Genomic DNA, 288,180 nt, shown 5'->3' with positions numbered 1-288,180 from the left:
AAATAGTTTGTGCAAATTCATGGAAGAGCACTGTGTATGAAGTAAGGCAAACGAGCCAGTTGGTAGTTTATAATTTCACTCACAGTACAGTGAGTAAAAAGAAATGATATGTAAATGAGGCTGGAAAGGTAGACTGGAGCCAGTTTGTAAAAGGCTTTAAACATCAAATTGAGGAGTTTGTAATTGATCCTAGAGGTAAATATATAGCTACTGAAACTTTTCCAGCGGAGAAATGAAAACCTTGCTCAGACAGAAAAATTGTTAATGTAACAACAGAAAATTGTTAATACCAAATGTAATATTACCTGTCACTCCATTAAATGATCCTAGTAAGATTAGAATTTCAGTCGTGTCCTTGCATTCATATTCTTAAGACACTCTTGATTAGGTTGAACTGAACCACACCCTAAGTCCCTACCCTGGGATTTTACCTTATAGAGGAACCTAACTTGAGCTGGATCTCAGCCCGTTAATGTCTTTGTCCATCCTGTTCATTGAGATTTATGGCAAATTAGATCATAAAGGGTAAATTATCTAGAATGAGTGGGTATTCTTGCCCAGATCTCCAAGGGCAAATGGGATCTCATGACCAGGCTTTGCCACCTAATGTGACCCCCGCCTCCTCCCCATTTTCTCCTAAAAATATAAGAACCTTTTAGAGTGAGTCTGTTGCAGGGACACCCCACAAGGTGGCAGGTTTGCTACCCTGTTATCTAGATTAAGGATGATTTATTCCTCTACTCATGAGTTTTATTTATTTCAGGATTCAGCATTAAATGGTGACGGCATTCATGGGATTCATTGAAGACTACATCTTCCAGGGTCTCAGAAGTGAACTTCTAGAATCCTGTTATCAGCCCTATATTTGTTGATGTGTGCTTTCTCAAATACCTGGTTCAGCAGACAGCCTAGCAGGATGAGGGTTTCAATTCAAGTAACTCTGTGTTCTTTTTGTCATACCTATGTTTAAAATCAAATTAGTCTTTTCCTGAAGTCACTACCGCACATCTTTGAATGTTTTCTGTTTGTTTGTCTATTAACCTGCTGATCTGTTTGTGTTTCCCTGTGCCTGTGTGGCTCTCAGAGCTTGTATGAATGTAATTTGGGCACCCTTGTTAACCACTCTGAGAAGTTCTGAGCTTTCAAAAATATCTTTCCTTTCCCTTTATTTCCCTAAATTAGCAATCAAATTTGCAAAGTTTAACAATAGTGTGTGCTAAAGTCACGAAGGAAATATTCAATAGAATGAATAAAATCTGGGATATGGTTGAAATGTAAAGGAAAGTTGGGTAAACTGAGTAATGGGTTTGGAAGACTTGTAAAGAAAAATAATAAAGGCTTGAGGGAAAATATGGAAAAGATATAAAAAGGTTTGGGTTTTCAAGCCCGAGCCCAAAAGAAAGTTGTATAAAAAAATTGAATAGAAATTTTTAAGTATGTTGAGAGGATTTGAGGAAGTTTGATGTTAAGGAGAAAGATTGAAAGATATAGTAGTAATGTAAAATTTGCAGCTTGATTTAAAAGCCAATAGAGAAAGTTATAGAGGGTAAGGAGAATTTGATAAGCAATGTGTTCCTAAATATGATAATTGGGGTAGAGTACTGTCACCTTTAAAATCTTTAGCAGCAGATTAGTTGGAATAAACAGCCTTTGTATAAAATATAATACAAAATAATTGAAATTATTAATTGTGTGTGATATCATTTGGAAAATAGATCCAGGTGAAATTGAATTTATTCTGGTCTCATTTTAAGTGAAATGTGGTCTCCTAGAATTTATTATACTATATGGATCAGGAAACTTGTTAGCTGTATGGTTTTGAGAGAAGTATTATTTTTTAAATTTTTTATTCACTTTAAACTTAAATACAAAAAAAGAACATTTCCATATACACAGAAGAACATAAGAGAGGATGCAATATAAAACAATAAATTTCCATCTCATGAAAACCTATGTAATAAATCCTACACTTTGTTTTCAAAGCAACCCAGTTTTTCTGTGCTTCCTTCTAGATTTTCTTTTGTTCTCTACTGTGTACTTTTTATTTTTTTCTCCTCCCCCCCCCACTCCTCTCTCCCAGCCCTAGAGAAGGCTACAGTTAAATGTGAATATATATATATACATATATGTATATCTATGAACATATACACCCATATATATACATGTATACATATATGTAAGACCCTACTATGTTTATTCTATTTGTCAGTTCTTTCTCTGGAGTTGGATAGCACCTTCTTTCATAGTTCTAAGTCTTTCCATGTTTTTCTAAATCAACCAGCTCATCATACCTTATATCACAGCAGTATTCCATCACGATCATATCCTCCCTAAGAGATTGTCTATGAAAGCTTTTCCCCCAATTTTCTGCTTCCCTTCTAATCTTGGCTACGTTGGTTTTATTTATACAAGAAATTTTTAATAAGGTATAGAAGACTGGAACTATGAAAGGAAAATCTTTAAATGCCTAACGGAGGATTTTATATTTGCCCTTAGAGGTGATAGGGAACCATTGGAGTTTCTGGAGCTGGGGGGTGGAGAGAGGTATGTGTGATATGGTCACACTTGTACTTTAGGAAGATTCCTTTGATAACCAGGGGAAGGATAGACTGGAGTGAGAAAAGACTTGTGGCAGGCAGACCAGCCAGCAAACTGTTGCAATAGTCTAGGAATGAGGTAAGGTGTGAAGATCTGAATTGATTTGTTGGGTGTAAAATTAGGCATCTTTTCTGCATGTGTACATTTGATCAGCTCTGAATGTGATTTCTAGTCCAAAACAAAAATCTGTGGAAGACTAGAATTGTCATCATTTTGTTTTCTTTTGTTTTTAACCAGACCTGTAATTTCAGTGGTATAGAGAACTTACAGTAAGGAAATTCCCTCTATTAATACAGACACCTGCTCTGGTACTATACATGGTCTCAGAAAATTTCCTGAGCATTAAGTTATTTGCTCCACACAACCAGCATGTCAGAGGCAGAAATCAAACCTAGGTCTGCCTAGGTCTGAGGCCAGATCTTAACCCACTATATCACTCTGCCTCAAAATTTGTCCTTTTAATGTATATATGTTTATGAATGTATGTGTGTATATTATTTATATATATATACACATAAAAATACACACACACATGCACACACATGCACACATATACATATGTGTATATACATATACATATACATGCTAGTAAAGTACTGTAACTCTAGATTAAGTATTTTAAGGGTGGAGGTTCATGGTTCCCTTATGAAATAGGGATGAGGTTAGAGTATAGCTAATGTCAGGCAGGACTGGATGCCAGCAATAGTGTTAAAAGATGTACTCAGTTACAGCCACACCACACACTACCTTCCCCTCTACCCTTACAGGTTTGTTTCTTAGTGTAACGGAGGTCTGGAACTTGCATAGAGCCCATCAGCTTACTCAGCTGATGCAATTCCTTCACATGGAGAATACTTCTGGAAGAGTTCTGATGATGTATAAAGAAAGGACCTTGGATAGACTATGGAGCGTGCATAGACATTCCATAAATGGTTCTGGTTTTCTCTCTCTCTTTCTCTCTCTCTCTCTTTTTAGATTTTTGGAGGCAATAACGGTTAAGTGACTTGCCCAGGGTCACACAGCTAATAAGTGTCTGAGGCCAGATTTGAATTCAGGTCTTCCTGACTCCAGGGCCAGCACTCTACCCAGTGTGCCACCTAACTGCTCCTGCTCACAACTATAAGCATCTCTCCCATTCTTTACTCCTCCATTACAACATTATATATCAATTAACTAAAGCTTATTATGACAGTTTTAAAGCATCTCCCCACAAATAATTCCTATTTTAAAATACCCAACAAAACTATAGTTCATCAGTAGTCCTCAGTTGTGTTGAGCTTCACTTTGCATGACTTCTAGCAACATAGCCATTTATTTAGAAAATATAGCCTGCCAGAGTCAGTTCAGGTTTTTACCTTATTCCCAGTATCCATCAGAAAACACAAATCTGCACCTCTACAGAGAGTTGCTCCTGGTGTGGCCCAGCCTAGCAGTTAAACCCATCTATTCATATTCAAAAGACAAACTATTTGGGGAGAACAAAGACAGTATTAAAAATATAGGAATTGACTTAAAGCAGTGACTGTGATAGGAAAGTTTGGCACCATGGGTTTAAATACTTAAGTATTCCATGTTGTTTTTCAATCTTTTTTTTTAGTTGTGTTTGACTTTTCATGACCCCATTTAGGGTTTTCTGTAGAGCTAGCACTCTATCCACTGTGCCACCTAGCTGCCCAGCTATTCTATAGGCAGCTAGAATCATGCTTTATAACATAATAGAATTAGAAGGGATCTCTTGAAAATATAACTGGCATTTATATTATTACATTTATACCATGTTTGAAAAGAACTTTATGTCAATTATCTCATTTGAACCTCAAAGCAGCCCCGCAAATAGGTACCCCATTTTATAGATGGCTCAGAAAGATTAAATGTTTTTCTTTTTTCTTTTAAATTTAATATTTTATTTTTCCCCAATTACATATAAAAACAATTTAAATTTTTTTAAAAAAAAATTCTTGAATTCCCAATTCTCTCCCTTCTTCCCTTCCCACTCATCATGGAGAAGGCAAGCCATTTGATATAGGATAACCTATATCATATATGTGCAGTAGTGCAAAACATTTCAATGTTATTCATGTTGTGAAAGAAAACAGGAAAAAAAAAACAAGAAAAATAGAGAAAGTGAAGAAAAAGTATGCTTTGTTATTCATTGAAACTTCATCAGTTCTTTCTCTCAAGATGGATAGTATTTTTCATCATAAGTCCTTCAGAATCGTCTTGAATCATTGTATTGCTGAGAATGGCTAAGTCATTCACAGTTGATCATCATACACTATTGTTGTTACTGTATACGATGTTCACCTGGTTTTGCTTATTTCACTTTGCATCAATTCATATAAATCTTTCCAGGTTTTTCTGAAAGCATTCTGCTTATCATTTTTTATGGCACAGTAGTATCCCATCACAATCATATACAACAACTTTTTCAGCCATTCACCAGTTGATGGATATCCCCTCGGTTTCCAATTCTTTGCCACCACTAAAAGACCTATAAATATTTTTATACATATAGATTCTTTTCCTTTTTCTTTAAAATCTTCAGGATACAGACCGAATAGTGATATTGCTTGGTCAAAGGGTATGTGCATGGTTTTATAGTCCTTCGGGCATAGTTCCTAATTGCTCTACAGAATGATTGAATCAGTATATCACTTCACCACCTCCCCTCCATCATTTGTCATTTTCCCCTATCATTTTAGTAAATTTCATAGGTATAAGGGGTAGCTCAGAGTTGTTTAATATGCATTTCTCTAATCAATAGTTATTTAGATCATTTTTAATGTTTTAATTATTTCATCTGAAAACTGCCTGTTCATCCTTTGACCATTTATCAACTGAAGAATGGCACTTATTTCTATAAATTTGACCCAATTCTCTATGTATTTGAGAAGTAAAGTCTTCATCAGAGAGACTTGCTGTAAAAAAATTTTCACAGTTATGATTACTATGTATTTTCCTCCATTCCATTTTTTCCCTTTTTATCCTTTTCTCTCTCTCCTTTCACCCTGTCCATTCTCAAAAGTGTTTTGCTTCTGACTTTTACCTCCTCCAATTTGCCCTCCCTTCTATCAGCCCCACTCCTTCTTTTATCCCCTTTCCCTCCTACTATCCTGTATGGTAAGATAGATTTCTATATTCAACTGAATGTGTATGCTGTTTCCTCTTTGAGCCAATTCTGATGAGATCAAGGTTCAGTGCTTCTGCCCCTTCCCCCCACAGTCCCTATCTTCCCCTCCACTCTTTTGTACCTATAATTTATCCAATTCTATTTTTCCCTTTTCTCTCAGTGCATTTCTCTTTCTCAACCCTTAATTTTATTTTTTTAGATAATTATCCCGTCATATTCAAGTCACATTCGTACCCTCTATGTGTAGTCCTTCTGATTGCCCTAATAATAAGAAAGTTTTTAGGAGTTACAAGTATCCTTTTCCTATGTAGGAATATAAACAGTTTAACCTTATTGAATCCTTTATGATTTCTCTTTCCTGTTTACCTTTTATGCTTCTCTTGAGTCTTGTATTTGAAAGTCAGATTTCCTATTTAGCTCTGGTCTTTTCATCAGGAATGCTTAAAAGTCCTCTATTTCATTGAATATCCATTTTTTCCCCTGAAGGACTATACTCAGTTTTGCTGGATAGGTGATTATTGGTTATAATCCTGTCTCTTTTGCCTTCTGGAATATCATAGTCCAAGCCCTCCAAACCTTTAATGTAGAAACTGCTAAATCTTGTGTTATCCTAACTGTTTTTCATAATATTTGAATTGTTTATTTTGGCTGCTTGCAATATTTTCTACTTGACTTTGGGAGTTCTGGAGTTTGGCTATAATATACCTGGGAGTTTTCATTTTGGGATCTTTTTCAGGAGGTGATTGGTAGGTTCTTTTCATTTCTATTTCATCTTCTGGTTCTGGAATATCAGCTCAGCTTTCCTTGATAATTTCTTGAAAGGTGATGTCCAGGCTTTTTTTTTTTTAATTGTGGATTTCAGGTAGCCTAATAATCCTTAAATTATCTCTGCTGGATCTATTTTCTAGGTCAGTTGTTTTTCTACTGTAATATTTTACATTTTCTTCTATTTTTTCATTCTTTTGGTTTTGTTTTATTATTTCTTGATTATTTCCAACTTATTTCTTGACTTTTAGCTCCATGCTAAAGTGAGGCTCTGCTTCACAAGTGCTTCAGGGTTTTTGTGCAGCTGTTTTCAGAGATAATTCTGGGGACTGTAAGTTTTTGGTTCTTCCAAAGTGGTATGATCTAGGGAGAGGTATGTTTACCATTCTCCTGGCCTGTGAGTGACCACAACCACTGTTTTCCACCCTGGAACTGTGACAACGGTCTCAGCTCCCTATGGCTACAAGCTCTGCGATGGAGACCTAGGACTATGACCCAGATTCAACTATGGGCAATGCAGTAGTGTCCGGCCTCTGATACCAAAAGGGATCCCTACAAGCTCCTTCTGACCAGTTATCTGACCCCCTCACTATCTGTGGGCTGAGAGGTCCAGAAACTGCCACTGCTGCCACTGATTAAGTCATTCCCAAAGCCTACTGCTGGTGGGCTGGGGCCTTGCTGCTCTAGACTGCCCTCCACTCTTACCTCAATGCAACAGACCTTTCCTAAATGTGCTGACCTTCTAAGTTGTCATGGGTTAGAAAATTATTTCACCCCATCCTTTTGTAGGTTTTGCTGCTCCAGAATTTGTTTTGAGGCTTTATTTAAAGTTTTTCAGAGAGGTTTGGGGGAAAGCTCAGGTGAGTCTCTGCCTTTTCTCTGCCATCTTGGCTCTACCTCCTCCCTCCTGTTTAAAAATTTTTCACATAATTAAAGTAAGTGTTGGAAGCAGGATCTGAATACAGGTCTTCCTAATTTGTGGTATAATGGAAACAATGCTGACTATGGAGTCATAGATTCAGGTTCGAATACTAGTTTTGCTACTCCCTACCTATGTAAACTTGGGCAAGTTATTTAATCTCTCTGGACCTCAACTGTATAATGACACAGGTGCGACTAGATAACATTTAAGGTTCCTTCCAGATCAAATCTATTGCCCTATGACTTTAAATCCACCACTCTATCCAATATATTATGCTGCTCTCCTGTAGTCCATTCACAAAGAACAAATGAATGTCTAAACCTAAAATTTCTAAACCAGATTTTGATTCGTTTTTAGAAGAGCTCCAGGAATGGAAACTCTGTATCTTCTACTGGTAGTCCATTACCTGATAATCAATCCAATTAATCCTTAATTACTAAAACCTTAGAACTTATTACCAAAACATACTTAAAGCCTGAATTTCCATAATGGTCTTTGAAGAAAATTATATTATTACTACTTTGATTCTTAAAGTTACCTGTCTATGTCCTTGAGTTGAGTTCAGGAATTTAGCTTTTCCCTGAGTTAGTTAAAAGTTGTAAAAAAAGTGTTATCTCTCATGCGGGCAGCCCTTGGGATACTTATAGAATGTCTGTTTGTTAGCTTTAAGCCTTACAAGTCAACTTGGTACTATTTCCAAAAAATATATTGTCTGCCTTTACCTGTTCTTGTATAATTATGGGATTTTCTATCTCTTCTAAAGAAACAGCAAATCTGGTAGTTTTGATCCCTAGCAAAGATTATAGGATGTAGACAAGTCCCATAAAGCAATTTACATTCTTTAATTGATAGAGAGGTGCAGTGGTTAGTCTCATGTGAATGCCAGCCCATGTTTCATAGTATAACCAATTATAATAATCCTGCCCCAATCCTACAACCTATCACTTTTTTTCCAAGCTCATCCAGACCCCTACTTTGCTGTGTGTCAATAAAGAAGGTCCCCTCCTTCTCATTGGGATCACTGGTTTTACTGAGGTTGCCAGTCTGACCTACTTGGTTAAGTTATACATGGTCTTGTTAATAAATTGATTTTGCTCAGAGCTCTATACCTCATTTTACTTTATTAATTTTATTTGCCACAATTTGGGGGGTTTGTCCAGGATTGGGGGAGAGAAGCTAGTCCCCAAAACCCTCTTGGGGACCCCCCCTCATTTCTGTGTGTTCCCCAGGGAGACTTTTTCACCTGGAAGGGGTGGGGAACTTCTCCTGGAGAATTGTAAATGGAGATCTGGCTCCCCTCTCAACCTCAAATTCTACAATTTTGACTCCAAGCTAGAATGTAGCCAGCCACTCCATTGCGGGAAAGTTACAACTTTTGTCTGCGTATGTCTGTCTTGGGATGCTGTCTGTGTTTGGTTTGATAATTTTAACAATAATTGGCAATATAAAGCCTGGGAAAATCCTCAAGGGACAAGCCCTTGAAGATATTTTTTTTTCTCAAGAAGTCCCTAGACTGAGGTTGGGGGAGGGGAGGGGATCATAGAGTGTGCACCAGTTAATGCTCTTCAGAGCCTATCAAAAGTTGGGGAAGCCTTGTCTTCCTAGTTGAATAGGGGGATAACTAAAACTTAGAGTAAATTAGCTTAAATCCCAATAGTCTGGTCTCTGGCAACATCTTGTGTCCAAACTGGGAGTAGCACCATGCCTGTCTTTTCTTAGTGTTTATATGTAAGTTTCATCATTGGTATTTAGTATTTGTCTTATGACAACATCCCTTTAATTCAGGCCTGCACAACATATAGCTCACAGGCCACTTGGGACCCGCCAAAGGATTTCCAGCAGCCTGCAAAAAACGTAGGGTTGCCATTGCACACTCTTGTTTTGTCACATGACCCATGGCAACCAATCACTGTCAGTCTGTCTCCAGTCTAACCTATCTGTGGCCAGAACCTACTGCCAAGTTGTTCAGGTCTGTTTTAATTCATTTATGAAGACAAATGGTCTCTAGGTTTTGCTCTAATACTATCCTCTGTTACTCTTAAACTGGGACCCCAGACAGAAGGACTGACCCTATTGACAGCTGTACCTATGCTGAGGGAGTATGGCTCTGTGAACCCAGATGTAGAAAGCAAGGTCAATAGGAGAAACTTGAGTCCCAGGAAGAATACACATATGACAAGAAGCATCGAGTCTTTTCTTTAGATGTTATCTGACTACCTGTTCTGGCACTAAAACTGGTTACCAGTTTGAATGCCATGAACTGTCAGGGGACTTCTGTTAGGGATTCCTTAACCCTTATTGAAGGTAAACTGAGGGCCAACCCTGTGACTGGACTGCTCAGTTGAACCACATGGCCCCTTGAGGAAGGGTTCCCAAAACTATTAAAACCTCAGAAGGGCACTCTCAGAGACCATATCTCTGTTAACCACCCAAATCTCTTAATTGGAAATTAGACCAGTAAAAGATCTTTTTAACTTCTCCAGACTGAAAAGATACCTGACAAGAAGGGGTAAAATTCGGCCCATAAAGGAGAAGCAGAGATTTCTACTTTAGTAGAACTAAAACAAACTCAAACTAATAATGAATATATTTACTGTCCTGGTTGGGACTCAAGAAGGACACTCCACAAAAAGTCATTCACTCCTGTCTGTTTATCTCTATTTCTGTGTGTGTAGTGTCTGAAATTTTTCTTTAACCAAGATCTAAGCTGAGGATTTTTTTTTCTAAGTCTCAAAAATGATAGTTTCTCTTTGCCTCCTGACTCTGGCCAAGTTAGAAAGCAGACAAGAGACATAGATAAGAAGGAGTCTGCAGGGAATTTATGGCATTATAAACTATTTAGAGACTAATCAGAGACTAAAATGTAATTTGTCTACTGAGAATTTCCAAATTATATTTTGAATGCTTTTAAAAATGCTAAAATATCTAAGTGAATGTTGGGGAAACATTCTGTAGAAATTTGTTTTGAGGAAAAATTAAAAAAGGAGGAGATAAACAGATTTGAAATAAACACTGAATTTCTCTAGGTGCTTCCCTTCCCACTGCCCACCCCCTAAAAAAATAAAAAGATGTGGAAGTACTAGGCAGGATTTAGGGTTAGATGCACTGAAACCATATGATACAGAAATTATCAGACTTGCTTTTGTTAATCAATCCCTGCCAGAGATCAAATGGTGGTGTATGTTTTCTGCACTAATCGGCACAAGAAGGGCATAGGGGACACAAGACCACCCAGAAAGACAATGAGTCTTCTAATTTATTTCATGTTAGACTTTACAAGAGTGCTAAAAAGTATTTTTACAAGCACACTCAAGGTGGCATGAGAAATGCTTTTCCCAGGATGGCATGAGAAACATTTTTTATGTTGTCACTCAATATTTGACATCAGGACAGTATATTTAAAGATCGTATCATTGGACTTATGTGTAAAATGTATTTGAATCAAGAATGTTCTATATTGGTCTTGTATGTGATCACTGTAGAGTGTCAAAAACTAATGGGTGAAATCACTTAACTCTCATTCAGTTGGATATCTGACTGGTAGTATTATGTTTTTAGATTTTCTTACATTAAGAGGATATTGTATCAGGTATACTATTAGATTATGAACTGAGGAGTTAAAGAAAGATTGTGATCAAATTGTTCAAATCCTGTTGACAATTTAATAGGTATAAGAGGGTGATGCCATTATATTACTGTAAATTCTTAATCAAATATAAAATTATAATTTGTCATCCAGAATACTGTAAGCCTACCAGATATTCAATTGGATGCATTTTAAAACAGATAATTGCTTTCTTTAGTATAGTAGGTAAAATCTCATTGTTTGTTAACTTAGCAAGTTCTGTGACTCACTTGGCTATACAGTGGGGTGACTGTGCAGAAAAGTTTGTTTGTTGAAGATTTAATTGTTATCAAGCATTATTTGATCAAGGTGCAGCCAGGTGGCCCAGTGGATAGAATGCTGGGCCTGGGAAAACTGAGATTCAAGCATTACCACTGGTGATTATAAATTGGTATTTGATTTAGTCAAAATCTGTCCTAAGAACTAGATTGTAATATAGTCTCATATTAGCTCATTTACTTGAATGATTTTCTTGAAGAGGTATTCAACTAAATTGATGTCATCTGACAATAAATTTGTCCATGTTTTAAGTGCATGTTTATGTTGTGAAACTTGATGACATTAACACTTAGAAAAATAATTTCTCTTGTAATTAAGATATTGTAATTAAGATTGGGTTATAAATTTAGTTAACCTTTGAAAGCTGTTAAAAATTTCATTGGGATTATAATAATAGTTTCACTCTTGAGGGCTAGAGGATGAAGGATGGAATTATGGGAAGGTACCTTGCTTTCTAACGACATGGAAGAGGTAAAACTATGTCTGGATAATTACCCAACCCCCTCAGAAGGAGAAAGTCTCTCAGCTGAGGCCTCTAACGGGGCACAGTTTAGTATCTTACTTCCCCTAATGGGACTTCCAAAGAGGGGGATGTATTTCCTGACAGGACAAATTTTGGCACAAACTCAAGCACTAGTCCAGGCTGTATGCAAAAGAGTAATGGCCCTTATTTTAAATGCCCATAACCTCTGACGAGGATCAGTGACCATGCTGGAAGCATCATCTTAGCCTTTTTGTTTTTCCTGTAAGCCCCTTTGGCAGTCTGGTGAAGGCTTCCCAGAAAAATGCATTTAAATGCATAAAGTAAAATACATAAGATTTCAAAGGAAATCAATTGTATTGAAATAGTTATTAAAATATTCTTTAAAAGTTCACAGACCCCAGGTTAAGAGATGCTGATTTCTACCATGGTTGTGATGTTCCTATTGATCCTGTTCACTGTCACAACTTTATATTGGGAGACCAACTGAGAACTGGAAGGATTTGGCATCACCCACCAAATGGGCCAAATCCTTAAGATCTTGGGTGCAATCCTTACGAAGGGAGGAGGCAAAGATATCTAGTTGTTCTCTTTCATTTTTGGTAACACTTTCTTGAGGCTATCACATTGCTTGTTGTCATTTTTGCTTGTCTTTGTTTCTCTTTCTCTTTGTTTTTCTTTTATCTGTTTTATGCTCCTCCTCCAATGCTACCTGTGCCAAACTTCTTACATTTCCAAAATCAGAGATGTCTTTAAAGGCCATTTAAGCAGTGTAGGTACTCTAGAAAAGCAGTTCATCCCCAATGAAGAGAAAATTAAAGCAATTATTAGGAGGTTTTTTTTGCTCAGTCATTTGCCAGTAAATCTGACAATCTAAGTAAAATGGATGAATTAGAAAAAAACATAAATTGCCCAGATTAAGAGGAGAGAAAATAGAATATTTAAATAACCCTATCTTAGAAAAAGAAACCAAGCAAGCCATCAATGAGATCCCTAAGAAAAAATCCCCAGGACCAATGGATTCATAAGTGAATTCTACCAAAAATTTGTTGTTGTTGTGGAGTTGTTTCAGTCATATCTGACTCTCCATGAGTCCATTTGGGCTTTTCTTGGCAGAGACACTGGAATGGTTTGCTATTTCCTACTCCAGTCTTTTTATGGATGAGGAAACTGAGGCAAACAGGAGTCACTTGTCCAGGGTCATAGAGCTAGATAGTGTCTGGATCCAGATTTTAACTCAGGTCCTCCTAACTCCAGTCCCAGCACTCTATCCACTGCACCACCTACCTGCCCCAAGCATTTCAAGTAATTCCAACACTATATAAACTATTTTGAAAAACAGGCAAAGAAGGAGTCCTACCAAATTCCTTTTACAACACAAGTATGCTGTGATACCTAAACTGAGAAGAGTGAAAACAGAAAAAGAAAACTACAGAGTAATTTTCCTAATGAATATTGATGCAAACATTTAAAATAAAATACTAAGAAAGAGATTACATCATTGTATCACAAAGATCATACAGTATGGCCAGCTAGGATTTTTACCAGGAATGTAGGGCTGGTTCAACATTAGGAAAACTACCAACATAATTTTCCATATCAATAACAAAACCAACAGAAATCATCTGATTACCTCAATAGATTCACAAAAAAAAACTTTTGACAAAATGCAACTTTCATTCCTATTAAAAACACTTGAGAGCATAGGTATAAATGGAATTTTCCTTAAAATGATAAGAGGTATCTACCTAAACCCAACCTTAAGGAAAATTATTCCAAAGTACTAGAATGAGAGAGTAAAATTAAAAAAGAAAAAAATCCATTGATCACCACCTGAAAGAGATCCCAAGATGAAAACTTGTGGGAATATTATAGCCAAGTTTTGAAGCTCCCAGGTTAAGGAGAAAATATAAAGAACAAGAAAAAAAATTTAAATACTGCAGAGCAACAATCAGCATAAACACCAGACCTAACAGCTTCTAGATTAAAAGACCACAGGGCTTGGAACATTATATTTCAAAGAGCAAAAAAGCTGGGGTTGCAACCATTACCAAGCAAAGTTGAATATAATCCTGAATGGAAAAAAATGGACATTTAAGGAACTGAAAGACTTTCAGATATTTATGACAAAAAGACCAGAACTCAATAGAAAATTTAACATAAGATCAAGGAGAAACACAAGGTAAATATTAAAGACCAATTGTAAGGGACTCAATAGGATTGTTTACTTCTTACATGGGAAAATGTCTGTACTCTTAAAATTGTTATCATTACTTGGGTAGTTTGAAAGATGAAAGAGACAATAAGGGAGGGACTTTTAGAGGAGTGGGTAGATTAAGGAATAGAAGGGCAAGGTAGTGGATAGAAGTAAATTAGATGCAAGAGGTAGGCTAGGATAAATAGGGCAAGAAGGATAAATAGGGCAAGAAGGATAAATAGTGAGGAAAAATAGGATGAAGGAAAATATACTATTAATAATTATAGCTTTGAATGTGAATGGGATGAACTCACCCATAAAACAGAAATAGTAGAATGGATTAAAAATGAGAATCTAACAACATGTTGTTTATAAGATACAATTAAAAACAAGAGATACACAGAGAGTTAAAATAAAGGGGATGTAGTAGAATTTATTATGCTTCAACAGATGTAAAAAAGCAGGGGTAGTAATCATGATCTCAGACAAAATTAAAGCTAAAATAGATTTAAGTAAAAGATGATAAACAGGGAAACTACACTGTATCATCAATATTGTTCAACATTGTTTTAGAAATGGTAGTAGTAGCAATAAGAGAAGAAAAAGAAATTGAAGGAATCAGAATGGGAAATGGGGTAATAAACTATCTCTTTTTGCAGATGATATGAGGACATATTTGGAAAATCCTAAAAATTCAACAAAAAAGTTAATTGAAACAATAATTTTACAAAGTAGTAGAATATAAAATAACCCCATATAAATCATCAGCATTTTTATATATCACCAACAAAACACTGCAATAAGAGACATTAAGAGATACCTCATTCAAAATAAATGTAGCCAGCGTAAAACACCTGTGATTATACCTGCTAAAATAGACCCAGGAGCTACATGAATTCTATATATGAATAAAGTCAGATTTAAACAATTGGAGAAATACTAATTGTTCATGGATAGGCAAAGCCAATATAATAAAAATGACAATTTCATCTAACTAATCTATTTATTCAATGGCATCTCAATTAAATTATCAAAAAATTATTTTACTGAGTTAGAAAAAATAATAAAATTTATTTGGAAGAACAAGAGGTCAGGAATTTCAAAGAAACTAATGAAAAAAAGGTGAAGGAAAGAAGTTTAGCAGTACCAGATCTTCAACTATATTGTACTGCAGTAATTATCAAAACTATCTGGTACTGGCTAAGAAATGTGTAGATCAGTGAAACAGTAGACATAGAATACACAGTAGTACATTATTATAGTAACCTTGTGTTTGACAAATGTAAAGATTTAAGTTTTGGAGATAACAATTCATTATTTGTTTAAAAAATTGTTGGGAAAACAGTGTGGCAGAAATTAGGCATAGACCAATTATCTTAAATCACTTACTAAGACAAGGCCAAAATGGATATGTGACGTAGATATAAAAGGAAATATCACAAGAAAATTAGAAGAACATGAAACATATTACCTATCAGACTTATGGGTAGGAGAACAATTTACTAATAAATGAGATAAAGAGCATTGTAAGAGGTAAAACGGATAATTTCAATTACATAAAACTTAAAAAGTTTTTGTACAAAAATCCAATGTAGCTAAGATTGGAAGGAAAGCAGAAAATTGGAAAAAAGAATTCTTATAGATAGTCTCTCAGATCAAGGTTTCATTTCTCAAATATATAAAGAACTTGGTCAAATTTATAAGAATGCTAGTCATTCTTCAATCGATAAATGGTCAAAGGATATGAACAGGCAGTTTTTCAAGGAAATGCAAATTAAAACAACTTTGAGATATCATCTTGTACTATCAGAATGTCTAAAATGATAAATGCCCTTTAACTGGGGGAATGGCTAATCCAGTTGTGGTATATGATTGCGATGGAATACTACTGTGTTATAAGAAATGATGAGCTGGTTGATTTTAGAAAAACACGGAAAGACTTGCGTGAAGTAATGAGAAGTGAAACAAGCAGTACCAAGAGAAGGCTGTACAGAAATTTTATCCTAAAAACAACTTTGAATGACTAATTCACCTTCAGTATCATAAATACTCAAAGCAACTACAAAGGACATATCCATCTCCAAAGAAAGAAGTGATAAATAGAAGCATATATAGTATGGTGTTTTATATATTTATACACAAAGTTCTAAGGATCTTCTAACAGCGTTTCTTAAACTGTGGGTCACATGAGGTTGAATAACTGAATGTAGGGGTCATGAAAAATTTGCAATAGTAAAAATAGGAAAAAATAGTAGAAAAGTAGTAGAGTAGTAAATAGAGAAGAAGATAATAGAGTAGTAAAAAAAAAACATGTAATGAATCCAAGGTGTTTCTGGCAGTGCTTGCCCATGTTTCATTGTGTGACCTCACTGCACGCTTGGTTCTGAACACATAACATGCACTGCTCATGCCACCATATCATACATCACCAACAAACCCTGCCAGAAACACCTTGGCTCAGATTTGAGACTATTGTATGTTATGAATTGCAGTGATTTTGCTGTGCATACGAAGTTTTCTGCTCTTACAGAAACATGATAATTTAATTATGGAAAATAAAGACTTTTAATATTTTTCTACCATCATTACTCAGCATATAAGTATCAAATCAGAATATCTTTGGATTGTATTGTGTTAGAATGTTTGATTTTTAAAATTGTTGTTATCTCCTTCTTTTACAGAAACATAAGTGTTTAATTGCAGCAAGTAAAGATAAAAGCCCTTTAATAATATTTCTCCACCATCACCACAGTGTGAGTATCAATTTTTGAATAAAGCACAAACAAATGTAATTTCATACACTAAAGCTAGTATTTATTTGGGAAATTATTAGCAATATTTATTTATATTTTAGGACAAAAATATTTTTGGTTATAGATAAGTGGCTAAATTTAAGACAGAAGAGGCAAAAATACTGATGGCAATGTAGCAGAGCCTTTGCTACCAGATTGTAGTATACCTAAACAGATAAGAAAAAGAAAATATGTTGAATCATTTTTGCAATGTGGATTTATTTCTAATAATGATGATGGTATGGAAAAACCTCTTTGCTTAATTTGTAATGAAGATTTGTCAGCAGAGAGCATGAAACCAGCCAAACTAAAATGACATCTTAATACCAAGTATGCAGTGTACTACAATAAACCAAAGGAATATTTTGAGTGACTTTTAAAATTTTCAAATAAAGAAAAACAGTATTTTGAGAAATTTGTTATTGTCAATGAAAAGTATTTACTTGCATCTTATGAAACTTCTTATTTAATTGCAAAAACTAAAAAGCTTTATGCAATAGGAGAAAATCTCATGTTACCTGCTGCTATTAAAATGTCAGAAATAGTTCATAAGAAAAAGTATGGGGATGAAATTCATAAAATTCCCTTATCAAATGATTCTGTTTCCAAAAGAATTATTGCCAGGCTTAAGGGCAGCTAAAAGTTTGCAAATTCATTTAGAGGAAACAACTGATATTTCTAACATGGCAAAATTGTTACTTTATGTAAGATATATTTATGAAGGAAGCATACATGAGGGATCATTGTTTTGTCTCCCTTTGGAAGGGCACACAAGAGGGGAAGATAATCTATCTATCTATATATATATATATACATATCTTAAAGTCAATGAATTTTTCACAAATGAAGGTTTATAGTCAAAAAATGCATTGGAGCTTGCACAGATGGTGCTGGAGAATGTTGGCTTTGTAGCAAAAGTTAAAGCTAGTGGCAATGAACATTTTGCTTTTACTCACTGCATGATCTGTCTGGAGGCACTCATAGCCAAATAACCGTGCCCTTAACAGTCATTCATTTTCAAACCTTTGGAAAAACATAGACTCCAATTACAAAAGCTTATTACTATAGGCAGAGGTAAGGTGGCTCTCAAGAGTGTGAAGTTTAAACAGATTATTTAAATTGAAAGATGAAGTTATATTTTTGAATTAACAAAAATCCAATTTTGTTAATTTTTTTCATAATGATTTATGTCTTTCAAAACTGTTATTTGTTGGATATTTTTGAAAAACTCAATGATTTAAACATGTCACTTCAAGGAAAAAATTGTAACATATGTGTTAAAAGATAAAATTGAAAGTTTCACTAAAAAGTTAAAATATGGAAGAATATGGTGGGAAAAAGTGGTTCTTTAGAAATATTTACAGCTACAGATGATTTTATAATTGAAAATAACCTTCCCAAAGATTTAATTGTAAGAGTTGTAACTGATCATCTGAAGTGACTGGAGACACAGTTTCAGAAATACTTCCCTTCAAATTTTGATTTTAAAAAATTAGATTAGGTTCATAAGCCACAAAAAAAACATCAGTTATCTGCCATTAAAAGTTCAAGAAGAATTTGCTGAGTTGTCAAGTGACACAGGTTTGAAACTTGAGTTTCCTAAAAAGTCATTAAATGGGTATTGGCTTGGGATTAGGACAGAATTTCCAACAATTTTATGAAATGGCCTGAAACATACTTCTGCCATTTTATGCTACATTTTTATATGAAGCAGCTTTCTCAGCGTTGACAACTATAAATCAAAATATTGATCAACTCTGAAAAATGTTGAAGATGCTCTACATCCTGCTGTATCAAATATGCCACCAAGATTTAATTCTTTATGTAAAAATAAACAAGCATATCAGTCTCATTAGTATGCAAATTTGCTTTCATATTTAATAAATGGTAAAATTATAAGCATATCAAAGAATTGTTTTAAAATAAATTTCTTTATGATTTATTATCAGTAAATGTTTGATTTGTATACCTGTTTTATATACCTAAATACCCAGGGTCACATAAAATTTCTCGGGTAAAAAAGGGTCGTGAGTGGAAAAAGTTTAAGAAGCTCTGTTCTAGAGGACCTTCCTTATAAATGTCTCATACATATGTTTCACTTGATAATCCTAATCTTGCAAATGCAAAAATCTAGCAGAGGAAGTACTAGGCTTAGCGGGGAAGAGGATAAAAAACAATGCTAAAAAGATAGCAAAAATAAAACTGAAATACAAAAAAAAATAATGACTCTCAAAGAATTGGCCAAGAAATATGAAAAACCTTGTGAGGTCATCATCATCTCTGTTTTATGGAGAAAGAAACTGAAACAGACAAAGGTTAAATGACTTTTCCCAGGGTCACACAGCTGGTAAGTTATCTGAGGCAGGATTTGAACTTGGGTCTTCCTGACTTGAAGTCCAGAGTTCTATTCACCTTGCCACCTGGTTGCCTCATATCTATGAGCAAAAAAACCAACCTGGTTATCATATTTCAAGAAATCACTAAATAAAATCACCAAGACATATTAGAAAAGGGGGGGGTAATATGAACATAGAAAGAATCCACTAATCACTTCCTAAAAGAAGCCCCCCCAAATTCCAAGGAATGTCATTACCATAATCCAGAACCAAGCAAAAGGAAAAAATACTGCAAGGAGCCAGAAAGAAAGAATTTAAATATCAAGGAATCATAAAGAGTATTGCACAAGATTTGGCAGCTCTTACCAGGAAGAAGCAGAGAACATGGAATAAAATTCTAAAAGGTAAAAAAAACAGAAGTCTAAAATCAAGAATAACTTACTCAACAAAACTAAATATAATTCTAAAAGGGGAGAAAATGAATCTTCAAAAATAAAGGATTTTCAAACATTCCTGATGAAAACACCAGAGCTAAAAAGGAACTTTGTAACACAAAAATGAGAGTCAAGATAAAAACCAAAAGGTAAATACAAGTGAACAATCAAAAGGAAATTTATAAGGATGAGCAGATTACTTTCTAATGGAAGGTGAACTGATAAAAGATTTATTTCAAAATTCTAATGTCATAAGGATCCATGGAGGTCATTGAAACAGAAAACCTATAAATAGTTTTGTTATGTTTGAAGATATCATAAGAAAAAGAAGAAGGGGATTATTTCATTATGGGAAAATGGGGAAAAATGAGGGACCTCATCACACATAATTGGGGTGCACAAACAGAAATTTATACAAACATGGAAGGATTGGGAGGAATGGGAGTCACTTGAACTTCACTTTCATCTAAACTGGATAAAAGAGGGCAGAACACACACACACACACACACACACACACACACAAACATACACACACACACAGAGTTTAGTATAAAAAATACATTTAACTCCAAGGATATGGATAAGAATAGGAAAAGGGTAAAGAGAAATATAAGAGGAAGAGTGGGTTCAGAGGGGGATTAGTAATAAGGAAAATAAGCCCAAAGCTTGGGCAGAGGATAATGAAAGGAGATGAGAGGCAGGAAGGAAGAAATGGAGGGAGACAGGGAAGGAAGAAGGGAGGAAGGAAAAAAGGAAGGAGAAAAGAAGGAAGGAAAGGAAAGAAAGGAAAAGGGAGGAGGGAAGGAAGGAGAAAAAGAAGGAAGAAATTGTGGAATATGTATAAGGTATTGACCTAAGCCTAATTTCTCCCAGACTGATTTCCATATTCCCCAGAAGTTTTATCGAAGTTTTTTTCATAAGGGATTTATGTTTTCCGGTTTATCAAACACTAGGTTGTTCAGTTCCATTGTTTCTGATTCTCCTTTCTCTAATCTGTTCCTCTTTGTTTTTAAACCAATATGACATGGTTTTGATGACTGCTGCTTTATAAGATAGTTTGTGGTCTAGAAGTGCTATTCCCTTTTTATCTCTACTTCTTTTTTAAAATTTATCTTAGTTTTCAACATTCATTTCCACAAGATTTTGAATTACAAATATTCTCCCCATCTCTATCATCCACTCTACCCCAAGATGGCATGTATTCTGACTACCCCTTTCCCCAGTCTGCCCTCCCTTCTTTCACCCCACTCCCCCCAGCCCCCACTTATCCCCTTCCCCTTTACTTTCTTGTAGGGCTAGATAGATTTCTATACTCCATTGTTTGTGTATCTTATTTCCCAGTTGCATGCAAAAACATTTTTTAAACATTTGTTTTTAGAACTTTGAGTTCCAAATTCTCTCCTTTCTTCCCTCCTCACACACCCTCCTTGAGAAGGCAAGCAATTCAATATAGGTTATACATGTATCGTTATGCAAAACACTTACATAATAGTCATATTGTGAAAGACTAACTATATTTCCCTCCATCCTATCCTGTCCCCCTTTATTCAGTTTTCTCCTTTGATCCTGTCACTTTTCAAAAGGGTTTGCTTTTGACCACCTCCTCTCCCAATCTGTTCTCCCTTCTGTCTTCCTCCCCTCTTATCCCTTTCCCCCTACTTTTCTGTAGGGTAAGATACCCAATTGAGTGTGTATGTTATTCCCTCCTTAAGCCAAATCTCATGAGAGTAAGATTCACTCATCCCCTTTCACCTACCCCCTCTTCCTTTCCATTATAAAACAGCTTTTTCTTGCCACTTTTATGTGAGATAATTTATCCCATTCTATCTCTCCCTTTCTCCTAATATATTCTTCTCTCACCCTTTAATTTTATTTTTTTAGATATCATCCATATATATATGAATATTCCCCTCGAATACACTAACTAATACTGAGAAAGGTCTCATGAGTTACAAATATCATCTTTCCATGTATGAATGTAAACAGTTCAATTTTAGTAAGTCTCTTATGATTTCTTTTTCCTGTTTACCTTCTCATGTTTCTCTTGATTCTTGTATTTGAAAGTCAAATTTTCATCAAGAATGTTTGAAAGTAAAAAAAAAAAGAATGTTTGAAAGTCCTCTGTTTCATTGAAAATCCATTCTTTTTGCAGGTGGGAAGGCAGAGCAATTGGGGTTAAGTGACTTGCCCAACGTCACACAGCTGGTAAGTGTGTTAAGTGTCTGAGGCCTGATTTGAACTAAGGTCCTCCTGATTCCAGGGCTGGTGCTCTACTCACTGCACCACCTAGCTGCCCCGAAAATCCATTTTTTGCCCAGAGGTATTATACTCCATTTTGCTTGGTAGGTGATTCTTGGTTTTAATCCCAGCTCCCTTGACCTGCAGAATATCATATTCCAAGCCCTTCAATCCCTTAGGATAGAAGCTGCTAGATGTTGTGTTATCTTGATTGTGTTTCCACAATACTCAAATTGTTTCTTTCTGGCTGCTTGCAATATTTTCTCCTTGACCTGGGAACTCTGGAATTTCGCCACAATATTCCTAGGAGTTTTTCTTTTGGGATCTTTTTCAAGAGGTGATTGGTGGATTCTTTCAATTTCTATTTTCCCTCCTGATTTTAGAGTATCAGGGCAGTTTTCCTTGATAATTTCTTGAAAAATGATGTCTAGGCTCTTTTTTTTTTTTTTTGATCATGGCTTTCAGATAGTCCAATAACTATTAAATTATCTCTCCTGGATCTGTTTTCTAGGTCAGTTGTTTTTCTAGTGAGATATTTCACATTGTCTTCCATTTTTTCATTCTTTTGATTCTGTTTTATAATTTCTTGATTTCTCATAAAGTCATTAGCTTCTATTTGCTCCATTCTAATTTTTAAGGGATTATTTTCCTCAGTGATCTTTTGGACCTCCTTTTCCATTTGGCTAATTCTACCTTTTAAAGCATTCTTCTCCTCAATTGGCTTTTTGGACCTCTTTTGCCATTTGGGTTAGTCTATTTTTAACATATTATTTTCTTCAGTATTTTGGGGGTGGGGGGTCTCCTTTAGCAAGTTGTTAACGTGTTTTTCATGATTTTTTTGTGTCACTCTCATTTCTCTTCCTGATTTTTCCTCTACTTCTCTTACTTGATCTTCCAAATCCTTTTTGAGCTCTTCCCTAGTCTGTGACCAACTCATATTTTTCTTAGAGGCTTTTGATGTAGGATCTTTGACTTTGTTGACTTCTTCTGGCTGTATGTTTTGATCTTCTTTCTCACCAAAGTTAGATTCTAAAGTCTGAGTCCTTTTACTCTGTCTGCTCATTTTCTCAGCCAATTACTTGACTTTTGAGCTGTTTGTCAGAGGATGACTGCTTCCAGAGTGGAGAGTACTCTGTCCCAAGCTTCAGGGGTTTTGCACTGCTGTTTTCAGAGCTATTTCTAGGCACCTGTAAATTTTCAGTTCTTTTGAGGTGGTATGATCCAATGAGAAGTGTTTTCTCCTCTCCTGGCCTGCGCTCTGGTCTGTGAGTGATCTCAAGCACTCCTTTCTGCTGTGTAACTACCAGGAGGACTCTCTCTCCAGAGCCACCACAAGCTCTGCTACACCAGCACTCCTCCTCTTCCAAAGACCACCAACCAGGACTGTGACTCAGATTCAAGCAGAGCAAAGCAAGAGAATGCTGCCTCAGTGCCAGCAAAGAGATCCCTGCACTCCTGCTGTGATCAGCTGCTTGATTTCCCCCACTGTCTGTGGGCCTGGAGCTCCAGAAGCAGCCAGTGCTGCTGCTATTGCTCCTGCCACCACCACTGCTGTTGCAGCCACCTGCACTGCCTCAGGGCTGGGGCTGGACCTCCCCTTCTCTTACCCAGGTCCAATGGTTTTCCCACTGACCTATCTTTGTTTGTGGGTTGAGAAGCCTGGTAACTACCACAGCTCAGTGATTAAGGGCCCTGAGGCCTGCTCTGCCTAGTCTACTCTAGTCTGGTCCATCCTGGCACAGCCCACACTGGGCTGCTGCTCCTCTCTCAGCACAGTGTGATAGACCCTCCTCAGTGACCATGCAGGCTGTCTTGGCCTGGAGACTTGTTTCGCTCTGTCATTTTATGGGTTCTGTAGCTCTAGAATTTGTTTAGAGTCATTTTTTACAGGTGTTTGGAGGGATTTGGGGGAGAGCCCTGTTTTCACTCTACCACCTTGGCTCTGTCCATCTCTACTTCTTTTCATCATTTCCCTTGATATTCTAGATCTTTTATTTTCAAATGAATTTTGTTATTATTTTACCAGTTTATCCATAAAAATACCCCCTTAGTTATTAAATTGGTATAGCATTAAAAGTATAAACTAACTTTTTAAATATTGTTATTTTCATTATATTGGCATTAGCACAGAATTTTCCTCAGCTATTTAAGTTTTTTATTTCTTTGAGAAGCACATTGTCATTGAATCTAGATAAGTTTTTTGTGTGCTTTGGTAGGTTGATCTCCAGATATTTTATGCATATTGTTGTTTTTTGGAATGGGGTTTTCCTTTCTATTACTGCTTTGGGGGTTTTGTTACATACAGATATGGTATTGATTTTGGGGGGTTTATTTTGTAGCCTATAACTATGCTAAAGCTATTGTCTCCTTTAGTATTTTTGATGATTCCCTAGCATTTTACAAGTATACTATCATATCATAAGCAAATAAAGATAGTTTTATTTCCTCTTTACTTACTTTATGCCTTTAATTTCTTTCTTTTGCTTTATTGCTGTTAGCATTTTCAGAACCATATTAAACAATACTGGAGAGAGTGGGTATATTTGCTTTCCTTTCATATTTATTGGAAAAGGTTCTACTGTACCCTATTGCATGTGATGCCTGCATTTGGTTTTAGATAAATGCTTTTTATGATATTAAAAAAGGCCTCTCTATATGTATACTTTGTCGTGTTTTTTTCCATAAAAAGTGTTTTGTATATTGTCAAAGGCTTTTTCTACATCTATGAGATGATCATATGGTTGAAATATTTTTGTTTTTAATGTGATTATGCTAATTATTTTCCTAATGTTGATCATCTTTGTATCCCTAGCATAAATCCCACTTGATTTCTTGGATAATGAATGATTTCTTGGATAAATGACTATAGTCTAACAGAATTCTGTTTAAAATTTTTTGAGTCAGTGTTTATTAATGATATTGGCCTATAATTCTCTTTCTGTGTTTTATCTTTCCCTGGTTTAGGCTTAAGGAGTATTTTTTTTTTCACAAAAGGATTCTAGCAGGATGCTTTCTTTCTCAATTTTTGGGAAGAATTTGTAATGTAAGAGTAATTGTTCTTTAAATATTTGGTGAGGGGCAGCTAGGTGGCGCAGTGAGTAGAGCACTAGCCCTGGAGTCAGGAGGGCCTGAGTTCAAATCTGGCCTCAGACTCTTGACACACTTACTAGCTGTGTGACCTTGGGCAAGTCACTTAATTCCAATTGCCCTGCCCTCCCTTGCCACCCCCACCCCCACCCCAAAAAAGAAAAAAAATCAAATAAAAGTTTGATAAAATTCTCTTGTGAATCTATCAGGACAAGGAGTTGTTTGTTTTTTTTCTTTAGTAATTCCTTTACAACTAGATCTATTTCCTTTTCAGAGATTGGGGCATTTAAAAATCTCTATCTGGTCTTCTGATAGTTTGGGTTTTTTATATTTTTGAAGGTATTACTGTATTTTTTGGGTGTTCTCAGTTTTGTTATCTTACAACTGTCCTTAAATATTCTATTCCTCCTGGTTTTGTTATGATTTCACTTTGATCATTTCCTATTTAATCATATAATTTTTTGCCCTCTTCTTTTTAATCAGATTAGCTGAAGATTTATCAATTTTAGTAGCCTTTTCAAAACACCAACTTTTATTTTTAGTTTTCATTTCCATATTTTTTCCAATTTATCAATTTCTCCTCTAATATTTAATATCTTCTCCTTTGAGCCCATTTTAGATTTGTTTATTTGTTGCCTTCCTATTTTTTAAAATACATATTCATTTCATTAGTCCCCTCTTTTTTCTATTTTGTTAATGTACATTTGTAGAAATATGATTTTCCCCTGAAGTCTGCTTCAGCTGCATCTAAGAAATTTTAGTATGTTGTTTCATTATTATAATTTTCTTTCACAGTAATTATTGTTTCTATGATTTGTTCTTTGACCTACTCAGTATTTTGTATTTCATTTATATGTCTCCATTTGTGTCTGTTTCTTTTGTTTGTGATCCTTGAACTGATGACTATTTTTATTATTCCATGATCTGTAAAAGATGTATTCACTATTTCTGCCTTTTTATATTTCCTTGCAATATCTCTGTGCCCTAATTCATGGTCAATTTTTGCAAAAATTCCCTGTGGTGTTGAGAAATAAACACACACATACACATTCTTTTGCAGTCCCATTTAGACAATGCCATAAGTCTTTTAATTTTAGTTTCTCCAGCAGGTTGTTCAGTTCCATATTTTCCATTTTGTTTGTTTTTCTGCTAGAGTTATTTAAAACTGAGAGAGGGATATTGAAGTTTCCTGTCACTATTTTGTTACTGTCTATATCTTCTTGTAGCTCAGATAGCTTCCTTTATGAATTTGGATGCGAAGGCATTTAGAGCATTTAATTTTATTATTGATATTGGTTTGTTGTCTATGGTTTCTTTTACTGTAAAGCAGTTTATCCCTTTAAATTTGTTTTTCTTTTTTCTTTATCAGACAGCATGATTGTAATTCCTGATTTTTTGGAATCATTTGATGCAGAGTAATTTTTTTTCCATCTCCTCAGCTTTATTTTCTGTTTGTCTTTGTTTTTTAAATATATTTCTTTTAACCAATAGATTGTAAAATTTTGTTTTCATCTGTTGTTTTTCATTTTATTAGATTAATTCAATCACATCTAAAGTTATGAGAGTTAGGTTTACATTTTCCTCCATTTGTTTCTAACATTGAGGCTTTTTCTTTTTCAAGTAATAATTTTTTTCCCCTTTCTTCTGTAAACATAGTACAATGTTCCTTTGGTTACTTTAGGTTAATCTTTTTTAAGATGACCCTATTCCCATTGCCTCTTTTTCCCTTGTCTCTGATCCTTTCCTCTTGTTTGTTACTCCTTTTTCCTTTTTATTAGTTCCTTTTAGTTCTAACTCCCTTCACCCATATTCCATTCATCAAAACAAGAACTCCTTTTCCCACTCTTTTTTGATACTTTCCCCCTCCTCACTTATTGCCCCACAGGGTCTTTTCTTTCTGAGACCACAGGAGTCACCATCCCTGCATCACTAGTCTTCAGTTTGACCCAGGCAAATCGCATACTTTCCCTTATGGTCCCCTACACCCTTTTTGAGGATCCTTCCATTTTGTAAGGTAGTCTCACAAAAAACACTGATTTACCTATGGGCAAAGTATCATCAGGTTCTGTCTAGAATGCCTCAGGCCTGACTTCACTTTTACTTCCACCTGACTTCCTCCTTTACTCTAGTCTCTTTGTGTACATTTAGAAAGAAGTCTCTTACTTGTCTCTCTGCTGCTATTGCTATCCTTGTCTGCTGTATTTATTTACCCCTCCTGTGTTTTTGTTGTCTGGGGGAATTCAAGAAGCAAACAACCTCTTCACTTCTAGTTTTCTTTGTAAGAAAAATGCCCCTTTATTAGTTAATGTCCTTTTTTTTTTCATTTATGGTTAAGCTCAGATTTGAAGGGTATATCACCCTGCATATCTATATCTATATCTCTCTATATAAATACAGGTAGATAGATAGACAGACAGATAGATAGATAGATATAGATAGATAGATAGATAGACAGACAGATAGATAGATAGATATAGATAGATAGATAGATAGATAGATAGATAGATAGATAGATAGATAGGATATACATATCCTGAGTTTTATTGCTCTTCAGGACATATTATATCATGCCCTCTTGCGTTTTCTGGTTGGTACAGAGAAGTCTCATGATTTGAATTTCCTTTTCTTTGTATTTGATAGTCTTTCTCTAGATTGCTTGCAGAACTTGTTTCTGAATTTAGTTGTTAAATTTAACCACTATGGATCTTGGAGTTTGTAGCCTTGCAGTTTTGTTTTTTTCCTGGAGATCTATGAATTCTTTCAATTGGTATTTCATTTTCTGTGTTCAAAAATTCTGAGCCATTTTCTTGTATTATTTTTTGCATTGTGATGTTTAGGTTTTTTGTTTTGTCATATTCTTCTGGGAGAGCTATGACCCTTAAGTTGTCTCAATTTTTCCTATCTTTGAGATCCATGTGTTTTGCTTGTATGGACAGCACGTTACTCTTTTCATGCTTCTTGCTTCTCTTCCTTGTGCATTCACTTCACTTCTCTATATTTCTGTTTTAAATATACTCACACTGTCTAGGAATAAACAATACTTGTTGGGAAGCCAGGAAGGTTTTCATTATAGTGTACATTTATTCTTTCTGAATAAATGGGGACATCCCTTGAACAGAGTACAAGAGAGTACAAGGACTCAGATAAACGCCAGTCCTTTTATTGACTCCCAATTTGAATCTCCTGCCTGACTCTTCATTAGTCAGATGCAACCCCCTGACTGCCTATATCATACCCTCCTCAAATGGCTCGTTAAGCATGCGTACAAGCTTCTAACCTTTCACCAGATCAGAAGCCTGGTCTCTGCTAGGTCACAACTCTGATTAGAATCAGTCACCTGACTTACAATCTGCTATCACTATCCTGTGGAAACAAAACTGTTTCCACCATTTCTCAGATTTCCATTCCCAACCTATTGTTCTCCTTTTTGTTTCTTTGTTGTGACTTGCACATTCAAGTTTTTCTCTTGTGCCCATTATTTTTGCTGTTCAGGTCATAATTTCTCCTTTTATAATTCTCATTTCTCTTTTGAACCATTCAGGAATAGCGTATTATGGTTCCACAGTCTCTCTACGTTCCATAGGGTTTTCTGTCTCATCAAGCATTGTATCATTTACTTTTTTTGGAGTATTTATTCATAGATGCCTGAACTCATTTGCTAGATCTGGACACAATATTTCTTTCTGTAAATATTTTCCCTATTGATTTATTGGCTTATGCTCAAGGTCTTTGAGTTTCCTTCTTCCTGGGATCTTTGGTAATTTCAGTCTCCCCCCTCATCCCTTGTTTTTCCCTATTATTTGTTTTCTGACTCCTTTCCCTCCTTTAGGCCTAAATCTTAAAGGTTTTCAGCCTCCTCCTATGCTAGGCAATAGTTCGATAATCTAGGTCTTTGCAGTAGGTAACTTTTGGGTTCACAGAACTAGTCCCAGCTAGGTGCTGAATTCTTTTCCTCAGGCTCAGTGGAATGAGGAACAATATCCCTTCCCTAACCTCCCCCACCCCACCTCCAACTAGTATCCTGTTTCAGTGTCCTGTCCTGCTTCTGTTCCTAAATTGTCTAGCCTAGCACCAACAGTTCAACGCGTTGCCACATTGCTGCTATGTGCTATGATTTCTATAGTTTGGGTGCCCGAGACTCTGGGAATAGATTATGTGTGTGTGTGTGTGTGTGCGCGCGTGTGTGCGGGGTGTGAATTGAGCTCTATTTCAAGCTCAGGCATGCATCATGCCCCTTTCCTCTATTCTGCTTTCCTTTGGAGAACCTTTTTTTTTTTTTTGCGGCATAGACTCTGCTGGCCTGACTGTCCCCACCCTAGCAGACTTCTGCCTCTAGAACACTGCTGCTGGGTTGTCTGTCTGTTAGAGCTGAGCAAACTTCTACAATGTACACTCAGGATCTTCATGGCATTGGAAAGAAAGGGAGGGGGACAGGGAACAGTGAGTGTAGTTGGGTTTTGCTGTAAGCACATGTATCCTCAGGTTTTATTGCAATCTCATGTGTTGGGTCCATGGCTGGTAGCATGCTAGCAGTCAGTGGGGTAGTGTGCTGAGTGAGCTGAGGGCTAACATCAGGTTATGGGTTTGTTTGGTTTTTTAACAAATCTTCTTTTGAAATTCCTGTGTCCTAGACCTAGACTATTGAGATAAATGAGGTTGCTTTGTCTATAAAATTTCCATTTTATAGAGATTTGAGAGGTCATGGGGATCAGAAAAAAAAGTCTAGTCCTCCATGTTGTTGGTCATATGAACCAGAAGTTCCTAATACAAACAAAATATTTGCAAAATAAAGTTAGTTGAAAGGCTAAAACAATATATCACAGGTTATACACGATGACCACAATGGAGGAATACCAAGAATGCAGGGTTGGTTTAGTATCAGTAAAACTATGAACTTAATTAACCATATTAATAACAAAATCAACAAAATATTATATATTTTTACTAATAGTTGCAGATAGAGCTTTTACCAAAATACAATACCCATCTCTATTGAAAACACTAGAAATATAGGAATAAATAGACTTTTCCTTCAAATGATAAATAGTTTATATCTGTGAAGACTGACCTATTTACTGGGCCCTACCTGACAGCAAGGACTACATGTCTGACCACTGATTAATCTACCTTTCTATTGGGAAGATCCTATATATTCAATAACTGGCTTGATAGCCATGTTCAGAATTAGGAATTTAATTCAGAGTTAAGGCTACGTAGCAAGGTTAGCAAATTATCAGTGTAACAATCCTTATCTAATCCACACATGCAAGGTTAGCAAGCTTTCCAAGTCATAGTGCCCTTGAGTTTGGGGGGCTGGGGGGAGGGTCATGGTCCAGACCAGGGGCTGATTGACTGACCTCCCCCGACTTAGTCACTGTGAATCTGCCCACCACCAACAATCACGTAAAAAGGCAGAGACCCAGAATGTATGGGTCCTTAATAAGGGTACTCATCCCACAGTACACTTGAGTCACCATTTCTTCATGTGCCTGTGGGACTGTAAGGTGAGGGAGCCACCTGCTTATATGCTTCTTAGTAATGACATGCCTGACTCGTGATCCTTTGAGTGCTTATTATGTTCACTGTCAGTACCATCTTATGCATGATCCTTTCACGATATATAAAACCAAAGTTGCCTTTTTATGTGACAGAGTTAAATTGTAATATTTTTCAAAAAATTAAGGGTGAAACAAGGATGTCTATTACAATCATTTCTATTTGACACAGTACTATAAGTTTTCTAAAGCAATAAAACAATGGTTGGCTGTCGTCCTTTGTTTTCAAAGAGGACCAAAATGACATCACTATGCTAGAGTCAAGTTTCAATGTGTCTGACTGGCTGATCAGACTGATATGAGCTCAGAATGCTCTATCACAGGTCGGGCACAAATAGTCCATGTCAACATTTGGGGTGGATATTCTAAGTTTGCACATCCTGCATTTCTTTTGAGCTGTCTCAATTCTGCTTTGCTCATAGAGCACAGCACCTTCTCTGATATGGCAACGCCATGTTGAATGGTCCTGTGCCAGTGTTTCCGATGTCACACAATCAATTCCAAAGTTCTTGAGAGAGAGTGTCCTTGTATCGCTTCTTCTGACCACCATATGAATGCTTGCCCTGTGTGAGTTCTCCATAAAATAGTGTTTTTGGCAAGCGGATGTTTTACATATGAACAACATGGCCAGCCCATCAGAGTTGCGCTCTCTGAAGCAGAATTTTAATGCTTGGCAGTTTAGTTAGAGTAAGAACCTCAGTGTCTGGTACCTTATCCTGCCAGGGGATGTTCAGAATCTTCCTAAGATAGTTCAAATGCAAGTGATTCAGTTTCCTGGCATGGCAATGGTAGACTGTCCGGGTTTCAGGAATACAACAATGAGGTCAGCAAAACATCTCTGTAGACTTTTAGTTTGGTGGTCATCCCCTGAACTAAGTAAATGATATATGTGTGTTTAATTAGAGTGAGATTGTTAACCTCTTAAAGTTGCTTTCCTTAGAGAAGCAGATCAAAGAACCTGTGCTAGCAGCCCTCCTGTGTGCCACAGTAGCAGCAAGTAGCATTGTTGTTACAATTCCATAACCCTCGGTGCCGTGTGAATGAGGTGACAGGACAAGCAAAAAAGAGCTTCATATACTGGAGAAGAGTCGGTGAATGAAAGCCAAGAAGATGAAAGAGCTGTCGTCAATGACAACTGTCAAGAGTGAAATTCAACAGAAGTTGATTGAGATATGTTTTCTCCAAGCGAGATAACAATTTATTAGAAGGACATGAACTTGTTAATAAAGTAGATCAAATGACTATCTCAGCTTCGTCAAAAGACCCTGAAGAGGAGGTGCATATAAGGTTTTATAAGCATAAAACAAAGAACAAAATAGAGGAGAAAATAATAAAATTGGTTATAGGGTTGGTAACATCATGGGGATGAGGACAATATGATTGGTTACATTAAGAAAAGCAGGCCAACATTCATGTGGGGCTCGCAACTCCCTTCTCTGTCTTAGAGGAACGCTGGATTGATTTATCAGATCCATCAGCATCCTGAGGCTATTGATAGTGGACCAGGGATAGCAGGTTCTTTGGCTCCTGACAGTGAGATAAGACTCCTTTTTTATTGGCAAGGATGGATAAAGGTAGCCAAAATATCATGGGAATGTACCAGGCTAGCTTGTAGGCCTTCAAAAATAGTACACAGATGTCATGTATTTTTTTCAGAGCTGAAAATATGAGGAATAACAAGTTTCCTTGGTATAAAGTGATTTGCAGGTAGTGCTTCCCTTATAATTAAAATGTTTTATGAGAGCATTGAACCTATAAACTTAGTTCGGAGTTTTTCTTTGATTAGAAGTGATCGATAAGAAAATTAAATTTTTGCATCTAACTCAAGGGAGGAATACTGAACTTTTGAACTCATGAGCTTCTTCACTCAGACAGAGAAAAGGAAAACAGAATCAACTACACAGTGGAATCACATAAAAAATGGAAAATCAATATTTGGTTTTCTCACAACTATTATGAATCTCATTTGACTGCAATAGTGTAGGTGAGAGGTAATGAGGGGTTGAACTAGAGTAATGGTAATATGAATGTAGAATGGGGGACAAATGCAAGGGGTGTTGTGAAAGTAGAATTAACAGAACTAAGTGGATACAGAGGGACAAGAGAGATAGAGGGTCAAGGATGACTTTGAGGCTGAGGATCTGGGTGACAAAGAGTTGGTGATACCTATCTCTGAAAAAGGTAACCACAGAATAGGACTAATAAGAAAGATAATCTGTTTCTCTTTGAACAAACTAAGTTTTAGATGCTGTTGAGAAATCCAGATGGAAGTACACAGTGGGAAGTTGGTAATTCTTCTGAGAGATTAAGTCTTTAAAGTAGATGTGGTGAAGATATGTAATACAAAGACAGCTTGGCTTATGTGGATAGATCTGGATCTGGCCCAAGCTTCTCCAAGAATCTCTAAGAAAGAGTATGATTTCCACCTTTGCGAAGGGCAGGAAAAGAACTATGGCTGAATGCTTGCTCCTTCCCTCCAAGAGGAATATCGGGTTAGAAATATATACAGCCCCAACCCTTTAAATAATTGTATTTTAAAGGTACAATACTTGTCAACATAGCAACTCCCCCAACCACCTTTGAAAGGACTCAGGAATTCTAACCTCTTAAACTCATAACATTGACTGGAGGTGCCACTTTTGAGATTATTTTTGGTCATCTATGCTCAGGAAAAAACCCACATACCATGGAAAAAGGCAGCTAGAGCCCTCTATCAAGCTCACAGTTGAATACCCCAGCTCTAGCTGCCATGAGGGATTGTTCATCATGTAGCTTGGGTAGGAGAAGTGCAGCTTCCCTTCATACGCACCCCTCATGGGATAGATTTGAATTGTTCTGACACCATTTGTAGCTAGGAAGAAAAGAGAAAATGAGAGTATGCTACTCAGTTGTAAAGATTCAGTCAGCCAACAGGTCTTCCTGTGGCCAATAAAGTGGCTAATAAAGGGATCATTCCATCATCTGCAAAGTACCAGAGTACTTCAGCGCTGAGTCAAACATAGCTGGTTGGAATTAGCTAGTGGCTTAATAATCCCCAAAGTGCCCAAGTATTGAGCTACCACATATGGTTGCTCAGAAGTAGGCAGGGCAGTCTTCACACATACTTTTATATTAATAATATGGGTATTGTTGAATAAAGTTATCTTGTCACTGTAAGTGACAAGTGATTTTATGTAATTTGACATAATGATGGGAAACTCCTAGTTGGAGGTGATTCTTTAAAATGATATATTGATCTACCAGATCAAAAGCTTTTATGTGAGGCAGTTAGGTGGCCCAGTGAGTAGAGCACTGGCCCTGAAGTCAGGAGGACCTGAGTTCAAATTCGGCTTCAGACACTTGACACACTTACTAGCTGTGTGACCCTGGGCAAGTCACTTAACCCCAATTGCCCTGCCTTCCTCTCTAAAAACAAAACAAAACAAAAAAACAACAAAAAAGCTTTTATGTAACCAATAAACAATAAGCACAATGGTATCATGTATTCGCAATAGCTTTAACCATGTGTCTATAAAGATATAGTTTTGCTGTAGAATATTCCTTGTAAAAGCATGCCTTTTCTAGTCTCACATTTTCATTGAAGATGCTCTAAAATGTTTGCAGATTATAATTCTCATAATTTTTAAGAGATGGAAAAGCAGACATATGGATTACTGACTACTAATATTCTCTCAGCAACCTTTCAAAAATAATAAGGTCTGTGATTTTCTTTTTGCTTTCCCCCTCTTTCAGAGCTGATATCTCAACTTGTCAAAATTATGTCACCTCCAGAATGGGCTTCCTCTGTAAACTTGATTTAGTCCAACTGTTCTTTGCATCTTTGTTTTCTTTAGCACCATTTCTACTTCCTCTACTTCTACATCAGCATCCAAATGTGAGGATTATACTGCTATTGATGGAGGGAAAAATAGTTTTTTATAAAGATTTTTACAGATTTTTTCTATTTTAATCAATTTGTTGCACTCCTTCCAATGTCATCCTTAAATACTTTAGGGATGATTTTCCTGAGCTGGGTTTCTCTTGCCAAGCTTTCCACAATACTTATTTTTCTGTCCCCTGTTGCTTGATGCCTTATTTTGCTTGCAATCTTCTGCCATTATCCTTTACACAATCTTACAAATGAGCTTCTACTTTAGACCAGTGCTATCCTTAGCTGCCTATCTCTTCACTTGAAAGAGAGGTCAAGTTTAGTGGCTAAAGACATTTTTAGATTCTTTTGATCTCCTTGTAGTAGCAATAGATTGTTGGCCTTGTCAAGGCCAACCTCTCTATAAGTGCCCTTTATCCAACTCCCTTCTATTTTCTCATATAATAATGAATAATGAAATAGTGAAATTAAAAAGGTTTTGCACAAATAAAAATAATGCAACCAAAATTTTCCCCATCTACTTGTTTCTTTCTTCCTGTCTTTGAACATGCCTAAGTTCTCCCGCCTTAAAACAAATAAACAAACCTCACTAGACTTTACCATCCCCTCAAGGTATCATCCTGTTTCTCTCATCCCTTTTTCAGCCAATCTCCTTGGAAAAAGTTGCCCACAATTGTTGTCTCCACTTCCTTTCCTCTCATTCAGCCCTCAAAACTTTGCATTTTGACTTTTGTCTTACTCATTCAACTGAAACTGCTTATTCCAAAGTTAACAATGATCTCTTAACTGGTAGATCTGATGGTCTTTTCTCAGACCTCTTCCTTCTCAACCTATCTGCTGCATTTGACACTGTTGACCGATCCTCTTCTACTGGATACTCTCTCTCTCTGGGATTCTGAGACAACTACTCTTCATATTCTCTTCTTATTTTTCTCAACACTTCTTTACAATCTTCTTTGCTAGCTCATCATCTACATAATGGGTGTTCTTTAATTCTGTCCTGGGCTTGCTTCCTTTCTCCCTCTGTACTATTTTGGTAATCTCAACAATTCTCATGGATTTAATTATCATCTCTTTAAAGATAAATTCCAGATTTATATACAAAGCCCCAGCCCCTCCCTTGATCATTAGCTGTTGGCTATTTCAAACTGGATGTACCAGAGACAGCTTCAATTCAATATGTCTAAAATTCATTATCTTTCTAAAACCTTTCCTCTTCCTAACTCCCCAATTTCTGTCAAAGGTGCCACCACCCTTCTGATGTCTCAGTTTAAAATCTCAGAATTATCCTCAACTCCTCTCTCTCTCACCCCATACGTCTAGTTTGTCACCAGATCTTAACATTTCTACCTTCCCAACATCTCACACATCTGATTCCTTCTTTCTACTCAAGTAGCCACCACCTTAGTTCAGACCCTGATCTCTCACTTAGTTTTTTGCAACAGCTTCCTAATTGGTCTCCCTGCCTTAAGTATCTCACATCTACTCACTGCTGCACAAGTAATTTTCCTTATGTATAGATCTGACCATTTGACTCTTTATCCATTCAACTACAGCAGCTTCCTATTGCTTCAAGTATAAAATATAAACTCCTCTGTTTAGCTTTTCATGCTCTACACCAGATGTGTTAATCAAGAGTGCAACCCAGAGAGAAAAGGAATCAAGATGGCAGGGAAGTACTCAGTTGAGCTCTCCCAAATTCCCCTCCAAACAACTCTAAAATAATGCCTCAAATTGAATTCTGTGGCAGCAGAACCAACAAAAGTTTGGGGAATACAATTTTCCAGCCCCCCAAAACTTAGGAGGTTGGCAGGAAAGGTCTGTCTCACCTGGGTGGTAGATAAGCCTAGAGCACAGCACAGACTACATAGCACAGGCCATGCCATAATGCCAACAGTGGGCCTTGGAGATGAATGCATTGGCAGCGGCAGCAACTTTAGGAGCTCTTATCCCACAGAAAGTAGTGGGGTGGGAGAGTCAGACAACTGGTCAGAAGGAGTTTACAGGGGACCTTTGTTGGCATTAGGATCAGTTTTGTTGCCTATACACAATCCTAGGGCCAAAAAGAGCTATAGTACTTGTGGCAGCAGGGAAGCAGGGAACCTGGTCATGGTTCCAGAGCAGAACAGAGTACTTGTGGTTGCTCATGGGGGAGTAGGGACCTTGGTCTTAATTACAAGTCAGAGGGGAGCATGAGTAATTGTGGCTGCAGGAAAGAGAATGACCTGGTAACAGTCCTGAGCAGAATAGTGCTAGCAAACAAGGGGAACAAAGTGCATGCTGGGTAAAGACCAGAGCACAGTCAGGAGAACAATGACCATATCTCTCCCTAGATCATACCATCTTGAAAGCACTAAAAACCTAAAGACACCCCCCCCCAACCCTCCGTCCCCAGCTAGCTCTGCAAACAGCAGCAAGAAAGGCCTGAAGTTTAGGCAAGTGCTCCTTCTACCCTGGGAGCAGAGCCCAACTTTAACATAAAGTTAGAAGTCAAGAAATAGGTGGGGAAAATGAGCAAACAACAAAAAAAAAGAACCTGACCATAACAAGTTATTATTATGACAGGGAAGATCAAGACACAAATCCAGAAGACAAAAACGTCAGAGCAGCTACAAGCAAAGCCTCAAAGAAAAATGTGAATTGGAAACAAGGCTAAATAGAAACTGAAAAAATCCACATCACCTCTTGAAAGAGATCCCAAAATAAAAACTCCCAGGAATTTTATAGCCAAATTCCACAGCTCACAGGTCCAGAAGAAACTATTACAAGCATCCAGAGGAAAAAAAATTCGAATATCATCAAGCCACAATTAGGATCTCACAAGATTTAGCAGTTTCTAAATTAAACAATTGGAGGCTTGGTGGCAGAGCTAAGATGGCAGAGTGAAAACAGGGACTTGCTTGAGCTCTCCCCCAAATCCCTTCAAAAACCTGTAAAAAATGACTCTAAACAAATTCTAGAGCTACAGAAGTCACTACATGACAGAGTGAAACAAGTCTCCAGCCCAAGACAGCCTGGATGGGCCCTGGGAAGGGTCTATTGCACTGTGCTGGGAACAGAGCACAGTCCAGTGTGGGCCACCCCAGGAAAGACCAGGTCAGAGCAGACCAGGCAAAGCAAGCCTCAGGGCCCTTAATCACTGAGCTGCGGCAGTTACCAGACTTCTCAACCCACAAACACCAAAGACAACTTAGCAGGTCAGGGGGAAAACTGTTGGACCTGGGTGAGAGAAGAGTGCAGTTTGGCCCCAGCCCTGGGGCATCAGAGGTGGCTGTGGTGACACCAGTGGTGGTTGCTTCCAGAGCTCCAGGCCCACAGACAGTGAAGGGAATAAAGCAGCTGATTGGAGCAGGAGTGCAGGGATCTCTTTGCTGGCACTGAGGCAGGATTCTCTTGCTTCGCCTTGCTTGGATCTGGGTTGCAGTCCTGGTTGGCAATCCTTGGGTGAGGACAAGCACTGGGGTGGCAGAGCTTGTGGTGGCTGAGGAGAGGGGGTCCTCCTGGTAGTTACATGGCAGAAAGGAGTGCTTGTACTCACAGATCAGAGCACAGGCCAGGAAAGGAGTATCATACCACCTCAGAATAGAAGTAGCTCTGAAAACAGCAGGGCAAAACCCTTGAGGCTTAGGACAGAGCACTCTCTACTCTGAAAGCAGTCATAGCCTGACAAAGAGCTCAAAAGTCAAGTAATTTTCTGGGAAAATGAGCAGGCAGCATAAAAGGCAACTATAGAATCTTTCCTTGGTGACAAAGAATATCAAAACATACAACCAGAAGAAGTCAACAAAGTCAAAGATCCTATATCAAAAGCCTCCAAGAAAAATATGAATTGCTCTCAGGCCAGCCATGGAAGAGTTCAAAAAGGATTTGGAAAATCAAGTAAGAGAAGTAGAAGAAAAATTGGAAAGAGAAATGAGAGCGATACAAGAAAATCATGAAAAATGAGTCAATAGTTTGCTAAAGGAGACCACAAAAAATACTGAAGAAAATAACACCTTAAAGAATAGACTAACAGAAATGGCAAAAGAGCTCCAAAAAGCCAATGAGGAGAAGAATGCCTTGAAAGGCAGAATTAGCCAAATGGAAAAGGAGGTCGAAAAGACCACTGAAGAAAATACCACCTTAAAAATCAGATTGGAGCAAGTGGAAGCCAGTGACTTTAGGGGAAATCATGATATTATAAAACAGAACCAAAGGAATGAAAAAATGGAAGAAAATGTGAAATATCTCATTGGAAAAACCACTGACCTGGGAAATAGATCCAGGAGAGATAATTTAAAAATTATTGAACTATCTGAAAGCCATAATCAAAAAAAGAGCTTAGACATCATCTTTCAAGAAATTATAAAGGATAACTACCCTGATATTCTAGAGCCAGAGGGTAAAATAGAAATTGAAAGAATCCATAGATCACCTCTTGAAAAAGATCCCAAAAAGAAAACTCCTAGGAATATTGTCAAATTCCAGAGTTTCCAGGTCAAGGAAAAATACTGCAAGCAGTCGGAAAGAAACAATTTGAATATTGTGGAAACACAATCAGAATAACACAAAATATAGCAGCTTCTACATTAAGGGAATGAAGGGTTTGGAATATAATATTCCAGAGGTCAAAGGAGCTAGGATTAAAACCAAGAATCACCTACCCAGAAAAAACTGAATATAATACACCAAGGCAAAAGATGGATTTTCAATAAAATAGAGGACTTTCAAGCTGTCTCAGTGAAAAGACCAGAGCTGAAGGGAAAATTTGACTTTCAAATACAAGAATCAAGAGAAGCATGAAAAGAAAGAGAATTCATAAGGGACTTACTAAAGTTGAACTGCTTTGTTTACATTCCTACATGGAAAGATGATGTGTGTAATTCATGAGACCTTTCTCAGTATTAGTGTAATTGAAGGAATACACACATATATAGACAGAGGGCAAAGGGTGAGTTAAATATGAAGGGATGATACCTAAAAAAATAAAATAAATTTAAGGGGTGAGAGAGGAATATACTGAGAGAGGGAGAAACAGAGAGATAGAATGGGGTAAATTATCTCACATAAAAGTGGCAAGAAAAAGCAGTTCTGTTGGAAGGGAAGAGGGGGCAGGTGAGGGGGAATGAGTGAATCTTGCTCTCATTGGATTCAAATTGAGGAGGGAATAACATACACACTCAATTGAGTATCTTACTCCACAGGAAAGTAAGGGGAAGGGGATAAAATGGGGGATGATAGAAGGGACGGCAGATAGGGGGAGGAGGTAATCAAAAGCAAACACTTTTGAAAAGTGTCAAGAGAGAAAATTCAATAAAGGGGGACAGGATAGGATGGAAGGAAATAATGTTAGCCTTTTACAACATGAGTATTGTGGAAGTGTTTTACATAATGATACATGTGTGACCTATATTGAATTGCTTGCCTTCCCAGGGAGGGTGGATGGGAAGGTAAAAGAGGAGAGAATTTGGAACTCAAAGTTTTGAAAGCAAATGCTCAAAAAAGAGTTGTTTTTGCATGCAGCTGGGAAACAGGATATATAGGGATTGGGGCATAGAAATCTATCCTGCCCTACAAGAAAGTAAGGGGAAAGGGGATGGGGGTGGTGGTGACAGAAGGGAGAGCTGACTGAGGAATGAGGCAATCAGAATATATGCCATTTTGGAATGGGGGGAGGGTAGAAATGAGGAGAAAATGTGTAACTCAAAATCTTTGGAAATCAATGTTGAAAACTAAAATATTAAATAAAAATGATAAAACTTAAAAATAAATAAATAAACAAACAAACAAATAAATGAATAAATAAATAAAGAGAAATTATCAAGGAAAACTGCCCTGATATTCTAGAGCCAGAGAGAAAATAGAAATGGAAAGAATCTACCAATCACCTCTTGAAAAAGATCCCATAAAGAAAACCCCTAGGAATATTGTAGCCAAATTCCAGAGTTCCCAGGTCAAGGAGACAATATTGCAAGCAGCCAGAAAGAAACAATTGGAGTACTGTGGAAACACAATCAGGATAACACAAGATCTAGCAGCTTCTACTCTAAGGGATTGAAGGGCTTAGAATATGATATTCCAGAGGTCAAAGGAGCTAGGATTAAAACCAAGAATCACCTACTCAGCAAAAAAATACTTCAGGGCAAAATATGGATTTTCAATGAAATAGAGGACTTTCAAGCTTTCTCACTGAAAAGACCAGAGCTGAAGAGAAAATTTGACTTTCAAATACAAGAATCAAGAGAAGCATGAAAAGGTAAACAGGAAAGAGAAATCATAAGGGACTTACTAAAGTTGAACTGTTCACATTCCTACATGGAAAGATGATATTTGTAACTCATGAGACCTTTCTCAGTATTAGGGCAGTTGAAGGGAATATACATACATACACACACACACACACACACACACACACACACACACACACACATAAACACATAAACACAGGGCACAGGGTGAGTCGAATATGAAGGGATGATATCTAAAAATATAAAATTAAGGGGTGAGAGAGGAAAATATTAGGAGAAGGAGAAAGGGAGAGATAGAATGGGGTAAATTATCTCACATAAAAGTGGCAAGAAAGAGCTGTTATAATGGAAGGGAAGAGGGGGTAGAAAAGGGAATGAATGAACCTTGCTCTCATCAGATTTCATTTAAGGAGGGAATAACATACACATTCAATTGGGTATCTTACCCTATGGGAAAGTAGGGGGGAGTGGGCTAAGGAGGGGATGATAGAAGGGAGGACAGATTGGAGGAGGAGGTAGTCAAAAGCAAACACTTTTGAAGAGACAGGGTCAAAGGAGAAAATTGAATAAAGGGGGACAGGATAGGATAGAGGGAAATATAGTTAGTCTTTCACAACATGACTGTTATGGAAGTGTTTTACATGATACATGTATAACCTACATCGAATTGCTTGCCTTCTCAAGGAGGGTGGGCGGGAAGGGAAGAAGGGAGAGAATTTGTAACTCAAAGTTCTAAAAACAAATGTTAAAAAAAAATGTTTTTACATGCAACTGGGAAACGATACACAGGCAATGGGGTATAGAAATCTACCTTGCCCTACAAGAAAGTAAGGGGAAAGGGGATAAAAGTGTGGGGTAGTGAGGTGATATAAAGGAGGGCAGACAGACTGGGGAAAGGGGGAATCAGAATACATGCCATCTTGGGTGGGGGGGAGGGTAGAGATGGGGAGAAAATTTGTAACTCAAAATCTTGTGGAAATGAATTTTGAAAACTAAAATAAATTCTAAAAATATAAAAAAAGAAAAAGAAAAAAGGACTGGAGGCTTGGAATATGATAGTCCAGGGGACAAAGGAGCTAGGATCACAACTGAAAATAACCTATCTATCAAAACTGAGTATAGTCCTTCAGGGGGGAAAAATGAACATTTAATGAAATAGAGGACTTTCAAGTATCCTTAATGAAAAGAGCAGAGCTGAATAGAAAATTTGACTTGCAAATATAAGACTTAAGAAAAGCATAAAAAGGCAAATAGGAAAGAGAAATCCAATGAGATTCAATAAGGTCAAATCTAAGGTTTATATTTCTACATAGGAAGATGATAATTGTAATTCCTAAGACTTTATCTTTATTAAGGCAGTAAGAAGGAGAACACATAGACAAAGGGCATGGGTATGAGTTGACTATGATGAGATGATTTTTAAAAATTAATTAATTAAGTTAAAATTAAGGGATAAGAAAGAGGAATGTACTGGGAGAATGGGAAGGGAGAGGAAAAATAGGGAAATTGTCTCAAATGAAAGAGGCTCAAAAGAAAGAGCTTTTGTGAGAGCTTTTTTTTTTCATAAAATGGAAGTAGATAGCAAAGTGGATTAAAAACAGGAGTCCAACAATATACCATTTACAAGAAACACATTTAAAACGGAAGATACACAGAGTAAAAAAAGGAGGGGCTAGAGTAGAATCTATTATGCTTCAGTTGAAGTAAAAAAAAAAGCAGGGGTAGCAATCATAATCTTGAGACAAAGCAAAAGCAAAAATAGATCTAATTAAAAGAGATAGCAGAGAGTCTACCATTTTGCTAAATGTAACCATAGATAATGAAGCAAGATTAATACTAAACATGTATGTGCCAAATGGCATAGCAATCAAATTCTTAAAGGAAAAGTTAAATGAGTTACAAAATGCGTGACTACCACTTTCCCCTCTCATAGCTAGATAAATCTAACCACCAAATAAACAAGATAGAAGTTAAAGAGACAAATAGAATTTTAGAAAAGTTAGATGTGATAGACCTCTAGGGAAAACTAAATAGAAACAAAAAGGAGTGTACCTTTTTCTCAGCTGTACATGGCATATTCAAAAAAACTGACCATAGATCAGTGCATTAAAACCTCATGACCAAACGTGGAAAAGCACAAACATTAAATACATCCTTTTCACATAATAATGCAATAAATATTACATTCAATAAAAGGCCATGGAAAAACTGATTAAAAATTAATTGGAAAATAAATGATCTGATCCAAGAGAATGAGTGGATCAAAGAACAAATCATACAAAAAATCAATAATTTCATTAAAGAGAATGATAACAATGAGACAACATGAGGCAAAATTTATGAGATTCAGCAAAAACAGTACTTAGGGAAATTTTCCTGTCTCTAAACACTTACATCAATAAAATAAAGAAAGGACAGATTAATGAATTAGGTATGCAACTGAAAAAAAAACTAGAAAAAGAACAAATTGAAAATCCCCAATTTAAAACTAAATTAGAAATCCTGAAAATCAAAGGAGAGATTAATAAGATTCAAAGTAAGAAAGCCATTGATCTAATAAATAAAATTAGGAGCTGATTTTTTGGGGGAGTAGGGGAACAATAAAATAGATAAACTATTGGTTAATTTGATTTTTAAAAAAAAGAACATCAAATCACCATTACCCAAAATGAAAAACGTTAATTCACCAGGAATGAAGAGGAAATTAAAGCAATTACTATGATGTATTTTGTCCAATTATTTGCCAATAAATCTGACAATTTCAATGAATTGGATGAATATTTACAAAAATACAAATTGCCCAGATTAACAGAAGAAGAAAAAAATACTTGAATAACCCCATCTTAGAAAAAGAAATTGAATGAGCCATCAACAAGCCCCCTAAGAAAAAATCTCCAGGACTAGACAAATTCACAAGTGAATTCTACCAAACATTTAAAGAAAAATTAATTCTAATGCTATATAAACTATTTGGAAAAATAGGCAAAGAAGGAGTCCTAACAAATTCCTTTTACCACACAAACACAGTAATGATAACTAAACTAGGAAGAGCAAAAATAGAAAAAGAAAACCATAGGCCAATTTCCCTAATGAGGCAAAATTTTGAAATAAAATACTAGCAAGGAGATTACAGCAATATCACACACTATGACCAAGTGGGATTTATATCAGGAATGCAGAGATGGTTCAATATAGGGAAAAACTATCAGTATAATTGACCATATCAATAACAAACCAACAGAAATAATATCTCAATGGAAGCAGAAAAAGCTTTTGACAAAATACAACTTTCATTCCTATTAGAAACACTAGAAAGACTAGGAATAAATAGCACTTTCCTTAAAATGATAAGTAGTATATTTCTAAAACCATAAGAATTATCTGTAATGTGGATGAGCTAGAAGTGTTTCCAATAAGATCAGGGGTAAATCGAGGATGCCCATTATCACATTATTCAATATTGTTCTGGAAATGCTAGCAATAGGAATTAGAATAGGCAATGAGAAAATGAAGCTATCACTCTTTGCAGACAATATGATAATATATTTGGAGAATCCTAGAGAATCAACTAAAAACTAGTTAAAATAACTAACAACTTCAGCAAAGTTTCAGGATATAAAATAAACCCAACATAAACCAACAGCATTTCTATATATTACCAACAAAGTCCTACAGGAAAAGATAGAAAGAGAAATTTCATTTAAAATAACTGTAGACAATATAAAATATTTGGGAGTCTACCTGCCAAATCAAACCCAAGAACTGTATGAGCACAATTACAAAACTCTTTTCACACAAGTAAAGTCAGATCAAAACAGTTGGAGAAATATTAATCAATCATAGGTATGCCAAGCTAATGTAAGAAAAATGACAATTATATCTAAATTAACTAATCCAGTGCCCATACCAATCAAATTTCCAAAAATTGTTTTATAGAGACAGAAAAAAATCACAACAAAATTCCTCTGAACAACAAAAGGTTAAGAATATCAAGGAAATCAATGGGAAAAAAATGTGAGGCAAAGAGGCCTAGCAGCACCAGGTCTGAAACTGTATTACAAAGTATTATCATCTGTTCAAAAACAAAAACAAAAAAGTTTTTGCATGCAACTAGAAAATAAGATACACAGGCAATGGGGCATAGAAATTTATCTTGCCCTACAAGAAAGGAAGGGAAAAGGGGATGGGAGGGGAGTGGGGTGACAGAAGGGAGGGCTGACTGGGGAACAGGGCAACCAGAATATATGCCATCTTGGAGTGGGGGGGAGGGTAGAAATGGGGAAGAAATTTGTAATTCAAACTCCTGTGAAAATCAATGCTGAAAACTAAATATAGTAAATTAAAAAAAAAATAAAAAACTGGAAAGCAAAAAAAAAGTATTATCATCAAAATATTTGGTACTGACTAAGAAACAAAGTGGTGGATCAGTAGAATAGATTAGGTACATAATATATAGGAAATAAATGACCATAGTAAACTAGTGTTTGACAAACCCAAAGATCCAAGAAATCACTATTTGACAAAAATTGCTGTGAAAACCTGAAAGCAGTTTGGCAGAAACTAGGTATAGACAAACATCTCAAACTGTACACTGATATAAGATCAAAATGAGTACGTTATTTAGACATGAAGGGTGCTATTATAAGCAAATTAGGGGAGCATAGAATATTTTGCCTGTCAGATTATATGTATTAGGGAAGAATTTATGACCAAACAAGAAACAGAGAGGATCATGGGTGGTAAAATGGGTAATTTTGGTTACATCAAATTAAAAAGATTTTGCACAAACAAAACCAATTCAATCAATATTAGAAGGAAAGCAGGAAACTGGGAAAACATTTTTAAAGCAAGTTTCTTTGATAAAGTCCTCAAATTTTAAATATTTAGAAACCTGTGTCAAATTTGTAAGAATATGAGCCATTCCCTAATGGATAAATGGTCAAAGGATATGAACAGGCAGCTTTCAGAGGAAAAAAATGAAAGTTATCTATAGGCATATGGAAAAAATGCTCTAAATCACTATAGATTAGAGAAATACCACCTCACATCTATCAGACTGGCTAAAATGACAGAAAAAAATGATAAATGTTGGAGAGGATATGGGAAAATTGATACACTAATGTACTGTTGGTAGAGTTGTGAACTTATCCAACCATTCTGGACAGCAATGTGGAATTATGCCCAAACGCCTATAAAACTGTACATACCCTTTGACCCAGCAATGCCACTACTATGTCTGTACCCCAAAGAGGTCAAAGAAAAAGGAACAGGAAACCTACTTGTACAAAAATATTTACAGCAGCTCTTTTGGTGGTAGGAATTGGAAATTGAGGGGTGTCCATCGTTTGAGGAATGGCTAAACAAGTTGTGGTATGTGATCATGATGGCATACCACTGTGCTATAAGAAATGATGAGCAGGATGCTTTCAGAAAAACCTGGAAAGATTTACAGAAACTGATGCAAAGTGAAGTAAGCAGAACCCAGAGAACAGGGTACACAGTAACAGCAATATTGTATGATGATCAACTGTGAGTGACTTAGCTATTCTCATCAATACAAATATCCAAGACAATTCTGAAGGACTTATGATGAAAAATACTATCCATCTCCAAAGAAAGGACTAATGGAGTCTGAATACAGATTGAAACAAAATTTTAAAAAATTTTCGTTATTAATCTTGGGTTTTTTACTCTGAGTTTTCTTTTGCAACATGGCTAATATAGAAATGTTTTGCATGACTGCACATGCATAGTTTATATCAAATTGCTTACTTCTCAAGGACAGGAGAAGGGAAGGAGGAAGAAAGGTTGGAATTCAAAATTTTAAAAAAAGAATGTTAAATATTTTTATGTACATGTAATCAAGGAAAAATAAAATTAAAATAAGAGTGAGGAAAAAGAAATATATTGGATAGAAACTTTTTTAAAAAAGAAAGAAAAAAATAAAAGGCAACTACTTTGAAACCATAAAATAAAAAAGTGTGGCCCAAACCATATTAAAATGTAATTGGGAAATGTTTAACAAAATAAATACAAATACAGCATAGAAATGTTAATTTGTGGTTTTCTAAGTCAATATGCAGCTGACAGGGATCTTTTTCAGTGTCAGCTTGACATCAAAGCCTATACAATCTGGCCCCACTGTACCTTTCCGTCCTCGCTGGGTTTTACTTACTCTTCTACAGTCTGCAATCAAGCCAAACTGACCTTTTCTCTGTTCCTCGCTGATGATACTCTATCTTCTTTTCCTGTCATTTTGCACTGGCTGCATCCCCCATGTCTGGAATGCACTCTTTACTTCCACCTCATAGATTCTCTTTCTTCCTTTAAGATGCAGCTCAGATACTATATTCTGCATGAAACCTTTCCTCATTCCCCTAATTGCTAGTGCCCTCCCTACTATCGTAACTTACACTTAACTGTCATATATATATATAGTATATATATATATATACTATATATATATGTATATATATACTGTACATGTATGTGTTTATTAAATTTGTAACATATATTTTACATATCTGCTCATTATGAGTAGAGATTGCATCATTCTTCGTACTTGTATCCCCCATACCTAACACAATGCTTGGTACATGGTAAGCTTCAAATAAATACTTGTTAATTGATTGGTTAATTGACGTCAGTTAAACTTTTTTTTGGAAATGTTAAGAAGCTGTGTCTGTGTGTCTGTTCTTTTATTTTTTTCCTAATTTGGGCATCAATAGATCTGAGGGTCTTTGCTTCCTCTTTTAACATTCATTACCATTGTGCTAGGCTTGACAAAATAGCTAGGTTTTTTGTTTTGTTTTGCTTTTTACCCACTAGGCTATCTACTTAATTACAATTTTCAGTTTTCATGCCCACCTATACAACATAGAGAGGATATAATAGATGAGTAAAAAAAAGAAAGCTAGGGCAATAATTAAGAGATTTGATTGGCAAAGAAAATTGGCAAATTTAATACAGAGAAGAAAGCTTAAGTATTTGGAAAGTAGGGCAACATGGATATCACTGTTGAGCTTTGGGTACTGTCCAACTCATAGAGTAAATCTCCCGTAGGTAGATATACCAAGTCCAAAGTACATTGTTGTCTGTATCCACTCAAACCATAGTGGTCAGGCCCCCAACCAATGTATTTATTTTTAAGAGTCAGCCAGAGTACCCAATTAGTTAAAGCAAGGTATTTAATGAAATGGCAAAATAAGCAATAGAACATTTTATCCATAAACCTGGGGCACACTCTCCCACAAATACACATACCATCTGTGGGAAAAATGGACACGTGTAGGAAACATGCTTAGAGGAGCATATATGCAAAGAACATGTGTGACCAGGACATAAATTTGGAAGGCATACACATTGGGAACACATGGCTAGGGTACATTTAGAGGGCAGTTGGCTCATGTTCTGAGGCTGCAAAGTGTTGTTGCTATCTATAACAATACTCTAACCTCCCAGTCCTCCTCATGAGCTACTCTTCCACTTTACCTCACCTCATGAACAAATATGGTCACACCTTGTACCTCACCATTACCTGCAAGTGTTCCATTTCCATAATTAAAAACTTTTGACAGCCTTTTTGACTATAACCTCCTACCATTACATTTCTCCTCATCTTGACCTCTAATTCTTCTATCCCTAAGGACTTTTTCAGTGACTTCACTTTCCTCCCTTCTCTGACTTCACTTTTCTGACTTAACTTTCCTTCCTTCCCTATATTGACCCCATACTAGGTCATCTACACCTGAATCCAGTGAGTTGTTAATGTGGCCTCCTTGACCCAAATTAGTAGAGGATTCATCCATAGTATGATAAACCATCTAGCAAGGAGCCAGCCAAGCTGAGCAAGGGAGTGCCTTATTCCAAAGTGAACTTTGTCAACTGGTGGATTGATACTGGGAAGGACACACCGAATGAGGGTTTCAAAATGGTAGTATGAGAAGCCATAACTTCTCAGGGTTACCACAAGATTCCTGAGGACAAAAATAGTCAGTCCCCTGGGGACAGAGCTTAGCATAGTGCCTAGAAGAATACAGTGAACACTTAGTGAATGCTTCTTGATTTGACTGGCTGACTGAGTATGCCAGGGGAACATTCATGTTGTCTCCCCTGATAGAATGTAAGCTTCTTGAGACCAGAGGTAGTTTCTTTTTTTCTTTTTCGGTCTTTGTATCCCTAGCTCCTAGAATACATAGTATTCAGTACAGAATACATAGTATGGAGTTCTCAATAAATGTTTGTCCGCTGACTGATTATGTTGTTCTTGCTATCCACAGGTGTCCACTATATACTTCTTCCCTGGACAGAGCTTTACTGGATGCATATTCTCTATCAGATGTAGGCTGAAGTGCAGCTGAACGCAAGGCTTCTGACACGTGCTGCCAGCAATGGCCCCAAAGGGCATGTATGTAGAGTGTCCCTCTTCTTCTATCTTTAGCTGCTATACTCTCTTAGTTCGAATCCCAAGGGTTTTTTTATGGTTACTTTTAGAAAAGCTGTTACCCTTGCCTCAGCCATAAGCTCAACAACACCCCAATGAAAAAATTGTTTCTTGGCTTTGCCCTCCCCCCTTTTATTGACTCACCTATTTATTTCCTTCTACAGATTCTCCACTAGGACATATTTAATCAGCAGTGGAGTTTCTTTGCTCCAAGCTCCAAGATAAAGAACAGGTGTTTGTCTTTTTTCCAGCTAGCTAATGCCTTCAGACATTAAATTTTTTTTTTAAACCAAAACCTCTGATCCAGGGCTTGGGTCTCTGTTAGAGACCTCATCCTAGTTTATGTGAGAGCATTTTCTAGGCCTCTTAATTTTAATCTGCAAAACCTAGGTTACCCCTGGTTATTATACATATCTAACATTAATAACTCCTTTGGAACCTAAGGGTACTCTTTATCCCTAAGAGACCCACCTCAGTTATGGACCTTTGCATGCATTGGGTTCAATCCTAAGGGGACCCTGGCCCCTAATGGAGGGGGCTCTATTTTCTCATACTTTTTGTCTCTTTGTGTATTCCCTGTCACCACAGGGAAAATGTTTAAAGCTTAGGTTTTTTCTTATGTCTCAGCTCTCCCTGAAGGGAGAAGTAGAAATGTAAAATATGAATTAAGAATGGGTCAGGTATTTAATCCCTACACAGAAAAGAACACAAAAATATTCGTGAGTATACATTGACAGCATTAAAACAGGTTTCAGTCACTTATGTTTACTGTTATGTTCTCCTATGAGGTTGGTAATCAAATCTCATAAGAACACAAAGTAACTTGTGGGACTGCTGAATAACATTGTTAAATTTCAGCTCAGCTCTTCTTTGTCTCCTCAAAATCTGTGTCTACTGATCAGAGGGGCCATGTCTTGAGCACTTTCGCTTATTAGTGGTCATCTTCTCCAATACAGAAACTTACTCTGTCCCTAATCAGCTCCACCTGATAGACCCAGCACATCTGCACCTCTCAGACTCACAAGCTGTCCTTAGAGCCTGGACACGTCTATCTCAAGAGCAATGTTCACTCACTTACTCAAGAAAGAAAGCACAAAGCTGAAAAGACAACCAGATGCCTGGATTCAAGCTTGCATAGTTGAGTCGCTCTCTTCTGGGTAACTACATGGGAGCAGTTGCCATGTAGCAGAATAGAAAAGGAAATCTACCCCTCCCTATCCCTATTCCACACTGGGAAATCTAGTTAAAAAGAACTAGGGGGTACACGGGAGCAATCTCGTGACAGCAGATTGTTAAAACTTCAGTATGACTTACTGTTTTGTTGATGGTCTAGACTTAAAAAAATGATGGAGAAAATGTTAATAATACAGATTAAACTTGAAAGTGTGTCACATGTACATTTGTTTTTCCAGGAGAGCTAGTTTTTTTTTTTTTTTTACCAGCACACCCCCAACTGCTTGCTACATGGGAGAATTGGTAGACAAGTGAGACAGAGGTGAAGGCATTCCTCTTTTAGAGGTCCACTGAATTATTAGCTGTTCCTGCTCAGTAGCCAATAAGGGGATTCTTCATCCTCACTGCATATCCAAATGCTGATTCACACTCATGGTCAGTGAGAAGAAGCCAGAGATTGTCCCCAAAACACTCAAGGACTTAACACGTTTGGCCAGAAAAATATAGGGCATCTCTATGCATTTTCTATGCAACCTCCAATTGTGCCCTCTTCCCCCCGTTAAATATTTTCTGTCTTTAGCAAATTAACCAGGATACGTTTGGCACATCTGTCTATACCCCTAATTCTGATGAAACAATGACTACTCTGGCCCCCACTGTGTAGAGGCCAGGTATGTTACATTTCATACCTCCCCCAGTCTTCTTCAATACCTTCAAAGGTTTGGTTTTTTTTGGAGCGGGGGTGAAACTAGTCTTTGTCAGTGGTTGAAGCTCCCACTGATTGTGTTTTCCATAATTTTAGGGAATCCCTAGCACCCTAGTTGCATGTAACCACATTACAGTCAGAATAACTTCTATAAAGGAATATTTATTTCAAAGGTATACCAAGAACAGACATACGTCCACCCCAATACTAAGGGCATAATCCCCCCCATTCACCATCTTGGTCTCTGGGAGTAAAGTGAGATTAGGTTCAAAGCTTACCTCAGTTCCTATGAAAGCTTACCTCAGTACCATGAAGTTCCAAGTCCAAAAACTTTCCCTGGGCTTTCTTCCTGGTACCCTGACTTTTCAAGGTTTTGGGGTTTTTTTTCTGTTAGGCTGGCAGCAGTATTGGTTACCTTGGCTTCAGCCCCTGGGCCAAGATTCCTCCACCTGGTCTTAGAACTGAAAAAGACAACAAAAACAAAACAAAATCCTAGGCCACAGGGCCTACGGGGAAATGGAAGGTGGCCCTTTCTCCTACGTAGCTTCTTCATGGATAGTACTCATGTAGTAGGTGAACAAAACCTTCCAGAGAGAAAAAGAGAGGGGCTGGGGAGAGAAAGAGTGAGAGAGACAAAGAGACAGAGAGATAAAGAAAGAGTGAGAGACAGAGACAGAGAGACTGGCCTGGCCTGGTAGTTTTAAAGACATAGCCAATGGAAACCAGCTGTCCTCACCTACATGGTAGGGAAATATAGAATGTCTTTTCCCAGAAGCAAGTCCCTGTTGTCTTTCACATGGCTGCCTCTTTAGTAATCTGGCCATGTGCCAAAACCCAGTTACACTGGATAGTTCTCTAGGATTATGGGAAGGCTGAAGCACTGTTCTTTCAAGTGCCTCTTCTTAGTGCTCTGCACTATCGATTCTCAAACAGTACATGTGGTCATGCAATGAAAAAAAGTCCCAACAGTTCATTCAGCATGTTCCTTATAAAGTCCCTATCTTAACAGTTTTTAGGAAAGGCCTGGCCTAGTGATCATAATTGCCCCCAAATATAATGTTATGTAAATTTAAAAAACAAGTGATATTTTACAGAGTTAATCAGAGATGATCACTTTTCTAGTACTTACAAGGGCCCAAGAAAATAGATAAAATGAAAAAAAGAAAAGTGAAATAAAACAAACAACTCACAAAAAAGGAAAGTAGATTTAAAAAAAAAAAGACAAGAAAAACAGAATATCCCCTCTCAGAGGGAAATTCTAGTTCTAAATGAATTCCCAGAACATGTGGGGTTCACCCCACAGAGATTAGGAATCTGGGGTTAAATTAAAATCACACCTCACCAACCTCTCCCACCCTAGGTGAGAGGCCAAAGTGTCCTGGGTACAAATTATACTTGTTTGCTTCAGCAAACAAGCCCAAGGATGCCTGTAAAACAAAGGACATAGCATTTTCTCTAGGGTTCCTTGCCAAGGTGGAGGGGACTCTTGAACTTGTTTTCTTGAGTTGCTCCATTTTCCAGATGTAAGAAATGGGAGGAGGAGTTTTGTTTCCACAGAACTAAAGGTGTGCTTACCTGCCCTCCCCCACCCCAGCTTTAGCAGAGACCAGGCCGCAAGGTCAGTCAGGTGAGAGGTCAGACGCTTGTACATACTTTTTGAGAAGGCAGTCTAGGGAATTAGAGAGGCCAAACCCACTTGAACCTGTTCAAGCTTATCTAGGGTCTGGTCTTGGTCAAGAATCCAGGCCTACTGATTTGCATAATTTGCATATGTTAAAGAGGGAAAGTAGGGGAAGTAAAAGAATATAGTTTAATCCTAAACTAAGACAAGGAAAATCTAATTAACTTCACTTTTGCTTCTGTATCCTTATTATCCTATTTATATAAACTGTATAACCTAGGAAAACTATGTAAAAAACAAAGATTGTAAACTAACCATGACGCTAGCAGGAGTGGAGGGAACAGTTACCCCTGCTCCTGTAGCTATATCAGTGTGAATGTTCCCATGAGCACTACACCTGCTCTCTTGAGGAGCGTACTAAAATGCTTTCCTCTGCTCCTTCTGGTCTTGAGTTCTTTGGGTGAGAATGGGCAAATCACATGGATTTTCCTAAGGTCAAGTGAAGGGAAGCAACAGGCAGCGCAAACTTTCTGGGCTTACTCCTGGATCTTGTCTTGGGGTGTCCTGTGATCCCCACTGTGGTGTTAAGAGGGCTACCACTCTGGATTCCCTTGGGGAACCCTGTGGTCTGCACAGCCTTCTTAAGGGGACATCACTTGGGACTTCTGGCCCTGTCTTGGCAGCCTTGTGATCTCACTGCTGTCCTAAGGGGCCATTGCTTGGGTCCTCCTTAGGGTCTGACCCCACAGATTAAGGGATGGCTACCAGTTGGTCTTCCTCTGGGAGTCCTGTGGTCTGTACAGCCTTCCCTAGGGATTATCAGGGTTCTTCCTCAGGACTTTGGCCCTGCCTAGGAAGTCCAATGATCCCCAAAGCCACATGTTCTCACAATTTGGGGAAGCTCAGTGATCCCCAAAACCACGTTTCTCACACAGAGATAAACCCCTGCCCCCAACATAATAGTGAACTCTTAGTGCCCTTGAAGCCGAGTAAGCTACAATCCTGGCTCCAACCAGCTTAATCCAGACTGGTAAACTGTTTGTGCAGCTGGGACCCTTTCAAATAAGCAGAACCTCCTCCCTCCCTGGTGCAATGTTCCTAAGCCCTCCTGCTCCTTCTTGTTCCCATGGCACTCCCATTTAGGAGGGGATTCTTCTCCACTCCTCCCATGTGACCACCTCTTTTTGTAGTATCCCATAAACACCCAAGGCATTGTCTGTGGGGAGGGCTCCTCGGTTTAAGGAATTCCCATATGCATGTGCTTTTCTCTTATAACAAATCAAGTTACTACCAACATCTTGTGAAGTAGTGATTTCTGGTTAATGCCAACATATAAGGCAATACAAATGGAGATCTTAGCATCCCTGATGACAGGAAAAGCAGGCTTACTTAAAAAAGAGAGTTAATAAAGATGTTCAATTATCACTATTATTTGATTAGATACTAGAAATGTTAGCTCTACCAATGTCAAGAAAAAGAAATTCAGGGAATAAGCATAGCAAAGAAACAAAATTACAGCTTTTTGCAGATGACACAATGCTTAGAGAATTCTAGAGATTCAACTAAAATTTAATTAAAATAATTAATAACTTAGACAAAGCAGTAGGATATAAAATAAATCCACATAAATCATCAACTTTTGTGTATTTCCAATAAAATTCAGCAGGAAGGGCTTGCTCTTACCTGGAGCGGGCACAGACCCCATCAGATTGCTTGGTAGATGCAACTCTCCATGGAGAGTCTGGGACCCTGCTTCCAGGATAGTTTTCATAATGGGAAATAGAAGAGGCTTGGAGAAAATGGAGCCAGTATAGATATTTTTTAATTGTTTCTAGTCTGCAATGCGTTGAACAGGAGGTTCTTTGATTGGCTATGGTGGTGTTCAAAAGGCCTGTTAGCTTTAGCTATACACTCTTTTGGGGATTTCAAGTAGCCTTTGAGACTGACTCAATCATGGCATCCAGTGGGAGACTATACTGTAAGGGGCTGAGGCTAAATGGCTTTGTTCTCAAAGGTCTTGGTCCTCCTCTTCTCTTGTCTTCGCTCCTCTTCTCTCCTCAAACTAGTGAGTTCAAAAGATTGCCAGGTTCCAGAGTTCCAGCATCTGGGTTCCAAAGCTAATTGATTCCCTGAAGAACAAGGAACAATCTTTGGAGGTGACTTCTGGGACCCCAGCCCAGTGGAAGAACTCATCTGGCAAACATGCTGCATATGGAAATGAACTTGCTGCTACCAATGCTAAATAAGAACTGAACTAAGTAGTAGTTTTGCACAGTTATCTTGAAATTCCATTTGAAATTTTAAATAATTAAAGAATGTATAAACTGTTTGAGAGTCCACCTACCAAGACTCCACTAGAGCTAACTGAACATAACTATAAAATGCTCTTTGCAGAAATAAAGACATACTTAAATAATTAGAAACATATTATTTGCTCATAGTTGGACTACCTCAATATAATAAAAATGACAATGCTAAATAAATTCCAAGCTATACCAGTGAAAATATGAACAGGTCACATTGTAGAGGCAGAAAAAACTATAACAAAAATTAATCTGGAGAAACAGAAAGTCAAGAATCTCAAGGGAAATAAGGGAAAAAAAAGTTGGAAGGAAGAATACTAGATCTCAAACAATATTACCAACCAGGAATCATTAAACTATTTGGTATTGGTTAAAAACCAGAAAAGTTGATCAGTGGAACAGTTTAGGTACATCATGATTATTATTTTATTTATTTATTAGATTACTATTATTTATTCTTTATTTATTATTTATTATGTTATTATCGTTTACTATAATTTAGTAACATAGTAAAAACAGTATAGTGCTCAATAAATCCAAAGGCTGTGACTACTGGATTACAGTCTTACTATCTGTCAAACCTACTGGGAAATACGGAAAGCAGTCTGGCAGAAATTATATACATAAGTAAAGCATTTATTAAACACTTACCATGTACTAGGTACTATGCCAAGCACCAGGAATACAATTACAAGCAAAAAGAAAGAGAGCCTCTTCCTTCAAGGCAGCTAGGTAGCACACTAGAGCCCTGAGCCTGGAGTCAGAAGACCTGAGTTCAAATGTGACCTCAACACTTACTAGCTACATGACAAGTTATTTAACCTTTGTTAGCCTCTATGAAGCAAGTCATTCCTCAGTTTCCTCAACTGTAAAATGGGGATAACAATAGCACCTACTTCACAGGGCTATTGTGAGGATCAAATAAAATAACATTTGCAAAGAGTTTAGCACAGTGCCTCACACACAGGCCACACAAAGCCAACACATAAAAGGGAGCTGAAAGGTAGGGGAGAGAGAGGCAAAAGGAGGGGGAAGTAGCTAGATAGGGTCAAGGTAGGAAAGTAGTACATGGAGTCATGGGCTGGTTCAGGTTTGAAGCTAGGTTTTGACTAAGGTCTTACATCATATGTGCTAAATGGATAAAGGGCTTCAACAGCAACAACAACAACAAAATTTAAACTTATATCAACGAATTAGAAGAACAAGGAAGGAGATGCCTCTTGCTTCTATGGATGGGGTAAGACTTCTTGACCATACAAATGACAGAAAGGGCCATAAGATGTAAAGAAAAGGCAATTTGATTACACAAAATTGAAAAAAAAAACTTCTTCACAAACTAAATAATGTTAAAATTGGAAGAAAATTAGTAAATTAAAGGAAAAAAATCTCTTATAATGGTGTGATACTCAAGATATATCCAAGAACATAAACCATTCCTCAGTAGTCAAACAATTGAACATGCAGTTTTTGAGGGATTAAATTCCGGCTATCAATAATCATATGAAAAAAATGCTCTAAGTAACCAAAAATAAAAGAAATGCAAATTCAAAAAACTTCGAAGTTCTACCTCACAGTCAAAAGATTGGCAAAGATAAAAAAAGTAAAAAAGGAAAGTTGTTGGAGGAGATTTGGAAGAACAGGCATACTAATGCTTTGCAATATTGATGCAGTCATTCTAGGAAACAATTTAGACCTATACTCCACAATGTCACTAAACTACAAGAATACTGTTTGACCCAGAAATACCACTACAAGTCATATATACCAAAGAGATCAAAGAAAGAGGAAAAGGACTCATGTGTACAGGCCCAATTTTCTGCAGGCAGTTAGGTACCACAGTGGTACAAGGCCTGGACTCAGGAAGATCAGGATTCAAATCCAGCTTCAGATGCTTACTGCCTCAAGTCACTTAACCCCTATTTGTCTCAGTTTCCTCAACTGTAAAATGGGAATGATAATACCACTTACTTCACAGGGTTGTTGTAAGGGTCAAATGACATAATAACTGTAAAGTGCTTAGCACAATGCCTGGCACACAGTAAGTACTACATAAATGTTAGCTATTATTACTATAATACATAAAAATATAACAGCACTTTTTCTTGTAGCAAAGAACTAGCAACTAAGGTGGTACCTATCAATTTAGGAATATTTAAACAAATTATGGTATATGTACATCATAGAATGTTTTTCTTCCATAAAAATGGAAAAGATGGATTCAGAGAAATATAGGAAAGCTCATATGAATTGAGGCAGAGGGAAGGGAGCAGAATTAGAAGAAAAATTTATACAATAATAATAGGTAAAATATATATAGCACTTTAAGGTTTGCAAAGGACTTCACAAATATTATCTCATTTGATTCTCTGGTCAAATCAAATGAGATAATGACAACCATGAGAAGTGGGGGCTATTAATACTCTCATTTTACAGATGAGAAAATTAAGATTAAGTGACTTGTCTAGGGTCATACAGCCATTATTTGTTTGAGTCTTGATTTGGATTCAGGACTTTTTGATTCCAGGTCCAACATTGGACCACAGAGTGACCACTGTGTCACCCTGCTCTCTCCAATAATAACAATACTGTGAAGACAAACAGCTTTGAAATACTGAAGAATTTTGGTCAATGTCTAATACCTCTTTGGCAAGGCTTGGGCTAGCTGCACAGATGCTGGGAATTGTATTTCTTTTTATCTTGGGAAGAGAAAACTCCTTGAGAGCAGGACCATGGAATGGGATTTTTCTTCCTACAGTGGGAGTCTTTTGAGACTCTCCAGAGGAAGAGGGGAAGGAAAAAGGGGAGGAGAAGGGGGAGGTGACAGTCTTCCCCAGACACATGGAGTGATGGCTGTTGACAGTGACATCTGTCTGAATGATCGGGATGACTCATCTAATCTTATTTTTCATAAATACCTGTGGTTGACCCTGTCCTTGTTGTCATGACATAAGGATGTGGGACGACTCTGGAAGTCACACATCAGAAAGTGAGCTTTTCCTCTTCAATCCTGGAATCTCAACTTCCCAATCAATTGTTAGAGTTTTTGCTTTCTAACTGCGACACAGTGATGAGACATTTAGATATTTCATAACTACACTTGCAGATTAATCTACACTTCAAAATTAAAGTATTGTAGACTTGGGACTTTTTCAAAGCTGCCTAATCATATGAGTTAGAAATGCAATGACTAACCATGACTCCAGAGAACTAATGATGAACTATGCTACCCACCATCTGACAAATGATGGATTCAAGATGTAGAATAAGATATACATTTCTGGACATGGAAAATGTTGGAACTTGTTTTATTTGACTATGTTAATTTGTTACAAAGAAGAGTTTTAAAAAATTGGGGGAAGGATTGGGATGAAGATTGGGGCTAGTGCAAGTAGATAGCACCAAAAAAGAAAAAAAAAAGGAGTCATTGTCCCATTTAAAAAAAATGCACAGAAGATGACAAAAGAAAGTTCAGAGGGAGCCACTAGACCAGCAGGATAGCTTTGAACTGAACATATTGAATTAATTTGTTGTTCAATCATTTTAGTCATGTCTTATTCTTTGTGGGGTTTTCTTGGCAAAGATACTTCAGTGGTTTGACATTGCCTTCTTGAATTAATTGCATACATCCAAAAAGGAAGCTCAAGGTTAAGAAAAAATGAGAAAGTTTGGTCTAAGGCTAAAGGGAGAGTTTTCTTGATACCCAGAATCCACCATTTTTTAACACTTGTGTCATCTTATTTATTTAACTTATTTGCAGAGTACATCATGTGAAATGCCAGGTTGGAGGAATCGAAAGTCAGAATTAAGGTTGCTAGGAGAAATATCAACAGTCTCAGATATGCAGATGCCACTCTGATGGCAGAAAGTGAAGAAGAATTAAGAAACCCTCTTGATGAGGGTAAAAGAGGAGAGTGTAAAAAGCTGGCTTAAAGTTTAACATCAAATATACTAAGATCTTGACAACTGGTCCCATCAATTCCTTACAAATAAAGGGAGAAGAAATGAAAGCAGTGTCAGATTTTATATTCTTGAGCTCAAAGATCACTACAGATGGTGACTGCAGCCATAAAATTAAAAGATGCTTGCTTCTTAGAAGGAAAGCTATGGCAAATCTGGACAGCATATTAAAAAGCATAGACATCACCTTGCCAACAAAAGTCCAAGTAGTCAAAGCTATGGTTTTTCCAGTAGCGATGTACGGTTACGATAGTTGGAGTAAAAGGAAAGCTGAGTGTTGTAGAATCCACACTTTAGAATTTTGGTGCCGGAGTAGACTTTTTGAGAGTTCCTTGGACAGCAAGGAGATCAAATCAGTCAATACTTAAAGAAATTAATTCGAATTATTCACTGGAAGGTCAAATACTGAAGCTAAAGCTGAAATATTTTGGTCACATCATGAGAAGATGGGACTCATTGGAAAAGACCAGGATGTTGGGAAAGATGGAAGACCAAAAAATAAGAAGCGAATGGCAGAGAATGAGATAAGTAGACAGTATCATAGAAACAATCACCATGAACTTGAATAGATATCTGGAGTTATTGGAGGATAGAAAGGTAGTCCATGGGATCCCAACTGAATGACTGAACAACAACAAACAATAACAATCATTTACGTAGGGCCGCAGCAAGATTTTTCAGCTCGTCAAAATACAGCAGATAGTTATCGACAATGGGGGCAGAAGTGGAGTGAGTAAAGAGGCTCGTCTTCTTAAGCTTACCATTTTTCTGGCTCAAGCTCTTTTGCATGCTAAATCAGATAGGTCAGAGAGTTATTAGCCAAAGGAAGGTTGACATCTCTACTTAGATTTAGGTTTCAAAAAGAGACCTGGAGCTACTCAACCTGGCTTTTGTTACCTGGTAAGCTAATTTCAGCTGAGATAGCCTGTTGGTGGCCCTGGAGAGATAAGTCAAGAGCTCACCATGAGGAGGTGAGAGTGACAAGCCCACTGACTTCATCGTCCAGATCCGATTAATCTTCCTAAAGAGGAAATTTGACCATGTCACCCCACCTCCTCCGTATTCAATCAACTCCACTGACTCCCTTTTGTCTCTAGGAACAAATTACAAAATCCTCTGGTGCTATAACCTGTTTCTTCTTACCTTTCCAGTCTTTTTACACCTTACATCCCTTCATGTATTCCGTGATACAGTGACACTGGTCCCTCTGCTGTTCCTGGAACTCCATCTCCTGAGCGGACATTTTCACTGGCTGTCCCCCATGCCTGGAACTCTTTTCCTCATTGCTGCCTAACTTTCCTGGCTTCCTTCAAGTTTCAGGCAAAATCCCATCTTCTACAAAAAGCCTTTCCAATCCCCTTTCAGGTTCATGTCTTACCTCTGTTGATCATCTGCAATTTATCTTGTATGTATCTTGTTTGTACAGTTGTTTAAACCCATGCTGTGTCCCCCTTAGACTGTAATTTCCATGAGAGCAGGGACTGTCTTTGACCTTTCTTTGTATCCCCAGCGCTTAGCACAGAGTCTGGCACATAGCAAGAACTCAATAAATGCTTGTTGAATGATGCCATCAGAAAAAATGGATGGTCCTGCAGCACGAAGGGTACCTTCTACATGCTCCCTGTATGTGTGTCCATTCTCCCCACCGATACTGTGTGTATATTTGTACCTTGAATTTACAGCTCAGCATGTTCTATTGTGACTTTTAAATGTCTTTGCTTTGAAAGAACTGTGTCCTATGGCTGACTAAAGAAAAGGCAAATGTGTCAGTGGTAGTGCCTGATTGATATTTTAACTGGAAGAAGACCCACTGAGACGGGTAAGAAGCAAGGGCATTTTCAGATTGTTTTGTTTCTAATCTTGATACGTATAAGGCAGCTGCTCCTTTAGCCCAGCTATACAATGTTGCCATAATTAGGTTGAGACTTTTATCTCTTCCTGTGTCATATCCCTTTAAAAAAAGCATATAGACAGCTTGCTTTTATGAAGCAGGGCACATGAAATATTCAGGTAATAGAAAGGTAAAAAAAAAAAAATCTAAATCCTCCCTCCCCCTTGGTGATGGGGTTTTCCTGTCTTAGATGCCGGTCATCAGTGATATGGCCGGTCAGAGATGTAGGCTGCTGGTTGGTGTGACACTTCTATTTGAAGACTGCATGCTGCTCTTTCGAAGACTGCAGAACACTTTGCTAAAATGCAGGTCTCCTAGCACTTTCCTGAGGTTAAGAAACACAGGGCCGTCCCGGTATGATTTTTAAATTTTTTTTTGAGGTTAGTGCGGAGGGGGAAAGGCGGCGGTGAGAGGACCCGAAGCGGCAGTGGAGTGGCGGGCGGGGCCGCTTGGGAGTGGCACTTGGGCACCAGGTTAAACGCTCGCTCGGAGGTCCGGAGGGTTCTGTAGTTTCTCTCGTCTCCACCCCCGCCTCCCAGTTCCTGCAGTGGGGCCCTACCCGCAGCTGCTGTGCATTATGGGGAGTACGCAAGAGTATAGTCCAGTGGGTGGCATCTCTCCAGATTTCTGGTGGCCAACCTAGTTTGGGGCGGGGTTTGGGATATGTGTTAAATGTGTGTGCGTGTGTGTGTGAGCGCGTGTGTCTGCGTGCGCGCGCGCGTGTGGGCAAAATCTCTCTCTGTCTCTCCAAATGCAGTACTTGGAAATACAAAATTTGGTCCGTTCCCTCCTCCCTTCTTTTCAGCTTTCCCCACCCCATAACACCTCTAGTCATCCTGCCCTTCTCCTTCCTTCCTTCTGCCCCCTCCCCAGAGTGAATCACGCGCCCTCCTCTGACACTTGGCAGCAAAACAGCGCCGAATTTATCCTTCACGTGACCGAAGGGGGTTGGGTAGTTGGTTGGGGGAAGGGAAGAAGCAAGGAAAAGGAGGGAACGGAATTCGCCGTTACCCCAGCGACAGGCCCCGCCCGCTGGTTTGGGGAAGTGGGGTAGGAGGAGTACGTCAGCACGTCAGCCGGGGTTTTGCTATTTGATTGACAGTTGCCATAGCGACCGGGTCGGTCAGTCGCCATTTTGTTGGTAGGGTTTTTTTTTAAACCCTTTCGCTTCCCGCCCGAATAATAATAAAAAGCTCCCTTGGAGTGAGGTGGGGGCGGTAGCGGTAACTGCGGCGGGGGAATCCGGGAGCCTGCCGTGGTTGCTGTTGTTGATCAGGCCCAGGCCGGCGCGGGGAGAGGACATCTCGAGCTGGGGGTGCGGGTGCCACGGGCGCTGCTGTTCCTGCTACTACTGTTCCTGCTGCTGCCGCTGCCGCTGCGGGCGAGACCGGTGTGTGTGTGTGTGTGTGTGGTGTGTGTGTGTGTGTGTGTGCGCGCGCGCGCGTGTGCTTGTGTGTGTCCGTGTGTGTGTGAGTGTGAGTGTGTGTGAGAGAGAAGGGGAGAGAGGAGAAATAGTGTGAATGTGAGTGTGCGCGCGCGTGTGTGTGTGCGTGTGTGTGTATGTGTGTGTGTGTGTATGTGTGTGTGTGTGTCCGTGCTAGGAGGATCTCTCGTGGGGCGGGCGGCTAGGACTTTTCTGGCGGATAAGCCGCCGCCGCCGCCGCCCCGGCCCCGGCGCTTCTCATTGCGCAGGTTTGGAGCGCGCGCCATTTTGTGAGATTTACAAAATCTTGCTCGGAAAGGAGCCGGGAGCCGCTGAGACTGAGGCGCCCCGAGCCGCGGCCGCCGGGGAGAGGCCGCCGCTACCGCCGCCCTCTCCGCCGCGCCCGGCCTCGCCCGGCCTACCTCGGCCTCGCACCGCTGCCTGAGCGATCCTCGGAGGCCGGGGACTGCGGTATTTGCCGGGGAGGGGGGTTGTCGCCTTCTTGGTCTCTGGCGCTGCTGAAATAGGGAGACCGAGACGCAGTGGCTGGTGAGTGAAGTCGGGAAGTGCCGGGGGCGGAGAGAGGCGGCCGGGGCGGTGCTGGATCCCGAGGCCCTCGGATGGGATCGTAACTGCAGGAAGCCGGGGAGCCGGAGCCGACATCAGCCGCCGTGGTCTCGGTGAGTGTCCGAAGCCTCCCTGCCCTCTCCCCCCCGGCCCCGTCAGCAGGCCTCTCCCGGGGACCGAAGCCTCATCCCCCCGCAATAGGCCGGGGTTCACAGCCTGAGCGTTAGGACCTGCAGTGACATACAGGTCAGAGAGAGAGAGAGCGAGTGTGTGGGTGTGTGTATGTGTAATTATTATCCACATACATGTTGGGGAGGAAACCTGCCATTTTAGAAAGAGGTGTCCCCGGCCCTGCTAGTGGGATCACCCCTCGTGTAGCCCGGGGAGGAGCTGCGGGGTGCAGGCCTCTGCTAAGGTGCAATCGGAAACGTCTCATTTGAGTGAAGTTGAGTGTGGGGTGAGTGTAAGTTAAGAGAACAGTAAGGGACCACTAGGACCCTCTGATGGACCCCGACTCCTGCAGATGGGGAATTGCAGGTAACAAATTGATAAACCCTTGTTTGCTACCAGTGCTCTCCTTTCGTGGCTGTACAGGGCTGAATCCTTTTTATATGTTGGGGTTTGGAGAACCTGGGTCTATGCAAGGGAAAGGAGGTGTTTTTCCTGCTCTTTGCTTCTTCATGTCTCCTTTAATTCTTCAGCTGTGGAGAGAAGTCAAGAATTATTCAGCAGTTGACCCTTTTCCTTGTTAAAATGAACCTGCAAACATGGGTAGGTAGGATGCAGTGAGATGATGAAAACAAGGAGTTGAGATGATTTTGGGAAGGTGGTTGATAAGGATATGATTTTTTAAAAATTCTTAATCTTTTAATCTGTTTGGACTTCTAAAGTCAGATAGTCTGTGATGCTCTATATTCCCTGAAGTTAAAGCAAACTTGGCCTTTTGAGGTGGCAACTTAAATACCTGTTTAGCAACTAGAGAATTTGGTGGCAGAGAACATATTTATTATAATTTACCTATAAGTTTTTCGGATGTGGCTTTTAAATTTTTAGACACAAACTCAGAGCCTTTTTGGAATTCAGCATTTTACCCCCAAATCCAGTGAATACTTTTCATATACAGAAAAAAAAAAAGGTCAGTGTCCACATTAAAATTCCCTAGTTATAAATAGCATTGTAGTAGGTGTATATCTCTTAGCCAATTTCAGGTTACACTTTATCCTTTCCTTGATCATAAGAATTCTGTAATGCCAAAGTTGCTTGATTCTTACATTACTCATCAGAAAAGGGATACCCCTTAAAAATCGACTTTACACTAACAACATTAAAGAACACTCCTAATATTGCAAAACAATTCGTGTGATACATAATCAGCTGATTAAAAGTAATAATGAATAGTGTAGCCATTTATATATTATTAAAGCTTTATAACTCTTAAGGGAAGTAGTGGTGTTAGCTTGTAATTGACTCTATCATTTGTTGAATTGGAAAGTGAAGGCTGAAATGATCTGGTGCCATTTTGTCCAAATTTGTTTCTAAAAAATATGTTAGAAGTATTTTAATATTTGCAAACTATGTACTTTATCACTGAAAACTCTTAATGAAATTTTTAGGTTTTCTCCTGGATTTGTAGTATATGAATGACACTTCAACAAGTATTCTAACTAGGTGTAGGCCTTATTTGGCTATTGATAATTATTCATATGGATCTGTGATCTCATCTTTTGGGAGTTCACTTTAGTAATGCAGATCCCCACTCATCTATTCCTGCCTATCCTGAGTATCTGTGCTTTCCCAAAAGTTGTCCCTGGGGCTCTACCTGGTATGATTGATGAATATAAAATAAATTTTGATTAATATAAGTTTGGTTTATTCCTTGCCTTTATCTGTGTACCATTTCATACTTTGCGTAATTAAAATGTGGAAGATTAAATAATATTGGCATAAGGATACTTTTTAATGTTCCTCGAAGTTTTTGCCTTTATATACGTCTACATTTGTTTTCTGTTCTTTTGTTTAACAGATGTAAAGAATATTGATTCCAGGTAGACAACGGATTTCTGTGTAGCATAAGATTCATATGATTTTTATGTGAAGTGTTTAGATAGTGTCAGATACAGTAATTATGGGAATCTCCACAGTTCTAGCTAAAGTTTTTTAATATGTAATGATTCTGAACTGTTCAAACTAACCAATTTTTAAAAAAAGATTTCTGGTGTTGGAGTACTGGCATTTTTATAACGACTGTCTAGATTTACTCAGGGCAAAAGTCATCTTGCCAGAAAGTTTTCAATGACTTGGGTCTGTATTGCATTCTACATAAATGTACATGTGAAAATAGGTTATGGCAACTTCATATGTACTTACATTGGTTTGTAAATTAACTAGAAAGATTAAAATGGAACATGTATTTGACATAGCATACATGTTACAACTTTCTACAGCTTTAAAAAACTTAATCTGTAATATACCCTTTTGCTGCTGTCATTTGTTTTACATGATTTGGGACTGATTCACAAGATTCTGACACATTCTTTAATTCACACTTAATCACATTTTATATAAAGTGTACCTTTACTGAACAGTCTGTTTTTCCAAGTCTGACCTTGACTACATCCCATAGATTTTTAATGGGGTTTAAGTCAGTCCAGTTGCCAAGCCATGACACTTGTTTATTACTTTGTTCTATTAAATAAAGTTCTTAACTTTTAGTGACCATGTAACATGGTACAAAGTTACGTTGGTAGTATTACAGCTACATTTGAGAATATTTGTAATTCCAGAACAATTCTGCTTCTTAATATATCACTATATTAGTGTTTATAATTCTTCAGTGGGGCCAAGACTTTCAGACCCACTGGAAGTTTAAAAAAAAAAATCCCCAAAATGACTTTTTGTGGGTGGATGTTTTCCCGATTGTGATCAAGTTGCCCAGATCTTACAACAGGCTCACTTGAATTTCTTCTATTGAGTTGCTTTAGATGTGAAAGAAAAAATGGGTTTCATTAGTAACAATTAGCTTTCCAGCTATTAACGAATACCCCAGTTTTTGTATTGTTTTACCTACAACAACCTTTTTTTCCCTTTAGGGTTAGTAGGGTTTTTTTTTCTTTTTAAAACTGGTCTTCTCACTGTTCTTCTAATGATAAGAAGCCTGTTTTTTACTGTAGAGGAATCAGTAACAGTCCTTTTAGCTGATGGTGTCCTCTGAAAGTCTTTGTTTTCTGAGGATTAATTAGGCTGTTTCACAGCAGTAGTTTTTCAGTTCTTGGTTCTATTTTCATTTTTGACTGCACTTTCTTTTGTGCTTCACTGCAGCTGATAGCGCTTGATTGTTAGCTAGATCGATCTTATATCACTCGTCTTTCCCACACCAACAACTGCTGAAGTACTTCTGTTATTGAAGTGTGCCCCTTTAACACCTACATCTTTTGCATGTTTTCTTGGAGTAATAATCATTCTTAAAGCCACAGATTTAAAAACACAACAAAAGACCAGTGAAGCTCGTTTAGAGTATGAAATCCAGCACTCAACTGACAGAATTAAATCTGATGGGGAAAACAGCTTAATTTATCTTGCTTCATTTGAGTAAGGTCAGACCTTTTGAGTCAGCCTTAAAATAGACATGAATGACCTTTGCTGTCCAAAAATAAAACCATATCAAAATTATTTTAAATAATTATAACAATAATTAGTGTGCAAGTAGTTTGAATGCTACTGTAGAAGTTAGCTTGCAGTGTGCAGTTAGGAAGACTGGGCCAGCGTACTGTGACTGCAAGAATAAAGGGAATTGTACTTTGTAAAGAGCAGATTCCCAAACTTAGTTGTCCCGAATGGAGCACATAACTTCTGGATGGAGCACATAACTTCTGGAAGGGCTTTCCATTTGTACGATTCTGTGGCTTGTAAAAGTTGTCTATAGAAGTTTCATAGAGTACTGACATTTTAAGGCAAGATTTTAAAAATCATCATTTACTTACTGGACACCTGCCGTGAAAAGCACTGTGGGGATGAGATATACAGATCATAATTCCTGTTCTCATGAAGTTTCCGGTCTAGTGATACAAATTTTGTTGGGGTTAGTTGATAGTTTATTGTTGGTTATAGAGACTTAACATACCATTTTGCTATTTCACCTCTTAATCTCCTCCCCTCCCCCATCCACTCTGACTTCAACTTAAAAATGGTACAAGGATAAAACTAGTGTTGGCCTTTGTTTTGTTTGGAAATTCAAATCAAATAGCAGTTTTCTGGAATGCAATTTTTGCATTCTGTCAATGTACTTTTTTGAGATAAGACTTCAAGATTCTTTGGGTAGGAATGGGGAGAGTAAGAAATACTTAATAATTTAATGGAATCTTAATGCTTTGCATATTTAGTTGAAAGCAAGCCTCATGATAATTTATTATGAACATTAATATGAAATAAAATAACCTTTATCACCTACTTGGTGCTTAAAAGAAAACTCACATTGACCTGTTTTCCTTGATTGTTCCAGATTAATTTGAATGTCATTTGAGTATTTTAGACATTTCATTGTATAGAAACTTAGCGTACTAAAACATTCTCCAAATAAAATTTTAAGGAGAGAACTTAGAAATAATTCAATGATCTACTAAAAAAATTTCTCATCAAATTATATATCCCATTCATATACTTTTCATTTCCCTGATGGAATGAAAATTTCCAATCAAAACTGATTTCTAATTGTTTCCTAAAGAAAAAAGCCCTCACCCAAATGTCTCTCTACTCCCATAATTTCCTGTCAGTGATCTCAAGCATGAACTTGGAATCCTGCTGATTAAACCCTAAGTGAGTAGGAAGGCCATTCATTTTCTTTTCACTGATTTCTATCTCCACATTAACTTAGAGCATCAATATGTACCTCTTAAACTAAGGGGTACAAGTTCATTACTTTAAACAACTGGACTGTCTCTCAGACATTGGCATTGAAAAGTGGTATATTAGCATACATTAAAATTACATATTAAATGATGTGTTGTCAGTGGATTATTTGATTTTTCTTAAAAAGTTTTAAGAATACCATCTAGTTGTGGTGGAATGGTTGAAAGATCACTAGTTTTGGATCACTTTGGGCAAGTTACAACTCTTCCTGTCCCTGAGTTTGTTATCTGTACCTGTGTTATTTCATGGCTCTTCCATTCAAAGTACTTGTATATACATTATCATATCAGATACCTATGTATTTGTCATACCTTTTAATTGCTATAGAAATTATGGTTGTTTAGAGCTAATGCTATCTCTGATAGAATTTTGGATTGAAACAAAAGTTTAAATTTTGGACACAATTTTATTCTGTAAAAATGAAATTGATTTATTGTATTCTAAAGTTTTTCCTTATTTCCTTTCAAAAAGAAGGATTTCTCACCTAATATTGCCTTGTGGCAACACTATTACAGTTGGGTGGAGGAAAGTGACAAAAATCATTTAAGTTGGGCAGTTGAAATTTCTAAGCATATTTATCAATATAGCTAATAATATACACAATCTTCATATACTTTGATTTGAAGAACTGCTTTTAAGATAAACATTTTTTTCTTACCTTTCTAACTGATTTTTGGAGTTTTCAAAGTTACTATCTGAAGTCATTCATTGAAAAATCAACCTAACAGAATATTGGAAATGACCCAGATGATCTGTTATCATCCTGCCAATTTCTGTTAACTTTAATACCGTTAAGTAAACTACAAGTGACCTATAACTCTGGTATGAGAATTAATTGCCAATGTAGAACTTCATAAGGTTTTTTTTTTTTCTATTTGTGGGTACAATAGACTGGCAGCTTTCTAAGCCTAAACTACTATTCAAATATTCATTTTAATGTGGGAAACAAAATTTTGCTGTCTAGGATAAAGCAAACTCATGCATCTAATGTGTCACCAGCTGTAGTTTTAAAACTTGCCATTTACTATTGATGGCTCCTGTTTAGTTTATCTGTCATTGTATCCCATATTTATTATTAGAATGAAAAATTCACTTCAATTCAGTAAACATTAAGAAAAAGACAGTGCTGTGCCCTCAAGGACCTTACTGTCTAACGGGGAAGACCATACACAGAAGGAAGCCAAAAAGGGGACGGGACGGGATGGGAGGTGATACTTGGCATAAAGAGGTGCTTGGCGTGAGGGTATGATGTTCTGTGAAGTCAAACCAAGCAGAGATGCTGGAGTTACTTGAGCCTTCTATAAAGGAAGGCTTCAGGAGGAGGTTATGGCTCTTTCCAGCCCTCTAATCAAAGGGGAGAAGCAACTGAGTTGAGAAGGTTGAGTATCAAAAACTGAGTCAGTCATCCTGGTGATGAGCTTGATGTTCCTTGGATTCAAAAAACTTGGTAGAGCTGCTGATGGAAAATGGAGAGTTAACCTGGAAAAGAAAAAGGAAAAAATTGTTCTTTTGGTGATAGTGAATTTGATCAAAAAGAGATGAAATCCATACGTGCTGGGAGAATTGATGAGCCAGTTTTTTTCATTCGCATGGCCCTCTGAAATTGCCAAGTAGTTAGTGAGGACAGGAGTTGCGTCTTATCAACATTTTGGCTTCTAAATTCAAGGCAAAGATGGCTGTTGGCTTATTGATATGTAACTTTTGGTTAAAAATATGACTATATTTACTGTCTTAAACTGGTCTGCTTGATGTTTGATTGTAATAGCTGAAAATGGATATTTAAGTAGGAGGCTAGCCAAACTCTAGATTTCATGATAACAGATTTAGAGCTTGAAGCTATGTAGTCCAAAAAAATCCCACCTTCTACAGGAAGCCTTTCCCAGTTCTTAATTTTAGTGCCTTCGTGCCTTCCCCCTGTTAATTTTCCTATTTATCCTTTGTATAGCTCATTTGTACATACTTGTTTGCTTGTTGTCTAGCTGGTTAAGAGTGTGAGCTCCTAGAGGGCAGGGACTGTTGTTGGCCTTTCTTTATAGCCTCAATGCTTAGCATAGTGCCTGGCACATCATAGCATAAGTACTTTATAAGTGCTTCAGTGCTACAGACTCCAGTGCTGTCTCCACTGTACCATCCTCCTTCGACTGTTGTTAAAATATATAATTATAATTACATCTTTACTTTGAATTAATGGTAAAATAAAATACTTAAACCAAGAAATTGATTTGCCTTGTCTTTAGTGATAGGCTTTGGCAAACTTTAACATGTTTTGAAAGAAAATTCTGGATATAAAATGTCTCTTTAGCATTAATTTTGCAAGTGGTTACCAAACAGTTGGGTGGTATTGAGTACCATATAACTATATAGGATTCTGGATTTGGTTAAGCTGGCAGTACCTTTGTATGTATACAGAATATTAACCAAATTTAATAGTAAGGATTAAGTTAATAGAGCAATATTAGCTGAAATGTGTTTGCATTTGAAAGGAGACATTTAATGGGTTGCCAAAGTTATTATCAGTTCTCCTTTGTGCTATGAAACACTGGGATGGCATGTCTAATTGAAATCCACAGCTAATCTCCCCAGTTCTGGGGAATTATATTCAAAACCTCTTATCAGTGTACTTGTCTTTCAGAATTGATGGATTTAAGTTTTACCTCCTTGTTCTAGGCATATATAAAAAGAAGTGAAATGGCCGCAGGAGAAAGTAGGAACAAGGTCTTGCTTGGGTAACCTGTTGCTGAACAAAATTGAGATTTGACTAGAGATTCTGTAACACTTTATAGGCAATCCAGATTCTGTCATGTTTTCTGCTAATTAACCATTTAAATAATACAGAAAAATTGGTAGTCCTTTTATTTTTATTTCTGGAAATTACATTCAAGTTTAGAACTTCCTCATGTTCTTCTGTAGGTAACCTTGGATTTTTGAAGACCATCCGTGTTGCAAACCCTGGTAAAGTCCATCCTAAGTGTGGCTATGGTGACAGACTATGTCTCTTTTTCTCAAGATCCATCTAGTTAAGTTTGTAGAAGAAGCTTTATCCCTGGATTTTATTGCCAGTATCTGGTGTCACTGTACAGAGTATGAAACAGAGTAAGCAGTAAGCAAATAGAGCAATAGAAAGTGTTGTGGTTATGAATCTTTCGATGACAGTGGCCCTGGAAGACTACACTAAGATTTAAAGAGGTTGTTATTTATGTCAACTAGAGGGGAGAGGTATACTCACAACAATAAAATTCCTTAAACTATTGAAGTACAAGATTTAATTTCTAAATTTGTTTTTTATTTTAGACTTTAGACCATTTGTTGAAAAGTTGAAAATAATGTTACCTATTCCTCAGTATTAAACTACTAATCTTAATGAAATTACAAAGTAAATCTGGTAGCTTGATGATCTCACTGACATGAGTATATTCTTCTTTTGATCATAACCTGTCATGTCTTTTCATTCTGTGCAGTTCTTGTCCATGTTGTCCCATAGATCTGTACAGTGTATCAGAGGTTTTTTAAGATCATTCTTTTTAACATTCTGTGGGGTAACACAGCAGTATTTTTCTGTCTCACTTTTGTTACATGACAAATGTACCTCCTTTTTTGATTGTATTTTTTTTCTCAATGATTATCCCATTTGCTCCTTTTATGCAAGTTGTTACAGCAAATTTTGATATGCTATAGCCTAGTTAGGGGATTGAGACTTTTTTCAGTTGTCCTTTTGGAAGCCTGTAATTTTTAAAAAATTTTCCAGGATTTAAAGTCATATAGTATATCTGGAAGAATGTTGGTCGAAAGTAGTATCTATTTTAAAAACTTTTTTTTATGTATTAAAATAAAGGGCTGTATATCAATTATTTGTGGTACTTAGAATTTCCATTTTTAGGAAATAAAATGTGGTTTTTGGCAAAGGGTAATATTTTTCATTTGACTAATCAGATTTTGATAAGTATAGATCATGGTATAGGGAAATGAGCATTAAGACTTGAAGGCAGGGGATCTGGCTATCCCCTCTATCTCTGGTACTCACTGACTAACGTTGGGCCAATTTAGTTTGTCTGAGCCTAAGTTGTATTATTTATAAAATGGAGATAGTAAATTCCTATATTAGTTGTTTCATGAGATTATTGTTAGGAAAGTGTTTTGTGAAGTGCTATTTATATGTGTTTTTAGCCATTTTTCGTTTTCACTTTTTGGGGGCAATTTTGTTTATATTCTTAGCCAGATTTTGTATGCAGAACATCTTTGGAAGGAAAATCCAGGAAAACTGATGCACTGCTCTTTAATACTGAACTCTGGAAGCTGTAAATATTAGGCTTGGATTTAGTTATTACATGTTGTAGTTGATACTTGGATACTTGTGATGATTTCATGGGTATTCATGTAATTAGATTTTGATAGGTATTGTGAACTTTGTAGGTGGGATACCTGTGAATTTCAGCTGTGCTATTTACTAGTTGGGTGTAAGCTAAATCAGAGCCTTCTTACCCATGACCTTTTACACATCTTTAAATAAAACTTTTATAGACAACCTACCAATGTGCTAGAGGACTTTCTTTAGTTCTTGAGATATTTTGTGTATACTAGCACCAGGATAGGAACCTGCCACATGTGGTTCTCCAGGTCCTCAAGTGTAGTCCTTTGACTGAATCCAAACTTCACTAGCCTCAAGGCTGCAGGTTCTCCACCCCTGTACTAGCACTATCACTTGGGCTGTTCAGCTGATGCCTCTCAATCTTAATACATTATTGGTCCTTTCCTGGGCATACATGCACTTGGTGATCTTTTGTAGTATTTGTCTATAAAGTATATTGGTAATATACTTCAGCTAAAGTTGTACATCGATGTCACATCATGACATAGCTGTTTTACTGGATTCCCAAAGTAGAGGGCAAACCCTGGAAGGTTGTACTAAGCTGAATTTTTACACGAATGGAAGGAATACCCATGTCATACTGGTACAGGTATTGTATATGTAAATTGAGGACCAGCTCAGCTCAGTATGGAGAGGATCATCATTTTATCATTGGTGGTTTTTTTTGGCCCTAGTGACTGACCACTTTGGTGGGGGGGGAATTATATTAATTTTGTGCTTTTGGACTATTAATATTTAAGTTTAATGTAAATTACTATAATTACATAATAATGTGTAAACATATCCTTAAATAGATTGAAAAGAAAATGTGGTAGCCTAAATTTTTTGAGAGGAGAGAATGTAGATTTTTTTTTTGCTCATTCAGTTTTGTGTCAAATAACTTCTGGTTGGTGTTTACCTTTCTGTTGCATACTCGCATTCTAAAGGATCTGTGATTTTACCATACAGATTATTAATCCCTCCGCATATAGAGCAGTGGTTCTCAGCAACTCATTTATCTATTCATTTTATTTGTTTATTCATTATTTACATAGCTTTGTTTATTTTTGTGTCCCTCTCAGTGTGGTGTGGGAGAACTGGGAGACTTAGGTGTTGGATTACAAGTGTAAATCTTAAACAATTTGTGTCATGCCATTGGAAAACCACTGGCTTAGTGTGCTTTCCCCCTGGAAATACAATATGGTATTTTAGGATTGGGATAGGAAGTGAATCGATTATTTAATTGGTATAGAGAATTTCTGGATGAGAAAACTCCTACTAATATGTATTGGCACTTTGGCAACTTAAGGTCTTAGAGAATTACCCAGGGTGACACAGCCATTATGTGTAAGATACAGGACCTTATGGCTCTAACTGGTTTTGAGACCATCTCTTTCTCCCCTCTACATTGTGGCTGCCTCTGTGGTACCTTGCTTTGTTTGGGAGTTAAGGGAAGAGGACTAGAAATTGATTTTCAACTTAAATTACAATTTGGACACATAGCACATTATGGTCTAAGCAGAGTTTGTCTGGATTTCTGCTGTTCTTTGAGCTGCTCAGGTTCTGGGGCTTTGGGTCTGCGTAAGGCCTAGCTAGGAAGCTGGGGACTGGTGGTTTGAGGGGCATCAGGGCCCTTTATGTTGGAAGAAATGCTTCAAGGTGGTTCCGTTAAACATGCTGTTGCTTCTTGAAGGCTGCTTTGTTGTTAGCCACGTCTTTGGTCATCTTTGTAGGTGCCAGAGTAGTTTTCTTCTCAGTTCCTTGGCTAGGCCAGTTCCTTGGCTCTTGTCCTTCCCTGAAAGGAGAGACACTTTCAGTTTTGTTAAGCCTTTGGTACATTACTTTTGAATTGAGCTAGGCCAAACTCCTAGACAGCTCTGGCGACTCCACAGAAACTAGAGGAGGGCCAGGTCTCCCAAAGGATTTCAGTCTACCTATTTTTTGCCTGGTTCACACAGTAAATACACATCAATCAACAACCATTTATTAAGTTGCCTTCTATGTGCTAGGTGCTGCTAGGTTCTAGGGATATAATTAGAAAGAAGGAAACAATCAAGGAGCTTAAATGATTAATTTGAGAGATGAGTAAATATGTAAGTATATGCAGCATGAATACAGGGTGGTTGGAGGGGGCACTGACAGGTAAAAGTGATGTGTGATCTGTTTCTTAAAGTGTGAGAGGGATGCTCTGAGGTGGAGGTGAAGGAGTAAAGGAGAATGAAGAGTTGAGGTTAACATTGAAGATATGAGTCTAGGATATTACTAGGAGAATAGTAATAATCTTGAGAGAATAACATGAAAGATTGGAAGAGGCCGTATCTCTTGAAATAGCTATCCAATAGGCAATTGATGATTGAAAGTGAGGGGAGATAGGGACTGGGGTATATAGATCTCAGAGTCATCTGCCCATGGAAGCTGATGAGGCTCCTGAGAGTATATAGAGAAAAGAGAACAGTACATAGTCTTGGGGAACATTTACTTTTGAAAGATGTCATATGTATGATATGCCACCAGAGGAAACTTGGTGTTCTTTACTTTCCTCATACTTTATCCTTGGCCATCCCATTCAGTCCTATTATTTTAGCTGCCACCTCTGAGGCAGATGATAACCAAATCTGTATTTTCAGCCCTAACCTCTCTCAGGTTTCATACCCTTATGTCTAACTACTGCTAGGATATTTCTGATTATATGCAACACTTTAAATTCAACATGCCATCTTTTTTGTTTTTTGTGTTTTTCCTTAAACTTCTTTATGACTTTGCTGTTCATGTCTTGGGGCTGATTCCAAGTCAGTCAGGAGTCACCTCCTTTCTCAGACACTTTAATGGTTGTGGAGGGCTTTAAGTACCAAATAGAGGTCTTTGTCTTTGATGCCGGATGTAAACAGGTCCGCTGAAGATTTTTGAGTAGGTTAGTGAACCCCAACCCTAATGTTGTCTGTGTTGGAATTTGAACATGGGTTTTTATGATTCTAAGTCCAGAGCTTTATCCAATGCTCCATACTGCTTTTCTGTGTTACTTTCCAGTCTTGCCTGAAGTTTAGGTCACTTTTAGCTCTGTTATATGTAATCTAGGTAGCCTGAAGAAATAACATGCATCACTATACCAGTAATAAAAATATACTTAGTTTCTAGTTTCCCCCTTGTCTCTCATTTCTCAATAGTCTGGTGCTATATGAAATAGATGAGGCAAGAGATAGGGATGTGAAAATAGGTGAGATGTTCTTAAGAAACATGAGGTCTGGGAAAAGGGATTTTTAGCTTGTTTAATAGAAAAGGAATAGGGAAAAAAGCAGGGTCTAACTTTTAAAAAGTATTTATGTTTTGTAGAATGTTGACTCTTGTAAGGTATGAATTTGGAAGTGTAAAAGTATGGTAGTATAACTAGGGTATTAGGTGCATCTTAGAAGGGAGATCCTATTAACTTAAAGCCACCTGTCAAAGTGAATAGTGCCTTCTCGCCTCTCTTTAGGTATCCCATTTTTACATTCAAGCCATTGAGTTCCTTTGCAATATGAGCAGAGTTTGTGAGAAAGATTTCAGACTCTTCTTCCTGTCTGATATTTAAGTTTCTGCTATTAGACTTAGCTAAGGTTGGCCTAGACATGGAGTAGACTCCAGTGCTAAAGGAAACACTCCCTTTGGCCAGTTCCATTCTACTTGCTACCTTTTCACATATTTGAGCTAGCCCACTATGTACAGTACCCAAGAAATTTGATATGTAAGGAAGATAAACTAAGAACTTAGACATTCCTAGGTTTTCTTAATATAATTCAGTAGTATATTAATTTCAAGCTTCGTTGGGATTTATTTAAATAATAATAAAATACATTTTCACAAGTGTTTTTTTAAAAAAGGTTTTGTATTCCATTATTTCCCTATCTGAATATTTAGCATATTTTTAATAGGTTGTGAACTCCTAGAAGGCAGAGGCATATTTTTTTTGTACTTCTCAAGGCAAAAGCCATCTTTAGATTTTTTTTATTAGAAAAAGGATAAACTAAAATATCTTATTCATATACTATCTCACTTTGATTCTCAACAGAGAAATGTTGAGAACTTTAGAATTTTATTTCTTTAAAATTTTGTTTTTATTTTTCAACTTAAATTTCTGTAAGATTTTGAGTTCTAAATTTTCTCACCCTTCACCCTCCCCAAGATGGCATGCAATCTGACATAGGCCATACATGTACAATCATATTAAACATTTCTACTTTAGTCAAGTTGTAAAGAAGAATTAGAACCAAAGGGGAAAACCACGAGAAGGAAAAATAGTATGCTTCAATCTGCATTCAGACTCCATAGTTCTTTCTCTGGACGTAGAGAGCATTTTCCATCATGAGTCTTTTGGAATTGTATTGCTGAGAAGAGCTAAGTCTATCAAAGTTGGTCATTGCACAGGGTTGCTGTTACTGTGTTACAATGTTTTCCCCAATTCTGCTCAGTTTCCTTAGCATCAGTTCATTCAAGTCTTTCCAGGTTTTTCTGAAATCAGCCTGCTCATCATTTCTTATGGAACAATAGTATTCCATTACATTCATATACTGTAGCTTGTTCAGTCATTTCCCAATTGATTGACATCCCCCTCGATTTCCAATTCTTTGCTACCACAAAAAAGGCTGCTATAATATTTTTGTATGTGTGGGTCCTTTTCCCTTTTTTATGCTCTCTTTGGGATATAGACCTAGAAGTGGTATTGCTCAATCAAAGGTATGCAGTTTCATAGCCCTTTGGGAATAATTCCAAATTGTTCTCCAGAATTGTTGGATCAATTCACAACTTCACCAGCAATGCATTAGTGTTCCAATTTTCCCACATCTTCTCCAACATTTCTCATTTTTCTGTTTTGTCATGTTAGCCAGTCTGATAGGTGTGATGTGGTGGTAGCTCAGAGTTGTTTTAATTTGCGTTTCTCTAATCAATAGTGGTTTAGAGCATTTTTTCATGTGACTATAGAGAGCTTTAATGTCTTCCTCTGAAAACTGCCTATTCATAATTCTTTGACCATTTATCAATTGGGGAATGAGTTTTATTCTTACAGATTTGATTCAGTTCTCTATATATTTTAGAAATGAGGCCTTTCTTAGAGACACTGGCTATAAAAATTGTTTCCCAGGTTTCTGCTTCCCCCCAATCTTGGTTGCATCAAAATTATCCATTTTGCATTTCATAATGTTCTCTATCTCGTTTGGTCATAAATTCTTCCATTCTCCATAGATCTGACAGAACTTTAGAATTTAAAGGCAACAAAGTCAAAAAAGTATTGTGGAACATTGATAGTGAGTGGAAGGGGAATGGTATTACAGGCATAGAGTATACTTATTAGAATTATTAGAAATAAGCCAATTTATTTGGAGAGACTAGAAGATATTGGATAAGGAGTTGGAAGAAACAGAAATAATTAATGTAGATTTGGTTTCCTTTGTCAAAGACTTCAAATTAATTTGATTTGGTGTAGTCCTTGTCTAGAATGCAGTAGGCTAGTTAAATGGAAGAGAGTGGAAGGTGAAGGGTTTGAAGGTTAAAATGACGGATGGGGTGGATGGGAAAACTAGCAGTACCCAGCTCTAAGATGATGTCTTCCATGTGGTACTAGGCCCTCGTTGTCTTGGATTCATCTTTGCGGGGGTGTATTTTCTAAGTGTTGTACAAGCTTCTAAGCCTGTGTGGATCTGGAGACCAAACCTCTACCCCTCTGAAAGAAATGCTTAGTTATTGCTGTGGTAACAGAAGCCAGTGCAAATCAATAAAACCATTTCATTGGAAGAGAAAGGCAGGGTCAGAGCCAAGATGGCAGAGTGGAAGGACGTACAGCAGTTGAACTTCCATCCGCAACTCCTCCGGATTTATAAGATACATCAGACGGAGAAATTAAAAAAAATGTTACAGTGAGTCCTTTGTCCATCCCAGGTTGGCATATGGAGACAGACCAAGAGTCTGCAGACATTGGGACGTGGTTGGGGCAGGAGTACATGGTGCATGGACTCCTCCAGAGCCCAGAGGGAGGCTGAACATCAGCACAGAAGGAGGTCCCAGGCCCATACTGGGTGCTCTAAGCCCCATACCAGGGCACTATGACAGGGACAAGTGCCAAATGACAGTTTTGTTGTCCATTACCCAGTCTCAGATCCATGGTGGAGTGATAAGGGAGGCCTTGGGTAATATACCAAGAAAGGGTAAATGCAGGAGCCAGCAGTAGCAGCAGCATTGATATGGATCACACGTTAGATACAATGCATGGTCCCATTCCCAGAATCTAGCCCAACCTATAAGGGAATAACTGAGGTAGCTAACTCAGACCAAAGAAGAGTATACAATTCTGTCACTTTGAACCAACAGAACTTGCCAGGTGGCTGATGGGCATAGAGCTTAGCAGTAGTCTACTCTTGCATAGACCAATACCCAGGTGAGGAACTTGCAGAGCTCAAAGCAGAGGGCCAGCAATCTGATGCATCAGACCCCTTTGGGAATACTGAAAGACTGTCCCTCAGATCCTGGAATGAAAACACTTAATACTCCAAGAAAGCAGCAACAGGACCAAACTAAACCTTCTCTCCTGAAGTATGGCAGAACCCAGGCTTAACATTAAATCCAAAGTTAGGAAGTTGTCTGAAAGAATGGGTAAACCATAATAAACTTTGTCAACAAGATGATGTTTCTGTTTTTTAGTATGCTGTACAGATGTGCTATGGAGCAAACATCTTTTAATTTCATGGCTGCAATCACCATCTGCAGTGATGTTTGAGCTCAAGAATATAAAATCTGACACTACTTCTCTTTCTTCTTCCTCAATTTGCCAGGTATTGATGGAACCAGTTGCCAAGATCTTAGTTTATTTGATATTAAGCTTTAAGCCACCTTTTTCACACTTTTCTTTCACCCTCATCAAAAGGCTTCTTAATTCTTCATTTTCTCCCATCAGAGTGGACTATATACTACTCCTTATCATGTGGCTCTATCCGCATCATGTGTCACATGTATGGAAAATGGATGGATAATTTTATGCGGGGTGTGTCAGTTAATATTAATAATGTTCATTAAGCAAGTGCACTTCGATTCTGGTGGCTCTTGCTTTAACTGTGCTTTTATTAACCCCTGATTCTTGAACTCCCTCCTTCAAGTTGGATTTTGTGGTTAGCAAGTGTTTAGTTCTAGCTCCCCCATTGGGTGGTTAGTCTCTAAGCAAATTATGTTCGATCAGTTCCCGGGGGGTGGGGGGGTGGGGGGTGGGGTGGGGAGGTGGAGTGGGGGAGGTGGCGGTGGCAGGTGGTATGATGTTTGGCTTTAGTCACCATTAGCTGTGGAGGCAGAACAATACACCTTTTCTCACATTCAGGTGACAAGTAAGATGATTTGGCATTTTAAGAACTTGCTATGTTTTGTTGTGGGCCACAGTGAAAGGCTTTAGTGTAGCTAATGCAGAAGTAGATGTTTTTTCCGGAATTTTCTCCATAATCCAGCAGATCTTGGCCATTTGGTCTCTAGTTCCTCTGCCTCTTCTAAAACCAACCTGTTCTTCTGGTAATTGTTGGTTCACATATTGCTGAAGCCTGGCTTGTAGAATCTTAAGCATATCTTCTTGATGTGTGAAATGAGTGCAATTGTTCAGTAATTTGAACAGCCTTTGGCATTGCTGTCCTTTAGGATTGGGACATAAATTGATCTTTTCCAATAAACTGAGATTTCCAAGTCTGCTGGCATGTTAAGTACAGCACTTTAACAGCATCATCTTTCAGATATTAATAGCTCAGCTGGAATTCTGTCACCTCCACTAGTCTTATTGTTAGCAATGCTTCCTAAGGCTCGCTTGACTTCCTTCTCTAGGATTTTTGGTTCTGGATCAGTAACCACATCATTATTGGTATTGGTGATGTTAAGATTTTTTTTGTATAATCCTTTTGTGTATTCTTGCTACCTCTTAATCTCTGCTGCTTCTTTTAAATCCCTACCATTTTTGCATGATACTTTCCCTTGATATCTCTAATTTCTTTGAGATCTCTTGTCTTTCTCATTGTGTTGTTTTCTTCTATTTCTTTGCATTGCTCAAAATCTTATCTCTCCTTACTGTGCTCTAGAATTCTGCATTCAGTTGGGTTTATCTTTCCCTTTTCTTCTTTTCCTCAGCTATTTATAAAACCTCATCAGGCAGCCATTTTGCTTTCTTTTTTGCTTTGGAATGTTTTTTGTTGCTGCCTCCTCTTCAGTGTTGTAAGCCTCTGTTATTCAGGCACTCTGTCTACTAGATCTCATTCCTTAAAGCTATTCATCTTTTACTTCATATTCATAAGGGGTGTTATTTAGATCATACCTATAAGGTCTGATGGTTTTCCCTATTTAAGTCAGAATTTTGCAATAAGAAACTCATGATTTTAACTAGGGTTCGCTTCAGGTCTTGTTTTAACTGGCTATATAGAGCTTCTCCACCTTTGGCTGCAAAGTATATAATTAGTCTGATTTCAGTATTGACCATTTAGTGATATTCATGTGTAGAGTAGCCTTTTAGATCATTGAAAAAGAGTGTTTGTTATGACCAGAGAATTATTTTGACAAGACCCTATTAGTTTCTGCCCTGCTTCATTTTGTACTCCCAGACCAAACTTGCCTGCTGTTCCAGTTATCTTCTGATTTCCTTCTTTAGCATTCTGATTCCCTATGATGAAGATGACAATCTTTTTTTAAATGTTATTTCTAGAAGAAGTTGTAGGTCTTCATGGAACTGATCAACTTTGGCCTCTATCATCAGTGGTTAGAGCATAGATTTGTATTATTGTTATGTTAAATGGTTTGCCTTGGATTTGAACAGATATCATTCTGCTGTTTTTGAGATTATGCTCCAGTACTGCGTTTCTCACCCTTTTATTGACTGTGAGGGCTACTCCCATTTCTTCTAAGGGATTCTTACCCACAGAAGTTTATATGTAGTGATCATCTTAATTAAATTCACCTATGCCCATACATTTAAGTTCACTGACATCCAAGTTATTGATGTTTAATCTTTCCATCTCCTTTTTTCCCCCATCTAAACCACATCCAACTTCCCTAGTTTCACAGATCTTACACCCCATGTTCCTGTGCAATATTAATCTTTACAGCTTGGACTTCTCTTTTGTCACCAGACACATCCACAACTGAGCTTCATTTTGGCTTTGGCTCAACCACTTCTTTATTACTGGAACTACTTGTAGTTGTCTCCTGCTCTTCCCCAGCAGCGTATTGGGCACCTTCCTACCTGAGTGGCTCATCTTCTGATGTCATATGTTTTATTATTTTACTACTATCTGTGGGGTTTTCTTGGCAATGACCTTTTGTCACAACTCTTTACTATAACCTATCTAGGGTGACTCTTCATGGCATAGCTCATAGTTTCATTGAGCTACGCAAGTCCCTCCACCACAACAAGGAAGTGATCCAGGGGTGGAGGTAAGTACATACACAAATATAAGCAACATGGATATAAAGTTAGTCAATTCAAATATATGCAAAATGATTATACAAAGTTGTTTGGAACAAAGGCATTAACAGTTGTAGAGAATTAAGGAAGGTTTTAATTGGAAAATGATGCCTGAGAGGACTCTTGGAAATTTGAGGTGTCGATAAGGAGGGAAGTGCTTTCTAGGCTTTGGTGATAGCTAGTCCTGAGGCATAGAGACTGGAAATGGAGTGTCTGTCATGTATAAGAAACAGAAGGCCAGTTTAGCTGGATTGTAGAGTGGGAAGGGGAGTAATATCCACGAGGCTGGAAAGAGACTATGGCCAGGTTGTGTAGAGCATTAAAGAGAAGAATATGTATTTTATCTATGGAAAATTGGTAGCTGCGGGAGTTCGTCAAATAAAAGAATCACATGGTCGGTTCTATGCATAAGGAAAATTACTCGGGAGAGCAGTGTGTAGAATGGACTGGAGTGGTGAGAGACTTTAGACAGAACAATTAGGAAGCTAATATTATAATGTAGGCAAGAGGTATTGAGTAATTATATAATGGTAGAAGTAATGTTATGGTAGAAGTAATGTTAGCTGTGTGAGTGATGAGAAGGTTTCAATTTGAAAGGTAAACATGAAAGATTTGGTTAGTGAGTGACCACATGGACTGAGGGAGGGTATGGAATCTAGGGTAATGTTGAAGTTATAAAACACAGGAGACTGGAAGGTTGGCAGTGCCTTGGACAGATATAGGAAAAATAAGGAGTTCAATTTTAGGTGTCTCTGACACATCTGATTTGAACTGTCTAGTAGGCAATTGATGATGGGTGACTCAAGATCAGGAGAGAGATTGGGGGGTTGATATATAAATCTCGGAGTCATTTACAAACAGATGATAGTTGTATCCACGGGAGTGAATGAGGTTATCAAGAGAGTGTGGAGGGAGAATAAGGCCCAAGATAGAACCTTGGGGAATAGCTATAGTTAGAGGGTACAATAAATATAAACCAGCAAAGAACGCTGAAAAAGAATGGTCAGACAAGTAAGAGGTGAACCAGAAAAAGTAGTGCCATGAAAACCTATAGAGGAGAGCAGGTGGTTGTAAAGTATGTTGTGAACTAAGTTGATTTGCCTTTATTTATGCTGGTTAGCACTACAGAACACTTAAAACAGACTTACTCTCATCAGTGCATGTAAATCAAACTTTTATTATGTATTCAGCAGTACAAACATCAACATCTCTAGGAATAAATCTCCAGCCTGATTCCTAAAGGTCCCTTAAGCCTGTCTCATAATTGTTCTCATGACCGAGTTCCCTCTCTGCCCAGTTGAAGGCTATATGTCTTTCTTCTGAGTTGGTGTTGTGGCAAATCTCTAAGTCAGCACTGTTCTCCAACAAACACAGCATGCTCAAGTCTTGAGTTCAGGGAATGCAGAAGTCTTGACCCTAGGAGCTGACTGGTGGTGGCTTTTGCCTGTTGGGTTTCTTAAAGTTCTGGTTAGGGGCTTTTACTGGTTAAATCCAAGTTCTGATTTGTGGTTTATTACCTAATTTGTTTAATGTGATTTTGGATTAGTAGTTCTTACTTAAGGTGTTTGTAACGATTTTTTATTATTGGTCTTTCTCATTCAGAAGTTTCATATATATATTTTATCAGTTGTTTTAGGAATATAAACATGTTTGCCAGTTGTCTAGTAGTATACATTGGTTTACCAAACTATATCACATTGGTTCTTATCTTATTGAAAAGCAGTGTATATAAAAAAAAATCTAATATAGAAAAAAATTAAATCACAGCTCAAAGACAAAATGGAGATGTAGAACAAAATGGAATTTTTATGTTAACAACTTATTCCTACTATGGTGATTAACAAGGACAAATGCAGCAAGCCCATTGAGAAAGATGAAGATGGAGAAAAGAGCATTGGATTTGGTAATTAAGAGATCACTGGTAACTTTGGAAAGATTCATATCAGTCAAGTGATGCAATTGGAAGTCAGAATGTAAAGTTATTCAGTTGGTCAGTCCATAAGCATTTATTAAACACCTGCTGTATGCCAGGCACTGAGGTAACAGGTGGTGATACAAAAGAGGTAAAAAACAATTCCTGCACTCAAGGTAGTTCACTGTCTAATGGGGGGAGGCAACAAGCAAACAAATATGTATAAACGAGCTATATTCAAGATAAATAAGAAATAATTCAGAGGCAAGGCACTGCAAAGAAGAGGAACCCCTCTGGGGTATCCTGGAAAGGGCTTCTTGTAGAAGATGGAATTTAATGAAGATTTGAAGGAACAGGAAGTGGAGATGAAGAGGGAGAGAACATTCCAGGCATGGAAGACACCCATAGCTGAGAAAAGGTGTATCTTGATTATGGAACAGCAAGGAGGTTTAGTATCAGGAGGAAGGTTTAAGAAGATGGGAAAGGTAGGGGGAGAGATTTTTTTTAGGGCTTTGAACACCAAACAGACGATTTTGTATTCTGGAGGTGATAGAGAACCACTGGAGTTTCCTGAGTAGGGAGAGTGATGTAGTCACCTCAAAGCAATGTTGGCTTTTAGGAAAGTCCCCTTGGTGACTAGAGGATGTATTGGAGTACAGAGAGATTTAAGGAAGACAGATCTACCAGCAGTTTATTGCAGGAGTCCAAACAGGAGGTGATGAAGTCTTGTACCAGGATTGTTGCAATATAAGAAGTGAGAAGGAGGTGTATTTGAGAGATGTTGCAAAATTGAAATTAACAGGTGAGGCCTTGGAGACGACATTTAGGTTGTGAGCCTGGAGGCCTGGGAGGATGGAATTTATTTCAACAGCAGTTGGGAAGTTGAGGGAGTGGGAGTAGAAAAGAGGAGAGGATTTAGGGGAAAAGGTAATAAATTCAGTTTTGGACATGTTAAGTTTAAGGTTTTTACTGGAATCCAGTTTGAGATGTCTGAAAGGCAGTTGGAGGTGGGATAAGGTCAGCAGAGGAGTCAGAACAGGATAGGTAGATTTGAGAATCATCAGTTTAAGAGATGGTAATTAAATCCATGGGAACTGATGAAATCACCTAGTGAATAGATGGAGAAGAGAAGAGGGCCCAGGACAGAGTCCTGTGGGACACCTGCATTTAGATCCTCCTATTAGATGAGGTTCCAGTAAAAGAAAATGAGATGGTGTGGTCCGATAGGAGGAAAACCAGGAGAATAGTGGTGTTCTGAAAACCTAGAGAAAGGAAAGAATCAAGGAGGAGAGTGATCAACCATTTCAGAGGCTGCAGAGAAGTCAAGGTGAATGAGGATTGAGAAAAGGCCATTGGACTTGGCAATTAAGAGATCTGGTAAGGAAGGAGAAGTGAAGGCAGTGAGTATACTCTGCTTTTTCTAGGAGTTTGTATGAGAAAAGGAAGAGAGAAGGGATGACTGAACTGGAGAAGATAAGGGTTTAGTGAGGATGTTTTAAAGATAGGAAGCCTGGCATGTTTGAAGATTGCAGAAAAGCAAATTGTTATTTGGGAGAAGTTGAATTGTTGAGAAATTTTTGATTTGAGGGAATTTTCTTCTTTGGAGAAGATGAAAGGGCATGATATTGGGGACATGCTTATATGGGTTAATTTTGACAAGGAGAAGGTTTTTTTGTCAGACTTGAGGGGAGTGGGAAATGATGTCAAGAGGTTTTGAGATTTAAGAGAATAGGAGAGGAGGGAGCTCATTTTGAATTGTTTGATTTTTAAAAATTTTTAGTAAAGAGGCAAAGTCCTCAAATGGGAGGAGGAGTTTTGGGAGGATTTAGGAGGGAAGAGAAGATTTTAAGTAGCTTCAGTGAGTGAGATAGTTACAATGGATAAAAGGCCTGCCTTGTTGTAGTGAAGGACCAGATGAAGTTTTATAACGTGAATTTGTAATGTATCCATATGTTACAGTTGTGAGACTTTTTTCAGTTGTATTAATGGTCATGAGTAGGAATACTGAAAGTGGATGATGGGACTAATTTATAAATTACTTACCGTCATCTTCTTGAACGGTGGTCACATCTTTTCCTTGATCATCTTCTTTGCCTCAATGTATCTATCCTTCAACCCTTTTTTTCTTATTACATGTTCGTACCCAGTTTTAACTTGTATTGCACTTTATTTCCCACTCTTACAATTTATCTTCTGTTCTTTGTCCTTGTTTCCTTAATTTTCTCTGTATCTTTAATGCAGATTGGTCAGTGAGTTCTTTGTATATTTATATTGGTCTCTTTATTTTATTGAAATTATCATGAGAATTTGATTCTTATAACATTATCTCTTTTTAAATTTTCATTGTGCAATTTTATGCCATAACATTTTAACAGCACTTTTTCTGATTTCTTTGAAATTTGCTCTTAGATTAGGGAGACTGCTATACCTGGCTTTTCTTTCCTTACCCATATAATAGTTATAATAATGTCAGTTAAAAAACTTACAGTTATTAAGTTCTTATTTATGTTTGGGGCTCCAGAGATATTAAGGCAAAAAATGAATTGTTGTTGTCCTCAAGGAGCTTAGTGTAAGTCAAAAAACCAAAAACTTTTACATCTTTTGTTTATCACCTTTGTTTATAAAAATTTTCCTTCTCGTTCCCTACCCGTCGAGTCATCTCTTAAAAAGAAATAGGTTAAAAAAGGCAGTTCAGCAAAACTTAACTAACATAATTGACTGAGTTAATATATGCAGTGTTCCATACCCATAAACCCACATCTGCAAAGAGGGAGGGATATTATATATATATATGTACATATATATATATATATATATACATATACACACACATACACACACACACATATATATATATATAAAATATATAATATATATAATTGCAAAGGCTTGTTTCCTTTTATTTTTTGTTTTTATGTTTTCATTTACACTGTTGTAGTCATCACTTCAGTTCGTATATCTCATTCTTTGAGTCATTAATATTCATTTCTTGCAGTTCTGCAACAAGCCCCTCTAGCTGGCTATTTTTTTGTCATCTTTGCTTATTTGCTGGGTGTAAATAACCTCAATTATTTTGATATTAGTGTGTTGGGACAGTTTTTAATATGTTTGTTAATTGATTGCACTTCTTTTGACAACAGTGTTTATACCTTGATTCACTTAACCTGTTGAAGAATGGCTTTTGTTTTTATATTTTGCATTAGTTTTCTATCTTGGATTGCATACCCTTAATTAGAAATATTTAATAGTTTTTTACCTAATGAATGGTTTTCCTTGTTTTAGTTGTGTTGATTTTGTTAGTGCAAAAGCTTATTATCAATTGGTAGTAATAAAGATTATCCATTTTATTTTTCATGCTTACCTACTTTGGTAAGAAAGAACTTAGATTGTCTAGGGGAAAACAACAAATATACACATGACTTGTTATAGAATATATACAGAGGACATAGGGTAATGTTGGGCTGGAGGTGGAAGAGCGTATTTGCAGCTGAAAGCATGAGGAATAGTCTTCAATAGAAAGACTTTTAAGTTAAAGTTTCAAGGAAGCCAGGGATTTACAGTCCAAAGGCATGGGGATGGAATATCTTGTATGAAGGAATTGTAAATGGGCCAGTTTACCCGGAAAATAAAATAAATGAAGAGGATCTTATCCTTACCTCACTGAGTTCCTCTTATTTCAACCCTACCAGTAGGATATTTATTTATTTTTTGTCAGAATCAGGTACAGAATAAAAGTTCCATTTTGAAGGAAAAATTATCTTCTTGCTTTTTAGTTTTTATTGATATATTTTATTGTGGCAGAAACATAGATTTCCCAATAAATATACAAACAAATCCCCTACAAAGGATAATGCTGAAAAATAGTTAGGAGGAAAAGGATCTATATCTACAAAGATAATAGCTTATTTCATAGTAGCTAAAAATTGGAAACTAAGGCAGGGTGCCCTCTGTCTTCTGATAGAAAAGTGATGAGCTTAAAATGCTTAAAGACATAAATATTTTGAGATGGCCAGTGTGGGAATTTGTTTTGCTACACTATACAGCTATTTATTAAGGGCTTTTTTTTTGTTTTCTTTTCTCAATAGGGTGATTAGAAGGGATCTATTAAGTAAAAAGAAAAAAGGTATTTATGTACATATACTATGTTTATTTCAATGTAGTTTGTTGCTGTGCAGCAGTATTATTCTGAATTAAACTCTGGCACTGAACCAGATTGACAAAAAGAAATAATAAAAATACACTGCATCATCTTCAAACACGTTGCCCTAATGGGGTAGGACTACTATTTATATTGTGAATAAAAGGAGAGTATTTATTGAAAAGAGTGTGTGAAGCGCATAGCATTTAAAGTGGATACCCCATTTGTATTTTTAAATCATTGTATTGCTAAGACAGTATACTGTGTAACAAAATAAAAATTAAAATAGTTAAGTAGAACTAAGCATAGTTATAATACATGCCACTGTTTTTTTTAATGCTTTTTGCATGTTAAAAGAAAAGTTCTATATATGCTTTAACTTGGATAGTATGATACCACCTTGTCTCTCTTATTTCACTTGAACTTTGTTGCTTTTTGTTGTTACCTTGTTTTTGGAGTTGTCTTTCTTAATTCTCTATCTGTCTTTCCATGTTCCTTTGAATTCTTCATATTCTTTACAGTGTATTAATATTAACATTTATATGCCACTCTTTATTAAACCATTCCTAAATCATTAGGCATATTTTTTGTTTCCACCTTTTTGTTATTACAGATTACTCTGTTTTTAATAGTTTTGAATACACTAGTGTTTTCTTGCCATCATTAATTTCCTTGGGCATTATTCCATTAGTGAAATCTCTTGGTAAAAGAGGATGAACAATGTAATTCTGTATTATTTTCCAGAATGGTTGTGGCAGTTTACTGTTACAATGTAGCATTTAGCTACAGACTCATAGAGTTACAAGAGTTTGAAAAGGGACCTGAAGCCATCTGGTCCAATACATATCTGAACAAGAATCCCCTACAACATAACTTTACAGATGGTCATCGTGCTTTTACTGTTGAATTGGGGGGAGGGTATCCCCATTATCTTCCGAGGCAGCCCATTCCACTTGTGAGTAGCTCTGTTAGAAAACTTCCCCTTCTTATATTTATATATAATATTAATATGGTGCATAATATTAATGTTGTACATAGAGGCCAATTTTCCCCATTGCCACTTTCACATGTTGTTCCTAGTTTTGTCCTAGGCCTCTGGGGATAAAATAAATTTAATCCCTCTTCTATTTGACAATTGTTTAAATTCTTGAAGACAGTCACTCCCCTTTTTGTTGTCCTTATTACCTTCAACTCCTGCCTACTTAATCGGCTGGTTGTGAGGAAAGCATTTGGAAAACCTTTAAGTGATATACACATGTGAGTTATAACTCATACAGCATAATTCCGAGCCTTTTACCAACTTGATTGCCCTTTTGCAGTTTCACTCGAGCTTATCAGCATCTTTCCTGTGATACCAGAACTAAATATTTGAAATGAGGTTTTAATTTAAGGAATATCTCCTCCCTCTTCCTAGATGTAGCCTAAGATTAAATTAGTTTTTACATTGCTAAATCACACTATTAGCTCCTAACCTTGCATACTACTAAAACCCCCAAACATGCTGCTAAAACACTCTAAGCTTTGGTTTTTATGGGAAACATTAAAAAAGAGGTTTTGTAGTACTTAAGTTGTGGACTGCAGAGATTGAATAGTTGTACATATCATATGTTAAGATCTAAAACTAGAAAATTCTCTCTTTTTTACAATAAGCACAACTTGACAAATGTGTCTATAAGAGGAGAGGATTTTGAGATGAGATCAATTTCAATTCAACAGTAATTTACGTGCCTACTGTGTGCAAGGCTTATTGTGCTTGGAGAGAGAGCCTGTAATAACAATGCTGCTTGCAGCTACTGTAGCTGTGTAAGACTGATAAGACCAAAATCAACACACAGGAGGGCTGCTGGCACAGGTTCTTTGATCTGCTTTTCTAAGGACAGCAGCTTTAAGTGGTTAACAATCTCAGCTTAATTAAACATACATGTATCATTCACTTAGTTCAGGGGAAAAAGTCAGCACCCTGAACTTCAGAGCAAATACAAACAGAAACTACAAACAGATCAACAGATGGGCTTTGTCTGATCAAGATATCACATACATAGTTACCAAAAAGAGAAGCATCAATATCTGGATTTTCAAAGTGGGGTGGGTGGGGGTTCTTAACAATCGCCACCCAGAGTCTCATCTGGTCAAATCACAGGACACTTCCAGTGAGTGAGAGCCCCAAAACAAAACACCAACCTCAGATCTTACATACCCTTCTCTGGGTCAGAAGGCATCACAACCATGAGACTCAAAACCATGTGAACTAGTTTCTTAGGCAGGTCAAAGACTCTTGATTCAATCAAAGAAACAAAAGTCAACAAAAAGTCCACTTTGCTTGCCTTTACATTTGAAAGGCAAGATTCATCAAAGGTACTTGATTACTTTAGCATTCTAAGAGAAAATAAAAAAGTCCCACCCTCATTACCATAAGAGAGGCAAAAACAAAAAATGGTCTGTCTGTTCAAGAAGTGCCTTTTGTAGACTTATTACTCTTCTTTACACTGTGTTTGCTTCACCTAAACTGATTTACTAGCTGATACCCAAACATGACTTTCCTTCTCTTATCTTGGTGCCTCTGCACAGTCTTTCATGCTTGAATAGTACTTTCACCTCAATTATGCCTTTTCAAATCAAGTCCAGTGCCATCCAGTTTTTTTTCTAAACCATTCTCAGATGAACATTGTTTGTCTTCCCATAGCTTCTCAGTCTTTAATTGTTACCATTTGTATAGCTTTTTCTATTTTGGGTATGAGGTGATAGCTCTAGGTTGTTTTAATTTGTATTGCTGTTTACTAGTGATTTTTGAACTTGTGGTTGTTATCCTTTGCTCTTGAAGAAGACCAAAATGACATCATCATATTGGGATCAAGGTACAGTGTGTTGAACTGTGGCTGATCAGACCAATACGAGCTTGGAAGGCTCAGATCAGGGACAAATAGTCCATAAGAACATTTAGAATTTTTTAAAAAAATATTATGGACATTAATTGGCATTTCTTCTTTTGATAACTGTTTTTATTATTTTGCCACTTGCCATTTGGGCAATGACTAGAAGGTGGATTTCTAGTGAAAGTGCAGATAGTAGGAAGTCTCTGATTCTTATTATATCATTGTTTTTTCTCTTTTCTAAAAAAAAGAGGTCTATTATATGTAACTCCATCTCTCTCCTTTATTTCTCTTATTAATTTTCACCCAAATGTTCTCCATGATGCTTGGCGTTAATCACGAGTATATCATTTTTTAACAAAAACTCCATATAAAGTACACACTCTAAAACAATACTTTAGTAGAAAGTAAAAGCCTATCAAGTTTCAGTGATACCTCTGAAGTTGAGTTAAGATCTCTACTTTACATAATTTATTATCCCATACTATCTACATTTTAAAATAAGTGTCTTATAATTTTTTTCAAAATAAGATTTTATTGGTATCTTGTTTCTTACATCATCAGATGATCAAAGAGGAAAAAACATCATGATAACTGATCCATACATTAAAAAATATCTTGAAAACTTGTGCAGTAACACCTGTGAACTTCTCAACTCCATGACAGTGGGTTGAGGGTATCCTCTCATCACTTCATTTTAGTCCTGCTGGATCTTTGCTGTGATATTTACTTTTGATTTTGGTGTTTGTAGTTCTTTCTGTTTACATTGTTATAGTTACTGTGTATATTGTTTTCTTGACTCTATTCACTTCGCTCTGCATCATTTCAAATACATTTTTCCATGCTTTTCCATTTTCATTACATTTCTTATAGAACAGTAATATTCTGTTATGGTGATTTACTGTGATTTGTTTAAGCCATTTCCCAGTTGAAGGACACCTACTTCGTTTCCAATTCTTAGCTATCAGAAAAAGTGCTGCTATAAATATTTTGGGGTATATGGGGACTTTTTTTTTTGTTAGCAGTGGCTTCTTTGGTGGTATAAGCCCAGGAATGGAGTCTCTGGTTCAAAAGGTATGGATATTTTAGTCACTTTATTTGCATAATTCCAAACTGCTTTAAAAATGGTTGTACCATTTCACAGCTCTCCCAAAAATGTATTAGTGTGCCTATCATTCCACAATCCCTCCAATATTGGTTATTGCCATTTTTTGTCATCTTTGACAGTTTGCAGAGTGTGAGATGAAACCTCAGAGTTGTTTTGGTTGGCACTTGTCTTATTATTAGTGATTTAGACCATTCTTCCATGTGGTTATGAATACTTTGCATTTCTTTTTGAGAACTGTTTGTTAATATCCTTTGAACTCTTTATCTATTAAGGAATGCCTATTAGACATATTTATTAATTGCTTATGTATCTTGGATAAACAAAACCTTATCAGAGAAATTTGATACAAAGATTTTTTTCCTTATTCAACCACTTCTTATTGTGCTTTAATTTGTGCAGAAGTTTTTTGGTTTAATCAAGATTATCTATTTTTTATCTTTTGCCACTATCTCTTTTTTCTTTAAGAATACATCCCTTACCCATAGCTATGAGAGGTATGTGAGCTATTCTTCTTCTAATTTTTTAGTAGTATGAACTTTAATATTAAGGCCGTGTTTCCATTTAGATTATGTAAGCCTAATTTCAGCCAGATCATTTTCCAATTTCCCAGCAGTTTTTATCAAATGAGTATTTTCCTAGGTAATTTATGTTTTCTGCTTTGTCAGACTTTTGTCAAACATGAGATTATTGATTTCTCTTGTGTCTGATTCTCTTTTGTCTACTCTGTTCCACTGATTTTTTTTAACCAGTATCAGATGGTTTTCATAACTGCTGCTTTATAATATAGTCTATGGTCTGGACCATAGACTGGAAGTGCCATTCCTTCTTCAGTCACTACTTCTTTTCATCATTTCCCTGGATAGTCTGGATCTTTTGTTTTTCCAAATGAATTTTATTTCATCAAATTCTGTAATACCTCCACGGTAATTTGGTGTGGCATTAAAAGTGTAAATTAACTTTGGTAGTATTTTCATTTTTATTGTATTGACCTAGCCATGATAAGCATGAATATTCCTCCAGCTATTTAAATTGTTTCTTTAAAAAGCACTTTATAATTGAATCTATACAAATCTTTTGTGTTCTTTGGTTGGTTGATTTCTTAGGTCCCCTATGCATGTTGTAGTTTTACTTAGATTAGGATTTCCCTTTCTATTATTGCTCTTGGGTTTTGTTAATATGTTGAAATGGCATTGATTTTTGAGGATTTGTTTTATAGCCTTTAAATTTGCTGAAGCTAATAATTGTCTTAGTTATTATCTTTGCTGATTCCTTAGGATTTTTTAAGTAAACCATCATATCAGCAAGAAGGGATAATTTTATCTCCTCTTTACTATATATCTTTATGCCTTTAATTTCTTTCCCTTGTCTTACTGCTATTGCTAGCATTTCTTAAACTGTATCAAAAAAGAGTAGGGAGAGTTGGCATCCTATCTTTACCCCTCTGTATTGAAAAAGGTTCTAGTTTATTTTCATTGCTTGTGAATGCTTGCTTTTGGATTTAGATAGATTTCTTAAAATGAATATTTTTGTGAGGTTTTTAGCATAGAAGTGTACTGTGTTTTGTCAAAGGACATTTCTGCATCTTGGTCATCTTTTTTAATTAGATAAACTAATTGTTTATCAATTTTAGTACTCTTTTCAGAGAGGCAGCTTTTAGCCCAACTTATTATTTCTGTGGGTTTTTTTTTTTTGTTTCCAACTTACCTATTTCCCCTCCAATTTTTAGTTTATTTTAGGTTTATTTGTTGGCCTTCTAATTCTTTAAAATGTATATTCGGTTCATCTTCCCTTTTTCTGTTTTGTTAATAAGTGTTTGTAAGGATATAATTTTTCCTCTTAGAATGGTTTTAGCTGTATCCCAGAAATTTTGACATGTCATCAATTTTATTTTATGTATAATTAATGATTATTAATTGTTTTAATGTTTTGTCCCTTGGCCCATTTGTTACTTAAGATTTCATTGTTAGTCTCCATTTGGGTCTCTTATTTTTTTGATTTCTGAATCTATTAATGTTTTTATTGTTTTTAGTCTATAAAGGACATATTAACTCATTCTGCCTTTTAATAATTTGTTTGCAGTATCTGTATGTTCTGGTACATGGGCAGTTTTTATACAGTTTCATGTAGTGTGGAGAAATGTGTGTGTAGGGTTTTTTTTTCCTGTTCCATTTAGAAGATGCCATACAACTATAATTTCTCCAGAAATTTGTTCAACTCCACATTATTAGGTCCTTAATAATTTTTTATTGATTGATTCATTCCTTTCAGCATAACATAATTACCTTGTTTATTCATTTATTTTATTTATGTTTGTTTTTGCTTTGTCAGATAGCATGATAACACTTGATTCTTTGGATTCGTGATGAATAGTGATTTTTTTTTTCCCCATCCTTATAGTTTTTTTTTTTTAATGTATATATATTCCCTTCGGCTACCCTGATAGTGAGGTCTCATGAATTACACACATCATCTTTCCATGTAGGAATGTAAACAAAACAGTTCAACTTTAGTAAGTCCCTTATGATTTCTCTTTCTTGTTTACCTTTTCATGCTTCTCTTGATTCTTGTGTTTGAAAGGCAGATTTTCTATTCAGCTCTGGTGTTTTCACTGAGAAAGCTTGAAAATCCTCTATTTTATTGAAAGCCCATATTTTGCCTTGGATCATGATACTCAGTTTTGCTGGGTAGGTGATTCTTGGTTTTAATCCTAGCTCCATTGACCTCTGGAATATCATATTCCAAGCCTTTCAATCTCTTTATGTAGAAGCTGCTAGATCTTGTGTTATCCTGATTGGGTTTCCACAATACTCAAATTGTTTCTTTCTGGCTGCTTGCAGTATTTTCTCCTTGATCTGGGAGCTCTGGAATTTGGCAACAGTATTCCTAGGAGTTTTCTTTTTGGGATCTTTTTCAGGAGATGGTCTGTGGATTCTTTCAATTTCTATTTTACCCTCTGGCTCCAGAATATCAGGGTAGTTCTCCTTGATAATTTCTTGAAAGATGATATATAGGCTCTTTTTTTGATCATGGCTTTCAGATAGTCCAATAATTTTTAAATTATCTCTCCTGGATCTATTTTCCAGGTCAGTGGTTTTTCCAGTGAGATATTTCACATTGTCTTGAACTTTTTCATTCCTTTGGTTCTGTTTTATAATATCTTGATTTCTCATCAAGTCACTAGCTTCCACTTGCTCCAGTCTGATTTTTAAAGTAGTATTTTCTTCAGTGGCCTTTGGGCCTCCTTTTCCATCTGGCTAATTCTGCCTTTCAAGGCATTCTTCTCCTCATTGGCTTTTTGGAGCTCTTTTGCCATTTGAGTTAGTCTATTTTTTAAGGTGTTATTTTCTTCAGTATTTTTTGGGTCTCCTTTAGTAAGTCATTGACTTGTTTTTCATGGTTTTCTCACATCCTTCTCATTTCTCTTCCCAATTTTTCCTCTACTTCTCTAACTTGCTTTTCCAAATCCTTTTTGAGCTCTTCCATGGCCTGAGACCAGTTCATGTTTTTCTTGGAGGCTTTTGATGTAGGCTCTTTGACTTTGTTGACTTCTTTTGTCTGTATGTTTTGGTCTTCTTTGTCCCCAAAGAAAGATTCCAAAGTCTGAGTCTGAATCTGAGTCCATTTTTGCTTCCTGGCCATGTTCCCAGCCAACTACTTGACCCTTGAGTTTTTCATCAGGGTGTGACTGCTTGTAGAGTATAGAGTGCTTTGTCCCAAGCTTGAGGGGCTGTGCTTGTGTTTTCAGAGCTGTTTCTACACAGCAAGCTCTGCCACGTCAGCGCTCCTCCTCCCCCAAGAATCACCAACCCAGACTGAGACTCAGATCTGAGCAGGCTCTGCACTCCTGCTCTGATCTGCCACTTAATTCCTCCCACCAGGTGAGCCTGGGGCCAAAAACAACTGCAGCTGTAGTTCTGTAGCTACACCACCTCTGCTGCCCCCAGTGTGGTGGCCAAACTGCGAACTCCTTTCACTCTGTCCCCCGCAGTTTTTTCCCACTAACCTTCTCTGTTGTCTTTGGTGTTTGTGGATTGAGAAGTCTGGTAACTGCCACAGGTCACTGATTCAGGGCTCCCGGTCTTGTTGGTCCAGGTGCAGCCCATGCTGGGCTCTGCTCTGCTCCGCTCCCAGCTCCTTGCGGTAGACCCTACCCAGTGACCATCTGGGCTGTCCTGGGCTGGAGCCCTGCTTCCCTCTGCTATTTCATGGGTTTGCAGTTCTAGAGTTTGTTCAGAGCCATTTTTTATAGGTGTTTGGAGGGACCTTGGGGAGAGCCCTAGGCAAGTCCCTCCTTTCCAGCCGCCATCTTGGCTCTGTCCCCTCCACGTTCCTTTCTATCTCCCTACTCTCCTTCCCTTTCATGTTCCCTCTCATGTTGTAATGCATCCCACAAAAAATCCATTAATTCACTTATAGGCATGGCATCACCAGGTTCTGTCCATGATGCTCCAGGTCTGTCTCTTTACTGTTACCTCTACCAAACTGCCTGCACCCCTGTCTTGGGTACATTTGGAAAGCAGTTCATTACTGGTTTCTTTAGGGTAGCGAGGTGATAGAGCACTGGACTTGGAATCAGGAAGACTTATCTTCATGAGTTCAAATCTGGCCTCAGACACTTACTAGCTTTGTGACCTTGGGCAAGTCATTTAACTCTCTTTGCCTCAGTTTCCTCATTCGTAAAGTGATCTGGAGAAGAAAATGGCAAACGACTCTAGTATCTTTGCCAAGAAATCTCCAGATGGGGTCGCAGTGAATCAGAAATAACTTAAAATGACTGAACCAAGACATTGCTCTCTTTGCTGTCACTGTGTTGTTGCTATCCTTGGCCCCTGCATTCATTCACTCCCCTGCTTGTTTTTTTGGAGTAATAAAAAGCAAATAATTGCTGCAGTCTTGGTTTTCTTTCTCATAATATTTCAATGCTTCTTTATTGAATATCCATCTTTTTTCATGTATGGTTAAGCTTGAATTTGCAGGCCACTGTAGTTGTGTCCTCAGCTCCCCTGTTCTTCTGAGGGTATTATTCCATTTCTTATGTTTTCTGTTGGGTGTAGGTAGACTTGTGTTATTCAAATTTCCTTTGTATTTGAAGTCTCTCCTGATTACTTGTAGAACTTGTTTTTGAATTGAATTTTTAATTTTACCAGTGTGTATCTTGGAGTTTGTAACAGTGATTTTTGTTTTTTCCTGAAGGCAGTCTGTTAATTATCTGAATTTTTATTTCATTTTCTTTGTTCAGAAGTTCAGGCAGTTTTCTTGTATTTCATTCGTTATGGTAAGGTTTCTTTGTCCTATCATGTTCTGGGAAACCTATAATACTTAGTGTGAGAAATGCAGTTGTGGGCATTACAGGACCTCCCTAGGCAGGGTCAGAACCCTGAGGATGAATCACATGATGGCCCCTTAGAATGGTTGTGGGAGTCACAGGACTTCCTAGGGTTGGACCCTGAGAAAGACCCCTGAGTGGGAAGGCTGTGCAGACCACAGGACTCCCTGAGGAAGACCAAGTGGTAGCCTCCCTTAATCTGTGGGGATCACAGGACTCCCTGAGGAAGACCAGGTGGTAGCCTTCCTTAGTCTGTGGGGATCACGGGAATTCTTAGGGGTTAGACCCTGAGGAAGGCCCAAGTGATGGCCCCTTAGGATGGCAGTAAGATCACAAGGCTCTCGAGACAGGGCTGGAAGACCCAAGTGATGGCCCCTTAAGAAGGCTGTGCAGACCACAGGGCTGCCTGAGGAAGATCCAAGTAGTAGCCCCCTTAACACCTCTGTGGGAATCACAGGATTCCCCAAGGCAGGGTCAGGAAATAAGCCTGAGAGTTGCTGTCCTGGTAGCGTAACTTTAGGAAGATCTGCATGATTTACCCATTCTCACCCAAAGAACTCAGGACCAGAGTGGGCAGAGGAAGGCTTTTATTACACTCTTCTTGAGAGAGCAGGTGTAGTCTTTGCTAGGAACATTCATACTGATACAGAAGCAGGATTGAGGGTAACCAATTCCTCCACCCCTGTTTGAGTTAGGGTTGGTTTACATTCCTTACTTTTTTATGTATTTTTCTTAAGTTATACAGTTTACATAGGTAGCATAGTAAGGATACAGAAGCAAAAGTGAAGTTAATTAGTTCTATCTTCCTTATCTGAGTTAGGATTGACATTCTTCCCTACCTTCTCTCTTTAACATATGCAAATTATGCAAATCAGTAGGCCTGGCCCCTTGACCAAGACTGGACCCTGGAACTGAGGTGATAACCTTGAACTGGTTCAACCAGTTTGGCCCCTCTAGCTTCCCTGAGGCCAGAATGGCCATTGTCTTGGTAAGTAAGTTTTAACTCAGCTATATGGATAGCTTCTGTGGGAGCAAAACCAGATACAATACTATCTTTTCTCACACTTAGGTTGTTTCTCTCTACTCCTTTTTTTGAGATCAGTATGTTTTGTTTGCATAGTGAGCATATTTCCTTTTAATTTTACTATTTTTTCTTCTCTTTTTAATCCGGAGCAGAGCTTCTTAAACTTTTCCCCCCACTTTTAGGCAGTTGGTATTGTGTGGCCTGAGGGCAGATGTAGTGCAAAGTGCACATGCTTTGTTTTCAGAACTAAGGCTGTAGTGAAATTGCATGGGCAAGTGCTGCCAGAAACACTTCCTATTCATTACATGTTTGATTTTTAATTAATTTTTGGTCTTTGCACATTCAGAAACCTTTTATTTGTGCCAAATTTTTTGCAACCCCATATGGAGTTTTGACCCACAGTTTAAGAAGCACTGATCTAGAGTGTATCTTTTATAGCTTTTCATTCTCAGTCTATTGTTTTCTCTTGTTTCTTGTGTGAGACTTGGCCATTGCAGATTCTCAGTTTTCTATTCTGCGCATTATTTTTCCTGTGCAGGCCATAGATTGTGCTCTCGTAATTCTTATTTTTCTTTTGAACCACTTACGAACAGCATGCTGTAGTTCCATGTTGTCTTATTCTACCAGATCCTCTGTCTCATCAAGTGCTGGACCACTTTCCTTGGTTTTGACGTATTTATTCTTAGATCTCATTTCCTTCTGTTTTTAATATTTATCTTATTTTAACTGCTTATAGTCAACATCTGTGAGTTTTCTTTTTCCTGAGATCTTCAGTAATTTAATATTTTTCCTTTATTTTTCCTTTGTTCATTTTCTGACTCTTTCCCTCTGATTGTGGTTTCCTTCGGGGCTAGATCTGAAAGGATCTCTGAGCAGTTGGATCACCAGCCTACTCTGCCCCAAATGACTTTAGAAGTAGTCCCAGCTGGATGTTCCTTTTTTCCTTCAGTTTAGTGGAGTGTTACACCGTGCACCCCCCCCCCCCCCCCCCCGGGGCCTTATGGTCCCTGGCAGACTTCTGCTCCTGAAAGGCTATGAGGTTGGCTATTTTAGCCCCAAACTTGAACAGTTTGGAGCTGAGCTCTCCATGGCTCTGGAAAGAGGGAGAGGATCTTTGTAGGGGTGGCTTTTATTGTAAGGCTTTGTTGGGCCCTTGAATCCTGTAGTGCAGCTTTGCAAATGGTGGGGGGAGGGGTTCCAAGTGAGCCTCAGGTTCATGGTGTCAATTCATGGGCTTTGTTTTCTTTTTAACCTTTTTGGTTTCTAGTCCTAGACTACTGAAATGATGAAGTTGTTTTATCTTTTAAGCTTGGTTTCTGTTTTGGAGAGGTTTGAGAGGGTGTGTGTGTGTGCGTGTGTGCGCGTGTGCGCGCGCGCGTGTTGAGTCAGAGAAAATGTCTAGTCCTTGTTGCTCAGGTGACCTGGAAGTGTTTGAACAGATATCTGGGAATTACTGGATTTTTTTGACTGATAGTCTTTCCCCAGTATTATCCCTACTAGTCTGTGACATGTAGTTTGGCAGATAAACATGGGTCATTTCAATTCAACTCCCTTGCTTTTCATTTTAGGTCTAGGTTAATCATGTTTGGAAGACTCTAGAGTATTTCATTGGATTGATATTTCTAACCACAAACACATCCTTTCTTTATCTGTGTTTCAGAAATTTAAATCCTAGTCTTGGAACCTATTCCCCTCCCCTTTCCTGCCTGTTCCACCTCCTTCCACACTGTCTCTTAGAACTAAGAATCAAGAAAGAGGACCCCTCACAACAAAACTAGCCAACATATGTCAAAAATTTGATGTTATATGTAGTATCATGCATCTGTAGTCCTCACCTCTGCAAAGAAATGAGGCAAAGTATTTTCTTATATCTCCTCTTTGGAGACATTCTTGGTCATGATAATTTTACATCATTTAGTTTTTTTAATTGGTTTGTTTCCTTTTACATTGTTGTAGTCGTATATTTACATCAGTTCATATTTGTCTTCTATTGTGCTTTTATATTGTTTATTGTACTAAATAATATCCCATTACATTCTTTAACCACAGTTTGTTGTTCACAGCTTTCCATTACCCAATGAATGGGTATCTACTTCGTTTCTGCCTCTTTACTACCACTAAAAATGCTGTTTTAAGTATTCTGATATATTGTAGGGCCTTTCTTTTTGTCATTGTTCTCCTTGAGTTGCATGTCTAGCAGTGGAATCACAGGGTAAAAAGGAATGAACATTTGAAACTTGCATACTTTCCATTTGCTTTACAGAGTGGTTGTACCAATTTAGAATTCCACCAATAATGTATTAGCGTGCCAGTCTTCCTACTATTCTTTCAACATTGGTTATTCCCATCATTAACTTCTTTGCCAGTTTGCTGGGTGGTAGATGCTCTTAAATTCTTGTCAACTAACTCTTAATTCAAGTATGTTTAACAAAATATTAGGAAAAAACTATATCAGCATTTCAAAAATGGTGTGATTTGTACTAGGAATTAAAAATTGAGTCAATATTAGTAAAACTAAACATAAACAATATTAATAACAAGCCACATGATTTTGCCAATATGCTCAAAAACTTTTGACAAAATTAAAAAAGACCATTCTATCAAAATACTAGGAAGCATAAGAATAAAAGCATGTTTCCTTAATGTGGAATATGGTAGCTATCCAAAACTAAGAGAAAAACTAGAGGTCTTTCCAATTAAAATTAAGAGTAATGCAAGTGTATCCATGATCACCACTATTTAACATTGTTCTGGAATTGTTAGAGATAGTGATAACCCAAGAAAAAGAAACAGGGAATTCAGAATGGGCAAAGAGCCAATAAAATTATTGCTTTGTGAAAGTGACATGATGGTTAGAGAACCCCTAGATGTTCGACCAAAAATGTATTAAAACAATTTAACTTCAGCAAAATGGCAGAATTTAAAATTAACCAGAGGGCAGCTGGGTGGTGCAGTGGATAGAGTAGTGGACTTGGAATTAGGAAGACTTATCTTCATGAGTTCAAAAATGGCCTCAGACACCTACTAGCTGTGTGGCCCTGGGCAAATCGCTTATCCCTCAGTTTCTCATTTGTAAAATGAGCTGGAAAAGGAAATGGCAAATAACTAGTATCTTAGTCAATAAAACCCCAAAATGGGTTTGCAGAGAGTCAGACACAACTGAACAACAAAAATGATCAGAAGTAATTTCCTACTGATCAGAGGATATAAGCACTTCTCAAAAGAGAATTGAAAATTAACAGCCATGACAATGCTCCAATCACTTATACTAATAAAAATGCAAATAACCCCAAAACAACAACTACCACAACCGCAGCAGCAGCAAAAGCAAAACCAAAACAAAACCCTAAAGCAGCCCATCCTTTCATCCTCACAGAAACATGTCTGATCACCAGTCCTGTCTAATATGATGATTCCCATTGTTGGTCTTAGGTTGAGCCTGAGAGTAGTCTACTCTTCATTTTTATTACTTCTAGAGCAGAAAGCTGCATCAGGGAAGCTGGGGAAGGGTTGTGCCATTTAAGTTGCTTGGATGGAGGAAGCTGTATCAAAGAAGCGTCCAGGGAATGGGAGCGAGGGGTGGGGTGGGCATCTGGGAGTTGAGGGGAGGGAAATGCTCGTCCTGTCATTTCTTGTCTCCCTGCAGACCAAAGCACCTTGTTCTGTCCCTTGTTTCTATTCTGAAAGGCATTGTCTGGGATTTGCTTTTAGGCTCCTATTCTTGGAATTCTTGATGGCTTATGAGTGCCTCTGCAACATTCTCATTTAGAGCTCCTGCTTTTTTCAAGTTCCTGGCTTCTGTGGAAGTGACCCCTTTCTAAGTATCCCACGGCACTTTCTGGTTTCAGGCCTAAACCATACCATAGCTTTTGTTGCCTTCCTGATGTGACTCCTGTCTCAGTCTCTGCCAGCTTCTTTTTATGAAGTTCTGGGTTGATTTGAAGAACTTACTTCTGGTACTCACTGATTTCTTTTATCATTATTTTTATATGGAAAGGTATTTCCTAGGAATATTCGTGAGAGCTACATTTTGCTACAACCTTTCCTAGTGCTGTTTTAATAGGAAGCTGAGTCATAAGCCTTTATATTTATTGAAGGCCTTTTAAAAAATATGTTCACTATCTCATTATTCTATATTTCCACAAAGTACAGAACAGTCGAAATGAAGTAAAATTGTTCAGGAAAGATTTTTTTAGGAGTTATATCTAAGGATTGAAAGCCAATATAATAGCTTTTCAGTGGAGTTTTTTTTTTTTTCATCAATCAGACTGAAATCCAGATCACCTAACTGGAAATCTCGTATTCATTCACATGGTTCTTCCTAGTTTTTCAGGTTCCTAACTTTACAGTTTTCCTTGATTTACTCTAGATACCTCATTACCACCTTTCACATCTGAACATTTGTTAGAACTTGACAGTTCTACCACTAAAGTGGCATGAGTAATATCTACCAGATTTCCTTGCCATTTAGACTAGTCTAGTTCTTTTCCTAAAAGACAAGTTTTCACTGAGATTTGATTGGTCCAGGAGGCTCAAGCCCTGTTCCTTCTTGCTTAAGGACAAGCCTAAATGAAATATTTCTTTTTATACTTGGAAGATGTCCCACAGCTCTGACCAGGCTTCTTTAATAGAGAGGAAGAGGTTTATTTCCGCTTGAGCCAAGTATGTTTGTTGAATATCGTTTCCATCCTGTAGTGAAGTAAACCTGTTTGAATCATCTGTGAGTGACTTGTTTCGTTCCAATCATGGGAGCTAAAGGTCTAGCTTGTGTCAGGCCTAGTTTATTATACAACATAACTCTCATATCTGTCCCCTTTTTCATTTATATACAGCCAGTATTCTATTTCAGGCTTTTCCCACTTCTTACTTTAAGACTATTGATATACCATCTCTTAAAATTTATGACTTTATCAGTACAACTATGTCAGTTGCTTACAACTGCAAAAGTAGTCTTACGAGATACAGTTCTGACCACATCAATGTTCTACTCAAGAATCTTCCAAGGGTTCTCTGTTTCCTTTAGGATAAACTACAGATTCCTTAGGGTGACATTCGAGACCTTCCATAATCTGATTCCAGTTTACCTCTTCAGCTTTATTTCACATTATTTTTCTTCTCACACATTCTACATTCCATCTAACTAGATTTTAGGGAATGACTAATAGTTATCCCAACAGGTCATTTGTTCAAAATATCAACCATTCCTGAAATATACTCCCTTTTCGTTTCTGGCTCTGTAAATTTTGTATTCCTTAAAGGTTCAGGTCAGGTGCTTTTTGATTCCTCTCCAGCTGTGACACTCCCCCTCCCCCATTAAATTCTCTCTCTTTTTTTAATTTCTTAAATTACCTTTGTATACTGTATCTAAGACTAAAAGTTACATATTAGTTCCTCTAGGAAGTTTCTATACTGGAACCTGGCCCAGAGTGATAATATTGCATACTACCATACAAAAAACTAAAAATTTTACTTACTGGCATAAATATTATTTATCTAGATTTGTTCCCTTGCTGTACATATGAAACTAGAACATCTTAATTTCAGATCAGTGAACATTTTTAAAAATTTTATTTAATACTTTGACAACTTTTTCAATATACTTAATTTTTTAAATAATCCTATGTATTTTAAGCATTTAAAAACATTCTAAGAGAGGGTCTATAGCTTCATCAGACTTACAAAAGGGGTCTTCGATACACAAAAAATATTAAGAACTCCTGTATTAAATTGACTCAACTAAAAAGCTACTTGAAACAATTACTAATTTTAGCAAAGTGGCAGAATATAAAATAAACCCATATAAATCATCAGCCTTTTTATATATTACCAACAAAACTCAGCAAAAAGACATAGTAAGAGGTATGCTATTTACAATAACCGTAGGCAGTATAAAATACCTGGGAGTATACCTGCTAAGACAAACCCAGGAATTGTAGAAACACTTTTTATACAAATAAAATCAGATTTAAATCATTGGAGAGATATTACTTGTTCATGACTAGGTGGAGCCAATATGATAATAAAGATGACAATTCTACCTAAATCTGCTTATTTAATGCCATCCCCATTAAATTACCAAAAAAAATATTTTATTGAGCTATAAAAAAATAACAATTCATTTGAAAGAACAGAAGGTCAAGAATATTAAATGAATTAATAAAAAATGTAAAGGAAGGAGGTTTAGCAGTATCAGATCTTAAACTATAAGGCAGTAATTATCAGAATCCTCTGATACTGGCTAAGAAATAGAAAGGTGGATTAGTGGGATTGAGTAGGCATACATTATATGATTATGATAACCTTGTTTGATAAATGTAAAGATTTGAACTTTTGGGATAAGAATTCACTATTTGGTAAAAATTATTGGGCATTCTGGCACAAATTGGCTATACATCAGTATCATATTTACCAAAATGAGGTCAAAATAGATACATATTATTCCAGCCCTTTATTTTTACTCCGTGTGTCTCATCTTTAAATATGTTTCTTTTGAACTCCTTATTGTCTGTTTCTGTTATCCATTTCCATTTTAATGGGTGAGCTAATCCCATTTACATTCAGTTATAATTACTAGCTGTATACTCCCTCCACCTTATTTTCCTCACTTTTTATTCTTCTCTCTTTACCCTCTCCATTTGCAGAAGTTTAATTTACTTCTAATCACTGCCTCCCTAATCTTCACACCCTTCTTAGGGTCCTTCCCTCCTCTCCCTTTCATTCCTATCCCTTAATCTGCATACCCTTTCAGGAGTTCCTTTTTTTTTTAAATCACATCCCTTTTCCCTCCTATTTATATTTCTCTGTAATCACTCCCTCTTTCATACAATTCCAATGAGAATAAGGTTCCCGTGAAACCCACCCTCTACCTTGTTTCCCTTCATTATAACGGTTTTTCCATTAATGCCTTTTTTGTCTGAACTGATTTGTTCCATCTTACTCTTTCTACCCAATTTTGCTTTTTAGAATCATCCTATCATAACTCAACCCCAATTCTTCTTTGTATATTCTTTCAAGATACTCTAATAATGGTAACATTTTAAAGAATTACAAATACCAGTATCCCATATAAGAATTAAAACAGTTTAATCTTACTAAATCACTTAAATTAGTCTTTCATGTTTCTCCTGATTCTTGTAAGTCAAATTTACTGTTTAGTTCTGGTCTTTTCCTCAAGAATACCTGAAAGTCTTTTAATTCATTAAATAACTATTTTTTTTTTCCTTGCAAGATTGCACTCAGCATAGCTGGTGTGTTTTTTTGGTTGCAAAATCAGTTTTTTTGCTCTTTGGAATATTATTTTTCATAACCTTTGGTCTTTAATGTAGAAGATACTCAATCTCTTGTTATCCTGACTGTAGCGCCACAATATTTTGATTGTTTTTTTTCTAGTTGCATACATGTAATATTTTCTCCTTGACCTGGGGAGCTTTGCAAGTTAGCTATAATGTTCCTATGAATTTTTGTTTTGTGATATCTTTCTGGTGGTGATTGGTGGATTTTTTTCAATGTCTATTTACCCTATAGTTCTAAAACTTCAGGGCAGTTTTCCTTAATAATTTATTGAAGTATAGTATCTAAACTATAGTCTCAGGTAATCCAACAATTTTTATATGATCTCTCCTTGATCTCTTTTCCCACTCAGTTGTTTTCCTAGTAAGATATTTCATGTTCTCTTCTATTTTCCCATTCTTTTGATTTTGTTTTATTATTTCTTGATGTCTTATGATAAGAAGTCATTAGTTTCCTCTTGCTCAGTTCTGATTTTTAAGGAGTTAATTTCTTCCATAAGTTTTTGGATCTTTTTCTGATTGATTGATTTTTTTTCATAATGTTTTTGATTTTTTTTGCATTGCTCTTATTTTTTTCAGCCAATTTTCCCTCAGCCTCTCTTATTTGATTTAAAAAATTCTTTTCAGGCTGTTACAAGAATTCTCTTTTTTGGTTTGTGACCATTTTACATTTTTCCTATGTTTTGACTTCATTGTCTTCTTAGTTTGAATTTCTCTATCACTATAGTAGTGATCTGTGGTCAGGTACTTTCTCTGTTGTTTACCCCCACCCCCTTTTAAAACAGCCTATTTCTTGATTGTTAACTTTATGTTAACTAAGGGAGCAGAGTGTGGGGGGTAATGTCTCAGGTTTCTGGCTGTTCATGCCGATTTCCCTTTTTTTTCCCCTTCTTTTCCTGAGCTCTGTCTAGGGTTCTTTGACTTCTTGGTTCTTCCAGTGGTCTGTAATCAAAGGCCAGATGTAGTCACTGCTCCTTGGTTAGGTTCACAACTTTGGTCTCTGAGTGACCTCAGGTATTCCTCTCTGTCCCTAAGCCTTGCCCAGGGCTCTTAGCACCACCATGATTTCAAATGCTCTTGCTTCCTGTGCCTTCTCTGGTGGCCCCAAGTATTGGCCCACACCTCTGCCCTGGGTTCCTGGGAGTAACTACAGAGTGTAGGACCCTGCCACTCTGCTACTACACTCACTCTTCCTACAGCTATAGCAATGTGGAGAACCGGTGCTGCCTCCAGTCAACATGCACAGTCCAGTACCAGTGGAGGAAACACCTGTCCTCCCAAATCTTCCCCTGATCAGTTGGTGGGCCCCTGTTAGTGAGGCCTGAAGCTCAGGTTTTCTCCGATACAGTGTCCCCAGGGCTTGTTTTTTGTTGACTGGGTGATATATGCTTGAAGCTTGGGCCCAGACAACCACTTTAGGAGGTCAGATTTTTCTTATCATCCTTTCAGAGTTTTCTTAGACTGGTTAACTGTTTTATCCCAACTTTTATTTAATTCTGCTGCTCTAAAATTGGCTTTGAGGCATTTAAAAATTTTCATTTGTGGAGGAATTTGGGAGAGCTAGGTGATTTCCTTCTTTTTTCTTCCATCTTCTTGTTATTCCCAGTCTAAGGTTTTGAAGTTACAGACATAGTTGATCTTTACAACAAAGAGGTTGTGTGTAGAACTTGAGTTTAAGTCCATATCAACATTATCCTGGGACCTGAAAAGCAATTAAGATTTTCTAATGAAGAGGATGCTTGGCATAGCATGCTAGACTTGGGAGTCAGAAGACTTGAGGTTAAATTTCACCTTTCACTTTTACCATCTATATTACCTTTGGGAAGTCACTAAACCTCTCAGATTAATGTTGCTCATCTACAAAATGGGGATGTTAATATTAACTCTATTACTTCACAGGGTGATGTTATGAAGCTCAACCTAGACAATGTTTGTAAAATCCTTTGCAAATCTGAAATTGCTATCCAAATATTAGCTCTCTATAGTGTTAGTAATGCAATTGGTTTTAACTTTGAGACCACAGAGTAAAATTTAGGGCTTGTTTTTGCAGACCATGTAGAAGGCATAATGTGGAGCTTTCATCTTGGAGTTAGGAAGACCTGAATTCAGTTCCTGCCTCAGATACTGTTTGCCTCAGTTGTCTCCAGCTATTAAATGAGGATAATTATAACACCTACCTCAATAAGATATTTGTAAAGTATATTTGCAGACCTTAAAAATACCACATAAATGCTCACTATCATCACCACCAGTCATCAAGTTTCTTGCAGATCAGAAAACTCAGGTGTTAGTGACTTTCCCCAAGGTGATCATGGTAGTGGTAGTAAATAGTGGATCTGGGATAGAAAAAAGTTTATCAATCAGTCATTTCAATCATTGAATGTTTATTATGTGTCTACTATGCGCTAGACACTGTGCTAAGTGCTGGGGATACGAAAAGAGACAAAAGACAGGTCTTTCCTCCAGAAGCTTTATCTAATGCTACACTTAAGAGTTATTCTTTTCATTATCTAATCTGTTATTCGGTAAAGTGATTTAAAGATACAATAGTTTGAGATGTTATTTTGCATGTTCTATGCTGTTGATCTAACACAGGCCTTCACAACATGCAGCCCGTGGGCCTCTTGCAGTGCCCCAAAGGATTTTGGGTGGCCCACGAAAAAAGTAAAGAAGATAAAAGAAAGTAAAGCTGTAACAAGTGCTTGCTTTCTACTAGTCACTATTGTGCCCATCATGTAGACTTGGTAGACATTGTATGGTGCTTGTTCAAGTCTTGGTTTGAATCAATGACATGGGCTTTAATATTGAAAATTTTCAGGATCCCATTTTGTAGTGGTGGGTATCAAGATCAATTAATCAGTAAGCATTTTTTAAACCAGGCACTATGCTAAGTATTAAGAATGCAAAAGATGGGAAAAGATGGGAAAAGATAGCCCCTGCCCTCAAAAGAATGAAACATTAATTACTGAACCCAGAAAAGCATTTATGTTCTTGCAAGATCAGGTAACCTAAGCATAGGCACATTTGTTTAAGGGAAATATTTAATTTTTATACCTTATCGCAATTTGCGTTTCCCTTCCCTTTTCCCATTGGCTGGGAATTTCAGGGTTCATAGCCTATCTGAAAATGCCTAAAACCCACCCCCACTTGGGTCTCTGCACCTGATTACGTGTCACATTTCAGGCCCCTTTCCCCCTCCCCCATTCTCATTTCCTTTATACTTTATTTAATCTAGGAATGACTAGTTATAAATACTTTTAAAGGAATTTAATCAGTTGATAAGAATTGAACCCAGGGTGTCTGAGTTTCCTTTAGCATTAACATAAGAAAAATCCCAATATTCAAGATAGTGTTGTGGAATAAAGCTCTCAGGCCTTTGGGGTTGTGAACCCTATGGGAGAGAGGATTCCTGGTTTTACAGCAGGCACCTACATCCTGCTGAGTGAAGTGTTAATCTACATCCCCATACCTTTCCCTCTACTCAATTTATTTTCCTGCATTTGGCAGGAAATAAAAGACTTCCTGGTATTACATGTATTACATGATTTCTATGGAAACAAAAGTTCAAAGTTCAGGACAAATAGGACATAATTAACAAAGGGAAGACACTAGAATTAAGAGGAGTTGGGGAAGGCCTCAGTAAGTGATAGGATTTTATTTGGAACTTAAAGGAAGCCTTGGAGGTCAACAGATGGAGTAGAGGAGGGAAAGTGTAGGAACTTTCCGGAGAAAATGCCCAGGGCTGACAGAGTGGCTTATTCTTGGAAGAGCCAGGAGGCCATTATCACTAGATTCAAGAATATATGTTGGGGAGTGAGGTATAAGAAGACTGGAAAAGTAGGAGGGGGCTAGATTATGAAGGGTTTTGAATTTCAAATAGAACACTTTGTATTTGTTCCTGGATGCATTCATTAGGAAGCCACTGGAGTTTCAGTTGAATGATGAAGTTGAAAGTCAGATTGCAGACTGTTGAGAAGAGAGTAAGGGGAGAGGAAGTGGAGACACCAAATATAGATGGTTTTCTCTAGGAGTTTGGTCATAAAAGGGAGGAAACATAGGATGGTAGTGAGAATGGTAGGATCAGACAAGGGTTGTTTTTTTTAATTTATTTTTTTATTCTGAATTTAAACTCCAAAGAAAGAAAGCAATTCTTATATACATGGAACCGTTTCAGATTGCTTGTTTAAAAAAAAAAGATATGATTTCCTACATTACTTTAAAGGTTACTCGAGTTGTCCTTCCTTCTGAACTCTCTTCTGTGCATTTTGAAAAACTGTTTCAATGGCTCACTTTTTCTCCCCTGCGTTTCTATTGCTGATCCTTGATTTGCCACTCAAATCAACCTCTCCCCCTCAATTAAAAGCGGAGAGGAAAGAAGTGTAAGAAATGGGAGGAGTTTTGTTTCCACAGAACTAAAGGTGTACTTCCCCCCCCCACCCCCCCACCCCAGCTTTAGCAGAAATCAGGCCTCAAGGTCGGTCATGTGAGAGTCAGAGGCTTGTACGCATGGGCATGTTTTTTGAGAAGGCAGTCAGGGGAATTAGAGAGGCCAAACCCCTTGAACCAGTTCAAGTTTATCTAGGGTCTGGTCTTGGTCAAGAATCCTGGCCTACTGATTTGCATAATTTACATATGTCAAAGAGGGAAAGTAGGGGAAGTAAAAGAATGTAGTTTAATCCTAAACTAAGACAAGGAAAATCTAATTAACTTCACTTTTGCTTCTATATCCTTATTATCCTACCTATACAAACTGTATAACCTAGGAAAACTATGTAAAAAATAAAGATTGTAAACTAACCGTAACTCTAGCAAGAGTGGAGAGAATGGTTACCCCTGCTGCTGCAGCTGTATCAGTGTGAGTGTTCCAGTGAGTATTACACCCGCTCTCTTGAGGAGCGTAATAAAATGCCTTTCTCTGCTCACCCTGGTCTTGAGTTCTTTGGGTGAGAATGGGCAAATCACATGGATCTTCCTAAGGTCAAGTGAAGGGAAGCAATGGGCAGCGGAAGCTCGTCCCTGGGCTTACTCCTGGATCTTGTCTTGGGGTGTCCTGTGATCCCCACTGTGGTGTTAAGAGGGCTACCACTCTGGATTCCCTTGGGGAACCCTGTGGTCTGCATAGCCTTCTTAAGGGGACATCACTTGGGACTTCTGGCTCTGTCCTGGGAGCCTTGTGATCTTACGGCTATCCCCTCTCCCCCCATAATTTTACCGTTTTTCTATTGAGCTTTCTACTTCAAATTGTTGGTTTGTTCGGCTCTTTTTTGATCTGTTTCACAATCGCTTACTCCATGTTTATATAGTCTTCTCACCCCAGTTGTGAGAGAGGAAGTTGTACTTCCTTGTCTTCCTTTCTACACTAGTGTAGTCCTTGTAACCTCTCTTTTTCTCTCCCATTGAGATGGTAAGAAATATACTTGTGTAAAATGTGAAGTTCTGCAAAACATAACTCTGTGTTAGCCGTGATCTAGGAAAAAAACCAAGAAATATAACAGGAAAAATATGTTTCAGTTTGTATTTTGAGTCCATTTGTTCTCTGTCTGGAGGTGGACAGCATTTTTCATCATAAGTCCTTTGGAATTCTGTGGGTAGTTGTATTGATCAGAGTTACCAAGTCTTTCACAGTTTATAATATTACTATTAACAGTGTACATTATTTTCTTGGTTCTTCTTACTTTGTATCAGTTCATATAAGTGTTTCCAGGTTTTTCTGGAAAAAAAAATCCCCTTCATTTCTTATAGCATGGTAGTATTCCATTAGTCATATATTGAAACTTGTTCAGACTTTTCCCAATTGATGGGGCATCTCCTCAATTTCCGATTCTTTGCCACTTCAAAAAGAGGTTTTTGTACATATGGGCCCTTTTCTTTTTCTTTGATCTCCGTAAGGCCTAGACCCAGCTATATTACTGGGTCAGAAGTATGCAACTTCATGGTCCTTTGGGTGGTCATAGCTCCATATTGTTCTTTAGAATGGTTGGACTAATTAAAAGATCCACTAGTAGTGCACTGGTGTACCTATTTTCCTACATCCCCTCCAGCATTTGTCATTTTTCTTTTCTGTCATTTCAGCCAATCTGTTGAGTGTAGAGTGGTACCTTGGAGTTGTTTTAGTTTTTGCATTTTTGTAATTATTAGCGATTCATACTATTTTTCCATATGGCTATTAATAGCTTGGATTTCTTCCTCTGAAAACTGCTTATTCATATCCTTTGGCCATTTATCAATTGGCCGTTTTTAAAATTTTTGCTCAGTTTTCTATATATTTGAGAAATGGGACCTTTATCAGAGAAATTTGATTGCATTGGTTTTGTTTTTGCAAAAGATTCTTAATTTTATGTAATCAAAATTATCCATTTTACTTTCAGTGAATCTTTCTATCTTTTGCTGATTAATGATCTCTTTCTCTTTCAATAGATCTGACAGGTATTTCTTCCATGCTCCTCTAATTTGTTTATGATATCACCCTTTATGTCTATGTTATGTACCATTTTGAGTTTATCTTGGCATATGGTATAAGATGTTGATCTATGCCTAGATTCTGCCAAACTGCTTTCCGGTTTTCCCAACAGTTTTTGTTGAATAGTGAGTCTTGCCCCAATATCTGGGATCTTTGGGTTTATCAAACACTACATTCCTGTGCTCATTTGCTTCTGTATATTATGTACCTAATCTGTTCCATTGATCACTCTTACTATCTGGTATCAGATTGTTTTGATGATTGCCATTTTATAGTATAGTTTGAGATAAGTACTACAAGGTACCATTCCTTCACATTAAAAAAATATCAATTCCCATTTGATATTCTTGACCTTTTTTTCCCTTCAAATGAATTTTGTTTTTATTCCTTCTACTTCTAGCTTTACAAAACAATTCTTTGGTAGTTTGTTTAGTATGGCGCTGAATTAAAGTTAATTTAAGTAGCATCATCATTTTCATTATGTTGTCTCAGTCTGCCCATGAGCAATTGATATTTCTCTAATTATTTAGACCTTATTTGTGTGAAGAGTGTTTTGTAATTGTTTGTTTTCATATAATTCTTGTATTTTGGCTGGTAGTACTATCTGCAGTTATTTCAGGTAAAATTTTTCTTCATGGTGGTCTTGTTGGTAATATATAGAAATATTGGTGTTTTGTGTATTTCTTTTGTACACTGTAGCTTTTTCTAAAGTTTTGTCTAGTTTTTTAGTTGATTCTGTAGAGTTCTGTAAGTAAACCATCATACTGTCTCCAAAGAGTGATAGTTTATTTTCCTCATTGCTTATTTTTGTTTCTTTAATTTTTTTTGTCTTATTGCTATATCATTTCTAGCACAATATTGACAACGATGGTGATGATAGATATCCTTGCTTTCCCCTTGATATCATTGGAAATGATTCTAATGTATCCCCATTACAGATAATGCTTGCTCTTGGTTTTAGATAGATATTATTTATCATTTTGAGAAAAACTATTTATTCCTGTGCTTTTCATTGTTTTTAATTAGAATGGGTGTTGTATTTTGTCAAAAGCTTTTTCTGCATCTATTGAGATAATCATATGGTTTCTGCTAATTTTGTTGTTGATATGATCAGTTATGCTAATAGTTTTCCTAATATTGAAACAGCCTTGTATTCCTGGAATAAATCTTACCTGGTCATAGTATATTATTCTCATGATGAGTTGCTGTAATCTTTTTGCTAATATTTTATTTAAAATGTTTGCATCTATATTCATTAGGGAAATTGGACTATGATTTTCTTTTTTTGTTTTGACTCTTCCTGGTTTAGGTATTAGTACCATATTTGTGTCATAAAAAGAATTTGGTAGGACTCCTTCACCTGTTTTCCCAAATAATTATAAAGTATTGGAATTAATCCTTCTTTAAATGTTTGATAGAATTCGCTTGTAAATGCATCTGGCCCTGGAGATTTTTTCCTAGGGAGTTCATTGATGGCTTGTTTAATTTCCTTTTCCCCTTATCTTATCCTTTTCCCTTAATACTTCTTCCCTTCTTTCCCTTTTTCTTTCCCCTCCTACTGCCTGTAGGGCAAGTTTGATTTCTATGCTTATCCCTTCTTTTCCTGGACTGTAATGTTTTTGTGCCTCTTCATGTGATGTAATTTACCCTTTTCTGCTTCCTCCTTACCTCTTCTCCCATTACAATACCTTTACATCCCTTAAGTTTTTTTATCATCGCATCAGTTAATTTATACCCACACCCTCTGTCTACATATATCCCTTTTAGCTGTCATACTAAGTATACCATTCTCAAGATTAACATATCATCCTCCCATATAGGGATGTAAACAATTTACCCTTGTTGAATAACAAGGTTTTCTTTTTCTTTTTTCTTTCCATTTTTACCTTTTTATGCCTCTCTTGGGTTTTGTATTTGAAGATCAGATTTTCCATTGAGCTTTGGCCTTTTCATCAGGAAGGTCCAGAATTCCCTTATTTCATTGAATGTCCATCTCCTGGCCTGAAAGATTGTGCTCAGTTTTGCTTGATAGTTGATCCTTGGTTGTAGTCCAAACTCCTTTGCCTTTTGGAATATCATATTCCAATCCCTCCCGTCTTATAATGTAGAAGCTGCAAGGTCCTACGTGATCTTGACTGTATTCCGCACTATTTGAATTGTTTCTTTCTGGCTACTTGCAATATTTTCTCCTTCACCTGATAATTCTGCAATTTGGCTACAATATTCCTTGGAGTTTTCAATTTGGGATGTCTTTCAAGGGGTGATCGATGGATTCTTACGATGATTAGTTTACTCTCTGATTCTAGGACCTTGGGGCAGTTTTCCTTGATGATTTCTTGGAAGGATACTGTCCAGGCTTTTTTTTTGGTTCATGGCTTTCTGGTAGACCAGTAATTCTTAGATTATCTGCCCTGGATCTATTTTCCAGGTCAGTTTTTCCAATGAGGCATTTTATATTTTCTATTTTTTAATTCGTTTAATTTTGTTTGATTCTTGATGCCTCGTAGAATCATTAGCTTCTACTTGCCAAATTCTAATTTTTAGCAAATTGTTTTCTTCAGATGGCTTCTACATCTTTCCTTCTATTTGGCCAATTTTACTTTTCAAGGAGATAATTTCTCCTGTTAGGTTCTATAAGTTTTCTTTTACCTCTCTAATTTGGCTTTTAAAACCCTCCTTGAGCTCTTCCAGGAATGCTTTTTGGGCTTGTGATCAGATCATATTCCCTTTTGAGCTTTCAGATGTGTGTATGCTGTCAATGCTGTCCTCTTCTGAATTTGTATTTTGATTTTCTCTGTCCCCATAATACGATTCAATGGTCTTTTTTATTTTTATAGTCCCCTTCTTCATGGTGGTTGCCTTTTTCCTGGCTTTTTAAGTGGATCTCTGCTTCTGGGGCCCATGGGACTCTGTCTCAAACTTCTTGTGTTGGGAGCTAGGGGCCTGGTTACTGGCTTTGTGTGCTTTGGCCTCTGGTTTTGTCATCTAGAAGCTATATACTGCTGCAGCTCACCTGGTGGGAAGCTGGAGCTGGCTGGTGTGTGCCAAGGATCAAGGCCTACTGAAGTCTTTGTTTACCTGGGGTTACGCTGAAGCTCACAGTGTGAGGTATGAGGGAGGGGTGGTCTGGCTGCTGGCAGTGTCCTCTTCCCCTAGGGCTGCGCTATATAGCACAGGTTGCCTCAGCCTTTGGTCTGCCCTGGTGTCTGCCAATTCCCCTGGCTACATAAAGGTGTGCCTGGGGTCTTGGTGTTGGCACCCACTGGCTCCAAACTCCTGGAGCTCAGGAATTCCCGCTAGTCTACTGAGGTGGGGCTTGGTGTCTTTTCCTGCCCTGATATCCTCCTGTCACCGCAATAGGGGCCCATCTCTCTGTCTTCCTGAGCTAAAAGATTGCTGAACCCCTTCTTATGGCTCTTCTCTTCCAGGGTTTTTCCTAGGGCAGTATTCTCTGGGTTATTCAAGGGAGGGATGAGAGCTCTTAAGAGTTTACTTGGTTATCATGGCTCCCGGAAGCTCAAGGTGAGTTTCAAACCTTTAGACTGTGGGCTGATAGCCCCAGGAGTAGCTGCTGCTGCTCCCGCAGGCTCTGTGCTTCTGTCTCGCCTAGCTCTGACAGACTCCCATCTTGTGCTGAGAGGCCTGGGGATCACCACTGTACCCATTGCAGTATGGTGCTCCAGTATGTTTGGGTGTAGTTGTGCACGCTCAGCACTTTCCCAGCCTGGTGGGACAGATCCCTCTCTTTGACTTTCCAAACTCTCCTGGGTTGGAAATCTGCCACACGCTGTCTCCTACTGGATTCTACCTCTCTCAAACTTGTTCAGGTTCACTTTTTAAGAGGTATCTGAAATAATTTGTGAGAGCTAGGGTATATTCCTGCTTTTCATTCTGCCATCTTGGCTCCTCCCTCCTATACCTATGTTGTCATTATCTTTAATGGAGTTTTTGTTTGTTCTTTGACCTACTCATTCCTTAGGGTTAGATTATTCATCCAATTAATTTTTAATCTGTTATGGTCTTAAAATTGTACTTTTACTGTTTGTCCTTTTTTGAATTTGTTTCTAAGGTTTTTATGGTCTAATGTGTCATCAGTTTTTGTGAAGGTGCCATATGTTTTACAGCTGGGAAAAAAAGATATATTCCTTTCTATTCCAATTTGAAATTCTGCAGGTTTCTTTGTTACCTAAGTTTTCTAAAATTCTGTTCTCCTGAATTTCTTTCTTGTTTATTTTGTAGTTAGATTTATCTAGATCTGTGAAGGGGGCAAATTGAGGTTCCCTCTTAGTATAATTTTACTGTCCCTTTTTTCTCATGTCTCATTTAACTTTTCCTTCAAGAATTTGGATTCTGTGCCATTTGGTGTATATGTTGTTGTTCAGTATCATATCAATCATGTCTGACTTTTTGTGACTCCCATTTGGGGTTTTCTTGGCAAAGGTACTGGAGTGATTTGCCATTTCCCTTTCCAACTCATTTTAAAGATGAAACTGAGACAACTGTGTTCAGTAACTTGCTCATCATCACACAGCCAAGTCTGAGGTCATATTTGAACTCAGGTCTTCCTCATTCCCAGCCCTGCACTCTATCCTGTCATGCCACTTAGCTGCCCCATTTGGTGCATATATGTTCAGAATTGATATTCATTCTATGGTACTTTCTGCAAAATGTAGCTTCCCTGATTATCTCTTTTGGATTGTTTTTGCTTTTTTTTCTTCTGAGATCGTGATTGCTACCCTCGTCCTTTTTATTTCTAGTAAAACATAAAAAATTTTTTCTAGCCTCTTATTTTTACTTTGACCGTCTTTTCAGATTGTTCTCTTGTAAACAATATATTGTTGGATTCTGGTTTCTGATTAATTTTGCTTTCCTCGTCTGTTTTATGGGTGAGTTCATCCCATTGACATTCTCTAAGTATGAATGTTACCCACGCATTTCCCTTTATCTAATTATCTTATATTTATCCTTCTGTTTTTTTTAACGTTTCTTCCAAAAGTCTGTTTTGCTTCTGATTGTTGCATGCCTTAATGTAATGTTCCTATTTTCAGTTTCCCTTCTCTTAGCCTATTCCACGTTCCTTTTCTATAATTTTAATTTTTATACCTATATGTATTTCTCTCTCTCTCTCTCTCTCATTTTCTCATTCAGATGAGAGTGAGGTTCAGGTGTTGCCTGCTCTTCTTCCATTTCCCCCTCCATTAAAAAACAAACACCAAAAAATCTCTTCCTTCCATATTTCTTTTACGTGAGACAATTTTCCTTATTCTTCTTCTACCTTCATTTCTCCCAGCATATCCCTCTTTCTCAACCTTCTATTCTTTTTAGATAGTCACAACATAATGGAGTCAAGCTCATGTCCTCTATCTCTGCAGACACTTTCTAGCTGCTTTAAATGATGATATTCTTAATGGTTATGTACGTAGGAATGTAAACAGTTTAAGTCTCTTAAATGATTTCTCACTTATGTTTACCTTTATATGCTTTTCTTGAGTCTTGTGTTCGATTGTCAGGTTTTCTATTCTGCTCTTGTCTTTTCACAAGTGGTGTTTGAAAGAAGTCTGTTTTCATTAAATGTCAATTTTCCTCCCTGTAGGTTTTGTACACTGTTTTCCTGGATAGGTTATTCTTGGATGAAATCTTTGCTCCATTGCTTTCCAGGCTACTATATTTCAATCCTCCACTCTTTAATAGTGGTAATTGCTAAATAACAATGTGATCCTGATTGTGGCTCCACAGTATTTGAATTTTTTCTTACTTGCTGTTTGTCTTTGACCTGGGATTTTGACTTTAATATTCTTAGGGTTTTTCAATTTAGGATTTCTTTCAAGAGGTGACTGGTAGATTCTTTTTTTCAGTTTGCCTTTCTAAGAGATCTGGATAATTTTATTTTATAATTTCTTGAAATTGAATATCTGTTTTTTTTATGGTGTTTAGATAGTCAAATAATTTTTAAATTATCTCTCTTTTCCAGGTTAGTTTTTATATGAAATATTTCACACAAGTTTTTTAGCCTTCTGACTTTGTTTTATTGTTTCTTCATGTATTAAGAAGTTATTAGCTTCTACTTAACTAATTCTAATTTTTAAGGATTAAAATTTTTTTTTTTTTTTTTTTTTTTTTAGTATTTTTGTTGCTTTTTCATCATTTGGCCAATTCTGATTTTTGAGGAGTTATTTTTTTGAGAATATTTTTATGACTCTCTTAACAAGTCATTTTCTTTCCATAGTTTTTTTTCATAGCTCTTATTTATTTTCCCTATTGTTCCTCTATCAATCATATCTCATTTTGAAAATCATTCTTTTGCTTTCTTAAAAAAATCTCTTTAACTTCTCTAGAAGTTCGTGTTGGGCTTGTTTCTTATCTGCATTTTCCTTTCAGGCTTTGCTAGCAGATATTTTCAAGTCATTGTCTTTGAGTTTGTACCTTGTGGTTGCCTGTTATTATACAAACTTTTTGTGGTCAGGTTCTTTTGTAGTTGTTTGCTAATTTTTCTAGTTCATTTATTGAGTTTGAATTTAATATTAAAATTGGGCTTTGTTTTCTTTGGGAGGTGGGGGAAGAGTTGGAGTTACTGGCCTAAGCTTCAGCTGTCCTGCTGCTGCTTTCATAGATATGTCTGAGGGCCTGTACATTTTTTGTGCTTCCAAAGTGGTATGATCTGGGGAGAGGTCTGGCCACTGTCCTTCTTGTCTGAGTTTTGCTTTTTATTGAGGTCTTTGCCTCCTCTTGATCCCAGCAATATTCTGGCTATCCTTGACCTGTGACCAAGAACTGTGTAATGGTTGCCAGATCTACAAAATGGCTCTTGATTCTGTGTCCCATATTAGCACAGAGATCCCTTAGAGTTTCTTTTTAATTAGGTATTCAGTCCCCTTATAGTTTGTGGGCATTGGGTACTCACAGTCCACTGTAGCTGTTGCTGCTGCTGCTGTGGCCTACAAAGCTTGTTGCCAGTGTTGCTTCTCCCTGGTTGTGCTCTTAGCAAGCCTGATATCTATAGATTTCTTTCTGTCTTCTAAGCTGTCCTAGGCTAGAAAAATGACTGACTTGTTAGCTTTTCTGCTCTGAATTCAATGAGATGCATTTTTAAAAGTTGTTACAGAGGAGCTTGTTGAGAGAGCTGCAAGAATGCTGTTCTCACTCTACCATCTTGTTTGATTTGCAAGAGGTGTGTGGGTTTTGCTTTTTCCTTTAAAAAAACTCATAGCAGAATCAGTTCATCCCCGGGTTCTTTTTCGTTTTTAATTGACAGTATGATTTTGGAGGAGTTGTAAGGGAACACTTGTTTCTTCTCAGTTACTACTATATCATTATGCTGCTCTTCCCAATTGCTTGAATAATTGACCTTTCTCATTTTCTCTTGGCCAGGGCTTCTTAAACTTTTTCTAGTCGCGACCCCTTCAGTGCTTCTTAAATTGTGGGTCACGACCCCACATAGGGTGGGGGGTCCCATTTGGAGTCACAACCCACATTTTAGAAGCACTGCTCTTGGCTACTTGTATTTATTTTTCAGAATTCTTACTCAGCTTTGCTTTTTTAACATCAGACATGCTACTCCAGTAGAGGTCCTTCCCCTCCTGCGCTCCAAATAGTATTGTCCTTGAATTTTCAGGATTAGTTTTTCTTCATTGCAAGTGTATATTTTTTGGTTTTTGGAATATCAGATCTCCTCTGGTTTTTATTAAAAGCTGCCAGGTGTTGGGTGATTATGTTGCATTTCCTTGGTACTTGAACTACTTTTCAGATGCTGGCAGCATTTTTTCTTTGATGTGGGCAAACTATGGATTTTGACTAACATTACTAGGGTTTCTTTCAGGAGGTGATAGTCTTTCTATTGAGGTATTGCTTTCTGTTTCTTATTGATCTGGGCAATTTTCATAGAATATCTTTCCCTCCTGTTTTTCAGTCTTAATTTTGTTTTAATATTTCTTCCTGTCTCATGGATTTTTGTTTGGTGTATTCTAGTTTTCATCTAGTCCCTTGGATATGATTTACTCAGTTTTAGGCTATCTTATTCTTCTTATTTTTCTAATTTTTCACTTCAGAGCTTTTATTTAAGTTTTAATCCTTGCATTTCTTATAAGTGTTCCTATAACTAATCCTGAAAGAAAATCCATTTTTTTCCCTTTCGAGTTTCTTCTTGAAGTTGCTATGGAATTAACTCTTTCCTTCTGGGTGATCCACATAATATTTTTTATACTAGTCAGTGTTGGGTTTTTTTTTTTTTTTTGGATTTATTTATGTCTCCAACTTTAGTGACCGAATTGATGGTTTTTGCCAAGGCTAGGCTTTGTGGGTTTTGGTGGGTTGGTTGAATTTATTTGCTCTCCCTTAGGTCTCCTGGGTTCCTGTGATTACCTATTGAATTTTAAGGTTAGGTCTCCCAGGATCCTAGGTTCAGAGCCCTAGATACTCACTGCCTTCTGTGTTGTTTAAGGACAGAGTGCTAGTCATCTTGGAGTTGCAATTAGGATGTCTGGTTCTAATGCTGCTGCTGCCCTGGACTGGTCAGTGGTAATTCCCTGAAACTTCCTAAGTAATTGATGTGGTATAACAGGGTTTCTGATCACGCTTGTGCTTTCTTGGGTGTTGTACTCTTTTTCTTCTGAATGCAAGAGTTTGCCAGGCTTTACATCTCTTTATTGTTTTGTTTCTCCAAGAGTCTATAGGTTCCTTTGCCAGTATTCCTCTTGTTTTTGCTTGGCAGTCAGGCTTTTAGCTGACTTTTTGTATATTTCTGGGGTTGAAAAAAAAATCACTTAAAGTAGGTTCTCACTGGATTTCTTGGTCATTATTAGGTCTCCTGTGAATTTCAAGTGTTATATACTGTAGTAAAAAGATAAGGGAATTCCATGGTCTTCTGTTCATGCAACTATCTTGGCTGAATATCTGTCAGGATTTTTTCTTTTGAAAGATGAGGAAGACATAGGCATGTTTGCAGGTATTAGGAAAGGGGCAAATAGAAAGGGAGTGAATGAAGAGGTTAGTGGGAGCAATTGGTTGAAGAAGTTGAAATTAAGAGGAATCAAAGAGCATAGTTCTGACCATTCTCCCACCTCTAATCATGGGCTCCCTTATTGACTCTAGGACCAAATAAAACTGTCATTTAAAGCTGTCACAATCTGGTAATGAGCTGTCTTTCTAGCTTTTTTAATACATTTCTCCACTTCCTGGATTCTATTGTACAACCAAATTGACTTTGGTTTTCCTTACATTAACAAAAATATAACTAAAATATCTAAATGTTACCAGAAAATTAAGGTTTGATACCAACTCTTAAGCAAAATCACATAAAAATAGAGTAATGAATGTCTATTGAAAATTTATGCTGAATTTAAATTAGATAATTCAATTAATGTTTTTATGCTGTATGTGGTAAATATTTACACAAAGATACATAATAAAGATAAATAACAAGTGTTCATGTTCTCTTATGGTTCTTATTACCTACTGGTTGATTGTTTTATTATGTGTCTTTTAATTTAAAAGGTATAAAAACAGTTCACCTACTTGACTAAGTACATTGGGCAAATAAATAACAAAAAAGATTAATAAGCAAAAGATAATGAATAACAAACAATTTTATTTACCCATCTGTCCTAGTTTCAGCAACATACAGCATTATTAAAATAAGAAGCATATTAAATCACATTGTTCTCACTAAAATATTTAAAATTATTAAAATTAAGCAATTAAAATCACTTAATATTTCATAATAAACTTCCTTTCTTGAGAGTAAAGAGTTGTACTATTAGTAAAGAAAACAGCATTTTAAATGTTGTGTTATCTTTATCTTCATTTTCTGTTTTTTGTGTGTTCTGTAGTGTATGTGATTAGTAAATGCTTTTGCTAATATTAATATAAATTAGTAATATGTTAAAAATTCATTACTGATATAAGAGTGATCATAAAAGTCTGTAGACCACAGGACTAAAACGTTGAATGGAATTGAATTACATGATACTTAAGGGGGAGATAAATGTAAAGTCTAACATTTGGGTTTAAATAGTTGACTTCATAAGTGAAAGTTGGAGGAAATGTGGTTGAATACTTGTTTGAAAGCTATGTTGGGATTTGAGTGGGTTTCAAACTTAATAATATGAGGTAAGAGTATAATATGGCAGCCAAAAAATATTAATGCAATCTTAGGCTATGTTGAAAAGAATAATATGTTATCCCATTGTTTTTTGCCTTAATCTATATCTAGAGTATTGTGTTTAATTATGGGTGCCATATTTTGAGGACATAAAAAAATTGAAGAGCATCTAGGATGGGGGGGGCGGGCTTCACTATTTCAGTATTCCATTCACGTTGTTCCTTGGAATGTATAGCATGTGCAGGATACTAAACATTGGAAAAGGTGGAAATGATCTGGGGTATGAAGAGCTATAAATGCCAAATAAGTACTTTATGTCTGATTCTGGCGGTAGTAGGGAGTCGCTGGAAATCATTGAGCCAGGGGTGTTACATACTCAGACCTACATCTCAGAAAAATTATCTTGGCAGCTGAGTGGAGAAAAGATTGGAACAGGAAGAGACTTGAGACTTAGAAAGTTATGGCAAATAGTACAGGTGATGAGGGCATGAACCAGGGTTGTGGTTGAGAAAGTGGAGAGAGACATATGTAAGAGATGTTGTGAAGGTAGAAATGATGGGCTACTGACATCTTTATAGTCCTTCTAAACTTCTAAATGCTAAATTCACTTAAAAATATGTTTCTATCTTAATTATATATTTCTATATTATATTTATATTTTTAGATTTTAATTTATTTCACTATACCATTATCCTTACCAGTGCAGAGGAATAAGACAACATTTTTTGATAGCCGTATTGTACTTGAAAAGAAAGATGGACTTTGGGAATTTAGACCTCATTTTGCTACTTACTTCCTTTCTGACCTTTGTGTATGTTGTTTAATCACACTGGGTCTTAGTTTTTCTTTTCTCTTTTTCTTTTTTGCTTTCAAATTCAACTTTATTTTCAGTTCCAAATTCTCTTCTTTCTCCTCTCCTGCCACCTACTGAGAAGGTAAGAAAAATAAAACCCATTCCAAAAATGTATAATCATGCGAAACAGAATTCTACACTACTTGTGTTCCATCCCCCCAAAAGAAAGAAATGAAGAAACTATGTTTCAATCTGTACTCTGAGTCCCTCACAGTTCTCTTTCTGGAGGTGGATAGCAGGTCTCATCATGGAATTGTGGTTGGTCATTGTGTTTGTCAGTTACTAAGTCTTTCAAAATTGATTAACTTTACAACATTGTTGTTATTGTATAATTGTTTTCTTGATTCTGTTCATTTTACTCTTCATCAGTTCATATAATAAATCTTCCCAGGTTTTTCTGAAACCATTGCCTTCATCATTTCTTGTAGCACAGTAATGGTCTACTGCATTTATATACCATAAATTCTTCAGCCATTCCCCAGTTGATGGTCAATAATATCTCAGTTTCTAATTCTTTCCCACCAGTGAAAGAGCTGTTATTTTTTGTGTATGGTCCTTTTCTTCTTTCTTTGATCTTTTTGGAGTATAGAGTCTTAAGTGAATGTTAAGAATGAGGGGTTGGATTCCATCAACTCTAAGCTTCTTGCTCACTTTAAATCCTATTATCCTGAATTATGTGTGTCTTTGAGTGACTTATTTTTGGCTGATGGTGAAAGGAGGTAGTCTATACTTATGTCTGCTATAATATTTCCTTATCTGTGTTTCTTTCTATCTTCACTTCAGCTACTTTAATCCTTTATCTTCTTATCTTTATTTCCTTTTATCTATCTCTCCAGAACTTGGGATGTGGGAGTATCACTCCTCCAATGCAGATTTATATATTATTAAATTAACTAGTTGGAGGTGAGGTAGGGCTGGGAAGGAGATGAATAATTTGACTGATCTTTTCCATTAATCAGTGAACTTGAAATTTTAAAAGGAAAGGAAATCATATAAGCATCACTTTTCATAGAATCAAAGATTGTCAGTTGGAGAGGACTGTGTATCTCCAGATAAACCTACATCTAAATAAACAATTTCCTGCTGTGTGCCAGGTACTGTGTTAGGCTCTGGCATTATGTGTATTATGAATGAATAATTCCTACTCTCAAGGAGCTCACATTCCAGTGGGAGAGGAGTTCAGCACTTTTCATTTTACAGATGAAAAACCTACAAAAACCTATAGAAATTGAGTAACTTTTCTAGTATCACAGTTAGTGGCCTTGTCTTAAGTCTATCACTCTTGAAAACTATGGTGCACTTAGAAATTGTTTGAGTATGTGAACATGTATGTGTGTGTATATTTGTGTTTTTATGTGTTTCATATAAATATAGGAAGAACTTTCTATTGCTACTTCCAGAATATCTTTGTACCACCTATTTACTCAGCAATTTCTCTGAGGTTGATGAGAGGTAAATTTATCACCCAATCCAGATACTAGTGCCCATTTATCAACTCCTTCCCTCTTTTTTCTCAATGAATGCAATGCCTCCCCAACCCCTGACTTCACATATAGGTATTTCAAAATATATATTGATATTTCTTCAGATACTAATTTCCTATTTCCTCATCTATATTGTCACCATTTGTGACCTCTAATCCCCTCCAATCTTCAGTAATTTAAGTCTAGAAATCCTGATATAGCTGCACTGGCTTGACTTCCCAATTTTGACCCCTTGGTGAACCAGTTCAAGACCACACTATGTGCTACTGTAGAATCCTTTGTTTCCTTGTCCTGTTGTGGCTTTGTCCTTGCCAAATACCTATACTTTCTTTTTTTGGTCCTATTCATGTGCTACTAGAACTCATGTGGAGAAAGTATTGGAATTATGTTTTCTGGATTTCATAACAAATTTATGCTTTCAGATTGTCAGGGGTCACTCATTTCAGCAAAGCAGTTCTTCAGTTCCTTCCTAATTGCTTTTCTGTCTTACTCATCCAGGAGCGTTCCTTTTTTTTTTTTTTTTTCTATTTTAAAAAATGTTTTTGTTTGTTAAATATTTCCCACTTACATTCATTTTTAAAAATTTTGAGTTCCAAATTCTCTTTCTCCTTTCTGTCCTTCCTCCTTTTGACAAGTAATGTGATGTTGATTATATATGTGAAGTCACATGAAACATATTTCCCTATTGACCATACTGCAAAAGAAAACACACAAAACAAGGAACATGAAAAAAGTTAAAAAGTGTGCTTCAGTCTACACTCAGTTCTCTCTCTGGAGGTGTATAATAGCATTTTTCATCATAAGACCTTCAGAATTGTCACTTGTTTTGGGAATATTTCATTAGTGCATTCTTAGCTTTCAATCATAACCTTGAATATCTCTTGTATGTCATGGTTTAGTTGTAAATTTTATTAGGGTAGGTTTTGGGGAACATCAAGTGTTATTATGTAGAGTTTCACTTAATCTCCAATTTGTCCAATTGCTTTTTCAGCATGTGAGCATGTAAATGTCTTGTTAGTACTTGATAGTCTCTTTAGCTCTGATCTTTTCATCAGGAATGCTTGAAAGTGCTCGATTTCATTATATGTCCATTTTTTTCCTTAAAGGATTATACTCAGTTTTGTTGGTTAGGTTATTCTTGGTTATAATCCTATCTGTTTTGCCTTCCATAATATCTATCATATTCTAATGGCCATCGGCAGCTAGGTCGTACAGTGGATAGTATGCCAGGCCTAGAGTCAGGCAGACTCATATTGGTGAGTTTAAGTCTGGCCTCAGGCACTAGCTTCATGACCCTAGGCAAGTGACATAACCCTATTTGCTTGTTTTCTCATCTGTAAAATGAACTGGAGAAGGAAATGGCAAGCCACTCCCAGCGTCTTTGCCATGAAAACCCCAAATGGGTTTATTAAGATTCAGACACAAATAAAATGACTTCACAACAATAACAACAAGTCTTTTGCTCCTTTAACGTTTTGCTTGCTAAATCTTGTGTGAATCCTTACTGTGGCTCCATGGTATTTGAATGGTTTCTTTATTGCGGTTTGTAGTATTTGTTCTTTGAACTCTGGAATTTGGCTGTATTACTACAAACTTTCTTTTTGGGATCTCTTTCAGTTAGTGATCATTGGATTCTTTCAGTGTCCAATTTACCCTCTGGTTCTAGAATATCAAGGCACTTTTTTCTCTATAATTTCTTGAAATATGATATCTAGGCCCTTTTCTTTGACCGTGACTTTGAATCATTCTCAAATTATCTCTCTGCTTTCTAGGTCAGTTGTTTTTCCAATGAGATATTTCACATTTTCTTCTATTTTTTTTCATTTTTAATTGTTTCTTGATGTCTCATGGAATCATTATCTTCCACTTGCCCAGTTTTCATTTTTAAGGAATTATTTATTGGGCTTTTGTACCCCTTTTACAATTTGGCCAATTCTATTTTTAATGTGCTCTTTTCAGTATTTTTGGTGCCTTTTTTTTTTTAAACCAAGCTGTTAATTGCTTTTTCATAATTTTCTTTCCTTGGTCTCATTTCTTTATTTCAGTTTTCCTCTACCACTCTGATTTTGAAAATTATTTTTTAACTCTTTACAGGAATTCTTTTTGAGTTTGTGTCCAATTCACATCTTTTCTTTGAGCCTTTGCTTGTAGCTCTTTTAACATCATAGCCTTCTTCTGAATTTCTGTCTTAATCTTCTCTGCCTTCACCATAGCTTTTTGTGGTAAGGCTATTTGTTGTTTGCTCATTTTTCCGCCTATTTTTTTGACTTGGAACTTCGAGGGTGGGAGGGGACTGTTCCAAGCTTCATCCTTTTTCCCATTGTTCTTTTCAGATGTAGTTCTAGGGGTTTGATGGTTTTTGGTGCTCCCAAGTTAGTGTGATCTGGGGAGATGTGTGGTTATTTTTCTCCTGGTCCTTACCTAGAAGGGCCCCTAATCCCTTAGGATTTTAATCAATACTTTTCACTAGAGTCCTTGTTCTTTCTTGACTGAAAGCACTCTTTTTCACCCTTAAACTATGACTCAGAAGTAGGTATAGGTAATGGAGTTAACAGTTTGTGGTTCTGTGCTCAGCACTAGCACAGGGGTCTTCTGTAATCTTTTTATGGCCTCTTGCCCAGTTCCCTTAGCGGCACTGGTTTGAGAGCTCTCAGAGCTGCTGTTGCTCCTGTCCCTACCAAGTAGCCACACCCTTTAACGTTGCATCCCCAGAGGCTCCTGGCCGGCTTCCATCCCTGTGTCAAAGATCTCTCCTTCTGATCTCCTAAGTTATCTTGGGCTAGAAGAATTTTTCACTCCAACTTTTTGTTGGGTCTATTACTCAATTTGAGGCATTATTTGAAAATTATTTGGAGAGCTCAGCTGTAGTGCTGAAATGTTTCTATGAGATGGCTATTTCATATAGTTTTTTTAAAAACCTCCTTCCCCCCCAAAAAAGAGAAGGGAAAAAAAAATCAGTGTAATTAAGTTCAGCATTTCAATTCAACAAATCTGAGAATATGTCTAGCATTCAAAACTTGTAGATCTCCCACTACTGCAAAGAGGTATTTTATGGTAGGAGGTTTGATAGTTACTTATTTTTACATTGTTGCAGTCATTTATATTTTATTGGTGTTGGTTACTTTATTTTGCATCAATTCATATAGATTTTTCCATGCTTCTATCACGTTATTTCTAACAGCTCAGTAATAATTCTTAAATATTTATTAATGTATCACATTTTGTTTAGCTATTTCCCCAATTAATAGAAATCTACTTTGTTTCCAGTTCTTTGCTTTCACAAAAAGTACTACTATAAATGTTTTGGTGTATATTGGGACTTTTTAAAAAAATCACTTGCCTTCAAAGGGTCAAAGGGTATTGGTGTCACTTTATCTCTGCATGGTTCCAAATTGCTTTCCAAAATGATTGTACCATTTCAGTTACATCAACAATGCATTATTGTGCCTATCTTCCCACAACCTCTCTAATATTGACTGTTTCCATCTTTTTCATCTTTGCCAAGTTATAGGGTATGAGATTAAACCTTAGAGTTGTTTTGATTTTCATTTCTCTTATTACTTATTTGGAGCCTTAATAGTTAGCAGTTCTTTTGAGAATGGTGTTCGTGTCCTTTGGCACTTATCTATTGGGAAATGGTTTTTATCTTATCTATATTTCTATGTCAGTTTCTAAGTAAACCATCATATTATTAGCAAATAGGGATTTCTTTATTTCTCTTTTCTTATCTTTACACCTTCAATTTCTTCTTCTTACTGATATTAATAGCATTTCCAGAACTGTATCAAATAATAGAGGGTAGAATTAGCATCCTTGCTTTATTCTCGTATTTATTGTAAAATATTCTAGTGTATTTCTGTTGCATATGATACTTACTTCTGGTTATTAGATACTTTTTATGAGAGAGCTTTTAGCATAAATTAGTGTTGTACTTTGTTAGAGGACTTTTCTGCATCTGTAGTGATGATAATGTGATTTTGGATACTTTTATTTATAATATGATTAATTTTGTTGATCTCCAAATTTTGAGCCATCCTTACCATTCATGGTACAAATCCCACTTGGTCATAATGAATGATTTCATGGAAAAATAGACAAAGTATGCTTGATAGAATTTTATTTAAGTTTTTAGAATAATTATATTCATTAATGATATTGGTCTATAATTCTCCTGTGCTATATTCTTTTTTCCTCATTTAGGTATTAGGACTACATTTGTCTCAAAAAAGGAATTTGGTAGGATTCTTTTTTTCCATTTTCTAGAATAATGCATGTAGTATGTATTAATTGTTCTCTCAAAATTTCATAGAATTAACATATAAAATCTATCAGTCCCAGGCATTTTTCTATAGCTCCTTCTATTTCCTTTTTTTGAGATTTAATTATTTGAGATCTCTGTTTGGTATTTTATAAGCTTGGGTATTTCAGTGATTTGCTTATGCTCAAGGTCTTTAAATTTCTTCTCCCTGAAATATTTGGTAATTTCTGTTATTTTCTCCCCATGCATCCCCAGTTCTCCCCCTTGTTTTTCCAGTCTTCCATTACTCACTTGCTGATACATTTCTTTTTAGAAAATTTTTCATTTTTCTCTGTCACATAAATCTCAGTCCCTCTTAGGCTGAGTACTTCATGATTCATTGACCTCAGTCTCTGTCCCAAGTGACTTTCTTCAGGTAGAGAACTGTCTCCAGATGGATGCTTGGCTCTTTCTCTCTTGTTTAGTGGAATACTACCATACAACCACAGGCATACGTCCTCTCTTCCTCAGTTCTAAGCTCTTTTGCAGCTTAGAGAGGTGTGGCACTACTGTCCTGGCCTGAACAAACTTCTGAGAGAGAGAGAGAGAGAGAGAGAGAGAGAGAGAGAGAGAGAGAGAGAGAGAGAGAGAGAATGAGAATGAATGTGTGTGTGTGTGTGTGTGTTTATAGGTAGTGGGAGGAGTGAGAGGAAGGTGCTGTGTAGAGTTAAATTCTGTAGCAGTGAGCTTTTGGGTCAGTTTCTGCAATCTTGCTGCAGGAATGTATGGTTGCAGTAGAGGGAAAGCCTGCTAAGTGAGTACCTTAGGACCTAGTGATTAGATTTTTCTGCTCTGGCTTTGTTACCTTTTTTTTTTTTTTTTTGGTCAGAGGCCTTTTCCGCATCTGTAGTGATAATAATATAGTTTTGGATATTTCTGTTTATAATGTGATTAATTTTGTTGATCTCCTAATTTTGAAACATCCTTACCATCCCCGGCATAAATCCCACTTGGTCATAATGAATGATTTGTGGATTATTATTGAGCTGTTTGAAATGATGAGTGTGATTGATACTGAGAAGCATGGAATAATTTATGTGAATGATGCAAAATGAAGCACAGGTCACAAGGATTGGAGAAAATGCCTACTCTTGTTTCTTGTTGGTGACATGACCTGAGAGTGCTTAATAATAGGTGGCATTTATATAGTGCTTTAAGGTTTGTAATGGACTGGACATAATCTCGTTTGTTCTGTACTACTCATTAGCCACAGTTTACAGATGAAGAAACAGTCTCAGCGAGTTGAAATGACTTGTCTTAGGGTCACACTGGTTGTGTGTAAGGTGAGTTTTGTGCTCAGCTCCTCTTGATTACAAATTCAGTGTTCTCACCCACTGTACCACCTGGCATATTTCTAATGAGGCAAGACAACACACAATACTAGCCTTAGAAGTGAGGGTGAGGAGTGGCCACAGGGAACAGTACTTGACACCAGGGCATGGTTTTGGTTTCTGAATATCAGGAACAGAGGCAGGAAGGGGAATGAAGACCTGGCTGGGTCCCTCCACAAAATGTGGGAGAAGTGGCTGGTCCTTACAGAGGAATGTCATGTTGATAAAGCCATGGCACTGTTTTCATGTGCGAAGGGTAAGGAGACCACAGGCTCTGAAGGAATTTCCAGAATGCAGCTTGGTTCCAGTTTGGGTTTGAAGACCAGAATAGGGCCAAGAGGGGCATAAAGGCTGGCTTTGATTCTTCCACAAAATGAAGGATCTAGGAATAACTTAACAATGGGAGAAGAAGGTGGGCCTTACTGAAGGATGTTCCAGGTTGAGAATACTGCAGGTATGGTTATTTCTTCCAGATTGAGGAGACCTCAGGCACTGAGGAAAGCTCCAGAATGAAATATCATAGCTTAGAAGTCTGGGAACCAGAGAATGGGGCTATGAATGGAATGAAGGCTGGTATAAAAGTGTTTTCTTCTCCCTTGCTGTGGCCTTGCTTGTCAGCTTTAGGCTCCAAGGAGAACTTACCAAGGGCAAAATGATAATAAATTTCATTTATATAATGCTTCCAAAGTGCTTTACAAATATTAGCTCATTTTATCCCCTGGGAGATAGGTGTTCTTATTTCCATTTTACGAATAAGGAAACACACAGGGAGAGATTAAGTGATTTTCCCAGGATCACACAGCTAGTAAATGTCTGAGATCAGATTTGAACTCAGATGTTCCTGACTTTGTAATCTTGCCCTCCATCTGCTGCCCCACCTCGGTGCCAACTGAAGAAAAGTCTTATAAAGGAATGTTCCAGGTTGAGAAGGCCTCATGTCTTGTTGGTTATTCCAAGGTGAGGTGGCCCTATGTTCTGTAGAAAGTTCTTGGATGAGAATATGGGAAGTCCAAGAGGCAGGAACCAGGGCCATTGTTAAATAGTTTTGATGCTTACTGCTTTGGAATACAGTTGGGTATCTGGTGGTATTTATAGGGCCTCTTCATTCCTACTTTTTTTGTTGTTATTTCCCTTAAATTTTTTCCTTTTTTTTCCCCTAGCTCTCTCAAGTAATCCTTTTATAGTTTGATCAGTATCACTGATAAGTAAATTGTGTTAGTATTGTTATTTTTATTATATTGGCTCAGCCAACCCATCTAGTCATCTAGTACCCATCATCAGTTAATATTTCTCTTGTTCTTTATGGCCATCTTTATTTCTCTAAAGTATTCTGTGGTTGTATTCAGTTAGCTTTTTGAATGGAGTTTCTCTTTCTATCTCTCCTCACTGGATATTGATAGTAAGATTCAGAGATACTGATGATTTTTGTAAATTTATTTTATATCTTGAAATTTTGTAGGTATTTTATTAATTTTTTATTTAACATCTAAAGTTTTCTAAATTAACCATCATATTTTAAAAAGTGTGATATCTTCTTTTACTTGTTGGCTTTTCTTAGTCCCTCATTTACTTTTTATTGTCTTACTGCTGTATCTAGCATTTTTATTGCTATATTAAGTAATAGTGGTGCTAATTGGCCCCTCTACAAAATGTGGAAGGGTGGTGAGATCTTATTATAGGAAAGGCCTGTACTTCTTCATTACATATAATGTTGGTTCTTGATTTTAGATATTCTGTTTACCATATTGGAAAAACTACATATTTTCCCTATGCTTTCTTCCAAAAGAAAATGTTTTTAAAAAACCTGAGTTAAAATACAGTCTCAGGTACTTAACTCATTTGCTTCAGTATCCTCATCTGTAAAACCATATTTCCTAGGGTTGTTGTGAGGAAAAAAATAAGATATATTTATATAGTGCTTAGCACAGTGTCTGGCACATAGTAGGTGTTATATAAATGCCAATACTATTAATAATGATAATAATAATAACCTTTTCCTTCATCTGCTTAACCATGATTTTTACTCTTGTCATTAATGTGATCTATTATATTGATACTTTTCCTAATATTGAATCAGCCCTATATTCTTGGTCATAGTGCTTTTTAAAAATACATTGCTATAGATTCTTTGCTAATATCTCATTAAAAATTTTTGTGACTTTATTCATTACAGATACTAGCTTATAGATTTCTATCTCTCCCTGGCTTAGGTATCAAGACTATATTTTTGTATTAAGGAAGCAACTCAGGAGAGTCCATTCTGTTCCTATTTTTTCACATATTTTACATAATAATTGAATTGCATATTCTTTGAGTGTTTTATAGAAAAATTGCTTGTAAATTCATCTGGCCCTGGGCTTATTTTGCATTGGGAGTTCATTTGTGGCTTCTTCAATTTCTTTTTCAGAGATTGAGTACTTATGTTTGCATTTTTCTTTCTGTTCATCTGGGCATTTGATATTTTTTGTAAATATTTAGCCCTTTCATTTAAATGGACAGTTTTATTGGGCAAACAGTTTCTCATAAATCCCTTTATTTTTTCTGCATTTGTTGTGAATTCTTTTTTAAGCTAATTTGGTTTTTTCTTCTTGTAATAATATTATTTGATATGTTTTATTTCCCCCAACTTAAAGCTCCTAGTTTTGTTCTTTTAATATTTTTACTTTTTTATTGATTTTCAGAATTTCTATTTTTGTGCAAAATTGGTTTGAAAAATTTTATTTTGTTTTTTAATTTTTAAAATTTCAAGACTGAGTTATTGTCTTGTTCATTTTCTGAAGAAAGTATTTTAACAAAATAAATTTTCCCATAAGAATTACTTTGCATCACAAAAAAATTGGAATGTTGTCTTATTTGTCATTTTCTTTGATAAAATTTTCTTTCTTTGACCACTTTTTTTTTTTAGTAATAAATTATTTTGTTTCTTAATTACTTTTTAATGTTTTCTTCAAAGTCTTCTTTAGTAAATAAATTTTTTGTTTCAGTTTGATAAGTAAGAAATATTTACTGTCTGTGCTTTTCTGCATTTGTTTTGGAAGTTTTGTATAGCTGCCGTGTTTAACACACACATACACATATATACACATGCACACACGCGCACGCGCACACCCCTTTTGTCTTCCTATTCGGCAATCTTCAGAGAACTATCACAGCTAACTTAATTAAATCTACTTTAAATAATTGATTTCTTTATTTTGTTAGATTCTTTTGGCTCTTGAAAGGCATACGTTAAAGCCCCCAGCTATTATAATGTACTATTTCACACACTCACTTAAATGTCTGTTTGATGCATGGGTGCTAAGCATCATATTAATTGTCTCTGGTATTTTTAAGCATAATGCTTTTCTCTGTTTATCTCTTTTAAGCACATATATTTGCTTTTTTAAGAAGTGAGTTCCTTAAGGGCTGAAACTATCATTTTTTTTTGTAACCCAAACTGTGGGGCACATAGAGTTTTGCCCATGCTATTAATAAATATTTATTGACTGACCTCATATGAGACCATGATTGCTGCTGCTGTTTCTTTTGAGTTCATTTGAAGTGTAGTAGATTTTGCTATTTGCTCCTTAATTTTGACTCTGGAGTCTTTATTTCTAGTATGTTTCTTGTAAACAACAGTGAAGGATTCTGCTTTCTAATCCATTTTATTATCTTCCTTCAGTTTTATGGGTGAGTTCATCCCAATCATATTTATGGTTATCATTGTTCATTGTATATTTTTTACCATCCTATTCTCTTTATGTTTTTTCCTCTTTACAAAGATGAGGGTGGTGAGAGAGGGGTGTGTATGTCAGTAGAGACCTGTGCTTAATGAAGTTGACTTTTGCTCCTCTTCCCCTCTTCTCTTTTTCTCATCCAGACACCAGTCACTTTATTTCATTCCTTTTAAAACCCTTCAGGGTCCCTTTCTTGCTCTACCCTCCTTCTTATTACTCTCTTTCCCCTCTCTCTGTTTCTTTTTCTCTCTTATTTTGAATTTATGTCTGTTCTAAACCTTGTGCTTGTGTGTGTTTTACCCGTATTCAGTTTAAAATTTTAATTTAAACAAAATTTAAATTAAATGTTTTTAAGTTGTTCAGTTGAAAATGAAGTTTGTGTGACCCCTTCTTTATTTCCCTACTCCTGTTTTGATAGTCTTCTATTTTTGCATTCAGATTTTGTGAATAATCCTCACCTTTCCATATTTCCCTAGTGTATTCCTTTCCCCCGTTCTCCTTTTTTCCCTTTTAAAATTATCAAAACATAAACCAGTACATTGCTCTGTCTTTTGAAACTCCCTTTATGACTCCTGATGACTTTAGAATTTGGAGGGGGTGATTGTTACTTCTCCCCCATTATAATATAAACTTGACATTTTTGTATATTACTTTGAATTTGCTCAGATATCTTTGTTTTCTTGGTTCCTTTGTTTACATTTTCAAGTTTTTAATCAGTCGTGATCTTTTCATTGGGTCTGCTTCCAAGTTCTGTATTTCATAAAGTTTCGTTTTTTTTTTTTTTCAGTTTTATTCAGTTATATTCAGTTTTGTTGGGTAAATTATTCTTGGTTGTGAGTCTGGTTTTTTTTTTCTTTTTTAGAATGTTTTCCAAGCTTTCTTTTTCTTTATAGTAATAGTTGTCAAGTATTGTGTCATCCTGGCTCTGGTTCTTTCATACTTTCTATCTGGGTGCTTGCACTATTTTTGTTTGACCAGAAAGTTCTGGATTATGACAATTTACATTCATGAAAACTTTTGATTTTAGGTTTCTTTCAGGAGGTAAGCAGGGATTCTTTTTTTTTTTCCACTTTGCCTCCGTTTTTAATAAGTCTGATTTTACTTTCATGGTTCCCTGAAATACAGTCTTCAAGCTGTTACTGTGGTCATGTCTTTCAGGTAGTCCAATCATTCTTAGTGTTTTTTTTCTCCTTAAAACACTTTTTGTTATCTTACAGAGCCATTACTTTTACTTGCTCTGTTCTAATTTTCATGAAATCTGTTATTTGGGTGAGGTTTTATACTCCTTGTTGTTACTGTGGTTCAGTTGTTTCAGTTGTGTCTGACTTTTTGTGACCCCATTTGGAGTTTTCTTGGCAAAGACATTGGTGTGGTTTGCCACTTCCTTTCTTTAGCTTTGTTTTACAGATGAGGAAACTGAGGCAAACAGGGTTAGTGAATAGTCACACAGCTAGTACATGTTTGAGGTTGAATTTGAACTCGGGTCTTTCCGACTCCAGACCCAGTGCTCTATCCACTGTATTCAGAGTATCTACAGAGGAGAATGTGGCCAGCAATGTTAAGTGAAGCAGAGAAAGATGAAGACTAAGATAATTCATTGGGATTGAGGAATGAGAGAGAGAGAGAAGATAGGAGGTGGAGAAAAGGAGTGTAGACAACTTTTTCTAGGAATTTGGCTAAGAGAGCTATATATGATATCTTGAGGTGATAGCAGGAGCCGCTGTAAATTTGTTTAGGATGTGGACTCAAAGAAGATGGACATGTTTGATATGTGTGTGTGAGAGAGAGAGAGAGAGAAACACAAAGAATATAAATATGATTGAGGCAGACAATTGGCTTGAGGAGATGGGAGGGGATGCAGTCTAAGGTACCTGTAAAGGAGTTTGGCTTTGGTAAGGAGAGGATATATCTGCTCAGGGTTTGGAGAGAATTGGGAGTGTGGGTGGGAAGGGAGGGAGGAATAATGGAAGGTGGTTTTTGAGATCAAAGCAAATAAAGAGGGGATAGAAATTATTAGCTGATAGAATTTGGAGGGGTGGGGAATTTGGGGAGATTTTAGGAGAGAAGAGAAAGTTTGAAAATGGCTTATATTGGTATTGAGTTAGAGTCAATACAGAAGAGCCTGTGGTGAGGATCTTGTTGAAATTGGATAACTTGGTTGTGTGACTTTAATCAGCTCTGTTGAGTAGCAAGTGAATAGGAATAGAGGAGGTTTATGGTAATAATCCATTTGGATTTGGCAACGCATGAGTAATGATAGGACAAGGAGAGGAGGGATTCAGTTTGATCTGGAAAGTCATTCTATTGGAAAATTGGAAACTGTCTGATTTCATTCAGCAAATATTTGTTGAACAATTATTATATACAAGACACTGCAATAGGCCGAGAGATTCCAGGATGAATTAGATCATAGTACCTGCTCATCGGGAATCTTGTAATATAGTGGGGAAGGTAAGATGAACATAGAAATAACTATACTTTAGTGTATAGGATGTGTTAAGTTACAGGAGGTACAAAGTGCTCTGAGAGTTTGAGAATTGCTTCTAGCTGAGTAGAAATTGTTGAGGTTAGTAAATTCAAGCACTTGTTTCTAACATCTTTTGCTAGGTTATAATAGTGAAATTGTGCTTGCTTTCTCAGTATTTTTAAAAAATTTGACCAAGAATAATTCATTGTCTAACAATAGAAGATAGTGAATAGTCTAAAACTGTGTAATAATCTAAAGCAGATAAGAGAAAGCCACACATAGGGAAGTGGTCCCAAACTGGATCATTTGCAGCATTTTAAATTTTGAACCAATACTTTTTTCTATAATGATACAATTTTTCTCATTCTAATCTCTATTTTCTTTGCCCTTTTCTTGTCTTGGTAAATGTTGACTTGTGAAAATAATATAATTCATTGCTCAGCTATTGATGGATTGAATGAAGAGTTTTATAAAACATCTCTTAGCTTAAATACCTTAGGATAATAAAATAATATAAACAGGTTGTGGTTATTTTCCTTATATTTTAGCTGTTTAAAAAACTTAATTTTGCTTTTTATTGTTTATCCCTGATGGCTGAGGAATATTTGTATTTTAAAGAAAATTGACGTTATATTATGTAAAAGTCATAGAAAGTTTTGATTGTAAGTACAAGTAAAAGTCAGAAGTTTTTCAAAGCTTAAAATAATTTTATTTTCACGTTTAGTTATGGAGTACTGTATTTACCTTAGATGGTCCTTGATAAGAGTAATTGTCTTGTATTATTATCTCTTATCATAATTTGTTTTTCTTCACACAGTGTTTGTAGTTTTGCTGCTGGACTCTTCCCTCCCTTCCCCCACCCCATCAGGATGATATGAGAGTTGAAAGAAGACGATGCATACAGGTGATTAAAATTTTCAAATACAGTTTGTCCATGGTTATCTGAGTGAGTGTGGGAATTAATGAAATTTCTTGAGAATGGGGTAACTTTATGATTAAAGACACTGGGAGTTTATTAGATAACAGAGCTTGTCAAGAAGATAGTTTAAATGTTGAGATTTGTTTTTTGGGCAACTTTATGATATTCAAAGCTTAGTCCAACACTAAATAAAATATGATGATTTACATTTCTGTCAGGGTTTACAAATATATTATCTCATTTGATTCTTATAATAACCTTGGTAGTAGGAGGAAGTTTGTGTTTGGTTAGGGAAAGATATCCTAGTTATTTTGAAAGATCCAACAGAAATATTTTTCTTTTGGAAGTAGCCTTATTATCTGAATAATGAAATTAATATAATTAGAACAGTTAAATGTAAGTACCCATCAGATGACTAAAAAAAAAATAAAGGGCATCTTAAAATGAAAAGGGCTTATTCTAGCAATGAAAAATGCTGAGCTTGTTTAATATAATTGAATATCCTTAATTTCAGGAGTTGATATACTACTGATTTTTTAGCATTTGTGGATTAAATATTTAATAATTAGCTGTCAGGAGAGGACTGGTTAGTGGTCGATTGTATTGGTTTCATGTTTACTTCACCATTCTCCAGAAGGAGAGCCATTATTTATATACTGTATGGTGTGTCTGCATCATAGAAGATGCTGTGCTCTTTGAGTGAAGCAAACTTGCAGTAGCTTAAAAGAAATGTGAGATGTTGCAATTTAGAGTCATCTCTACTTCAAATGTTCATGTGGGCTATTTGTGCCCAATTTGTTGTAAAGCATTCCAAGCTTATATTGGTCTGATTAGCCGAAGTTGGACATACCGTACCTTGACTCCAATATAGTGATGTCATTTTGGTCCTCTTTCAGAATGAAGGACAACAGCCAGCCAACCAACTCTCTTCAGGTAGTCATGTTGGTACCTGAGTTCCTACTGCTGCCAGATGTAATTAATTTTTTTAAACATCTATTAGCTGATGAGAGTTTTAAAAACTCTACAGTTAAACAAATTGTGTGTCACTTTTGAGTTTGAGTGATTCAGCTATATTTGAATCTGTGACAGTTTTTATCTGAGTTTATAAACTGCTGTTTAAAAATGTGGTCAGTTAACCCTCAAAAGAAGTATCATACGTACACACATTTTGAATAGACTATTCTTGTTGGTATTGCCTTGGAATACTGTATTTCTTCTGAAAGAATAACAATTCTATTTTTTACTGAGATAATATTTTAACACGTTAATATGATCAGTAAATTTACCTTGTTTTAAAAGATATATAATCCTATATTACAAACTGAGTCATATATAAATGATATAAGGGAGTTCAGTTTTTAAAGTAATCTTATGGTGAATTTCTTTGTTATAAAAGTTCCCCAACTTTTAATCAGGATTTTCATATATTTGGTTTGCAGCACACAATAGGAATATGATATTATCTTTATAGTCTCACAAATAATTGTTTTGTCAGTGTACTTGGTATAAATTTCGTTTGACAAATCTTTTTTATCACCTGGAAATAGTTTCCTTAAAAACAAAGATTTATTTTGTTAAAATTTTCCATTTCCTATTTATTAATATATTAATATTATTTGTGACAGTACAGGTAAGATGATCTCTGCAATTCCATTATATTTTCATTTTATTTGAACTTTTAGCCACAGGCTGAAGTTTGCCCCAAAGTTTTATTGTTTAACTAGCCTAAAACTGAGGTCTTTTGATTTGTTTTTAAAACTGCAGTTTTTACCCACACGTGCATACTACCATACACATGTAGTTACAGATCAAAAAAATAGTTTTTTAAAAAATTCTACAAACTTTTATCAATTTTAATCTAGTAATTTACAGTATAACATGATTAAGCTACCATTTTCAAAACTAGTAAGAAATTGAACAACATTTATGGAGTTGGTTCCATACAATCCTTTTTTAATTCTTCACATGCAGAAAAATTTTTCGTTTCATGTCATTTTAAAAATGCATGTTGAATGCCAGTACCAGTGAGTAATAGGTACTTTTTTCATGTATTTTTAAAGGCAGGTCTTTTTCATGTAAAAAAAAATTCTATAATGAAATTTGAACAAAAAAATCAAAATTTAAGTGAGAGAGAGAGAGAGAGAGAGAGAGACAGAGAGAGAGAGAGAGAGAGTGTGTGTGTGTGTGTGTGTGTGTGTGTGTGTGTGTGTTAGCTAAATGAATAATTGACATGCAGGTATCTGTAACAGGTTGTCAGTTACTCTTTCCCTTACTCTTTCCTCCACATTCCCTTCTGTATTTGTGTTAATTTTCTTTTTTACATAGTTTCAGTGCATGTACCAATCTTACTGTTCTGTGTTTTTGATTCCAGATTGTTTAGTTAAGTTCCATAACCCTCATTTGTGCTTTTAAATTGTATTGCATCATTTTATAACATTGATGTAACATGCTTCCGTCATTCTTTAGTTGTTGGGCATTTGGGTTATTTCTAGCTTTTCTTAATTAACAGCTTGTTTGAAGTCGGGGCTCCTGTTTTTCATCTTATTAGTAACTGCACACAGTACAGTGATTGTATTATGAGTTTAATAAATATTTAGACCTTTCAAGGAGAAATGGATGGTCAGTTTAATCACCTGTCCCCCTTCAACAGAGTTCTCTCCAACCACTGGTTTTCTGCCTGTACTCGTTCTTAAATGGATATTCCCACTCTCATACTTCCTTCATCTCAGTGATAACGAACCCTTCACTATTACAAACCTATTGCCTGTTCCCACTTGGGCTCTCTATTATTCCTTTTAACCTCATCCCTCCACTTCCCTTCCACTGTGTCCCTTGGAGATAATTAACAAACTTTATTTCATTTTAAACTTCTTCCCCTTCAGCTCTTTCCATCTTCTGGTACTCAGTGAGACATGGCTCCTCTGTGATGACACTGCTTCCCTGAATACCCTTTAAAGTTCTGGTCATACTCCGTTGTCTCCTTGCCCCCTCTTTGGCCCCCAGATTCTTGTCTGATCATGGATTCATTGTCTTCTATTTGGTGCATTTTAATATACAGGGAGTTTGCTGCTTGAGTAAGATTTTTGCCTTCTTGTGCCAAGCTGTTAATTCCCTTTTTAATTCTTTCCTCAATAGTTTCTTTTTCATTATTATTTTTAGTGCCGTCGTTTAATTTACAAAAGCATTTTTTTTGCTCTTAAAATTTTTTTTGGTTGTTTTATCTTTTCTAGGAATTCTAGTTGATACTGTGGTCCAAGCTGGATTTTTTTTTCTTTTCCACCCTCTCCCTGAGGCTTTGCTTGTAGATGTTTTGAGTAATTATTTTCTTTTGGGTTTGTGTCTTGAGCTTCTCTGTCGCCATAACTAGCTTTTACTGGTGAGATTTGTTTTTATTTTGCCCGGTCTTCCACCATACTTCCTGACTTTGGACTTGGGTGTTAGGACTAGACTCCTATGTACTTTTAAAGTGAAGTTCTTGGATGATTCTACTGTTGCATTCTTGGGGTATTGCAGCCTCAAAGAAAAACAGTTTGCTCATAGATTTATCCAGAATTCTTAGTAAAAATATGTCAGGATCTCAGGGACTGCTTACTAGCTTTCATTGCTACCAGAATGTTTTAATCTAGACTAAAATCACTGCCCCCTTACCTGGTCGAAGTTTGCAAGTTCCCATCTAGGCTTAGGTCAGAGCAACAATAGACTTCTGATAGTTTCAACCTCTTTTAGCCAGCTGGGGAGCTCTACTGGTTCAGAGTGACAGAACTACTTCTTTGTAGCTTCCTTCAAGCAGGCTTCCTTGTAGTTGCCTACTCATCCTTGGGTATGGGATTCCTGCTCTGGCTATTCCTCCGTAGCCTTCAGACTGGGCTAGAAGTCTAAGCTGAAACCCTGTTCTGCTCCTGAAGTCTGAGCCATGCCAGTGTTGTTTCTTCTGAACTTCTTCCTTACTTGTTATGCTACCTAGTGCCTGCAGCTGCTCTTTATCTCAGAAACTACCCCTGGGCACAGATCTCCTACTCAGTTGTCCCTGAATTGGTGACCTGGCACTGGGTAGTGACTAGTATAGCTCCCAGTTGGCACTTCTTCTCACATCCTCCATGAGGGATGCTCCATATGGGCCAAAGATCAGCCTTTTCTTGTGCTAGTGTGCTCAGCTCTTCAATCTTGGCCAGACCCTGTCCCCAGTGTGTATAGACCTCTCTATCTTACCTCCCCTTGTTAATTTGGGCAGGAAAAATGACACACACTGATGTTTTTCTTAAAATTTTCCCATCAGGACTCAGTATGGCTGGTTTTAGTGACTCTTAAACTATGGCTCATGACCCAGTATGGGGTTGCAACTCAGTTTAAGAAGTGCTGACAGGGTCATGAGTGGAAAAAATTTAAGAAACCCTGTGAATCTAGATTATTTTGTAGGAGTTGGGTCATGTGCTGTGTAGTTCACTGTTCTTCCTGCTACTCCATCACGTTGATTCACCTCATCAGCCCTTAAACCTGAACACAATCCTTCACTCTTGCTGGCACTTACTATTTGTTCTGTCCCTATGATGTGTACTATAGGTAATCTAAGGTGAGAAATTTTATCAGGAATCTTCTTCAGGATCTAGATTCCCCAGATTCAGCAGGAATCTTCTATGTCTTAGTAAAGACTCAGGTTGATAACTTCATCATTGTTTATTAGAAATCCTCAACTTTCTCTTGTGTACAAGCAATTTAATACCTCAGGCAGTAGCAGTGTAATTTTGCCTAGAAGTTTTTCATTATATTAAGGCTAAATCTGCTTCTTTAAAAATTCTACTCATTGTTCCTAATTTTTCCTTCTGGGTTGAAGTAGAATCCCTAATGTGGCAGCATTTCATATATTGAATTCAGATATTATGTCCAATCTTCTCCAGGTTAAATAACCCTGGTTCCTTCAACTAGCCCTCATGGTTTAATTCTCAGGTACTTCACCATCCTGGTAACCGATAGCCTTTTTGTGAACACCTTTCCACTTATCAGTGTCCTTAAAATGTGGTACCCACAACTGAATATGATACTCTAGATGTGAAGGGCAGAGAAACATGTATTCTTTTTAGTATGAGATCATATATATACTTGGATGTTTTGCAGATTAATCTTTTATTGGACTTCATCTTTAAAAAGATGAAGACTAACTTCCTATAATAGCCAATGTGGCCATTTTCCTTATTTTTGACTTTTTCTGTATTTGACCATTTCCTTTCTTTCTGTGCACAGTTCTGTTTTGGGTATGTCCCCACTCCTCCCTTCCCCCACTTCCTTTCTCTTCTGTGCAAAAATATATTCAGTTACACATTAGCAGTGTGCTCATACAGTGTTTTGATTGTGTGTTTGAATCTCTTTTTTTCCTGACTCCTAGTCTATTTTTATTGGACATATCATACTACTTAGTGCTTCTTTTCTGCATGGTCATTCAAAGGTCACTCAGCGCATCCATATTTACATCTGAAGGTTCTCGTAAAACTTTTTTATTTATCCCTTTCATTGTTACGTGAATTACATTTTCTATTGTATCCTTCTCTGCATTCCCTATAAAAGTGCCATTACTTATAATAAAGAATTTTAAAAAATGGGGGAAATGTAACAAAATTAACAAACATCAAAAAGACTGATATAATATGCTGTGTTCTGCATTCTTGGTCCTCCTCCCTCTGCAAAGAAGCTTGAGGGAGGTGTTTTCCCAAAGTTTTTTTTGGTTCTAAGTTTCTACCAGTTTTTTTAGTGTCTGCCATTGAGGTTCACCTGTATCAGTTGACATAATAATAAGGGCAGACAGGTGTCCTCTTATTACCTTCCTTATCAAGCATCTCAGATCTTTTATTAGACATTTTTTCTGTATTTTTCATTTTAAAATAATTGTTACGAATTGGAGTAGTAAAATAAAAAAATCTAACAATTGTGCCTTTTCTTTGTCAGTTATCATTATTCTATCCACCTTGGGCAGTGACTCTACCCATTGCATCCTAAAAGAGGCCTTTTATGATCTTTAGTTATCTTCAGCTGATCTCTGAGTTTTTGTACTCCTGCTGGTATGTTTTTATTTTCATCCTATTACCTTTCCTTGCTTTTATTTTCTATACTTCTTTTAAAATCAGCCAAAATGGTTGTTCAGTTCTCAGTATAACAACATTGATCTTTCTAGGCAACTTTCCTTTTTCTTTCACCTTAAGAGTGGCTTTTCTTTGTGTTGTCAGAATTTATTCTGGAGAGCTTCTTAGCATCATTCCTTGGCCGACTTTCCCTGTAGAATCAAGCAGTGGGATCCTTTCTTAACTTTTTCTGAAACCTAAGAAATCTACGTTACTAAAATTCAAAATATTTCTGCCTTTTCATCTTACAAATTTTATGATTGAGTGGTTACTTTCTCTCAAGGTTTTAATCATTTTCATTCTGGCATCCAGTTCCTTGTCAAGAATAAGGTTTTGAATTGTTCTGCTCATTGTTGTGTTTTTGAAAAATAATACAATAATGATATATTTTATCATCTTCTGCTTTATTCCAGTTGCTGAAGAAGAGGGTCACCCTTCTTGTCAATGTGACCCCCTTTACGTGTACCTTTGATATCTCATACCTTTCTATCTTCTGCCTCCCTCTATTATTACCTCTCTCACAATTTTTTGCATTTCTTGCTGTTCCAGTCACTCTTATAGTCCTTGTTGCTTCCTCCTTTTTTCTTCTGAGGTTTTATTTATAATTGTGTAATTATGTTCTTTCAGTCCTTGGACTTCTCTTCACAGTATTCCTTCATTTTGTTTAATGTTTTCAGTGTCCAGTCTGTTTACTCATATTTCCAGCCATAGTTCTCTCATTGGGACTTTGTGTTCTGGTCAGTTCCCTTTGATACTTAACTCTTGAATGGATTGTTGTAGACCTTGTTTGGTCTTATCCCCTCTAGATTCTGGATGTAGCTGTTTTGGATGTCATTTGTGTTCTAGATGATGTATGTGGTAGAAGACCCCATCCTCTGCCTCACTCCTTGGATTTCTTGGTCTCTTGATGCTGCTATGAGTATTCTGGCCTTATATAGTCTCTGTCTCCTTTTCCTTGCACAATCTCTAATCAGGAGGAAGTTGATTCTGTTGTCTGTTCTGACCCTGTCACATGTTGGGGAATAGACTGATTTCAGATCTCTTTCAAGACCCCATAGAATACCTACTCTGGAATTGACTTGGTTATTTCTCTTGTATCTCTTCGTGTTCCAGAAGAACATGTCCAGGCCTGCTCTCCCTATACACTGACTGATGGGGGCTGGCTTTGTCCTTTGCTTCTGTTCTGAAAGGCCAAAGTTGGTATTTGAACTAAGGTCTCCTTTGACTAGAGCTTGTACTGATTAGGGATCTAATCTATCCTGTTGAGCACACCAGCTGGTTTAGGAGAAACAGTAGAAGCCTGTGCTGGATTCAGTTGTGGAAGCCTATCCCTGGGTTCCAGCTCATTTAACTAGAGTTTGGGCTAATTTTTGTGGTATGGGCTCTCCTTCAGCTTTTGTAGCTTCTGACGTCTTTACTGGAATTTGAAGTGGCCTCTCTAATATGACCAATGTCCTAGCCCTCTGCTGGCATCTTTCTGTGCAGTTCTGACCTGGTCTGGATGGAGGAACTTGTTTGTGTTTTTTGTTGTTGTTGTTGTTTTGTTTTCTCCATCATAGATTTTTTTTTGGGGGGGAGCCCTTCTCAGGGGTGTATCCAGGAGGGCTGGGTTCCTCTATAACCTTTTTCTTTGTCCGTATTAATATAAAGGGTTTTTTTTGGTGCTCTCCCATGTCTCTCACCCTGTTACCTCTCCTTACCGCCATTTCAACTTTTTCCCCCTTATTCAACTGAAACATTGTCCCATGTGACAAAGAAAAACAATTAAACAAAAACACCAAGAACAGTGACAACATCTAACAATCTATACTATGTCTTAATAGTTCTCTGCTTCTTTGCTGTGAAGGAAGGGCATGTTCTATTAGTAGTTTTAGAGTCAGACTTTCAATGGCATTTTATTTAAGTACTTTGATTACCTTTAAGTATTCATTTAATTTACATTGTTGTAGTTGTATTTTTTTCTCCTGCACCATTTCATAAATTTTTTCCTTTGTTTTTGGGAATTTCTCATTTGTCTTTTCTAATTGAACTATAATACTGCATAACATTCATGTATCATTGGTTTTTAAGTCTTTACCCCATCATTGGGCATCTGCTCTGTTTTCAGAAGAAATAAATAAATAATAGATAAATAAAGAAATTATAGAAATAGCACTTTGACTAATATTTTGGTACGTATTGGACCTTTGTGTCTGTCTTTGATTTCAATATGACTACTACTGGGATTGCTTAGTCAAAAGCTATAGATAGGTTAATCACTTTTCTTGTGTAATTTCAAATAAGCATAGTTTGACTGCTTCATAGTTTTGCTAATGGTGTATCAGTATCTCTATTTTCCCATGGCCTTTCCAACATTGCCTCCCATTTTTGGGTCATCTTTGCCAATTTTCATTATATGAGGTACTTGAAATTTTATCTTCCTTGTTTATGATATGGACTATTTTTTCACATGGTCAAAATGATTTATAATTCTTATTTTGATCACTGTTTGTTTCTGTTTATTCAGAATGGCTCTTGGTATTAGATATTGTATTTAATTCCACATATATAGGATATTATTTTATTGGTGATGCTTGATGCAAATATTTGTCTAGTGTTTATTTTCTAATTCTAATTTTATTAATTTTCTTGCAAAACATTTTTATATTGAATAAAATTATAGTTGTAAAAGATCTTATTTGGTTTCTTCTAGTTTTTAAAGTGTGAAATCACAAAGGTGAATCATTAAATTATAAATTTTTCTGATTCTGGCAGAAGGAGAATTTTTGTAGGTGTCCAGATAATTTAGTTTGCCTTTATCTACTGTATAAGACTTTTTTGAATGGTTTGTGTTTAATATCATCAACTTTGTATATGGTTCCTAGTCCCCTCCTGTTCTAATTCTGTATGTGGCTTTTTTTTTCATATTTCTATATTGATCTTTTTCCAGATGTTCTTTACTATTCTTTCTCTCATTGGTCTTTGTTAAATTGGACTTTGTTCATTTTATTATGAATGAATGAAAAAAACATTTCTTAATGGCGTACTGTGTACAACGTATCGTGATAAGCTCTGGTGATAGAAAAGCAAGATTGTCCCGGCTCTGAAGGGTCTCACTTTCTAATGGGGGAGACAATACATATAAGAAGATTCAGCTGTAGGTGATTGGCACTTGGTGCAATAGCAAAGCATATGGCATTGAATCTTCTTTAATGTTATTTTCATTGATAACACCATCTCAGTTTCTAGTGTTGAAATATTTGGTGGTAACAAAGACTTGATTGGTGAGAACTTTCTTATCTGGGTCTTTATTCACTGTGGCTAATTTGCGGCTGCATTCCCTGCCCAAACTGTTGCCAGATCAATTTTCCATAAGGGTTGCTTGCCTGATTGATTGATGGCTGTAGGAGCTGGGTTGGAGCCAGTGGTTTTATTCACATTGCTGTTTCTGGGGCTCTTGGGCTTACCTGCCTGTCCATGGTAGTTGATGGTGGTGGTGAAGCTAGATCCCTGTTCTGTTAAAGGTTGTTTTCCTCCTTAATATTTATGGGAATCAAACTGGAAACAGGTCTGGGGGGTGGGAGGTGGGTTGGTAATGAGCACAGGGTCCTGGGCTATCTATACTAGGGTCTGAAAGGCATTGCTGGTAGCAGTGGTTTGACCTGCCCTTGTCAAACAGCATGGAACTTCGCCATCCCAAAATCTCTCTGACCCCCTGCTGGAATCTTCGCTCAAAACTCACAGTACAGCTATCACAGGTCGACTTTCTTTACCTCAGCTCTGACTGTCATGACGGCCATAACAGCCATAATGGCTCTCTCAGCATTTCCTGTGATACAACTTCTTTTCCTTTCAGCAACCTCCTCCCACCACACGTGACTTAGGTTTCCTGTGATGTCATCAGGTCACATGGCCTATTAATGGGTGGGAAAAATCTTCAAATCTATATTGCTATTATACCTTGCAGGTTTTCTCTCTTGTATTTCCCTCAGGCCCCTTGTTGCCTCTCATCTAGTTTTCTTCTCTATCTCCATTGCAGCTGGTGGTGGTGGTGGGTGGTGGTTGGTGGTTGGTGGTGGTGGCAGTAGCGTTGGTGGTAGGGGCAGGGTTGCTCCCCTGGATGATGCAAGGCTTAGTGTTCTGAGAGGCACACTTCTATTTATGAGGCTCTTGGGCTTACCAGATAGTGCTATCCTTCTTTCTCTTTTCTGTCCTTTTTCCTTTTGAGTAAAGTTGTTGTTTGGTCATTTTTAGTTATGTCCAACTCTTCGTGACCCCTTTTGAGGTTTTTTTGGGAAAGATACTGAAGTGGTTTGCTGTTTCCTTCTTCAGTGCATTTTACAGATGAGGAAACTGAGGCATACAAGTGTCTGAGACTGGATTTGAACTCAAGTCTTCCTGACTCCGGGCCCTGCACTCTATTTATTGCACCACCTAGTTGCTCTTTTGAATAAAGTTTATTCTTCCAAAGCCATATGCCTGTCATGGGTCTTATGTCTTAGTAGTATTATGAAGTCAAGTAGATCACCTTGAGTTAGGATATATAATTTACTTTACTTCTCCCCACTTGCCCCCTTTCCTTCGCTTCCACGTGTATGTTTTCTTTACTGGATCACCCAGTACCCAGTACCAAACTGACCCAGGCCATGTTTCCTGTTTTGCTTACTATATTATTAATGGCAAAGGGCCATTAATGGGCAGCACAACTCCTGGTCTAGAGGTAAGGGCTTTTGGCTCAGTCATCTCAATCATATTCTTTCTGTAGTTGTTACTAGGAACATGATCAGAGTATTGGTTTAAGCCTGTTTGGGTTGGACTTGATTACCCTGGTACAGCAAGGGGATTAAGAGTATTTTATACCCTGAATTATTCACATTACATTGAGGAAAAGAGCACCAGTCAGTCAGTAAGCAGTTATTAAGCACCTATTAGTTGCGAAACATTGAGGTAGGTATCACAGAAACAAATGAAAGTCACTTCTCTAAGGTGCTAATTCTTCTAATAAGGGGGAAACAACATGTGCTCATATAAGTTAAATATAAAATACTATGGGAGGAGGTGCTAGTACTTAGAAAAAGGTGAGAATCAGAGCTGTCACTTAAGCTGAACTTTAAAGTAAGCGAAGCATCCTCTTGAGAGGCTGAGGTAAAGAGGAAATGGGCTTTTAACATGGGGAACAGAGCCACAGAATTTTAGAAATGGAAGGAGCCTCAGTGGCTAATTCAAGTTCCTACCAAAGCACACCTGACAGGTCTCAGCTTGAATGCCTGCAGCACTTCTGTCTACTTTTAAACAGACCTATTTCCCCTATCATCAAACCTCAATTTGCCTCTTCCTAGCTTCTGCCTATTGTTACTGGTTTTTCCCAGTTTAGGGCCACATAGCACCATTCTAATTTCTCTTTCACAAGCTAGTTCTTCATGTACTTGAAGATGGATAATTAGTCTCTTCTTCTCCAGACTGAACATCCCTAGGGCCTTCAGTTCATTTGACAAAGATTTTAATGCGTTTTACCCTTCTGACTGTCATCATCTGGACAGTCATCAGCTCTTCATTGTCCTTCTGAAACCTTGGTACACAGAATGGGAGATAGTACTACAGATGAAAAGGACAGAGTTCAGAAAAAAAAATTTCCTTCTTATTCCTGGAAGCTCTGCCCCTCTTAATTCAGCCATAAATCGTATTACCTTTTTTGGCTGCTATATTTCACTGCTGATTCATTGAGCTTGCAGTCTAATAAAGCCTACGACTTTTTCAGAATAGCTCCCTCTGCTTGTCCTTCTATAGTTGATTTTCAAAAATGGTTTTATATTATGCCTAATGAATTTCATTTTATTAGATGTAGTATAGTGCTGACTATCATTCACAGTCAATCAATTAACATTTATTAAACTCCTGTAGTGCAGCTCCATAATGGGCCAACAGAGGTAGCTAGGTAGCTAAGTGAATGAAGAGGTAGGCTGGAGTCAAGAAAACCCAAGTTCAAATCCAGCCTCAGACAATTACCATCTATGTGATTGTGGGCAAGTCACTTAACCTCTATTTGCCTTAATCCACTGGAGAAGGAAATGGCAAACCACTCCAGTATCTTTCCCAAGAAAACCCCATGGACAACATTGGAGTACCATAGGGTCACAAAGAGTCAGGCAGGACTGAATAACAAATGTGTTAGCTACTATGCTAAGTGCCTTACAGTTATTATCTCATTCTATCCTCACAATAGTTTTGGGGAGGTAGATGCTATTATCACCATTTTAAAGATAAAGAAATTAAGGCAAATGGGTTAAGTAACTTGTCCAGGGTCACACACATAGGAAGTATCTCATGCTAGATTTGAACTCAGGTCTTTCTACTAACTGCCCTGCCTGTAAGAGAACTAGTGTATCTTTTGAAGCATGAAAAAGATAATAGATGGGCCACTCTTATGAGACTGTGTATAACATTGTTGTCTATACCAGGATTTCAGCATTAATAGATTCACAGATTAAAAATGATTTGTGCCATAGATTTTGGAGGAGATTTAACTAGCTGAATAAGCAACAAGACTCTTAGCATTGTCATTATCTACGGGGTGTTCCTAAAGTCTGGACACATAGGCACAAATGCATATTTTCAAGAAATGAAATGATTGAAATTTTCAACATTTTATTTAATTGGAATATTAACAAATAACATCTTCATTATGATGTCCATCATTTGTGATGAAAAGATTGAGGCGCTTTGCAAGATTCACATGAATTCGATACAATAACTCAGTAACTCCACATTGCTGTTAATTTTAGCACATTCACTCTTGGAATATAAAAATGAAATCATACGATGTTATTTGAAGTTGAAGACAGACTAGTTGGCCCAGTTAGAGGTATTCTTCCTACTCTGGATAGATATAATATGCTCTTAACCAGTAGGCCTGCTCACATAATGAACAATCAGAAAGCTTTTTTGAAGTGCCTACTGTATTCTAGGTACCTGAGATACAAACACGTGCATTCTGCTTTCAAGGAACTTATATTCTACCAAGGAGATATAATTTGAGATCTCATCATACATCTAGAACTGGAAGAGTCGTTAGGGACCATTTAATTCAACTCCTCTTTCACAGAAGAAGGAACAAAGTCTTAGAGACTTCTAATTTGCCCCAGGTCCCATAATTAGTAAGTGTCAGGCAGGAAAAACTAGTGCTCTTTTCATTCAGTCAACAAGCATTTATTAAATAGTTATGATTTGTGAGACACTGGAGATACAAATATAAAGAATGATGGGGTGCTTGTGCTTGTACCCTAATTCTAACATCACATTTCCCCTTAGCCTCTGCTTGGGTGCCCGTGCCTGAACTCCAGTTCTAAAAACAGATCTCTCCCTAGCTTCAAAGCATTGGCCCTAGCAGTCTCTCTCTCTAAGCTAAAGGGCAGCATGCCCCAAAGTTATCTCTGCTTCTTCCTCAGTAAGCAGCTATGTGCAATTACAGATTGATTCCTGATGATATGCTGAGTCTAACACATTTCCTAGACATAGTCAAATGTACCCTCCCTCACATTAATCTTGTCTAACAAGACACGTGTTGGAGTCCACCTGGATATTCCCAGTCAGCTGTGAACTTTTGGTGACTTTGATGTTTCACAGTCAAAACTACACCTATTCCTAGCCCTCCCCTTGGGCTATTTCCCAGTGAACTCTGGGTAAGATACCTGCCCAGTAGATACAGAAAGTGCATGTTCCTTTAAGAACTGACCACCCCTTAATCACGCCTTAGCCACTCCCTAATCCCACCCCCAAACACCTAATTGACAGGCTTCACCCCTAAATCTTGTACTTAAACTTTCCCTGTAGCCCTGTATGGTTGCAGGTTCCCTAAGAACTCTTGCCTGCTCTATTTACGAACAGCGTAATCTTTATCTCCTTGACTTAAAGAATGCTTGGGTCCGAGAATTCATTCCAGGTGACCTGGGAACTTTGGTTTAGGATTCCTGCATCCCTGGATTTCATTTCTCCCTCAACAAGAACACTTCTTCTCAAGGAACTTAAACTCTCAGAGAGACAATATGCAGAATATATACATATTAAATTCAAGATGTAAGATGAGGGGGGGAGGGTATTAGGAGTTAATTAGGAAAGACTTTATGTAGAAGGTAAAGAGTGAGTTGCATCTTGAAAGAAAGGAAGGATTCCGTAAGGCAGAAGTGTGTATGAATTTCATTCTAGTCCTGAAGGAATTGCCATTGCAAAGGCATGAAGATGAGAAATACGGTGTTCTATATGTGTGTGAGGAAAGGGGAAGGCCATTTGGCTGGATTGTAGAATGTAGGAAAGGGAAAGAATGTATGATGGTTAAGAAAATTAGGTTAGAGCTAGGTTGTGAAAGGCTTTATGAGGAAAACAGAAGATGTTACATTTGATGGGGCAGCCACTGGAAGTTTGAGTCGAGGAGTAAGAAGTTTACATCTCTCTATTTAGAAATGGTAGATGTGTAGGAGAATGGATTAGAGTGGGAGTTTCAGTTAGAAGGCTGTTGCATTAGTCTAAGCCATGCTTCTTAAGCTGTGGGTCATGACCCCATATGGGGTTGTGAAAAATGTGGCAACAGTAAAAGGTTTCTGAGTGCGCGATGAGCAAAAATTGAAAATCAAATGTGTAACAAATCCAAGGTGTTTCTGGCAGCGTGTGCCCATGTCGCATCACACAACTTCACTGCAGCCTTGGTTCTCAACGCATAACATGCACAGTTTGCACTGTGTGTGCTGCCATGCCCACACAAAGCCAATGAAAGAATGCTCCTGAAATGTGAAAAGGGGTTGCAAGTGGAAAGAGTTTAAGAGGCCCTGGTCTAAGCCAAGGATCAAGAGAGCCTGAACTAAATTATTTGCTTTATGAATAGAGAGAAGGAATGCACATAGTTAATGGGGGCTAGTTGTGTCCAACCTGTGATAGAGCCTTCCAAGCTCGTACTGGTCTAATCAGCCACAATTGGACACTGTATCTTGATTTAAACATAGTGATGTCAATTTGGGGCTATTGGAGAAAGAAGGACAACAACCAACCAGTAGGCACTTAGTAAATATAGATTAGATGCAAGAGATCTTGTGGAAGTAGGAACAATCAGATTTGGCAACTAATGTCAAGTGAAGAGATAGTGAGGAATTGAGGATAACACCCTGTTTGTAAAACTAAGAGACTGAAAGAATGGTGATGCTTTTGACAGAAATGTGCTTTTGCCTCTGATACATACTGCTACTGGGACCCCTCAGCAAATTACTTAACCACTCAATGCTGTGGGCATTTCTTTAAAGAGTGTAAGTTACAGTGAAGGCATTGATCTGCATTGGTTTTTCACATCTGGAACCTTTCCTATCCGTTGAAATCATAAGTCTAATGGACTTGGGGGAAAGACAATGGTTTTTCTTTTGGACGTAGTTTATGTCCAATGGTCAGTTGGTGATGTGAGACTGAAACTTATAGTCATCTGCCTAGATGTTAAGTCCATGGGAGCTGAAAAGGTTCCTGAAGGGAGTATATAGATAGAAGAAGATGCCCAGAAGAAGACGACCTAGAACAGCGTAGTACAGAGGCAAGGAACAGATGGCCTTAAGGATTTGTTCTGTGAAGTTTGGATTCGGTCAAAGAGCCGCACTTGAGGACCTAGAGGGCCGCATGTGGCCTTGAGGCCGCAGGTTCCCCACTCCTGGACCCTAGTGGAACATGCACAAGGGGTATGACCTAACTGACAAGCAAAGAAGACTGAGTAGTCAGACAGGTAGGAAAACTGTCAAATGTAGTGAGAATGATTACCAAGAAAAGATCTCATCTGATTTAGCATGTGAGATTGTTGGCATCTTTAGACACAGCAGTTTCAATTGAGTGAGTTCAGAAGTCAGAGATCACAAAAGAGAGAAGAGAGGAAGGGGAGACAATAAGTGTAAATAGCTTTTCTTCTAGGAATTTGAGAAAGGGAGGAGAGAGTGAGACACAGAACAGTAGCGTAAGAGAATGGTAGGAAGTAGGAGATGTGAGATTGTTTGAAGGCAGTTGGAAAGGAAAGAGTAGTTAAGGAGGAGAGTGAAGATTTGAGAGATAGAGGGGGGATGAATGAGATTGTAATCTACTGGAAAAGATGGGAGGGCATAGTATCAAGGGCACAGATAGAGGAGTTGGCTTTGGTAGGAAGGCCTGCCTCATCAGAGAGATTGGAGGAAAGGAAGAGAGTAAAGATGATATTAAGGGATTTTGAGATGAAGAAAAAGGGAGGTGAGGGAACTAATAACTCATGGCCTCAATTTTCTCAGTAAAGTTAAGAGATAAGGACCTTAGCTGAGAAGGGGGAGGGGGTAGGGGGTGGTAGAAAGTAGTAGTAGAAAGTAAGCTTTAGGAGAGAAGATTAGGAATAGCTTTTGTGGTAAGATAGAATCCATCAGGGAGGAGTAGGATTGCCATGAGGGGCTACATTGATGGATAACATAAGTTGGTAGTGTACTTAGCATGGTTGTGTGGCTTTCTCCAGCTCCATTTGGGAGGCAGATGGTGCAAATAATCCAAGGTTGGGTGCAAATAATCCAGAACAAGATATTTAAGAATTAGAGTAGAGGACTCCAGACCATCCAGGCTTTGTGGAGGTTAGGTATGCAGAACTGGAGTGAGGGGAGGAATAGAAGAACGGCATCAGGGCTCTTCATACCATTTGAATAATGTGCTGGGTGTCAAAAACTACAACCCTTTCACTGAAATGAACGACTACTGGCGCATGTCTACCTTTCCACTTGTCCTAAAGTCTTCCAAGCGTTACCATACTCTCTGCTGCTACACCTTGAAGACTCTGCTTTGTTCCTAAACCATTCGGACCCATGGGTCTTTCCATCTGCCTTGCCTCTGAACTTTTAAAAACGTGTTGCTTTCTCTAGTTCTGTTTGCATTCCTGGTGTTTAGCATTGCGTGTAATAAACACTTAACAGTACTCATTCATTCATTCATTTATTCTGGTTTTGGATTGGTTAACTGTAAAGTTGAGATTAGAAGAGGGAGGAAGGTCAAGTCAGAGCAGGGGAAATAACCAAATGAATATTGGCAAAGAATGTTAACTTGGGTGCATCAGGAATAGCCCCATAAAGGAGGTAGTAAAGTGGAACTTGAGTTGAGCTCTTGAGGGGAAGGTCAAGGGTTTAGGGAAAGCATTCCAAGCATGGGACAGTTACTGTAAAAAAAATGGACGTAAGGGAGAGGATATCATATGTAAAAGCAATTAGGCCAGTTCTACTGGAGTCTATAGACCTTGAGGGGTATTGCAGTTGTGTAATCCTGATTGTGAGGGGCTTTTAAAAATGGTTATGATTTTATCCTGGAGGTGAAAATGAGGTAACAAAATTTGTCAAAATACCCCCCCCCCATTACTAAGTATTTATTCCTAGGCTTCTCCCCCCTCCCTGCAATTGGGGAGAAGGGGAAAGAACAAGAAGAAACCCCTGTAACAAATAAAACATAATCAAAATAAGCCTCCATATTGGTCATGTCCAAAAAATGTCTCAAGCTGCAGTGATGTCTCTTTTTCTTAAAAAAAAATTTTTTTTTGAGGGGGGAAGGCAATTGGGGTTAAGTGACTTGCCCAAGGTCACACAGCTAATAAGTGTGTCAAGTGTCTGAGGCTGGATTTGAACCCAGGTCTTCCTGATTCCGGGGCCGGTGCTCTACTCAATGTGCCACCCTAGCTGCCCCAATGTAGTAGTGTCTTGAGCTTATGAGCAGTATGGTCAGATCTGCCCCTTGGTAATGTTGTTAATTTGTTTGGAAGAAGAATCACTGAGGGGCAGGCAGGGAGACCTAAGGAAGTTAAGTAGACTAGATGAAATTCAAATACACCTTAGAAGAAGCAGTCTCTCCAATTGCTAACTATGATTTAGCTTTAAATCTGTAGCATTCTTGACCTTATACCACCCTCCCTCCCCCCCCAAAAAAAGTACTAGAAATTATTTCAATAGGAGATAAGAAAAGTTTCCATTCTTTCTTTGTCCCTAAGACATTTTAGGCAGTAAGTCTGGTTTTAGATTTTAGAACTTAACCTTCTGGTGCTAGGGTGGAAATTGAAATAGGAATACTTGTAAAGGATATTGGTGAATCAGTTCTCAGGCTAGCTGTTTGCCCAACGACTCACATACCCAATTGGATTTGTGATCTCACTGTCATTAGGCATTCCTTCCAATTTTGTTATATTACATTTCATCCATGCCTGCCCATCCTTTGTGACTCTAGACCTTGTCTTCCCATAGTTTTCCTCAAATTCTAGGGGTTTTCCTACCAGTGGAGTTTTTGAGCTGTTTAGCAGTTACCTCTCCTCATCACAGGATTAGCCTGTCTTTTTTGATCCTATATTTCTTTGATGATATTACTTGACCACTTCTTTGTTTTATGTAACATCTAACATTCACCATTCTCCTCCCAGTTGTTCTTTAGTCCATCTTCATTTTCAGTTCTTGGAAGCATTCCCTTTATGAACCATATCAGAAGAATGTTAGTATTAAAAATGAGTCTTTGTTATAGGTAGATATTTGGACTTATAAAAAGAAGTCTGTAATTTTCCAGATACCTCCCTATAATGAAGACTGGACTCAGTCATTGTTTCTTTGCTGTGCGTTTTCTGATGTTCATCCTTTGTTCTTGAAGAGGACCATGACAGCAGGAATGTGATGCCATTTGATAGTCAGATTGAAGAGCTTGTTCATTCAGTCATTTATTGTAATCTGGAAAATAAAAAAAAAATAGGTTAGTTTGTTGACACAGTGGATAGAGTGCCAGGCCTGGAGTCAGAAAGACTCGTCTTTCTGAGTTCAAATTTGGCCTTAGACGCTTAGCTGTGTGACCCTGGGCAAGTTGCTTAACCTGTTTACCTCAGTTTCCTTATTTGTAAAGTGAACTGCCAAGAAATCCCAGTTGTGGTTGCAAAAAGTTAGACATGACTGAAAATGACTGAACAACAACAGATTCATAAAACAGACATTCATCCACTTGTTTTTATTCCTTTATTAAGATTATTGATCTTATTTATGAGGCCTTGTAATGTTCTGTTCCTTGATAAAATCTACATGATGTTGGAATACTTCTGTCTATGGGGGGTTACTCAATTTGGATTCCTCTGGATTTTCTTCATGACAGTGGCAAAAAACTTCAGTGAACACATTTCTCTTTTTTATGCCTTGTTTAGTGGTCAGAGGGTTATCAAGCAAAGTTACTTCAGTTATGTGTTTTAAAGCAACCTTGTGAAAAAAAAAGTTGACACAATTTGTGCGGGACAGCCTTGTTAGAAGAGAGTCATTAAAGCAGCGTTTTTTCCTATTGTAGCAAATGCTTTTTTATGGTTAACCTCATTAAGCACAAAGGAGTCTTGCATTTTTTTCGGTTAATTGTATGGAATTGTATGGTGGAAGAGATGTATTCTATTTGTGAAAACTTGCTTTTTCCCCTTCTAATGTCCTGTTCAAAGATGCCCTTGATGCTATGTTGATTATTCTCATAAAAAATTTTATATAGATGCAAAAGTATGGATCGTTATTGATCCCATAGCACCCTCAAAAATTGTTACCTCCTTTCTGGATCTCTGTGTATACTTGGTCTATACTGGCTCTTTTTTCCTTTGTTTCTTCAGTGCACTTTCTACTTCATAATGCATTTGCAGCTGTGATGTTACTGGTCAAATATGTTGTCTCCATCATTCCTAATGGTGAAGAATGCTTGCTATAAAAATATTTGCATATTTTCCCCATTTTTTTGTCTGCTGTCCTCTTTTCAGTTTCATCCTTGAATGCCCTGGGGATGACTTTGCTTAGTGTTGTGTCTCTGGCCAAGTTTCCTTTAAATGTTTTTTTCCCCTTCTCTACTTCATTCTGTTTTATGAGATGATACTGTTTACAATCTTCCACTGTTTCTTTGTAAGATATTTCTCCTTAAGATTTTACAAACAGATTTACATTCTAAATTGGTGTTGCTCTTCCCTGCTATATATCTCTATGTGGGAAGTCAAGTGTTTGCAGACAGATGCAGCTGGCAGTTGAGTTATACTAGTTACTTGTATGTGAAATTGTTGTCTATGTCCATGCCTTTGTTAGTTTCCCCCCTCCGCTTTTAAAAATCCAATTTAATCATATTGCTTAGGGTGGAATTATGTTAATGGTACACCTTATCTTTGATTCTTTTATATTGGCATTACTTTTGATCTTAGTTCTCACAAGTGAGTTTTGAAAACCTATGGCCTCTGTGCCAGGTCTTGCTGGGGGCACTGAAACTAAAGGGATACCTTCCCCATTATTATACTGAATCTGTTGAATTCGTTATTTGAGAAAAACAGACAATATATTTTTCAATTGTTGACTGAATTTCAGGTTTGTCATTCACATTCTGGGTCTATTTAAGTAGAATTATATTAGAACCACATTTTTTTACAATCAGGACAATACCTAAATTAAAATAATAACAATAGAAAAAGCAGAAGCAAGATCTGAAAAAATAGCAGGAATCTTCTATTAAAAGTAAAGTATCAGACTGGAATGGCAGCAGTGGTGGTAGTGGAGATGGCCGTGGCTGCTCCTGGAGCTATCAACCCACTGACAGAATGTTTTAAAGTCTCCTATTTCGACTTCCGGGAGCAAAGATGGTATAGTAAGTGGTAAGTTGCTCTCATCATCCTTTATTGAACTTGAAAAACCCAGAGAATATTGCCCCAGGGAAAATCCTGAAATAGTGGAGCCAGCAGAAAGACAAGGTACCAAAATCTTTTAGCTCAGGAGGCCAAGGAGATTAAGGGAAAAGTTCCTCTTGCTCTGGCTAAAGGAGACCAGTACAGGATGGCAGGTGTCCTAGCAAGCCGATGGCAAGCCCCACCTCAGCAAACCAGCAGGAGATCCTGAGCCCTGGGGTGGTGGAGCAGGCAAGTCCCAACACTAGGCACATACCAGCCACCACCACCAGCTCAGCACCAGATAAGCTACCAGCCTCCAGCGGCCAGCACTTGAGGCCCCAGCACACAAAACCAGTAACCAATCCCATAGTCCCTAGTACAAATACCCTGGGACAGTGCCACCTGTGCCCCAGAAGCTAGAAAAAAGGCAAACGTGAGCAAAAAGCAACAAAGAAAAACAGTGACCAGAGAGAAGTATCTTGGTCATTGGAAAGATCAAAACACAAGTTCAGGAGAGGACAACATTGTCAATGTACCCACATCAGAAATCTCAAAGAGGAATATGAACTGATCTCAAGCCCAAAAAGCCTTCTTGGTAGAGCTCAAGAAGGATTTTAAAAGCTAAATAAGAGAGGTAAAAGAAAAATTGAACAATTCCTTTAAAAGTACAGTTGACAAAATGGAAAAAGTACACTGAAGGAAAAAACTTCTCAAAAGTAGAATTGGCCAAATAGAAAAGGAGGTAAAAAAGGTAACTGAAAACGATTTGTTAAAAATTAAAATTGGGCAAATGGGAGCTAATGATTCTATGAGACATCAAGAATCTGTCAAACAAAATTAAAAGAATGAAAAAAATAGAAGAAAATATAAAATTATCTCATTGGAAAAACAGCTGACCTGGAAAATAGATCTAGGAGAGATGATTTAAGAATTATTGCCTGGACAGCATCTTTCAAAGAAATCATCAAGGAAAACTGCTCTGTCGTCCTAGAACCAGAGGGTAAGATAGTCATCCAAAGAATCCATTGATCACCTCCTGAAAGAGATCCCAAATTGAAACTGCCTAGGAATGTTGTAGCCAAATTCCAGGATCATCAGGTCAAGGACAAAATATTAAAAAGTAGCCAGAAAGAAACAATTCAAGTATCATGGAACCACAGGCAGGATTACACAGGACCTTGCAGCTTCCACATTAAAAGATCAGAGGGCTTGGAATATGATATTCCAGAAGGCAAAGGAGCTTGGATTACAACCAAGGATTAGCTACCCAGTGAAATTGAGCATAATCTTTCAGAGGAGGAGATGCGCGTTCAAAGAAATAGGGTACTTCCAGATTTTCCTGATGAGAAGACCAGAGCTCTATGGAAAGGTAAACAGGAAAGGAAAAAATAAAGTATCATCATTTCATTCCGTTGAGTTCATTAGGACACTACCAAATGGCTGTAATATTGTGGTCAGGTCACGTAAAGATTTTTCTTCTGGGGCGGAGCCAAGATGGTGGCTGGTAAGCAGGGACTAGAGTGAGCTCCATTACCGAGTCCTTCCAAAAACCTATAAAAAATCGCTCTGAACCAATTCTAGAACGGCAGAACCCACAGAACAGCAGAGGGAAGCAGGGCTCCAGCCCAGGACAGCCTGAATGATCTCTGGGTGAGGTCTATTCCACACAGAGCTGGGAGCTGGGAACGGAGTGGAGCAGAGCCCAGCCTGAGCGGCATGGACCATCCAGACCAGAAGCCGGGCGGAGGGGGCCCTAGCGCCCTGAATCAGTGAGCTGCGGCAGTTACCAGACCCCTCGACCCACAAACACCAAAGACTGCGGAAAAGGTGAGTGGGAAAAGCTGCGGGAGTGGAAGGAGTTCGAGGTTCGGCTTCCAGCCCTGGGGGCAGCGGAGGTGGGGCAGCTACAGCTGTTGTTACTTCCGGCTCCAGGCCCACCTGGTGGGAGAAATTAAGTGGCGGATCAGAGCAGGGGTGCACAGCCTGCCGAAGATCTAAGCCCAGTTCGGGTTGGGGGTTCTTGAGGAAGGAGCAGTGCGGGTCTGACAGAGCTGGCACCTCCCCCTCAAACATGGAACATAGAACTCGTTAGTCTACAAGCAGTCATACCCCACTGAAAAACTCAAGGGTCAAATTAGTTGGTTGGGAATATGGCCAGGCAGTGAAAACATGCCCAGATTCAGTCTCAGACTTTGGATTCTTTCTTTGGTGACAAAGAAGACCAAAACATACAGCCTAAAGAAGACAACAAAGTCATAGAGCCTACAACCAAAGCCTCCAAGAAAAACATGAACTGGCCCCAGGCCATAGAAGAACTCAAAAAGGATTTGGAAAAGCAAGTTAGAGAAGTAGAGGAAAAATTGGGAAGAGAAATGAGAAGGATGCGAGAAAACCATGAAAAACAAGTCAATGACTTGCTAAAGGAGACCCAAAAAAATACTGAAAAATACACTGAAGAAAACAACACCTTAAAAAACAGACTAACTCAAATGGCAAAAGAGCTCCAAAAAGCCAATGAGGAGAAGAATGCCTTGAAAGGCAGAATTAGCCAAATGGAAAAGGAGGCTCCAAAAGACCACTGAAGAAAATACTACTTTAAAAATTAGATTGGAGCAAGTGGAAGCTAGTGACTTTATGAGAAATCAGGATATTATAAAACAGAACCAAAGGAATGAAAAAATGGAAGACAATGTGAAATATCTCCTTGGAAAAACCACTGACCTGGAAAATAGATCCAGGAGAGATAATTTAAGAATTATTGGACTACCTGAAAGCCATGATCAAAAAAAGAGCCTAGATACCATCTTTCAAGAAATTATCAAGGAGAACTGCCCTGATATTCTAGAGCCAGAGGGGCAAAATAGAAATTGAAAGAATCCTACAGATCGCCTCCTCAAATAGATCCCCAAAAGAAATCTCCTAGGAATATTGTTGCCAAATTCCAGAGCTCCCAGATCAAGGAGAAAATACTGCAAGCAGCCAGAAAGAAACAATTTGAGTATTGTGGAAACCCAATCAGAATAACCCAAGATCTGGCAGCTTCTACATTAAGAGATTGAAGGGCTTGGAATGCAATATTCCGAAGGTCAGTGGAGCTAGAATTAAAACCTAGAATCACCTACCCAGCAAAACTGAGTATCATGTTCCAAGGCAAAATATGGATTTTCAGTAAAATAGAGGACTTTAAAGCTTTCTCAGTGAAAAGACCAGAGCTGAATAGAAAATTTGACTTTCAAACACAAGAATCAAGAGAAGCATGAAAAGGTAATCAAGAAACAGAAATTGCAAGGGACTTACTAAAGTTGAACTGTTTTGTTTACATTCCTACATGGAAAGATGATGTGTATGATTCATGAGACCTCAGTATTAGGGTAGTTGAAGGGAGTATGCATATATATATATATGTATATGTTTTTGTATATATATAAGTGAATGTGTATGTATGTATATATCTATGTGTATATGTATGTATGTGTATGTATGTGTATGTGTGTGTATTTATATATATATATATGTGTGTGTGTATATATATATATGTAAAAGAGAGAGAGCAGACACAGGGTGAGTTGAAGATGAAGGGAAGATATCTAAAAGAAATAAAATGAAATTAAGGGATGAGAGAGCAACATACTGAGAGAGGGAGATAGGGAGAGATAGAATGGGGTGGATTATCTCGCATAAAGGTGGCAAGAGGAAGCAGTTCTATGGGAGGAGGGGAGAGGGCAGGTGAGGGAGGAATGAGTGAACCTTGCTCTCATCAGATCTGGCCTGAGAGGGAATACCATACATACTCAGTTGGGTATCTTACCCCACAGGAAAGAAGAGGGAGGAAGATAAAAAATAAAAAAAAATAAAAGGGGGGGGGATGATGGAGGGGAGGGCAGATGGGGGTGGAGGTAATCAAAACAAACACTTTGGAAAGGGGACAGGGTCAAGGGAGAAAATTCAATAAAGCGGGATGGGTTGAAAAGGAGCAAAATGTAGTTAGCCTTTCACAACATGAGTATTGTGGAAGGGTTATACATAATGATACATGTGTGGCCTAAGTTGAATTGCTCAACTTCTTAGGGAGGGTGGGTGGGAAGGGAAGAGGGAAGAGAATTTGGAACTCAAAGTTTTAAAATCAGATGTTCAAAAAAAAAAAGTTATTGCATGCAACTAAAAAATAAGATACACAGGCAATGGGGCGTAGAACTTTATCTTGCCCTACAAGAAAGGAAGGGAAAAGGGGATGAGAGGGGAGGGGGGATGATAGAGGGGAGGGCTGACTGGGGAACAGGGCAACCAGAATATAAGCCATCTTGGAGTGGGGGGGAGGGTAGAAATGGGGAGAAAATTTGTAATTCAAAATGTTGTGAAAATCAATGCTGAAAACCAAATATGTTAAATAAATAAATTTAAATTAAAAGATTTTTCTTCTCCTGATTTCTTAAATTGTAATTAAAATGGAAATAAGGCATACATGTTTATTAATTTTTTAATTAAATTTTTTAAAAGTTCATGAATCATACATGGTATGGGTAAAGTTGGTATGAAAGCAGATATCAGCTTTTTAAAGTTTTGTTTAAAACTGACTAATAACTAACCAACATATAAAAATACATGTTAAATTTTTTTTTTATTGTATTGTTTGGTTTATGTTCACTTAAAAAAAACCTCTTCTTGATAAATTTAAAAATGACCTACAGTTCCCTTATACATCCCTCACTTTCTGTCTCTTAGAGAGCCCTTTATAAATTCCCCTCCCCTGCACCCCCCACCCCCCAAAAAGGAACAGAGGATAAGAGATGCGCAAGAAAGAGTTCACCAAAGCTAATCAAGACATTACAAAAATCTGATAATATCCAGTGACTTACCCAGCCTCCTACCACTGTAAAGGGCGGGGGTGGGTGGGGAGTACCTTCTCTTCTTTTTGGTCAAGCTTTCACACCATTCAACTTTTTTTTTTTTTAATGTTCTTTTCATTTACATTGTTTAGATCCCTGTCCCTGTCTGTTTATATCTACATCAACTACTAGGCATTTTCTTCTCCCTATTACCACCTCTATATTTATATACTCTTCTAGTGTATCCTGATTATATGACATTTAGTAAGTTCTTCTCTATTTGTCCTAATTTTTTTTTTTCTTAGTGTATTCTTTTTTTGCTGTCATTTGTGTCTTTGTGCTCCTAATCTGTCCATTGGTCAGCTTTTCCAGTTTTCAACCAGAGTAAATAATTTTGATGATTACTACTCTGTAGTGTAAGTTCTGGTACTTCAAGGTCTGCTTCCCCCCTGTATTTCCTTTGAGAGTCTTGGAACTATCACCCCTACCCCCCTATTTTGTCACTATTTTTATCTTATTTTATAAAGTAAACCAACCAAATGGGAGGCTTTTTTGTGGGGCAAGGTGTGAGAAGAGATCAGGTATTTCATTTCACCCAAGCTAGAAGTGCAGTGGCTGCTCAGAGAATCTATCCCATTGCTGATTGCATTTGACCTGCCCCATTTCCAACCTGGGCTACTTTGCTCCTCTTTGGCACCTTGGTGGCCATATGCTTGTGGTAGTTCACTTTTTTGTTGCAATCCAACTATGATCAGCCAAAGTAAAGAACTCAGGTGATCAACTGGTTGCTGTCTCCCCAGGAGCAAAGGATTATGGGTGTGTGCCACTATGCTTGGGCCCATTTGGTAGGTAATTAGGATACTGGATAAATAAATTAGGTAATATCATTCTTCATTATATTGGCATATTCCAACCATTAATGTGTTGAATTGTTTAGATAAATATTTCTTTTAAAGAATTTTTTTAGTTATGTTTGTATAATTCCCGAGTATTTCTTGGTAGGTACACTCCCAAATATTTCATGTACTTTGTAGTTATTTTGAAAAGAATTTCTCCATCTCTTCTCTTAGCTGATAATATATAGAAAGGCTTGTAATTTGTCTGTGTTTATTTTAAATCTTGCTACTTTGTTAAGGTTATTAATCTTTTTAGTAAATTTTTTGCTAAATCTTTAGAGTACTCTAAAACTATTACTTTCAACAGAAATGGATGATTTTATTTCTTTTTAAACCTATGCTAATTACCTCAGTTTATTTTTCTTGTCCTTTTCCTGTGGCAAGGATTTCTAGAGCTATGAAATAATAGTACTTGTGATAATGGACATTCTTGCTTTATCCCTGATTTTAATGGAAATGCTTTTATTGTTCACTGCAATTAATGGTGACTCTTGGCTTCAGGTAGATACTATTTACCATATTTAAAGTAGTTTCATTTTTCTTGGGCTTTTTGATTTTTTTTAATCTATTGATATTATTATATGGTTGTTAATGTTTTTGTTAATATGGTCTTTTATATTTGTAGTTTTCCCAAAATAGAATCAGCTCTGCATTCCTGTATAAGTTCATCATGATTGTAATATGTAGTCTTTTAAAAAAATTGTTGTTTCTCTACCATTTGACTTAATACTTTTGTATCTATGACAAGATCTTAATAATTATTGCTTTGTAATATACTTTGAGATTAGTGCCTGCTAGACCTTTATTTGTCTTTTTAAAAATAATTTTTCTTTTGTTCCTTAACACAAATTTATGTTAATTTCTGAACACATTACTCTTTTCATGCTTTACCCTCTGAGCTTTTCATTATAACTAAGCTAAAAAATGAAGACTTAAGCAAGACCAGCTATTCCACACCCATATTCCTCCACTAATGCAATGAATTGATATAATTGCTTTTTCTCATCTGTTTTGAGATAGCTTAATCATTGCAGCATTCAGTTTTATTTCATTTTTTACTTTTATTTGTTATAGTCTTTTATATATGTGTGTGAGTATGTTTATATACAAATAGAGTAATAGAGAATATACACATATGTACACACATATGTTTATATGAGACCTTTATACCTTTTTATGTATGTATGTATATATGGAGTAGAAAGGATTGCTACAAGAAAAATGAATGGCTGATTACTTTTATAAGACTGGGAGACCTCTGCAATTAATTAAGTAGATGGCTTTTAAATAACACAATACTTCTTTGGGACTATAAATATATTTATACATAAAATGAGCTGCTTGGTTCCTTTCAACTCTAAAATTTGATGACCTTCTCCACTAGTACAGTGGCTATAATGCAGTGCTGTAAACCACTGATCTTAATTTCTCCCTCTCTCCCTCCCTCCTTCTTACCCCCTCCCTTACTTAGGCACATTAATTTTTTTCTTTCTTTTTATTTTTTTTTTAAATTATTTTTCGAGAGGGGAAGGCAGGGTAATTGGGGCTAAGTGACATGCCCAAGATCACACAGCTAGTAAGTATGTCATGTGTCTGTGGCTGGATTTGAACTCAGGTCCTCCTGACTCCAGGGCCAGTGTTCTACTCACTGTACTACCTAGCTGCCCCTGGCACATTTCTGACTATGGAGTCAGTATTCAGTTATTCAGACAAATGACCAATAACTTTTGATAAAAATGAAATTGTAAGCCTCTGTAATTATTCAAGAAATTGGGCCCTGTCTTTTCATAAAATGTACTGTACACCTAGATTTTATCTTGGGGGCAGGGGGAAGAAAAAAGAGGCAAATGGCACAGTGGAAAGAGTGCAGCTAGATAAGTAAGAAGGTCCAAATTCTAATTCTGGGTCTGTTACATATTGTGATTTTGGGCTAGTTGCTTGACTCTCTGTCCTCAGTTTTTTCATCTTTAAAATGAAGAGTTGGGTGAGTAAATCCATGATCCTGTGGATTCCAGTGTATTATAATACATAAATATATGATGATACAGCTGCTCTACTTTTAAATGTGTTCAATTTAAAAGCAATAATACAAGGTATAAAAAGCCTCACTTAAGTATTTAAAAGTTACTCACCCCCATACCTGAGGATGATTGCTAGATGATATGGATGTTTCAGTATTCTTGAAGTGGTCTAGAGAAATTTAGGGGAGATTGTTTTCCCCCTCAGTAAATTTCCTTCTACCAGTCTCAGACATTCAAAGTCATTTTGTTGACCTGAGGGCTAAATTCATGACGTTTGGTGATGTAATAATTGATCATTCAAAAACAGGAATCTATTTCCAGCAGACTTCTCTAGTACTTTTAATCCAGAGGATTTGGGGAGATATTTTTAGAATTTGGTCATCTTGTTCTTTTTTATTCTTTGTTTTTCTGTTGCCCCAAAGAACATTAGAAGCTGGCTTAGATGGGTGTCGGAAAAGAAATGGGTCAATCTAACTCTCCCTGGTGTTAAGTGATTATATGTAGGCTGGTTATAAGTATAAAAATTATTTTAGCCTCACATGGGAAGCTCCTTCTGTTCTCTTGCTGCTTCCCTGAGGTGATGGAATTATAGGAGTTTACTAGGTAACATCTAATGAGGTTCACTTGGGAGAATAGAAATTGCCTTTGCTAGCCTGTCATAAGAAGATACATAGCATGTCTGACAAAAATTCTGTCTCCCCCGGGACTAATAGAAGCTCATGGAGCCTCCTTCCCAAAGGAAGGGGTCTTCTCTTGGTACTAAGAGTATAATTGCAATTCTCAGAAGTCTTTATTATATTCCTACTTAGGTAATTGAAAAGATGCATCAAATACACTTAGGTAATTGAAAAGATGCGTCAGATACCTCATACTAAGGTTGATACAGTGAACCCAATAATCTTACCCCTGGAGAGAGAATTGGGATCCCTTTAAACTAAAAGCTTTTCATGCTAGGTGTACCTTAGCAGGTTTACATACTAATAGGAGCTAGTCTTTATAGTTACCTTAACAAAGTGAGCCATTTTTCTCAAACCTCGTTCAACTGATACCTTCTGTAAATTTTGTTGCTGGTCTGCCCTTTTAACAAGAACAGTTAAAAAAGTTAAGGGTAGGTCTTAATATACAAAGTTCTGTTCGCGTGATTTCTCCCTTTCACATCCTTGAGGGAGGGATGTTTCATCATCTGGGACCATTATTGTTTTGGTTTCTTTTTTGTATTACTAGTTCTTAACAAGGAATCTAGCTTAGATATTATTAACAAGCATTTTTTGTGCAGAGAAATGTTCCTCAAGTTGGAAGTTTGTACTGCAGGATACTGTGGCAATTTATATTACTATATAAGACATTTAGAAAATCTACTCAGAAAGAAACCTAGGAAATAGATGAGGGAAAACATGAAAGCTGGTTATATGGAAGAGATCTCCTTGACCCAAGAGTAGAACTAGATTTAGATGTAGCTCAGCAGAGAAAGAAAGAGAAGATAATGTCGTGGGGGAAGTTGCAAAACAAATCAAAATCATTGCACAGAAGGCTGACATAGTGGTGGGGTAACAAAATCTCTAGACAGCTGCTAGAGTTCTCCCTTTACCAAAAGCTGAGCCACTGATAAATTTGTGAGGTAAACTTTTATTCTCTACCCCTTTCGAACCAATAAAGGCAAAATAGTTGGTGAACTAGAAACAGTAGGAACCCTGGGGTCAAATGACCTAGAGATTATGTTAGAGAAAAGCCCGTTGTTGGTGTATTGTCTAGATCTTGGGAGAGTTGATTTGAAAAGGTTCAGAAAATGGATACTTAGAATTGCATGGCCTAATATTTTATAGAGAACATCAGTTTTTCATAAGGGATAAAAAGCTCTGAAGAGTGGAATTCAGGGGACTGTAGCAAAAAAGGATTCTGTTTAAAGAGGGAAAGGGGCTTCTTTAAAAAAATTGCCCCCTCCCCTCATTGGGTACGTGTGTTTTATTCCTACCTCTCCCATTATGTGTTAAGACAATTTTTGAACATTTTTGTTTAATATTTTGAGTTGCAGATTCTGTCCTCCTCTTCCGTCTTCCCTCCCTGAGATAGTAATCAATCAGATATAGGGTATACATGTGCAATCATGTAAAACCTTTCAATATTACTCACTTTGTATAAGAAGATTTGAATAAACGAAAAGGAATGAAAGAAAGTGAAAAATAGCATGCTTCACTCTGTATTCAGACAGTGCCAGTTCTTTCTCTGGAGGCTGATAGTATGTTTCACCATTAGTCCTTTGGGATTGTCTTGGGTCATTGTATTGCTGAGAATAGCTAAGTCATTCACAACTCTTCATCAAGCAGTATTGCTGTTACTGTATATAACATTCTTGTGGTTCTGTTCACTTCCCTTTCATTAGTTCATGTAAGTCTTTCCAGGTTTTTCTGAAGTTGTCCTTCTTGTTATTTCCTATGACAATAATTACATTACAATTGTATGCCACAGCTTGTTTAGCCAAGAGTTTGATAGGAAGGTTATTGACTACAGTGTCAAAAGAAGCAAAGAGGTCTGTAGTGAGGTTAAGAAGGACAAAGACTAAGAAAAGACCATTATATTTTGCAATTATTGCTAACCTTGGAGAATATTTCTTGTTTCATGGAGTCATTGGGTTCTATTTGATTCATTCTAACATTCAGAGATCTAGTTACTTGTGTGAAGTTTTGTAATTTCTTGTGCCAAGCCATTAATTCCCTTTCCATTTCTTTCTTTCATAGCTCTCATTTTACTTAAAATGATTTAAAAACTTTAAAAAAAGTCTTCCTTCATCTCTTCTAGGAATTCTATTTGAATTTGTTCCCAAGCTGTGTTTTTCTTTGAGGATTTTATTTTAGATGTTTTGAAGCCATTCTCTTCTGGGTTTGTGTGTTGAGCTTCCCTGCCATTATAATAGTTTAGCTCTTTATGGGGGGTTTCTTATTTTTTTCTGCTTTTTCTTCTAGCTGCCTTCCAGACTTGTGGTAGAACACACTACACACTTCTGAAGGGCAAATCTGGGCTGATCCTCTTGTTGTTTGGAGTTGTTGAGTGTTGTGTTATTCCAGAATTCTCAGACTGGGAACTCAGAGTCTTTCAGTGCTCCCAAAACGGTGTGACCCAAGGCAAAATCTGACTACCTCCCTAGTTTTAGCTGTTCATGGTCTTTATCTGGATTTATGTATAAACAACAGTAAATTTTTGTTGTACTTGACCGCTGTTAGAAATATGGAAAGTTCTGTTGTTGGGTCTGGAATTACTGTCCTCGTCATTCCCCTGCCAGCTTTATATATAGGATCGAGACACTTCCTCCTGGAGTCTGAGCCAAAGCAGATGGTTAGAATTTTTTCAGTGAAGTAAAAAGTAAAGCCCTCTTTCACCTCAGAGGGTAGTGGGAGAAGTAATTTTAGGAGGAAGAAGAAAGGTTGGAACAGCTTCTCTGGGGAATCTATTAGGACATATTAAAAGGACTGCCTTGCTGTTGTGTAAGTGCCCTGATTTTTGGGGGACAGGGTGGAGCGGGTGGGAAATTGTTTTTAGCTTTTTGGAAAGGGATACTTATTGCAAAAATATATCAAGAAAGAAGTTAAAACTATTTTCTCCCAACACTATGAGTGACATTCTCCTCTGTATTACCTTGATCCCTGGGAAAAGTGGGCTCATACTGAAGAATCTCCAAATAGTATTTTATTTATCATAGTCACTAATAAATGTGGCACAGCTGCTAGATGAATGACTCAGTGCCTTAGCTAAATCCGGGCTAGGTCTGGATGGTCTTCCTCCATTTTTAAATGCTGAACTAATTCCAGAACTTAGCACAAATTTTGCCCTTGAACCCCCTGGTGACCTGCCTCCTAACTTTTTAAAGCTTGTTTGCCTTGCTGCAATGAGATTCCAAGTGAGGCTAGATACTGTAAATTTTTAGTGGACCCAGTCGACATAGTTTCATGATTCATTCCAGTTCTGTTCAGCATGTGTGTAGGAGCAAATTAAATACATGATTGGAGTAATCTAGGTTTGGCAAGGTGTAGATGCTTAGCGATAGAATAGGGGTGGGGTGGGGATTTTAGGGTAAAGGATAGTGTGGAATTTATTTTGTTTATTTCTAAAGGATTGATTTAGGCAAGGCAGGAGAATGTAGTCAGGCCTGGAAAAGACCTGGAGATGGTATTGATGGAGGGAGTGGATGTCTTGGTGAGAATGAAGAACAGGTTTAGGGCTTCATATGGAATAGGGAAAGATAACAGGTTGACCCGAAAGTGTGAATGAATGAAAGATCAAGGGTATGACCATTCTTCTATATAGGTAAGATGGAGATAGAGTAGAGAAGTAGGTCATAAAAATAGAGCAGGAAGTGGAAAATATGGGTATTTTAGGAGTTAACTATGTATTTTTGAAGCTTTCTAGTAAGAGGACAGGAGATATAAAAAGACTTTGAGCTAAACACTGAACTGGTGAAGAAGGAAGGAGAATGTCCTGGGGGTCAATAGATAGCGTGAACCTCAAAGGAAGAGAAAGGTGGTATTTAATTGCATTTTAATGGAGTGACTTAGGAAGCACTCTTATGCTCTTATAATGTTATAGAACTGGTTGTAGGAAATATATCATTGTGGTGGATGATGGCTTTCATCTCCTCATGGACTTTTGCAGTAGCTTTCTCCTCAATGTTCTGCCTCAAGTCTTCCCACATTACAGTCCATCTTCCTCAGCTATAATACCCACCTTCCTAAAGCATGGTGTAACCATATCTACCCCTCTATTCAATAAAATCCAGTGGCTCCCAAATACCTCTGTTGTCAAATATAAAAATCCTCTGGTTCTGAAAGCCCTTCACAACTTGGCATCCTGCTACCTTTCCAGGCTTCATACACCTTATTTTCCTTCTTGCTGTCTCTGATGTAGGACATTCAATCCCTACATTCTCTGCCTTTTCAATGGCTGTGCCCTATCCCTGAAAGTATCTAAGAACTAACTATCATTTGTCTTTCTTTACATCTCCAGAGTGTAGCGCAGTGACTGGCACTTCATAAGGGTTTATACTGTAAATGCTTGTTGACTTGACAAAAGTCAACAATTTGGTACTTCTCATTTCTAGTGGAACAGAAGGAAACATTCATCACATTAAAACCTCCAATCCACTGTGTCTTTCTGCCTGTCATGTAAATTTCATTTAAATATAGGTGGCTAGATTGAGATTTGTAAGCTTCTTATCCAGACCTTGGTAACCTTTTGAGATCGGATATCTGATAACTGTCTAGTTTTTAGGAGGACCTACTGTTGTTTTGTAGCAACAATTCCTGATATGTCTAATTATGGCAGTCTGTCATGATGTAAGATTAATGTTTAAGACAGGTTAGATCGTCTTTAGCAATATAGGATAGTTAGCAGTGTAAATAGAAATTTAATTCAACAAACATTTTTGGAGAACTAAGCAAAGTCTCAAGGACATATGGTTGGGGTATCTGATAAATTTCACCCTTCTTCCTATCATAAACAATTAAATTTGTTCATTAATAAAGATATTGCTGTTGAGATAGCTTAAAACAAACAAAATGACCTTGAAATATCGTGGAAATGAAAAAAAAATTCTACTAGATTGGTAGTTTTAATGCTTCCCCTACCCCCACCTCCCTCAAATGAAATTATTACTTTTTTGAGAAAACTTTAGTTATATCCAGGTTAGGTAATGGTAGTAAGCTTTTAGGAAGTCCATGGTAATAGAAGTTTCTGGAATGGGCATCTTTAATTTTAAATCAACTGCTGAAATGTATTTCACCATATTGACTGAGGTATATTGATACTTTCATAGGTCAGTAGGTTAGGGTTAGAAATAGTACTAGTGAATTAGAGTTGGAAAGCATTAATATCTTAAATTAGTTGCTTATATTTTTGAGATTAAGACACAGACCTTGCATGGTGTTTGTTCAAATCCTGGTTTGAATCAGTGACACGGATTTTAATATTGAAAATTTTCAGGATCCTGTTTTGTAGTGGTGGGTATCAAGATCCGTTAATCAGTAAACAATTTTGAAGCCAGACATTGTGCTAAGCATTGGGGCTACAAAAGGAGGGAAAAGATAGTCCCTGTCTTCAAGGAGCTTATAATTTAATGGAGGAGACAACATGGAAACAAATACAAAGCAAGGTATATACAGGATAAATAAGACAATTAACAAAGGAAAGACACAAGAATTAAGAGGGATTGGGGAAAGTATCCATTAAATGATGGAATTTTAGTTGGAACTTGAAGGAAGCCATGGAGGTCAGTTGGTGGAGTGGAGGAGGGAAGAGTGTTATAGACTGGGGGGACAGCCAGAGAAAATGCCCAGAATCAAGAGCTGGAGTATCTTATTCATGGAGCAGACAAGAGGCTAAGTCACTAGATTTAAGAATACATGTTGGGAGCTAAGATGACAGAATTGAAGAAGCACTACAGTTGAGCCCTCCCAAGATTCCCATCCAGACAATTTTAACCTCAAAAAGAATTCCAGAGTGCTGAAATCAACAGAATTTCAGGGTAAGAGGTTATTTCAGCCCAAGACAACTTAGGAGGTTGGAAAGAGAGATCTGTGACATAAGGCAGAAGATGACCGAGACCCCATGTGGATACCACAGCAATGGTGGGATGTGGTTTTTGACAACAGCAGCAGTAGCAGCTCTCAAGCCAGAGATGGAATAGTGAACAGACAACTGGGCAGAAAGAGATTATTGGGGACCCCTGTTGTAGGATTGGGCACAGGAATGGACACTATTGGGGAACTCCATTGTTGACATCCACTTCCAAGTTACTGTTTAAGGGCAGAGAACAACAGTTTTTGGTTATGAGAGAGCAGAGTCCCCGAGGAGCAGTATTGTTAAAGACTACTGAGCATCAGGGATCCTTCCTGGGTAAAGAGACCAGAGCTAGACCATGAGAGTAGTGATGACACATCCCCCCAGATCATACCATCTTGGAAACATGGAAAAACTTCCAAATGCCCAGAACAAGTGATTTCCCACCCCCGACTCCCCTTTAACATAAAGTTCAAAGTCAACAAACAGATGAGCAGAGAACAAAGAATCTGACCACAGAAATGTTCTATGGTGATGGGGAAGATCAAGATACATGAAGGTGAAAACAGTTATAAGCAAAATCTCAAAGAAAAAATGTAAATTGGACACAAGCTCAACAAGAATTCCTGGAAGAACTGAAAAGGATTTTTAAAATCAGAGTGGTGGAATAAAAAAATGGGTAAAGAAATGAAAGTGAGGGAAGAAAATTATGAAGAGAAAATTAACAACTTGGTAAAAGAGGATCAAAAAAAAAACCACTAAAGAAAATAACACCTTTAAAAACCAGAATTATCCAAATGGTAAAAGAGGTACAAAACGTCATTGATGAAAATAATCCCTTAAAAAGTAAAATTGGCCAAATAGAAAAAGAAGTATTAAAAGCAAACTGAAGAAAATAATTACTTAAAAATTAGAATTGGGTAAGTGGAAACTAATGATGCCGTAAGACATCAAGAAACAATGAAACAAAGTCAAAAAATGGAAAAAAAAATTAAAAAAATGTGGCATAGGAAACAGTGAAGTGAGATAATTTAAGAATTATTGGACCACCTGAAAAGTCACAATCAAAGAAAAGGCTGAGACATCATATTTCAAGAAATTAGCAAGGATAACTGACTTAATATCCTAAGACCAGAGGGTAAAAACAGGCATTGAAAGAATCCTCTGATTGCCCCCTGAAAGAGATCCCAAGTTGAAAATTTATAGTAATATTATAGCCAAATTCTAGAACTCCCAGGTCAAAGAGAAAATACTTCAAACAGCCAGAAAGACACGATTCAAATACTATGGCACTATAGTAGGGATCATGTGGCATGTAGCAAATACAATGTGGAAGCATCAGAAGGCTTGGAATGTGATATTCTGGAAGGCAAAACAGATGGGATTACAACCAAGAAAGCCAGCAAAATCTGATTGTAATCCTTCAAAGAAGAAAAATGGATATTTAACGAAATTCAGGACTTTAAAGCATTCCTGATGAAAAGATCAGAGCTGAAGAATAGAATTGGCATTCAAACACAAGACTCAAGAGAAGCATGAAAAGGTAAACATGAGAAAGAAATCATTTAAGGACTCAATAAGGTCAAGCTGTTTGCATTCCTCTGTAGGAAGATGATACTTGAAACTTGTAACTTACTATTAGGGCAGTTAGAAGCATTTTATATAAACAGAGGGTTGGGGAGGGCAAGTTGATTATGTTGGTATAATATATTTTTAAAAACGCTTGAATGAGGAAGAGGTGTATACTGGGATAAGGGGGAAAGAAGAGGAAGAATAGGGGAAAATTATCTCAAATAAAAATGTTGGCGGGGGAGCAGGCAATGTTCGAACCTTCCTCTATTCTAAATTGTGTCAAAGAGGGAAAAAATAGACACACTCATTTAGTTATAGAAATCTGTCTTAACTTCACAGGAAAGTAGGAGAGGACAAAAAGAAAGAGAAGGGTGATAAAAGGGAGGGCAAAGAAGCGAAGACAGTGTTCAGATGCAAAGCAGACTTTGGAGAAGGGACATACAAAGAGAGACAGAAGGATAAATAGGGTGAAGGGAAACGCACAGTTAGTAATGACCGTGGGATAGGTTGGGATGAATTCATCTATAAAACAGAAGCGGATAGCGTAATATTTTAGAAAACAGAATCCAACAACATGTAATCTAGAAGAAAAACACTTGAGTTAAAGATAGGAGTGGAGCAGAATCTATTTTGCCTCAGTTATACAAGTAGGAGTAGCAATCATGATCTCAGAAAGCAAATTAAAAATAGACTTAATTTTAAGAGTTAAGCAGAGAAACTACATCTTGCTAAAATATACCGTACACACTGAAGTAGTATCAATATTGAACATATATGCACAAAATGGCATAGCATCCAACTTTTTAAAGGAAAAGTTATTCTTGTGGGGACCTCAACTTTGAAATGCTCTTAGAGGTAAATAAATCTAATCACAAAATAAATAAGAGAAAAGTTGAGGAGCTGAATGGAATCTTTAAAAAGTCAGGTATGATAAATCTTTGGAAAAAATTAAATGGTAATTGAAATGAATATACCATTTCATAAGTCATACATGATAAGTTCAGAAAAATTGCCCATGTGTTAAGACATAAAAATCTCATAACCGAATGTAGAAAATCAGATATTAAACACACCTTTTTCAAATCGTATTACAATAAAAATTAAATTCAGTAAAGGGCCATGGAAGCATAGATGAAAAATTATTTCAAAATTAATATAATCCTAAAGGATGAATGGGTCAAAGAACAAATCATAGAAACAAATTTTATTGAGGATAATAACAACAGTGAGTCAACATGCCAAAATTTGTGAAATGTAGTCAAAGTAGTATTTAATGGAAAAATCTACCAACTCTAAATGTGTACATCAATAAAAGAGAAAAAAAAAACCTGAGATGATTAAATTGGGCATGCAACTAAAATAGTTAGAAAAAGGACAAATTAAACACAAACATGGAAAGCCTGAAAATTAAAGGAGAGATTAATAAAAATGAAAGTAAAAGCCAGAAATTGAATTTATAAATGAAACTGAGAGCGGTTTTTATTTTAATCCCTCCACCCCAATAAAATAGACAAACCACTGATTGATTTTTTTTAAAAGAAAAGAAAACCGTATCATCAATATCAAGAATGAAAAGAGTAAATATAACACCAATGAAGATGAAATTAAAGCAATTACTGGGAATTATTTTTCCCAGTTATAAAAATTGACAATCTAAGTGAAATGGATGTACATTTACAAAAACATAAATTGTCTAGATTATTAGAAGAGGAAATAGAATGTTTAAAAAACCCTACCTCAGAAAAATAAATTGAGCAAGCTATAAATTAGTACCCTAAGAAAAAATTGCTAGGACCAGCTGGATTTAGCAAACTTTTGGTAACTCTTTCAGATCTACCAAACATTTAAGGAAAAATAATCTCAATACTATTTTTTTTTTAAAATGCAATTTATTTATTTAACATATTTGGTTTTCAGCATTGATTTTCACAACATTTTGAATTACAAATTTTCTCCCCATTTCTACCCTCCCCCCCACTCCAAGATGGCTTATATTCTGGTTGCCCTGTTCCCCAGTCAGCCCTCCCCTCTATCACCCCCCTCCCCTCTCATCACCTTTTCCCTTCCTTTCTTGTAGGGCAAGATAAATTTCTACGCCCCATTGCCTGTGTATCTTATTTTTTAGTTGCATACAAAAACTTTTTTTGTTTTTGAACATCTGATTTTAAAACTTTGAGTTCCAAATTCTCTTCCCTCTTCCCTTCCCACCCACCCTCCCTAAGAAGTTGAGCAATTCAACCTAGGCCACACATGTATTATTATGTATAACCCTTCCACAATACTCATGTTGTGAAAGGCTAACTACATTTTGCTCCTTCCCAACCCATCCCGCTTTATTGAATTTTCTCCCTTGACCCTGTCCCCTTTCCAAAGTGTTTGTTTTGATTACCTCCACCCCCATCTGCCCTCCCCTCCATCATCCCCCCACCTTTTATTTTTTTTTTTTTATCTTCCTCCCTCTTCTTTCCTGTGAGGTAAGATACCCAACTGAGTATGTATGGTATTCCCCCTCAGGCCAAATCTGATGAGAGCAAGGTTCACTCATTCCTCCCTCACCTGCCCTCTCCCCTCCTCCCATAGAACTGCTTCCTCTTGCAACCTTTATGCAAGATAATCCACCCCATTCTATCTCTCCCTATCTCCCTCTCTCAGTATGTTACTCTCTCATCCCTTAATTTCATTTTATTTCTTTTAGATATCTTCCCTTCATCTTCAACTCACCCTGTGTCTGCTCTCTCTCTTTTACATATATATATATATACGTATATATGTATATATATAAACACATATATATAAATATATACACATACATATACACATAGATATATACATACATACACATTCACATATATATATACACATACATATACACATAGATATATACATACATACACATTCACATATATATATATATATATATTCACACACACACACATACATACATATATATATATATATATGGATATTCCCTTCAACTACCCTGATACTGAGGTCTCATGAATCATACTCATCATCTTTCCATGTAGGAATGTAAACAAAACAGTTCAACTTTAGTAAGTCCCTTGCAATTTCCGTTTCTTGATTACCTTTTCATGCTTCTCTTGATTCTTGTGTTTGAAAGTCAAATTTTCTATTCAGTTCTGGTCTTTTCACTGAGAAACCTTGAAAGTCCTCTATTTTATTGAAACTCCATATTTTGCCTTGGAACATGATACTCAGTATTGCTGGGTAGGTGATTCTAGGTTTTAATCCTAGCTCCATTGACCTCCGGAATATCGCATTCCAAGCCCTTCGATCTCTTAATGTAGAAGCTGCCAGATCTTGGGTTATTCTGATTGGGTTTCCACAATACTCAAATTGTTTCTTTCTGGCTGCTTGCAGTATTTTCTCCTTGATCTGGGAGCTCTGGAATTTGGCAACAATATTCCTAGGAGATTTCTTTTGGGGATCTATTTGAGGAGGCGATCGATGGATTCTTTCAATTTCTATTTTGCCCTGTGGCTCTAGAATATCAGGGCAGTTCTCCTTGATAATTTCCTGAAAGATGGTATCTAGGCTCTTTTTTTGATCATGGCTTTCAGGTAGTCCAATAATTTTTAAATTATCTCTCCTGGATCTATTTTCCAGGTCAGTGGTTTTTCCAAGGAGATATTTCACATTGTCTTCCATTTTTTCATTCCTCTGGTTCTGTTTTATAATATCCTGATTTCTCATCAAGTCACTAGCTTCCACTTGCTCCAGTCTAATTTTTAAAGTCGTATTTTCTTCAGTGGTCTTTTGGAGCTCCTTTTCCATTTGGCTAATTCTGCCTTTCAAGGCATTCTTCTCCTCATTGGCTTTTTGGAGCTCTTTTGCCATTTGAGTTAGTCTGTTTTTTAAGGTGTTGTTTTCTTCAGTGTATTTTTCAGTATTTTTTTGGGTCTCCTTTAGCAAGTCATTGACTTGTTTTTCATGGTTTTCTCGCATCCTTCTCATTTCTCTTCCCAATTTTTCCTCTACTTCTCTAACTTGCTTTTCCAAATCCTTTTTGAGTTCTTCTATGGCCTGGGGCCAGTTCATGTTTTTCTTGGAGGCTTTGGTTGTAGGCTCTATGACTTTGTTGTCTTCTTTAGGCTGTATGTTTTGGTCTTCTTTGTCACCAAAGAAAGAATCCAAAGTCTGAGACTGAGTCTGGGCGCGTTTTCGCTGCCTGGCCATATTCCCAACCCACTAACTTGACCCTTGAGTTTTTCAGTGGGGTATGACTGCTTGTAGACTAACGAGTTCTATGTTCTACGTTTGGGGGGGAGGTGCCAGCTCTGTCAGAGCCGCACTCCTCCTTCCCCAAGGACCCCCAGTCCAGACTGGGCTTAGATCTTCAGCAGGCTGTTGCACTCCTGCTCTGATCCGCCACTTAATTTCTCCCACCAGGTGGGCCTGGAGCCGGAAGTAACAACAGCTGTAGCTGCCCCACCTCTGCTGCCCCTGGGGCTGGAAGCCAAACAGCAAACTCCTTCCACTCCCGCAGCTTTTCCCACTAACCTTCTCCGCAGTCTTTGGTGTTTGTGGGTCGAGGGGGTCTGGTAACTGCCGCAGCTCACATATTCAGGGCGCTAGGGCCCCCTCCGCCCGGCTTCTGGTCTGGATGGTCCATGCCGCTCAGGCTGGGCTCTGCTCCGCTCCGTTCCCAGCTCCCAGCTCCGTGTAGAATAGACCTCACCCAGAGACCATCCAGGCTGTCCTGGGCTGGAACCCTGCTTCCCTCTGCTGTTCTGTGGGTTCTGCCGTTCTAGAATTGGTTCAGAGCCATTTTTTATAGGTTTTTGGAGGGACTCGGGTACGGAGCTCACTCTAGTCCGTGCTTACCAGCTGCCATCTTGGCTCCGTCCCCTCAATACTATTTTTTAAAAAATAAAGAAGTCCTAACAAATTCATTTTTTGACAGGAACATGGCTTTGATACCTAAAGAGGGAAAAAATAGAGAAAGAAAATTATAGACCAATTTGCTTATTGACTATCATTGCAAAAATTTTAAATAAAATACTGGGAAGGAGATTACAGCAGTATATCACAAAGATAAATTACTTATCAGGTAGCATTTGTACCAGGAATGCAGGGCTGGTTCAGTATTAGGGAAAGTATAAGTGTAATTGATTGCGTCAATAACAAAAATGACAAATCACATGATTATACTGATGTAGAAAAAGCTTTTGACAAAATACAACACCCATTTCTATTAAAAACACTAGAAAGCATAGGATTAAGAGGAGCCTTTATTAAAAGAAGTAGTCTCTGTCTAAAACCAATAACAAGTATTACATGTAATGGGAATAAACTAAAACTCTTCCTAGTGAGATCAAGGCAGAAGCAAGAATGTGCTTTATTATCATTATTATCGTGTTGTATTAGAAATGATAGCTATAGCAATAAGACAAAAAAAATTGAAGCAATAAAAACAGGCAAAGAGGAAACAAAATTTAACAGTCTTTGTAGATGATGTGATCCTGGGAAATGAAATGGATAATTTTGATTACATGAAATTAAAAAGGTTTTGCACAAATGAAATCAATGCAGCCAAAATTGAGAGGAGAAGAAGAAAATGGGGGAAAAGTTTTATAGTTAGTTTCTGTTAGGTTTTATTTCACTAATGTATAGAGAAAGGAGTTAAATTTATAAATATAAGAGCCATTCCCCAGTTGACAAATGGCCAAATGATATGAATAGGCTGCTTTCAGAAGAAGAAATTAAAACTATTAATAGTCACATGAAAAAGTGCTCCAAATCACTGTTGTTTAGATAAATTAAATTGAAGTAACTGAGTTACTACCTCACACCTATCTGATTGACTAACATGACATAAAAAGAAAATGATAAATGATGGAGGGGATGTGGGAAAATGGGGATACTAATGCAGTATTGGTAGTGTTGAGAACTGGTTCATCCATCCTCATGAAAAATTTGGAACTACACCCAAAGTGATGTAAAACTGTGCATACCCTTTGACCTAGCAATATGACTAGTTTCTGTTGTAAAGAGATCAAAGAAGAGGGGAAAGGGCTTAAACATGCAAAAATATTTATAGCAGCTCTTTGTAGTGGTAAAGAATTAGGAATTGAGGAGATGCCCTTTAGTTGGGGAACGGCTGGACAAATTCTGGTATATGATTGTGAAGGAATACTAGTGTGCTATAAGAAATGATGAGCAGGGTGGTTTTAGAAAAATCTGGGAATTCTTTTATGAGTTGATGCAAAGTGAGTATGTAGTAACAGGAGTGTTATAAAGGTGATCAGCTGTGAAAGATTTAGCTACACTGATCAAGACAGTGATCTAAGACAATTCCAGAGTATCCATGATAAAAAAGACCATCTACTCCAGAAGGAGAATTGATGAACTCTGAGTGCTGATTGAAGCATAATTTTTTACTTTCTTTGTATTTCTTAGTTTGTGTATATGTGTGTGTATGTATATATGTGTGTGTATGTTGCAGCCAACATGGAAATATATTTTCCATGACTTCATATTTATAAGAAATATATTGTTTGGGTTAGCTAGGTGGTGCATTGAGTAGAGTATTCGCCCTGGAGTCAGGAGCAGAGAAGGGAGCATAGAGAGATGTTCAAAAGGGAAGTATGCAGTTTTTTGTAACACCTTGGATATGAGGGTTGAGAGATAGTAAAGAGTTTAGCATAACTCTAGGTTGTGAACCTGTGGGACTGGGAGGATGATGTTGCCCTCTACAGTGATAAGCAAGTTAAGAATGGGGGACGGTGTACAGAGAAAGATGAATTGTGTTTCGGATGTACTGAGTTTAAGATGTTTACAGGACATCCAGTTTGTGATGTCTTAAAGGCAATAGGAGATGTGAGATTGGAGGCCAACAGTGAGTTTCTAGTGGGAAAGGTAGATTTGAGAAGCCTTAGCATATGGATAGGGGCAGGTAGGTGGTATAATAAATAGAACACTATACTTAAAATTAGAAAGACTCATCTTCATGAGTGTGAATCCAACTTCAAAAGCATATGGATGGAAATTAAATCCATGGAAGCTGAAGAAATCACCAAGTGAAGTAATGTAAAGGGAGAAGAGAAGAGGGACCAGGTTAGAGCCATTAGGGACACCTATGGTCAGAAGGCATGATCTGGATGAGAATCCAGAAAGGGAGATAAGAGACATGGTGGTCAGATAGGTATAAGGAGAACCAGAAGAGACTTTTCCCAGCAATCTAGAGAAAAGGGTATCAGGGAAGAGTGATCAGCAGTGCAAGAGGCTTCAGAGAAGTCAAGAAAAATGATAATTAAGAGGCTATTGGATTTGGCATCTTAGAAATCATTAATAACTTTGTAGAGTAGTTTTGGTAGACTGATAAGGTCAAAAGTAAGATTTTATAGGGTTAAGAAGAGAATGAGACAAGACAAAGTGGAGGCATCTTTTGTAGATGGCTTTTTCAAGGAATTTAGCTACAAAGGGTAGAAGAGATAAATAGAAGTGTAGTAAGCAAGGATGGGTGGTTCAAGGGAAGTTCTTGTGAGAATTAGAGAGACATGGGCATGCTTGTAGGAAGTAAGTAATGAGCTGGTAAGGCAAATTGAGGTAGAAAATTAATGAGAGTGGAGATGATAGAGGGTGCTGATCTGTTAGAGAAGGTAGGATGACATGGTCCATTTGAATGAGTAGAGGGCTTAACTTTGGTAAGAAGTAAAGCCACTTCATCATGTAAGACAGGCATAAAGGAGGAGATAGTGACAGAAAGCATCTAAGTGTTAGTCGATAAGGAAGACAACAAGAATGGACCTCATGGTGAGTGGTCTCAATTTTTTCTGTAAAATAGGAACTAAGATCCTCAGCTGAGAGTGGGGAGTGGTGGAGCCATGAGATATTTGAGGAAAGAAGAAAAGATTTGGAAGGTCTTGCCTCTGTGGTGAGTGAGACAATGAGTTTATAATACAGGTATAGTAGGATTGCCCAGCAGCAGTGAGGGTCCTTTTGAGGTTCCATAACATAAATTTGCAATGGAGCCGATCAGAATGATTTTCTCCATTTTCATTCAACAGCATGTGTGTATGATTGGAGGTAGGAATGATCCAAGACCGAGGTTTGACTGGGCATAATTGTTGCCATAAGGAGGATAGGGATGCATGAGATGGTGAGCTGTAGGAGTTCAGAGTCACTGGGATATGAAGTATGTGTTCATGTATGACAGTGTAGAATTGAATTGGTTTACCTAAGGGGTCAAGATGGTGAGAAAGAGAAGAGAAGGGAATGACTCCTGCAGGGGAGATGGCTTGAGAGAGAATTGAGGGGTCAAGGTATTCGAGGTCACAGTGCAGATGAAGAGTAGGGTTTTGTAAGGGAAAGCCATGGGAGAGGTGAAAGGCCTATCTATTATTCTTGGATAAGGAGATTTTGGAATTCTTAAACATAGAGGTTTGACATTTGTGAGTGATGGCAAGATGAAGAGTATGACCAACTTTGTGTGTGGCTGAAGTGGAGTGGAGGAATAGCTTACAAGAAATGAGTAGATTGAGGTATTGAGGGCTTAGGTTATTTGAGGGATAGTGATTATGTATATATTAGTCCCTTAGAGTCAGGTACCAAACTTAGTGAGCAAAGAAAAGGAGTGTGATTTGGGTAATCTACAGATGACAGTTAGTGGATTTGAATTGGGTGACAAGTATCAATAGCATGAATGTCAATTGAAGAGAAGTTATTGATTGATGAGAACTGGAAGTGGCTTTGGGGAACGGAGTAATCCAACTTCTCCATCTTGGCCAGTGAGCCAAGGAGAATGAGTTGAGAGTGCAGCTAGTTCTAGAAAGGGTTACCAAGAAGGCTGTGTCATCAGGGGGAATCAGGTTTTCAGTATGAGCTAGTAGATGGAAGGAGTAGGAGAGGAAAAGATCTGAGATGAAAGGAAGTTTGTTTTTTTTTTTTTTTTAAATTTATTTATTTATTTTTAGTTTACCACACACGGTTCTACATAATTTTGAGTTCCAGATTTTCTCCCCTCCCTCCCCCCTCCCTTCCCAAGACGGCACGGAATCTCATATAACTACCATGTATAACTTCGCATTGAATTAATTTATACACTAGTCAAGTTGTGGAGAAGAATTATGACCAATGGAATAATGAATCATGAGAAAGAAGAAACAGAACCAAAAAAATAAAAACAACCCAAAAACAAAAGAGAAGCAAAAAAGGCGAGCATGTAGTGCGCCTCAATCTGTATTCAAACTTCACAGTTCTTTCTCTGGATGAGGATAGCATTCTCCATCGTGAGTCCCCTGGAGTTGTCCTTGCACCTTAGGTTGCTGAGAAGAGTGAAGTATGTCAGGGTTGGTCCTCACGGAATCCATATATCTGTGGCTGTGCACAACATTCTCCTGGCTCTGCTCTGCTCACTCAGCATTATGTCGTGTAGGTTTTTCCAGGTTGTTACGAAGTCTGCATCATCTCCATTTCTTATGGCACAATAATATTCCATCACCTTCATACACCACAGCTTGTTCAGCCATTCCCCAATTGATGGGCATCCCTTTGATTTCCAATTCTTGGCTACCACAAAAAGAGCCGCTATAAATATCTTTGTACATAGGAAGTTTGTTGATAATGCAACAGGCATTCCAGAGGTTTTAGTGGAAGTTTAGGGTGGAGTTGGTTTGAGACTTTGGGGTGGGTAAGTTGAGGAGGATGGGAATGAGAAATGGGGTGGTAGAGGATTTGGAATGGGGTTTGGATGATGATCTGCAGGAGTTAAGAGTCACTGAGATATGAAGCATATGATCAAGTGTGAGAATTGTTCATTGAGTGGAGGGTACCACTCCTCTACCCAGCAAAATATGGACATCGACCTGGAGGCAAGTGCAGTGTGAGATTGGAGACACAGGGTCAGATGGGCAGATGCCACCCCCTTCCCCAGCCCCTTTTTGTTGTTATTTAGTCATTTCAGTTATGTCTGACTCTCTGCGACCCCATTTTTGGGGGCGGCAAAGATACTGGAGTGGTTTGCCATTTCCTTCTCCAGCTCATTCTTTTTTTTTTATAGATGAGCATGAGCTGAAGTAAACAGGGTTAAGTAACTTGTCCACGGTCACCCAGCTAATAAGTGTCTGAGGCCAGATATGAACTCGTGAAAATGAGTCTTCATGACTCCAGGCCTGGCACTCTATCCACTGTACCACCTAAATGCCCTTCAAACCGCATGTGCCCCGCCTGATTAACCCTCCCCCCCAACCCCCAATTACTCTTCTGTCCTCCAAAGGCTAGAAAAGGATGCAGCTCAAAGATGGAAGTCAAACTTGCCCAGCAGGAGAAAGAAGTCCTGTTCCCCACCTACTTTTCCTTTACTATTCCCTCAAAGGACAGACACAGCAGGAGATGAAAATCCTGAAGTCAAAGAGAAGGAGATATATTAGAAAGTTTGTTTTGTTTTTATCGAAGGGGTTGATGTAGAGATTTTAGATCTGTAGAGCTGGAAGGTACCTTAAAGGTCATTTAGTCCAATCCCTTTATTTTGCAAACAATGAAACTGAAGGCCTTGAGGAGCTAAGTCATTTGTCTAAGCTTTCGGAGTAAAACAGCAAAACTAAAATTGGAAACCATGTTTAATAGTTTTCAAAGCTTGCGTTATTTCCACTTTCCCTTGTTGCTTCTGAATCTCGCCATAGTTAGTTTTGGTAAAACTTGTCATGTCCTTTTCCTGAAAATCATAGCTGTGCAAAATTGTGCAATAAAAACCCAATACTCAGCAACTTCGTCTGTGACATAGGCAAAAGATAGGAACCTAATCAAAACAGCAGCACAGTTTTATACATGTTAAATGGTTACAAAATACACAGACACTAGAATTAATAGTGGCCACATCCCAGACTGGGTTGCTATTAGGCCTGACCCCCAATTCTCTTGGTATTGGACTAATAAAGTCAGAGGTTATAGTTGATAGTTTGGCCACCTGGAAGGTGAGTTGGGGATTGAAGTGTGTGGGTATGGACTCTTCTCAGATTTCCTGCTATCCTTGAAGAGATACAATAATCATAGCACTTGACCTTGAAAAAGACATGAAGTTTCCTTGTGGAAAGTTGTTACTGTGAAGTGATTCAGTTTTCTGTTTCCTTGCTATTTCTCCCGGATGAAATTGTACATAAGGTAACTCAGAATTTGAGTTATGCTGAAATTTTCCCCTAATACATCATTAACATTGGAACAGATTTGCCTTTTCATCATAAGTGTTATGACAGAACTCTATGGAGAAAATAAGGCTTAGGAGAGTTAAATGACTTGCTCCTTCATATCTAACACAGTTAAAACTATTACCGAAGTCCCAGCTGTCTTTATTTTAGTGCTCTTTTTACACTGCCTTTTGTGAATGAGATGTCTTTGCAATAGTGGCTATATCATTAAAGAAGTGATAATGGATCATAGGAGTCACTAGGATGGAATGAATACTAGGAATATTTGAAACCATAGCTATTTAACAGGTGAAGAAACTGAAGCCCCAATATGGTAGGATTTAAGGAATCCTAGAAGTGATAGCTCATTTATTTTGTGAATGAGGAAATTTAAAAGTTAAGCAACTTGACCAAGGTCACAGCGCTAGCTAGATGGTGGTGGGAGAAAGTTTGGATACACTGAGGTCATTTGACTTGTAGATTACATGTTTTTTTTTTTATTTTGCATTAATTTTGAGACCTAGGTACATACACTGCTACCCTATCGATATATAATTTACTTTTGTCCTTCAGTTTTAGGCCCTAAGTTTGAGTTCTTTTCCTCCCAAAAATATTCAAGGAATTTCAGAAAAGACAATTAACAGCTTCATGCATAACTGCCATTCTTTGGGGGGAAAAACAGATTGTAGACTTAAATCATCTTAATTTGAAGCCACATGACTGAATTCTGCTTATTAGGAAAAAAATTTATTGGCATAGTAGGGTCAAATTAAGCATAAGTATCTTCTTGACATGTTCCAGACCATTTTCTGAATATAAAAAGTTTAGGAATTTTTTTTTAATCATTGAGATGGATTGTCAAAAGAGAACTGTATTTATTTGGTTTTGACACCTTTAAACTATCTGAATTACATTTAAATTCATTTTTGAATGTAATTTTGTTTACCTTATACTTAAGAGTTTATTTTCTCATCTCTGTATTTGCTCTTAGCAACTTAATTGATAGTTTAAAATTATTTAAGTTATATCTAAGCTTTGTAGGAAATCTTGAATACATAATTTTTTGGTGGAGGGGTTACATAAGGTTAAGTGAAAAACTGGTCACCTATGCTTTCTGTAGTCTTTCTTTTTCATTTGGGACAGTCCTTGAAAAAAGAGTTTTTTACCTGAATGCATGTTAAAAGTTTTTGTGGTGCAGGTTCCCTAAATTGATGACAGCTTATGTGATTAAAAAAGAACAAACCTACTCTGTATTTTTTGTTTAAAAGGTCCAAAGTGAAGGCAGAATTGTAAGACAAGATATAATCAAAGATGTGTCCCTGGAGTTGCTCTTTTTTGGATCGAAATGCAAACTGATTGTAATGCTTTATACCTGCAGATAACTTGAAAATGTGACAAAAGCTTACTTTCATTTCTTGTTTATTGTTTTCCTATTGGACAGTTCCACCTTGGCAACTAAAGTATGCTATTTGCATAGTCCGTTTTGATTGGACAGATCTCTGACTAACATTTCCAATCACATGGTGCTGGTTTAGTGGTAGGCTATGCTAATTAGCTGCTGTTGCTGGGTTTCAGGGTAGTTTCTCTGTGCTGTTCTGCTGCATTGTGTTGGCTAGTGAAAGACAATGATACATGAGTATATGATCTCTAGCAGTTTCTACTCACTGTGGGCAGGCCGATTTTAGAACAGAAATGGAAGTAAAGTTTTAATTACTCTAATATTTAAAACTAAAATATGTGCAATACATTTAAGAATACTTTGCTATAAAATCCTAGTCAATGAAATGTTTTATAATATAAAGGAAAATGTTTTTTACGTTTCTTAAATATAGCTCTAAATAATAGCTATTTTATTAAACATTAGAAAATGGCTTATCTAAAAACCTTAGTGAAGTAAAATTGTTGTTTGTCTCAGCAGGGACAAGCACCATTTCAAGAACTAGTAATGTAAATGCACATATTGTTTGTATGAGACTTAGGGCTTTTTATAACTATTACACTTTTATTGCTTTTAATAAATGAGATGTAGATGACATGAGTCAAAATGTACCTTGCTCTGCCATTCGTATACTGCCAGGAACAATATTTAACCAATAACTTTTTCCATTCACGATCTTGCCTTAGTTTTAAAAATCATGTGGGACCTTTCCTCTATTACTGCCTTAACGCCTATTTGGATTTCTTTAATCACTTCTACTATAAAAATGTGAAGAAAATTGGTTTTAGCATATTTTAAATTCTAAAATATTAATATTAATCCTTACTATTTTGAAACCCAACAACAAACATTTGATAGTTGTTGTGGAAAATACAAAGGATAAGACAGTTTCATTTTGTCTTCAGGAAATTACTGATCTGTTTTGAAAGTTGAAGCCTAGCTGCTGGAGAAATTAAATCACAATACAAGACCACCATAGGAGATAAGTTACAAGGCAGTTCAATATAATCATCCAAAAATGAGTACAAGAATTGAAAATTAAAAAAATGCGTATTGGGGAAAGGCCAAACAAATTATGGTATATGACTGTAATGGAACATTTTTATGCCATTAAGGCTTCATAAAAAGAGTAGGCTCAGAGAAACCTGGGAAGATATGCTATCTAGTGAAGGGAAGAGAGCCAGGAGAACAATATGTATATAATAATCACAACATCATAAAGAAAAACATCTTTAAAAGCCTTTGATCAAAAGAATGATCAGCTTACTCCAAAGGATGGATGATGAACCATGACAGAAAGAGGTGGTAGACTTTGAGGAGCAGGTTAAGATATATACCTTTTTGGATGTAGACAATGTGTCAATTTGTTTTGCTTGACTATGCTTATTTGAAAGGGTATTTTTCATGCTTTAATTGAGGGAGATTTTGGAGGAAGAGAAGAACTAGGGGAAGTGAGAGGAGATATTAAAAATTAAGATCATTTAAAAATGCACAGAAAAGAATAAAAGGAGTTTCAAAAGTAGAAACAAAAGTAGGACAGGATGGCTTTGAAACTAACATCATATTAGTTTAAAAATGCAAGTTGTACATAATAGAGATTCATGATTTTATTACAATCTTTCTTTCTATACTGTTTATATGGAAATGCTGGATGGTAAGTATAGAATAACAAAAACAATTTTTAAAAGCAACAAAGACAAAAAAAAATGAAGGTTCCAAAGAAGATATTTTAACATTTTATAAGATGAGATAAGGATTTAGATCTTAAAGGGACCTTAAATTCCTATTGAGAGGAGTCACTCCCCTCATTTTATGCATGAAGTGATTAAGATAAAGTAACTAGGTTAAGTGACTTTACCAAATCCCCACTGACAGCCAATATTCTAATGTACCAGAGTTGAGTAACTAAAACCTGAGTTCAGAATCTACCTTAGCACTTAAGAGCTGCGACCTCAGGAAAATTATTTAGCCTCTCTTATCCTTAGTTTCCTCATCTTTAGCGTGGTGTTAATAGCAGAAGTGCCTACCTTAATAGGGTTATTATTAGAATCAAATGATATGACATGTAAAGTATTTTTCAAGCCATAATGCATCATATATCGAAATGTTAGCTATTGTAGGTGACATTGGTTAGGAAAAACTTAATTAGGAAAAAGTATTTTGAATGAGATTTTGAAGGGTGAATAGAATTTAAATACCTTTAAATACCTTAAATACCCCAGAGTGGGGTGGGGAAAATAAACTAGGACATGGTGGCAGGAAAATAGGAGTATGCAAGAAGTAAGACTAATTTGGCTGTAGCTGAGGATGCATAGTAGTGGTGTAGTCAGCTATAGAGGTTGAGGCCAGATTGTCAGTGTCTATGAATGTAAAAGCCAAGTAGTTTGGATTTTTCTTTAGAAACAGTTGAAAGCTGAATATACTTTCAGGTTAAAAAGACATCTTAAAAATGTTTTAGGAAGATGAATCTAATAGCAATATGCAGATTAAATTAAAGTGGCAAAAGCTTCAAGGCGTAGAAACCAATTTTGAGCCTAGTGTAGTTCAGGTATGATAGTGGAAATAAAAAGGAAGAGAGATGTGAGAGACTTTCAGAGGGATAGAAAGTACAGGACTTAGTGAATTGACAGTGTCGAGGAGTCAAATATGATTCTGAGGTTTTGAGTATGAAATAACTCATACAATTAAGAGAAATAGGGAAATAGGTCTCAAAGGATCGTAGATACAGTTTTGGAAGGCACTTTGAGGTCATTTTTCTAGTTCCTTCATATTACAGGTAAGGAAAACTAAGTCCTAGAGAGGATAAGTAACTTGCTAATCTTGGAGTCCAACCCAGGTCCTTTTATCCTGCTTGTAATTTCTTTCTATCATATAAGGTGAGGGGACTGTTTTTGTTTTCCTCCTCATCCCTGCGTGTGCTGTAGTGGTGGTTATGAGTTTGTGGGGATGATAGGATTTGAAGTGATATTTTGTAGGGGTTAAGCATTGGGGCCACTTCTATTCTTTCCTTCACACAAAGAACATGAATTTTAAGTATATTGGGTTAGTTACCAGATCTTGGAGAGTCCTTTTCCCACCCCACCCTTTCCCCTGCAGAATAGTATAATGAAAAGAGCACTGAATTTGGTGCCACAAGCCTTAAAGTTCAAGTAATGGCTTTGTAAATTGTGTTACCAAGAGCAAGTAACTCTGGTAATTTTAGGGTTTTTTTATCTGTATAAATAGGCTTGATTAGATGATCTAAAACCTTTTCCAGCTATAAATTTAAATTTTCATATTAAGCCCTGTATGCCTGAAATGGCTTCATGCGTTCTTTATTTGTGACCCAAGGTCAATTTCCAGTCCTTTGATCTATCAAATTTGTGTGACATCTTTTTGAACCCACTGTTTTATACTGTATTCCAGTGTAAGACTGGAACAAACTCCTAGTTTTGTTTCTTAGCAAGTGAGTAGGATCATCTTGGTGACAGTGATCTGCGGTTAAGTTTGGCTAGGCATGAAGCAAGGGGTTCGACCATAGAATATTGTGGAATTAAATTAAAACAGTTGACATTGAGAAAATAGGAAAATGAAGTCAGAGCATTGAAAATGGCCTGTATTAAAGGTAAATAATTACAGGTGCAGGAGAAGGTGAATAATAGGTTTAGAAGGGGTTAGGGGAATAACATGCTCAACTATGCCTTAGGCAGATTATTTTGCCAATTTTGTGAAAGACCAATTTGAGAGTAAAGAGATTGGAATCAGATAAACAATTAATATGATATTGTACTAGTTGGATGAAATAATTCATAGTTCTACAGTGGTTCTCTAACCCCAGATATCTAATTATTTGTTGAGTTTTGACAGTTCTGCTTCCTTATCTCTTATATCCTGTCCCTTCTCTTTAGTCACCCAGCCATCACCCTAGTTACAAATTTAGGTGAATGGCAGGATTATAGTGTCCACAGTAGAAGTAGGGAAGTTTGGAGCAAAAGGTCATTTTAGGGGGATGCTATGATGGAATTTTCGTTTGCTGAGTTTGAGATGCCTACAAACATCCAGGTGGAAATAATCCAGCAGACAGTTGCTGATATTAGATTGGTGAGGGGCTGCGACTTTTTATTTATCACTTTTGCTACTTCATCTCTTTGTTTGGTGGTGCCATTGAATTATGTGTTGACTTATCTCTGCATAACTATATATTATATATTATGTAGGGAGAAAGAACTGAACTTGAGATTTCAATGTACAGGACTTATTTTCCTGAGTTCAGATCTGGCTTCAGACACTTACTAGATGTGAGACCTTGGGCAAATCACTTAACAATGCCTTAGTTTCCTCGTTTGTAAAATGAGCTGGAGAAGGAATTGGCAAACTGGTCTGCCAAGAAAATTCCACATAGAGTCATAAAAGAATTGGATATGACTGAAAAACAACTCAACAACACTTCCTACCTCTCGAAACAAAGAGGGTAGACTTCTCAACTCTTTGTCTCCAAGCTTGGTAAAAATAAAAGTTATATTTTACTAAATCATGCACATGTGGGGGCAAGCACCCCAGAGCATCACTAGAGTTTTGATGATTACTACCTTATAATACTCTTTGAGAGAAGATATTATGAAGGCTCCTTCCCATTTTTTCCCGTTATTATTCTTGAAATTCTTAATCTTTTGTTCTTCTATTGGTAGGGCAATGAATAAGTAAAATAGTTTAATTAATGTTGTCATTGTCCAACCAGGAGCAATTAATTTCTAGTTATTTAGTTAGATCTGCTTTGTTTGTCTAAAGATTATTTTGTAGTATTTATTTAGTTCCTTTGTATGTCATGATAGGTGGACTCTTAAGTTTCATGTATTCTTTAGTAATTTTGAATAGAATTTCTCTTTCTGTTTCTTCCTGCTGAGGTTTGTTCATTGGGTACGTAAAAGCTGGTAATTTGTTGGGCTTTATCTTATAGCCTATTACTTTTTTTTAAAAAAATATTTTTTATTTTTAGTTTACAACATTCTGTTCCACAGGTTGTTGGGTTCCAAATTTTCTCTCCCTCCCTCTCCTCTCCCCTACCCCCCAAGATGGTATGTAATCCAGTGTAGGGTCTACATATACCTTCACATTGAACTTATTTACATAATGGTCCAGTTGTAAAGAAGAATTATAACCAATGGAATGAAGCATGAGAAAGGAGAAACAGAACCAAAAAAGAAGGGAAAAGAAAAGAGAGCAAATAGTTTGCCTCAATCTACATTCAGACTCCATAATTCTTTCTCTGGATGTGGGTAGTTTTTTCTGTCATGAGTCTTTTGGAGCTGTCTTTGAACCTTGTATTGATGAGAGGAGTTAAGTGTATCAAAGTTAGTCTTTACAGATACTTTGTGTCTGTAATCATGTATAATGATCTCCTGGTTCTGCTCCCCTTACTCAGCATCAGTTCATATAAGTCTTTCCAGGTTATAATGAAGTCCATCTCTTCCTCCTTTCTAATTGCACAATAATATTCCATTACATTCATATACCACAATTTGTTTAGCCGTTCCCCAATTGATGGGTATCCCTTTGATTTCCAATTCTTTGCCACCACAAAAAGAGCTGCTGTAAATATTTTTGTACATACTTGTCCATTTTTCCACTTTTATGATCTCTGAGATATAGCCATAGAAGTTAGCCTATTACTTTTCCTGAAGACATTATTTCCATTAATATTTTAGTTGAATCTCTTGGGTTCTCTTATTATATCAATCTGCAAAATGCAATGCATTTTTTGGGGTCTATCTTATTTCCTCTATTCTTTTTCTTATCTTATTGCTATAGTTAGCAATTTGAGCATCATTCCTTTGCTAGTCAACTTAAAATAGAAAGTCCACTAACATTTTTTAAAAATACATATAATTCTGGTTTTTGGTTTTAGATAAATGTTAATTGTCATATTGAAGAAGAATCTCCTTCTGTACTTTAACTTTTTTTAAATTGATGTGATCAGTTCTGTTGTTTTTGTTATTAATGTAGTCTGTTGTTTATAGGTGATAATGTATCATTGTATTGAACAATCTGGCATTCTTTATGTAAATCTAACTTTGTAAATAGTATATAATCTTTTAAATAAATTGTTGTAGCCCCTTTGCTAACATTTTTAAATGGTAATATTTCTAAAAAATTTTTTGTTTCAGTAGAGATCTGATTTTAATTTTATTTCTCTTTCTCCTTGGTTTAAAAGTCAGTAACATATAACATTGAAAGAACATGATAGGATTCCTTCTTTTTCCTCTTAGGAAACATTGTATAATATTGAATTAACTATTCTTGGACTGTTTGATAGAATTCTTTTGTAAATCTGTGTATCTTTTTTAGTCTCCACATTGGAAATAAATTATTTTTATTCTGCTAACATGGGCCTTTTACAATTTTGTAACCATTCATTCCACTTGTTCTCAGTTTTATTGATCTAGAATTAAAAAACATAATTTCTAATATTTCCGTTTTTCCTCTTAATTTGTTGTGAATTCTCTTTTTCTATTTTTATATAGATCGTTTGATATTCCTCTTTTTTAAAAAAATCAGACTAATTGACTAATTTTTTCAAGAAGGAAAAAATGTTCGTAGATCTGTTTTTCAATTAAGTGGTTTCATTGCTTTCAACTTTTTAGTCCATTCTTTGATTTTTCAAAAATTCTATTTTGGTATTTAATTTGGGTTTTGTGGATATATGTGTCATTCAAGTAGTAGTGTTGTTGAGTCAAGACTACGCACAAATTGTTTTCCAAAATGACTGTACCAATTCACAGTAGTATTTTTCCTTATCCTTTCTAGTAATTATCATTTTCCTCTTTTGTCAGTTTTTCCAATCAAATGAGTATAAAGTGGAACCTCAGAGTTATTTTCATTTATATGTTTCTTGAATTATTAGTGATTTGGGGCATTTTTTTTCACATGACTATAAGCGGCTTAGATTTCTTTTTGAGAGCTATTTGTTTATGTCCTTTCATCTTGGGCAGTGTCTCTTGTTCTTGTCTATTTGAAATGTTTTCCTATATATCTTGGATGTCAGAAAAACTTGCTACACAGATGTTTTACCAGGTAATTGTTTCTCTTCTAATTTTACCTTTATTGGTTTTATCGGTGCAGAAGTTTTTCATGTTCATGTAATGAAATTGTTAATTTTATCTCCTTCATCTATCCTTTCTAGATCCTGTGTTTGTTCTTAAACCTTTCCCCTATCCATAACTGTGCAATATAGTACCTTCCTTGTTCCTTGAATTTATTTGTAGTAGGACTTTTTATATCTAAACCATGCATCTATTTGGAGGTTATTATAGTATATGGTGTGAGATTATGGCATAAATGTAATTTTGCCAAGCTGCTTTCCATTTCTCTCTGTATTTTTAGATGCATATGGAGTCATTCCTAAGTAGTTAGGGGCCTTCTGATTTGTTGAGCCAAAAGCTACTGTGCTTATTTACTTCTCTCATATTCTTAATCTGTTTCATTGATCAAGTTTTCTGTGTGTGTTGGCTGGGGTGGTATGTGTTTAACCAACTATAAATACTTTTAATCATTATTGCTTAATAGTACAGTTTGAATTTGGTGTTACTAAGCCCCATTCTTTCCCTTTTCTTTTTTGTCATATTAACCTAGACTAGAGCTTCCTGACCTTTTTTTTTGTTTGTTTCTTCAGATGAATTTTATTCCTTTTCCTAGCTTTATAAAGTAATCCTTTTATAGTTTGATATTGTATTCAATTTGTAACTTACATTAGATATTATTCTTTTATTATATTGGCATGGTCCACCCATGGATGATTAATATTTCTCCCTGTGTTTTAGGTCTTTATTTCTGTGAAAATTGTTTTATGTATTATGTATTTTATTGTTTAATGTATTCACATAGTCCCTCATGTGTCTTAGTATGTGGATTCTTAAACATTTTACACATAATAATTGAACGGAATTTCTTCATTTTCCTCTTGGGTGTTTTTGGTAATGGAAAAGGTGATAATTTGTGCAATTTTATTTTATATTTTGTTTTGTTGCTGATGTTATTAAATTGAATGTATGGTTGACTCACTAGGGTTGTCTAAGTAGATTCTCATATCATTTGTAAAATTCAATAATTTTCTTTCCTCTTCATCTATCCTTAGCTCTTCAGTTTCTTATTCTTGTTGCTATACTAAGAATTTCTAGAGCTCTGTCAGATCATGGATCATGGACTATTGGAAAGGCCTCTGGAATTTCATTACATATGTTGGCTCTTGGGTTTAGATTGATGTTAATTTTCATATTATTAAGGAATGGTCCATTTATATCTGTGCTTCTTAATTTAAAAAAAATATCAGAAAAGAGTATTGATTTTGTTAAAAGTTTTTTCATCATTTAGTTTTTGTTTACTTCATTATTAATATGGTTGATCATGTTTAGGTTTTTTTTCTAATTTGAATCTTCCCTTTCATTGCTGGTATAAGCCTAACTTAGTCATAGTACATTTTCTTTTTCTTACTGTTTTCATCGTTTCCTGTTAGAAGGAAAAAGAAGCAAAGATAATATAAAGGAAAGTATAACCTAAGGCACACATATACTTTTATCTCAAAGATTTTGTTTACCTCTCTTTATTTTTGTTAAATTTGAATTTCTTGAGTCATGATCAAGTCAGTATACAGTTGAAAATTACATATAATTTTGAGGTATCCAGGAACTCTGTGTGTGTGTGTGTGTGTGTGTGTGTGTGTGTGTGTGTGTTTGTGTCTGTCTGTCTGTCTCTGTGTGTGAGTCAAACTTAAGTATAAATTTAGAAAATTGAACTTTTTAACTAATAGAAATTGTTGGGAGGCTTTTTTTCTTTTATTGCCAGATCTTGATACCTTTTTTTAAGAAAAAAAATTTTTTTGGAGAGGGGGAAGGCAGGGCAATTGGGGTTAAGTGACTTGCCCAAGGTCACACAGCTGGTAAGTGTGTCAAGTGTCTGAGCCTGGGTTTTAACTTGGGTCCTCCTGACTGCAGGGCTAGTGTTCTACTCGCTGTGCCACCTAGCTGCCTCTATTGCTAGACCTTTATATCTAATATTTCACATTTTAATTTCCTGTTTTAGGATGAATATTCTACCTTTTTTCCATGCTTTTCATTTCAAAGTTTGCTTATTGTAGAACACTCAATCTATAAAATAGGAAATAAATTTTTATGGCTGAATTATTTCAATTACTGAAACTTAAATAGTAGAATATTAGGACTTGGAGAGTCATCCAACCCCCTCCATTTGCAAGGAGGCTTAGAGAGTTTTGTGATTTGATCAAGATCTCAGGACTTTTGTACCAGCTCTGAGTATAGCATCCTAATATATAATCTTTTTGTAACACTGAATTGAGGTTTTCAAATACATTCCCTGCTTAATTAAATTTGTCAAAGAAATTTCTTACTCCACTCATTTCTGTTGTCTTAAATTGACATTCCACTGGTACCTTAAACTCAACATGTCTAGAACTTAACTCCTTATCTTTCTTTCCAAGCTTGCTTCTCTTCTAATTTAACCTATCACTGTTAAGGGTGCCACTGTTTTTCCAGTGACCCAGGTTGACAACCTAGCAATCTGAATTGTATCTTCTACTCGTAACTCCCTTACTTTGGGCTCCCTACCTGCGTCCCAACTAAGCATTTGTCAAGTCCAGCAATTCTGCCTTTGTAACATCTCTTGGGTATGCTTCCTTCTCTTCTCCAACTCTGCCAGTACTCTGGTTCAGGCCCTCATTACATGGAATAGCTTACTTGTTGGTTTTCCTTCCTCAAGTTTCCTATTGTTGTCCATCTTCCACTCAGCAATCAAATTGATCTTTCTAAAACCCAGGCCTGATTATGTCAAATCCCACTTCTCTCCCTAGTCCATTGTCTCCCTATTACTTCCATAATAAAATCTAACATCTAAGGGCTTTTAAAGCCCTTCATAGCCTGGCATCTTCATAACCTTTGCAGTCTTTATATCTTGTTTGTACAAAGTTTGTGTGCATGTTGTCCCTTGCATCTTGTCAGTTCCTTGAGAGCAGAGACTTTTCTTATTAAATCCTAGTGCTCAGCACTGTGCTTGACTTAGTAGGCACTTAATAAATGCTGGTTGACTGGCTGACACTGACCATGGTATGTAGTAGATTTCTCTGTTATCTTGCATTAGCTTTACTGTAGTGAAGTGAAAGTGAATGTAAACCTTGGTCCACTAGCCCCCCATTGTCTATGGGTAGTCAGGGTCCAATTGGCGGAGTAGAGAGAAAGAAGTGAAATGATCTTGAAATCAATAAAGAGCTATGTCCATATGTTCCAAGTTATACATGAAGGATACAGCATAGTAATTTATAGAATTCAACAGCTCTGTTCTTAGTGGCTATTTTCATCTCTTTAGTGTTCCAGATGGAAGTACTAAAAATAAATTATTGGCATTCTATTTCAACCAGAAGACTCTGGCTTGCCTTTTTTTTTTTTAAATTCCATAACAAAGGGTTAAAGGTCTTTTTGTAGAGTGATTCTACAAGCGTATTGGGGGGGGGCTTTTTTAATAATAGGAAAAGGATAGGGATTTTCCTGTGGTTTCATTACTATTCAGAACTTCTGGATAAGGAAATTTCCTCTACTATGGTGGGCTGACACCTACTGTGAAACTTAAAGTTTTAGAAAATTGTTTAGATGACTGAAAGGTTAAGTAAGTTGCCCAGGATCACACAGCCAATAAAGTCAGAGGTGGAATTTGAAGCCAGGTCTTTCCGATTCCAAGGTCCCCTCTCTTTCCTTTACTCTATGTTTCTTCTCCTCATCATATCCCACAGTTAGTAGTGCTTTTACACACTCCATTGTAGGAGAGGTTAGTAAATGATAGTTAAATTTTAAATAATTTATTTTCATTCCAATCAGAGGCCCTCTGTTTCAACCCCCTGTTTTTTAGCTGAGAAAGTATTTTCGGGGACATTAAGTAACATTTGCTAGGGTCTCACAGGTAGTAAGATTCAGAGGCAATATTTGAACCCAGGTCCCCTGATTGCAGGATATTATTTTTTTTTTACATGCTACAAATAAGTCAACAAGCATTCATTTTAGTTAAAAATAGACTTTAATGATATATTTTTATGCCATCCATGTTCTCCCTGAATGCTGTCTGTCTTCCCCCTCCAAGTGATTGATCCTGTAAAATTTTTTTTAGGGAAAAATAGAAAAAGAAGCTGATGAATATTTACCTTGTTTTTCCACTTCTTTTCTACTACAGCAGTCATAGCAACAACATGATAATAATAAAAAAAATTATATAGCACTTACTATGTGTCAGGAACTGAGCTAAGCACTTAAAATATTTTATTTAGATTTTCTTATTTTTAGTTTACAACACTTAGTTCTACATGTTTTTGAGTTTAAAATTTTTTCCCTCCCCCCCCCCCCCAAAATGGCATGCAGTCCAATATAGATTCTACATAAACCTTCCCATTAAACTTTTTTACGCAATAGTCAAGTTGCAAAGAAGAATTATGACCAGTGAAATGAGTCAGAGAGAGAAGAAACAAAAGCAAAATGGAAGAGGAAAAAAAAAGACCAAATAGTTTGCCTCAGTCTGCATTCAGACTCCACGGTTCTTTCTCTGGATGTAGCCAGCTCTGTGCATCATGAGTCCTTTGGAGGTGTCTTTGAGCCTTGTATTGCTCAGGAGAGCCAAGTCTATCAAAGTTAGTCATCACAGAATCAATATGTTGGTGGTTATGTACAATGTTCTTCTCGTTCTGCTCTTCTCACTCAGCATCATATCATGTAGGTTTTTCCAGGTTTTTATGAAGTCTGTATCTTCCCCATTTCTTATAGCAGAATAGTATTCCATTACATTCATATACCACAACTTGTTCAGCCATTCCCCAATTGATGGGCATCCCCTTAATTTCCAATTCTTTGCTACCACAAAAAGAGTGGCTATAAATATTTGTACATACAGGTCCCTTACCCATTTGTGTGATCTCTTGGGGATATAGCCCTAGGAGTGGTATTGCTGGGTCAAAGGGTATGCACATTTTTATAACCCTTTGGGCATAGTTCCAAATTGCACTCCAAAATTGCTCAATCTGTTCACAACTCCACCAACAGTTTAATTTTCCCACATCCTCTCCTGCATTTATCATTTTCATGTTTTGTCCTGTTATTTAATCTGACAGGAGAGATGTGGTACCTAAGAGTTGTTTTGATTTGCATTTCTCTAATCAATAGTGATTTAGAGCATTTTTTCATATGCCTATAGGTATCTTTAATTTCTTCCTCTGAAAACTACCTGTTCATATCCTTTGGTCATTTCTCAATTGGGGAATGACTTTTATTCCTATAAATTTGGCTCAGTTGCCTGTATATTTTAGATATGAGGACTTTACCAGAGACATTGGTTGTAAAGATTTTCTCCCAGCTTTCTGCTTCCTTCTTAATCTTTGTTGCATTGGCTTTGTTTATACAAAAACTTTTCAATTTAACATAATCAAAATGATCCATTTTGCATTTTGTAATGCTTTCTCTCTTGTTGTGTCATGAATTCTTCCCTTTCCCATAAATCTGATAGGTAAACTATTCCTTGCTTTCCCAAATTGCCTATAGTATCAGCCTTTATTCCTAGATCATGAACTATTTTGACTTTATTTTGGTATATGGTGTAAGATAATTGGTCTATGTCCAGTTTCTGCCATACCATTTTCCAATTTTCCCAGCAGCTTTTTGTGGAATAGTGAATTCTTAGCCCAGAAGCTGGATTCTTTGAGTTTATCAAAGAGTAGATTGCTAGTCATTGATTTCTGTGTCTTGTGTACCTAACCTATTCCAGTGATCCACCACTCTGTGTCTTAGCCAGTACCAGGTAGTTTTGATGACTGCTGCTTTATAGTACAGTTTAATATCTGGTATGGCTAGGCCACCTTCCCTAGCATTTCTTTTCATTAATTTCCTTGATAATTCTGGACTTTTTGTTCTTCCAGATGAATTTTGTTACTATTTTATCCAGCTCTATAAAATAATTTTTTGGTAGTTCGATTGGTATGGTGCTGAATAAGTAAATTAATTTAGGTAAAATTGTCATTTTTATTATATTAGCTCAGCCTAACCATGAGCAACTGATGTTATTCCATTTATTTAGATCTGACTTTTTTTGTGTGAGTAGTGTTTCATAATTGTGTTCATATAGGCGCTGGGTTTGTCTTGGCAGGTAGACTCCCAAATATTTTATAGTGTCTACAGTAACTTTAAATGGAATTTCTCTATCTCTTGCTGTTGGGTTTTGTTGGTAATATATAAGAATGCTGAGGATTTATGTGGGTTTATTTTGTATCCTGTAACTTTGTTAAAGTTGTTTATTATTTTAAGTAGTTTTTTACTTGAATCTTTAGGTTTCTCTAACTAAATCATCATATCTGCAAAAAGTGATAATCTAGTTTCTTCTTTGTGTATTCTAATTCCTTCAATTTCTTTTTCTTCTCTTAATGCTAAAGCTAACATTTCTAATACCAAATTGAATAACAGGGGTAATAATGAACATCTTTGTTTCACGTGAACCCTGAGCTTATTGGGAATGCATCTAGCTTATCCCCAGTACAAAGAATGCTTGCTGATGGTTTTAGGTAGATGTTATTTATAATTTTCAGGAAAATTCCATTTATTCCTATGTTTTCTGGTGTTTTTAATAGGAATTGTATGTTGTCAAAAGCTTTTCCTGCATTTTTTGAGATAATCATATGGTTTCTGCTAGTTTTGTTATTGATATGATCAGTTATGCTGATAGTTTTCCTAATATCGAACAAGCCTTGCATTCCTGGAATAAATCCTACCTGGTCGTAGTGTATTATTCTCCTGATAAGTTGCTGCAGTCTGTTTGCTAATATTTTTTTTAAAATTTTTGCATCAATATTCATTAGGGAAATTGGTCTAGAATTTTCTGTTTTGACTCTTCCTGGTTTAGGTATTAGTACCATATTTGTGCCATAAAAACAATTTGGTAGGACTCTTTCTTCACCTATTTTCCCAAATAGTATGTAAAGTATGGGAATTAATTGTTCTTTAAATGTTTGATAGAATTCGCATGTAAAACCATCTAGCTCTGGAGATTTTTTTCTAGGGAGTTCCTTGATGGCTTGCTCAATTTCTTTTTCTGAGATGGGGTTATTTAGGCATTTTGCTTCCTCTTCTGTTAATCTGGGCAGTTCATGTTTTTGTAAATATTCATCCATTTCCCTAAGATTGTCAAATTTATGGGTATACAATTCGGCAAATTATTCCTAATTATTTTTTTAATTTCCTCTTCATTGGAGGTGAACTCAGCCTTTTCATTTTTGATCCTGGTAATTTGGTTTTCTTTTTTTTAATCAAATTGACCAAGGGTTTATCAGTTTTATTGGTTTTTTCATAAAACCAGCTCTTAGTTTTATTTATTAGTTCAATAGTTTTCTTGATTTCAATTTTAATTAATCTCACCTTTGATTTACAGTATTTCTAATTTGGTATCTAATCAGGGATTTTCAATTTGTTCTTTGTCTATCTTTTCCAGTTGCATGCCCATTTCATTGATCTCCTTTTTATCTATTTTATTCATTTAAACAGGCATTTAGAGATATAAAACTTCCCCAAAGAACTGTTTTTGTTTTATCCTATAAGTTTTGATATATTGGTATATTTGGTATATTGGCATTCTCTTGAATGAATTTATTAATTGTATCTATGATTTGTTCTTTGGCCCACTCATTCTTTAGGATTAGATTATTTAGTTTCCAATTAATTTTTAGTTTATCTTTCCATGGTCCTTTATTACAAATAATTTTTATTGCGTCATGATCTGAGAAGAATGCATTGACTATTTCTGCGTTGCTGCACTGGATTGTGAGGTTTTTATGCCCTAGTACCTGGTCAGTTTTTGAGTATGAGTGTGTAATATATACATACACTTATGCATATATACATGCACATATAGACATATACTTTCCCAAACATAATCTACTCCTGATCTTTGTTTTTATGTTTGTACATATCTTTTGTGTCTTATCCTTCCTGCCTCCTCTACTTTACTTCCACCCACTACATCACCTTTTTATCTTCATTCTGTTTTCTCCAGAGGTCTGTCATATCTGCCTTCTGTAAAATTCTATTCACCTCCTTAACTTCTTTCTTGTTTATTTTGAGGTTAGATTTATCAAGTTCAGAGAGGGAGAGATTGAGGTCCCCCACTACTATGGTTTTGCTGTCTATTTCTTCCTGTAACTCCCTTAACTTCTCCTCTAAGAATTTGCATGCTATACCACTTGGTGCGTATATGTTAAAGAATGATATTGCTTCATTGTCTGTGGTGCCATTTAGCAGTATATAGTGTCCTTCCTTATCTCTCTTTTTTTGAAACAGTTTTTTACTTTATTTTACCAGAACACAAATACAAAATGTAGAAAAGAAACAAAAACATATCATAAACTTAAATATTAAAACAAATATAAAGTAAGAAAGAAAAAAAAAGCATGTAATGTGCATAGCAGAATATAGGAGAGGATTCAAAATATGTAATAATATATTCTCATTTCAAGAAAGCCTTTATGATAAGTAATACACCTTGTGTTGAAAATTGTCCATCTTTTCTTTGTTTCCTTGGGTTTTCTTTTGTTCTCTGTTGTGCACTTTTTAACTTTGTCATCCCCCCCCCCCCCGCCCGAAGGCTACAATATAATTTCGATATTTCTTCATATATATGTACGCATACAAATATATACATACACTTATACATATATACATGCACATATAGACATATACTTTCCCAAACATAATCTACTCCTGATCTTTGTTTTTATATTTGTACATATCTTTTGTGTCTTATCCTTGCTGCCTCCTCTACTTTACTTCCACCTGCTACATCGCTTTCCTATTACTTGCCTACCCGCCTCCTCCACCAATAACCCTGCCCTCCTATTACTTGCCTTCCCCCCTCTAAGGATCGCTCCCCTATCCCCCCATTCCCATTAATCTAAGCTCCCTTTACCTATTCCCTCATTCTCCCCTCTAAATCTCCCTCCCTTGTCCTTTTCCCCCCTCACTATACCCCTACCATTTTATTTCTTCTAAATTTAGAAGACTTTTATACTCACATATATGTGTGTGTGTTTGTGTGTGTGTATATATGTGTGTGTGTGTGTGTATATCTATCTATCTATCGTTCCCTCTTAAACCCATTCCTGATGAATGTAGGTTACCAGAACTACCAGCCCTCCTGCCCCATCTAAATCCTCTGTGTTCTTTCTTCTTCTTGCACCTCTTTTGTATAAAATAGTTGCTGTTTTTAGTTGTTTCTAAATGGTTTTACTTTTTAAACTCTTATCATAGTCAGGTTTATCGCCCTCTTATGAGCTCAACAATTATTAATAAGAATGTTAGACTTACATGTTATGTTATATAAAAGGTAACCAGTCTGTTCTTATCCCTTATAGTCAGTCTTTGGTGTGTACCTTATTCTTCTGGTTTTCGTATGTCAAATCTTCCATTAAATTGAGGATTTTTTTTTTTTACAGTGTCTTGAAAATCTGGGAATTTGTCAAATGTCCATTTTTTTTTTCCATTCAAGATAATACTGAAATTTGAAGGGTATGATATTTTTGGCTAGAGCCCTTCCTTATCTCTTTTAACTAGATCTATCTTTGCTCTTGCTTTGTCTGGGATTAGGATTGCTACTCTTGCTTTTTTTTACTTTAGGTGAAGCACAATATATTCTACTCCATCCTTTTCCCTTTACTCTGTGTGTATCCCCCTACTTCAAATATGTTTCTTGTAAACAACATATTGTAGGATTATGGTTTTTAATCTATTTTGCTGTCTGCTTCTGCTTTATGGGAGAGTTCATCCCATTCACATTTACAGTTATGAATACAACCTGTGTCTTTTTCTCCATCCTGTTTCTCTCCCCCTTTTTATGCTTTTATTTCTCCCTCCTCCCTTCCACTCCTCAAAAGAGTTTTGCTTTTCACCACCGCCTTCCTCAATGTATCCTCCCTCTTGATTTCCATCCCTTATCTTACCCTTTTCCCCTTTGCTGCTTCTTCCCTCCCTTCTGACCACCCCTCCCCCCCTTTCCCGTCCTATTGCCCTGTAGGACAAGTTTGATTTCTATACTTATCAGAATATGTTATTCTGTTCTTGAACCAAATCTGATGAGAGTAAAGCTCATATACTATTCTTCTCCCTCCCTCCTTTTCCTCTACTATAATGTTTTTGTGCCTCTTCATGTGATGTAATTTATGCATTTCTACTACCTCCTTATCTTTTCTCCCAGAACCCTCCCTTTACGTATCTTAATTATGTTTTTATCATGATATCAGTTATTTTATACTGACACCCACAGTCTATGCATGTCGTAACTGTACTATTCTCAAGATTGACACACACACACACATTTGTGTATGTGTGTATATATATATGATATATATATATGTATGTACGTATGTATGTATGTGTGTGTATATATATATATATACACACACACATACATAACATATATAAAACAATATAATCCTATATAAGGATGTAAACCCATATTGATTAACAACAAGGTTTGGGCAGGGGGTTTCCCTCTTGTTTACCTTTTTATGTGTCTTTTGGGTTTTGTATTTGGAGATCAAATTTTCCATTGAATTCTGGCCTTTTCATCAGGACGGTCTGGAACTCCCTTATTTCGTTGAATGTCCATCCCCTCTCCTGAAAAATTATGCTAAGTTTTTCTGGGTAGTTGATCCTTGGTTGTAGACCAAGCTCCTTTGCCCTTCAGAATATCATATTCCAATTTTTCATTTAATATAGAAGCTGAAAGATCCTGTGTGATCCTGACTGTAGTTCCATGGTATTTGAATCATTTCTATTTGGCTGCTTGCAGTATTTTCTCCTTGACTTGATAATTCTGAAATTTAGCTATAATATTTGTTGGAGTTTTTAATTTGCAATCTCTTTCAGGGGGTGATCGATGGATTTTTTCAGTGACTAATTTCCCCTCTGGTTCTAGTACCTCTGGGTAGTTATCTTTGATAATTTCTTGTAAGATACTGTTCAGGCTCTTTTTTTCATCTTTGCTTTGTGGTAGACCAATAATTCTTAAATTGTCTCTCCTTGACCTATTTTCCAGGTCAGTTGTTTTTCCAATCAGATATTTCACGTTTTCTTCTATTTTTTCATTCTTTACATTTTGTTTGACTACTTTTTGATGCCTCATAGTCATTAGCTTCCACTTGCTCAATTCTAATTTTTAATGAATTGCTGTCTTCATTTTGCTTTTGAGTCTCCTTTTGCAATTGGTTGATTTTACATTTCAGGGTGTCATTTTCTCTATTTAGATTCTGAATATCCTTAGCCATTTCGCCTATCCTATTTTTTAAAGATTTGATTTCATCAGTGGTTTTTTTTTTCCCATTTTTTTTTCATTTTTTTTTCTTTTAATTCCCTAATTTGGTTTTTTAACTCCTCCTTTAGTTCTTCCAGGAATGCTTTTTCAGCTTGAGACCAGTTCATATTCCCTTTTGAGGTATCAGATGTGGGTATAGTGTCAATGCTGTCCTCTTCCGAATTGGCACTTTGATTTTCCCTGTCTCCATAAAGAGGATCAATGGTCTGCGGTTTTTTTTTTTTGTTTGTTTTTTTTTTTGTGTTCTTCTTCATGTTGGTTAGCGTTTTCCTCCCTTTACAGTGGATTTCTGCTCTTGGGCCCAGGAAGCTCTTTCCCAGGTTTCTTCTTCTGGGAATTGTGAGCTTAGTTACTGGCTTTATGTGTTGTGGCCTTTGGTTTCTTGAGGTGTGGGGGAGGGGTCGTCTAGCTGCCAGAAGTCTCCTCTTCCCCTGGGGGTGCTCTCCAGCACTCCTTGGTCTCAGCTGTTGTCTGTGCTGGTGTCTGCCACTTCCCCTGGCTGTGCAAAGGCATGTCTGGGTTCCTAGTGTTGACCCTTGCTGGCTCCAGCCTTCTGAGACTCAAGAATTCCCACTGTTTGGCTACTAAAGCCCCTCTTCTGGCTCTTCTATTCCAGGGATTTTCCCAGAGGTATTTTCTGGGTCAGGGAGGGAGGGATGAGAGCCGTTTACCTTGCCCTTATGTCTCCTGGAAGTTCAAGAAGGGGTGTTTCAAACCTTGGGCCTGCAAGCCTTGAGTAGGTGTCTTGAGGCCACAGGTGCTGCACTGCGCTTCTGCCTTCCGTTGCTTTGACAGACTCCTGCCCTGTGTTATGAGGCCTGGGGATCTCTGCCGATTTCGGGTACCCAGCTTTCTCCCAGCCTGCATCACTGGTTGGTTTCCGCAGCTGCTTCCGCTTTGGTGTGGTCTGGTGCAGCTCCACGCGCTGGGTGCTTTCTCAGACTACAGATATGTCCTGTCGACATTGCGGACTTTCCTGGCTTGGAAATTTGCCCCACTCAGTCTATTAGTGATTTCTAACTCTCTCAAATCTGCTCAGATTTACTTTTTTAGAGGTATTTGACAACTTACGATAGAGCTCCAGTAAGGTGCTGCTTTCATGCGGCCATCTTAGCTCTGCCCCCACTTGTTGTGAGGCACGTAAAATATTATCTCATTTGATCCTCACAACAGTAGGTAGGTGGTATTTTTATCCCCATTTTACAGATGACTAAACTGAGGCAGAGATTAAGTTAATTGCCCCTGTTGTGCACAGACAGAAATAAAGTATAAAATCAAGTGGCTCAAATTTATAGTTTAATGTTTTTATACTAATTTACAGTTTAATGTTCTTTACTATTCTGCTTCATTGCCAACAACATCATGCTGCCTCCTACTACATAGTAATATTAATTGTTTATATCTACTTTGCTTCCTGGGTTTTTTGCTATTTACAAACTGATTGCCAGTTACTAATTCTGTAATCTTGATATTATGTCACAATTATGTCCTTGTAGAAGAAATGTGTAGTACCTTGAAAGGAAAAGAGCATAATGGTGAGAATTTAAAATTATAATTTGCTCAAAGAAAGAAACTCTTTTATTGAACAAGCATTTATTAAACACCTAGTATATACCAGGCACTGTGCCAAATGCCTAGCCTGGATAACTAATAATGATGCTCTTGACAATTACAGAGAAGTTAGAATAAGAGAAGATTTGGGGGTTTAGTTTTGGATATGTTGAGTTTAAAGTTAGGATATTATTGGTTGCCGTGGCCAACCTAGTGGTGACGGGTATGTGCTTAGGCTAACCCTACATCCATATTTAGTCATTTGAATTATGCTTGGAGGCTTGTCATCTTCATCAAACCTGCCAGAGCTTAGGCTCTTCAGGCGTATTCTTAGAAAATCCATTTCCGTCATTTTCTGAGACTTCATAGTGGTAATTTGTGGATAACTCTGACACCATAAATGATGAAAGGATCATAGTTTCAAAGCTGGAATGGATTTTAAAGGATGTTGAGTCCGGCCCTCTCATTTTATAGATTAGGAAACTGAGGCCGAAAGCGTTTTGACTTTCTTAGGGGTCACGTTGTTAGTAAGTGTATGAGGTAGATTTCATACCCAGGTCTTCCCAACTTCACTTTTTTTACTTTAAAGCCTATCAAACAGCGTGATGCAGTTAGGAGCACTAGATTTGGAATAAAAGAATCTTGAATCCCAATTCTGTCATCTCAGTTGCTTTGTTATTTCTCTGGGCTTCAGTTTCCTCATCTGTATAGTATATACTGGTCCTTTCCACCTCTAATTCTTTCCCCTTATGTGGTGGTGAACTACATATGATAGTGCACCAAGTTTATTCCATAACATGGCTTACATTTATTTTTGTGCTTTTTGATTCTGGATCTTAAGTATTTGAAATCAGGTGGTTTGCGAAAGGTCAGTAAGCGAGTAAGTGTTGGAGCTCAGGAAAAAATGATTTTATTCTTGTTTTTACTCAGGATTCCTGAAAGCTATAACAAATTGTTTGGGGTTTGGGTGAGCGATGCTGGATCAAAAAATTATACATTTGGAATTGAATAGAATTAGAATAGAACTAGCAGTAGAATTTAGAATTGAAAAAGAATCCCCGGATCCTCATTTTATAGATGAGGCAACTGAGTTACCACAAAGGTTGCATTTCAGAATTGTCCAAAAAGAAGCAGCTGGGATTCACAAGCATGTTCTCTGACTCCAAATTAAGTACTTTTGACTATGACAGGTTGCCTTTTGATTGACTTACAGGGGACCTCAGACCTAGAGCTCTGCTGTCTTTTCCCCACAATCAAGAAATATAGTGTTTGCAATAGTAATCATTCAGGCATTATCTTTTTTAAATATGTGAAGGAAACATAAGACTAAATAGTATACTATTCCACATTTCCATCCCCAAATATTAGGGAATATTTAGATCATCAGGAATTAATAATAACAAAATTGGATTTTTTTTGAGTCATACAACCATAGAAAAATCTGTATTAACAAACTTCAGGTATTTTGGCATAGTTTAATTCACCATTTTTATCAGTAGTTTGGATAAAGGCATAAATGCCATTTTTGTCAGATTTGCAGATGCCAGGACACTGTGAGGGATAGCTCAAGTGTTAGAAGACCTAATTGGGATATAAAAAGAGTTTGATAAACTGAAATGATGGGCCAAATTTAATAAGATGAAATATTGGCTGGTCAGTGTAAAGTTCCACATATTGGTTCAAAAAATTAGTTGCCCAGGTACAGGATAAATAGAAAGCATTAACCACTTATTATATATTCCCTGAACTGTGCTAAAAAATACACACACATGCAAAACAATTTCTGCCCTTAACGAACTTAAATTGTAATGGGGATTGTAGTTGTAATGCAAAAAGGAGATCCAGAAGGTGTGTGTATGTCTGTGTATGAGCATGTGTGTGTCAGCTAGTAGACTCCCATTGGAAATGACGGTGAATTGGAGGCCTCATTCTGGTGAAAGCTCACCTACTAGAGCCTAGGTGTTTCTAATAGGGGTGTAGAGGAGATGACTCAAGTAGGGGAGCCTGGGGTAGGTAAGAGTTCATGTGAAAAAGAACTAGAATTTTTAGTGGCATACAAATTCGTTATAACTTAAATGGTAGCCACAAAAGTTAGTACATTAAATCATTGTTCATTAATAGGAACGTTGAAGCAGAAAGGGGTGGGAGGAGTGGTGATTGTCGTTCTGTTGTCCATTGGTCAGACTGAAACTAGGATATTGTGTTCAGTTTTATGTGGCAGATTTAGGAAAGGCATTAACTAAACAGGGAATGTACATGGAAGGAGAATGTTGAAGGGACTAGGAGTTGTTAAATGAGATAAGGATGTTTAAGCCTGAAGAGGAGAATACTTTATGGAACTGGGTAAAATAGGTAATATGGTAGCTGGCTTCAGATAGTTGAAGATTGTGATATGGAAAAGGTATTAATTTTGTTGTTTTTGCTTTACTCTTTTAAAAGATGCTTTAATTCTGCCTTTGTATCTTAATAAAACCCTGTTTTGCTGTGGCATCCTTATGAAGTTTTAAACATTGCATCTTTTTTTATCCTTTCTGCAAAGCTAAATGGAATATATGGTTACTTGAAAGTTCATATCTTGTTAGATTACAAATAGCATTTGATATAAGCACTTATATTTCTGAATGAGGCTTGGCATTTGCAATTATCAGGTTGCCTGGTGTTGGGCAGTTGGAATGAGCATCTAATTCTGGTTTATTTCAGTTTGCTCTTTCAATAGAAAAAAAAAATGTATTGCAGTGGCTGCTATTGACCACTAGAGGGTGGTAGGGACATATCCAGCTTGTTTAATTATTAGGTATATATGTAAAGCAGACTGCTCAGAAATACACCCCCCACCCACCCACCCACCCCCCAGGCTATAATGATACTATTGCCTTTTCTAATTTCAGGTGCCATCATTTTGAAAATATTCATATGATTTATGTTATCTTTCATTTATTTTAGCTTCCCTTAAGATCTTCTTCTTTTGTTTCTTTTCAGAGCCCAGTTTATTTAGCCTCCAAGTATCTTAGCTAGATTCTTTGCATGGCTTCAAAGCTCCACTTCTAACAACTATTTAGATGAGTTAATCAGTATTTTGCCACTAATTTATCTTTCAAAATTCATTTCTTAAATCCTTACATGCTAGCTTCTATCCCTATTACTCCAAAAACTACATGTAACTTAAAACAAAATCCTAGTAATCTGGAAACTTCCTTTACCAATGCAGATCCTCTGCAATTTATCATCTTAGAAAGTTTTCTGGGGGCATTGAGAAATTAAGATACTTGCTCAGGGTCACACAGTAGGTAACAGAAGAAACATGACCAAAAGTTTTGCTGACTCACAAAGAGATCTTCTGTTCACCATGCCACATTTCCTTTCCTTTTTTCTTTTACCATCAGTAGAATAAAACCTATTCTATTTGTGTTTCCTTTCCTTCTGTTCTCTTGTTATCTTTTTTGGTGAGCAATTTTTTAAGTGGTGTGGTATAAATGCAAAGAGCACCGGGCTCTACATTTAAATTCTGTGTAAACTGTGACAATTTATAGTCCAATAGGACCATGGTTTAGAGGTATAGGGAACCTGCATCTCAGTTTCTCTATTTATAGAATGAAAGGGTTCTATTGGATAAACCCTGAGGTCTTTTAAAGTTTGAAAACATGATGTGAGTCAGGTGATGGAGGGCCTTTAGTTCCAAGTTTGCTAAGCTCAGATAACACCAAGATGAAATAGATGACTGCTTATAGGTGTATGGAGATAATTCATGTACACAGATAAGTGTGGTACAAAGCAGAGAGGTCCAGACTAAGTGCTATGAGAAGTTGGAGGATTAGGAGATCACCTGTGTCATTTTGGAGGGATTGGGAATGGAAATGAGGGAACGTTTTGTGGAGGAAGTAGCCCTTGAACTAGACCGCATAGAAAAACGATTTCAGCGAAGGGAGATATAGAGAGGTTTTATGGTGTAATAGTGATAAACCTGTTAAGGAGATTCATGGATTTAAATTCCATCTCTGTCACTTAGTAGTTATACCAACTTGGGCAAGTCCCAAGTATTTCTTAGATACTTATACAATACCAGGTCATGTGCTGGTTCTGAGACTACAGAGACAAAAATCTATGCCCTCAGTTAACATATATTCTTTTGAGGGATGCAACATGTACTCAGAAAATGAAGTATAAAATATATATGTGATGAAATTTGGAGGCACTCTCATGTGGGGTGATCAGCATGTAGGGAGAACTTCATGTAGGAAGTGGAGTAGAGGGCTGGATAGAGTAGGTCAGGAAGAAGACCTAAGTTCAAATCCAGCTTCAGACACTGCTGGGCAAGTCAGTTCACCCGTTTGCCTTAATGTCCTCATTCCTAAAATGGGAATAATAATCCCAGGGATGTTGTGAGGTTCAGATGTGATAATTGTAAAGCACTTGGCTCAGTGCTAAATAGTAGCTGTTGTTATTATTTATTGTTGTTTTGTGGTGGGTGGTGATGGTGACAATAGTGTCATGATGATGAAGAAGAACTTAAGCTAGGTTTTGAAAGGAGCTATGGAACCTTAGGAAATAGATTGAGACAGGAATAGGGAACAGTCCTTATAGATGCATGGGAATAGGAGTGGACTAATTTAGCTGGAACGTAGGATTTAAAAAGGGAGGGTGTAAGAGTTGGCTGGAGGAATTAGTGTTGGTCCTAGAGGCAGTGGGATCAATGAGCTTCTTAAGTAAGAACGTGACATGATTGAACCTTTGTTTTAGGAATATACCACTTTTGTAGCTCTCTGGAGAATGGGAAGGGAGGTATTGAAGGCAGGGAGGCTGTTTTAATCCACATAAGAGGTGGTAAGGACCTAAACTCAGGCAGTGCCCATGTCTATGCAAGTGGAGAAATTGGTGTAAATGTAGAATCTACAAAAATGGGCGAATGATTGGGAATGTGAGGGAAAAGGAAGAGTTCAGGTTGATTCTGAGGTTGTGAACTTTCACAGTTATCTTTTGATAATTGTTGCTAGACCTGCGCCTCAGAAAATTTGTTCATGAGGAAGTTATTGTGGCCGAGGGATCTTCTTCCAAGACTGCTTTCTCTTTTTCCCTGTCCTCAGCTTTGATCTATGATTTCATTTGTATAGACATTTTTATTTTACTGTTTTCAGGTGAAGAAACTCATTACCAGTAAATAATTTGCACTTGCTCTGCAACTTACTGTCTTGGAGCTTAGAGTCTGGGGTCACTAAAGTTATGTGACTTGCCCAGCATTACATAGCCGTTTTGTATCAGAGACAGTACAACTGAACAACACATTTCCTTCTTCTATTCTCCTATTCAAGCTACTGTGTCCCAACTAGAATATCCCTGGATCCTTTGTTTGGCCTCTTTCTGCTGTTTCTATTTCTAAGGTCATTTCTGTATGGCTGCCTCCATTAATCCATACCTATTCACTATATTAATGTGTTATTTATGTAAATTTAGTTTATCTTTTTGTTCTGTTCCCCTAGAAATTTCAAGTTTCTTGAACAAGTACTATAGGTAATAAAAACTATTTAAATACCACCTTGCTTAGATACTACCACTATTCTAGACCTTTCCTGTGAAGGATTAAATTTTTATTTCCAGGTAGTTGGAACAGGACTCTTAGATTTCCTTTCTAAGCAAGTATGTTTTTTTCCTGCTTTGACCGTCTTAAAGACTCCTAAAATCCTTGTTCTGTAGGAGTTCCCACATGTGCTGTTTTATTCTTAATCAAATAGAATTGTATTTCATTTATTTTCTGTTCTTTGTTGCTTTTTTATTCAGCTGTTTGATGTGTTAAACTCTGATCTGGATTCAAAATGCCAAAGATGGTCACAGATTGAATCCTAATAAAATTAAAATTGAAAAACCAAGAATAAAAAAAAATGCCAAATTACCCCAAAGATAGTTCAAATTTAAACCCTTTAAATATGTTTGAATATTGCTTCCTGCTTGATCCTACTTCAAGACACAGACAACTCTTTACTACTTTAGATTTTTTTTTAAGTTGGTGTTTGCTTCAAGTTAGGACCTGCATTTTATCTCCTCTAGGCTTTTCTAGGAGAACTACCTGGATGTCTTATCTCCATAATCTCCCAGCTTTAGCATGTCTGCCGCTTTTGAATAGGCACTGTTTCCAGTAGTAGAATTACTCAATTGTCTATCAAAACAGCTAGCAGGTTTTTTTTTAACAGTTTCTTCTAAACCAAGTTAGCAGCATAAAATACTGCTATTTATACTTGCTTTCTTACAACTTTTAGGAAAATAAGCTATCTAGCAGTTAATTTCTTATAAATTTAGTTATTTGTAAGTAAATCTTAATCTAAAATGTTGCTTTGACATAATTATATCATTATTATGTTGGGCAGTTAAATGGTATAGTAGAGAGAGAGCTGGACCTGGGGTCAGGAAGACCCAAACTCAGATCTAGTTTCCGACACTTGGTAGCTATGTAACTTTGGTCAAGTCATTAATCCTCTTGTCTCCCTATGTTTCCCCAGCTGTAATGGGGATCATGATAGTACCTACCTCACAGGATTGTTGTGAGGATCAAATGAGGTATTTGTAAAACATTTTGCAAAGCTTAGAGATTTATAAATGCTAGTTATATTATAGACAAAACCCACCATAATGCTGTGAAACATCACTGTAGCTTTTGGGTAATTACTTGTACATTAGCTGTTTGGTCACTATAATGTTTTGCCTCAGGTCATATTTTTATGAAACTAACCAAATTAGGTAGGATATGACTGCATAATATTTTAATCCTGTTCTTCATTTTGAAATAAAGTTTTGGAAAGTTGTATTTTAAGAAACATCTGTAACAACCATATGCTAATAAATCTATAAGTATCTAGTATGTTTTAAAATGCCTATTTTGTTTATACTTTGAACAGATTTATTGTAAGGAAATTATTCATTTCTATTCAATATAAATTCATTTGAACAAATGTCAGTTCCCCTTTATGTGTAAGATGCTATGCCTAGGCCCCAGAGATATTAAACCAAACAAAATTGTCACTGTATTCAAAGAGCTTTCTGGAGTAAGATTTACTTACAAATAAGTAAATGATACATAATTTGAGGAGAGAGAGATAACAACTGGAGAAATTTGGGAAGATCAGATTCTCCAGAGTCACCTGATTAGAGCCTTGAAGGAAGGCAGGTATTCTACAATGGTGGGTAGGAAGTATGGAAATGGAGGGAAGAAGTATAGAGAATCCTTTCCTGGGATTGACACTTAAAGGAGGATGAGATGAGAGTACTACTTTAAAGGAATGTGTAGGGTATTTTAAGGCTATTTTAGGTGGAAAGGTTGGGGATAATGAATGAGAAGAGATTGAAGAGTATCACAGAATAGATGGGAAAGGGTGTCATCATTAGCACATGTACAAGGATTCCTCTATTTTCTGAGGAAGAGAGGGCATCGTAGCGAGAAAGAATGGGATTGGTATAGAAGGGTTTTGAAGAATGAAATAGGGGAGAAGAAAGAACTTTAAACCGATGACCTATTTTTTCCCCCCACTAAAGTAGGAGGTGAGATTGAGTAGGAATATTGAGGATAGTGTAAGGGCTTTGGGTGAAGAAGATTTTGATGATGATATACATATATTAGGAAAAAGTTATAAAGAGTGTTGTGTATTCTTTTAGTGACCAGTTGAATTTGATGGCAAATTTGTTTTGGACTCAGCTTTGTTATGTGACTTTCTCCAGAAGCCTTCAGGAACACTCTAGTTATTGTTTGTCCTTCATTTCCAAAGTGGACCAGTGACATCACAGGGTGTTGTTTTGACTCCTGTGTAAATTAGATTTGAGTGAGGCTGAGTTGCACAAAGTCATCAGCCTTACTCTCTCTTCCAGAGTCATCGAAGTCCAGTGACAAGGCAAAAGTCAGGATGACTGGCGATGGCCCAGGATGCAGTCAGTGGATAACCTTAGTGCTTGGTGTCTTCAATGGCTGACTAAACTCTAAGTACTCTATAGCCTGCTTCATGGCCACTGGAACAAATTTTTCTTATCTGACCATTCCAGCAGGGGAAGTTTTCACACGCTTGGAATAGATACCTCCTAACTCACCAAAGGGTTTGCTGCCTGTCAGTTACCCTCAACCGGATTTAGCCTGTCTGCTGAGATGATTTACTAGAGTGTGGCTGCTGTGCATGCTCCAGCTTCTTAGAGCCACAGGTGAGGGTTGCATGCCAGGCAGATACCAAAGGTGGATGAGCAGCCCTGAAAAGAGTTTGGCAAGCCTCCACACCCGATGTGCTAGTCTTCCTTGAACACCCATACACTGCAGAGCACTATAGCAAAAGTGTGGAGAAGATGGTGATGGTAAGCCACCCAGTGTTGGGATTGGTGAAGTATGGGTATCAGAAGAAAAGAAAGCAGTGGGTTCAATCAGAGGGTAAAGGAAAAGAGAACCCAGAGCCTAAGGAGTGACAGACTGAGAGAAAAGAGAAAAGTGGAGGGAGTAGAGAAATTATGATGAGAATAAAAAAGGTTTAAACGAAATAAGGTAGAGGGAAAAATAGAAATACAGGAATTTATCAGAGAGAAATTGCAGAGGTAATAGGTTATTAAGTTTAGTGAGATCTAAAATGCGACTATGCAAGACCATGAGGGAGTCAGGGCAGCTGGGTGGCTTGGTGGATAGAGTGTTGGGGCTTGGAGTCAGGAAGACTCATCTTCCTGAATTCAAATCTGGCCTCAGGCACTTACTAGCTTTGTGATCCTGGGCAAATCACTTAACCCTGTTTGTCTCAGTTTCCTCATTTATAAAATGAGCTAGAGAAGAAGATGGCAAACCACTTCAGTATATTTGCCAAGAAAACCCCGAACTGGGTCATGAAGAGTCAAACATGACTGAAAAAACTGAACAGTATGAGGGAGTGAAGATATAGGTTGTGGAAAGGTGTTTGAGGAGAGATCAGCATGTATATATGGTGAAGTCCCTGGATATGAAAGCAGGAGTTTGAGTTTCTTGAAGGCATTGACCTAGGTTCTGAAGCTGTGACAAAGATCTGGATCAAGTGATATAGATGGATAGAGTTAACCTTAAAGGAGGATAAATTGTTTAGTGATAGTATCAAAGTGATAGTCTACAACAGGGATTCTTAACCTGGAGTCCACAGTTTTTGTTTTGTTTTGTTAATGTTTGATAAGCTGTCTTTCAATATATTTAATTTTCCATTGTAATCCTATATGTTTTATTGTAGACATTTAAAAATAGTATTGTGAATTCTTATTCACTAGAATGCCAAAAAGATCCATCACACACAAAAAGATTAAGAATTCCTGCTCTAAAAGTAGCATTGAAGAGCAAGGGATATACCTACTTCTCCTCCTTGGGGGAGGGGGCAGAAAGTGGGGGATGGGACAGGAGGGCTACATGGAGGGGAAAGGGATGTACTATAGGGTCCCATCTTCCTATCAGTCAATCAAGGAACATTTTAAAAGTGTCTGCTAAGTGCCAGGATGTGAGAAGACTGTGAGAAGGGTGTGAAGATGTCAACAATAGAGTCAGAGGGCATATGGAATGGAAGAGCAGAGAGAGACAGATAAGAAAGTATGGTGAATGTTGCAGGGAGAAAGTATTTTTGCCTGAGTAGATGATGACTGTTAATTACAGGGTTAAGGAAAGCTGAAGCTGAATATTTGCCTTGACCAAGATGGAGAAGAACCAGTTCATCCACATCTTTTAAGTTTCAGTGTCATAGGATTAAAAAGCACATTCTCTGTCTTTCCTGTTTAGTTTTCACTGTCAAGGTTTTTTCCAACATTTATTTCAAGCCTGTAACATTTATCTTTTTGTTTGATTTATCATATTCCTTTAGTGTAATACTGAAATTTCTCATGATTTCTATATAAATCTACTAAGCTTTTCTTGAAAAGTTTTTGTATATGATATTTTTTGTTTTCAAAGGCTTCTTTATAACTGATAAAATTCCCATCACCTTTCCTCCAGCATATCTTTTATTTTTGCATCTCCCTGGCGGGGGGTGCAGGGGAAGTTCATCAACAAATCACCTGAGATCAAAAATATATATAGTATTTCAACACCATAGTCACCCATCTCTGCAAGAATGGGAGGGATATGCATTCTCCTTTTGGTTCCTCAGGGCTAACCTTGTCACTACAGGCCTTTTTGGTTTCAGTTTATTTTCATGTTCTTTGCATTTATACTGTGTCACTGAAATAAATGAAGTAAGTGAAATAAACAAAACCAGGAATTGTTTACCTGGTTCTGTTTATTTCACTTTGCATCATTTCAGAATTCTTTTTATGCTTGTGTCATCTTCATATTCAGCATTTTTTAACCATACAGTAATCATGCATTACATTTTTGTACCACAAAAACCACATACAAAAAGGATAGACATTCCCCATTTGATGGACAGTTTTTTTCTATTTCTTGACTATTATTAAAAAAAAAAAGCCTATGTAAATATTGTGGCATATATGGGATGTTTCTAAAGTTGATTTCTTCGGACACATACCGAACAGTTGTAGTATATGATTACAATTACATAAGCAAATACTTTCAAGTTTTGTCAACTTTACTATGGTTTTATAGTTTCTTGCAACATCCTGAAAGGTGATTACATTGAGAAAATACTGTGAAACAAAGAGGGGTTATGTCAACAAATATATTTTTGCATACGTCAGTGTTCGTGGTTTGTATATAGATACTGCAGAATAGGATATTGCTTTTCCTGTTATGTGTGAATCAAATATATTATGTAGCAAGAAGACAAACTCATGTGAAGAAATTTAGGCAATGGAGTAGGGAAACATAGCAAATTTTTGTCTGTTGGCTACCCAAAATAGAAGTAATTTGGTTGTAGAGAGTACTAGGAAAAATCATAACCTAATGTGAAAGAAAGGTATAGTAGTGATTGGAGGATTTTACCTCTCTGGACATTCTTTGGAGTTCTCCTCCTGGAAAAGCAGAGTAGCTGATAAATTTGTGACTTTTTGACAGTTTAATCTTTCAAGAGGTGGAGGAAATGTCAAGATTAATTGTTATACTGTACATGCTCCTAATTAACACAGAGAAACTGATTGCTGAACTGGAAAGGACAGGAACCTTGGGAGCTAATGGCAACTACAAAATACTTTGTGATAGTGAAGGCAAATCAAGCCAGGTGTCATCTGACATATTCTCCTAGATCTTGAGAAGTTGAATTCAGAAGATTCAGAGAAAGCGTACTTTAGATCACATAGAGTGATATTTTTTTTCCAGGGAAAATTGGTCCAAGAACAATGGGAAACTTTCAAGAATAAAATTCTGAAGACAGAAACAGAAATTATTTCGATGAGAGAGAATCTAAGGGGAGAACTTCTTAAAAAGGAGTCTGATATGACCATAAAGGGAATTTATCAACCAGCTCAGATTTTTAAAAGACATATATTGAAGTTGTAAATAATGGGAAGGTAATTAAGAATGAATTCATAAGTAGAGTCATTTTTACAGCAATAGTCAGTCAGTAAGCATTTATTATCTCCTTTGTCCCAGGCACCATTCTAATCACTGGGGACACAAAGAAAGGCAAAAGACATCCCCTGCCCTGTGAGTTATTACTCATAGGAACTATGGAATGAGGAAGAGGCTGTTACTGGGTTTCATAATGAATCACTCATTTTAAGGACCTGCTGTGGGGTAGACATTGTACTAAACCCTGGGGATATAAAGAAAGGTAAAAGACAGTCTTGACCCTAGAGGAACTCACAATCTTAATGGGGGAGACAACAGGAAAAACAGGAAATAATTAACAGGAAGAAGGAACCAGAATTAAAAGGATCTGGAAAGGCTTCATGTAGAAGATGGGATTTTAACTGGAACTTGAAGAAAGCCATGGAAACCAGGAGGCAGAAATGAGGTTGGGGAGAACATTCTGGGCAAAGGAACATCCAGAGGAAAATGCCCAGAGCCAAGAGATGTAGTGTTATGTTTGAGGAATAGTGAGGAGGCCAGTGTTACTGGATCAAAGTTCTGTGGTAGAGACTGGAAAGGTAAGAGGGGGACATAAGTTATGAAGGTCTTTGAATATCAAACAGGATTTATTTGATCCTAGAGATGATAGGGAGCGATTGGAGTTTACTGGAATGAGTGTATTTATGTGTATGTGTATGTGCGAGAAATGGTCAGACCTTCACTTTAAGAGAATTTGGTGACTGCATGGAAGATGTATTGGAGTGGGGAGAGACTTGTGGCAGGCAGACCAATCAGCTGGCTGTTTGTGGTAGTACAGAAGTCAGGTGATACAGGTCTGTACTAGAGTGGAGATGGCATATTTGGGAGATATTGCAAAGTTGAAATTCATGGGACTTATGTATGGGAGGTGAGAAAGAGTGAGAGCAGTTGAGTCTACTGGATTTAAGCAGAATGGTGGTGCCCTGAAAATAATAGGGAAATTTGGAAGGGAAGAGGGTTTTGGGGGAAAGATAATGAGTTCAGTTTGGGATATGTTGAATTTTAAGATGTCTACTGGACATCAAGTTCGAATGGGTAATAGGCAGTTGGAAATGAGAGACTGGAGGTCAGTAGAGAGATTAGGGCTGGATAAGTAGATTTGAGCATCCTCAGTACAATGTAGATGATAACTGAATCCATGAGAGCTGATGAGATTGCAAAGTGAAATAGCATAGAGGCAGAAGAGAAGAGGACCCAGAACAGAAGCCTGTGGGATACCTAGACTTATAGAAGGATTTAACATAAATTTGTAGTTGACCCAGTGGGTGGGTTGAGGGTTGGGAAATGAGGTCCAGGAACCCCAAGACTGGAGTTCCCCAGACAGAGTAGTTGAGGGGGGAGTACCCCTCAAGGACTGGAGTACTGGAGAAGGTTGGGGCTGTCTGGAATGAATTCATGGGCTCAAGCATTCTTTAAGTCAAGGTGGCAAAGATTTATTGCGTTTTTCAGCAAGTAAAGTTTACATAGGATATTTTGGGGTAACACATGTGCCAAATATGCTAATTAGTTGTTTTGGAGTGGGATTACAGAGTGGTTAAGGGGTGGTCAGTTCTTAAAGGTATATGTACTTTTTGTATCTATTACAGGTATCTTACCCAGAGTTCACTGGGAAATAGCCCAAGGAGGGGCTACATGGAGGTACGGTTTTAGGCCTGAAATGTCATTAGGTCAACTAAGGGTATGGGCTGACTGGGAAATACCCAGGCTGCTTCCATCAATGTCTTGTTAGAGAAGATAAATGTAAGGGAGTATACATGTGTCTAGGTATATATGATAGGTCAGGAAGTAATAAATATCTTTATGACCCAGTGCACAGCCAGTTAAGCACATACACAACTGGTCAAACTAATAAATTCTGCAAGTACAGCTCTCCACTGTATCAGGAAGAGAGATAAGTGTTTTGCTAGGGCATGCTGTCCTGTTTGCTAGAGAGAAACTGCTAGGACCAATGTTTTGAGACTAGGGAGAGATGTAATTTTGGAACTGGGGTGCAAGCACAGGCAGCCAGGCAGAGGCTAAGGAGAAATGTTAAAATTGGGGTCCAAGCACAGGCACCCAAGCACCCCATCAGGCACACACTTGTGATTTTTCTTCATGTTCATGTGACAGCACATGAGTAAGAATAAAGGCAGTGGTTGATGGGATTAATCCAGCATTGAGGTTTGGGAGAGCAAGATCAGATGATTGAATGTGTGTGTGAAACACCTTAGAAATCTGTAAAACACTATGAAATATGTGTGTGTGTGTGGGATTTAGCTTTGTAGTATAAAAATCGTTCTGTTACAGATATCATCAGGATATCTGGAATTCTTCCCATGTTTTGCTGCAGTGATTATCAGTTTGAAAAGATCATCTAACAATTTGAGCTGACTCCTGTATTCTGGTTAATAGAGATATTTTCCTTATACATTATTCTTTTGGGGAGATGGAGCTCATGGTTAACTAATACTTATGGTACTTTTATAACGTGAAAACACTTATGTTAAACTTTTTTTGGATACATTTTGTTCTGATTGAAGAGACGCTTTGCAACAATTACTCAAATAAGCCTTTCCTCACAGATTATATCCCCTGAAAATGTTTTATCAATTCACTTTATTTACGTTGGCCTAATCTTTATTTATTTTGTTATTTTGATTTGACTTCTTTCATACTTTCATACCATTTTTTAAAACAGATCTTCCCATATTTCTCTGATTTTCTGTATTCATCCATATGGGGTCATGAAGTGACATTAAATTTAATGTTTATAACTTGTTTAGCTACTCCTTAATTCTTGAGTGTATCATGTATTCCTAGATTTTTGATATCAAAAACAATAGTGTTATAAAAATTTTTGTATTTGTGACTCATTTCTTTCTGTTAGTGACCTCCTTAGGATATCTTCCCAATTGGGAAACCTCTAGATAAATTTGTTAACTTTTTGGACTTAATTCATACTTGTTTTCTAGAACAATTGAGAATTTATCCAGAGCTACCCTGGAAGTGAATTAAGAATGAGTTTTTGTATCTTTTTTATGTTGCTGGATGTGAGATCAGACATTATAGCTATTTTAATGTATATTTCTTTGATTTTTAGTAACTTTCTATCTTAACTTACACAGATTTTCTTTGGTAATTGTATTTTTATGTGCTCTGGGTTTTGGTAGGTTATTGGTTAATTCCCTTCTTCTCTAAGCTATGTTGCTATACTTTTGCATATACATATACCCATCACTATATATATGTTGATGTAATCTTCTTGTAGGTAGGAACTTTTTCACTTTTCTCTAGCACATGGTAGGCACTTCCTAAGTGCTTGTTGATTAACTTCTAACAATCTGAAGCATTTAATTTTCATCTTAAATGAATATTTTCTTCCTGATGTTTTTGTAAGTAAAATATTAAAAAAAAAACCAAAAAACAAAACCCTTATGGCTTTGTTTGGTATTCTGCAGGTTTAAGGAAGTGATAGATGGTGTTTTTTTTTTTAATTGTTTTGGTTTCTCCAAGCAGAAGTAGTTTTGCAGTCTTTTGGCTTATCTGTCTTCCCCTGGGTGGTGCCACCGCCCGCCTCCCCCCCCCCCCCCCCCCCCCCCCCCCCCGTTATGTAGCAAATAATAGTGAAGACAGTAGGTAATCCTTGCATTGCTCCTGATTTGTCTCCTAAAGTTTCTAATGTTTCTTTGGTGATAATAGTGTCAGCTCTTGGTTTTATTTAGGTTTAGTTAGAAAGCTAAAAATATTAAATGCCACCGTTATAGGTTCTAACTCAAATACTATAGTTAGAGAAATCTGAACACATGTTGCCAAAAAATGAAGACTAAATAATTTTATTGTGAGGAAGAGGTTGGTCAAGGAAAAGGAAAAAAAATGAGACAACATACACTTAGATTTGTAGGATACTGCAAATGCTTGGTAGAAAGATAAAATTTCTCTCTCTTTTTAAGCACTTAATAACAAAATAGCATCAATTGCACATATCCTAAAAAAAAGTCTTATAAACCAGTGAACTCATACATAGAAAACAAGAATAACAGAAAGGACACTGAAAATCAAAGAATAAAGAAAATAGAAGACTATTGAGCTAGGAAGTTAAGCTGAGTTTCTTTGGGACAAGCTATAATTGAGAAAAAACAAATTATCAATATCTAATTAGGCAGAAATTTACAATGTATGTAATAGATATGGGGAAAATTATCAGAAACTTATTAACAATTTATGCTACTGACAAAAACATAAGATACTCAAACGAACAAAATAGGAATAGAGAATCTAAATATCATCTGAGAGAAATTGTGTAAGCCATAAATGAATTCTCACAGCAATGAAGTTACATGTGAAATCCATCAAGAAAGGGGGGAAAAAGTACTCCCCCCGTTTGTCTCTTTATCTCTCTCTGAGTCCAAGTTTTACAGAATAAATCCTTTTATTAAGTGGATTTCTTCTGTGAAGTTTGGAGTCAGTCAGAGGGTGGCACTTGAGAACCTAGAGGGATGTGGCCTTGAGGCCACAGGTTACCCACCCTTGATGATCCAAGTGAAGGGTAGGAGAACCCTTTAAAGAATTCCAAGACAAAGCATTTTAAATTTCAATCACAGGCACTTAGTGGACACCTACTAACTATGGGCCGGGCACTATACTAACCATTGGGAATGTAATGACAAAAAATGAAATAAATATACCCTGCTGTCCAGGAGCTTACGTTCTCCCCACTCCACCCCCATTTGTAGTTGTCTTTTCCCCCATTCAATTGGTCTGCTGAGCATAGCCTAAAATTTTTAGTCAGTAACACTTTTTGACACAGTGATAGCGTCAGTCTTTGGCTAAAAGTGTTAACTTTAAAAAATATATATATTCATTCATGGTATACAATATTTAATCTCTTGTCTCTATGCCTTTGCAGAGACTGTCCTTTATATTCTTTCTTTAAAAAAAAAAAGAATATTTTTTCCCCAATTACATGTAAGGATAATTTTTGCCGTTCATTTTTTTTTTTTAAATTTTGAGTTCGAAGTTTTCTCCCTCATCTCCCCCCTCCGTGAGACCAACATGCGTTCTTTAAGGAAAGAAAGGTATGTGTATACATAGATACAGAATAGATAGAGGCAGACCAAATGTAAGATAAAAATAGTTGCAACATAACTAATATCTAATGTAGCAACTGACAGGATCCAGACAGAGGCATTATTTAGGATATAGGTTCTTAACTTGTACTCTGTAAACTTGTTTTAAAAAATGTTTTGATAACTGAATTTTAGTAGAATTGATTGATTTCCTTTGTAATCCTATACATTTTACTTTTATGTATTTACAAACATTATTCCAGTAAAGGGTCCATGACACAAAAAAAGTTAAGAACCTCTGGCTTAGAAGATAGTGCTTGAGCTGTATCTTGAAGGAAGTGAGGAGACAGTGTATTCCAGGGTCACTTCTAAGGCAAGGAAGTGAAGTTTTATATATGAACAGCAGGCAGCTAGGTGACACAGTGGATAGAATGCTAGGCTTGTCATCGGGGAGACTCATCTTCCTGAGTTCAAATTTGGCCTCAGACACTTAATGCTTTATGACCCCAGGCAAGTCATTTACTCCATTCACCTCAGTTCCTCATCTCTAAAATGAGATGGAGAAGAAAATGGCCAACCATTCCAGTATCTTTGCGCCCACCCCCCACCCACCCCCCCCCCCCCCCCCCCAAAAAAAAAGAAAGAAAAGCAAAAACAAAAGCTACAACAACCAACTCACATGGGGTCATGAAGTCAGACATGACTGAGCAACAATATGAGCATTATTGGGATGGCCAGTTTGGCTGAACTACAGAGTACAAGCCAGCCAGATAGTGCCATACATTGTGCTAAGTGGTTGTGTGTTTTTTTTTTTTTTTAACAAATATTGACTCAGTTTATCCTCACAACAACTCTGGAAAGTAGATGTGATGATTATTTCTATTTTATAGCTGAGGAAACTGACGCTGATAGATTTAGTTATTTGTCCAGGGTCACGCAGCCGGTAACTTAGAGGCCAGAGTTGAATTTAGGTCTTTCTGACTCCAGGCCCAGAGCTATATCCAGTGAGCCACTTAGCTAGAAAGAGTACAAGAAGGGGAGTAATGTTTAAGGAAGCTAGAATCTCTTTTGTGGTGGGTTTTTTTAAAACAAAATTTTTTTTATTTAGTATTTTTAGTTTTCAACGTTGATTTCCACAAGATTTTGAGTTACAGATTTTCTCTTCATTTCTACCCTCTCACCATCTTAAGATGGCATAAATTCTGATTGCCCCTTTCCCTAGTCTTCTTTCCCTTCTATCACCCTACTCCTTCACCACCACCGCTCTCCCCATCCACTTTCCCCTTACTTTTCTTGCTGGGTGAGATAGATTTCTATACCCCATTGCCTGTATATCTTTATTTCCCAGTTGTATGTAAAAACAACTTTTTAAAAAAAATTTGCTTTTAGAACTTTGAGTTCCAAATTCTCTCCCTTCTTCCCTCCCCACCGCCCCTCCTTGAGAAGGCAAGTAATTCGACATAGGCTGTGGTGGGTTTTAAAAGCCAACTAGAGAGATTTATAAATTTATCTTGGAGGCAATAGGGAAACACTGTCCTTAAAGAAAATCACACTTAGGTTTGTATGGAGGATGGATTGAACCATTATTGCCATATTGCTGAGGAGATATGATATGTCGTCTGACCTAAATTTGATCTGTGAAATTGCATTTTCCAGCAATAGCGACTCTCACGTAATGCTTACCAATTTACAGTTTTTGTGCATTGATAGAACAGGGTTTCCACATTGACAAAATTATAGATAACTGAAGTAATAAAATCTGAAAATCCAGTATTAGAGTAGTTCATATAACAGAAGGCTTTTTGAAGTGTTTCTCTAAATGAAAATCACCTTAGTACATTTAAAGTACAAAGACTCACTTAAAATAATTTTTAGTTCGAATTTTTTTTTAGGACATATTGTCTAATGGCATAGAAATGACATTCAGTTTTGAAAGGTCCTGAATGAAGTTAAAAATCCAAATAAATATCAAATGATTCACATTAGGAGAATATAAATTTTTCCTCATAATCTTCTTTTCTTTTCATAGGAGAGACTTCAGCATGCAAACCTTCATCTGTTCGCCTTGCACCATCATTTTCATTCCATGCCGCTGGTCTTCAGATGGCTGGACAAATGCCCCATTCACATCAGCAGTACAGTGACCGCCGTCAGCCAAACATAAATGACCAACAGGTTTCTGCCTTATCTTATACTGACCAGATTCAACAGCCTCTAACTAACCAGGTATGTTTGTGTCATATTAGATTTTGGGATGACAGTTTATCGTTGCCTTAAAATTTGAGAAAATAAGAAATATGAGTGGTTTGATTGGCTTAGTTGAATTTGTTTTCCTGCAAATTATGCAAGGTTCCAAATGTTTATTTTGTTAAACTATTTTCAGTGAAATCAAATTACGTTTTTTTAGTTAAAGAAAATATACATTCTTCTGTCAGAGGAGAAACGTTAGTCCAAAAATATTTTTCGTAAAATTGTGTCACTTGAACTAATCACTTGGTTTCTTAGAAGGTGAAAGCAGGTCATGATTTATTATAGTAGAACATTCAATTATCCTGTTAGTACAAGTTGCCCTCTAAACAACCTGCATCTCTAAAGTGAAACATCATCAAAGGAAAAAAATTAAATTAAAAAACAAAACATTTCTTTACTTTTACTATAGCAATATAGCTACAATTGCTTTATAATTTTTTATATTTGCTTATGCTCTTTTTACATCACTTTCACTTTATATCACCAGTGACTTTCCTTTCACTCACAAAACCTGGTGGAACCCTCTCTCATTTAATAAGTGTAGTCAAAACATTCACCATGTCTGAAAAGGCATGCCTCATTCCAGATCTCCGCCTACTATCTTTCTGCTCTCAGGCAGGAAACATGCTTCAGTGTCAGAGAAAATTCTTTAACAGTTCAATCTAATGAAATAACTTCATAGCAATGAGTGATATGTGTCTTAGAACAGTGCTGCTAGGCCATGTGGCAAATTATAGCAGTATTGATAATTCCTAAAATTCATTTTTGGAAGTGAATGGATGATCAGATATAAATTGGTGTTACATCCCTCGGCAAATAACTGTTTCATAGTATTGGAATGTTAGTCCTGGAAGGAACCATCAAGATAATGAAACTGAAGCCTGTGTAGAAGAACTGACTTTCCAGTGTCACACTGGAAAGTAAGGGACATGGCCAGAATGTATTATGAATTATTGGTATTATTTTCAGTGTGCATTTCCTTTGCAGAAATCTTTTTGAGGGTTAGTTCCACATAATCCAGGCAAATATAACTACAGTATGTCACAATATATTGAAAGCAAACTAACTAGTGAGGATGCCAGTGGTGTCTACTATCTGAGAAGCAGCTACGGGTACTAGACTTGAAATCAAGAAGACCTTGGTTCAAATCCTGCATCAGATACTCAGTAGCGCATTAATGCTGGGCTAGTCTCTGCTCCAGGTTCCTTTCTCATCTATAAAATTAGTTGGTTCCACTCAATAGCCTTTGAAGTATTTTCTGGCTCTAAATTTATGATCCTCTAGGATATCTTGTGTGACACTTGACTTTGACATGAAGATTGAATGAGGGCACCAGTCAGTATAGTACATTTTAGTAAAGCATTTTACTTTAAAAAAAATTCTTTATCTTTTTAGACAAAAATAAATATAAAGAAAAGTCCTAATGTTTTCTTCCCTCACTCTAATCTGGATCCTTTTCACACCATATTTTGGGAGAAATATTTATTTCTTGAGAAACTAAAAAGTAGGTTTTTAATATAGTTCCAATTATGTTAGTTTATATGCTTGTTAGTGATTTGCACTTATTTTTTAAAACTGTTACTATCATCTGACCACTTAGCAACTGAGAAATCATGCCATATTTCATAAACATATTAATTTCAAATAGTTTCTAGATGTTAAGTGTCGCTCATATCAGTGATGCCTGATGTGAAGATTTTACTCAACCTTCCTTTTTTTCTGCCAGCATTGATTTGCTCATTCAAAAAACATTTTTAATTTTTATATAATCATCAAGAATATTTTGTCTTTTATGAGTTCCCTGATCCCTTGTTTGGTTATAAAATCTTCCTCTGTCTATAGTTATGAAAGAAGGAACTTAACTTTTTGCTCTAATTTATTTTATGGTGTGAATTTATATTTAGATCATTTACTTTGTTTATGAAACTACTAAATTTCTATTCATACCGTTTTCTGGAAAAAGTTAATTTTAGAACTCTCCTGAATGTTTGTCTTTGCTTCCTTCTGAACTTCTTTCTCTTTCCTCTGTGTACTCTTTAAAACTTTCAACTTGTTTTTTCTTCTTTTTTCTTAAAGCACCATCAATAATACAGAAATAGAAGGAAAAAATAATCCTTGCTATAAATTAGCATAGTCAAGCAAAACAAATCTGTACAAAAATGAATTTCTCTTTCCACACACTGAGTCAAGTTTCTGTCAGGTAATAAGTAGCATGCTTCATCATATAGTTTCTTTGATCAGAGTTTCTAAAGTCTTTCAAAGTTTTTTTTCTTTTAATGTTGTCCTTATATAAGTTCTCTTGGTTCTGCTTATTTCATATTGCATCAGTTCCTACTTTCTGTGATTCTCTGAAATAATATCTTCAGTAATTTCTTATTGTTGGAATAATATTCCCTTATATTCACATACAAGTTTGTTCAGCCGCTCCCCAATTCATGGCTACCTCTTTTGATTTCCAGTTCTTTGCTTTTCTTTTAAGCTCCCCAACTTTGTTATCAGAGAGTTTACTTTGTTGACTCCACAATGTTATCTGTTCTCTTGTTTCCTCTCTTCTCCCTCTCCCTTCCCTCTTTCTGCCTATCTCTATCCTCCCACCCACCCTCAACCCCGCCAATTTTTTTCTTTTGAGAGTTTGTGTTTTTGAGACTGAGTCTTTCTAACTCAGGCTACAAGTGCAGCTGCCATTTATGAACTGGATAGAATTACTGATCAGCACAGGAGCTTTGACATGTCCTATTTTTCTTACCTGAGCCAGTTTGCCTTTTTTAAACAACCTGATGGCCCCTTATTTATTGATTCTGGACTTAAGTATGGACACCTTTCAGGATAGCAGTTGGGTAAAGCTCAGAACTCTCAAAATCCTTGAGGGCAGAATCTCTTTGTTTCTCTCTATCACCAGTGCTTAGCCCAGTGCCTGGTACCCATTAGCTGCTTAGTAAATGTTTATTGACTGACCCACCAACCTCAGTCTCCTTGGTGGCAGGGATTACTTGCCCCCACCAGCCTTTGCCTTCTTGGAAGCAGGGATTACTTCAAGTTACCACACCCAATTTATTATCTTCTCTTTCATTCATCTTTTTCCTATCCCCTTCAGTTTCCACAATAAATTTGATATATTTCTGCACTATATTCTTACTATGTATATGTATGCACTTGCATGAGTATGCATCCCTTTTTTGTCTGAAGTCCAGGTTCATTTAAAAGTGAGGGTCATCTGATTCCCGACCCTCTTACCCTGCCTTTGTTATTTGTATACTCTTCTCTCACACCCCAATTATAAGTAATAGCTAATACTACCCATTCCTCTTTTCTACAACCTCTCTTTTCTTTCCCCTTTTAAAACTCTCAGAATGGAACCAGTCCACACCTGGCACCCTCCCCTACCACGACCACCCTTCTCTCATTACTCTTTGAAGATATTGAGGTTTTAAGAGACACTTGTTTCTTCTCTTATTAAAATACTAGCTTTTTATCATTAAACATCCGCTTGTGATTGCTCACATGTATTTCTTTCTAGATCTTTTATTTGCATTTTAGGAACTAGAATGCTTGCTAGGGCACTATTTTACAAAAGTTCTGAAAAGATCAATTTTTACCCCTGTAGATGAAACTGAACTTCGCAGGGTAAATGATTCTTGGTTGCAAGCTTATCACTTGCCTTTTGGTATATTGTATTCCCAGATGTCTCCTCATTTATAGCAGAAGCTGCTAAGTCTTGTAGGATCCTGAGGTTATTCTAACTTGTTACTTGAGTCCTTTTTTGCTTCTTGGAAGTATTTTTTTTCTGTAACATTGGAGCTCAGAATTTTGTCTTTGGCATTCCTAGGATTTTTACTTTTGGGGTGTGTGTGTGTGTGTGTGTGTGTGTGTTTTTAAGGAGGTGATCAGTGGGCTCTTTCAATCTTCATTTTACCCTCCAATTATAATAGCTTTCTGCAATTTTCATTTGTAATTTACTTTTAAATTTTTTTAAAATCATGGTTTTTAGGCAATTGTTTGATTTTAAAACAAAGATATGACCTGTTTTCCTGGCTTGTATTTTCTTCTGTTTTTTTTTCCAGTGTTTTAATTTTGTTTTATTTCTTGCTGTCGGATGGAATGGAATAATTGATTTTTGTTTGGTTTAGTCTAATTTTCAGGGAGCCTATTATTTTGGTGAGATTTACCACTTTTTGTTCTTCAAAACTCTCCTCCTAGGACTTTTATTTCATTGTTTAAATCTCTTGCTTCATTTCTTCTGGTTATTCATGTCATCCTTTTAGAAAAAACTTTTTTTTCCCTTTGAGTTAATATTTTTAGTGCTTATGATGCTACTTTTTCTAAGTTGGATTTTTTGGCATCTCTGAATCTATAGTAAGTTACCAGAGAATTGTGTCTTCAGTTTCCTTATCCTTTTTTCCTTAGAGGCTGAAGGACTTTGGGAACCTTGGGGTTTTGTTCTAGGACCAAGCTCTGCTTTTTCCTTCACCTTTGGTTTGGGGTGGTTGTCATATTTGGTCTTGATCTAGGTTGCCTTCATTCATGCACTGACTCTTAATTCTTAGAGGTAGGTCCTTTTGTGTCTTTGAGGTTCAGAGCACTGAATATTCAGGACTTTGGAATCTTAGCTTGGTGCTGGAGTGGTCTAGTCTGAGTGTTGGCATTGCCATTCCCATTATCTTCTAAGATTTATGGTATAGGTTCTCTACCACCCTGGGGCTTTTTTGAATGAACTTTTCACTCTTGCTATTTCTGAATTCAGAGACTTAGTATACAGGTGTCTCTTTCCCATTTCTGTTTATGCTGGGAGGCCTCATACCTGTTTATTAGTACTAGCACTGGCTTTTCTGGCAGCTTTCTTTCACACTGCCCTTGGGTATTTGATGTTGCTTCTCATTGGACTTTTGGATCATTATTCAGTCTGGTATAACTTTTGGCATGTTTGCTGGATTGGGCTGCTTGCCCTCTATTTTTGCAGCTATCTTAGCTCCTTATTCAAGATTTATATACATATAATCGTAACATACTACAATAAATAATTATACGGGTGTCCATTATTCCTGTCTATAGACTATTGTCTTAACAAATCTAAAGGTTAGTGATTTTCTCCCTTTCCCTCTCTTCCCCCTTCCCCATGACAGCTTGCAATCTGATATAGGCTCTACTTATGCATTCATACTAAATGTATTTTCACATTAGTCATGATGTAAAGAAGAATTGGAACTAATGGGGAGAAACCACGAGAAAGGAGAAACAAAGCAATAAAAGAAAAGGAGAGCAAATAGTATGTTTCCACCTGCATTCAGACTCCAGTGTTTTTTTTTCTGGATGTGGACAGCATTTTCCATTGTTAGTCTTTTGTTGGTTTCTTAGATCCTTGCATTTCTGAGAAGACACAAGTCTATCAAAGTCATTCATTGCACAGTGTGGTTGTTACTGTGTACAATGTTCTCTTGGTTCTGCTCATTTCACTCAGTATCAGTTCATATAAGTCTTTCCAGGTTTTTCTGAAGTCCTCTTCCTCATCATTTCTTGTAGCACAATTGTATTCCATTACATGCATTTATCACAACTTGTTCAGCCATTCCTCAATTGATTGACATCCTCTCAATTTCCAATTCTTTGCCACCACTAAAAGAGCTGCTATAAATATTTTTGTACATGTGGGTCCTTTTCCTATTTATGATCTCTTTGGAATATAGACCTAGAAGTGTTATTGCTGGGTCAAAGAGTATACACAATTTTACAGCCCTTTGGGCATACTTCCAAATTGCTCTCTGGAATGGTTGGATCAGTTTACAACTCCCAACAGTGTGTTAGTACTGCAATCAGAAACCCCTCTTTTCTTTCTTTTGTTTATTTTTAAAATAAAGAATTCTTCATTTTTGCTTAGAACCTTGAGTGTACGCACGGCCAGGTATTCTTTCAGCTTCTTTGTGAGGGAGATTAACGTGAAATGGTGTTTTGTTTTGTTTTTAAAAGATTTTATCTAGCAACATTCACTTAAAAATGCTCAGAGAGGCCTGGGTTACATATTTCCCACTGTTTGATTTTTGCTATCCAGGCATATACTCGGGGATGTTTTTCTTTCTTTCTTTTTTTTTTTTTAACACACATCCTTGACCCAAATTCAATTTATTTCTCTTTGGTCTCTGGGGAGGCATAAGTAATGTCCTTTTACTTTCTTCTCCAGGGCCATGCAATAAAGTCTCAAAACAGCCAGTGTTCCACTATCATATGCAATTCCAAACGTACAGATGAAAATCACTTCAAATACAGAGTTTTGCAAATTCAGTGAACAAGAAACATTCACAAAATTCCCCAAATAAGCTGATAAAACACAAAGCATTTTACAGAGTTTATAATATCTCTGCTTGCTTAGCCTTAGGCTTATAGGGCCTTTCTTAATTCACAAGCAAAAGAAAGAGCAAAGATAAAACTGACTTCTGTCTCTAGGAGTGCCCAACAAAGTGAAAGGCCCAATTTTATCCCAGACAAAGTCTCACATATAACATATACTGCCATGGCCCTTACTGCCTGGAAGGCCGGGTAGATTAGATTTCACTCCACTCCCAGCATTCTCCAGTACCTTTAAGGCAGTTTGGGGGTATCCAGGCATTCTGCAAATGGCTCTAGCCTCCACCGGCAGCATTCTTCTTAAGTGTAGGGGATGGTCCCCTGCACCCAGTTCCATTAGCCACTAGCAATTTGGACTAGTATTTAAAAAGGAATATTTACATCAGATGGTATAATCTTATTTTTCCAATACATAGGAGGCATAGTTATCCCCCCTTCCTCCTTCCTCATCCCCTCGTTTGTAATACTTCAGTCTTTGGGAGGGCGATTAGGTTCACAATTCAGTTCAGTTCTCATAGATCACAGCCTCAGTCCCAAGTCCCAAGCACCCTAGCTTCTCAATGCTTCCATGATGGACTGGTTGACTGCACCATTATACCTGTAATTATGCCTCCAAGGTATGGCTCAAACTGTTGGGTCCGTAGGGATCATTCTGGTACCTGAAACAGAACAAGAAACACAGAACAGAAACAGGCACCCTCAGTTCCATTTCTAGAAGCTTGAATAAGAGAGGGAGAACTAGAAGAACGAAGTCTTTCTTCTCTCACCAGTTCAGTTCATTGCACCCACACTGTGGTTGAAATGGTATCTTCATCCTGTGCAGAAAAAGTGGTGGAAAATAGCTGAAATAGTTTTGATAAACTGGAAGCTTGACTCATTTTCATGGACAGCAAGAAAACTTCATACTCCAGTAACAGGAGAGGAGAATTTTAGACTGGAAACTCTTGGATATAAGGTTGTATACCTTTCCCAGACTTCTCTTGCTGTCATTTCTGCCTGATAGGCTCTTGAAATTTGTCAAGTGGCTTTTTGTGGTAAACCTTGAAATCAACCACCATTTAAAAATATCACAATATCATTTTATTAAAATAATATATCTATTTGGGGGCCAGTTATCTATACATTATATTAATAATTTTTTTGTTATTGACATTTTTCATTTTTATGTCATTTCTAAACATTTCCCTCTCCCTCTTCTTCTCTTTCCATAGAGCTATCCTCTGTAACAAATACAACAAAAAAAAATACAGTTCCCAAAACTTACCAACATGTTAACTAAATTTGACCATGTATGTAGTATTCCCTCATTCCATCCTTACCTCTGCAAAGAAGACCGGGAAATATGTTTTCTTCTTTCTCCTTTGAGGCCAAACTTACTCGTTATAATTATGCAACCTTCAGTTTCTTTTTTATTGTTGTTCTTTCTACTTACATCATTGAAATTATTGTGTATATTCCTCTCCCAGTTCTACTTACTTAATTTTGTATTAATGTAATTTTTCCTGTGTTGGTCTGTATTCTTCATAGTTATTATGTGAAATAGTTTTCCATTACATTAATATATTTACAGTTTAGCCGTTCCCAAGTCATTGGACATCTGATCTGTTTCCATTTCTTTTATTTATACAAAGCATGCAACTACAAATATTTTAGTATATTTAAGACTACTTGACTATTTGTGAGGTCACTGAGTCAAAATGTGTGGACCTTTTAGTCATTTTCTTAGTCTTATTCCAAAATTGCTTCTTAGAATGATCATAGCTCCACCACCACTGTATTGTATTTTGTCTTTTTGTAACCCCTTCAACATTGGCTATTCCCATTTTTTTGTTATTTGATTTGAATTTGTCTTAATTAGTGGTTATTTATAATAATATTTTATGTTATTGCTAATTGTTTACCATGTTTCTTTGGGAATTGTTGCTGACCAGTTAGCCATTGAAGAAGAGCTTTTTGTTTGTACATGATTAGGGTTATTTCCCTGTATATCTTAGATATCAGGTGCCCTAATCAAAGATTTGGTATAAAGATTTTTTCCCCCAGTCAGTCCAATAATTACATGTCCACAAATTCCTATTTAGTTATATACTGGGTCAGTGTGTTGTCTGGTTGGCAAACACTCTTTGCCACAGATAGCTGCATGTAGTCCCTGTAATAAGATTCTCTTATGCCAGCTGTTTCTAGATGATTACCTTATTCAGGGATCTGAGCAGAAGGAAGATGTTGCCCTTACTGTGAGGAAGTCCACAATATCCCTTAGTATTTTATCTGTGTTAGGGCTTGGGGTTATATTCTCAGTGCTGCAGGGTTGTGACAGCAGCAGAGAACATTCTCAGCTAACAAATTTAAATGACTGCATTGAATTAAATGATGAACAGTTGCCTTGAAAAATGTGTATGTTTGTATTCGTGATGAGTGAAAACCCTAAGAGACAGAGTTACTGGGTAATTAATAATTTATTAATTAGACTAGCTAATAATCGATAAATTGATGGTAAGTGGTTTCTCTCAGTAACCAAAGACAAACCATGGAGACACTGAATGCTTTAAATACCTTTGTAAAAGGGATGCCCCAGACAAGAGAAATCAGTCTTAATTGGTGTACATTTAATGAGGAGGTGGGCCAGAAGTCTTCAGCTCCTCCTGTTGAGTACATGGCTTGAACATGAGACTTAGCCACCTCCAGCAATCTGGACAGAGGAATTCATCTCCACCCAGACCACTCTGGTTGGTTTCTTCTTTGTGAGCTGGGTGCCCCTAGACTCCATTGGAAGGGTGCAAGGACAGGGACTCATTTCCTTGGGGCAAGAATTCACCTAGGTTAGATTCTGCTTACACTCTAAACATAAGCAAAGTCTCCTAGTTGGATGGGGTTAGGGTTAGCATGTTCCCTGAGGGGGTGTGGACATCTCCTCAGTCTGCTGTGTCCTTCAGAGACTGACTGACTGACCTACAGGGGCTGGGCCCTAAATAAAGGAAATAAAGGAGAAAAAAGCCTTAATCCTAATTTAGTAATTGGATGTTAATGTAATAGTTAATATAATAATTTCATTCATATGCACAGACATGCACAGACATGAATTTTAATTTTTAATTGTAGGTATAGTTAATGTAGTTTAGTTAAAAGTGCTAGTCTTTTTTGTCTATTTAAGGTGATACCTGATATTGTCATGTTACAGAGACGGATGCCCCAAACCTTCCGTGATCCAGCAACTGCTCCTCTGAGGAAACTCTCTGTTGACTTGATCAAAACATACAAACATATTAATGAGGTAAGTAAGTAAATTGTTTATTTGACACCAACATGATTTTGGTAAAGAGGTTGAAAGTTCTGTAGAAAACCATTTTGTGAGTAATAGAGGCTACAAAGTTTTCCCTAATTGTCATAGTGATGATGAATTTGAAAGCCTTAGTAAAGAATGACAGTTACTCCATGGGTTTAAAAAAATTAATATTTAAGTTATGTAAGGCAATGTATTAAAGTGGAAAAAACATTTCCCTTGGAGTCAGAGGTTTGGGGTTTAAATGCTTTTTCTGACAACTTATTCCTTGGACAAGTCAAGTACCCTCCCTGGGTTTCACTCTGCTCATCTTTAAAATGAGTAGGTTCAACTACACAGCTTCTGAGGTCTGTTCCAGCTCTAAATCTATAATCCTTTCAAATTATTTTTATCCATACTTTGACTCTTTAGATACTATCTGTTAGATATTTTCAGATATTACCTGTTGTTACATACTTTACATACTGTCAAAGATACCTTTGGAACATAATGTCTCTTTGCTTCCTACTTTAATACTGGTTTGGTAAGTGGTTATTGAATGAATTTTCCTTTAAGAAAATGGATTTATGTTTCCTTTTACACTTGGAATTTAGTCCTATAATTCATTCGTATTAAAGGCTAACCATCTTATGAGCTTTTTGGAGTAGAGAAATGAGGAAAAGTATGCATCAGTTTGGCTAGAGGGGTGATAGTAGTATATTTACATATTTTATGACATTTTGATGTTATTGAATGGTGTTACTGTTTTATTATTGTGGCAATGGAATATGATAAAATTAAGTAAGAAACTCTTCTGAGATAAATGGTCTTGCATTCATTATTGTCATCTGTATAAATTATCTTGACTTTTATTAATAAATCTGAAACTATGGTCATTTTAATTATTTTTTTGGATGCAGAAACCTTTCATATGTTTTCTCACAATAATTTAGTTTATATTTTCAAGGCATAACCGTATAATAAAGCTGTAGTATCTTCAGAATGACTTATCTGTTTTTGCAGATGCTTTTTTATGCTTTTTTGCATATTCTTTTATTTGAGTAACTTATGAGAAAAATAATTGTTAGAGTTTTTACTGCATTTGTTTTGAATAGGATATAGGCTCAATGAGTGCAGAAATCAGATCTTAAACTTTAGATCGCTCAGCATTGGAATAGAGTAAGCATTTCAGTGTTTTTGAAGGAATGAATCTGTAGTACATGAATCCATTAGTGTTGGCAGTTGTACTGTATTCACCAATTTCTTATAAACTATTATCTAAATTATTTGCATACTTAGTAATGTAAAAATACAATTGTGTATCTTGAATTTCAGGTTTACTATGCAAAAAAGAAGCGAAGACATCAACAGGGTCAAGGAGATGATTCTAGTCATAAAAAGGAGCGGAAAGTTTACAATGACGGCTATGATGATGATAACTATGATTATATTGTAAAAAATGGGGAAAAGTGGATGGATCGTTATGAAATTGACTCTTTAATAGGAAAAGGTTCCTTTGGACAGGTAATTCAATGAAAAATTATTAAATTGTTTGAATTGGAAGGATAGTCTAGATTTTAAAATAGACACTAAAAAAATCATAGGTAATATACATTTTTCTCTTGTAAGCATTGGATGTCTTTGCATTCATTAATTACTGAGGTTTGGGAGCTATAAGAGATAATGTTACTTCTACTGCAAAGAGTTTATTCTCTATTGTATTACTATATTTCTAGACCTTCTTCATAGTATATTCTTTATTATACATACACCAGAGATGTGTATATGTGGGTTTTCCTTGGTTCTTGAATAGGACCATGACATCAGGAAGATGATGCTGTGACTTACAAGTGAATTGGATTTAAGTGGGGGAGGGCTGTGCAAAGTTACCAGCCTCATTTCTTCCTCCGGAGCCATCTGGATACAGTGGCTAGTTATAGATAGGGACAACTGGGTCATAGATCTTTGCCTTTTTAAGCTAAGGTCCTTTCGAGTTCTCACTTTGACTGAGGCAATGCCCATTTAGTGCTGTTTAAGAAGTGGGTAATCATCTGTATGGAAGGGAAAATCTGTTTGGAAGGAATCAATCTCAAGTCTGGTAAATATTTTAAATTATGTGAAAGAATCTTTTACTATCCCCTAGAAAGGAGCTATAAAGTTTAAAAATAGTGAATTTGAGAAAAACCAGAAGAATAATCTTAATCTGTAGCTGCCCATAGTTTAAATTTTTTCTTTTTCTTTTGTTTTCATTTTCTTTACTATGCTTTTGTGTTTGATGTTTTACTTCCTAAGTTATTAAGATTGGAGTAATTACATATAAAAAATGTAATTCAAGTCATTCAGCTCAGTGTAGAATTTGTCATTAAGATAATATTGAATGTCATGATGCTCATTTAACTATGTGTAAGCCAGCTTTTCTCATTTTTAATATTCAGCTCTAAAAATTAATATAAAGGTAGACTAGAGAATAACTGAATTTTAATTATCTATTGGAAAATTAGAAAATTTAATTGTATTTTCATTTCTTCATATTTTATTTCTAGTATTCCTATGTTCACAGTAATGAAGTCTTACCTAATTTACTTTTTCTTAACTTTTTCTTTTTCTCTTAAAAAAAATACATATTAGCCTCAGAATCCTGAGCAGCGAATTACTGGCACTATAGAACACATTGATTGTATTCTGTGATTCTTTGAGTTCTGCTAAAGAAAGACTATATATTAATCTAAATTTAGCAGTTTCTTGGTTTCATTAAACAATCTCTTTGTACAGTAGACATGATTATATAGACTTGAGATTCATTAGGGAAAAAAAGGACAAAAATGGTACTCATGGTTTTTTGTACTCAAAATATAAGAGAATATAATTTGTATTTTTCTTTGTCTATAGTTCCACAAACTACTTTAATACTTTCTTCTGTAATAAATCAAATCTGCAAGATACTTTGTGCTGAATTGAAATGATTTACAAATTAGAAAGAAGTAAAAAGGTCATTAGTGTGATCCTAAAAAGATTTTTTCTTTACTGCTTTTCACAATCAGCTAGTTTTTACCTAGCTCTGTACTTATTCTATAGTTAAGCTTCCATCATTACATTGTCATTTTTAATATCCTTTAACTGGTATTAGACTAAAGTAGGGACAGAGAAATGTAAGATTTTATCATAGCACTTTTTGCAATTTTTCATTAGAAAATTTTCTTTTAAAAGTATTGCTTTTATTTTCCTTGATTTTGGTGACTCACTTTTCATAAGTGCTTTAATTTCATGACCTATATTGAATGTCTCAGTTTTGAAGATAAAATAGATTATTTAAAGTTTTGTGGCCTAGGAATTTGTTGAAACAGTTGAAGGGTGCCAGTCCTACCATTTAGTTTCTATCTACATCTAAATTAGTCTTTAGATCATGGGGTAAAAAACATGAAAGGTGGCAGCATAGTTTAGTCAGAAGAGAACTGGATTTGGAGTTGAGTGCATGAGTTCAAAGAGCTTTGATAGTAGGTTAGAATTGAGTCCTATTGCTGAGCCTACTGTCAGAGAATCAAAGAAACTCAAGAGTTGTTAAGGATGCTTGAGGCCATCTAGCCTGATGAAGAAGCCAGAAGAAGCATTCTCTAATGTAACAAAAATAATCATCCATTCTTTTGGAGGCCAGGCCTAAAATAGGCCAGTCTGACAGATACAAGGTTTAAGATATAATAAACGTTGTGGATGGTAAAAATCAAATTGAAAAACACTTTACTGCTTAAAAATTAAAATAAAGAGATACACAAATAAAAATGGGGCTTTCCTACTTGGTTAACAAATAAATCTGCATGTATTTGAAGCTGTGGAAATAGCCTTAGCAGTTACCCCCACCTCGTATAAGCCTTTTTAATATTTTGATCACCAGCTCTTTTGTATATGGATAATTAGATGGGCATAGAGTGAAGGAGAATGGCACTAAATCAGTACCACTATCCTTTCAGGCCTCCAGGCTTGAAGCCTAGATGTCATCCTTGACTCTTCACTATCTGGCACAAGATACTATTTCCTGATTCTGGGCATTTTCATTTGTCTTCCCCCATGTTTGGAATGCTACTTCCCATTTCTGCCTTCTGGCTTTCTTTAAATCCCAGATAAAATTCCACCTTCTAGAAGAAGCTTTTCCAGATCCCTCTTAATTCCAATGCCTTTACTCTGTTGATTCCCACCCCCATCCTCCTTCTGTTTATCCTATATGTAGCTTGTTTGTATGTAGTTATTTTCATGTTGTCTCGCCTGTTAAACTGTAAGTTCCTTTATGGCAACGTCTGTCTTTTACCTTTCTTTGCATCCCCAGTGCTTAGTATAGTACCTGGCACATAGTAGGCCCTTAATAAGACTAACTGACTCATGATAAGACCTGATATCAGCTGCTTTCCATTGAGTAGAATCTTTTGCTTTACCTGAAGAGTTGATGATACCTTCCACATTGTCCCTATCCCCCATTGCAGGTCTTATCATCTGAATTAGAATAGCTTAGAAATCATAGGCCTCTTGTATGCAACTTATTCCAGGGCCCATTTATTACTGGAACTCAACCCATACTGCCATAGTGTTCCCTGTTTTACCTGGTGCATTGGATCATAATACTGTGATTGGCATTCTGAAGAAATGCATGTATTACCTCGGTTAGGAGGATTATATGGTCTCCTCACGTACTACAAAATAGCATCATGGTCCCCGTGTCCATCTTACTAATGTACCTAGTCCCCAGTCTCTGTTGTGTGAGAGCACAATGCAGAAACTATATCTATGGAAGGCATCAGCAAAATTCCACCATTGGTCCTTATCCCAAAGCTATTGGTTTTTTTTCATTATCCATCATTGTTTTATGCAGGCCCCAAACCACCCAGCCAAACCATCACCACTGCATAGGAGTCAGTATAGATAAAAATCTTGTGTTTGTCATCCTCCAAGACCCTCTTACATGTTATATCCATTCAGCTTACAACTTGGCCCACTGGGGTGATTTGCCATGACTCTTATCCCCTGGAGTTGTCGTTGACTATTGGATTCTTGGCTGCCAAAATGTAGTTGTACATCTCTTTCTCATAATGAGCAGAACCACTTAGTTCTAAGGACCACTGGGCAAACAAAGAATTGGAGTAGGGACTCAGAGTTGAGTCTCTGGCAACATCACATCCAGTCTTGTAGGAGAACTTATCTTGCATTACTCAACTCATTCATAATGGGCAACTCTGGATGAAGAGTAATAGTACTGACTGCATCAACCATTAAATTAATTTAGGACCCAGTAGTAGGTAAGCAATTATTTTTCAAAGATAATACTTTTCAGAGATAACTACTTCAGGAAGCTTGTGGTCAATCCCTAATAGTATTTTGGTGTCCACAGAAAAACAAACAAAACTTCCACTAAACTTCATCCTTATAATCTGAGGCCTCTAAGGAAATAGACCCCACAGAATCATAAGGGCCCAATAGGAAAGACTCAGACAACCCACTTTCAGTCTTACAGTCTATTGTATTTTCTTGTCTTTACTTAACAGAGGTAGACTTGTGAGTAACTGGGTAAATAAGAGTTTATCAAAATACCCAGATAGGAAATAGAAGTTCTTCAAAACTTGAAGTGTCCGTTAAATCTCTAGGCTTCCTTTTTAATTAATGGAAGAGCCTTTGAATGATCCAGGTCCTGAATTTTTTTGGTGGTTAATCTTCATCACTTATTTCTTGAGCCACCATCTGATTAAATGCCCTTGGTTACCATGGCCTCACACATGCCATTCAACATTACATCATTAAGTAATTGTGGAAGTCGGTGCTCCCAGGAAGTGGTATGTTTTTCAGATTTCTTCCCACTAAGCCAGCAATATGAGGAATTCAAATAACCTGAAGGAATAATGGTGAAAGTATATTGAACTTTTTCCCACATAAGAGCAAACAGCTACTCCTGACTGTACTCTAGTCATGAAAATATAGAAGGCATTGGTGAAATCTGACTCCAACTCACTACTCTGGGGACTGGGCTACCTGGTCCATTGTGTTGACAAGTTCAGGAACAACTGCAACAATTCTCTTTAATAGCTTTATTTAGCTCTCAGTAATCTATTGTCAATTTCCAGGTGCTATCAACTTTCTTCACCAGTCACATGGGATTGTTAGGGATATAATGAAGCACTACTCTCAACAGTGAGGCTGGGCCAGGTTTCTTTTCCCCACAAAGCTCCATCCACAAGCTTTCACTTTAAGACCTCTACTGTCACATATGTGATTTTCGACCCATCACAATCCCAAGTTCTCCATCTATAAAATGGCAATATTAATACTTTCTCTACGTACCTCAGGCTTGTTATGAAAAGAAATTGTTTCCCATTAGTGCTAAAGGTGCATTCTTTTCTAGTTATTCCAAATCTGGGATACTAGCAGCTCCCATGGTATCCATATTGGGCCTCCTTGTTCATTGCTGCCATGCTGTCTAAGTTCTACACTAATGAAATTAAAGGTGTATTTTTAAGAGACATTGGTGGTGACATTGGTACTACTTTTGCTTTGGCCTCCCCAATTTTTCCTTTGGGTTTGTCTTTGCAAAAGTTTGGTGGTGGTATTGCCATGACATCTGGTGACTATAAAGGACTATGGATCATATTGAAATTTGTCATTCAGAACAGATAGGCCTAGATTGAGTTTGTGGCTTGTTTAGCAATCTTGATCATTAAAGCCCTGAAAGAATCCCCCAAGGGTGGAAAGAATCAGAAAAGTATTAAGTGGAATAGAAATGTCAGTTTCAAGTGAGACACTGATCTCTGGCAGCAGATCTGTCTGGAGCAATTGAGGAATCACTTGGGCCAGCCCAAACCACTGGGCTGCGACATTGACCATATATATCCTCATTATGTCACTGATGATATCAGTGGTGGTATTTGTATGTCCAGTGAATTAAGAGCTACAAAGGAGACTATTAAAATAAATTAACATTTAACAACCGAAAAGGGAAAGCAATTGCTTCATGAGCTGTAGGTTATAGAAAAGCCTGCCCTTGTTTTTATATAGGTCTGACCTTTGACATGCAGTCTGGCTTGTCTGGGTGTCAGTTTTCTTATATATGTATATATAAAATGGATAACTTAGACTAATTCTCTTCCAGCTCTAAGTTCGATGATCCTAATGAATATAATATTTAATATTATTAAATATAATATTTAATAGTAATGTTAAATATTAAAATGTATTACTATTAATTTAATATATTGATATTAATATGCCTAAACTGCTTTGGGGTATACAAGTGACTAGATGTTTTCCTACAGAATAAGTCATAATTCTTGGTTCCTTGTTTTTTTAATGTGAATTTTTGGTATCAGTCAATCATTATGCATTTAGTAAATATCTACTCTGTAGCAGGCACTGTGCTTGATTTGGGGGATATAAAGACAAAAAAATGAAAGTCCACTTTCTCAAGGAGCTTATGTTCTATTGACAGAGACATGTGCTTGTAAAAACTTATACAGAATTACTAGGAAATATATACAAAGTGGATAAAAGGTAATGAAATAGAATACTAGAAGTTGGGATCAGGAAAGGGCTCATTTGGAAGGTGATGCTTAAGCTGTATATTGAAGAAACTGAAGGATTTTCGGAGACAGGTGAGAAAGTAGTGTATTCCAGGTATTTGGGATAGTTAATGCATAAGTGTAGAGATGGGAGGATGAAATGCCGTGTGAAAGGAAAATCATCGTGACCAAACATTTAAGTAATTACTGTTTGCCTGTTGCTAAGAGCTGAGGCCACAAATAAAGCCAAAAACATTGTGGGGGAGATAACATGCAAACAACTATGTACATACAACATAAACAAGGTCCTTTCAGAAAGAATTGGGGTGGGAAGCAAACTAAGAAGGACCCTTCTGCTGATCCTTGCAGGAAGCCATGAGGTAAAAACAAGTAGGGAGAACATTCCACAGAATGGGGAGGAATGTTATGTGAACAGAACAAAAAGGAATGTAGTGTAATTTTATTGAAGAGTAGATGAAGGGATGTAAAGTGGAAGAAAACTGCAAAGTTAGGGAGAGGCCAGGTTGTGAAAAATTCTGAAAGCTAAACAGGATTTTCTGTTTGATCATGGAGGCCCTTGGGAATGATTGGAGTTAATTGAGCAGAGGTGTGACAGGGTCAGATATGTGCTTTCTGATCATCACTTTGACACCTTGGTGTTGTGAGGTAGTAAGACCATTCAAAAGGCTGTTGAGATAGTTCGAGCATGAGTGGGCTGGAGTGAAGGCTGTGTCAGAGGAGAATAGGGAATATATTCAAGAAATGTTAACATGATTTGCCAACAGATTGGCTGTGTGGGGTGACTGAGTGAGGAATCAAGAATATCACTAAGATTAGGATTCTAGGTGATTGACTGGTAGGATGATACTATCCTCGAAAATACTGGGCGGGGGGTGTGGGTGGCGGTGTTGAGGGAAGAAGGAAGGTTAAGGGAAAGATAATGAATTCTGATAATGAAGCTGAGCTCTAGTGGCTCTTTGAGTAAAGAGAAGGGGATAAGATAGATGTGAGAGATGTTGTGTATGTAGAAACAGCCTGATACTGCAACTAATTTGATATGTAGGATTTGTGAGAGTGAGGAGTTGTGGATAAAGCTAAAGTTAATATCCTGGGAGACTGCAAAATTGGTGATGCCTTTTTCAGAAACAAGGAATTCTGGTAGGGGGGAGGACTTAATTGGGAAGTATATTGAGTTCCATTTTAGACACTATTTAGTTTAAGATGTTTCTGGAACATCCGGTTTGAAATGTTCAAAAGGCAGTTGGCAATAAGGGAAAACTTGTGATGTGGAAGACAAAAGGGTTCTAAAGAGAGAGCCTTGGTGCCCACTCATTTAATGGGTTTATTTTTTTTAATTTTTTTTTATTTAATGGGTTTAACAGAAATTATGAGTCAGAAAAAGGAACCTGAGAAATAGTGGTCAGATAGGTAGGATAACCAGAAGAGAATTATTGCCATGAACATCTAGATAGGAAGAAATAGAAGAAATAGCATTTACAAAGAAAAGATGATCCAAAACTGGCAAACAGAGGATGAGAACTGAGAAGTTTATCAAATATTTGGTATGAATGTTGGGAGGAACTTTTGGGTTCATCATGCAGTAATGTAATAATTATAATTATCATATACAATAATCATTAAGCCACTATGCATGATCTTAATGAATTAATACTCATAGTTTTAGCTTTGTAAGATTGAAAATTCTAGACTGAATCATCAAAACAGGTTTTTCCTATACTGAAGGCTTTGAGAATATATGGCAAATTGCTATTCCCATCCAGCCCCCCCAAAAAGAGAGATTTGAAATATTTCTATTGGGAATATTATATCCTTGGATATAATCTTACTGATGATTTTGAATTTAATATTGAGTTTGAACAATAATTATTCTTTATTTCTATCTTGGAATTCCCCTTTAACTGAAGGGGAGAACATTTCTCGGCTTTTACCGAAATGGTATATTTAAATGGAAGGGAAATAACTATCAGTTAAAATAACAGTATGCTGTCCCATGGTCCACCTGGGAGGATCTGATTGACATTCCTTTTTTCAGTGTTTAGAACTAGAGAAGAGGAAGAAGAAAAGTACTTTTACGCTATTGTAAAGAAGGAAAAAAAATACCTTTATATAGTGTAAAGGTATCTTACCTCTCAACCCCAGAAGAAGTTGAATTTGAGAAAAGTCCTTTCCAGCTGTAAAATTCGATGATTCAGAATTCAAAGTGGGCCTAATAGCTTAGGATTTATTTACAGTTAAAGATTAGTAATATTTTATTTAAAAATTTATACCTTTGCAATTTTCACTCATTACATCAAAAATGTTTTTTCAGCATTTTTATTTTAATTTTTTGTTCTGATCTTGACAGATAAACATTTTCTTATGCAGGGAATGGAAAAATATTTGACATTAAACCATAAAGTTCTTATTAAAAGTGCATAATCAGTTTAACACATTAATTCCAAAATTGTATTACATGTGTTTTTTTTGAAGTCCTTAATGTCTGGAACTTAATTCTCTTGATAACTGGAGAAATGTTGGTTGACAGAAGTTCAACATTTTAGGCTTTTAGACTAGTCACTGAATTTTAACAAATACATAACTATTCAGTGTTATAACAAATACATAACTATTCAGTGTTATCAGAGTTATTAGACTTATAGAGTTGGAAGGAACTTTATGGATTCATGTAGAACCTGGACTTGACTGAAAAATTCCCTGTATATCATTCATAAGAAATGATCATCTTCATTTCAACATCTCAGATGAAGGGGAAATCTACTATTACTTGAGGCAGCACCTTCCAAATTTTGATGACTTTAATTGTTAGGAAATTTTTCCTTTCTATTAAACCTAAATCAGTCTCTTGGTAGGTCTTTCCTACTACTCCTAGGTCTGCCTTTTTCATTCAAGAAAAACAAATCTAATCCTTCCATTATGTGTTTAAAGTATTTCTGATTACCGAAGCATTTTCATTTGTTATTAATTTAGTTTTCACAATTGTATTTGGGTACACATTTTTTTCCTCCTTTATTTGTTCTTGATGAAAGTAATTGCAGGGAGTCATTCTGGTACTTTAAATCAGGATTTTTGTTGATTTTTAAGGAATCCAAATAATATTAAAAGCTAATGGTTCTGGGAACTCTAGTTCTTCAGTGAAATCAGTGCAGTCATACCCATTTGAATCCTTTAATTGCCCTTTTTGTATCAAAAAGGCAAAATGAGCCATAAGTTAAAGTTGTTTGATGTCTTTAACAGTCTATCAAATGTGATTCCCAAAAAGGTCATGTGAAACAAAGATCATGAACTATTGTGGTAAGACTGACACCTTACTTTTCCAGAAGAATAGCAAGAATAATGGAAAATTTGGAAAATATATAGTTTATAATTTATAATATATTAATATATAATTTAATAATATTTAATATAAATTACAATATATAATTAAAAAAAGTTAAAACACTGGAAAATAAAGGTAACTTTGGTGTAGCAGAAAGATCAAAACTTGAAAGAAAGAAAACCTGGGTTGTACACTTAACTCTACCAGTAACTAGCTGCACGACCACTTAATTTCTGGGCCTTGTTTTCCATATTTATAAAATGAATGAGGTAGATTAGATGAGGCTCTCCTAGCACTGATAATATATTTCACTGACTATGAAACATATTTCTCTATGTTTTTATTTAGGATTGTGGGGCCTTTTTCATGAATAAAGTATAGATATAGCTGCATAACAATTCTTTTTGTTTTTATAGGTTGTAAAGGCATATGATCGTGTGGAGCAGGAATGGGTGGCTATTAAAATTATTAAGAACAAGAAGGCTTTTTTAAATCAAGCCCAGATTGAAGTGCGACTTCTTGAGCTTATGAACAAACATGATACTGAAATGAAATACTACATAGGTAAATAAAACTTCAATGTTTGCTTTTTTCTTCTTCCAGTCTTTCAATCAAGGTTTTTGATTAAAATTTCCAGCTCACATGGACAACTAGGTTGCATTTGGAGACTAACAAATTTGCATATATGAGACTCAGTTCTTCACAGTATCATTCATTTTTTAGAACTCAATCATATAAGAATCTTCAAAGTTTATACTCTGGTAGTCCACCAGTGTATAAAGCAACTCATATTTAAACACTTAATTGTATCCACGATCTCATCAATTTGGGTGCTTACATCAGTGGTACAGGTCAGAACTTCCATGTACTCTCTTATCTGTTGTATATTTCCCCATAAATCTTCCATGGGAAGATCTATAGCTCTTGAGTCCTACATCTGTAATTCTATAGTTGCTAATGCATTTAGTCTGTCTTTGTCTTTTCTTCCCATTCTCTCCTTACATAACCAGTATACCTCCTGTTATGGTCATACATTTCTGGGATGCTTTTCTGTCATTCCTTTTGGGCACGTTATTGTTAGTAAGATGCTATAACTTCATATCCACCATACATCTCTCCATTGTTTTTGTGTTACCTACAGTTGTGATTATTTTGAAGCTGTAGTGTTCTCATGACTTGTAGCATCACTAGACATTTATTAGTGTAAAAGGTTGTGAAAAGGTTGAGCAGACAAGACTTTGAGTTGATAGGGAATAACTTGTGGTCATTGAAAGTACTACAGAGTTTAGCAAACTCAGTTCTTCTCATTTTTCTTAAATCTATTCTAGTCTCATTTTATTAAAATAGAACTGTCACCCATGTAACTGCATGCTATAGTCTGAATTTCCAATATGGATTGTTAGGCAGGTCTCTTTTAAGTGGTGACAGAACTCATTTAGGAGGCCCTGTAGTAGGGCTTCTTAACCTGAGATCTGAGAACTTTAAAAAAATTTTTTTTGGTAAATATTTTTCAATATAATTGGTCTTCTTTGTAATACTATTCTATTTTGTGCATTTAAAACACTATTCTCTTCTATAGCTCCACCAGACTGCCAAGGGGTCTATGACACAAAAAAGATTAAAAACCCTTGCCCTATAGTATTCTGGGTCTCAATGAAATCCGCATGATGTCATCTGCAAACAGGAACATGTGGTGGATGTCACCATATATTGCGAACCCTTCTTCAATTTTTACCCTGCAAGATTTTCTTCATGACAGTCAAGAAGTCAACAAGCAAGCATATTCTTGCTTATTACTGATAATCATATAGATTGATCATTAAAGTGTTATTTCTGTTAGTACCAAGGAATCTTGGGTTCTCTTAACATATGCTTAGAGGAAACCTTGTTAGGGGACAACCTTTAAGATAGTGCTTTCACTGAGCTGAAGAAAATGCTTCTTTATATTTGATAAGCACATGCAAGAGAAGGGAACAAACATTAACTAAGCACCTACTGTGTGCCATGCACTGTGCTAATAATAAGCATGTTACAGATATCTCCTTTAATTCAACGGAATTTTGAATTCTCTATCCCTTTCACTTATTTCTGTGACTGAAGATATAAGTCATGGAAAATAAATGGTAAAAGTGGTTCTGTTTTCTCTTTTTCTTCAAGGATAGTACCTTAATGAATGTGTAAATGATTCTAAGAAATTTAGGTAGTTAGAAAAGTAGGTATATGGATCAGTAGATACAGGTGTTTTCTCGGTTGTCTTTTAGGAGGGAGTAATAATGTTGTGTGATTCCCCACCCACCTTCCCCAGTCGTATGGAGTCTTCTTTCATTCAGATATCTTGAAAGTAGATTCCTTTAATACTTGAGAAATTATATTGCATCTAGAATAGGCTTCTTGGTATACTTAATCTACTCCAACTTCTTTTTCCATCTATAGTACCCTTCCTGCTCCTTCATATTATAAGTAAATCAAGAAATGAGGTATTAATAATGCAGATGAGAGTGGTTCCACCTTCATTTGTGATTAATGTAGATTAGAGAAGATATGTTAGCTGATCTGTACTGTTTTCCATCTATTTATTTCCTTTCCTTTTGCATCTTTACATGTTCTTGGGATGAGTTATCCTAATTGAGTTCCTTGCCAAACTTTCTACAGACTCATTTTTCTCTTGTACTATTTTTTTCCTCCCTGCCTCCCAGCAAACAGAAATTGGAGAATTTGTACAGCTATACCAGAAAAATACGTAAGAGTTAATGAACTGGCATTATGTGACCAAAAAAGACTAGACATTTTCTCTACTCCTCATAAACCCTTATTTTAAAAAGTAGTCAATCAAAACAAATATCCACATTAACCTTGTCCAGAAAATATTTTGTCTCTGCATTCTGAGTTCTTCACTTCTCTATTAAGAGGTGAATACATGTTTCATTAATAATCCTTCAGAATCCTGCTTGGTTATTATACTGATAACAGTCCCGGTTCAGCACAGTAATATTCCATCATATATATATATACATATACATATACATATATATATATATGTATATGTATATATATATGTGTATATGTGTGTGTGTGTGTGTGTGTGTGTGTGTGTGTGTGTGTGTGTGTATGTGTGTATTTATATTTATATATGGAGAGAGAGAGATCGAGAGATCATAACAACTTGGTCATCCATTTCCTAATTTATGGGTGCCCCTCAGATTCCCTTTGTTTGCCACTGCAAAATGAACCATAAATATTTTTGTATGGCTTTATAGTCTGTTTTCCTTAGGACTCATTCTCCACCCTCATCTCCTACCCCACCCTCCCCCTGTGCCATCTACTTTCCCTCTCATGAATGGAAATGTATTTTTTTCTGTTTTCCTATTGAGTGAAATGTATTTTTGTACTCACCTCTCTGTGTGTATTATTTTTGACCAGTATAGATGAGAGTGAGGAGTGTCTGTTGTTCTCTTCCACCTGCTCTTTGTATGTATAGGTGTGTACTTGTATACCATCATGGGAGATAATTTTCCTTAGCCTTCTTTTCCTTTCCTCCCTAGTGAATTCCTCTTCCTCTTTCTTTCCATTCTTTTCTTAAGATTATCAAGCCGTGACAGAAGTGCTCCACAGTCTTTGGACTGCCTCTATGAGTCCTGATGATGATGAGGGAACACATGTATCATCTCCCCATATTTAATTGTAAACAGTTTTTCCTTGTGTAGTCTTTTATCATGGTTCATTTATGCTTACCTTTTTATATTTCTCATTCTTCTCTCCGTTCTTGTGTTTGAACAAAACAAATTTCTTCAAAGCTCTGGTATTTTTATCAAAAATGCTTAGACATCCTCTGTATCATTAAAGGTTCATTTTTCCAAGTTATTCTTGGCTGTAAATCCATATCCTTTGCCTTTCGGGATATCGTATTCCATGTTTTCAGTTCATTGGTGTCTACCAAATCATGTGCGATCCTCATTCTGGTGCATTGGTACTTCATTTCTTTCTTTCTGGCCACTAAGTATATTTTCTTTGACCTGGAAGCTGAGGATTTTGGCTTTGATGTTCCTGGGAGTTCTCATTTTGAGGTTTCTTTCTTTGGTGGATTCTTTCTTTTTTCACTTAGCTCTCTGGTTTCGTATATTTTTTTCCTTTTTTTTTGGAGGGGGGAGGGCAGGGCAGTTGGGGTTAAGTGACTTGCCGAAGGTCACACAGCTAGTGTGTCAAGTGTCTGAGGCCAGATTTGAACTCAGGTCCTCCTGACTGCCGGGCTGGTGCTCTACTCACTGCGCCACCTAGCTGCCCCCAGCCCTCTGGTTTTAAGAGCTCTGGGTAGTTTCCTCTTAAAATTTCTTGAAGTAGAATGTCTAGGCTTTTTTTTTTTTGGTCATGATATTCAGATAGTCTTAAAATATTAATTTTTTTCTCCTTGGTCTGTTTTCTAGGTCAGTTGCTTTTGGTATACATACTTTGCATTTTCTTCTTCTTTTTTTTTTCATCCAATTTTACCTGTTTTAATATTTCTTGTTGAAATTTTCAGAGAGTTTGTTGGTTAGCCAGGTTCTTTTTTTCAAATTGCTTATGTCAAGTTGTCAATTCCCTTTCTGATTCTTCTATATATCTTATAAAAATATTTACAACTCTTTTTAAAAACTCTTCCTTAATCGTTCTCTTCAAATTTTATACTCTTCTATCATCCTCCTTTATAGGCGAGTCTGTATTTTAAGTTAATGTTTCCTCTGACTGCCCTGTGCCTTTGGTTTGCATTCCTATCAGTAAACATTGTCTTCTTTTTATCTGACTCTACTTGGGACTGGAGATACAAAGATGGAAATGAAATATTCCCTTCATTTAGTGAACTTACTTTCCGTTTGGAGAAACAGTGTATACATATGTAAATATATGTCAAGTAAAAGGTAACAGGAAGGGATGGCAGTAATAGTGAGCAGAGGTGGGGGTAGGGTTAAGAAAAGATCTAAGTTATTAGTTGGTGCTGAAGCAGAACTTTGAAGCCAGCTAGGGACTCTAAGAGATGATGATAAGGACGGGAGTACATGCCAGACATAGGGACCCAACCTGAGCAAAGGTACAGATAAGAGATGGACTGTTGTGTGTAAATAAGTAGAGCCAGAATCCTGATTTGGCTGGACCACAGAGTAGGTGAAGAGAGCATTGTATGAGAAGTTCAGAAAGATATCTTGGAGACAGTTTATAAAAGATTTTTAAGTGGCAAACAAGATTTTTGTATTTGATTCTAGAGGTATTTGCGAGACATTGCATTATATTGTATAGCAGTTAGGCTCCTGTTTTAAAATTTTTAAAAATATTATTATGGCAGCTATGTGGACAATGGATTGGATGAGAGAGATAAGCAGGTAGTTAACTGAGGTTATTGTAGGTGAGAGGTGATGGGAGTATGAACTAATGTTTAAATGTGAGACTTGACAGTTGATTGGGGAGCAGAGAAATTCATGATGGTGCTAAGGTCGTGAACTGTGAATGATGGTGGTACCCTTCACAGAAGTTAAGGAGAAGGCTGGGTTTTCTGTGAAACGTGGTGAATTCTTTTTTGAATATGCTGAGATTACCTTTAAGAAATTCAGTTTGACATGTCCAATAAGCAGTTATTAGTGTGGGACTAGACCGCAGGAGAAACTAAATCTAAAAGTCATCTATATAGAGCTTATCATTAAACCCATGAGACCTGATGAAATCTCTGAGGATGTACAGTCACTCAGTCAGGAAGCATTTAACACTGTGTTTGACATATAGGAAGCACTAAACACTGGTTGAGATAGGAGGAAGCATAGATATAATAGTAATATTATTATTTTTACTATTATAGAAAAAATCATTTTTTATATCTTTTGTGTTGTGATGCAAATGGATACTATCCTGGAACAAGTCACTATTATGCTATTGTAATATTTAACATTCAGTGGAATATTACATAAGTATATTATATGTACGTGTGTGTTTTAATTGAATAAATATATTGTGAGGTAAATTTATCTTCCCTAGGTTCACTGACCGCATTCTTAGTTTCACTCCAGTAGCAGATTGTATGTTGGGGATTATACTTCCTCCTATTCCCACATACTTTTAATTTCTTCATCTGTGGCTCTATATTTGATATAAATTTCTTCTCATGCACCCTGATTTTTTGAATTAGTTCTACCCTTTTCCTCTTTCTCCCTTCCTTAGCGTATTCTCTTATTCCTTCCTTTTTCTTCTTTCTCTTATGATCATCAAATTATAACACAATTGGGAAGCTAGTTGGTGCAGTGGATAAAGCACTGGCCCTGGAGTCAGGAGGACTAAAGTTCAAATCTGGCCTTACGTACTTGACACTTACTAGCTGTGTGACCCCGAGCAAGTCACTTAATCCCAATTGCCTCACAAAAAACTAAAAACACTAAAAATCATAACACAACTGATCCCAGGAACTCCATTTTAATTACTGGTTGTATGACCCTTGTTACAGATAGATGTAGTCTTGCAACAGGTCACTATCCTACTTTTTATTGTGTAACATTTAATTTTTAATGGACCTCTATTACATTAAGGTTCTGAAGGGACACTTGTTTCTTCTCCTACTGTTGGAATATAAACACTCCATCATGTAATCCTTTCTAGTTGCTCAAATATGTTGACCTTTTTGTATTTCTCTTGACTCCTGTATTTGTATTTCAAAGTATCTCCTCTCTCCTGTTCTCTTTATCAGGAATGTTTAGAAGTCCAAATAAACAGTCTGTTATTTTTCTTGTAGGATTATATTCAGTTTTTCAAGGTAAACTATTCTTGGTTCTAATCTTTTATCTTTTTTTGTCCTTTTGTAATGTGCCATGTTTTCCTTTCCATTTGAATGGTAGCTGCCAAATCTTGTGTGATCTTAACTATAAATTTTTCATTTTGGTGGTGTGCAGTATTTTTTCTTTGACCTGAAGCCCTGGATTTTTGGTTTTACATTTATGGGTGTTTTCATTTTGTTTTTGGGTTTTTCTTTAGGAGGTAATAAGCAGATTTTTTTCTCTTTTCTTTTTGCCCTCTGTTTCAATAGATCAGTCCAATTTTCCATCATGAGTTTTTGAAATGTATCTAGGCTTTTATGGGTTTTTTTGTTTGAGGATTTTAGGTAGTTCCTGTGATGCTTAGATTATCTCTCCTAGACCTTTTTTCTAGATCAGTTTTTTTGTTTTAGTAGGATACCATGGTGCCTTTTAGGTATGCCCACAGTAACCAAACTTTTTTCCAAGGATTAAATATTCTAGCTCAGTATAGAGGGGCATATCCCAAAAAAGGCTTGCCACCTGATGATAAATTCTTTTAGCCATAGCAATCCACAGAACAAAGAAAACTATTAAAAACCTCAATCCTGTCCTCTTCTGCTTCTTCAGAGTTGGTAAGAAAGGGGGCATAGAGTGCTAAGAGTCACACATTTTTAAAATGCCATCAATAAATTTTAATTTGACTTATAATTCTAAATATGAAGTTCTTGTGAACAAGTAGATACATTGTTGATGTTTAATCGTTGTTGTTGACATCTTGCTACGAATAAAAAAGAAGTAAGTTATAGTGAAATGGAAAGATGGCTCATAGGTACTTCTTAGAGACAAAGAAAGAAGTTGGCAGAGTGGGTTTTATCATATGCCTAAGGGTGACAAGAAATATTATTTCAAGTGATGACAGATTTCAAGCTTGAAGGGACCTCAGAGACCTCATAGCGCAACCTCTTATATTTGGTTTTCTTGTAATGCAGTACTAATGACAAATTGTGCAGAATGAGTACCATAAAAATAACTGCTATAACCAACAATTGCTGAAGATCAAGGGATAAAGAAATCTTACCAAGAACTTGGTGATACCCTCTGTATTGTTAGCAGATAACAAAGTACAGGTAGTAATTTAGTAACTTTAGTGTAAATTTGGGAAAATTTAAGGGTGGAAAGAAATACATGGGAAAATATAGTTTAGGAAGAAGATAAGAAATTACTCATCTTCCTCCCCAATAAATATAGTATCAAATAAACACAATAAAGACTGTGTGTATGTGTGTGTGTTTATATAAACTGAGAAGAAAAGACATTGTGGCAGTTGTCTCTGAAGTCAGATCAGAATCAGAAGATTGGAATTAGTTTTTTAAAAAGAAAAAATAAGTAAAATATATAATATACAACTAAAGCAGCTTAATCTTGAACTTCCTACGCAAGTAATTTGAAATAAAAAAATGGGAAATGGCTAACAGAAATGACATTGACACTGAGCATAACAATTGTGCCCAGAAGTTTAACCAGTACTAAATAGTTGCCTCCAAAAGTGCATGAAAGAGATCAGAAAGCAACATAGTCATAGTCTGCAAACATCTGATTTATTTGGCAAATGCAAGAAGCATCACTGAGTTAGAATACTAACTCATTTGTAATATCTTATAAAGATTAATAATAGATGATTATAAGCAATATTATCTTTAAAAATCAAGAGATACAGTGAAGAATAAAAACCAGTATAAAGAAAGCTTAGTAAGATATCCAAATGCATAAGGTCATCCCAGGCATGAAAATGGAAGGAGCACTACTAACAAAAGAAAATGGAAAAGATTTGCAAAAATCCTCCAACAAACTTTTCTCCATTGAGGACTATCTTAATATTACAATCTCAGATATACTTATAGGGGAGGGTAGAAATGGCAAGGAGAGAAATAAGGCTGTTTGGATGTGTATATGTGTAGGAGCTCTATGCTGGAGGCAACATAATTATGAATGTGTTTAGAGAATGATACATAAGGACACAGAAATCCCAGAGGGGTGTGGGAAAATATCCCAGACGTTTTTAACACTGAAAAAAGTACCTGAATGAGCATTAATAACCATGGATCTATATGTCTCCTCTCCCACTTATCCAAAATCTTTATGTGAGCCATCTATATACAAATTGAGGACATCCTTCTTGAGATTGTTTTAGCAAGGAATACGTAGACTTTCATAAGCATAATTCAGTAATGGATCACAATCTATACTATTTAAAAATAACTAAAAGATGTAGAGAATATAAATTCCTCATTGTGCTTATTGTTGTTGACTAAACAACCCTTGATTTAGTAGATTATAACTGCCTTACAGTTTTTTTAAACAGGGTGTAGTACTAATCAAAATAATTTGAAGACTATTTGGAACTTATAAGAGAAATAACCCTGTTTAATGACATTTAGTCAGAGGCACAAATTTAGAGTTGGAGTTGGAAGTGGGCATTTGGGGTTAGGCTCCCCAAAGTCTTGGTACTATTTTAATCGCTTTTTTATACACATATCCATACATTCATTTATATACCTACAGATATATACACATACATATATCTGTACGTTTTTAAAAAATAGATATACGTTTGCACATGTATATATATTAAGTGAGACATCATAGGGGTATGTATTCTCGCCAGAAGTATTCACTCTTGTGATGGAGGAGATCCAATACAGAGTCCAAATTGAAAGGGAATTCCGTGGGGATAGTGGCATGCTCTAAATCATCCCGTTTGTGGATGTCATTGTATTTCAAAAAAGGTTCTGGTGGAGATCATAGTTATTCAAAAGAGATGGCCCAGGCATACAGGAAAGACTAAATCTGTTGTTCATATTTCAACATATATTTCAAAGGATTCCTGTATAGAACTTGTCCATCAGTATCTACTGTCTGGGATGGACAATACAGAGGCACAGTTAGTTGGTCCCAGAGTTGAACTGGAATAGAACGGGCTGAATTGCTTTTGAGAAGTTGGCGCAAAGCACCTTTACAGACCCCAAGCTCACCCTAAAAGCAAAGGCTAAAAAAACAAAAAACAAAAAAAAAAAACCAAAAAACACAACAGACTTACACGTTTGTTGCTATATGTCATTGAAATGTGGCGTATACCTGCTCCTGAGGAATGAAAAATGAGTAAGTACACAGAGCACAATGGAGAGCCATATGGCGAATGCGATCAGGTTGTAACATATCACTGACAAGGAATTCTCCCTCCTTCCCCTCTCCCCAAAAAAGTAGTAAAGGGTATAGCTTCAGTGGAAAAAAAAAATAGTCTTGGCTTTGGAATCAGGTGGTCTGATTTTACATCCTGCATCTCCCATCCTGTCCTTGTGATTTTAAGCAAATCATTTTACCTCTCTAAGCTTCGGTTTTCTCATCTGTAAATTGAATAGGGTGGACTAGATGGCCTCCAAGTTCCCTCCTAAATCTATAATCAAGAAATTGTATAAAAAGAAGAGAAGGTGGGCAAGAATTAGATATGAGCTGTGGACAAGCTAACATATTCCATTATTATACTTACTATGTCAGGAAAAAATGAGAAAGGTCTCTGAAGAAGAGGGTTAGCGCCTCTGTGGTAAACTGGGCTATTGACAGGAACTGTCCAGGATTGACCTATGAGAATGGATTGTGATCTCCATTGTTGAAGGGAACCCCCTGAATCCTTGATTTCAAAGATCCATTTGAGTATAGAGGGTGGTTAGTGAATGTATAATTCTGATTATACTAGTTATAGAATTCACTCATAGAAACAAAGGCTAACCTTACATACATACATACATATATATACATATGTATGTATGTATGTATGTATGTAATGAGGTACTTCTGGATTTAGAGCCAGACCTGTGTAGACACAGGAAAGCTAACTAGACTTGTCTGGCACTAGACCAGCTATGTATGCATAACTTTGGGCAAGTTTCCTAACCTCTGGCTTTCAAGTTTCCTTACTGGTAAATTGAGAAGATTAGATTCCTTTATTTCTAAGTTCCTCTTCGCTGGTCTAATTTTATGAATTGACACTATCTGGAATGGCACAATAGATAAAAACCTTGGGGTCATTAATTCCCTCTAAATTATCATTAGCTATCTTCAGCTGGTTAATTATTTTAAAAATGTGTTGTCATGTTTTTAATATGAATATGTGCTTTAGTTTCTGTTACTCAAAAAGAGAGGGTATTTTAAATTTAAGCAGCATTAACAATAATTTTCGGGGTGAAGGCACTCTTTCATTTTCATTATTATAAAAGTCTCTAAACTGTCCCTGCCCTATCTCTTCTTTCTTCATTTTATAAATCCTAATACAGTATTCCAAAAAGATGCATTTGACCAGACCAGGTCGTTTTCTTGCTCAAAAACCTTCAGCTGCTACCTTTATCCCACTTCTCTACCTTTGTACAGAACATGTAGTGAAAATGCACTCTTTTCAGATCTCTTGCTTTTTGAAATCTCCTTCCTTCTAGTCCTAGCTTTGATTAAGCCTCCAAAACTTTTTGGCCTCTGAAGCTTCCTCACTCTCCTCACTCCAGCAAAAGTATTTGAATCTCCTGCCTCAGATTTTGTTAAAATCATTTTGCTTGTATAATGCTTTTATATGTGTAGATGTGTCTCTCCTAGCCGTATTAAAGGCATTATCTCTCCTGTCCCTTGCCCCCAAATCCATTTGTGAACATTTTAGGTATTGGTTTTTATCTTTGTTTCCCTAGCACCTAGAACAGTGCTTTGATGACTATAGACCTTAACAAATGTTTCCTGAAGTAAGATGAAATGTCCGTGTGTAAGTTAAATGCTTTTCTGATTGGAGATAAACAAATTACTGGTTCTAATAAGAATGATATTTATCTATTTATATCTTTGTTTTTTGAGCAATAAGAAAAAGATCTATTTTAAGAATTGAAAATTATCATAGTTTGTGGAATATAATGGCAGTAATTAACCCAGCAGTAGGAGATGCCTGTTAAACTTACCATTCTTTCAGAGTTAACATACTCAGACCTGACCAGATCTTTTGATTTCCGGTCCAGTGGTTTTTGTTTTGTTTTGTTTTTTCACCATTTAACACAATCTTCTTGCTTTAAGAATATAACTAATTGTGGAGAGGATGAGGAGTTAATTAGGCATAGTGCTTGCATTTTATGTCTCTTTTCCATCTCTGGTGTTAAGTACTATAAACTTATCTTGACACATAACCCTGCACAGGATTTTGCGTATACTAGTGGAAAAATCAAATTCTTTAATAAGTCTGTAAATGCAACCAAAAAAAGCATAATCTTGACTTTTTATATTTTTCATGAGATTAAAAAATATCACCTATTCATTGTGGTTCTCCTTTCACATTTTGGCATCTTTTACATACCTTAGTGATTAATTGAGATGATTGTTGTGGATGTTCCTTTTAGCAGTGTAAATTACAGATTCTCCTATAAAGAAGACTTAATGATTGCTGACAGTTTTTCTGTTTGTTTGATGTTACATGAATACCAGTTGAATATTCAGGCTGTCTGTTAGTTATCCATCATTCTTCCAATGTTGCTAAACTACCACCCTTTCTAGTTCAGTGTTAATGGATGATATATTTTATTTATTTTCAATTTAATTTTTTTCAATCAATGAAAATAAACCTCTTGCTCTTCCGTCCCTTCATACCTTATCCAAGTATATGATGTGAGAAATTAGGTCTATTCCTAATTTCTACCAAACTGCTTTTCCTTTTGGGGTTTATCAAACATTAGACTCCTGTGTTCATTTGTTTCTGTTTTGTTGTGTACCTAGCTAGTGTTTTCACAGTGACTGAACTCTGTTTCTTAATCATTACCAAATTGTTTTGATGAGTATTGCGTTGAGATCTGGTGTTCCTAGGTTTCCTTCCTTTCCATTTAAAAAAAAAATTCCTTCAGGATTTGTGACTTTTTTGTTCCTTCAAATAATTTTTAAATTATTTTTTTCTACGTTTATAAAGCAGTCTTTTGGTAGATTGGTATATAATTGAATATGTAAGGTTATGTAGCATTACACTTTTTACTATATTGACTTGGCATAAACAATGTTTCCCCAGTTATTTAAAGTTATCCTTTTTTGGTGTAAGATATTTTATGTTCATAATTACTTTATACTTTGTGCAGTTTTAAAAATAGAAAAAGAATTTCTCTTTCTCTTCCTGGTAGATTTTGTTGGTAATCTTTAGAAATGCTCATAATTTTTTTGACCTTTTTTTTTAAATTTAATTTTTATTTTTAGTTTATAACACTTAGTTCCACAAGTTTTTGAGTTCCATATTTTCTCTCCTCCCCCCTCCCCAAGAGAGCATGTAATCTGACATAGGTTCTATATATACCTTCACATTAAGCTTATTTACACAAAAGTCAAGTTGTAAAGAAGAATTATAACCAATGGAATGAATCATGAGAAAGAAGAAACAAAACCAAAAAAGAGGGCAAATAGTTTGCCTCAATCTGCATTCAAACCCTGTAATTCTTTCTCTGGATGTGGATGGCTTTTTTCATCATGAGTCTTTTGGAGCTGTCTTTGAACCGTGTATTGTTGAGAAGAGCCAAATCTATTAAAGTTAGTCATCACAGATACTGTGTGTCTATAATCGTGTGTTAGGGTTCTCCTGGTTCTGCTCCCTTCACTCAGCGTCAGATCATGCAAGTCTTTCCAGGTTATTAGGAAGTCATTCTGCTCCTTGTTTCTTATAGCACAATACTATTCCATTATATTCATAAACCACAACTTGTTTAGTGTTTGAGGCCAATTTTTAACTAAGATTTTCCTGATTGCAAGTTAGGTGCTCTATCCCCTGTGCCACGTAGGTGCCCCCTTATAACATTATATGATTTCCCAAATGCAATCTAATGTACTATCTTCTGGGCCCCATTCATTGTCCATTAGTAATTCTTGTTTAATATACATGCACTCACTGAGTACATTTTCCTTATAATTCCTGCTTTTCCTTATAATTTTTAATTAACAGTAATATTTCCTTGTAATCTGTATTCCTCGTTTGCTTTTTCCTGTTTGAATTGATGCCTGAAAGAAATGTTTTGCCAAAATTGCAGAATATTTTTCTTCACCTGTAAGATTATTTAAAATGTAGTATTTACATATAGAAATAGGATCGCAGATTTTCACTATGTTGATGTACCAGAAATGATGTGGTTAAATAGAGACATGCAGATAATGGAAGGTAAGATAAATAATGTACTGTATTATTATTGGGAAGTTGAAATTTATTTGCCTTAATATTCATTTACAAAACTGTCAGTCTTTCTAGGACATTTTAAGGGTACTGGTTTCTAATTTCTAGAAATGTCACTTCTATGATTTTTTTTCCTACAAGAAACATTTGAAACAGTGAAACATTAAAAATGTTTAACTCAGTAAAAGTAGAAAATGGTTAGAAATTGCTAAGTTATTGAAGGAAGTATCTTAGTGTTCTAATATTCTAATATATAGATTCTTAAATCTGGTCCTTTCAAGTTTGATATCTAAAAAAACTAAATTGTTTAATTATTTGGTAATGTATAGATGTCTGATGTGAAATTCTCTTTTTTTTTTCCAGTGCATTTGAAACGCCACTTTATGTTTCGAAACCATCTCTGCTTAGTTTTTGAAATGTTATCTTATAATCTTTATGACTTGTTAAGGAACACAAATTTTCGAGGTGTCTCTTTGAACCTGACACGAAAATTTGCACAACAGATGTGCACTGCACTGCTTTTCCTTGCAACTCCAGAACTTAGTATCATTCACTGTGACCTCAAACCTGAGAATATTCTTCTCTGTAACCCTAAACGCAGCGCAATCAAGATTGTTGACTTTGGCAGTTCTTGTCAACTAGGACAGAGGGTATGTATTGTTCCACCTTTTAAAAATAGTAAGTAAATAGATTGTTTAAATAGGACTTGAACCTCAGCTAATTTAATTTTTTCTTTAAGAACACAAGATCTTTAAATATGGATTAAAAGTTTGATTACTTTGAAAAAATCATGTCTGTTTTTTAAAGTATATCATGATTTAATCTCATAAAGGTCAATAGTCTTTAAATGAAAGCCATTTTAGAAATAATAAAAATACTACATTTCATTTGTACTTAGAAGTATTTTCAGACATTTTTGCAAAAAATGCCTTTCTGTAGTTAAAAGGTGACATTATTAATAAATGTTCTCAGTTTGTTTGAAACGATTTGGCAGACCTTTCTCCTCATTTAAAAACTGTAATTGTTTTAAATTTGCTTATACACTCAAGCAGTAATAAATTGGGATTGAGAAGAATGTATGCTTTGTGCTTCCTCATAAAAACAAAAAAACAACTATCATTTTTTCATATATACTTCCTAGAGGAAGGGCAAAAAAGTCAGAACAAAGACCATTACTCTGACCATGTTTTCTAAATAAGCCCTTCATTATATTCTTAGGGATTCTTAGTCCCTAGTAGGTTCCTTAGGATTAATAACTGACATGAAGCATCCTACATAAACATAAAGGCGCTAAAAGGGAATTTTGAAAAAGTGAAATAAATTTATAAGACATCATAGAAATAGAACTACTACAGAAAGTATCTTAAAGGGTAATGTGAAACTAAATTAAATCATATTAAAAAGATCCATGCATTAAATCATCTCATCCTGGCTGAAGGGTGTTTTAATGCCAAGGTACTAAGCAGAAGTGTCACTTTATCTCTATTTGTAAGTGGCACTTAGGAGCCCTGGGAGGGAAGGGGTGATAAACAGAGTCCTGGAGGGGTAAGGGAATCACTACCTGGTGGTCACATTACTCTGTTGGGTCCCTTTGCTGACTCTTTGGGAGGATGGCCCATGACTTTATTCTAATAACCACTCCCACCCTCTACTTAATAGGCAGTCAGGCATTATACATTTATGAAGTACTTCTTATGTGCCAGGTGCTGTGCTAAGACATGGGGGGATACAGAAAGAATCAAAAGACCCCCAGTCCTCAAGGGGCTCACATTTTAGTGGAGAAGATATAACAAGCAAACAAATAAGTACAAACAAGCTATATACAGGATAGAAGAAATTAATGATAAAGAGAAGGCACTAGAAGTAAGGGGTTGGGAAAGGCTTCCTGTAGAAGATGGGATTTCGTTGGGACCCAAAGGAAGCCAGGGAAGCCAGTAGGTAGAGATGAGGAGGTGTGAGGGATAGCCAGAGAGAATGCCTGGAGGGAAGAGATGGAGGTCTTGCTCATGGAATAGTAAGGAGACCAGTGTCACTGGATTGAAGAGGAGGTGGAGGAGAATAAGTTGTAAGAGAACTAGAAAGGAGGGAATGGGGCTAGGTTATGAGGGATTGAATGGCACACAGGATTTTGTATTTGATTCTTAAGGTGATAAGGAGCCACAAGAGTTTATTGAGTGGGATGGTGAGTATATAGAGGGGAGGGTGACATAGTCAGATCAGCACTTTTAGGAGGTGACCAAATGCAGAATGGTTTGGAATAGGGAGGAGTTGAAGGCAAGCAGACCCACCAGCTGGCTAATAAAATAGCGAGAGGTGATGAGGGTCTGCACCCAGGTAACACAATATCAGAGGTAAAAAGAGGGCATATTTGAGAAATGTTCCAGAAGTGAAATTGGTGGGCCTTAGCAACAGATTGGTGGGTTTAGGGGACAGGGATGAGATAGTGAAGAGGGGAGGATACAACCTAGGTTTTAAGACTGCGGAGAATGGGAGGATGGTGCCCTTAGCAGTAGAAGTAGGGGAGGGCTTAGGGGAAAAGATGATGAATTCAGTTTTGAGCATGTTGAGCTCAAGATACCTACTAGATATCTAGTTTGAGATGTCTGAAAGGCATTTGGAGGTACAAGACTGGGGGTCAGCAGAAAGTTTGGAGCAGAATGGGTAGATATGGGAATCATCAACATAGAGATGATAAACCCATATGAGCTAGTGAAATCACCAAGTAAAGCAACATAGAGAGAAAGGAGGGCCCAGGACAGATGCTTGTGAGACATCTGTGGTTAGAGAGGGTAGCTTGGAGGGTAACATCACCAGCAAAGGAGAATGAGAAAGAGCAGTCTATAGGAGAATCAGGAGAGAGTGGTGTTCTGGAAACCTAGAGAGAAGAAAATATCAAGAAGGAGAGGATCGTCAAAAGTGTCAAAGGCCACAGAGAGGTCAAAAAGAAAAGGATTGAGAAGAGGCCATTGGATTTAGCAGAATTAAGATTATCGATAACTGTAGAGAGAGCAGTTTCTGTGAAATGATCTGGCTGGGGGTATTGATTGTAAGGGAGAATGAAAGTGGAGGCTCTTGTTGTAGATGGCCTTTTCAAGGAGTTTGGCCACAAGGGCAGAAGAGTTGTGATAGTGGGGATAAAAGGATCAAGTGAGGATTTTTTGAGGATGAGGAAGACTTGGGCATGTTTGTAGACAATAAGGACACATCCACTAGACAAGGAGAGATTGAAGATAGGTGATAGAGTGAGGATGACAGAAGAGGCATTTTGTCAGAGGAAATTGGGACAGAATAGAATCATTTCTGTAGATAAAAGCGATTTACCTTAGTAAGGAGTATAAAGCCACCTTTTCATGTGAAAGATAGGTGAAGGAGGATATAGCGGCAGAGTACATCTGAGTGATATGAGATGGGAAAGAGGAGAGGAGGGAGCTCATGGTGAATGGTGTCAGGCAAGGTTCTCAGCTAAGATGGTTGGGTTAGAAAGCATCCTGGGAGATTTCAGGCGGGATGTATAGGTTTGGAAGAGCCACTGTAAAGAGTGGAATAGTGAGTTAATAAGATGTAGAGGGATCAGAGGTGTGGTTGAAGAGTACCACTTGGTAAGGGAAATGAGAGATAGGATTGGAAAGTCAGCAGATTATAATTAGATGAAAGGATCTGGGAATTTTTGAACATGGAGGTGGTGCATTTATGGGTCATGTCAGGCAAGGGTATGATCATCTTTGTGGCTGACATGAATGGAAGAATAGATCATGGGAAATAAATAGGTCGAGGAACTAATCCATTACGGTTTTTGAGGAAGAATCAGTATGTGTGTTTAAATTCCCAAGTATGAAAACAGGTGTTAGAAAGGAGAGAACACTTGAGGCAGGTCCTGAATTCATTGAGAAAGGAGCAGTGACCTGAAGTTTTGTAGACATCAGCTACCAAGATTTTGATTGAGTGATGGATATGAATGGCATGAACCTCAAAAAAGGAGAAGTTATTGAGTAATAGAGGTGAAGGGAGAACCTGGAAGTGGGACTGAGAAGCAAGGTGTATTCCAGGGAATACACCAGAGAACCAAGGAGAATGAGTAAAAAATGCAGCCAGTAATTGAAAGTGTGGCCAGGGAGGCTGTGTAATCACAAGGCAACAGATCTCAGTCGATAATCAAAATTCAGCCATTTCTTATTCTGGTTTTTAAGTGTATCAGAATCCTTATCCCAACTCTGACTCACCCTGATGAATCCCTCAGCAGTAAGGCTACCGTTTATTCCTCCAGCTTCTAGGGGTACCCTTGCCTCTGTCTTAATGGCCTCTTCCTGCTGCTTTTTCCATCTCTGGAACCCTAATCATATCAATATAGCCATTGTTGCTGAAAAGAGCATGTCAGTCATCCCTCTTATGGTTCCTATCCTGTCTCTTCCTAAACCAAAATATGTGTTGCAGAGGTTGGATGAGATTTTAATGCCATCAGCTTAAACCCCAATTTGAATTACCAGTGATTAGTACTCCAGTATTATTTAACTCATTAATGTCAAGTAGATTTTGCAAAGGGATATTTACTGAGAAGTTACAGTAAGAAAAGAAGTACAAATATTTCCTCCCCCATCACCTAAGGACAAACTATCCCCTAATATCTCTTTGTCCCCTTGGGAAAGTGGGCTCAAACTTACACCAGCTTGTAATGCGTTTGCCCCATCAAGTTCTTTTCTGACTATGGCATAAGTGATGGAGTCCCTCTCTTTTTTTACAACCTGGCGTCTTTACTGCAAGAATATTCTACTACTTGGCTGATTTTCATTCATTTCTATCCTGAACTTTTGCTCCATGACTTCAAGCTCATTCTGTTAACCTTTTGAAACTCCCGGCATCACATCCTAGTTCCAAACTCCTTTATCTAAGAGTAAAAAAGAATAGATACAATAGAGACATAAATACCAGCAGGGCCCTGGTCTTATGAGCAACATGGCGACAGCCTGGTTCATAGATAAGGGCTCTCTCCCCGTGAAGGTTTATAGCAATCTTTGCTGTCACTTGACTGCCACCCTACAGGAAAAAGTGCATTGGAGTAGATTTTCAAAGCCTAGAGGAGCAAGGATTGCTATCTTTTGGAATGAATGAAAAAGCGTTTATTAAGCACTTTCTTTGTGCCACACACTGTTCAAAGTACTTGGTATACAAAATAAAGAATGAGACAGTCCCTTCAGGAACTTATGTTCTAATGGGAGAGACAACACATTTATTATTTTAATTTGGGAAGAGACAGGGTGGGGAGTAGAACCATAAGGGAGATGATTGACATGCTCTTTCCAGTAACAATAGCTGTATTGATATGATTATGATTCTAGAGATGGAAAAGGCAGTGGGAAGGGGCCATGAAGGCAGAGAGTAACATCCAAAGGCCCAGGATTTGCATGGAGAGAGATGGTATAAATGTTGGATATAAAGCATATGTGAAGCCATCTCAATATATTGTGCCATGAGACACTCACTAATTTGGATAGCAGAGGCCTCAGATCAAGAGTCCCAGAGCTGAAAGGGAACCAAAATATCTGGGAGGTGCAGTTGCAGAGCAGAAGGCAAGAAAAGTGTGATTAGAGAAAATAGGAAACAAGGAAGGATGTATTTATTTCTAAAAAAGTAATCCATACCATAGGGGTCCTCTAATAGTTCTTATATGAGAAACTAGCTTAAAGTGAGGTAGTAATACGAATTTAGATGTCACTTTAGTTTGAGGGACTATGAATTTCAGGGAACTTTTATGAAGAACCAGAATCTAAACCCATTTTTTCTAATATCTAATTCCATTTCTTTTCCCACAATGCCAAGTATTTATTAAGTCCCTGCTACATGGAGCTGGGAGTCCTAGTACAAAGAAGCAACAGTACCTACTCACCAAAAATTTACATTCTGATGGGGGAGTCTGGTTCACATATACATATATTCAGCATAGATATAAAATGAATTAATAAAAGTATATACAGAATAACTAAATATTGTCCTGCTGCACTCATGCATATTCATTCTCGTTCTCTCTCTCTCTCTCTCTCTCTCTCTCTCACTCTCACTCATCTACCCTATTACCTGATTTGAAAGCAGCAGCTATGTTAAAAAAAAAAAAAAACAAACCACCAAAAAAAATCAACCAAAAACAACTGCCTCATGTAAAGGCTTGTTATTCTTGAAGGAAAAGAGAAACACAAGCAGTTACATAATTTGCTATGGTACATATTCCATATAATAACTAGTGAAGGCCTGAAAAGGGGGTCTGTGGTTGCTTTGCTGTAGCTCTAATGTTAACCATAATAATTCACACCGTTTTTGGAAGCTGAATGAAGGATAAGGTAGTTAGGATGTTTTATTTTTAGGAAGTAGTTAACCTTTTTCTTTTCTTTTTAGAGGGTCAGGGTGTGATTAACCCAAAAGGATGCATTTTAATTTGGGGCCTTACTTGGGGAAACTTAAGTTTTTGCTTTAACTGATACGAAGTGAACTTTAGCCATAAAATCTAGCTTCCTGTATCTTATAATGTAAGGTAAACAAAGGTTCAAAGTTGTTTTTAAAAGTATTTTTGTTAAAAACTACATGTGTCAGTAATTTTTAAAAAATTTCTTAAAAATTCAGCTTTATCAGATTATAATAGGGGTAGGGATAGGGTTATAAAAGGACTTTAAGGGAAATATAGAAATAATAAAAGAAGATCTTTCTATCAAACCATTGTAAAGCTAATTCAGAACAGGATTCCTTAAATTTCAATCACAGCCACCCATTTGACAATATATCCTAAAATATTTAAATAATTATTGTGTGTATGTCAGGTTAACCAAGCAATTCCCATAGCTAATAATTCACTTCATAAGTACTAAGGTCTTCCTTGCAAGGCTAAAAGTTTATTTTAAAGTATTTTGCCTTGGTTAACAAATATTATATAAATATAAATAAAAATGCTTTTATTTCTAATGCTTATGCTGTACTAACTCTTGGTAATCATGTATAAAGTCTTTAACAGTATCCTTCAATACCTCCCTCAATTGCAGATGTAGGGAACTGTGGGTTTGGAATACTGCAAATAATATTTTACTTTTTCGGTATGTTAATTTTCTGAACTGTACTTTCTCTTTTTTTAAAAAATTTATTATATGAAATGATTTTCTGGGAAGGAAAAGCTATATTGAAGAATGTGGTTTATATACAAACAAGATATAAATAAAAAATTAAACGTCAATATTTTTAATAAATAATTCTTCAAAATATAAATAGAACTTCGTAGAGGAATTTGCCAATTATAATTCCCCTTTAACATTAGCCAATGCTCCTAGTAGTTTATTTATTACTTAAAATTGGTACAGGTCAAGAAACTAAAAATTCCTTTAAACTTTTTTTTAATTATATTTCAGATATACCAGTATATCCAGAGTCGCTTTTATCGCTCTCCAGAGGTACTACTGGGAATGCCTTATGATCTTGCTATTGACATGTGGTCCCTTGGGTGTATTTTAGTTGAAATGCACACTGGAGAACCTCTTTTCAGTGGAGCCAATGAGGTGTGTAATTGATTTTTTTTCCCTATCATCATTAGGACTTTGTTTGCCCCTCAGAGAAGTATATACTAAATTGTTTAAGAAGGGATTTCATGACTTACCATGTTGTTTAACTAAATAACATAATTGTTTAAATAGATCCTTTTATGTTCTCCTTTGTTTAATTTTATGTTATCATTGCCACACAACAGTGAGTTCAGGATTGTTAAATGTGAATATGGATATTTAAATTGGTTGATCAAATAAACAATGACTGAAGCAATCAATTTGGCTTGAAATGTTTGAGAAGTATTGCTTTATGAATTTTAGAGATATTAGGCATCATGACAGAGAACTTGAATGAAAATAACAAGAGATGAGGTGGTGAGTTTTGAGTAGCATTTAAGAATGGATAAGTACTTAACAATACATTTTGGATCCTTGCCCAAATAGCACATTGTCATACTATTGGTAAATTTAACTCTATCAATATTGATGTTCTTGTTATATAAGGAAATTGCATCTGAATAGAAAGATACCATATAGGTTCTCCTAGTAGAGTTAAATAAAGAAATTGATAGAATCAGCAACAGGAGACATTTCAATGGATGCTGGGTCATTTTGCCTTTCAGTATTCATGATGCACATACACAGGCTGTCATGAAAATAATTGCATTTTATGGGTCTACAGATGATGAAGAGTTTAATAGAGAAATTTTGTAAAGAATTTGATGAAATTCTCTAAACCAAGTCAATAAGCTTTCATTAAGCACCAAAAAACACTCCCTGCCCTTGATGACCTACATGGTCCAATAGGGGAGGCAAAATACAAGCAATTTTGTACAAACAAAATATACAAAGAATAAACAGGAGATAATAAACACAAGGAAACTGCTAGAATTAAGTGGATTCTTGTAGATGCAGTATTTTAGCTGGGGCTTCCATCTAAATCAAGAAGCAAGGGTGAGAAAGGAGAGAGCATTACATGCATGAAGGACAGCAAGTGGGACTTCCTGGAGTCAGGAGATGACGGTCTTGTTTAAGTTCTTAGGGAGCCACTGAAGTTTGTTGAGGAGGGAGAAGACATGATTGGATCTGTGCTTTAGGAAAATAACTTTCACATCGGTGGATGATGAACTGGAGTGGGGAGGAGACTCCTGACAGGAAGATCAACCAGCAGGACAGGAGTGAAGAGATAAGGATCTAACCCAGGGTGGGGCAGTATCAGAGAAAGGGGAAGGGGGTGAGGTTGTATTTGAGAAATATTATGAAGATAAAATCTACAGACCTTGGCAGCAGATTGAATATGAAGTGAAGGTTGTCAGAGTGAGGCCTTGAAGAGGACAACTAGGTTGTAAGCCTGGAGCAATGGATGGTGGCCTTCACAACAGTAACAGGGAAGTTTGGAAGGGGGAAAAGGTTTTGAGGAAAGATAATGAGTTCAGTTCTGGATATGTTAAGTATGATATCTACAGATATCTAGTATGACATGGCTGATAGGTAGTTGGAGATACAAGATTGAAGGTTAGGGCTGGATTAAGTAAATTTGAAGATCAGTGTAGAGATGATAATTGCATCCATGAGTGATGATGAGATCACCAAGTGAAAGAGTATAAACGAGAAGAGAATCCTTGGAGGACAAGTTGCCCCCTATCAATATGTTAAGAAAATATATGATATAATCTAACCTTAGAACTAACTTTTTCACTACTCTTCTGGTTAGTAACATTAGTCAAATGGGTATATGTGCTTATCAAAAGTATGTACCACTGTAGCACTTATGCACAGTAGAAATGGAAGAGAGATTTCTTGTGTATTATGTTTGCTAGTACTCCTTTTTGTGGATAATCCAATTCTACCTGCATTAAGGCCCAGAATACTACAGAACCTTTTCATTAATGTCTGTGACCACTCAAAAAAACCTCAATTAACATTCCACCAAAGAACTAAATACAGGAAATATGCTTATTGTCCAGACTATGACATGCAGTTGGTGGTTGGGGTTTTAGCACTTCTGTTTGAAACAGGCAATACAGGTAGCCCATAAGCTAGATCTGTAGTCAAATAGGAGAAAAGGATTATGTTAGATTATATTTTGGTAGTTGTATGGCATTTTCAAAAATCCCAAACTGCTCCCTGTGCCACAAACAATCATTGTCTTGGGACGACATCATCATCAGCAGCAGCAGGATCATCATCTCAGTTTCTATGCTTTTCAGTGTGGCTCAGATAAAAATGATCTTGAGACAAGTCATGATCCTGATATTATTTATATTTAACATTTACTCCATATACTGTTGTACAAATGGATAAAATAGCTAATTTTTTAAAAATTGAATAAAAGTGTTAGGATGAAAATACATCTTCTGTAGGATGTATTCTCGGTGCAAGTTGTAATAATAATTATTATCATAGTTGTTATTATTGCCATTAGTATTATCATTTTCTCATTTTGATCTTTTTGATAGTACAGATAGAATTGGAGCTGTGTTGTTACTACTACTACTACTACAACTACTACTACAACTACTACTACTACTACTACTACTACTACTACTACTACTACTACTACTACTACTACTACTACTAGTGATATACTTAGTGTTACTGATGTTCTCCTTACCAGATTAATTGGCTATGAGTCATGATAACATCATACTTTCTGAAAAATAAAAAATCACAATTGACCCAGATAGTGATCAAAAGCCTCATGGCAAGGTTAAATAGACTACAGCATATTTCAGTGCCTTTTTCACAAGCTTTAAGTAAAATATATTATTCTGAAAATGTTTGGTCAGAAAAGATGTGGGCCTGTCAAATAGCAATAGTGAGTGCTAAGCTGTCAGTCAATGTGTCAATTCCTATGTGCCAGGAATGAATAAACCCCAATGATAGACTGGTATCCATGAATTGTTAAAATACCCAGTAACCCTCTTGGGAGAAAATGTATTTGACCCTTATAGGGAGAAATTGTGTGTCTGGGCTGCAGTTTGTGCTGGTAGAAAGAATACATTGATAAAATCATGGATCCTGTGAAGGATTGAAGTTTAGAACCGAAAGGAATAATGACATAACAATATGAATTATTTGGAGTTAACCTGACTTCATAAAGAGGAAAGGGATCTCTAACTCAGTATTCTTATTTTACAGATGGGAAGGCTAATGACTTTAGAGCTTTAATCATTTGGAAAAGAAATATTACTAGTTAGTTCGAAAATTGCCTTCAAATGCTGGTCTCTTGACAAGTGCAGCTCATCGTTTAGGAAATAGCTTTTTACTTTCATTTATATCTTGTTCTTTTTACATTGTCTTCATTTCTTATATTCCCTTTGACCTTTTCTAATTAGTTATAAAACATACTTGTTTTTCTTCTTGAGGCTGTTTTTAAAGCCACTTTGTGAGTGTTACTTCTTCCTCTTTCCTTTGATAAGTACAGTATCAGAGGAAGGATTGGAATCTGGTTTTGACCCAGATCTGGACTCCAAAGGGTTCTCTCTACTCACTACATTATACAGTCCCGCCACAGACACTTGTTTATGTAAATAAGTTTTCTTTTTTAGTAATTTATCTTTATAAAGCACTGTGGATATGGTACTTAAAAAAATCAAGAATTAGTCTTATAATATAAATCCTACTCTAAGAATGAATCACTGCAACATGCTTTATAAATTGTTACCCATACTTAAAGACCTTTATTGATTCAAAAAGTTTTTTATTAAACCCTTTTAGGAGTAGCAGTGAACAGAAATGATGGTGTTATATATAGCAGAAAGTATGTTTCTGACTTGATTATTGCTATTTTACACAGGTGGATCAGATGAATAAAATAGTGGAAGTTCTGGGAATAGCACCTGCACATATTCTTGACCAAGCACCCAAAGCAAGAAAGTTCTTTGAGAAGTTGCCGGATGGCACTTGGAACTTAAAGAAGACCAAAGACGGAAAAAGGGTAAAAAACTATGTGATAGATCAGTATTTTGAGGCATGTCTTTAAAAATATTGTTTTCATTCGTGTTACCTTTTAGTATTTTACCACTTATAAGGATTGATTTCTCTGTTAATCTTTGCTTGTTATACATACGTATTATTAAAAACAAATATAGTTGTTTTGTCAATATTTTACACTATTGTTAAAATTATTTGATTAATGCTTAGGATTAACTTAGGACTAAAATTTTAGTACTCTTTCCCTATCATCATTATTTTCATCATCATCATCTGAAAGGTCTTACTGCCACTATCCAAGCCACTGGACTTCATTTCAGTGGAAGGATGAAGTGTGATCTTTGTTTCTCCGAACAATAGGGAAGTTGTGGTTTATGTTGTACTTATGGAAATCTAAGCATGATTTGTGGTTATTGTTATACTGAGTAAAGTGGTCATTTAAAAAAAATGCTTTTCTCCAGTTTTTTCATTATTGTAGAGATATCAAAGACATTCAATATTCTGTAGGCTCTTTGAATTTCCACCTTTGATGACCAGTGACTTTAAATAACAAATCTAAAATATTTTTAATTAAGTTTTAAAAAATTTACTTTTTTATGAAACTTTTATGTATAAACGTTAGAGTTGTACCCTTGGTAAAGAAATATTGTACCATAGCAATCTGTTTACCTAAACAGGATAGTTAATTTTCCAGGTCTTCATATCTGTCTTCTAGCCTTTTGTAGTAGCCTCTGAACTCATCTCTTTGTGTACTGGCTCTTCCTTTTCCTTTATACAGCTGCCAAAATATTCTTTGTAATGTATTATTTTGATTAGATCACTTTCCTATTCATTAACTGTATGGCTCCCTATCCCTTGTAAGCCAAAGGACAGACTCCTTGGTCTGGTGATTAAAAATCTACAATCTGGCTCTAGCCAACTTGCTGGACTTAATTTTATACTATTCCTTATATTCTACCCTCTAGCTAAATTGGATGACTAATGTTGACTGGACTTTAATGTATTTATGCAGGCCCATATCTGTAACACATTCCCTCCCTATTTTGGCCATTGAAATGTTTCCTTTAAGGCTCAGTTCAGGTACATGAAGCCTTCCCTAACATCCTAACTAAAAGTGAAATTCTTCTGCTTCATTTCTTCTTTTTATACTTTATCTAAATCTTTTCTTTGATCTTACCATATTTTGTCTCTTCTTGTATAACATTTGTTTTATTTGTGTAGATGTTTTCTCTCCATTCTTCCAGTAAATTGTAAGCTCTTTGACAATTGGGATCATCAGCTTTCATCTTTCTATCTTCAGTTTCTATCCTAATGCCTTTCACTTAATAAAATTTGTATGTTGAAATGAAATGAGATGTTCATAGTTTTCCTTGATTTATCTGCTTCCTATGTGCATTTTAATGGCTAGTTTCAAATCTTTCTTGGTTCTTTTGGAGATGATATGTAAAAAGATGTCACAAAGCTGTCACTCATGACCTTTTGGGAAATAGGGAACAGGAAGCTTTAAACACTTAGGGTTTCTTTCTGCCTCCTAGTTACTTATTAGCCATGTATGATTTAACTAGGTAGTGGCACTACTAGGCAAGAGGCACAATTTTACTAAAGGTTGTGTGAAATAAATATATATTTGTACTTTTTTCTTAATAGATTTGTAATTTTTCAGCAGTTCAAGCTTTGAGTACCAAAATCCATGATGCCTTATCTTCCAGATATAAAAAATACTTTCCTTTTGTGGATTTTTAAAGTCTGGTTTCTGAGTCAGGTTTGCTCTTTTCTTCCATTGAGTTTTGTTTCGTTTTATCTCTCCAGCATTTACTTAGCCACTGGTCTCTTTTCCGTAGTTATAATTAGGATTTTCCCCTCTACCAACTCAACCTTCTTCTCCCATCTTTCACTTTATGAAAATAGAAAGTCCTCTACTCTTTGATGAATCTCAAACTTAATTTGCATATAAAACTTCTAAGTTAATGAACTTGTTCTGGAACAAGGTTCCATTAGCCCCTGGCTATTTTAGTAATTTAGAAAGTCTAAAGTACTATAACCCTTAAAACAGAAGCAAAATGGTTAGTTTTTTTAGCTTCAGCAATAAGTGACAAACTGTCTGATAGAGACTGTCATTGTCTTTCTTTGAATATAATTCATTTACTCTTAGCATTTTTCCTTCATCATTTTTTGTGAGAATAATGTTTTTCTACTTCTTGACTTAAACTATTCTCTCCAAAGTTAGCAGTGATCTTTTTAATTATTAAATATAAAGCCCTTTTCTAAGTACATTATACTCTTCTTGACTTCTCTGCAGCTTTCAATATTTTTTACCACTTCTTCCTAATAGATACTCTCTTTCCTGGGTTTTCTGCACTGATTTCACTTGTTCCTTTCATACCTATTGGACTATTCCTTTTCAACTCCCTGTGCTGGATGATCATCCACATTTTGTCCCTTAAGTTTAGGTTTACCCCAGGGTCCTGTCCCACACCCTCTTTTTATCCTTTTTCTTTTTGATCTCATATGTGTTCCATGATCTTTATGCAATTGCAGCCCTCATCTGTCTCCTCAATTCTACTTCCAAATCACCACCAGCCTGCTTGACCTCTCCATTTCCGTGGTCTATAGATATCCCAAATTCAACATGTCCAAAATGGAACTCCTATCCCTCTCCCCTGCTCCCCAACACACAACCCTATCCTCTCTTTAATTTGTCAAAGGTACTACTGTCTTCCATTTACCCAGAGACATCCTTGACTCTTCACTCTTCCCCTCTGCTGTATCTCTCAGATCCCCGCCACCCCCTTACATTCCCACTATAACCACCAGGCCCTGATCACCGCTGACCTCTGGTCTCTCACCCCTTTCCATTTTGTTATCCATGAAGCTGCCAAATTGCACGGAGAAAAGAACACTAACTCTGGCATGTGAGAACCTGGGTTGAAATCTTAACTTCTTGATACATTACCTGGGTGACCTTGGATTAGTCATTTAACCTTCCTTGGCTTCAGTTTCTTTATCTGCAAAACGAGAAGGTTGGATTAAAATACCTCTCAATTCCTAATTCCATATCTGATCATTCCACTCCCTTGCTCAGCAAGCTTCAGTGGTTCTTTATTGCCACTAGATAAAATACATACTTCTTTGTTAGACATTTAGGCTTTATCTTATTTTTATAGACTTTCCTGTATATATGTTCCAGTCAAATTGCTACTCCTTAGAGCATTTTGTCACTCACCTCCCACATCTATTAGACTCCGAGCTCCCCAAATGTGGGACAATATTATTCATAGCATTGTCTTGGGAACTTAGACTGTAAATAATTTCTGTTTAAGGTAAAATCAGTATTAAATGTGCAGATATTTTAAAATAAAAAAGTATTTTAAATGTTTAATTTCCTCATCTGCAAAATTATTAAATCACAAGGCCACTTGACCTTTTTGAGGCTAGGGCATTTATTACTCTTGTGCAGGTAGTGGCAGTGTGCCACAATCAAAATTCTATTAAACTGTTATTTAGTTATAATTTTATATATAAATATATGTATATGTATGTATACATATATATTATATATATTTGTCATAATGTTATATAAAATAATACATAAAGTATTTCAGTATATTGTTGTATTTCTAATAAAAGCTCGAATACTGCATTTAAGTTGATTTAATATTTGACTAAATTTTTTTTCAAATTTGAAGAAAACCTTTTTTTCACCCCCATAGGAGTATAAACCACCAGGAACCCGCAAACTTCATAATATTCTTGGAGTAGAAACAGGAGGACCTGGAGGGCGTCGTGCTGGGGAATCTGGACATACTGTAGCGGACTACTTGAAGTTCAAAGACCTCATCTTAAGGATGCTTGATTATGACCCTAAGACTAGAATTCAACCATATTATGCCCTGCAGCATAGCTTTTTTAAGAAAACAGCAGATGAAGGTACAAATACAAGTAACAGTGTCTCCACAAGTCCTGCTATGGAGCAGTCACAGTCTTCAGGAACCACCTCTAGTACATCATCAAGCTCAGGTATATGCTTGGTTACAGCCTTGAAATTTTTAATATCACTACTTACCATATTTTTAAAATGTCAGAACTTTGCATTTTAAAATTTTGGACAAAATTACTTGAACTTGTTCATTGATTGATGAAAATGAGTAGTTGTAGCTAGGCCATGCCATGGTGTGTCATGACTTTTGTTTTCTGATTTAGTGTAACTTTTAGAATTTGACTTCTACAAAGCCAAACTTTTATTCTGTTTTGGTTCTTTTAAGGTGGATCTTCAGGGACAAGCAACAGTGGAAGGGCCCGGTCAGATCCAACGCATCAGCATCGGCATAGTGGTGGTCACTTTACAGCTGCTGTCCAAGCGATGGACTGTGAAACACATAGTCCTCAGGTATACTTTAAAACTGCTAAAGAATGAAGAAATATACTAATTACTTCAGTAGCTCTAAAGATTTACCATATTGATAATATTAGGAAAGATCATACTGATAGCATTAAAACCTAGCTATAATGCCATCACTTTTACCATGCCACTAGACCTATTTACAGTTAAATGGTACACTCCGTGACTTGCAAAGAACACTGCTTGGTGTAACGTTTGAAGACTTTCAGGATGTGATGTTTTTAAGACATTTTCTGTTGCCTTCCAACTTTTTTAAACTGAGAATTGGTCACAAGATACCTTTGTCCTTACTGAAAAGTTTGTGCATATAGTAGGCATATTATTTGGCTTTTATTACAATATATTTTGTATTCTAGGAGAATGTATGACCAAGCAGAAGATGCAGGTTCAAACTCTGCCATTTACTAATGTAGCCTTGGGAAAGTCGTTTTCCATTCTTTGCTTTAGTTTTTTCATCTAAAAATTGAGAGTTTTATTAAATGATCTCTAGTATTCCTTTTATCTCTTAACAGTTCAGTGAGATTTATGGTGAATTTCTAGTTTATTATTTGGCAAGTTAAGTATACCTTTAGTAATCTATGATTACATTAATTTAGTTATCACTGGGGATTCATATTTCACAGTTTAAATCTGCTTAAACACTTTAAAAAATGATTACTAGATTAGTCTCCCATTTTTATGTGTGATTTAAAAAGGCAGTTTCTTTGTTGATTTTTGGGGGGGTTAGTTGCATCCACCTCTTTGTGGATTATATATGGATTATATGTGTTATATATTATTCTATTTATAGACTTAAAATTTGTACGATAAAACTGCCACATTCTTTCAGTTTTTCCCCTTCAACTTGCTTAAATATTAGTGTTTTTGCTTTTGAATTAGAGGTAAAAATATAGACCTCTGTATTAATTTTCACAGGTGCGCCAGCAATTTCCAGCTCCTCTTGGTTGGTCAGGCACTGAAGCGCCTACACAAGTCACTGTTGAAACTCATCCAGTTCAAGAAACAGCGTTCCATGTAGCCCCTCAACAGAATGCATTACATCATCATCATGGAAACAGCTCCCATCATCACCACCATCACCACCACCACCACCATCACCATGGACAACAAGCCTTGGGTAACCGGACCAGGCCAAGGGTCTACAATTCTCCAACAAACAGCTCCTCTACCCAAGATTCTATGGAAGTTGGCCATAGTCACCACTCCATGACATCCCTGTCTTCCTCAACTACTTCTTCCTCTACATCTTCCTCCTCTACTGGTAACCAAGGTAATCAAGCCTACCAGAATCGCCCAGTAGTTGCTAATACCTTGGACTTTGGACAGAATGGAGCCATGGATGTTAATTTAACAGTCTACTCCAATCCCCGCCAGGAGACTGGCATAACTGGACATCCAGCATACCAATTTTCTGCCAATACAGGTCCTACACATTACATGACTGAAGGACATCTGGCTATGAGGCAAGGAATTGATAGAGAAGAATCTCCTATGACAGGAGTTTGTGTTCAACAAAGTCCTGTGGCTAGCTCGTGACTAAATTGAAACTTGTTTGTTTCTTGTGTGTTTTTATAGAAGTGGTGTTTTTTTTTCCAAAAACAAGTGCAAAGCTGCTTGAATCGGAAGGAGTTTAACACACTGAACCGCTACAAGAGGGCAAAGCTGACTATTTTTTTAAACTTGAAAAGATTGCAAAGGGACAGTGAAGTGTTTTTTTTTTTTTTAAAGAGCCATGTCTAAACCCATCTTAATGGATATCTCAGAGGTGTTACCTCATCTTTTGCCTCCCCCATTTTAACTTGCCACATCTCAATCATAGTGTTTTTGTCTTTCTATTCTACAAAAGTTAATGTTCAGATGTTGGTCTTAGTCATTTGCCAACTAATTTTAAAATAAAAAGTCACTGCATATAATTTACAAAAAGGGCCCCATGAGGGTTTTTTTGGGTGGGGGGTGGGATTATTTGGGTTTTTTAAACCTCCAAACACACATGGGCACAGATATGCAGTACTGTAAGGAAGAGGGACCTTCAGATTACACAAAAGCATATTCAGCTGTACAAAGGGACAGTTGTATTGGAGTTTTTTAGGCACATTAAGCATGCTAAGTGGCGGTGATCAGAATTCTCCTTTTCTGAACCTACTGAGGATAAAAGCAGCAATTATAATGGGATTCTGTGTCTCATTTTATAGACCAGAGTCAGATAGTATTTGGAACATGGCTGGCCTCATAACTAAGGTGCACTGAGAAGCAATCAACGGGTCAGTTTTGGCCAGTCCTGGGGAGGTCTAATTGGTGGTCTTTGGGATAACCTTTGGCCTTATGGATTTGGACTCTAAGTTAGAAGAGCCTACCATTTCAAATGCAATCACTATTGGACATGCTTTTGCAGACAGTCCTTAATGCTGAAAACACAGAGAATGGGTAATTCAAGAGGCCTTTCTTTTAAAATAGACTTTTGTGACCCACTAATTGTAAGGTATTGCAAGGTCACTTTGCGTGTGTCATAAAGTTGACTTCCTTATTGGTTGAAGGTCACAGAAGTAGTGGTTTGCGTTTGATGGAAATAGCTACAGCTGTGTCCCTTCCTGCTTTTTACTTTTTCTTTTGCTTTTTCTCGGCACGTGGTATCTCCACCATTACTTCTGCACAAAGATGTCTTCTGTTCATCCTGAACATTTTAAAAAATGCAGAATTTTATGTGACTGCTTTTTTTGCCTCACAATTATGCTGTGAATTTTACAAAAATTTATTTTCTTTTTTTGATAATTTATTGTACCAAAGCTGTTTTTATAGCACATAGATGTCTGTAACCAATAATGTAGCAGTTCTGCACTTTGACACAAGGTGTAACTAGACCATTTTTAAATGTCAGTTGAAAATTATGGCTGTACTATTGCTTAAACAAAACTGGAACTGTTGTTGAATTCATAGCCAATACATTTATAACGATCTGTGTACTGAACATAATAGATTGACATCTAATTCAAGACTATAACATCTGTTAACATTGTAAATGTCTTCAGGCTTCTGAAGGGAAAAGGGACACAAGATCTAGAAGCTATGAAACCAGCAGTAGTTTCTTGTATTCCTAATTAACATTCTTGTAAACTTGAAAGTAAGACCTTGATTGCACCAACAGGTCCCAAAGTGTTACCATGAGTGAAGTTAAAAGCTCATGTATGTCCTGAAGTTAACAGGCTGTATTTAACAGGTGCCTAGTTTGAGGTTATGCTGCCTTAATGTAACACAGTCTGGCAGTTGCTAAATTTGTGTCCCACTTAAAATTGACCAATATTTCTTGAGTGGTCGAGTTGGGAGAACGAAGATAGATTATTTATTTGTCCAGGATTTAAAAAAATAAAAAGCCTAGAAAAGAAGCAGTAATCTACCTCTGCCAATAAACCCTGTTAAAAATAACTTTGCGGAACAGCATAATACTTTTTATCAGTCGTTTCCATGTGGCTGACATGGTCAATTTTTTTTCTGAACAAAACAGGTTTTTATATATAAGACCTTGAAAAGAGAGGCCCAATATGTGTAAATGTGAATGGATACTTGGAAATATCAGTTTTATAAAATTTTTTTTTAATTGAAGGATCCTTATTTATTTTGTATTAAAATATCAAGCCTGTGGGTGACAATTTTTGAACTCAACAGTTCAGAGAAGTTTACAATGAATGAAAGGTTGTCATCTTGAGTATAGCAATATTTAAAAAAAGAATCCAATAGTTAACTGCTGTCTCGGTATATAAAGTTAAGATATTTTATGGGTCAGGTCATTTTTTCTTTCTGTGCTGGTTGCCACATCTTAGGAAGCACCAAAAATTAAAACAGTTTTGAAACCAATATTTACATAAAAAACCATAAAATCCAATGCTTCTGCATACTGTGTTATGTTACAGTCCAGTTTTGTGTGCTTTACTACACAGTTTGGTTACAGGACTAATGTGCATTGTAAACATAAACAGCATGGAAAAGGTTAAATACCTGTGTTCAGATTGTAAGATCTAGTCCAGACTTGCTGTGTATATTGTAACGTTAAATGAAAAAAGAAACGCCCTTTGTATTATAGTCATGCAGTCTTATGTATGATAAACAGTTGAATAATTTGTCCTCAGACTCTTTACTATACTTTTTTTTTTAATTTAAAAAAATGTAAATATAGTAAAAATCTTCCTATGCAATTACCCTGGTCCAGGTAATGGTCTGGTAGGTATACTGGGTATAACTTTAGTCAAATATGTAAAAATATTAGTTACATTGACATAGGCTTCAAAAAATTCTGAAAGTAAAAGTTGGAGGTTTAACAGATCATTTTGAGTTCTTTTTTTTAAACTTAATACATTAGTCTTCTACTGTGATTTAATTTCTAAGTTTTTGTACAGGTGTGAAGATTAGATGATTTTTTGTGTACTTTGAAGAAAGTGTTATTTAAACATTCTGGTTACTTTCCCAAATAGTAGGCTGTGAAAGTTTAGGCACATTTCTTTTGTGTTACAAGTTATCTAAGCATATTACTTTTAAGATAGCCAGAAAATATTTCCTTTTCTGAACTATCCATTTTTTTTAGACATTAGCTCTTAGTAATGATATTTTTCAATCATATGGAAAGAAAATAGTTGGTCATCTTTTTTTCTTTTCTGATAGAGGCAGATTGGTAAGATAATGTTAATCTTATGTAAGATGTAGGCAGTTCCCTGAAATATTTGTTTGTAAGTAATGAAAGATTTTTATGTAGGCAGTAGCATTTTTTAAAAAATTGATATCTAAAACTCTGGAAATTGAAGTTTATGTTTACTTAATGAGCATTGGAAAATGTTCTTAAACAATTGGATTGTAAAAGTTCTCTGACTTGCAAAATTAATAACAGCTTTATCCTTGCCATTGTATCCTTTTTTTCCCCTCATCCCTATGTCACTAAGGGGAAAAGAAGTAATTTTTATTTAGGAAGTAATCAAGGTTTTTTGGGGGGGGGGGTTGTTGAAGATGCGTGTTTTTTTATTCTTGCAGTTTTTGCATAAACAGGCCTATAGAAGATCAACAAAAGTAAGAAAAAGTTTTCCTAAAAGTAGATGCTAAATTTCTTCTATCTCTTTAATTTAATTATTCTATTTAAAAATTTTTTAAGATCCTCATACTGGAATTGGAGCATTTCCATTGCTAGTTTTTGGTGGAAACTGTAGATTGCAGACTACTGAGTAGGACACCCTTCACACTTATTTCAAAAAAACTATATTTTATTGAGATAAGATACACACAAATTATGGTATATTAAAACTTTTAACTAAAATTTTCCCTACGACCTCCCTTAGGACATGATTGGCACAAATGAAACAACAGATTCAACTTCCTTTTTAGTTTTAACACTGGGACTAGGTAACTGACACTTTACATTTCCTGAAATGGAAAAAAAAAATCACATTATCCTTTTGGGGGGGGGCAGGGCAATTGGGGTTAAGTGACTTGCCCAAGGTCACACAGCTAGTAAGTGTGTCAAGTCTCTGAGAGTACTCCTGACTCCAGGGCCGGTGCTCTACTCACTGTGCCACCTAGCTGCCCCATCACAACATTTTTCCAATAAAATTGCCCTTTCTACCATTTAAGTTATATATGTATATGTAGTATTACTACATATACATATATAATATATAATATTTATATATATATTATATATATACATACATACATATATATATATATATACATATATATATATATTACATATTTGTGTATTATATGTATACATATATACATGCAATATGATGTAGCGTTTTTGGACCAGACTTGTGATTTCATTAGTTTAGGGAACCTCTTGGTGAGTAAACTCCTTTTCCTAATTAAATCAACACCTACTTTTCAAGCAGTTTTTAGAGTAGACCACACAATTCCAGGATTCCCTGATTTTGAAGCCAGTTGTCTTTTATACAACGTGCTGCCTCTCCCAAGTTCCATATAGGAATCAAAATAGTAATACAAATAAGTCCAAGTAAAATAGAAAAGCCACCATAGAAATTATGTTTTGTGGTGCATTATTTCTTTTAATGGAAGAGTAGTTCAATTTATACATCCACTAAAAGGTGTCTTGTGATTGAAAACGAGCCCCTTACCTTGCTACATTAGCGATATCTTGAGGCCTGGTATTTTTTGAAACACTCGATGTTGTTATTTTTCTCAGAGAAATCGTTAAGGTAAGTATGTCTTCTACACTCTGTACATTCAACATCTAGTAGTTCCTCTCATATCCAGTATGATTGGAATCCGGGTGGTGTTTTATAGAGCTTTTCCTTAACATTGGAAACCACATATTCGTGCTAATTAGTAATTTTCCTGGTCCATTTTTGTCTTTGAAAATGATTAAGAATTATCAAATATTTAAACAATACTGTACCTCCTTTCAAAATACTTTCTTTATCCCAAAGCACTGTATTTTCTCCCATTATTTTTTACATTTGGGGGCAGATATTTTCCCATTAGAACAAATGGGGCATGTTGGAAACCCACTTTCGCCTTCATAGAACCTTTGAAAACTTAAAAGGAGCTGAAGTGGTATGTAAAATGGCTCCTTTATTTCTACCAATAGTTTAGTTTTCAATTGCTGGTCCAAATCCAGAGGGGCTTCTGTGTAACAAACCTTCAGGATGGAAATTTTGTGGCAAAAACACCATGTTACATAATATTGCTGGAAAATGATGGGATAGGGAGGAGAGAAAGAAATATATACCTGGAAAAGGAACAGTATCTATAAATATAAAAAGAATTCATTCTTCACATGTGAAGATTATACCAAAGCTTACAACTGTCTGGTATACCCTAACATGTGACATTTGTCCCATAAGTAGTTGATAGGATTTTCAGATTGCCATATTGAAGTTTAAAAAAAAAATCAAATATTTACATACATTTTGCATGTGTATAAAATACTGCAGACTTTTTGGCTATTTTCAATTCAGTTTTTATTATTGCTGGCTTCCTTCGTGTTATTTAATTTTTCTTTCATTTATTGTCAATCATTTTATAATCCAAGGTTCTCTCACCAGAAATGTACTGCAGAGGTGGGAGATAACACAGCCAAAGAAACAATAAATGGTATATAGTGAGAATCACCAAAAGTCTTGCCCAGTAGTGAAAATTGGGAAGTCTAATAGACATCTTGTAGTGATGGTTCCCTAGCTCAAAGGTAAGTATGCTGAACTTAAGTGAGATTTGCATCTTCCAAATAAAAACTGAAGAGTGAGAAACATTACAGTTTTTGGTTAGGTGAGGGGGACCTCATATGTCAGAATGCAATTGAGAAAGCAAATTTGGCTAACTATCATTCAGAGTTTATAATAACTAATGGAGGAAAGGGAAAAATACTCAAGTCTAATAAACTGAAACTTTGATGACTTAGAAATATATTTTTGAAAGATTTGTGTTTACCTGTAGTTTGAAAGGAATGTTAATAATTTTAAAAGAATGCTTAGATTTTGTTGTATTGGGATTATATTCTGATTCTTTGAAATAGTCTGGAACTGGTGTTGGGAATGATTTGTCCAAACAAGAGATAGGTAACTTTTTACTACCTTTTGACTTAAACCAGTAATACTTTTAAAAACTATTTTGGCTATTTTGAAAAAATATGGTGCCTAAAAGGGAACAGGGTGATGAATGAGAATTTCCTAAGTGCTTTAAATTTTTTGCTATGTTGGTGTTTTACAAACCTTGTTTTCCTTGATTGACTTTTATTTTTGTCCCAACAAATAGCTATCAGAAAGGATTGCTTTGATAAGCCATTAAATGGTCTTGAGTTAGTTTTAGATGTGACATGTTATTTTGTTTTATACTCTGTTGCACAAAGTAAATACTTAATGTCTGTTATATTGAATTCAGTCGAATAGGGTGTAACATCATGCAAGTATTTTGAACATTCTCTGAGGCCTTAAAAGGGTACTAGAAAGTAGCTAAAGATCTCATTGTGACTGTCATGTGACAGTTGGTGTTGGTATAAAATATTAGTGGGCATATTATTATCAGACAGTGGATTTTTATCCCCACCATCACCACCTCGGGGTGGTAATGGAAAGGAGGGTATGGTGACATTTAATTGATGTCAGAAGAAAAAAAAATTGGAAGTAACAAAATGTAAATACCCATGAAGCAAACTGTGAACAAAAAGCTTAAGCTAGAGTGATGAAAGTCTTTTAGAATCTTAGGATTTGGAAAGGAATGGAAGAAGATAGGTTTGGGAACCAGGTGCCTCTACAAGATCCTTTAATATTATCTTGAAGGTAGTCCACATTTAGCCCTATTGGTTGTATGCTTATTCACCTGCATGATTTTCATATACATGAAATGTGGAGGCTTGGTTTGGTGCTTCTTTTTAGGTATTAGGCACTGGGGAAGAAACCTTTCACTAGCTCTGGATTTAGAATGTGAACGATGGAGTTAGAGACCTTTAAAGGTTGGGGCAGGTATAAGTGGTTGCTGAGAGGGCCAAAAGAGATGATGTTAGTGAAATTGAAGTCCAGTTATTGGTAAGCCTCTTTATCTGAATATGTGTTGATCCTTCACCTATCATTTATTGCTGCTCATCCATAAAGTATTTAATGCTTCAGTTGGAGTCAACAGTCTTGCCAAATGGATGTGCAGTTATTGTCCTATACTTCCTTGCCTTACCACTCCCAATTTTTGGCCAACAATTTATTAATTTAATAGGTGCAGTGACAGATACAAAATAATTTAAAATATGTAGAGCACCTTCCCCTGTGAAGGGTGAGATTTAACATAGGGAACTAATTAATTAAGAACTTTGTTTTAGCCACGTTCTTCCTTGTCAACATTTCCACCTTCCCTGACTTTTGAACTTGATTTACGTTCTTTTTCTCCATTCTGTCTCATGCCACTGTTCTGCCAAGGTTTAATAAGTGGGATATGGAGTATACCTAACAATGGGTGGTAAATAATGCTTTGGAACCTTGCACGTCTAAAGAAAGGCTTTTACTGAAAAGGAAAGCAGAAAATAGAAAACTGCTCATAGGCACAAATAGAGTATTTACAATACAGGAATAAAAGCAACAAGAGATGCCCAGATAAAGGATGGAACAAGTAATAGAACCCCTAGCTTCACATACCTGTATGTACATTTGCACCAAGAATGGGTGAGAGGGGAGATGAATTAGATTATGATGAGAAGAGAAATTTGAAATCAGAGATATCTTTCTAACTTGGAAGAATAGAGCCAATGTCTAGAATATGGTTCTAGAAGGGTATACCATAGAATGATTGGTAAAGGGGTAGAGGTGGGGAGAAGTTGCATTGTATATTAAGAATATATGTGTGAGGAAATCTGGACATATCCATTGTATAGCTTTTCATTGTCCTCTGAGTGGTCACTTTTAATTTTTCAGAGACTAGTGTTCTAGGAGTCACCTATTCAACAACAGTGGTAAAATATTTATCTTAAAAAGATGGACTTTTGTTTTTGGGAGAATTCAGGAGTCTTTAAATGAAACTTGCAGTTTCCCAAAGGCAATCTGAAATATGCTCCTGCTATTTAATTTTAGGCCTTATTACCTGTTTGCAGTCTCCATGTGAGATACATATAGTGATGAATGAGCTCTATAGGTTCTTAATCTGTTTCATTTACCATTATCTGGAAAATAGGCATTCTCTCTCCACTTGGTTTTACATATGTGGATACAAACTCTTGAATGGTTAACACTTCTCTTTCAAGAGATTTCTGCAGTGTTCTGAAACATGATATAACCAGCATAGTGTTGTCCGTGGATACTCTCTGCTGCATCTGCCCCAAGACAATGCCAAATACCTTTTTTGAGCATGTGTCTCTTTTAAACCATTCCTAATAATTACAATCAGAGTAGTCAAACAAGGTTTGTTATCTGTTACGTCTTTCAAGAATCTTGAATAATTTTAATCAACAAGCATTCATTAAGCATTTCTAAACACTATACATATAATTACAAAGGATGAGACTCTCTGTGAAGACACATTTTGTTGGAAGAGAATCTAGGATTTTCTTTTGATGTGCAGAACAAAATGATTTTTAATGAACACTATAAACTAGGTGGCGCAGTGGATTCAGTGTCAGGGTCAAAGTCAGGAAGATTCATCTTCCTGAGTTCAAATCTAACCTCAGGCTTAGTAGTGTGACCTTGGACAAGTCATTTAACTGTTCATCTGTAAAATGAGCTGGAGAAGGAAATGGCAAACCACTCCAGTGTCTTTGCCAAGAAAACTCTAATTGGGGTCATGAAGAGTTTGTGAAAAGCAGCTGAAAAACAAGCATAGCGGATTCTTGTATCTTCTATGCCTTTTAGTCAAATGTGTGATCTTAAAGATGTGACCTTTTGTAAAATATTACTTGATAAAACTTGCTTGTTTCATACAATACCTATTGAGAATGCTTTCAAAGCATCTGTAGATTATTAAGATTGGAAAGTTAAGTTGGTAGGCTTGTAGTTTTCTTATTTTTTTCAGTATCTGTAAGATTTGAGTTTTTTCTTTTTTCTCCATGCCATTGGTATCTTCATCCTTTAAAGATACCTTGTGAATCAGTCCCTCAGTGCTTTCATGCTTGTGTTCTCCCCAAGATGGACGTCCCTCGTTTACACTTTGCTAATCAAACTCTTTTTTTCCTCCATCTTTGTTTTCATTCTTGGTTCTTGTATAAACACATTCAGGATTGTCATGTTGTAGTCCAAGTATAGTAGCTGCTTTGTTCTTTATAGTGAAAAGTTTGTTTTAAAGGCATTTCTGTGTCTGTTCCATCTTCTGTTGTCTCCCCTTTTCATCACTAAATAACATATGAATGGCTTAGCTTAATTTAACTTCTGACTGTTAAAAAAAATCAGCAATGACTTCTGTGTCAATACTGAATCATTTTCTCTATGTTAAGAATACCTATTTCACTTTTTCTGATGTCTTTTGGTCCTTACCATGCCTAACACCTATAGATTTTTTTTTCAATGAAGTATTAATGAGGTATAGAAATGAAGTTTCTGTGGAGCCTTTGAAAACATTGACCTTTATTATTTCTTAATCTTGATTGATATTTTGCCGTATTTTCCTCAGTGTTCTCATCCATTCCCACCTTGGAATTGAAGTCATTGATTATCAAAGTATGTATTGATTTAATTTGGAGATTTATAGGGAGTTCTTGAGAAAATTTACCTCTTCCTTCTTTGCAACAGTTGTTAGGGCAAAAGCTGAAATTCTCAAAGCATTGCAATATGTGATGACCAGATGTCACATGAAATGTTTCTTATTTATACCTTTCTTTGCTTATACATGGGCAGTTCCTTCAGCTGATTCTCATATGAGACGGTCTCAGGGTCCTTCATTATTCTAATTGCTGTCCTCTGGATGTTCTTAATTTGTCATGAACTTTGTCATCCTTTACTCTTCACTCTCGTAAGACAAAGTCTAACAAAAGACTGGATGTACCTTCAGAACATATATTGTGTATTTCCCCTTCTCTCCAAATCCACAACCACATTATAGATCCTCAGCACTTCTTGCCAGGATTGTTTTAATAGCTTCCTAATTGGTTTCCGTGATTCAAATCTCTCTCCATACCAATCCATTCTCCACTCAGCTACCAAAGTGATTTTCTTAAAAGGACAGGTCTTTATTACACCTCAGTAAATTCCAGTAGCTCCTCATAACCACTAATATCAAATATAAAGTTGTCTATTTGACATTTAAAGACTTTCCCCAACTTGCCTCTTTCTTTTCTTCCAGTCTTCTTATACTTTACTCCACATACTCTATAATCTACCCATACTGGTTAACTTGGCTGTTCTCACAGCACTTCATCTCTTTGCTCTATACATATCACTGGCTGTCATCACTCCCCACCCCCAACATCCCCGGCCCCATTCCTGGAATTTTTTTTTCCCCTCTTCATCCCTGCCTATTCAGTTCTCTGCCTTCCTTCAAGTCTCAGTTCAAGTACCTATTGCAGGAGAATTTTCCTCATTCTTCCTTATTCCCAAACCATTTTATTTGGAACAGCAAAATTCCATCTTAAAGACTACTCCAACAAAATTCTTGTCTCCATGAAAGAATGGAGTTTCATTCTTTGTATAGTGCATATAACAGTGTTGATGCTTAATAAAAGCTTGTTGGTAAATCAGAATTATTCAGAATTTTACTTTCAGTGTGTTCCCTCTGAAACTACATTCCATCCACTATCAATATGCTTTGTATGGATGTAGTTATTGTGTACTCTCTGCTCATTAGAATGTGAGGTTTAGGCTCTCACAAAAGGCAATATGGGTTTATAAACCTGACTTACATACAGTAGAGCATGTATATGACAAAGATGTACTTTGTCTAAATAGAAAAAAGATGTTTTGAAAAGTTGGAGAGATGTGAGCCAATCGTTGAAAAAATAAGGTAGATTCAGACTGTTCAGGAGAGGGAATTCCCTATGCTAATAAAGTTATAGGTCCATTGGGTATTTGCATCATACAGAAAAGGGAAGACTAATGGTCCCACTCTGATCAGAACACATTGTTTGGTGCACACTTGGTGAATGATATTGATAAACTACAAATTGTCTAGAGGAGGGTGACTATGGTAAAGGGTCTTGAAATCATATTATATAAGAATCAATTGAAGGAACTAGGGATTTTTCGAGGGCAGATATTGGGGGAGGAATATGACAACTGACTTAGATGATTTGAAAAGCTGTTACATGGAAGAAAGGTTTGATTTCTTATGCTTGGGTGCAGGTGGCAGTATTGGGAAAAATGAGTAAAAGTTGCATAGAGGCATATTTAGAACAGATGTAAAGGAAAACCAAACAATAATCAGAGCTGCTCAGAAATGAAAGGAGGTGGTCAGTGTCCCATTCCTAAGTGTCTGAACAACAACAGGTTGACTACTTGTTGGGTATGTTGTAGAGGGAGTTCTTGTCCAGCTGTAGTAAAGACTAGAGATAGTCCCTGATGTTTAAGATTCTATAATGTTTTACACTCATTACCATTTTAACCCACGGATTTCTTGGGTATTTAACATTCTTAAATCCTGTTATGTTCGTCTTCCTTCTATCTCAACCATTTACCATGGTGATAAATATATACCTCACTCTCTTCACTTTTGCTTTCCACTAGTATGCCATGGTAATTCCAAACTCTGAGAAACCCTCACTTGTTCACTTCAGTGAATAAATGCCTGCTGTATTCATGGCAGTATACTAGTTGTTGGCCAAGTTACAGTTACTCTCTGCTTTCATGGGCTTATATTCTAGGAGGAAGAATTTGGTCATTCCTGAAAATAACTACTGTACCTGATATATTTAGTTAAAGATGTAGCACTAGATGTTACCATTCAGAGCACAAATCAGCCACTCTATGAATATACTGAACTAATTTATCAGATCCAATATGAATAAAAATTTTAATTTGTTCAATTTTAAATTATACT

The 288,180-nt window shown here is 36.6% G+C and overlaps 1 protein-coding gene across 3 annotated transcripts; it reads left to right on the top strand.

The window, feature by feature from the left end:
- The first annotated feature begins 61,726 nt into the window (after positions 1-61,726).
- DYRK1A (dual specificity tyrosine phosphorylation regulated kinase 1A) lies at positions 61,727-279,064 on the top strand. Of its 3 annotated transcripts, none has more exons than XM_036744390.1 (12): positions 61,727-62,732; positions 136,509-136,595; positions 224,251-224,447; positions 233,986-234,078; positions 235,402-235,590; positions 245,349-245,496; positions 259,264-259,550; positions 266,283-266,429; positions 270,214-270,354; positions 274,061-274,367; positions 274,613-274,737; positions 275,665-279,064. In XM_036744390.1, exons 2-12 carry the CDS (start codon positions 136,586-136,588, stop codon positions 276,283-276,285), a joined length of 2,265 nt encoding a protein of 754 aa, XP_036600285.1. In that variant the 5' UTR covers positions 61,727-62,732; positions 136,509-136,585; the 3' UTR covers positions 276,286-279,064. The 3 variants fall into 3 exon arrangements, with proteins under 3 accessions (XP_036600285.1, XP_036600284.1, XP_036600286.1); XM_036744389.1 differs by having other exon boundaries at positions 62,174-62,732; positions 233,959-234,078; XM_036744391.1 differs by lacking the exons at positions 61,727-62,732; positions 136,509-136,595 and adding an exon at positions 137,538-137,582 and having other exon boundaries at positions 233,959-234,078.
- The last annotated feature ends 9,116 nt before the right edge of the window (positions 279,065-288,180 follow it).

Source organism: Trichosurus vulpecula, chromosome 2, assembly GCF_011100635.1.
Source record: "Trichosurus vulpecula isolate mTriVul1 chromosome 2, mTriVul1.pri, whole genome shotgun sequence".
Lineage (NCBI taxonomy): Eukaryota > Metazoa > Chordata > Mammalia > Diprotodontia > Phalangeridae > Trichosurus > Trichosurus vulpecula.
This window is presented reverse-complemented; position numbering and strand designations above follow the sequence as displayed.

Bases quoted from the DNA above. Each gene is read 5' to 3' on its own strand.
- DYRK1A (XM_036744389.1), top strand. The intron at 245,497-259,263 runs GTAAATAAAACT...TTTTTTTTCCAG, and splicing joins TGAAATGAAATACTACATAG to TGCATTTGAAACGCCACTTT. The intron at 270,355-274,060 runs GTAAAAAACTAT...TCACCCCCATAG, and splicing joins AGACCAAAGACGGAAAAAGG to GAGTATAAACCACCAGGAAC.